The 283,384-nt window shown below is 48.2% G+C and overlaps 8 protein-coding genes across 20 annotated transcripts; 4 read left to right on the top strand and 4 right to left on the bottom strand.

Annotated features, from left to right (window-relative positions):
- Positions 1-3,366: 3,366 nt before the first annotated feature.
- On the top strand, positions 3,367-14,120 carry LOC118075867 (intelectin-1). The gene is made up of 8 exons (XM_060269445.2): positions 3,367-3,423; positions 6,129-6,201; positions 7,677-7,832; positions 8,025-8,272; positions 8,827-8,985; positions 11,271-11,391; positions 12,682-12,785; positions 13,725-14,120. The coding sequence occupies exons 2-8, from the start codon at positions 6,141-6,143 to the stop codon at positions 13,875-13,877; spliced, it is 1,002 nt and encodes a 333-aa protein (XP_060125428.1). The 5' UTR covers positions 3,367-3,423; positions 6,129-6,140; the 3' UTR covers positions 13,878-14,120.
- A 2,639-nt stretch (positions 14,121-16,759) lies between these two features.
- Positions 16,760-28,056, top strand: NUDT17 (nudix hydrolase 17). Of its 3 annotated transcripts, none has more exons than XM_088659664.1 (9): positions 16,760-17,126; positions 17,863-17,985; positions 19,472-19,655; positions 20,971-20,996; positions 21,358-21,450; positions 22,332-22,435; positions 23,024-23,155; positions 23,303-23,399; positions 27,829-28,056. In XM_088659664.1, exons 1-9 carry the CDS (start codon positions 17,031-17,033, stop codon positions 27,967-27,969), a joined length of 996 nt encoding a protein of 331 aa, XP_088515790.1. In that variant the 5' UTR covers positions 16,760-17,030; the 3' UTR covers positions 27,970-28,056. The 3 variants fall into 3 exon arrangements, with proteins under 3 accessions (XP_088515790.1, XP_088515791.1, XP_060125427.1); XM_088659665.1 differs by lacking the exon at positions 27,829-28,056 and adding an exon at positions 23,840-24,214; XM_060269444.2 differs by lacking the exon at positions 27,829-28,056 and having other exon boundaries at positions 23,303-23,476.
- On the bottom strand, positions 24,450-61,948 carry PIAS3 (protein inhibitor of activated STAT 3). 5 transcript variants are annotated; one of them, XM_035098154.3, is made up of 16 exons: positions 59,111-59,250; positions 57,360-57,422; positions 48,425-48,890; positions 45,917-46,001; positions 42,592-42,642; positions 41,958-42,048; positions 40,547-40,681; positions 40,099-40,204; positions 38,858-38,931; positions 36,038-36,198; positions 35,047-35,183; positions 33,893-34,061; positions 32,038-32,168; positions 30,972-31,043; positions 30,277-30,314; positions 26,437-28,767 (listed from the first exon to the last, which is right to left on the bottom strand). In XM_035098154.3, exons 1-16 carry the CDS (start codon positions 59,132-59,134, stop codon positions 28,489-28,491), a joined length of 2,082 nt encoding a protein of 693 aa, XP_034954045.1. In that variant the 5' UTR covers positions 59,135-59,250; the 3' UTR covers positions 26,437-28,488. The 5 variants fall into 5 exon arrangements, with proteins under 5 accessions (XP_034954047.1, XP_088515789.1, XP_034954045.1 ...); XM_035098156.3 differs by lacking the exon at positions 30,972-31,043 and having other exon boundaries at positions 24,450-28,767; positions 59,111-59,244; XM_035098157.3 differs by lacking the exons at positions 57,360-57,422; positions 59,111-59,250 and adding an exon at positions 61,789-61,948.
- A 6,305-nt stretch (positions 61,949-68,253) lies between these two features.
- ANKRD35 (ankyrin repeat domain 35) lies at positions 68,254-96,546 on the bottom strand. 2 transcript variants are annotated; one of them, XM_035099399.3, is made up of 14 exons: positions 96,159-96,546; positions 88,004-88,134; positions 85,317-85,405; positions 84,574-84,638; positions 82,536-82,593; positions 81,282-81,352; positions 80,710-80,816; positions 80,311-80,495; positions 78,007-78,044; positions 74,382-76,742; positions 73,419-73,508; positions 72,029-72,094; positions 71,651-71,748; positions 68,254-70,185 (listed from the first exon to the last, which is right to left on the bottom strand). In XM_035099399.3, exons 1-13 carry the CDS (start codon positions 96,306-96,308, stop codon positions 71,686-71,688), a joined length of 3,474 nt encoding a protein of 1,157 aa, XP_034955290.3. In that variant the 5' UTR covers positions 96,309-96,546; the 3' UTR covers positions 68,254-70,185; positions 71,651-71,685. The 2 variants fall into 2 exon arrangements, with proteins under 2 accessions (XP_034955290.3, XP_034955291.3); XM_035099400.3 differs by having other exon boundaries at positions 88,000-88,134; positions 96,159-96,293.
- A 4,543-nt stretch (positions 96,547-101,089) lies between these two features.
- Positions 101,090-103,619, top strand: RXFP4 (relaxin family peptide/INSL5 receptor 4). Its single transcript, XM_035099398.3, has one exon. It carries the CDS (start codon positions 101,549-101,551, stop codon positions 102,785-102,787), a length of 1,239 nt encoding a protein of 412 aa, XP_034955289.3. The 5' UTR covers positions 101,090-101,548; the 3' UTR covers positions 102,788-103,619.
- A 6,872-nt stretch (positions 103,620-110,491) lies between these two features.
- Positions 110,492-230,804, bottom strand: ARHGEF2 (Rho/Rac guanine nucleotide exchange factor 2). Of its 5 annotated transcripts, none has more exons than XM_060269558.2 (28): positions 230,301-230,519; positions 216,955-217,473; positions 208,272-208,609; positions 203,356-203,527; positions 202,286-202,400; positions 199,953-199,992; positions 195,316-195,448; positions 144,926-145,070; positions 131,522-131,589; positions 129,463-129,526; positions 128,551-128,680; positions 127,695-127,804; positions 126,679-126,825; positions 125,172-125,422; positions 124,537-124,662; positions 124,286-124,403; positions 122,645-122,896; positions 121,713-121,789; positions 121,239-121,408; positions 119,700-119,767; positions 119,411-119,605; positions 118,880-118,975; positions 118,241-118,308; positions 117,377-117,418; positions 117,232-117,282; positions 115,598-116,008; positions 114,195-114,387; positions 110,492-113,111 (listed from the first exon to the last, which is right to left on the bottom strand). In XM_060269558.2, the coding sequence occupies exons 3-28, from the start codon at positions 208,550-208,552 to the stop codon at positions 113,026-113,028; spliced, it is 3,609 nt and encodes a 1,202-aa protein (XP_060125541.2). In that variant the 5' UTR covers positions 208,553-208,609; positions 216,955-217,473; positions 230,301-230,519; the 3' UTR covers positions 110,492-113,025. The 5 variants fall into 5 exon arrangements, with proteins under 5 accessions (XP_060125541.2, XP_088515788.1, XP_060125536.2 ...); XM_060269553.2 differs by having other exon boundaries at positions 111,368-113,111; positions 114,195-114,390; XM_060269556.2 differs by lacking the exon at positions 216,955-217,473 and having other exon boundaries at positions 111,368-113,111; positions 114,195-114,390; positions 230,301-230,804.
- A 14,991-nt stretch (positions 230,805-245,795) lies between these two features.
- Positions 245,796-256,603, bottom strand: LOC118076498 (toll-like receptor 2). Of its 2 annotated transcripts, XM_035099302.3 has the most exons (3): positions 256,460-256,589; positions 255,358-255,595; positions 245,796-249,814 (listed from the first exon to the last, which is right to left on the bottom strand). In XM_035099302.3, exon 3 carries the CDS (start codon positions 249,787-249,789, stop codon positions 247,291-247,293), a length of 2,499 nt encoding a protein of 832 aa, XP_034955193.3. In that variant the 5' UTR covers positions 249,790-249,814; positions 255,358-255,595; positions 256,460-256,589; the 3' UTR covers positions 245,796-247,290. The 2 variants fall into 2 exon arrangements, with proteins under 2 accessions (XP_034955193.3, XP_034955191.3); XM_035099300.3 differs by lacking the exon at positions 255,358-255,595 and having other exon boundaries at positions 256,460-256,603.
- Positions 256,604-264,683: 8,080 nt separating this feature from the next.
- On the top strand, positions 264,684-273,358 carry LOC118076058 (ras-related and estrogen-regulated growth inhibitor-like protein A). Its single transcript, XM_035098574.3, has 4 exons — positions 264,684-265,201; positions 267,453-267,506; positions 268,905-268,981; positions 270,297-273,358. Exons 1-4 carry the CDS (start codon positions 265,087-265,089, stop codon positions 270,714-270,716), a joined length of 666 nt encoding a protein of 221 aa, XP_034954465.1. The 5' UTR covers positions 264,684-265,086; the 3' UTR covers positions 270,717-273,358.
- Positions 273,359-283,384: the final 10,026 nt, after the last annotated feature.

Here is a 283,384-nt window from a genome sequence, read left to right as displayed (position 1 = left end):
CCCTGCGTGCCGCTGTCAGGAGATCATCCACCCTGGGCATGGGGAACGCCACTGGCTCTGTCACTGAATTCAGCCGTCTAAAATCCACCACAAGACGGCGCTGTTGCGTGTCTTTCTTGTCCACCCAGAAGACCGGGCTGCCCCCTGCTGCCTTGCTTTCTCTGATGAACCCCCGCTTGAGGTTCTTGTCGATGAAAGCGCGCAGATCCTCCAGTTCCTGGTCTGACATGGCGTACAGCTTGGCTGGGGGTATAGTTGCCCCTGGCACCAGGTTGATCTGGCAGTCAAAAGGCCTGTGCGGGGGTAGGTGGTCGGACTCCGCTTCGCTGAAGACCTCCTGCAGGTCCCAGTACGGCTTGGGTACCGCCTCACCCCCTTTGACGTGCATGGTGGCCACCGTGGCTATTGGAGGCCCCTCCCCTGGTTGGTGCTGCATGCAATGTTCCAGACAAAAGTCCGACCCAAACGTGATGCATCTCTGGTGCCAACTGATGGAGGGGTCGTGGCGCGCCAGCCAGCTCATGCCCAAGACGATGGGGGGGTCTGAGATGGTGGTGACGTTGAATGCCAGTGTCTCTGAGTGCCTTCCCACCGTCATTCTCATGGGGGGGGGTTTGATGAGTGATGGCCCCTCCCAGCAGCTCTCTGCCGTCAATGGTTGCCACGTGCAGAGGAAAATCCAGCTGCAGAAGCTGGATCTGGTGCTCTTCTGCAAAGTTTCTCGAGAAGAAGTTGGCTGAGGCACCACTGTCAATTAGGGCGAGGACCGTCAGGGGATAGCCATTTGGGAGCGTGAGCGTCACTTCTAGAACCACTCCTGCTCTGGGAGGGGTGGGCTGGCTCTGCTCCTCTCTGTGCGGGTGGGTGGGCTGGGGCTGTTGTCTGCTGACTGTGCCTGGCTGCTGCCCCTTGTCTCCTGCAGCCAGGCTTTCCCGTTTCCCTGCTGTGGTACTGCGTCAGTGGGGGAGGGCACAACCGTTCCCGCCTTTCCTTGCCACTCCCTGCGCTGTGGGCAGTCTCTGACGAGATGCTGGGGGGAGTTGCAGAGAAAGCAATTCCCACCCCTTCCCTCCTTGCGTCTTGGCGCCGCTGGGGTTTGAAAAGCCCGCGCGCGCGCGCTATCAATCTGCATGGGTTCCTGGTCCTGGCTGGCCCCAGGCGTGGCTTGAAAGGGTTGTTGGGGGAGTGGCTTCTCCTGCGACCGTGGGAACCAAGCCCGCTTTGCGTGCGTTGCTTGCTTGTCGCTCCACCGGGATTCCTGTCTCACCCCCACCGCCAGAGCCGCTTTGCTCAGCTGATCCATATTACTGGGCTTTGGACCTCTCGAGAGCTCATCCTTCACCTCCTCATGCAACCCCAAGTAGAACGCCGCTTGCATTGGGGGTGACTCTAGTTCCCACCCCAATCTGTGCACCAGCATGGTGAATTTCGCCCAATACGCGCGAACTGTCATATTTCCTTGGCGTAAATTATGAAGTTCCTCCTTAGTCTGGTCCATATGACTATCGGACGAATACATCGTTTTCAAACCTTCTAGAAACAGTTTGACATTCTTCATGCAAGGATTCTTTGTTGCGATTAACGGTCTTAGCCACTCCCTGGCTGCCCCGGTAAGGTGCTCCACAATAAACGCTACCCGGTGCTCATCATCAGGGAACTCATCGTGGTGCAGCTCAAGAGCATACACAATCTCAGTCTCAAAGCCCTGATATTCCCTCGGGTCTCCATTGAACTTGCTTACTAGGGTCCCGGCTCTCCTTCCTGGCAGCACTTGGACTTGGGGTGCCCCTCCCGCCTTGTTTTTCTCTGCATCCAGCTTGTTTTGGAGGTCTACCGCCACCGCCCTTAATTCCTGCTCTCTTTCCTGTAGCGCTCTCACCTGTTCTGCAAGTTGTAGCCGGTCGTCCTGGACCTTCTTAGTCTCTTCTTTAGCTGCCTTCAATTCCCCCTGCGCCTGCAGCGACAGCTGCTGCAGTTCTTGCTGGGCTTGCTCCGCGATCTGCCGCCATCTCTCCGCCTCTGACACGCTCATCCCGGCAACTCCAAAGTAGCCCAAAAAAGGTTTAGGAGGTTGCTGTCACAGTGGCCGGAGTGGACTACTTCAGAGTAACGACGCTACGCAGCTCTGCATTTTATTCTTTTATTGGTGCTGCGTATTTACAGTGCTGAAGTCATTGCTATTTACACGGAGTGATGTGGTCAGTCGGTTTCAGAACCTCCTAATGGCTTTTGGCGCGTCTTTCTCCAACACAAAAGCTTTGGCAGACCCATCCTCTTTCCCCTCCTCTTTCTGCGTAATTCCGGAGTTGGGGGGATGGGTCTCCCCCCCTTATTCGCCCCTTCCTGTCCCACCTGGGACCCTGGCTCCTCTACCTTGCCTGAGCCTCGGCCCCGACTTCCTGCTTCCCCACTGGCATCGGAACTCTCTCTGCTTTCCCCTGTGCTCGGGGATGGGCTTGAACTCAGGAGGGGAGGGACTTCGCGATATCCCCTGTCCCTCACACTGGGTTAAGTGTTCTGGGTGGGCATAGTAGGCATCAACCCCCAGGGGCTGAGGCAGTTTTGAGCCCCTCAATTGTGCAGGCCACCTCAATCTTCTGGAGAAGTTGTCGCCTCTGGTGGTGGAGATTTCCTTATAGTGAAAGAGGGGAGACTGCAGGCGTTAAGTAGTTTTGTAGGATCCTGTGTTTTAGAGTAGTGGTAGTGGGTCCCAAGCTTTTCTGAGCTTCCACCCCATTGCATAGATTTATACCCAGTGTCCCCCCCCCCACCCTAGCACTATAAAAAGAGTTAGCAGTTTGGAAAACCTACTAAGAAAGTTTAATTCAACAAAATTAATGAACCTGATCTCTAGTGAGACCAGCTTTTCAGAGTCTTGAGAGTTGTTTACACCTCCAGCACCATGCTGGCTAGCAAAAGACCCTAAACCTCTTAGTGGTGTGTGTAGGAAGATACTTGGGTCAGCTTCTGGTTTATCATGTCTGACAAAGTTCCCCCAAAGACAGGGCTGCAACTGAACACATAGCAGGAGGCCAGTGGTATCCTTTTGGAGGTTTCTGTGTGTTTTAATTTCAGTGATATGCGACTCTGGAATGCAAGGCATCCAGTAACTTTCATTTCTGCACCTTCTGTTGCAAAAAAAGTCTTGACTTCTCACCCAACTAGAAAGCCAGGCTTGCAGGGGATGCCCCATGTCTGGAAATGAAGTCTTTTCCCAGAAACATTGCTGAAACCGTTAAATCATTTATCTGCCGCTCGGCAGACTCACCCTGCTCTTTGTACAAACAGTTCTGGAGTCTTCTGATAGTTCCTTGCTGCCAACCCCCCCGAGTGTTGACTTTTGTCAGCAAGCTGCTTATAAAAGGCAGGACAGAGGCGACCTCCGCGCATCAGAAGAACAGAACGTCGACATCTCCTAACCAGGTGAGCCGGCAACTTTCCTTCCAAGCACAATAGTGTGATAGAATATAGAGGGAACACGTCACAGTCCCTTTGAACACAGAGAATCCACTTTGAACACAGAGAATCCACCACTGTAGAGTAGTAGAATTCAGCAGTCGCTGTGTTGATATCTGTTTTGGAAACTTGAAGTCCCAAAGGGATACAAGAGGGTTGGCATATCAGTGATTGCATTGTGGCAAATAGCAGCTGTGGGTGGGTGAATGTTCCTGGCTGCTGGTGGTGACAATAATAACAGTGGTGGTCCTGGTTGGTGGGGTGTGCTGTTACTACTACTAGGTTGGTATCAGTGGCCCCAAATGATACTGTTGCACGATACCCCAACCTTCATGTGGTGCAAGATCCCATGGGTTCTAGGGCAGTGTTTCTCAACCTTTTTTGGGCCAAGGCACACTTGTTCCATGAAAAAAATCACGAGGCACACCACCATTAAAAAAGTTAAAAAATTTAACTCTGTGCCGCCCTATATTGACTATATAATTATGACTGTAAGAAACACTTGCCAATTGCTGTGTTGGTTGCAATCTCCTGTAATAAGGCTTCACAAGCCGCTGATTTCTCTGCCAGCACAATCCTTTGCTCAGCAAGTTTCAGGTTGAGCTCATCCAGCCAGCTTCTTTAAGTTTGTCTAAAACCACCCTCCCGTGGTGGTGGCTGTTGAGAGCTGCGCTCGCCCCGCATCGTGACCCGGCCGGCTTCCTTTCCGTGACAATGCAAATCGCCCTTCTCATCGCCGCACGTCGCGGCACACCAGCCAGCGTCTCGTGGCACACTAGTGTGCTGCAGAACAGCGGTTGAGAAACGCTGTTCTAGGGAATGAGGCACAGCAGAGACAATGGTGCCTTTATGATATATGGTTTATGTACAACCTGGCCCTACAATGGAGGGATTCACAGCATCAGCACCACAGAAGGGGCTTGTTTCCCTCATAGCTGCAGCCTTGGATTCAAGCAGAAATCAAACATTGTGATCTCTCTCTCTCTCTGCCTTTTCTAGCCAGCAACTTCCCCCAGCCTTCTTATCACACATCACAGCCAACTCTCAGCTCTGGCTTTTGTTCTTCTAGCTAGGAGGAGCTGAAGGAGGGTCCCCACCCATTTGCCTCTGGCAAAGGGGCCCCTTTCCTTTCCTGCAGGTTGGCTGGTAACTCCACGTCTGGACCCAGGCTAGGATCCACACCTGTGGGCAGAATATCCAGAACCGAAGTCCTTTGCTTTTGCAGTTATGGCTGTGATCGTGCAAGAGCGGACATTCAACACTGCTCAACTTCAGTCTCAGAAAACTTCAGATGGTCTCAAATGCAGGGGCCAGCTTACTGATCTTTGTTCCCATTAGATCTTATATAACCCGTTGTTTCAAAACAATGGCACTGGTTGCCCGTTCATTCCTGGACCAAGTCAAGGTGCTCAAGTTAGCACTCAAAGCCCCAAATGACTCTGGCCCCAAATATCTGAAATAACATCTCCTTCCCTGCAGACCCTCTGGGAGGTGGTGGTGGTTAAGATCAGCAGAGGGGCCCCTCTTGGTGGTTCCTCTGCCCTCAGATGCTCAGGGGGTGGTGGCCCAAGGAGAGAGGGCTTTCTCTGTGGTGGCCCCTAAGTTGTGGAACTCCCGGCAGAAGTACACCTGGCACCTTCATCCTACAGCTTTCGGAGGATGCTGGAGACATACCACTTTGCCCTGGCTTTTGACACTTGAGGGATATATTATTAGGACCACCTTGTTTTTATGGTTGTAAATTGTTTTAATTGTTTTTAATATTGTTTTTAATGCTGTAACCCACCATGAGACCTTAGGGTGAAGGGAGGTGAATGAATGAATGAATGAACGAAGGTTGATGCGGATGGGCCGTGGATAGCTTAGTCGGTAGAGCAGGAGACTCTTGATCTCAGGGTCGTGAGTTCAAGCCCCATGTTGGGCAAAAGATTCCTGCATTGCAGGGGGTTGGACTAGATGACCCTCGTGGTCCCTTCCAACTCTACAATTCTAAAGCAAGTGATGAATCATGTTGATTAAGGGAGACTAATTGTTCAGTGATTAAGACCACTGTTTTTTTTTCTGGGGGGACTCAGGGGGACACATAACCTTAAACATTTGGTGAATCTTTGTACTTTTGTCCATTTACTGTATTTCTTTTTCCCAATTTGAACTATAAAATGGTGATTTTCTTGAGTCAAAATGAGAGTAAAAAGGTAAAGGGTAAGGGGACCCCTGACCATTAGGTCCAGTGGCGGATGACTCTGGGGTTGCGGCGCTCATCTCGCTTTATTGGCCGAGGGAGCTAGCGTACAGCTTCCAGGTCATGTGGCCAGCATGACTAAGCCGCTTCTGGTGAACCAGAGCAGTGCACGGAAATGCCGTTTACCTTCCCGTCGCAGAGGTACCTATTTATCTACTTGCACTTTGATGTGCTTTCAAACTGCTAGGTTGGCAGGAACAGAGACCGAGCAACGGGAGCTCACCCTGTCGCAGGGATTCGAACTGCCGACGTTCTGATCAGCAAGCCCTAGGCTCTGTGGTTTAACCCACAGTGCCACCCGTGTCCCAAGATGAGAGTACCCCTAAACATTTTTTTATTTTTAGAAAAAAGCACTCATTAAGGCCCACCAGTTCCTATGGGTGAGCCAGCCCTGTCATTGACTCACCAGCCCTCTCATTTTCACCCACAGAAAGAGCCCACCATGAAGCAATTTGCTCTCCTCCTTTTACTCTTGGCTAAGCTCCCAAAAGGGGACCTGTGTGGTAAGTACTGTGTTTCTCTGAAAATAAGACACCATCTTATATTTATTTTTCCTCAAAAAAACACACTATGGCTTATTTTCAGGGGATGTCTTATTTTTTCCTCCTCCTCCTCCTCCTCCTGCGGCCGGCATTGCTGCTGCACCTATCACTATGTCTTATTTTCGGGATACGGCTTATATTCATTGAATGCTTACAAATCCTGCTATGGCTTATTTTATGGCTATGTCTTAAAATAGGGGAAACAGGGTATATGCTGGTGGCGTTTAGAGACTGTGCCAGGATGTTGTGCTTTTCTTTGGTCTTTTTTGGGGGGGGCAAGGGGCCTTTCCATACACATTTGGCAAATCTCGGGGCAAACTCTTGGAACCGTTGTGTTGGAAGGGCACCTCCAAAGGGCATCTAGCCGAGCCCCCTGCCGATGAAGGGGATGCACGGCTGCAGCACCCAGTGATAAGTACCTATCCAGCCTCTGCTTAAAAGCCGCTAGTGATTGGAGAGTCTGTCACCTTCCAGGACTCTGTTTTCCACGGCTGAACATCTTGCGCCATCAGGAAGTTCTCCCTGCTATTGAGTCAAAATCCCATTTCTCATAAATTTAAACTGCTGGTTTCAGCCCTTCCCTCCAGAGCAGGCATTCCCAAACTGCGGCCCTCCAGATGTTTTGGCCTACAACTCCCATGATCCCTAGCTAACAGGACCAGTGGTCGGGAAAGATGGGAATTGTAGTCCAAAACATCTGGAGGGCCAAAGTTTGGGGATGCCTGTCCTAGTCCATATTTAATCGCCACCACAACCGTGTTAGGTCGATTTGGCTGAGAGGCAGGGACTGAGCTCAGGGCTTAGTGAGCTTCCTGTCTGAGTAGGGATTTGAACCCTGGTCTCTCGGGTCTAACTCTTTGCTACACAATATTGTCTCTTGTGATGGACTGAGATTCTGGAGAGCTGCTGGCAGTCAGAATGACCACTTGGCAAGATGAACTACTGCTATTACTACTGCTGTTTATTGGGTTTTTATCTGGAGGGCCGAAGTTTGGGGGTGCCTGCTCCAGAGGAACATAAATCAGATCTGCTCTCAGACCTTCAGGTGTTTGAAGGTGGTGATTGTATCTTAAGAACAAAACAAACATCTCCTGGGTCAGGCGGCCAACAACCCGTCTAGTCCAGCATCCTAGTTCTCACAGGGGCCAAACAACTGCCAGTGGGAAGCCCACAATCAGGATCTGAACACAAGACCCCACTCCCCTCCTGTGGCTTCCAGCAACTGGTATTCAGAAGCATTGCTGCCTCTGACCATGAAGGGAGAGGGTAAATAGTTCAGGGAGGCTTTTAATGTTTAATAGACTACTAGACTACTGGCCCATACCCCGTCCTGCCAAGGTCATCCTGGATCCTGCTTCCGTCTTCCAACAGGTTGAGTCAACCTCTCTGTCTGTCTGGGTGACTCAACCTGTTCACATCTATTGCCGTGCACGCAGATAGCAGCTGCTGCCTCAGCTCTGCGAAGCAAGATGTCCTCGGTCTGCTGCAGAAGTGGGAAGAGGCACCGTCCTGCTGCACAACCAACCCACACAGTCCTCACAAGCTTCCAAGGAGCTGCAAAGAAATCAAGAGATCTTCGCCAGGGTCCACAGGTGAGGAAATATGCAGCTGTTCCACAGACTACAACTCCCATCATCCCTGGCTAGCAAGACCTGTGGTCAGGGATGATGGGAATTGTAGTCTGTAAACAGACCCAAGTTTGGGAAACACTGATCTAAAGGTGGCCAAGTCTTCTTAAGACCACCCAATTGCTTGATCCTGTCTTGATCCTGTCTTTTGAGCAGATGGGTTGTATTTACTGGCCACGGAAGACGGAGAGACCTACCAGACCTTCTGTGACATGACCACCAACGGAGGGGGCTGGACTCTGGTGGCCAGCGTCCACGAAAACAACATGTATGGGAAATGCACCGTGGGGGACCGCTGGTCCAGCCAGCAAGGCAGTGATCCCAGTTATGCTACAGGAGATGGAAACTGGTCTAACAACTCCACCTTTGGGTCAGCTATAGCCTCAGCCAGTGATGACTACAAGGTGAAATAGGCGAATGATGTCCTTTGTCTGCCTATTCAGAAGTCCACTGCTACTAAGTTCAGTGGAGCTTAGCCCCAGCAATAATGTAAAACATGTGAAAAGTTAAAATAACAAGAGATGGAAACAAATTGAAATTCGTGTCAACTTTCTAAACATTTGGGGAGGTTTGTCTAAACTGGAGGCTCCGAGGAAGGTACAGTGACAGCACCTGCTGATATCAAGAGGCAGGGAGTTCCAAAGTTCTGCCATATTAAACTACTGGGCTCTTACAAATGTGGGTTTTACGCGGCACCTGTGTGAGAATGGCAATTCTGCCAACTGAAGGTACATCGGGAAATGTTTCAAAGACATCCCCCTAAAAGGCAAAAACAGGGACAAAAATAGACTGCCTGTTCAGGCCACAAATATAATCAGTGGAACTTGCAAGGGGGAAAAATACAGAGGGAATGGCTTCTCCTCGACAGTCTCTCCAGTTACTGTAAAAGACCCCTCCCCCCAATTTAAAAACCAAACCCTCCTCCCCCTCTAACACCCCTGATTTTCTTTCTTTCCAGAATCCTGGCTATTATGACCTTGAAGCAACAGACATGGCCATATGGCACGTCCCCAACAACACCCCCATGAAGGAATGGCGCGAGGCTGCGCTCCTGAGATACCACACGGAAACCGGATTCTTGTCTGAGCTTGGAGGGAACCTTCTCAGGCTCTACCAGGTAAGCAAATGGTGACTCAGCTTTTCTGCTGCCTGACTCGATATTTGGGATTTGGGTGGTTGAGTGGGGCAGGAGAACTCCCCCCCCATTAAAGTAATGGGAACACAGGGAGATCCCTGCAACGGCTCTCCAGGATTTTAGACAGGAGTGTCCCTCTAACCCAGTGATGGGCAACCTTTTGAGCTTGGTGTGTCAAAATGCGCCAAAAAAATGAGCATAACTCGGGTGGTGTGTCACTTGGAGGAAAAAACCATAATTTCACGATATTTATAGTTCAAATAACAAAAATGTATAATTGTAATATATAACTGTATATAGTAAACAAAAAACTAATTATTTAACCAAACCAAACCAAAAAACCCTTATTTATCACAAAGTGCCCAGAGTTGTTGAGCTTTTTGGGGGGAGCTGCTGACCAAAGTTTTGGAGGTTTTTTTGGGGTGTGTGTGCAAAAGTTGCTTTGCTTTTGGGGGGGTGCCCCAAAGCTGCTGCGCTTTTTGGAGGGTAAAAAGAACAGAAATAAATGATGAATAATACCTTCGCTGGAACTAACATGCAGCACCGACATAGTCTGCCAAAGCGCCAAAAAACCCAGCGCAGAACGGGTTAAAAAACGAACGCTGTTACACCCAATCATAGTCTGCCAAAGCACCAGAAAAACAGCACAGCACAGAAAGGGTTAAAAAACCAATCTCTGGCTACCAGCAACAACAACAACGAAAAAGGATCCGGGTTTTAACAGTGGAGACAAGCTGTAGGAGGAGCGGAAGAACAAATGGGGGTGGGGAACCAACAACAACAGCGTGAATGGGCTGATGGGGCGTGTGCCAGCAGTGAGGGCTCTGCGTGTCACGTCTGACACGCGTGTCACAGGTTCGCCATCACTGCTCTAACCCCACCTGGGGAGGCCACCAGCAGGGATTGAACCTGGGACCTTCTGCTTGCAAGGCAGACCCTCTGCCACTGAGCTACGAGGGCCCTTCCCCAGGTCTCCAGGTTTCCCTAGGAAAGCCCTGCTGTGTCGGAGACCCCAGATCAGGGCTCCTTCTGGGCCAGTGTCCTTGGACCTCCAGCAAGCCCACAAGCAGGGCAGGAAGGCAGCCCTTGGTTGCATATTGGTGTCTCACAGACCCTCCAAGTGCCCCCGTTTTCCAGGGACAGTCCCAGATTTACAGAAGCCATCCCAGTTTCTGATTTGGTCCTGGAATGTTTTTGCTTTTCCTTTGTTGTTGTTGTTTAGTCGTTTAGTCGTGTCCAACTCTTCGTGACCCCATGGACCAGAGCACGCCAGGCACTCCTGTCTTCCACTGCCTCCCGCAGTTTGGTCAAACTCATGTTGGTGGCTTCGAGAACACTGTCCAACCATCTCGTCCTCTGTCGTCCCCTTCTCCTTGTGCCCTCCATCTTTCCCAACATCAGGGTTTTTTCCAGGGAGCCTTCTCTTGTCTTCTCATGATGTGGCCAAAGTATTGGAGCCTCAGCTTCACGATCTGTCCTTCCAGTGAGCACTCAGGGCTGATTTCCTTCAGAATGGATAGGTTTGATCTTCTCGCAGTCCATGGGACTCTCAAGAGTCTCCTCCAGCACCAAAATTCAAAAGCATCAATTCGGCGATCAGCCTTCTTTATGGTCCAGCTCTCACTTCCATACATCACTACTGGGAAAACCATAGCTTTAACTATATAGACCTTTGTTGGCAAGGTGATGTCTCTGCTTTTTAAGATGCTATCTAGGTTTGTCATTGCTTTTCTCCCAAGAAGCAGGCGTCTTTTAATTTCGTGACTGCTGTCGCCATCTGCAGTGATCAAGGAGCCCAAGAAAGTAAAATATCTCACTGCCTCCATTTCTTCCCCTTCTATTTGCCAGGAGGTGATGAGACCAGTGGCCATGATCTTGGTTTTTTTGATGCTGAGCTTCAGACCATATTTTGCGCTCTCCTCTTTCACCCTCATTAAAAGGTTCTTTAATTCCTCCTCACTGGAATAGGATGTCCCTATTTTCATCCGAGTCTGAGATGAGGCTGGGTGGGAGGTTTGGGGGTCTGAGGCAGAGGAGACAGAAAAAGCGGGAGCAGCTCCATGCTAGAAGGGGCCCGATCCACCCGCTGTCTTCTTGTACTGACCCTCCCATCCCCTTGGCCTGTGTCGTGTCACGGTCCTGTGCCGAGAGTAATTAGATGTTCTGGATCTCCTTTCCTCCCTTGCGCATCTTTTCTGGCTGAGCATGAACGACGCCACAATCCCAAAGCGAGCCTCAGTCAGATCCCTGCCTGCTTCTCTTTTCAGAAATACCCAGTGACCTACGGCATTGGCACCTGCCAGACCGACAACGGCCCGGCCGTCCCCGTCACCTACGATGCAGGGAGTGCCCAGAAGACCGCGGACTACTATTCTCCACAAGGGCAAAGTAAGTCTTGCTTCCTTTGGCCAGACTGCGGCTGAGCACAAATAAGAAATTGGGGGGGGGGAGTTGAGGGCTTTGGTGAGGTCTCTTGTCAACCTACTGCTCAACTCACTCAACTTGACTGCTTGCCTAACTCGGCCTCGGTCCTGTGTACCTGAAGGAGCGTCTCCACTCCCATCATTCAGCCCAGACACTGAGATCCAGCGCCGAGGGTCTTCTGGCGGTTCCCTCGCAGAGGGCCTTCTCGGTAGTGGCGCCCGCCCTGTGGAACGCCCTCCCAGCAGATGTCAAGGCAATAAGCAACTATTTTACTTTTAAAAGACAACTGAAGGCGGCCCTGTTTAGGGACGTTTTTAATGTTTGATGCTGTATTGTTTTTAATATTTGGTTGGAGGCCGCCCAGAGGGGCTGGGGAAACCCAGCCAGATGGGCGGGGTATAAATAATAAATTATTATTATTATTATTTGCCAAGATGCTTTGTTGCTGGGACTGAGACACATTTATTGAAGATCTGGGTTTATTGAAGAACTGGGTTCCCTCGCAAGCTCACCTTACCTGGCTTAATTTTTTTAAAAAAATAAATAACGAATTATGTAGCTTTGCAACAAGCGTTTTAGGTTGTGGCAGTGCGATTGAGGCTCAAGTTGTGCAATTATGTGTGGCATGGAGAAAGTGAATAGAGAAGTTTTTCTCCCTCTCTTGTTTAACGCTAGAACTCATGCTCATTCCATGAAGCTGAATGTTGAAAGATTCAGGACCAAAAAGAGGGCTTCTTCAGGAAGTGCACAGATAAATTATTATAGAACTTGCTCTAACTTGGGATGACTTAGACTGGATTAGATAAATTCATTGGGGGCTATTGGTTTGTCGTTTTGTTGCTGTTTCTGTCATGTATTTTGTGCTTTCATGTTGTATTTTTATGTCATGAACTGCCCTGAGATCTGCAGATGAAGGGCGGGACAGTACTGTATACAGATTTTAATCGTAGTAATACTAGCATACTGATTGCTACTAGCCATGATGGCTATCCTCTGTCTCCACGCTCAGAGGCAGTAATGCTTCTAAATGCCAGTCCTTGGAGGAGGAGAGAGGGGCTCTTTTGCTCTGGTTCCCCTTTTGGACTTCCCAGAAGGGGCATCTGGTTGGGCCCTGTGAGAACAGGAAGCTAGACTAGGTGGGCTACTGGCTTGACCCAGCAGGCTTTTCTGATGTCCTTACGCCCAGCTGCTGGCCAAGGTTTCCCACCAGAGGGACTAAAGACACTTCTGCTATTTCTCCTTTCCTTTTCTCAGAGGAATTTGTCGCCGGCTTTATGCAGTTCCGAGTGTTTAATCACGAGAAAGCCGCCATGGCTCTGTGCGCTGGAGTTAAAGTCACAGGATGCAACACAGAACACGTGAGTCTCCTCACCAGCCTTGAATCCACAGCGAGATGCAGGGCCGTCTTAAGCAGGTCACGGCTGGTGGGCGGGCGCAGTGCGCAGTGCGGTTTTCGCGCAGTGCCCCCCTGCCAGCCCCGCGCCACCCAGCCTACCCCTAGAGCCGGCCCTGTCAAGATGCCCTCTTATCTCTTCTTGGCTTCTGCCAGCTTCCCCTCCCAACAGCCACTTTTCAAGGATTTGAGTAGTCTCTGCAAACCCTCCACTTTTAACTTAGGTTCTTGTATCTCCTGAAGTTCCTTTGACCAGCTGGGGCCCTCCTCTTCCATGAAACCCTCAACTCTTGCTTGCCTTCCTTGTTACAAACAAACTGGGGGTGACCAAAGACTGAGCAGTCAGTGCATTTAGTAATGCAGCTCAAAAGTGCCACCCCCTTGGGCTGTTGCAAAAATATCCCATTGCTGGCTGATGGTGGCCTGATCACACTCCGACCCCTAAGTCCAGGGTTCAGCAAACTTTTTTCAGCAGGGGGCCGGTCCGCTGTCCCTCCGACCTTGTGGGGGGCCGGACTGTATTTCGAAAAAAATACATGAACGAATTCCTATGCCCCACAAATAACCCAGAGATGCATTTTAAATAAAAGGACACCTTCTACTCATGTAAAACATGCTGATTCCCGGACCATCCGCAGGCCGGATTTAGAAGACGATTGGGCCGCATCCGGCCCCCGGGCCTTAGTTTGGGTACCCCTGCCTAAGTCCATCTCTCAGCAGAGTTCACAAGACTAGGTGTATTTCATATTTGCCCTCTGAGTTTCTTTTTCTCCTTTGCTGCTGAGCTCTGCGATCCATCAAGCACATTTCAAATTGCAATCCCATGCTCTCCGTAGGGCTTGCATCCCCTCCCAATTTGTCCCACCTCTCTCCCATAACCATTGTTCTTTCTTCCCTTTCCTAGCATTGCATTGGGGGAGGAGGGTTCTTCCCAGAAGCCAGCCCTCGGCAGTGTGGAGACTTTGCCAGCTTTGACTGGAACGGCTACGGGACTCACAAAGACTGGAGCGCTTCCAAAGAGATAACGGAGTCTTCCGTGCTGATCTTTTACTACTGATTCCAGCAGAGGCTGGTGACACAGAGACAGACGCACCGGAGCCACAGTTCTGAAGATGATAAACTCCTATTTGGGGGTACAGTGGTGTTGGGGAACCTGGAGCCCTCTGGAGGCTGTTGATCAGCATGGCCAGTGATCAGGAATGCTGGGAGCTGCCACAGTCCAACAACACCCCCCCCCCCCGAATTCCCCAACCTGAAATACAGAAACCTTCAAAGGCAATAAAATTGTAAAAGCACTGCATTGAGGTAGTCCCTGTGGGGTTTGTTCTGTGTGTGACCTAAGGAGATGCATTCCCTTTGGAGAGTGTCTGTCCTAACCTAAGAACAGCTTGGCTGCTGGATCATTGGCGGCCCATCTTGTCCAGCCTCCTGTTCTCACAATGGCCAACCAGATGCATCAATGGGAAACCCACAGGGACCACCCCTGCCTCCTGTGGGAAGGAGTTCCATAGTTCAACTTTGTTCTGCATTAAGAAGGACTTTCCTTTTCTCTGCCCCGAATCTTCCAGCATTCAGCTGCATTGGATGTCCACGAGTTCTAGAGTTACGAGAGAGGGAGAGAAACTTTATCCATCCACTTTCTGAATGCCATGAATAACTTTCGACCCTTCTATCACGTCGCTTCTTACTTACCTTTTCTCTAAGCTAAAAAGTCCCACACGCTTTTCTTCATATCGACCCCTGGATATCCACACAGGAATTCTATGTGCTGATCCCAGTTAGACTTAGTGGAGGGTGTAAGAATCACAATATTATTATTATTATTATTATTATTATTATTATTATTATTTCACTTCTGACACCAGTGTTGCATGTACCCCAAACTCTTGAGTAGCCAGAGACTCCAGGTGTGCCTGTACTCACCCAAGGTTCGGTTTCCTTAGAATGAAACTAAATAGAGACCATGGTATCTTTGGGATATATAGTTTTATTTACAGTACACATATACAGTATATAACCTGCTCTCAGCATTAACACCTCAATAGATCTTTCTTCCATGTTAGGGTTCCAGGGAAACCCCAAGCCACAGCTTGGGGTCCAGGATAGAGCCAGGCAATATCTCTGTCTCTCACACACAATTCCCCACTTTGTCCTATTGGTCTCCATATTAGGGTGACGGTGGCATCCGGCCAGGTGGAGTGGGAAAAGCCCACTCATTTGTCTCTAAGGCAACAGTACTTGTTAAGATGACAAGTACTGTACTTAGCTTTCTTGACAAAGATACTCATAGACAGAGGATCACAGAGGTCCAGGTATCATTCAGACTGACCCCCCCCTCACTCCAGCTAGTAGTCACTCTAGCTAAGTAAGGGGTGTGTATTTGGGTTAAATGTGGGTCCTAGGTCTGAAATGCTGGGAGGTGGCTGCCCCCCCCAACTGGCAGCAGCTCTCCGAGTTTCAAGCAGGGAGTCTCTTGCAGCCCTGACAATGTCAGAATTTGAACCTGGTGCCTTCTGCAATGCAAGGGGGAAGCCCCAACACTGAGCTACGGCTCTTCCCCTAAACTTGGGAGATATGAGTTCTCTACTGTATTTAAAAGGATGGGAGAGGTTCTCGCTAGAAACGTTGCTTAAAGGGGAACCGCCTGGGAGAAGCTGAGCTATGAAAGCAACGAGAGATGTTTCAGCAAGCTGGCAGACAGAATGGCAGGAGCCTCAGAGTTCCGAAGAAGCGTCAAGACGCAGGAGGCGCAGGATTGGCCCAGGGCGCAAGTGGGTGGGTTGTCAAGGTAACAGTGGCCCACCCTCCTTTGTGACATCTCTTGCAGCTACTATTTTTCTACTCAGGGCGGGAGTTAGAAGTGAGGTAGTTAGGTGTGTATGGGAGAGAATAGAAGAGGCTCTTGGGGTGTGTGTGTGTGTGTGTGTGTGTGTGTGTATATATATATATACACACACACACACACACACACACACACATACAGTGGTACCTCAGTTTAAGTACACAATTGGTTCCGGAAGTCTGTACTTAACCTGAAGCAAACTTTCCCATTGAAAGTAATGGAAAGTGGATTAATCCATTCCAGACGGGTCCGTGGAGTACTCAACCTGAAGTGTACTTAACCCGAAATATGAGTGTCATTGGTTCTGGAAGTCCGTACTTAACCTGAAGCGTACTTAACCTGAAGCGAACTTTCCCATTGAAAGTAATGGAAAGTGGATTAATCCGTTCCAGACAGGTCCGCGGAGTACTTAAACTGAAAGTACTCAAACCGAGGCGTACTTAAACTGAGGTAAGACTGTAATATTTATACATTTGCTTGCTTTTAAAATGCCCTGCTCTTCGTTTCCAACCTGCTAAGAAAGATCTTCTGCATCTCTCAAGGTGCCTCCAGGCTAATGCATCAACACCCCACCTGCCAAGATCTGTTCCCGCACCTTTGCACTTTTAAGAGCATAAGGCGAGCATAAGGCCCACCTGGTCCAGCATCCTGTTCTCACAGAGGCCAAGCAGGTGCCTTCTTGAGAAACTCACAAGCAGGGCCCCAACACAACAGCCCTGTCCCCTCCTGTGGCTTCCAGCAACCGGGACTCCGAAGCATTGCCATCCATACCCCTCTTTTCCATGAATTTGTCTAATCCTCTTTTAAAGCCAGCCAGGTTGGTGGCTATCACTGCCTCCTGCGGGAGGGAGTTCCAAAGTTTAACCAGGCGTTGCATAGTGTTTTTCCTTCGGGAGGGCAACTTTCCAGCTCCTTGCACATGGGGCTGTTGGGAAATGTTTATATACCTACCGTTGTTCCATTGCAAAGAGAATCATCGAAGGAGCGCGCTTCACAGCAGCCACAAGAGGGCTCTCTCTAGGTTTGCCGGCGACGCCTTTTGCAAAGATTGCAACCCCACCCAGCAGAAATTGCATTTCCTCCCGCAGCAGTTTCCTGTGGCTGCCCTTAGCCGGGAGTCGGCTTCACTTCCTGCCTGAAACTTAAAAGCCCCTAAACAAGGGAGCGTGCAATGCACAGGTTGCAACAGCCTTTGAAAGGGGGGGGGGGGAAACGGCTCTGCGGTTCCTTTGCAACCTCTGCGTGCAAATGCAACGCCCGGACGCCGCAGAGCCTTTTGCAGCGTAGAGGCAGCATGTTTCAATTGCTCATGATAGTGAATTTCCTCCAAGCAGCCAGGCTGAAAAGCCTCTGAAAAGCCTCGCTCCGATGCTGGCTAGGAGGGCGAACATGAAGAGCATCAGGAAGGTGGTGGTTTACCTGTCCAAAGGGAACAGCTGCCCGCAGCGCGCCAGGTTCCAGCAGGTAGCGACGAAAACTGTGTGTGGGTCTGCCACTTGCTGTCCTCTGTTGGGATTTTGTGGAAGGATCTGGGTGATTTGCAGGCGGATGAGGTCCCGCATCCACACCAGGCTTTTAAAGCAGTGGATCCCGGGGTGATCCCTAAAGGTCACGGCAATGGATTAAGACAGGGGTTCCCCAACGTCTGGGTGGCCTCTTGGTTCCATAAACTTAACACACACACCCCAGTGCCCCCCTACCCTATAAAAAGAATAATTCAGAATTGCAGTTTGCAGGACTCCCTAAAGAAAATAATACCACAAGAAAATTCAACACAGTAACAAGTATTTCCACACTGGTTCAAAATTTAGTTCGACAAATCGATGAACTTGATCCAACAACAGCAGCTTTTAAATTATTGTTATTATTATTATTATTAATCGAATTTACATATCGCCCTATACCCAGAGGTCTCAGGGTAGTTCGCGGAAAAGATCAACATAAAAACCGCCATATATAATCAAAATAAAAACAACCCTTACAAAAAGAGCCACATTTCAAAAGGGTATAGGATGTCAGTCAGGTGAACCAAAGGCCTTTTAAAAGTCTAATAGTAATTTACATCCCCGGATCTGCAGCATTACTGTACTTACAGTCTTAATTGGACACCGCCCCCCTCCACCCAAAAAAATCTTACATACAGTACTGTATTATGAAATGGTTACCAGGGTTTTGTTTTGTTTTTGTCTGCTTCTCCCAGAGCATCATTGGGCACTTCTGCACAGGCGATGAAGACAGCTGGATGGTGAACTGCGCCTTGGACCAGCGCCGGTTCCTGATTTCTGACAGGGAGTTTGCTGGCTCCAACAGGGTCCTCTTGCAGGTTGGTGGTGGAGATGGGGGGAGATGGATGGGGTTTCCAGAACTGAAACACTCTTTTTAAAATGTTCAGTTCTGCTTCTTTTTTAATAATAATAATTTATTTATACCCCGCCCATCTGGCTGGGTTTCCCCAGCCACTCTGGGCGGCTTCCAACAAAATATTAAAATACAATGGTCTGTTAAACATTAAAAGCTTCCCTAAACAGGGCTGCCTTCAGATGTCTTCTAAAAATCTGGTAGATTTTTTTCTCTTTGACATTTGGTGGGAGGGCGTTCCATAGGGCAGGTGCCACTACCGAGAAGGCCCTCTGCCTGGTTCCCTGTAACTTGGCTTCTCGCAGTGAGGGAACTGCCAGAAGGCCCTCGGCGCTGGACCTCAGTGTCCGGGCAGAACGACGGAGGTGGAGACGTTCCTTCAGGTATACTGGACCGAGGGCTTTAAAGATCAGTGCCAACACTTTGAATTGTGCTCGGAAACGTACTGAGAGCCAATGTAGATCTTTCAAGACCGGTGTTATGTGGTCTTGGCGGCTGCTCCCAATCACCAGTCTAGCCGCCGCATTCTGGATTAGTTGTAGTTCCCAGGTCACCTTCAAAGGTAGCCCCACATAGAGCGAATTGCAGTAATCCAAGCAAGAGATAAGTAGAGCATGCACCAGTCTGGCGAGACAGTCCGCGGGCAGGTAAGGACTCAGCCTGCGTACCAGATGGAGCTGAGAAACAGCTGCCCTGGATACAGAATTAACCTGTGCCTCCATGGACAGCTGTGAGTCCAAAATGACTCCCAGGCTGTGCACCTGGTCCTTCAGGGGCACAGTTACCTCATTCAGGACCAGGGAATCCTCCACACCTGCCTGCCTCCTGTCCCCCACAAACAGTACTTCTGTCTTGTCAGGATTCAACCTTTTAAAGACACCTCCTTCCATTTATTCTCACCCAAGTTGCTACTGTGACCTTTTTTCTTCTTCTTTTGAAGGAGAGAATAAAAATAATAAAACCAAAACATTTGTTAAATTACCTTCTTATTGCTGCCCGTCTATCGATTTCCCAAAGATGGAAAACTTTGTCTGAAATCAACACCTTGCTATGGTGGAGTAACATATGGAAAATAGCATTACACTTGTTTTTTGCAAAGGAAAAAAAATTATAGTTGTCTCTTCCACAAGTCTCAAGAAATTTGGGATAAGTAACATCCAATTGGTTGGTCGGGGGGACGGGACATTGATGTAATTTAGAGCCTTTTATTCTTGTTACTCTTTGTGTCTGGTGGTTCCAATCATAGGTTTATATTTCTGTATACTGGCAAGTCATCTGATTCCCTCATTTCTTATGATGCTGCTCTCCACTTACCTGTCACAGGTATCTAAGGATAACCAGCTTTTATCGTTCTTCTTGCAAATGTAGCATCCCATGCTAACCTTGGTTCGGTTCGGTTTACGTGTTTGTCTCATGAAGGGAAAGATAAAAAGAGAGACATTCTTCCACAGAGACCGCCTTTCTGCCCCATCAAACACCTCACTGAGGCGCAAGCTTCTTCCCTCCCTGCGGAGACCCAGGAGCGAGGGGTGGATGTGGGCGTGGCCATCCTCCTGCAGTCGGCCAATCAGAAAGTGTTGCTGACAAGGCGGTCCAAGACTCTGAGCAGCTTCCCCAACATTTGGGTCCCTCCAGGTGAGATTTGGAGGTGAGGCAGGGGAAGGGAATGTGTTTGTGACACCACAGTTAGAGAAATTAGAGGTGGAGAAGGGATAGAGAAAGCTGCCATGCTCCAAAGGCAGGACAATACACAGTCATCCTACATCCTAGAGGTGGTCCACAGGAAGGTTGAGAACACCTGTATTCTTCCCTGCAGTTTGTATCCCCACCCCACCCCAGGTAACTGGGATTGAGGCTCTTTAGACTAAGCCTGTATTCTTGAACAGGCCAGCCAAGTATCTTACCTGGGACCCCTGATTTTCATAATAAAGTGCATTGAGGTTTTTTTCTTCATAAGACCAGTATATAAATTTTACAAAATAAATAAAAGAAATAATACCACATTGGCTTTGAGTTGGATCCCGGGGCTGAAGGGTTTTTTTTAATTCCCCCCACCTAAAAAAAAATATCTGTTTTTTTGTGAAACAGTTAAAGTTTATTAAGCGGAGACGCCCCCCTCCGCACACAATTTTTCAGTCGGTCTGGTGTGTGTGTGTGTGTGTGTGTGGCAGAGGAGAAGCTTGACAACAGCCTCCCAAAGTTACAAATAACTTTGCAATTATCATTTATTTAAAACATGTAAAATGCAGTTCCAGAGTGGGTTATGATCTAAAACAGGCACCCCCAAACTTCGGCCCTCCGGATGTTTTGGACTACAGTTCCCATCATCCCTGACCACTGGTCCTGTTAGCTAGGGATCATGGGAGTTGTAGGCCAAAACATCTGGAGGGCCGCAGTTTGGGGATGCCTGGTCTAAAACAAGGGCTGGAAACGTGGAAACGTGGGGGGGGGGCAGGTGAAGCAAATCTCGACCCTGGGAACTAAAGTCCACCCAATATCCAGATTACAAGCTGAGAGCAAGTGTGGCATTAGCGTCATTATTATTTTTTGAAAGCAAGCTGCTAGTCCTCAAGACAGGAAAGAGAGGCTTGGAGGCATTGGGGCAATAGTGGTAGAATGTCGGGGCAGGTCAATGCCTTTGGCGGAATCAATTGCAGCATTCAGAGTGTACTACTTCAGTAATCCTTACAAAGAGCCCTGCGGGGTAGTATTATCTTCATCCCCATCGTGCATGCCGGGGGGGCAGGTAGGCTGAAAGGAAATTGTTTGCGTACATCCTGTGGAAAGCTGCCCCCCCCTCAGTGTTTCACCCCCTTTTCTTTGTGTCCAAGAACTGAGCCGGCAACTCCGAGAATGAAACGCTGAGCTGAGTGGGGGGCTTAGAGGGGGATCGAGCCTGTCAGAAATAAATTGGCATGATGGGAACCGGGACCTCTCTTTTCCTTTGCAGGTGGCCACATCGAACAGGATGAACAGGTAACGAAACAGCTTGCTGGGCTCTGGAAGGAGAGGAAGTACAGAGGCAAACTGGGTCAGGGGAAACCAGGCTGGGAGGAAATAAATTTATTTACACAAGGGGGGGGGTCAGCATGGTTCCTTCCGCATGTTGCTGGACTACGACACCCATCAGCCTGCCTGAGGAGTCAGGGGCTGATGGGAGTTGTAGTCCAGCAGCATCTTCATGTTGGCTACCTGCAATTTATACAGAGATTTCTGTCCCATCCTTCTTGTACCTCCGAGTGGATTCTATCAATCTGAATTTGTGTTTCTCCTTTTTTTTTTTTTTTAAAAAGGAGTTTCAGGATCTGCTCCAAACCTGCTTTTTCTGCTCCTGTAGTTGCTGGACGCTGGGCTGAGGGAACTGGGGGAAGAGACGGGCCTGTGGCTTGAAGATGGGGAGTTTTCCTGGCGCCTGCTGGCCCTGTGGGAGGTAAGAGTCACTCAAGCACCCCAGAAGAGCTGAGGTGATTATGGGATGCCTAGAAGGGTTGGGAGGGACCAGGGTTCAAAGGCCAGTCTGCATGAGGCAGGGGCAGCCACCTTAGTTTTGCACGACTTTGCCCTCTTTGTATCTAAAATGCACAAGTGTGAATTATTTACACACTATTGGAGTGAGAGGCTCTTTGGTTTAGCAATCTGGGTGTTGGACTGGGGGGACACCCGTTCTGATCGCCGCTTGGATGCAGTTTGCCAGGTGACCTTGTCATCATCTCTCAAACCTGGCCTACCTCACAGGGTTGTGTTGAGGATAGAATTGGGGTAGGAGGAAGAGCCAGGCCACCTTAATCTCCTTGGAGCAAGGGCAAGAGATTAATGTTCATGAATAAATAAAAGAGAGTTATGAAACATGGCAATACTGTACTTGAGACCGATTGCTCTATCTACCTCAGAATTGTCTACACCAGGCATCCCCAAACTTCGGCCCTCCAGATGTTTTGGAATACAATTCCCATCATCCCTGACCACTGGTCCTGTTAGCTAGGGATCATGGGAGTTGTAGTCCCAAAACATCTTGAGGACCGTAGTTTGGGGGTGCCTGGTCTACACTGACTGGCAGCAATGGCTGCCTGTGGTTTTGGATGGCATCTTCCCAGCCCTATCGAGACGCCGTTGGGGATTGAACCTGGGACCTTCTGCATGCCAAGCAACTGCTCTGCCCATTGAGATAGGGCCCTCCCCCCAGTGTTCAAAGCAGTTCACTTCCAGCCTGCTCCTTACAACAACCCTGTGAGTCGGTCTTCTCGCACGGCCTCTTGTGGGAGCAGGCCTAGGGGTTTCCTCATGGGTGCGGCCTTCTCTTGCCCCCTGCAGTCGGTGTACCCTCCCATGCTGAGCAGAGGCCTGCCAAATCGTCACCACGTCGTCGTCTACCTCCTTTTGCTTTCCCGCGAGAGTCACCAGCAGCTTCAGGTGAGGTGGTTGGTGTCCTAACCGGGTGTCCAAGCGAACCCCCTAGAAGAGAAGATCGGAAGCGCACACAAACCCTCTTGGTTTTAAACTATGAATACGTAGCATCCGTCTGTCAGGAATGCTCTAGTCGTTATGCCTGCATTGCAGGGGGTTGGAATAGATGACCCTTGGGATCCCTTCCAACTCTACAATTCTATGATTCCCTCTTAATGGGCAAGCTTTTAAAAAAGAAAATGGAAATTTATTAGAATATTTCATCTCAGAGTAAACAACAGAGCATCTTGTGGCATAAGTCGAGAGGGATGGGGAAGCTTTCCTGATCAGTGGGCCAGATATCCTGACCCCTGGCAGGCAAAATTTAACAGGTGGATGTGACATCGGGTGATGCTGCGCTCTGAAGTGAAGCCCTGGTTGTCGGGATTTCAAAGCACGATGTGGGGCTGTTTGGAAGCTCTTTTGCAAGGAGACACATACTGCTTTAAAACCTTTGAATCGCCAATTTTCTTTTAAAGTAATATTCCAATGTACTCGACATGCCTACAGCAGTTCTGGTCGCTTGGCTGTGCTTACCTTTGTGTCACATCTCAGGTGAGACTGAAGCCCAATGAAGCAGAAGTGAGCGCTTACGCCTGGCTGGACGAGCCAGTCCTGGCACCCATCGCTGCTACGCAGAATGAGATTGAGGGCACCAGTGCGACGGCAGCCGATCTCCCACCAACTGTCAGGTATGTGGATGGTTAGGCAATGCAGAAAACTGGGGGGTGGGGGGGAAAGTACCCCACTCTCCTTCAGCACCTAGGTCAGAAGTGTGCTGGCAGTCCCTTGGGCAATGTTTTGGGCTAACTGGGCATCTTCTTTGCCTCCCTGAGCAGCATCACCGAACTGCAGCACAACTCAGCCAAGACAGTCGTCATCCCCACCACAATGTTCCTCAGCTCTGCTCCACTACAGGGGGAAGACGTTGAAAGGGTGAGCACCGGGACAAAGTTTGCCCTGAGGCTCTGGCTGGACACTTTAGCGGTGCAAGCAGAGTGAAAGGATCAAAACTGGGAAGAGAGAGGGAGAGAGAGAGAGGAAGGAAGGAAGGAAGGAAGGAAGGAAGGAAGGAAGGAAGGTAGCAAGCCACATGGGGCATGATCCGGACTCAGATTTAATCCTAGTTTTAAGATGCTGGCAGTTGGCTCTCTCGATACCACTAAGGTTGATCAGGCTTCCCTTTTTGGGGTGTGGGGGGGGGGGAGGACTGATCTCACAGGGGAATTGTATTTTCACATTTTATTGTTCAGGAGCAACAACTGTTTCACTTCTTGCCTGGACTTTCACAGATGTAGGAACACTCCACACTAACAGTGGCAGGAAAGCATATCAGGGTTTTTAAAAGGTCGTGTGTGTTGTTCGTTTTTTGGCAGAACCTGTCATTGTAGATACTTAAAAGAGGCAGTCCACTGTGCAGCAGGGAAGAAATAAACGAATGCAAACGATGGGACGCATCTGAATTTCACACCATGAGTTCCAGAATTTTATTTCATGTGCTTATCTGGTTCCTGTTCAAAGGACTAGCATACATGGGTTCCCTTCTCATTCAAGACGACAGAAAATAACCCGTGGAAGTGGGGCGGATTTGAAACCTTGTCTACTTGTTCACTGCGCCACCGTGGCCCAGGTGTAGCAACCACTGCCGTGCTTTTTAGGAAGGGGCAACACATCTTTTCTACTATTGCTATTCTTATTTTAAAAACATTACTTGTTTTGAAAAACCCAACAAAAATAAAAGAATGGGCGACGTATGGCTCCACTTTGCTGCTCTGCTCAGCAGATCGGCAGCCGTATCCTGTACCAGCCGCGGCTTCCAGACTGCCTGCCAACTCTTACCATTCAAGGGTAGCCCCGAGTGCAGCACATTGCAGTAGACCAGTCAGGAACTGCCAACCAGGATCTCTTGGTCAGGGACAGCCATGGCAGGTGAACCAGCTGAGGCTGGAAATTGGCACTAATGAAGTTAGAACTACTCCACAACAGTTCTTTTGCCAAGAATTTATTTTATCTAAAAGGTACTTTTTGCATATACTGTACACACAATGGCTCCAAGCTGATAAAACAAACGAGATTCAATGGACAGAAAAAGGGAGACCCAAAAGTGTGAAGCCAAGCATTCCTCTTTTTTGCTATTGGGGTACAGATGAAATATTTTAAGATGTTAGCGAGATGAGGCAGGGTGTGTGTGTGTGTGTTGTCTGCAGACATATTGTTTTAAAGCTGTTGATGGCATTGAAAGAAAAACCAGAACCCCTGACCTTTCTTTGTCCCAAAATGCTCATTGTTATGTACAAAACATAGATGCCTGTAGAGCTTGGCAGTTCTTCATGCGGCTGCCTGGTCTTAACCCCCACTTGATAAACAGCTTCAAGGCTGCATGCCAGGGGTGTGTGTGTTGGGAACCTTGGGGGACACCTGCCCCCAGGTTCTAAGAAAGTGTCTTCCTGAAGGCTCCCCACACCCATCCTTGAAGAGAAACTTGTGGTATCGCTTACCAAGATTTCATGCTTCAAAGGAGCTGGAATGTTGGCAATGCTCAGGAGGAATGGGGGGGGGGAGGTGTACCAAGCATGGGGATTTGAGGTTGGAAGACTGCAGGGATGGGGGACAACATCAGCTGTAATGTAGGGCAGGAGCCCCCTCCTCACCCTCAGCTCTTTATTTCTGGCTTCAAACCTTGCTCAAAGAATAGCTTCAACATCGCAACGCTTCCACTCCAGAGGACTAGAAACTTGAGATAAATCTCTTGGCGTTTGACTGTTCTAAGCAGATGCCTTGAAAAAACCCCTAGAGGGAAATAACTAGGGGACACCAAAGACACACACCTAATGGCACATAATTAAGAACATAAGAAGAGCCTGCTGGATGGGGCCATGGGAAACCTGCAAGCAGGATTTGAGCACACAAGTGCCCTCTCCCACCCTGCAGTTTTCAGCACCTGGCATTCCTGGAGGCAGCGGTGAGCAGCTACCGCTAGCCCTCTCCTCCATGAATCTGCCTACTGGTCATCATTTAAAGCCATGGAGGTTGGTGGCCATTGTTGCTTCCTGTAGGAGGGGGTCCCACAGTTTCAACTCTTCATTCTGGCTTCATCACCTTTCCGATTCCAAATACCCCCCCCCCACTTCCTTCTATCACCAATGCAGATTAATACCGCCTGCCCACCAAAGGATGCTCTGAAGAAAATACGATGTAGAGTATTTGCATCCATTCAAGCACCCTCTAAAAAGTTAGTGAAATGATATAATTATTGGGGGGGGGGAGAGAGAGAGAGAAACTAATCTGCGTTAAAGCAAAGGTTGGATGACCGAGGCACCAACCCTTATGCTGCAGTGTGGCAGACATCAATGCTGCTGAAACGTAAGACATTCCCTACAGTGGGAACTTCCAACAAGCTCAAATTTGGGTGGCTGTGAAGTATATGGATTTTGTGTGTTGCGACTTGGAAGTGAAGCTTTGGCCTGATGCTAGGAAGTTTTCGGGCTGTTTAATTCTGACTTCCACCTCACTTTGCCAGCCGATCCCTTTGGCTGGAGAGGCAGCGGTGGTGGGGTTGTTTGCAACTTTTGCATGTAATGGAAGTGCTCTACCACTCAACTATTGTCCCAACGCAGAGAGCGAATGTCTCCCATTACCTTCCCATTCCGGAACCCCAAATAAGCTTCCAAGGAAGCCTAGGATTCAACAAAACCTCTTTCTTGTTCCAAACTCAAATTTGAAATGAAACATGAGAGGAGGACTTATCGAAACAAAATTCTCCGAGGAGCGGGAGATCTGGGTAACGGGCTATGCCAAATGGAATTAACAGCTCTGATCAAAATGCATTTGAACATTTCCTGCCCCGAAATTGGGCATTTCTGGCTTTTTGATCTGCACACCGTGGATTTTTTAAAAAAAAGTTGGAGAGGCAAAAAGCTTCCTCATAAAGGCTGTCACTGCTTTGCTGCATCTGGCTTAGTGCTCCTGTTGCTTTCAAGCAGGGAGAGATTTTATTATTTAAATTCTAAACTGCCTTTCAGGGCAGAACCGCTCCTTCAGGGCAGAACCGCTCCGCTCAAGGCTTCTTCTTGCTGTTGTACAGGATTTGTTAGAAAAGGAAAAAGTGCTTAGCTTTCCAGAACACTGTCGTGTCTTTCTCACCGCATCTTCTGGCTTGGAAAAGGCGAGACGGGAAGGTGCAGGAAGCGGAAAATGCAGAAGCGGCGGCTACTAACTTAAAACACACACAGAAACAGGCAGAACAATTATACACTTAAATACATAAATAAAGTTTGTGCAATGGACGATGTGCTGCCCCCACCTGGGCAGGGAGGGAAGTGCAACCTTCATTTCGTCCTCGGAAGAGAGGGGGGTGGGGGAACCACAGAAAAGATCTTTGGAGTTTCTTATGTACAAAAACTGAAAATATAGATTATAATAATTATATATATCTATATATATATATATCAATATATATATATCTTTTGTTCTCTGTACAAGATTGGCAGGAAATACTTTAAGAGGAGTGGGGACAGGAACCCTAGATCTACAGCTTTAGAAAAATACACTGTGGTAACAAGAGTCAGCAGGATGGGCAGGTCCGCAGTGGATGTTGTTGATGGAGAGGAGGAGGAGGACAGAGACACGGGGGGGGGGCAGACGCAAATCACGGGACTTTTAAGGGCATGCTGGTTTCAGAAGCGTCCCCTGGGGCTGCATCATTCGCGTAAGTCTGAATGTCAAGGAAGCACAGCTCCTAAGGAGGTACCTATGACAAAGAGTCAAGAAAGTGTGGCCTGCAGTGGGTCAGGTTTTGTGGGCACACACACCCAGAAGTCACAGCCCATTGCTCTGTAGAGGGCACAAGCTCTTCACCCACCCGCAACTCCCGTCACGCAGCCCAGGGGAAGAGGAGAAAGCAGTCATGGAAGTCCCCACTGCGGGAAAGTCAACAGGAAAGTGACATTTCAATTCCCCAGTCCTTTTGAGTCCTTGAGCTGCTCCAAAGCTCATCCCGGGCTTCTACTTCATCTTCATTATGAGTAAAAGAACTTTTTTTTTTTGCTCGCTGTCAGGCTCTCTCTCGGGTACAATAATCTCGAGAAGTTTATGTACGTGGAGGATCTTTGAGAAATCTGTTTTATCTGTGGCAAAACTCACTCAGCTGGAACCTGCGACTCCTCACTGTGGAAGCGAGTTTCCTGTTACGCCCTCACTGGAGGAGTCTGTTAAACATATGCTTTGGGGGGGGGGGCGGCGGCTTTGGTTTTGGCAAATTAGTACACTGCTTTCAAGTCTCACGTTAGCCCTTCATCGGGCACATACAGTATGTCCTTCCCTGACAAAGAATTCTATCAAACTTCCACTTTTTTTTTAATGCCAGTCTGAAATGGTCCAATATAACCTGCCTGGGATCTCTGATCATTTGTTGCGGAGCTGGCGATGTGCTGAGTATGAGCTGCGCCCAAACACCCAATTTATTCGTGCTTACGATAAAGTTGCCTTGATTTCACTGGCATTCTGAGGATTCTGCATTCAAATCCCAGACAGAAGAAACCCTGGTTTCGTGCTCAAAAAAGTAATAAAAATATGTGGCATTCTGCAACTCAGATTATATGTTGACGAGTCTTCATTTGCCTCATTTTGCAAAAATAATCCTGCTTCCGTTAAGCCGGGGGGACCTGGAACTCGACGCTCCCATGACTGAGATTAAATCTTGTTTCCCCAGTTCTTCAGGGCTTTCCGGACTCCACCAGCTCAAAACTCCCAAGCAGCTCCAAGGCCAAATGAAAAAGCGAGATTCTTTGGGGGCCCCAAACTGTCCCGAGCCAATTCCATCATTTTTTCAAACCTTGAGCGGAATTGCAGAATGAAAAAAAGAGCCCTGAAGGAACACAAGAGAAAGATCTTTGCCCGATTTGTCTCTTTGCAAGAAACAGGCTTGACGGAATTCTGTCTTTTCCTTGTTTCGCTCCAGTGGGGGAACGACGATTCCACCTCCTGCCCTCCTGTAGAGAAAGGGTATATTCCATGCCGCAAGCTTTTAGTCTAGAGAGATGATATCTGGCCGGCACCCCGGCAAGATGGGACTTCCCCCCACGGTGCCACTGCGCACGTGGCTTTCCCGCAAGGCCGTGGTGGGCGAAGAGGTAACACTGTTCATGCGGCTGCTGCTGCCGGTGGGGGAGCCCACGGTGCCATGGGACCCCACCACCACAGGGGCGAGGGGGTTCATAAAATGGGGTGAGGTGCCACGATACTGGAAGAAGTGGCTCAGGGTGTCTTGCTCATCCAGGGAGGTGATCACGGAAGGGCTGTAATGCTGTCAGGGAAGGAGACAATCAGTTATTTGATGCAAAACAACAACAACAAGGAAAATGAGTTAAAAGGTATTAACCAAGGCTGTGAGCTGGCATGACCCATTATGTCAGAGGAGAAGGGTGGGAAAACTTCAGGGAAAACACTTAAAAACAAAACCCCTAGAACTCCCATGATCTTGTCTGCTGCCAAATAGACATGGACGTCAAATTATAGTGAGTCTGATGAAAGAGCTTGACCCACAGAAATGAACAAACCCCCAAGTCTGGCCCGCAGACAAATAAACCAGAGCTTATTTCTCCAAAGTTAGGTTTATTGCCTGGAGCGTGTGGAGTAGCCCCAAAACATCCTAGGTGAAGAAGGGCCCTGGGTTCCTGCACAATCACAAGCCACAGTTAACAAGGAGCCAAGGTCTGTAAGCATCAACAAAACTGTGGATTGCGGGCAGTGAAACAATAGCACAATTAATCTGCGAGGCTGGGTTCAGACAAACCAACCACAGTTTCATACGATGGTCTAATAAGCTGTGGCTGGCATTATGAGCGAAGGATCATGAAAAGGGTAAGAGGAACTGTCAATTTACCAAGTCCGGCCAGACAGGCTCCCTGCTCCCCCACCCAAATCCAGCAGGCGGCAACAGCTTTAAGAAGTCCCAGGGAAATCAAAACTCTTTTCTCTGAAAGGGGCAGATAAAGGAGATGACTCATGAGTTGCAGAGCCACTTCTGGAGTCTTGCAGTTCATGAGGATTTCCTCGGAATGGGAAGCAGGTGAGGCAACTACCACTAAGACCAATTGACACGCCTCTCACAAATGTTTGTTGCTCGGGGACTGCCAATGAACAGTTTGGAAAGGAGGAGGTGGGCAAAGTCCAGCGGAGAAAGAGAAGCTGCCCCCTCCCTACCCCTACTTCAAAATCCAACTTTGTTCTCATCAGGTTAAGTTCCCTCGAAGCTTCTCAGATTGTTACTGGCAATCTCGGGAGCTGAGCTCGTTAGATCAAAGCGAGACAAGAGCGACTCTTCTTTTGCAAAGGTTTTTATAGCTCAATTGCACAACCTGAACTGCTAGCTCAAAGCCAGCCTCTCTGCAAGGGCTTCAGCGCAACAGCTCAGCTCTAAGGTCCCAGAAATATCAGCCCCAGACAAACACAATTTGCTTTCCACGGAGCTGAGGGCTGTTAAGCTGTTCTTATTTCTCAGAACAGTTCTAGGAATGGATCCACATGGTGAATGCACCTTGAAAGGAAGGTGCCGGGGGGGGGGGCAGCGGCCTGCCACCCACTGTGAAAACAGACAGAGCGAAGCAAGGAGGTAGGAATTTGCAAGAGGCAGGGAAAAGACTGATTTCCCCCAGCCTGTGTTTGCTGGGTTAGCTCAGTGGCAAGAGAAAGGCTAGGTTTGCTCAAGGGTGAAGGGTGGAGGGTGGGGAGAAAGCTCACTGAATACATGGGAGAAATTAAGACTGGGGAAGGGAGGAAGGGGGGATGGAGGAGAAGGGAGGAGGGAACATACCTGATTTTCACTTTGAAGGAAGGAAAACAAATCCAGACCTAGAAAAATGAAAAGGTGAAAAAATAATCTTAATGGTAAAATGAACATATTGGAGGAGAGGAAGGGATTACAAAAAAAAGTAGTAAAGTTGGGAGGGGTGTAGGGAAATATATTTTGGTTGTGGCAGGAGGGCCAGTCTCCATGGAGACGGCAAAGGCCTCAGTGTCCTGGGAGGGCCTGCCAGGGTGGTGCCATTGAGGAGCACTCCTCAATGTGCTCCTCAATGTCAGCAACATCCCCGCTGCAAGGAGAAAATGCTGCCCCCTCCCTGCCACACAGCTGGGGAGAGAGGATGTTGCAACCCACCCCCCAGTCAAAAAACTGGCATTGTCGTTTTGGCTGGAGCAGTATTGTTTGGCCTGGGGGGCACAGGGCACTGGGGTTCACTTGGTATGGAGGCACCTAGTTCGGGGGCAGCCGGGAGAGAGACCAGTGGGGGGGGGAAGCTTCCTGGCCTTGTGGCTGGTGTGCATCTCTGCGCCAGCTACCCAGAGGAGGAGCTGTGCCACACAGCGGCTGGCCCATGACATGCCAAAGCACCTGACATTTGAAACGCAAGACCTTCCTCTCTGGACCAGATTTGGGTGGGTATTGAGTTGGCAGCTTTAGCGACCGCAGTTACACCAGCATTTCCTGTCTGTCTCCAGAGCCTTCACCTTTTTTTACTTTTCGGACTCTGCCTTCTCTCCTCTCCTCTCTTGCACTGCCAAATCCCCAGACCACAATTCCTTTGGACACAAACATACAAGCATCACGACGGGAATGAGGCTTATCAATCAGGAGGGGGCAGGGAGCTTCTGGCTGGATGGGGAGCGGCTCACTTTATACCAGGCGAGAGTGAGACTCTGTATTCTGCCAACTGTGTGACAATGGCATGTTGTCCTGGGGACTTTGCGCAGCATACGGCATCTCAGCCAACCCTTAACACTTCTAGTTCTCAACGTTTTGAAAATGTGCAAGGAAGGATGTGGGGTGGGCCTGGAGAAACCCTGGCTTGGGAAGATGGGGGAAGCTACAGCACTTCCTCCACGGGACTTAAGGAGAAAATAAAAAAAAATGTTTGCAAATATGCTTACTCTGCTTATATCCACACAGGTCACAAATATGTTTTCTAGGGTATATTTTGGCATGGACAATCCTGAGCAAGCCGTGCGTCCTAACGGAGTTCATGCCTTTCAATCCCGCTCCATCCCACCACACCCTGAAAGCCAGGAGTAAGGTCGATTTGCCTCCCTGCCTGGTTCTGACCAGCAACCCTCAGCTCTCTTTCTCCGCAGGGCTCTGTCTCCACAGCTGCACCCTTCAGAGGTATACACTGGAATTGTGTAAGAAGCATTAGATTGGCTGTGGTTCCTCACAGCTTCTCTCATTTCTGAGGCTGTCCCTAGGCGCATTTGCATTCCAATAAAGGCCTCTCTTTTCACTTGGAGCCGGCATCCTTTTCTGCGAGGTATACTTCCGGCTATTTAAATTTATCCAACATGGGTAGAGGGCACTGGGAAACAGTTTATGGAACCAGGGGGGCAATATCCCCCCAAAAGTTTGGGAACTACTGATCTAAGCCTTCACAGCGCAGAGAGTCCCGTGACAACACTGCTTGGTTCTGGTGTTGTTTTTAAGCAGGGGAATTAAGTTACCCTGCTCCAATGAGGATACAAAATAGAACAACAAGGAACTAAACGCAAGCTTTGGCCCTGTGCTGAGCGACGCAGGCCAAATTACCTTGGATGTCCGAGGGGACCTGGTAAGGGTGGTAGTCGGGGATCGGAAGGCTGGAGAGGTAGTCGCTCCCCACAGTGGCCATCGGCGGGCTGCGCAGCACCGAGGAGGGCTGGTGGTCAGGGCTTAATACTCTGAAATGAAACAGAAAGGCTAGGCTTAAGAGAGGAAAATAAAGGGGATGCACATGGTGGACATGTATCAAATCATATGCATAGTGTACTGACAGAAGTCTTTCCCCCTCTCTCATAATACTAGAACCCAACGGGGTCATCCAATGAGGCTGAATGTGGGGAGACTCAGGACAGACAAAACAAAACAAAGTCCTTCTTCATGCAGCGCATGACCTAAAACTATAGAACTTGCTCCAGCAGGAGGCAGTGAGGGCCACCAACCTGGATAGCTTTTAAAGGATAGGGGTTAGGTGAATCCAATAAAGCTATCGATGGCTACTCGTAACGACGGCTACACTCTGCCTCCACAGCCGGAGGCAGCAATGCTTTCCAAATACCACTTGCTAAAAACCACAGGAGGGGACACAGCTCTTGTGTTTGGGTCATAGAATCATAGAATCATAGAGTTGGAAGAGACCACAAGGGCCATCCAGTCCAACCCCCTGCCAAGCAGGAAACACCATCAAAGCATTCCTGACAGATGGCTGTCAAGCCTCTGCTTAAAGACCTCCAAAGAAGGAGACTCCACCACACTCCTTGGCAGCAAATTCCACTGCCGAACAGCTCTTACTGTCAGGAAGTTCTTCCTAATGTTTAGGTGGAATTTTCTTTCTTGTAGTTTGAATCCGTTGCTCCGTGTCCGCTTCTCTGGAGCAGCAGAAAACAACCTTTCTCCCTCCTTTATATGACATCCTTTTATATATTTGAACATGGTTATCATATCACCCCTTAACCTTCTCTTCTCCAGGCTAAACATACCCAGCTCCCTAAGCCGTTCCTCATAAGGCATCGTTTCCAGGCCTTTGACCATTTTGGTTGCCCTCTTCTGGACACGTTCCAGCTTATCAGTATCCTTCTTGAACTGTGGTGCCCAGAACTGGACACAATACTCCAGGTGAGGTCTGACCAGAGCAGAATACAGTGGTACTATTACTTCCCTTGATCTAGATGCTATACTCCTATTGATGCAGCCCAGAATTGCATTGGCTTTTTTAGCTGCTGCATCACACTGCTGACTCATGTCAAGTTTGTGGTCAACCAAAACTCCTAGATCCTTTTCACATGTACTGCTCTCAAGCCAGGTGTCTCCCATCCTGTATTTGTGCCTTTCATTTTTTTTGCCCAAGTGTAGTACTTTACATTTCTCCTTGTTAAAATTCATCTTGTTTGCTTTGGCCCAGTTGTCTAATCTGTTAAGGTCATTCTGAAGTGTGATCCTGTCCTCTGGGGTGTTAGCCCCTGCTTGCGGGTTTCCCACTGACCTCTGCTTGGCCCCTGTGAGAAAAGGATGCTGGGCAAGATGACCCCCCCTTTGACCTGATCCAGCAGGGCTCTCCTTATTGTTCTCTGCTCTTCCCCATTCTGATCCACCTGCTTAATCTGGACCTCCAGCATTCCCCACAAGAGAGTGGGTTCAATGAAACTATTGATGGCTACTAGCCATAATGGCTACAGTTAAGGATTCTGAATCCCAGTTGCTGGAGGACAACACAGTCGTGGTCTAGCATGCTCACGTCCTGCTAGCCGATTTCCAATGGGCACCTGGCTGAGAACAGGGTGCTGGATAAGACGGATTCCCCCTTGGGCCTAATCTGCTGGCGAGGCTCTTCTCAGGCTCCTACACTCCCTTCTTTCCAAGCAAGAAGATTTAACCCAACACAGAGTAAACACAAAGCGAGCCCCACCCCTTGGGTCCCGCTGCAGACGGGATGGTGGCAGTGGTGAGTGGGAAGGGCTTCTTGGCGGGGGGCTCCTCCTCGTCCGAAGAACTGTCCAGCGTGAGGTCGATGACCTCCACTTTCTTCTTGCCTTCGGCCAGCTGCTTCCCGTCAGAGCCCACTGTGTACAGCGAGGCTGTGAAGAGGAGGAGAAAAGAGGTTAGGGTAGGCGAAGGCAGACACCCCTGCCGTAAAACAGCAGCAGGGCTCTGATCTTGAAACTCGTCAGCACTCAGGTTAGCACAGACAGCAGGGAGTTCACTAGCTGTGCCAACCGGGACTGATGGAAGTTGGGAGTCGAGTAACATCAGAAAAGGATGTAAGCTAGGCTGACTTAGGGAGGAGGAGGAGGAGGTGCAGGGTCCCAGGAATATGGCACTTCTGCTCCCAGGGTCTTGTATCTTGCCCCTGCTGTACAGACATGTAGGCGAGCCTTGAAGAGCTTCTTCCTCTTCAAGGCTGCCTTTAAATGAGATCATGATTAGCTGGGATGTCTGAAGAGGAGGAGAGGGGCTGTGGCTCTGCCCTGCCCTGCCCTCAACTGCTTATGCTTGGCTTGGCCATGCCCTTGCACTGTGACTATAATACCTCTTGCCTGCTTAAATAGAGGATGGATGTGATTGCAAACCCCCAAATTCTGCACAACTGCAATATCACATGCTGCACAAAGGTGACATCAGTTGCTTGACAAAAAGTGGCAAAAGTGTGCCAGCGCAGGAATTTACAGCCCTTGGGCTGGTCAAGTACTGTGTTTTGCTTGCTAACTTGCCTATTGTATCTTGCCTTGCTCTTGTCTGTCTCTTGTGAGGATGTGTCCCCAAATGCCACTCTAAAGTGCTTTGGCTCTTCATCAATCCGCCATTAGCCATGACACTGCTAGGCCCAGACTAAAGGGCACCAGTTGAGGGCCCCATGAGGGCCAGAAGAACTCAAAGATGTCTCATCCTCTTCTAAAGCCACCAAGTTGGTGGCCGTCATTGTTGCCTCATGTGGGAGGGGGTTCCACAGTTTAACTCAGTGTTGCATGAAGAAGCGGACTTTGAATCTTCCTCCATTCAGTTTCTATCACACAACAGCCAACTAACATGCACAGGAAGGTGCCAGGCCCCCCCAGTTCCTACCTTCCAGCCCGTTGTAAGAAGACGGCTGGCAAACCTCCTGGTTCTCTTTCTTGGGCTTCATGGGGCACCAGGAGCCGTCCTCCATGAACTGGATCTCATCGCAGTCTGTGACAGAGTTGAGGATTTCCATGAACAACCTGGGGGGGGAGGGGAAACAGAGGAAAACGTAGGGGCAATTCAACATCTGGACAGTGGCTGAAGAGTTGTAGCCCTAAACACCTGGAGGGCACCACTTTGTTGGAGTTTGAGATTACTTTGATTGATCCACAGTTGGCCATAATCTTACATAGTCCCTACACCCTTCTTCTCTTCTTCCTGCACAAGGAGGAGAGGAAGCTTCCGCATTCCTTTAGAGCAGGGGTAGCCAATGTGGTCCCCTCCAAAGGCTTTTGGACTACAACTCCCATCATCCCTGACAACTGGAATGCTGGCTGGGGCTGATGGGAGCTTCAGTTAAAAAACATCTGGAGGGTCCCAGGTTGGCTGCTTTGGAACTCACCACAGTTCAAGGTAACATACAAACTCCAGAAACCGTGACTCGTTGTAACTAATGTCGGAGAGAACCAACCACAGGTCCAAGTTTGTACGTGGCATAGCACTGTGGTTTGTCCTTAAAGCAAAAGCTTGCATGGAGGGAAAGTGGAGGAGAGCTATGCCAAGCCAGAGGGTCATCATGGTTTGTTTGCCAACAGTCCGACGCAGGCCACACAAAAGATGGAGAAAACTGTTATGTATGGCTGCAATTCTTGAAGAGCAAAGATGGCGGGGAGAACGTGGCTTCTGGAGAATCTCATCTTGTACTAAATCATTTACTAGTTTACAAAGGTTGTGGAACCATTAATTTCTAGGTAATGAAACAGTACATCTATGCAGCCCTGGTGATAGACGACACCACCATCCCTCCAGAATTTAGTAAGTCTGATGGCAAAAGCTGTGGGCAGCGGTCATGCGGGGAGAGGGAACCTGACCTCTGAGCCTCCCCCAGCATTACCCGTCAATGATCAAGGCCTCGTAGGGGGCCTTCTTGTCACAGACAGGGCAGGTCCAGGTGGGCTTCTTCTCATTCATCTGAAGGTAAAGGGCTGCGTCGAAGCACTGCAGGTGGGTGCAGGTGAAAGCTCGGCAGGGGACGATGAGCCTCATCTTGCCCAGCTGAAAGGAAGAGGGAGTTTATTTATCATAATCTATTTACTGCATTTATATCCCACCACTCTTGAGAGTTAAGAAATCCTTGCTGGTTTACTTCAAATCATCCAGAGATCTACCAGAAGATCTCAATCCACCTTCTGCCCACCCAGGTCCAGATCGCAGACTGGGATCCCTTTGCAGATAACACTGGTATTGGTGAAATTTCACTGATAGAAGCCTCAAGTAGAAACTCCCTATGCTCGCATACCATACCATTAAGCTTTCATGGGGGCTGCAAGCTTTAATCCCTATCTTTAGTATAACTAAATCTTCTAGCGGCTGCCAGATTAGCAATTGCCCGTTATTGGAAGCGTCCTGAAGTTTTACAGTTTTGAGTCTGGAACGTTGCTTTGTTGGAATGCCTGACCAGACACAGACGGGAGAGGCTGAATCTGACGACGTCGATGCAGAATGGTTTCCCTTCTTTGAATGTCCCTCCGATTTCTCATTCTTTGTTATGACGGGGGTATTCAAATACCAGCTGATACTCACCGAAGCAATACTGTACACTGGTTTGCTCTTATTATTTTATTCCACAGCTCTGTATTACTTTTTCTGTCAAACTATTTTGTGTGTGTGTGTGTGTCTACATATTCTTGTATAAGCATAATTTTTTTTAAAAAAAAGAAGAGAACTTTAGCAGAACTATATCAACCCAAATGTAATCACAGATGAAGAGGGCATCTTATTCAGGGCATCATGCAAAGGCTGGGCCTTGACATCAAATGCTCCTGTTCAGAGAAGCACAGAGTGGAAGATGCATTCAACAACATGCAAGCTTTGTTTTCTGCAGCGCCCTGGAAGCGGGCTCTGCTGCAGCGCTTGGGAGTCCCCAACTGGGGCCTCACACTGAATACAATGAGCAAAAGTGCTGGAGTGGGATTTTCCTTGTGCTCAGGGAAGGGCTGCTGATCTAGTGGAGCCACTCACTGACAGAAGAGGAGGGAATTGGGTCGATTCTCCCTGCAGTTCCCAGCCTTATTTTCCACCCTCTTCTCTCAACGCTCTGAAGTCGGCTTGAGAGAGAGAGAGTTGCAAGGGGAAAGGGAAAGCCCTTCCGGGTCTCTATGCTCAGGGTAGAATCTATGACCAGGACAAGGACCTAAGAAGGGCCCTCGTGGATCACGCCAACGGCCCGTCTTAGCATCCTGATCTCAATGGACAACCAGATCTCAAAGGGAAGCCAGCTGGCGGGACCCGAGCACAAGAGCAACTTTCCCCTGCTGTGGTTTCCAACAAGTGGTATTCAGAAGCATTGCTGCCTGCAACTGTGGAGGCAAAGCGGAGCCATCATGGCTAGGAGCCATCGATAGCGCTCTCCTCCTCCTCCGTGAATTAGTCCAATTTCTTTTAAAGCTATCTAGGGTGGTAGCCGTGACTGCCTCCTGAGGGAGGGAGTTCCACAGTTTATCTAGGCACTGCGTGAAAGACTTTATTTGCCCGGAATCGTCCAACATTCAGCTTCTCTGCATGTCCCTGAGCTCTAGTGTTAGGAGAAAGGGAGAAAACCTTTTCTTTATCCACCTCCTCCATACTCGCCTTTTCTCCAAGCTAAAAAAAAACCCCAAAAGCTGCAGCCTTTCTCCATAAGGGGATTTGCGTCACCCCCCTTGATTATTTTGCTGGCCCTTTCCTGAACGTTTTCCAACTCTACAATATCCTTTTTGTACACAATATTCCGAGCACAGTTGCAGTACAGATTAGCATGACAGCATTATATCAGCAGTTTTATCTTCAGCTCCTTTCCCAATGATCCCTAGCATGGTATTTGCCTTTTCCACGGCTGCTGGGTCAATATCTTCATCAAGCTACCTACCACGACCCCAAGGCCTGTCTCTTCCTGGTCAGTCGCTGCCATTTCAGACCTCATGAGTGTACAGTGGGACCTCGACTTACGAATTTAATCCGTTCCGAATGCACACTCGTAGGTCGAAAACTTCGTAAGTCGAGTTTCCCATAGGAAAAGCGGTTTCCCATAGGAATGCATTGGAAACTGAAAAATTCGTAAGTCGAGGAAACCGCATCTAAAAATTCATAAGTTGAGGAAACCGCATCTAGCTGCGAACGGGTTTTCTGTTCGGATGTAAAAAATATCGTAAGCGCGCGGCCACTTTTTCCACTCGTAAGTCGAAAACGTCGGATGTCGAGTAGTTTGTAAGTCGAGGTCCCACTGTATATGGAAAGTTAAGGGGGGGAGGGTTTCCCCCCCAAAATGCATCTGAGATTAATTATCTTTGGTTAAGCTTACAGCTGCCTTTACTAACCCCATGCCCTCCAAATTTTATGGATTACAGCTCCCAACTCAGCAATGGCTGCTGTAATCCAAGACATGTGGAGGGCACCAGCTTGCTGAAGGCTGGCTTGCAGCATTATACAAAATCAACGTGGAAACAACAAAGGGAGAAAGGCGATTTTCGTGCTTAACGAGCAAATCATCAGTTGCAGGTTCCAAATACATATTTATGAGCTTGGGCTGGAATGAGCTCCTCATCTGTTTTTGGACAGATTTGGTTTAATTCTCAAGGCAGATTTATAGTGTTTTGGTGGTTCTTCATGTATTTACGTATTTACATATATACGGCTTCATGTGAAATAAAGAGATAAAAGGAGAAACCCAACGTACCGGACACATGAGAGAAACTCGTAAGCTCGTTGTCGCTATTTCGCTGTCGGGGTCGGCTGTCAGTTTTTCTTTGACTGCGAGGTGTGGGGAGAGAAAGCAAAGAGCTCGCTCAGTATCAGGAACACACAGCGATGCACACTGTGTGGGAACAGCCATGGCTCCGGGGTGAAGCATCGGCTGGCATGCAGAAGGGAAATGGTTCATCTCCAGGGGCAGCTGGGGAAGACCCCTGCCTGGAACTTGGGAAAGGTGATGATTGTCAGGATAGACCTGAGCTAGATGGGCCAAGGGTCAAACTCCGTACAAGGCAGCTTCCAATTCCCCCCTAAACACCTGGTGCGCGAGGGCGGGACTCCACTCTGCAATCTCTTTTTACACCGGGACTTTAAAAAAAAAATGATCCGGAGTAAAGCTCTGCTCCACATTTAGCCTGGATGAACAATTTGCTGCAGGCAGGAGGGCAAACAGATCATCTCGTCCAAGCCCCTGCAATGCAGGAATCTTGCCCATAGCCATCCCTGGGTGGGCTTAAACCACCAACCTTCTGGTTAACAGTCAAACCTATTGACCCATTGAACCATCCAGTTCTGGGAGTAGTATTCAATGGGTGCTTCTCTTTGCATTAGCAGGCAGCACTTCTGCTCATGAGAGATGGAGCACATGACTTTCACCAGTCCCCAATACACAGCACAAGGGCTGCAGTGAGCCAAGATGATAGTAAAAAGGAGCTTTGCCTTGTGTGACTAAGAGAGCTTTTCACTAGTGCTCATTGCAAGAAGCCAAGTTGCAGGGAACCAGGCAAAGGGCCTTCTCGGTAGTGGCGCCCGCCCCGTGGAACGCCCTCCCATCAGATGTCAAAGAGAAAAACAGCTACCAGATTTTTAGAAGACATCTGAAGGCAGCCCTGTTTCGGGAGGCTTTTAATCTTTAATCGATTATTTTATTCTTCTGTTGGAAGCCGCCCAGAGTGGCTGGGTAAACCCAGCCAGATGGGCAGGGTATAAATAATAAATTATTATTATTATTATATTATTATTATTATTATTATTATTATTATTATTATTATTATTAACCTACCACCTGGAGGTAATTGCAAGAAAAAAGCACACACATCTCTGACGCAGAATCAAGAGTTGGAAGGGACCCTGAGGGTCGCATACTCCAACTCCCTGCAATGCAGGAATCACGACTAAAGCATCCTTGACAGATGCAGACAAGATTTCAAAGGACAGAGAACTTACTCAGGGCTCGTGAGTGGTCTGGGTTTCGGATGCCCTTGGCTCTCAGTTTCTGTAGCAGTGTCACTGATGTCAACTGTTTCACCAAATAAACCGATAGGGAGTAATTCTAGGCAGAAGGAAACCAATTATTATTCACTGTTGTAAAGAGGAATTAATGTATTCACTGATCTAAGTAACAGGCTAAACCCCGGCTCTCGTCCATTGGCTGCAGGTCTCCCTGCCCTTCTTCAACCATTGGTTGAGCTATGGTGATGTCACGGAATGTTCATAAAAGTTTAGCTGCCAAACTGGAAAGGCTGCTCATGGGATGTTCAGTTTATTTATTGCTGATCACCTAAATGGGACTGGCGCTCTCATACACACAGTTGCAAGGATGGGCAGGAAAGTGGAATAATTCTGTTCACACATGAAGAAAAAGAGTAACATAAGGCACAACGCTTCTCCTTACCCTGCCAAACTCAGAAGACCAGTTCACGACGATCGTATTGGGGACGGTGGCCGAAAGCCGCACCAAAGGGGTGATGTTGATGGGTCGACTGGGCCGCTTGGGCTCCGCCCCGTTTTTGGTGGGGGGAAGATATCCCTGCAGAGGCAAAAGAGGACACCTAAAGTCAGGCCCCTTGACCTTTTGCCAAGGCTGGGCAAGAATAAGGCTGGAGGGCGTGTTATCAAGGGGCCACAGTTAAATTTGGTCAAGAATCCCATGAAGCCAAGAATATACAATGGTGGGTAGGAGGCAGCTTACATTTCCATTTCATTATGGTGTCATTTGCTAGGAAGGGCTGCCGTGCCCCCAGGTCCCCTAGGAGCAGAGGAAAAGCTCACTAACTGCCTCCCCCCACTCTAACTGAAGGCATCTCCTGGAAGGAACATGAACACAGGCAGGCATTAGTGCGCATTCCAGAACACCATCACCAATAATAATAATGTAACTAAAAATGTAAAATGTCAGGCTGTGTGTGCTCAGCTTGCTCCGAAACCGCTTGACCGAATGAGGTGAAATTCTGACACAACGTTGCAATCCAATAAGGGAGTGTTTGTATAAACTTAGATTGTACAGATGTCACACCTATCACAGGTAAAAACATGCTTTTTTGGAAAAATTATGGAAAAACCAGAAAAACAGGAACAGGAGAGGTTGCAAAACATCGCCCTCTAGCGGTGACACCACTGGTACTACAGCTAGAAAAGCTTCCCTCTCCAAAGCAGCTCAGCTCAGGTTTGCAGATTGGGGTGAGTGGAGGTGCGGGTTCACCTGGGTGGGGGGTGGGGGGAGGACGGGATTGGGATAGGTCATGGGTCAGGACAGGGTGGGGGGAGTCACAGGGATGAGCCACAGTTGGCACCAGCCAACTGCATAGCTTGAAAACAAAACAAAGACTGACTGACTCTCACACCTGCATGCAGCTATATAAGGAGGGCTCAGACAGCCTGGAACCTTCCCATCAGCAATGAATACTAATGAGAAAGGACTGCTGAGTCACATGTGCAATATTTAAAACCGTTTAAAACAATCACAAAAATAAGGGAGGTGCAATGAGGAAAGTGCTTCTTTGAGACACTATATAAACTATAAACCTATATGGGGTTTCTCCACACCTTTTACTTCTGCAAAAAAAGACTGCTATTAATTCATTGGAAAGTTGAATGGTGATGGAGATTGTTGCCTGGTGTACAGTATATTGTGTGCCCTGTGCTGTTGCAGGGTTGTTTGATTGTACTATAACATTAAAACATTTATTTGAAAAGTACAACTTGGGAGATTAGGATGTTCTGCATGCAAAGGGTGCACTGTTGCTACTGAGTCGTGGACCCTTCGGACGGAACCGAGGAGCGGGTGGGAGGAGGGGCTTACTCACCGGAAGAGGGCAGAGCTTCCCATTGATCTTGACAAACAAATTGGGCGGGAAATAGTCCTCTTGCGGGCAACTGGTTTCGCACAAACAAAACCTGCAGAGAGGCAAAGAGACCGGAAGGGTGAGGGGAAGACAACCCCAAGGACAAAATGGTAACTTGAGAGGAGGGAGAGTTTCCCCCGAGTCAAATTCCTTATTAAGAGAGATGGATAAATGAGAGCACAGAATTACAGAATTATAGAGTTGGGCCCCGAGGGTCATCTAGTCCAACCCCCCTGTAATGCAGGAATCACAGCTAAACCACTATTCAGGCAGGGCGTCCCAAGTTGCTCTGAGCTCTTATAGGGCAGGCCTCAGGGATTTTGCTCATCTGTAACAACACAAATGGGGAGGGGGACAGGTTCAAGGGCAGGCCCACCTACAGCACTTTGCAATAATACAACCTAGAAGTCTCCAGAGCATGGAATACATTGGGCCGAGTCATAGCTTGGCCAACCAGCCTTGGCTAAGGTTGAGCCAGGACTGCTTTATACAAAGGGGAAAGCACCCCAGGAGCCAATCCCTAAACAGTGTGAGATTTGTAGAGGTGTATTTTTCCGATTTGTAAAAGCCCAGGAAAACATCAGGCTCTGCTTACCTCAGTTGTACCTGGACAGTGTAGTCACATTTGGCAGCAGGTAAGATATCGCTGGAAAAAGGAGGGGAGGAGGAGAAAGTCTTAAATTTCCCAGAACAGTCAAGCTACTTGGAAATGCTGTCATTATAATACAATGCCTAACAGGCTGAAACCTACTTTTCAGGTTAGATTTTTGTTTTGTTTTTAAAGAACACATACACAACAAAAACCAGCCCTCCACCCCGCACTGGCTGAGCTTCTGTGACATCACAGACTGCTTGTGGGCTTTCTAACAGCAGAGGGGGGAACAGCCTACCACAGATTGTTGCTGTGAGGGAAATAGGAGAATTGTGTTGGGTTTTTTGGGTAAATATTTTTTATTAAAGATTTCCTGAATTACAAAGGTGTATGCAGTGTCACTCATATCTTAACATGTATCATTTTTGCAAATCAGTTTCATTTGTTAAGAGGGAAAACGAGGTAGATAGGGGATGGGAGGGTGGATGGGGGGTGAGAGTAGGTGACGATGTTTCTGTTTTGCTTAATATATGTAGGGCTTGATGTCAGCTTTGTTTGTGTTGGTACTCCTTTATTCGCTTGTGTTCTTTTGATGGCGAGAGAGATTTGGGTTGGCCAAGGGTGTGTAGCTGTTCATTTGTAATTGGCTATGATGGTCTCTGTTTTCATGTGTGAGTGGGGTGGGTGGGTATTTTGGGGTCAGGTTAGCCATACTGATTTGTATGCTGGTGGTAAATTTTTGTCATCATCTTGCTGGGCTGCGTGTGTGATAAAGGGGAACCATACTAGGGTGAAGGCATCTTCTTCCATTTGACCCCATGCCAGTTTCAGCTTGTTGGTTAGTTTTTCTAGTAAGGCTGTTTCCCATACTACTTGGTTCCATTGGTCCATGCCTACACCTGACAGGTCTCTCCAATGCTTGATTATGACATTCCTGGTTGCTGAAAGTAGGTGGGTTATGAGGTCTTTGTGGTCTAAATGGGCATTGTTATCTTGAAAGATGCTTAATAGGGCCACTTCTGGGGTAATTTCTATTACTTGTCCGGTTATTTTACATATTTCTCGTATGGTTGTTGCCCAGAAAGATTGGATTTGGGGGCATTCCCACCACATGTGAAGGTATGTACCTGCGGAAGTGCATCCTCTCCAGCATTTTGGTGAGGTTCCTGGGAGTATTAGTGCTAGCTTTCTTGGTGTTAGGTAAATGGGAGAATTGTTGACCTGCATGGGGACAGGGAAGAACCTTCTCTTTGGCTTGTCTTGGAACATCAGAATCAGCCTAGTTAGAAAATTAAAATTAAAATACAACAGGGAGCAGAGAGCCTGCACTTTACGCAGCAGCCGCCTGGAAGGGGTTCTCTGGTTTAAGAGCACAATAAGAGCCTGATGGATTGAGCCAATGGCCCCTCTAGCCCAGCATCCTGTTCTCACAGTGGCCAACCAGGTGCCTGTGGGAAACCTGCAAACAGGATCCGAGCACAAGAGCACTCTCTCCTCTCCTGTGGTTTGCAGCAACTGGTATTCCAAAACACCGCTGCCCCCCGGGCAGAGCCTAGCCATCAAGGCTAGTAGTCATCCACAGCCATCTCTTTACAGGAATTTGTCTGAGGCTCTAGGTTGGTGGCCATCCCTGCCTCCAGTGGGAGGGAGTTCCATAGTTTAACTATGTGCTGCGTGACTTTCTTTTACCTGCCCCCGAATCTTCCAAACCTTTAATTTCTATAGCAAGCAAGATGGTGTCATTTGCTGATCCACAGCCCAGGCCTAGAACTGTGCCACTGTCTGGGAGTTACAGCAGGGAGCCAGTGGGAGATGTTTGGCTATGCTGCTGCATTTGCCCCTGACTGCTGCCAGTCTCCGCAGCAAGCAGCCCTCGTTCCTGCCCACGCTAACAAAGGTGGTACCTAAGGCTTCGTTCAAACTGACCACCGTCAAATTATAGGTGGTCAATTAGTAGCATTTGACCAGCGTGCCAAGCCTAGTGGCCGAACTTCTAGTTTATTTTTAAAGCAACTCTTTATATATGAAGTCTGCAGCAGGGAAGAATAAAAACTTTCTGGAACGCCCATTTTGGTTGCATGTTTGTTTATGCGCAGCTGCCTCTGTTGGCGATACCCATGGCGGGGTTGAAGTTTGGGAGGCGGAAGTAGATTATATTACGAAGCCACTTAAAGAGGATAAAACCTGAGATGAGGGAACTTTAAAATGAAATTCTATGTAATTACAGTTATAAACACCAAGGGTGGGTGAGCGGGAAGTCATTGGTATTGCAGAATAGGGTTATAATTATTGAGTGTTAAAATGTAATTTTGAATCTTGAAATCAGATAAAATATTGATATTGGGGGTGGGGTGGGGTGGGGATGAGAGGTCATCTTTAACTATCTTTTGAGAGAACAAAGGAGCCAGACTGATTGCGTTGTTCTACTGCAGACTATCTACTTAGGCTAGAACTAAACAGTTACTCCCTAAATTGTGTATTTCCCACAATAAACATAGCTTCATTACTTTTTTTACCTACAAACATCTCTCTGTGTGTGTATGTGTGAAAGCAACAGGAAAAGCCTGCTCTCTAAGCAAGATTCACTGGTTCAAGCACAACTCATCCTGCATACTATCCCATTAGTTTGAATGCATACAGGTGAAAATTGATTTGAGGTGTGGACGTGTTAGTCAATGTGGAATTTGTGTGGGTTTTGAGTGAATGGAATTGTAAAGTTAACAAAGTCCTGCATTATGGTTTTTTCTTCATGTTTTATATACTGTATTTACTTTTGGTTTTTTCCCCTTTGTCAACCACTTTGTAGGCTTTTCTGGTGAAAAGGAGGATGCAATACTTGAAATAAACATCCTGGTTGTAGTATTGCTCTTATGTTGCTGGCTCGGTTCAGACACCGCACCACAGTTTGTATCAATCATAGTTTAGAACAAACAAGCCAAACCAGGGTTTACCAGCTGCTTATTTAATTTCATTTTCTGTCTGGCTGAGCACTCCTGTCTTGAGGCAAAGAACCGGTTGTCACTTTGGTTTGGCAATTCAGACGCTGCACAAAATAACGATACTTAGTGCTAATGCATAACCAAAATTTCCTGATGCTTAGTGCAAACCACGGTTTGCAGGCACACTTCAAACCAGCTTCCAATTCCAGTTTCTCCGGCAATCACAAACTGTGGTTGTTAACCTCAGACATCACACCAGTTAAGCATCCTTGACTGTGGTTTCATACGATGTCTGCACTCAGCCATTGCATTTGTGTGTGTGTGTGTGTGTGCGCGCGCGCGCGCTGAAAGAGCTACTAATCCTAAACAGAAAATAAAATAGCCCTTACCGAGAGGCAAGGATCTGCTGCACCTGCTGAGGAGTCAGGGCAAAGGTGAAGTGAGCCTCCTCAAACCTCTGGCTGTTCACAGACGCTGCAAAGAGAAAAAGGCCAAAGGCTAAGCAGTGATCAGACAAGGCCGCATTGGAAGCCCACAGGGAAGGCCAAACCAAGCGTTCTGCTATGCACAAAGGAATCCTGAAAAGAATTAGAGGGAAGGGGATGGGGGGGGGAGAGCTCAGCAGGTTCCCTGGATCACCTATTTGCCTTCTCCATCATAGGTGGAATGGAAATGGGCTCCACATGCTTATCCCTGGCTCCTTAATGTCTAGCTCCTTAATGTGGGGAAAATGCAGCTCTCTGGATATCCTTGGACTCCAACTCCCATCGCTCAGCCCTAGCAGTCAGCATGGCAATGGTCAGGGATTATTAATGCTATTGTTACACTTAATTTATTAATTGCCTTTTAAACTGCCATCTCAACTAGGTTTACACATAAGGTAATTAAAAACAGTTCAAAACACAAGCACAGCTAATACACTGCAGCAACAGTATTGCATGGAGGTAGAGAGGAAACTGGTGCACTACCAGTTGGGAGGGAAGGAATGATTCAGTGTGGTACCATGTGGTCTGCATGCGGAAGGACCCAATCCATGGCATCAGAAGTTAAAAAACGGATCAATGTGCAGCAGGTGACAGTGAAGACCCACCCAAATCCAAAGCCGCTGACTGGCCGCCTGATCTGGCTGAAGGCACCTTCCTATGCACCCCAATATATAGATATTTTGGACTACAACTCCCATCAGCCCCAGAAACTATGACCCGTCCCAAATGGAGGGCCCTACGTTGGGGAAGTCTGGCCTGCACAATTCAGGTTCGTGCGCACAGCAAAAAAACAACAACAACCATCACACAAAATAGTCAGGGAAGGCAGAAGGCATCGTGCAACTTGCACAATTGACACAGATAATGGAATTTCATTTTCTTTCAGCACAGAATGCATAGTGCCTGGTGTATGTGAGACTGGAATCTCTGTGTCTTCGTACTGACTCTCTCTCCTACCATTACAGGGTGAGACGCAGGCAGCTCTCCCCCTCAGCGGAAAAATCTGAAAAATGCTAGCCCCAGGATAAAGACATTCCCGGGCCCTGCAGGTGAAGCCAAGGCAAGAACTATCAGTTAAACATTCCTGCAGTACTTCATGGCCTCAGGAATGAGAACAAGGACCCTTTACCCTTACACAGTCTCACTCTGGTTACGTATACCGCAAAACACATGCCACTCTGTATTATTATTATTATAATCTGTCAATTTTTCAAGTGCCATAAGACACATATAATTACTTTTGGCCTTGACAATCAAACCAAAACTTGCAAGGATTTGGCAATGCTCTCCCTATACCATCTCTTTCCATCTCCTTGGACACATACACAGCACTAATGCTTTGTTAAATTCTCAGAAGAGTGTTTATTTTTTGGAATCTTGGGACTCAACAAAAATTGTCTCATTGAGAAGCTTCTTAATCTGTCCCCTGGTTTCAGTGACTCATTTTCTACAGCACAATGAACCATGGCTTGCCCTAACCATCATTTAGCACCCTACCCACAACAGACAAAAGGCAATCCCGGGTGTAGAGCTGCTCGCCTCTTTCCATTTTCTTCCTCTTCTTCTATTGATTATTGGACTGATTAAATAATTTAACCAGAACACAAACTCTGCTGCACAAACTGTACCCGCTCCATCCTGTAACATATGGTTGTATTAAAGCCTTCCTTAGACTGACATCGACTTTTGGACTCTCTCTGTTTATACAAACCTTCCAAATATTATTTAGATCTGAACTATGCTTTCAGGATGGGGGGGGGGGGGAAGGGGAGGATGTTTTGTTTGTCATTTTTCTCTTTTCAATATGTAACTCAAATTAGCCAGTCTATTTTTTATTTTCTATCCCTTCACCATTCAACTTTGTAAGTTCACTTCAATGTCTATGGCATAAAAGAACTCACAGGGTCAAGCAAGAGCATTACTAAGATTTAGGAACATAGGGAGCTGCCTTATTCTGAGCCAGGCCACTGGTCCATCTAGCTCAGTACTGCTTACACTGACTGGCAGCAGCAGTGGCTCTCCAGGGTTTCTACACTGGGGACATGCTATCTGAAGACACCAGCAGGGATTGAACCTGAGACCTTCTGCAGGCAAAGCAGCCGCTCTATTGCTGAGCCTTGACCCTTCCCTTCCATTTGTCATCAGGCCAAACCACAGCTAGCCACAAACCCAGGTTTGCAAACACACTTCAAGCCAAGGCTTGCTGGCCAATTGCAAATCATGATGTGTCAATTCAGACATAATGGCTTCATCTTGTGGCATCTTATTTCCCCTGGCTGGCGCCAATGTTTTTGGCAGACAGTGTTTGCAAGCTTCTGGGTTCCACAGCACTCTTCTTCCCTAGCTATTTCAAGTTCTAGAGTTCAGTAGGGAGGAAAGGGCAAAAAGGAAGAAACAGCTTGGAGGACTTACCCAACGTGGTGGGCTTGATGAGCTCGTCGTATACATCGTAGAAGGGCAATCGCCGCATTTTCACGTCCGGGTGAACCGGGTGGATGGGGGGAGACAGGTGTGGGACGTCCGCCTCATGCTTGGGTCCCAACATAGGCACCGGGGGCAACATGCCAACTGGCACCCCAGAGGTCACTGACCCGTTGTCATAGGGCAAGTGGCACATGGTGCCCTGGGTCAGCGTCGTCGTGGAGGGCAGCTGTCCCGCCTGGAGGTGCAGCATGGATAAGTCCGAGGGGGTGAGGATCTTCCGGGGGAACCGTCGCCGGTACAGCTCCTTGATTTTCATCTGGACGGCCGGGCTGCAGCCAGACTTCAGCAGCTGCAGGGCCTTGGTGAGCAGCTCATGCTTCCTCCCGCTCTTGTTCCTGCCTGCGAAACCCAGAAGCACCTGCAGCTCCGACACTCTAAAGCTCATAACCATGTGCTGGAAGGGGGTAGAGAGAGGGACAGAATATTTAGAGAAGCATGTAGATTTTGAGATGGCGCTCCCTGAACCCCAGATTTTAGTGCTAGCAGTCTCTGGCATTAAAACATCTGATATTGTACACATCTGGTACCCAACTCAGAATGAAGCACCTATCCCCAGCCCCTGATTCCATCTACACAAGAACCAAACTGACTCTGCAGGATTTCCAGTTGTGAGGGTGGAAGACGGGTGGGTGGGTGGGGTACTCCTAGACAAAAGGAGGGGAGAGGGGGGTGCTGCTTAGGGCACAGTGTTTGGGCTAGAGAACCATAAGCCTGGGGAGGAGGAAGAAAAATTCAGGTTCACCTCACCCCATATAATCAAGAAAGAAATGGGAGGGGAATTGGTTTTTTTTAATGGAGAAAATGGTGGAAGAAAAGCATTTAAGAACATAAGGAGGGCCTGCTGGATCAGGCCAAGGGTGACCTATCTAGTCCGGCATCCTGTCCTCGCAGTGGCAAACCAGATGCCCCAATGGGAAAACTGCAAGCAGGATTCAAAAACAAAAGAGCACGCCCCCCTCCTGTGGCTTGCAGCAACTTGTATTCAGAAGCATGTCTGCCTCCAACCATGGAGGCAGAGCATAGCCATCATGCCTAGCACCCATCGATAGCCCTCTCGTCCATGAAATTGTTAATGGAATTAATAATAAAGAATTTGTCCAATCCTTCTCTTTCAGACCTGCAAGTAAAGTACTTTATAAAGCAGAGTTTTAAAAATACTAGTTACACAGCTAATTCATAGCCCTGCACACCTCCCAGTCAGATACAAGATTCAAAAGCAGTAATATCAGCAACAGCAGTGCTGATGTACAGAACTTGATTGGATGGCCAAGCAAGCAAGAATTCTAGGATCTGGTGCTGGAAAAACGCTTTCAGGTGTTGCCAAACGCAGATCATCTTCAGGTGCTTCATAAATGTGTGCAGCTTCAAAGGTAAGGCGTTTCAACCTTCTGGACCTGGGCCCTTAGTTCATGAAGTCACCTGCAGGAGCCCGAAACATCCCCCCGCCTCTCATTTTCCCAAATGGCAAAAAGCTCTTCTCACTAGCTCCTAGATACATTTGTAGTTGCTATTTCAATAAAACTAAGAAATGTATACAGTACTTTTAAAAATTGCATAGCTTTATCTTAAAAATAAAAAAGCCAAACAGTGTATAAATTGTGTGAAATAAATAAATAAATACACAATACAACTGTGAGCGCTAAGATATACATTAAATACACACACACACTCTTCAAATTCTCAAACTAGCAAAACAAGTTTAGGGTTAATGAGAAAGCATGAACGAATTCCTATGCCCCACAAATAACCCAGAGATGCATTTTAAATAAAAGGACACATTCTACCCATGTAAAAACACGCTGATTCCCAGACTGTCTGCAGACTGGATTTAGAAGGCGATTAGGCCAGATCCGGCCCCCGAGCCTGTGTGCCTACCCATGGGCTAAACCAGGGGTCAGCAATATTTTTCAGCTGTGGGCCGGTCCACCATCCCTCAGACCATGTGGTGGGCTGGACTATATTTTGAAAGAATAATAATGAATTCCTATGACCCACAAATAAGCCAAGTTGCATTTTAAATAAAAGCACACATTCTACTCGTGTAAAAACACCAGGCAGGCCCCACAAATAACCCAGAGATGCATCTATATATATAAAAATATAAAAGGTGCATGTAGGTGACACAGCACCTTTCTCAGAAACCGCTTGACCGATTCTGTTCAAATTTGGACACAACGTTCCATTCCACTGTGCGGAGGTTTCTATACAGGTTGCATAGGCAGATGTCACACCTGGGCCACGGAGACCCCCCCAAACCCCATGTTCTAGAACGCACAAATCATACAAAATTGCATGCTGGGAGTACAGGAGAGATTGCAACACAGCACCCCCTAGCGACGGCTACACTGGTACTGCACCTAGGAAAGCTTCCCTCACCACAGTATCTCGGCTTGGCTTTGCAGACAAGGCCGAGTGGAGGTGGGGGGGCTTGCCTGGGTGGGGGATGGGGGAGGGACCGGGATAGGTCATGGGTTGGGACAGGGTGTGGGGAGACACAGGGATGTGCTTGTGTGAGTCTGAAGGGGGACTCTGAGGCTCCATTTAACCAACTGAGCCACAGCAATGCATGGCAGGGCCAGCTAGTTTTAAATAAAAGGACACATTCTTCTCATGTAAAAACACGTTGATTCCCGGACCGTCCGCGGACCGGATTGAGAAGGCTATTGGGCCGCATCCGGCCCACGGGCCTTAGGTTGCCTACCCCTGGGCTAAACCACCCCAAAGAATTGAGGGGGAGCAGGACATAATCTACATTCAAGAGGCATTAGGTCATACTGTACTTGGAAACCTAAGAGTGGGGGGCAGGTTAGCCATTAATGTCTCCCAAGATCTGGATCATGCCAAGGTGGTCTCCTGAGCTCGGTGGCAGAGCACCTGCTTTGGGAATTCCTTTCAAATCCAGCTCAAAGGCTCAGGTAGCCCATTAACTCTGTAGAAAGTACCAGCTTTGCATGCAGAAAAGGTCTACCAAAATTATCAAGGAGATGGAGTGACTCCCCTTATGAGGAAAGGGACTTTACTTCCTCTCTACAGAAGCAAACACCTTTCCTCTCATTTCAAGATGGTAAAATGTGGGCTGGAGCAATACCACGGCAAGGCAACTCAACACCTGGTTGAGTGCTCATTATTGGCTCTATGTCAGCCTTCTCCAACATGCTGTTCTTCAGATGTTTTGGACTACAACTCCCATCAGCCCCAGCCAGCACTACAGCTGGGTGGAAAGCAGGAAGTGGAAGGGCGCTAACAGGTGTGCAAGCAAGGGGTAAGGGGAATGGAAGCTTGCAGCATGTCCCCAATAGCTGGTTCGAAAGATCACCTGAATTTAGACAGCCTTTAAATTGGTTTCTAGTCATCAATGACCAGCAATATCAAAGAGAGAAAACTGACCAGTGACACATGTGGGGTTTGGAGGGAGAGGAGGTGGAGAGTCTTTCTTCCAAGGGTACTCACCTCCCACCACCTCACCAAATTTCACATTTACCAGCCACATTTCCTCACCTCAAACCTCCCTGCTCAAAACTCAAGAATAGCCTATTCAGAATACAAGGCAGGGTAACTCTGGTCCAGCAGATAAAGAACTGCTTTGGGGCCTAAGAGAAGATGAGTTGGGAGTCTCACCTCTATTGAGTGTGCAGTCCCAGGAGGATGAGAACAACCACCTAACTCACAAGGCTATTCTGAGGATGAATGTCATAATTATTTAAAACACTAAAAGTTTGTAACATGGGAGGAGCTACTCAGAGATGGCACCACAAATTATAGGACATCCTGATACTTACAGAGCATCAACCCAGGGGTTTCCCAAGATAAAATCCTTTCCCTTTAATCCTCAACAGCCTTCTAAATTTGGGATTCTCAGGGTTGTTTGGTTTGTAAATGGGGCAGAGGGCTGCTCATTCCTGTTTTTATGCTATTTATCTGGTTCAGTCTGCTTTTAAGGTCTTGTTTGCTGCTTTTTTTGTTGGTTTCTTGTTCAGCAGAAAATGAATGGAGAAATGTTATGAACGCAAAGAACAAAACTGTCTATATAGGTTCATGGAGATATGGGGACAACACGTGGCTTTCAATCTGCTTCTCAGATTTTCAGTGGGAGCTCTTGCCAGTGCAACAGACACAGAGAAGGTTGTCTTGAAGCCAAGAGCCTCTCTGGTTTCCAGCATGCAACATCAAGAAGGCGCTCTTACTCTCAAGAACTACAGGGATCTCTCACTAAGCTCTCGTGGGCATTTTGTTTTTGCTTCTGCAGCCCAGAGGATGGGCCACAGCAAAATGGTAGGGTGTCCCTCTGGCTGCCAGTTGCTGGGAATCACAAAGCGGGGCTCAAGTCCTGCTTTCAGGCTTTCTATAATGGGCACCTGGTTGGCCACTCTGAGAACAGGATGCTGCAGTAGACAGGCCATTAGCTTGACCCAGAATGCTCTTCTTATGATAAACTTTGCACACAGGAGATCCCATGTTCAATTCCCAGCATTTCCAGATGGGGTTAGGAAAGACTCCTTTTTGAAAACCCTGGAGATCAACTTCCATCAGCCTCAACCAGGATGGCCAATGGACAGAATGATGGGTGTACTAACCCAACAACAACTGGAGGGTCAGTCTCCCCGGTCTTTGGGAGGGCCCTACTGAGCCAGACCGACCCATCTTCTGTAAAAAAGATGTTTCCCATGTTTTAAGTTAAAATATCTGTGCAGCACCTGAGTTAAGCCCTGCAGATCCACAACTGCTCTGTGCAAAGATGGAACATTGCTACCTGGGGCAAATAATTTTGTATCATGACAATATTTTTCATTAATAAAAGAGGAAAAGCAAGTTCCTAGCCTCTGAAGATTAGATTGAAAGCATGTGGGCAAAGGTGAAGGCAGGAGCTGGATAATGGCAGGAAAGGGGGGGGGCTGCAGAAGATTTTAGTGCCCACCCAAGATCTAAATTCCCCCTTTGTTCCCCCTGTACCTGACAAAGCATTTCAAGTTCTTGGGAGTCCTATATATGTATAGTTATACATACAGTGAGAAATTGCCTAGTCTCTGCTATACATTCTAATTGCCAAATCTCCCTTTGCTTGCCTCAGAGTCTGGGGAATCTTTTATTTTATTTTTAGCTGCCAAATATGCAAAATTATCAGAGCTGGTCCTAAGTATACAACCACTGAAAACAAACCCTTCATTTCTCTTTCCAAAGGAGCCCCTTCCTGGACACTGCAGCCCACCCACCACCCACCCGCCACAGACAGACAGACAGACAGACCTCCAAGGTGGGGAAACCAAATCTTTCTTGGTCTCAGTCAAATAAATATGGAACAAACAAAACAAAGCAGAACAGGGGGAAAGGGTTGATGGGGGGGGGGGAGAGAGAGAGAGACAAGAGGGGGATTCAGTTTGCCGGGAGGGAGCCTTCAGACTTCAAAGAGGCGAGAGAAAAAAGGTTAAGAAAGCCATCAAGGCAGCCAGCTGGGCAAATGCTCCAGCTCCATGGGTGGGCTAAATCAGCCTTTGAAAATGCAACTCTGCACACACACACACCCAACCAACCCATGTGCTTAAGCATTACTCTCCTCCAAGTGAAATGTCTTAGCTGAGGCCTTATTTGTAGAAGAAGGGGGGATTGGCAGAAAAAGGGCCTGGAAAATTCCATCCTTTAAATGGAGGAGTTGGGGGTGGCAATGCAAGGCCCACAGGCGGCTCCCCACTGCTTGCCAGATCCTGCTCTTCCTGTTTGAAAAAGCACAAAGCGGCAAAAAGTGGGAGGGGGAAGGGGAGAAGAAGGGAGTTTGTGTGGTTGTGCTATCTCCTTTGACCTGACCCACTGTATATGCCTGACACTCCCCACACCTCTTACATTTTTGCAGTTACAGGATTTCCTACTTCTGCCTACGTTTACTCAAAAGTATGCACTGCAGAGTTCAACAGGACTTAATCTCAAGGAAGCATGTGTGCATAATATTGCCGCCTAAACCTTATATGCACAAATTAGAGTTACTATTATTATTATTAATTAAAATTTATATACAGTAATACCTCGGGTTACGAACGCGATCCGTTCCGGATCGCAGTTCGTAACCCGAATAGTTCGTAACCAGAATGCGATGCGCAGCGCCATTTTGCGCATGTGCAGACCGCGCGCGGCGAAAACACTTCCGGGTTTGCGCAGTTCGTAACCCGAACTGTTCGCAAACCGAGGTGTTCGTAACCCGAGGTACGACTGTACTGCCCTTCATCCGTAGATCTCAGGGCGGCTCACAACATAAAGGTAACCCAGGGATATTAACATTGTGCAGTAACTTAACTATACAGCGAGTCCTTAATGAGAGCCTGGTCTTTAGCTTCTCTTTGCAGTGTTTTCACATTTTGCATTTGCCATGAGCGTGGGGGAAAATTCTCTAACATCCACCCACCCTTATTGCGCAGCAGGATTTGCAGAAAAACAACTTCTTCTGAGGAGTACCTGATCTCAGATAAACCCACAACATGAAATATGCATCCCACCTGTGGTGGGGAAACTTGAAAACTACAGAGATCCCAAAAACTAGAAAATGCAACAGGAGCCAGACAAGAAGAAGCCTTGGGATCCTGTCTGGTCTCCAAATAACTCACTTGGCAGTCACTGATCGTACTTCACTCAATGGCTAAAACTTAAAAGTTGGGAGCAGCCAGTTTGGCTCGGCTCACAAAAATGGCTTAGAAGAAGAACAACTGCACATTTTGCTTCATAACTTACTTTCAAGGAGAGCTATAGACTTACTTTATTCAAATACCAAAAAACCAAAACAAAAAACAGAAAATTCAGAATCTTGGGCCCCTGCTGGCTATGGGACCAGTATACCAGGAACTCCTCTGCCCACCTCTTCAGGTGTTAAAAGGAAAGTGTTCCAATTTAAATTCAGGAAAGGTGTGCTCTAGCTCTCAAAAGTTCAGCAAGTGACACCTTACATGTACAGAGGTGCTTCTTTCAGGGCTCTCCAGTTCAACCCTAACCCCAAAGAGATTCCGGCCATGAGGGGCAGGTATCCTGCACAATGCGCCTTGAATAGCTTGCTTGAGCCACCTGAAGCTATTTGGTATAAAGGTATCCTTTCAGTCACTGCTCGTGGGATTTGATCACCTGCTATTTAACCACAGTCAAACCTTCCACAGCCCTGAAGATGAAAAGGTGGCCTGTTGCTGCCAACTTGGCCTTTTAAAAAGTAACTTTTGTTCTTTTTGTCAGAGTTGCTGTCCCTGAGCTTCATTTCTTCTTTTGAAGCAAACTGCAACTGCAGGCTGACCTTGCTGTTCCAAGATAAAATGGAAAGAAAACGAACTATCCCGTGAACCCATTTAACATTTGAAAAAAAATCTCACCTAACATTGTACCCGGTAACTCTTTCTTTAACTAATTTTTTTTCTTAGCCATGAGTATCAAACTTGCAGGTAGCTGAAGTTACCTTTCCCCCCCTTTTCTTGTTCTAATCAAGCTAATGCTTTCAAATTCTTGACCATTAATTGAATCTTCCTTAACCAGTCCAATGCCCCAGAGTGTGGTCTGGATTGCCTGTCTGAGGGAGTGTGTTGCAAGGTAATGATTCTCTCTCGTTACACACTAAAGATTCTTTAGCCCTTTCCAAGGCTATGGCTCCTTGCAGTCTCTCAGCAGCATTCATACATTAGACCCAATTCCTAAAATATCTAGTTCTGGCTCTTCATGTCTCCCTTCAGTTCAAAGGCATTGTTTTATTTAAAACATTTCTTACCCAATGATACAACCATTTCAGAGCAGGTCACAACTATAATATTAATGTTCTCAACATCATTCTTTTCTGCAACAGGTGTGATGGATGCGGTCTGGTTCACACAAACAGCAAGGGGAAGATTGTACAGTACTAATCTGGGCTGTAGGTATGGGAATCACAAGACTGATCCACATAATTTCAAAACAGAACAAAACTCAGATTCTGTTCACTTAGAAAACTAACACAGCGAGGAGAAGAGTTGTAACCTAGCCATTTTGCTGCTGTAGTACAGAGATTTGATTTTGCATACAGGAACATTCTGTTGTGTGAACTCCCCCTCCCTTGCAAAGTGGTACATTGGATAAACTGTTTTAACCACCTTCTCTGTTAATGCAAATTAGACTTTTTTTGGGCAAAGAAGCAGAGGGCATTATTCAAGGGCTGTGTGTGTGTGTGTGTGTGTGTGTGTGAGAGAGAGAGAGAGAGAGAGAGAGAGAGAGAGAACAAGCTTTTAAGTCTGTACATGTGCACAGCCTATCCGAAAAGCCACTAACACGTATTTGTAATAAATACTTCCAGAGACCTCCCTTACCACTAAACAATGTGTGGCCACACCTGGCCAAAAGCCCCACGCGAGGTATTCACCAGTCAAACCAGCTTGTCATTTTCTTGACAGAAGCTGTCCAGTCTGTCAGCATTCTACAGCTGTCATCTTCCCCCACCTCCCCAAGCAGTTAAAATATGGTAATTCCTTGACAACGCAGCCCCTTAAGCCAATGAGATATGTAAAAAGGATGAGAGATAAGCAAGCGATGATTATTAATATGCTTGGGTAGATAAGTTTAAAAATGAAGGATTTACAATCCTCTCCTGCAATTTCAAGACCTAGATTTCCCAGCAAGCTCAATATTGGGGGTTAGTAAAGATCTGAGAAACAATAAAGTTGTTTCATTAAAAATAAGATGGAAGGTAAGGAAAGACAAAAGCTGGAAAGTGTTAACAATTCTATGAATGTTTAAAGATGTCACCCTGACTACTCCCAGCCAAGGTGGGTAGAACCTCAAGATTTATCCCCAGGAAAAGCCAGATAGGAACCCATGCAGGGGATTTTAACACACCAAAGAGGACCCCAAATTGGTTTCAGAATTCGTTAGTTACCAGGGGCAACTGCATATTCCGGGGTCTGGCAGTGGGCAATGATGGCAGTGGGCACTTTGACTCCTAAAGATGAGAAAGAAAGAAAAAAACCATATATACAGGAGAGCGACCCCACACCTCATTCTCTAGCTATGGGATCATATCACGAAACAAACTGCACCACAAGGGAAATAGGAAGCTGCTTTTACCATACTTATTAACCACGTGTTGTGGCTGTATTTGAGATTATACTGAATCAAGCCATTGGTTCATTTACCTCAATATTCTCTACACTACTGGCAGCAGTGGCTTTCCAAGGTTTCAGACAAATGTGGTCTCTCCCATCCCTACCTGGAGATGCCAGCAGCATGGATCGGACCTGGGACTTCTGCATGCCAAGCAGACCACTGAGCCATGGTCCTTCCTCAATTATCTTATCCCTTCTGAAACCCCAGATCACACTCAATCCGTACAGCCCTCCCCCTGCCCCACATCACAGCCCACCCTTCCACCTCTGGTTTTCATTGCACAAAACTACACATACCCAATGTCCCTTTGGGTCTTCTATCAGCTTCACATCACCCCAGGTGTTCTGCCCCCACCCCAATATTATTTGTCTCCCCCCTCCCTAATATCCTTTTTACGACACAGGTTTTCACAACTCCTCACCTCCCCAATTCATCCTGGGCCCACGTCTGATTTCCTTCTGCTCTCTCTGTACCCCAAACACCCCCATCTCCTTATAGCTTCTCTCTCACCAACATACCCCTCCCTCCACATTGCCACTGTACCCCATCTTCTGTTTTGCAGCCCCTCTTTCTCACACTAATACCCCTCCCTGGCAAATTCTCTTCTCACCCCTTCACCCCATCACTTTGAAGTCCAACCCCCCACTGTAGGAGTCATTTCTTGCCCCCTCCCAAGAACCCTCTTTGACCCCATGTTCTTACTCCCCCACCCTACCAAGGATTCTCACTCTGCATATATTCTTACTCTCCCAACATCAACCCTCCTCTTCCCCTGCACCCCCACAGCTACTCACACCCCACCCTCTTTTCACCCCTCTAACCTAACCTATACCCCATTGCCCCACCCCATTATTCCCTCCCCCTTTTACCCTGGACTTTACTGCACAGCTGCTTTCCACACCCACCTCTCTTCTCCCTCCCCCCCAACCTGCCAAAAACTGTACCCTCAGGTACACCCCCTTCCAGTCCTCCCCTCCTTTTCTACCACCCCCATTTGTTTCATGCAATAAAACTCTCTCATATCCCTCCCACACACACACACACCTGGGGGGGGGGAGGGTGTCCCTCTTTCTACCCCCAATTATCCCAGGTACTTTCCCCATCCCTCTTGCCAATTGCAGCCCCCCGTTTTCTACACCCCCATTTGTTTTGTATATTCAAGGCTCTCTCATATTCTTCACACACCCAAATAGCTGGGGAGGGGGTTTCCCTTCCCCCCCCCACAAAAAACGCGCCCCAACTATCCCCATTTTACCAACTACAGTCCCCGTCATCTTTACCCATTTGCTTTATGCAGCAGAGGCTCCCTCATCTTATTTGGGGGGGGGGTTCCTTCCTTATATCCCCCCAAAAATGCACCCCAGGTTTCTCCTCCTCTCCTATAACCCTCCCCATTTTTCTACCCAATTGCTTTATGCAAAAAAAGCGCTCTTTTTTTTGTTATAATTCTCCTCCTCCTCCCCCCACACTTTCCTGGGGGGCTCTCTCCTTCCCTCCCCCCCCCGCCCCGCTTCCTCTTCCTACCTTCAGCTCGGCCGCCTCCGCCATCTTGAGGCATCGTAGCCGCCGCGGCCGAAAGCGGAGGGGGCGGCCCAGGGAGCGGCGATAAACTCCGCCGCCGCCCGAGAGCCGCCCGGAGTGCCAGAGGGGCCAGGAGGAGGGAAGACAATAGAGGGTTGGAGAGCTGGATGAAGCCCCGCCCCCTTCCAGCTCCGCGGAGGGGCGGGGGTAGGTGAGAGGGGGCGGAGGAAGCGCCGTAGAGAACAGCGGGGAGGGCCTAAGGGAGCGGCACTAAATTCCGCTGCCCGCAGTCAGGCGCACCGTCCTCTTTTCCGCCGCTCTTTTTTTGGGGGGGGGGGACCAAATTGTTTAGCTTTTGTTGGGGGGATCCTCCCCTGAAAAGTAGTGATTTTACGCTTTTGGAGCTGTTTTTCCCATCGCGTTGCCATAGATGCGGGTTTTCCCTGACAAAATTTCCCTGACAAAATCTGTATACCGCTTGGTTGTAAGGGGGCGGGGGAGCTCAAAGTGGTTTACAGAAAGAATAAAACAATTTAAAACTGTCAGCTGAAAACAACTATTTCAAACATTCAAAAACAATGATGTTTGACGATCAAGTAAAAACCATGCCTAACCATGCTGATCTCTGATGCAGCGGCCCTGAGGCTGTCATTTGATTGCAGCCCCACCCCACCCCCACCCCATAAAAATAAATGTTGTGACACCTTAGCAGATTTATTGTGGCAAAAGCCTGCTGTGTTTGATGCATGTAGTGGCGCCCACCATTTGGCAGAGATACAGTCTGGGACTGGGAGGGTAAAGATTAATAATGATAGGTAGCCAGCCTTGTAGCTGGAGGGTCTAGCGCAGGGGTCAGCAAACTTTTTCAGCAGGGGGCCGGTCCACTGTCCCTCAGACCTTGTGGGGGGCCAGACTATATTTTGAAGGGGAAAAAATGAACGAATTCCTATGCCCCAGAGGTGCATTTTAACTAAAAGCACACATTCTACTCATGTAAAAACACCAGGCAGGCCCCACAAATAGCCCAGAGGTGCATTTTAAATAAAAGGACACATTCTACTCATGTAAAAACACACTGATTCCCAGACCGTCCACAGGCTGGATTTAGAAGGCAATTGGGCCGGATCCAGCCCCTGGACCTTAGTTTGCCTACACACGGTCTAGCAGGTGGGGAGCAGGAGGAACAATCAGTACAGAGTAGCTGCAACCAAAATTCTAGTTACAGGTAGGTAGCCGTGTTGGTCTGAGTCGAAGCAAAATAAAAAAATTCCTTCAGTAGCACCTTAAAGACCAACTAAGTTTATATTTTGGTATGAGCTTTCGTGTGCATGCACACTTGGTATCTGAAGAAGTGTGCATGCACACGAAAGCTCATACCAAAATATAAACTTAGTTGGTCTTTAAGGTGCTACTGAAGGAATTTTTTTATTTTGCAACCAAAATGTTATTGTTGTTGTATTAGATTTATTTATATCCCACTTTTCCCCCAGTCTGGGATTCAAGGCGGCTTACACAGATAAAATATAACGAGCTAAAAGTATAGAAAAGACCATCACTAAAATGGAATTAAACACTAATAGAATTAAAATAGTACTTTTTAAAAAAATCAATTAAATGCAGGCAGTTAACAATAAAAGCATCACAGCACCGGCCCTTTCTTCAAAATACAGGTTGCCCTGATGAAGGAGCAACCCTGGGCTCCTTTGTGTGGAAGGGCAGAATGGCAATTAGATAAAGATGTTTCTATGAAAATTATACAGAAAAGTTGTACCCATGAGGTTGTGGGCTGCAAGTCAGCCCATGGACTTCATGCTCACTAACTGGAAGTTTCCTGCTTTCTTCAAGAGCAAATGCGTACAAGTCACCTATTTGTACAAAATCAGCTCAGGAACAATATGGGGAAAGGGTTAACACCTCCCCTGCTCCCCACTCATGCTATTTTCTTCATTAAACCCACCCACAAGCTTCTATAGAGGGAAACTCCGCTATCATAAATGCATAGCATTTTCAAACTTAACCAATCCATTAACAGATTAATTGGTTGAAAAGCAGGCAATTGAAATCTTCTGGATGGCCGATGGCCTTCCAACACAATCCAATATTCATGTTTACTGAAAGCAGATCCACTTAAAGCACACCCAAGGTATGCTTACAAGCACTGTGGTCCATGAAAGCTTATGATGTGATACAGAGCTCATGGCAGAGTCGTGATTTGAACCCAGGACTGTTTGGTTTGTTGCTCACCCTGCTAGCCTGTATGATGTGTGCTGTGCGACAAGGGCCTTCTCGGTGGCTGCTCCAGCTTTGGAACTCGCTCCCTAGAGAAGCCACAATAAGATTCAAAGCACTATCAACTGCACATTTATTCAAAATCCAGTCAAACCTATTCAGTTCAATTAATTCAACAAAACTGATGGCCGTGATCCAGTGATACCAGTAGTTATTTGCCTCCAGATCCCCATGCCTCTTAGCACATACACCCCTGGGTAATCCCACTGCCCCCCACAGGGAAGCGCTAGCACCCACTTTGGGAATCACTGATTTGGGGGGGGGCAGGGCAGGAACTGGTGCTGATGATACCTGCCGAGGTGCTGATGCCAGGCCTGATCTCAGACCACACACTTTGGTTGCCAGTAGTGTACGAAATCTCGGCAAAGTGTGTCCCTGTGATTTTTACTTACCAAGTTATTTTTTAATAGAAGGTGGTGTTTTCCCTGCCGGCTGAGGAGTCCCAGCTGTCTTCAGAGAAGTCCAGAAACGCTTTGGTTTTCTCTGCAGTTCCTGCAAAGGAGCGCTATGCTCAAGGCTTTCTCGGTTGTGTGTGTTTTCCCCTTACTCTGCAGAAAAAGAAAGTATCAGACTCTCCCAAATCCAGAAACAGTTCAAAACCACTCCTCCCCGTCATCTGGGAGGTTTATCTTGGCAGTTGGAACCCGGAAACCCAAGTTAACAGACCCAGGCTGGTTAAAAAAATTTCATCACAGTTAAAAAGAACTTCTTTCTTTCTTTCTCTTTTCTGCCAATGCTGTGCTGCCCCCTGGAGCTCAGCACTCCACAGCGCCAAGCAGAACTGAATAAAAAAATTCCTTCCAGTAGCACCTTAGAGACCAACTAAGTTTGTCATTGGTATAATAATAATAATAATTTATTATTTATACCCCGCCCATCTGGCCGGGTTCCCCCAGCCACTCTGGGCGGCTTCCAACAAAACAGAAATTCTAAAATACAGAGATCCATCAAACATTAAAATACAGAAATCCATCAAACATTAAAAGCTTCCCTAAACAGGGCTGCCTTGAGATGCCTTCTAAAGGTCTGGTAATTGCATGCACACGAAAGCTCATACCAATGGCAAACTTAGTTGGTGGCGCGGTGGGTTAAACAACAGAGCCTAGGGCTTGCCAATCAGAAGGTCGGCGGTTCGAATCCCCGCGACGGGGTGAGTTCCCGTTGCTCAGTCCCAGCTCCTGCCCACCTAGCAGTTCGAAAGCACGTCAAAGTGCAAGTAGATAAATAGGTACCGCTACAGCGGGAAGGTAAACGGCGTTTCCGTGTGCTGCTCTGGTTCGCCAGAAGCGGCTTTGTCATGCTGGCCACATGACCTGGAAGCTGCACGCCAGCTCCCTCGGTCAATAACGCAAGATTAGCACCGCAACCACCCCAGAGTCGGTCACCACTGGACCTAATGGTCAGGGGTCCCTTTACCTTTTTAAGGTGCTACTGGAAGAAATTTTTTTATTTTGTTTCGAACAGGGCAGACCAACACGGCTACCTACCTGTAAGCAGAACTGAGCCATCCCACTCATTTATATGGCTCATATTTATCAGTGGTTTTCAAAGTGGTTCCCACCCCCCCTGGGGGGCGGTGGGATTACCCAGGTGGGTGCTAAGAGGCAAGGGAGATGGCAGGGGGGCACTGGAGGTGTAAATGACTGGATCAAGTTCATCAAGCAATGTGCAAGATTTGCATTTTTCTAATACTCGCTTATCACCTTTGCAATTTATTATTTAATGTGAAGTGTTTAGGCACACGCCTGAAACAAGCATAATGTGTGAAGGGCCCCTTCAGCACACAGAGTGAGTGTCTTAAGAATGTAGATTGGCAAGTGAGTTGCTCTGTAAAACAAGGGTCTATTGCCACTCGCAGCAGTTGCAAAGCCTTCTCCGCAATTTCAGAGTTGGCAACATTTCCTGGCGTGGCTTGGAACCACCCCACATCATGTCATTTTGCCCTGAAACACTTTGAGGAATTGTGGAAAGCGTCTGAGAGGGCCTCGCGCTCTTGAAACCCTCGTTTGGAAGTTTTAAAACAACAAAAACCACTGGACATCTCGTGTGATTAAAGGTAAGTAGCTCTCCCAACATCCCACAAAGGTTTCGGATGAAAATTTTGGAGGGACGCCAGCTTGCCCAAACTACCCTGAGAACGGGAGAAGAACTTAAAGAATATTCAGCGCAACACATTTTTTGAGTGCATAAATGCCCAGTTTGCAAATTCAGCCAGACAGACAAAACCCACCTGAAGTGTGAGTGGAAGGGGCAACATCGAGATGTTGGCTGAAAGCAATATTATTTATTGTGATCGTTCACCAACAGGACCTGGGCTGGGTCATAGCAATTTTAAATTCAAAATTCAGAACAGTTAAAACAGATTGCAGTTGCAGGAATAGGGTGGGCTCTGAAAACAAACATCTCCAACAACAAAGGCCAGACACAGGCATAGGCAAACTCAACCCTCCAGATGTTTTGGGACTACAACTCCCATCATCCCTAGCTAACAGGACCAGTGGTCAAGGATGATGGGAGTTGTAGTCCCAAAACATCTGGAGGGCCGAGTTTGCCTATGCCTGGGCCAGAGTAAAGAGGTGTCTCTTCAGGATTTGCTAAAAGCTGTATAGTGAAGAAGCCAGGCACAACTCAACAGGGAAGGACTTCCACCTGGGCCACCATCACCCAGTATTTCTGAGGGTGGTGGAACAACCAAGAAACGCCCCCCCCCTGCTGATCTCAGAGGATCTGTGGGGAAGGAGGCAGTCTTTCAGGTATTTAGAGCTCGAGTCATTTAGGGCAGTGTTTCCCAACCTTGTGCCTCCAGATGTTTTCGGACTACAACTCCCATCATCCCTAGCTAGCAAGACCAGTGGTCAGGAATGATGGGAATTGTAGTCCGAAAACAGCTGGAGGCACAAGGTTGGGAAACACTGATTTAGGGCTTTAAGCACCCATGTGAGCTCCTTGAACTGGGAACCAGTGAAGCTATTTTAAAAGTAGGGTTTAAAAGCAGGGTTGTATGGGTTTCTAAACGGAACCCCATCCAGTCACCTGGCCACTGCATTTTGGACCCTTTCAAGTTTCCAAGTTGTCTTCAGGGGCAGCCCTATGTAGAGCATGTTGCAATAATCCTCTCTGCAAGTTTCCAGAGCGTGAAGTACGCATGTACTTTTGATCAAGCTTCACCTTTACCATCATCTCGTGGAGACACACCCAGCTTTTGCAAAGGAAGGTGCTCACTCACCTTATCTTCCCTGGGTAGTAAGTACATAAGGACCTAAGAAGAGGTTGCTGGATCAGGCCAATGTCCCATCTAGTCCAGCATCCTGTTCTCACAGTGGCCAACCAGTGGAATGCCTGTGGGGAACCTGAGCACAGGAGCTTTTTCCTTGCCTGTGGTCTCCAGCAACTGGTCTTGAGAAGCATTTACTGCCTCTACTATGAAATCAAATGGCTAGTAGCCATCAATAGCCCTCTCTTCTGTGAATCTCTTTAATCCTCTTTTAAAGCCATCCAAGTTGGTGGCCACGGTCACCCCTGTATCCTGTGGGAGGGAGTTCCATAGTTTCACTTTGTTCTGCATAGAGAAAAGCTTTCGTCTGTCCTGGATCTTCCAACATCGTGGGCCATAGTGCCCTGTGACCATAAGCATCTCCTTTCACTACGCCTTCTCTCCAGTCTCTGGTGAAACGGCCACAGTCAGAGGAACAGCTTTGTGTTAGTTCCTGTCAGGAGTATGGGCAGGAGTCAGGCTCTGGGGCCTGTAGTGCTTTGCAGGACTGGGGCCTGCCTCAGCTTGTGCTGGAGAAGCAAGGAGTGGCCACACAGGTGAAGACCTCAGCTTGTGCTGGAGAGGCAAAGAGTGGTCACTCAGTTGAGGCCACTTGATACCTCACTGCACCTGGTGGCAGGAGCTGGGAGGGATAAAAGCTCAGCATTTCCCTTCAGCTCTTTGCCACAGCAACGCTATCCCTGCCTGGTTGCCTCTGGCCTCTTGCTCCTTGGACCCTTGCCTTGCCGACGCCTTGATTCTTGATCCTTGGACCCTTGCCTTGCCGATGCCTTGCTCCTTGACCTTTGGACCCTTGCATCGCCGATGCCTTGCTCCTTGGACCCTCGCCTTGACGATGCCTTGATCCTCGACCCCTGGAGCTTTGCCTTGCTGACGCCTTGCTACTCGACTCCCTGACCTTCGCCTCTGCCTTGCTCCTTGACCCTGCGACTGCCTGCTGCTGGACCCTCAGCCCTGCACCTGTTCCTGCTTCTACATCACCATCTTGCCTCTGGTCCTGACGCCCTCAGTCAGGGCTTCAACCGCCCGCCGACCGGACTGTGACAGTTCCTCCCACAGCCCAGGGAAGGCATTTCCAGCGTCCCTTTCAAGGAAACCAAGCAAACAAGGAAGTTGGCAAGGCTTTCCACCAACCGTGTCGGTTTCATCGGGCAAATTCAGAACGGATAAAAGCAGAAGGCAGAGATCAATTCAGCACATGCACATCTAATAATTTCATTTGCGGTTTGTTCTGTTGATGTGAAGGGGGGGGCGGGCGGCGCGAGAGCAATGCCGGGGGTGGAATCCCCACTCCAGGGTAATTGGAAACTTTGCTCAGCTCTTTGGCAGACATTGTCTACACCAGGCACCCCCAAACTGCGGCCCTCCAGATGTTTTTTAGCCTACAACTCCCATGATCCCTAGCTAACGGGACCAGTGGTCGGGGAAGATGGGAACTGTAGTCCAAAACATCTGGAGGGCCGAAGTTTGGGGATGCCTGGTCTACATCCTGGAGGCGGCAAAGCTTCCAGTTGCTGGAAACCACAGAAGAGGAGAAGGCTCCTGTGCTCAGGTGTTGCTTGTGGATTTCCCATTGGGGCATTTGGGTGGCCACTATGAGAACAGGAGGTTGGGCTAGATGGGCCAGTGGCCTGATCCTTCTTAAGCTCCTCCTTAAGACAGAGCTGGCCTGCCCCTAAGTTGATATGGAGTGCCCGTCTCAGGTATCAGAACCCCACCACTTCTTCTGCCGCCAAGGTGGGGTTCTGGTATGCAGTCTTGCTGTTCATCTTCTTCATCCCAGGCAGAGAAGCCGCTTGGCAATACTTAGAGGAGTGCCCTGGCTGCTGTCGAGTTTGGTGAGAGCTGGGGCCTGGGGGCGACGGAAGTGGTGGTAATGCAATGGTTGGCAGAAGACAGTGGCAAGCCCCATGTCGCCTCAGGTGGCAAAATGAGACGGGCCACCCCTGTCTTAAGGATTAGGTACTTTGAGCCAGGGAGGGTGCAGCAATTCTGTATTCCGTACACAGCACCTACAGTACACAGCACCTACAGCTGGGTATGTTTAGCCTGGAGAAGAGAAGGTTAAGGGGTGATATGATAGCCATGTTCAAATATATAAAAGGATGTCATATAGAGGAGGGAGAAAGGTTGTTTTCTGCTGCTCCAGAGAAGCGGACACGGAGCAATGGATTCAAACTACAAGAAAGAAGATTCCACCTAAACATTAGGAAGAACTTCCTGACAGTAAGAGCTGTTCGGCAGTGGAATTTGCTACCAAGGAGTGTGGTGGAGTCTCCTTCTTTGGAGGTCTTTAAGCAGAGGCTTGACAGGCATATGTCAAGAATGCTTTGATGGTGTTTCCTGCTCGGCAGGGGGTTGGACTGGATGGCTCTTGTGGTCTCTTCCAACTCTACGATTCTATGGAGTAGCACCCTGAGTGCTTTATTATTATTTTTGCCCTGCGAAATTCTGGGAAGGCCATCAGCTTGAAAACTGGGCTATTTCTCTCTGTTCCCTAACTGGGTTGGCAACCAACTCTCCCACTCGCTCCACCCTTTCTCTATGGAAACAGGTTTTTTTGTCCCTGGCTTCCCATTGCATTGTGGGCCTATGCTGCTCTTGCTTAGTTAGCTTCGGAGGGGGAGGGGGACCCCTCCAAACACACGGGGGTCCATTTGGGGAACAGAAATGCAGAAAAAGGGGCGAGGGAGAGAGGAAAGGGTGGACATGAGAGGGTTTCACTTTGCCAGACTCCCCTCTTCAAAACGGGTTATGCCGTTTGAGGGAATTTGCAAAACGAGAGACCGTTTCCCGCGGCTCCCAGTCCCCCTCTTAATTTTTGCCATGCCAGAATGAAGCACATGTAGAGACACTCTGCTGGACGGCTGCCATATTTATCATACAGCACGAAAAGGAATCTTGTGCAGGAATTAAAGCTACAACCAGCATGCATATTGTCATTGGGGAGAACTTCACTGCCCTAAGATGTGGTGCCTATCGCTGACAGTTTGCCACAATAGTCGTAAGGACCCTCCATGGCCAGGAGCAGTGTACCTCTCAATGTATCACTGTTGCTGCTAGGGAGCAACAGTGTGCAGAGAGGCCGCTGTTGTCTTCATGTCCTGCTTGTGGGCATCTGATCAGTTTCTGCTGAGGCGTCTGATTGGGCCCTGTTGGAAAGAGGATGCTTTTCTGGATGAGCACCCACCTTGGTCTGATCCAGCAGCCAGGCTTTTGGGGCTCGTCCACATTTTCACTTGAACCATATTCTGATGGTGTCACATCCTGATTCATTCTCCCAGGTATGAAAGCGATTGCACCTTGCGGAAATTCAATCCCACCCGCTGCATTGAAGCTCGGTTAAGCAGATCTCTCTTCAGGCTTTCTACGCAACTGATAAGGTCCGATTCAGCCCCAAAGATTGCGTTTCCGCAAGGCAAAGCCACGGGACGATGAGAAAAGCTCTCAGACTGGGTGGGGGCAGTGATGGGATTAATTGGCACACAATATGATCAAAATATGAGTGAAGCAAAATTATGGACAAGCCCTTTGACATGCTCAGAGAGGGTGACCCATGGGATAGACGTGTGGGGAGGAGGGAAGAGGCAACAGACTGTAGGCATTTCTGCCAGGCACGCATAATTTATTTGAGCTCTTTCCGCAGGACTCAATGCAATCTGCATTTTTCTTTTAAAGAAACAAAACTAAACACAAGCATGCACGCTCTCTCACACAGTTGTTAAATACACAGTAGCACGGATCTTTTTTAAGATGAAGCAGCAGCAACCACCCATCTCTAGGTGATCCAAACAAGATTAAACAAATAATCCTTGGCAGAGGTCAGAGTGCATGGCCTTGGGGTACCTGCCAACGTTTTATGAAGGATGCATCTTTGCAAACTGTCACAGCTGTGATCCTTGCAGAAGTGCTCAACCGTTAACCTAAAAGCCACTCTCCCTTCAGAGGAGGGGGAAGCAGCTGCCCTAGACACTGGATGTGAGGCACTACTATGGATGGCAGAGATGGGCAGATCAGAGGCACGTGGGACCCAGTCCGCAATGGTGCATCCTCTCACGTAAGCCTTGCTGAAATGAACAGGAGTAGCACAAGAGCATTACTCCCGTTCATTACAGCGGGCAGTTCTGGATCACCCAATAGGCAGACTAGGCTCATGGAGGAGAGGGTGATTGATGGCTCCTAGCCACAATGGTCCAAGGGCCGGAGGCAGCAACGCTTCTGAATACCAATTACTGGAAAGCTCTTGTGCTCAAATCCAGCTTGCAGGCTTCCCACAGGCATCAGGTGCTGGCCACTGTGAGAACAGGATGCTGGACTAGATGGGCCCTTGGCCTGATCCGCTGAAGGCTCCTCTCATGTTCGCTCTGCCAGAGACCCCAGGCACAGGTTACAGTGTCAGACAACTAGGACCTGAGTTCAAATCCACACTCTGGGTGAAGCCCTCTGGGTGCCCTTAACCTCCATTACACACTTGTCTTCCCCAATTTTTCTGCTCTCTTTTTGTTTCTGATCTCTACCTAGAGTCAGGGGGTGTCCTACTAACATTGATCAATTTTTATTTTTAAAAAACATTTTCTTTTTACGGTTTATAGCATGATTTTTATTTTAAACCAGGGGTGGCCAACTCCCAAGAGACTGTGATCTACTCACAGAGTTAAAAACTGGCAGTGATCTAACCCCCCCCCTTTTTTTAGGAAGTAGGAAGGCCCATTTGGGGGGGGGGTTGGGGGTCAAAGTTGTTGAGTTTTTTCAGGGAGGAGGTAAAATGTTTGAACTTTTTTTTAAGGGGAGCCACAGTTGTTCAGCTTCTTTGGAGGGAGCCAATGATCTACCAGTGATCTACCGCAGACGTCCAGTGATCTACCGGTAGATCACGATCTACCTGTTGGACATGCCTGTTTTAAATAATATGTGGGAGAGGGCACCATACTCTGTCCGTTGCTTGCGGCCTCTAAAGGTCTTCATCTGGCCCTGTATGTTGGGTCTTGACCCCAGGGGGTGGAACCCTACTGGACCAGGGCCCACTGTCAACTGTGTGGTTGGAGGGGGCATCTCGCCATCTCTGGCACCAAAATGCCTTGGGGCGAAGGCTCATCGCCCTGGAATAAGATGGGGCTGTTTCTTTATTCTCTTCCCTTATAGTCTCTCTTTTACCACCGTTGTTCACTCTCCTTTCTGTTCACCAGCCCAGTCCAAATTACCCATTCTATAATAATAATTTAAAAAGAAATTTTTTTCGGGGGGGGGGGGAGACAGAGGAAGATATAAGACTATTTTACATACAAAAATTCCCAGCACAGCACACGGGTGGGAATCACGGTATGGGATCTTTGCTCCCTAGCACATAGATTTGCCACTTGGACAACTCCGGAAATCAAAACTGACTTCTGGGAAGAGGGTGTGTGTGTGTGTGTGTGAGTGAGTGAACCGGTGTCTTGATGCCAGAAAGGTGCAGGAACCACAGACCAGGATTCTTCTTGCCCTCCTGGTATTAGCCTCTGCCATGGAACGGAACCTGGAATGAGAAAATGATTTGAACGCTGTGTATAGAACCAAACATTGAAAATGTTTTACAGAGCGCCTGAAAACGCCATCTTGGTAGTCACGATAACCCCAGGACTAATTGTTCATTGCTGCAAGAATGAGCTCACTTGTGTTAATCTGCTTTGAAGCCTTCGTTTGGGTTCAATTAGTTGGGAGAGGATAGGCTTCTTACAAGCCGCCTGCCAGCTACTCCCTTATCTGAGATATGGATGAGAGAGTTGGGAAGGGGCCTCTGAGCCACGGGTGCATTAATTGGGCTACTGATGCCGGCCTACGTAGTTTGCTTGGTGTGTAAGTAATGCTTAACATATTAGCACTTGGCAGGCAAGTCATGACGACCTCTCGCTGCTGTGGTGTCCAACTCGCGTCTGTAATGGCAGCGAGGCTTTGCAGGTTGTGTTGTTAAGATGACACCTTAAAGGGCGCTTTTGACGTCCTTTGGTATCCCTGCACCAAGCCACTTTGGGCCTGCGGATCAGCATAATCGACATAGGATTCATGAGCTTTGCCACAGAGCTGTCTCACCTCTTGGGGGCAGCACTTGCTTGCACGTCCCGATCTTCATTTTGGAATCGATTCCTAACCCAATGCAACAAGAAATCTGCTTGAGTGCATGGGAAGGAAATGAACTTTAGATGGGCTCAGGGCTGTCTTAAGCATATGTGGCACTGGAGTGCAAAGATCCACCCGGCACGCCCCACCCCCAGGTTGCCCAGTCCCAGGTGCACAGGAGGGCGGAGCATCTTGCTGGCTCGGTCGCCCCCGAACTCACGGCGCAGAGCCTCCCGCAGCAGAAGAACCCGCTGCAGCGCTCCAATCGACAGGCAGGCTCTTCCCCGGACTCAACTCTCGGGCCCCGGACTCTCTGCCTGGCGCCCGGGTGCCCCACACCCCTAGTGCCTATGGGAAAGATGGCCCTGGATGGGGTCAGAATTCTGAGTGCTCTGAGCACATTTATTTGGGTGTGCAAAATAGCTTTCCCCCACCTCTCTTTTTGACTAGGTCTGGGAACTTTGATGGTTGTTGGCTTCTACAAGCCACCAGAGTATTACTATTACTATTACTGTTACTATTACAGTCATACCTCATGCTACGTCCGCTTCAGGATGTGTCTTTTCGGGATACAGACGAGCCAAACCCGGAAGTCCCGGAACGGGTTACTTCTGGGTTCGGCGTGCCCGTGACCTGCATGCATGCGCAGAAGCGCTAAATCGCACTTTGCACATGCGCAGAAGCAATGAATTACGTCACATGCCTGTGCAGACGCAGCGCTCAGGATGCGACCTTTTCAGGTTGTGAACAGGCCTCTGGAACAGATCCCATTCGCAACCAGATGTACCACTGTATTACTGTTGTTGCTATTTTTTTAAAATTGTATTGAATCCAAAGGTCACAGAGCAGTTCACAACCAAAAAAATACATAACAACAATCTCACATGAAGGGAAAGTGGGAGGCCTGGAAATTTGCCAGTCAACCATCGTTTGTCCTCAGGATCCGCAGCAGCATCGCATGGACTTCCTCGTCCATGAAACCCTGAATTGGAGAAATACCACACATCAGACCCTGGGAAAATTCACCAGCATTTTAGCTGAAATTTCTCCCCATAGTCACTTTTCTGTATTTATTTACTGTATTTTATTGCATTTGTAGCCCATCTTTTTCTCCAGGGAGCTCCAGGTGGCACACTTGGTGTGTGTCCCCCCCCCATTTTATCCTCACAACAACCCTGTGAGGTAGATTCAGCTGAGGAGCAGTGGCTCAGCTCAAGGTCACCCAAGGCTTAGGGAGACAAACATGTCTCTGAAATGCTTACTTGGGCTGCGTTGAGCAGGTGTGTTCTGTAGATGGCCACAATCTCTTGGTGGTTCTTCTGGACAACCTGAAATACAAATGAGTAAGCCAGTGAATTACAAATGAGCATGCTTTTGAATTCTGGTGCTGGAGGAGACTCTTGAGAGTCCCATGGACTGTGAGAAGATCAAACCTATCCATTCTGAAGGAAATCAGCCCTGAGTGCTCACTGGAAGGACAGATCCTGAAGCTGAGGCTCCAATACTTTGGCCACCTCATGAGAAGAGAAGACTCCCTGGAAAAGAGCCTGATGTTGGGAAAGATTGAGGGCACTAGGAGAAGGGGACGACAGAGGACGAGATGGTTGGACAGTGTTCTTGTAGGCACCAACATGAGTTTGACCAAGCTGCGGGAGGCAGTGGAAGACAGGAGTGTCTGACATGCTCTGGTCCATGGGGTCACGAAGAGTCGGACACGACTGAACGACTAAACAACAACAAGCCAGTGAAATGAAGTCCACAGACATTCTCCTGGCAGAAAAATGGTGGGGGACTTCAGGTGCAGGTTGCACAACAGCCTAACCTACCTCACAGGGTTGTCGGTGGATTAAATGAGGGGAGAACCATGTATGCCACCTTAAGCTACTTGGTGGGAAAGGTCAACTATAAAAGTAATAAATCAATAACAGCAGGGGACATGGGATGGGACAAGAAAGGAGGAGGAAGAAAAGTGGTTGTTTAAAACAATGGGAGAAGTCTGAATAGATTGGGGAGGGAAGAACATGGAGGAGCTATGGCTAGGTTTTTAAAATTTTATTTTAAGGAAGTCTTAACAAGGAGAAATAGTGGAGGTGGGTAGAATACAGCAAACAGTTTCTCAACTCCCTTTTCGCTGTACAGTACTCAATCCTTGTTTTAAACCACCACTTTATTCCTCTCAGTGTAACCTCCGGTTTGCTCTGCTCAAACCTTTGCCATTATTTAAAACAGGCATCCCTAAACTTCGGCCCTCCAGATATTTTGGACTATAATTCCCGTCATCCCTGACCACTGGTCCTCTTAGCTAGGGATCATGGGAGTTGTAGGCCAAAACATCTGGAGGGCCGCAGTTTGGGGATGCCTGATTTAAAACTACCATTTCCCCCCTCTCAGTATACCTCCATCTCTGCTCAACACAAACCTGAACCTTGGTCTCTCCTAGTCCTCATTTAATCCCCACAACAATCATGTGAGGTAGGTTAGGCTGAGAGGTAATGACCAGCTCAAGGTCACCCAGTGAGCTTCATAGCTGAGTGGGGATTCAAACCCTGGTCTCCCAGGTCCTAGTCCAACACTACTCCAGTGCATTATAGATAGATAGGTAGCAGTCTCTATAAACTGAAACAATTGTGGGGGGGGACCCCCATGGCTCACTTCATTCTGCAGCTGGAGGCGGGCTCGTTCGCTGCGCAGATTAAGAACTTCGCTCGAAAGCTTCTCCGTTTCCTTCAGCAACTTCCTGATCTGAGGGGATATGATAAAACAGGTGGCATCCAAGTGAAATCTATTGCAGGGAATCCCTGAGCAGACTCCTCAGTCTTAGTCTTCCCATCTATAGAATGGGGTAATAACATGGTAAGGGGGGGTTGGACTAGATGACCCTTGGATCCCTTCCAACTCTACAATTCTACGATTCTATGACCTTACCAACAGGGCCACCAGTGCAGACTGGTCAAAGTTAATGGTAGATTTCTAATAATGCTAACAATAATATTTGTTCCCCCCCAAGATGGCCCTTGCAATTCAGACAGACCCAGTAATGCCAGGGGTTCCAGTGAGGGAAATGGCCGTCTGGTGTTAATGGAGAGAGAGTTTATTGGCTGCATTCAGACAGGGAAGCTTTGCAAAGGTGCAGCGTGATGAACTGACAACCACAGTTTGCAATCCTCCTATGCACAGATCTTTTCTAATTCTCCTCTTGCTCCTTTGATCTTGACAAATTTACTGGTTCTGCTAAAAATATGATCAATCTCGATTCTCACATACATTACATTCATTCTTAAAAGCATAAAAACTCAGCTGTTATCGGGCACCTCGTACCCTTGAACTGTGCTAGCCAGTCATGATAGGAACAGCTGTTTCAAAATCTGGGCTTTGATATATTTTTGAGATATAACCTTATTTACGTGTTTTCATAAATTTACAAGAACTGCTGCCTGAGATTGGATTTCCCCCCTCTTCCCTCCCTGTCCCTTCCTCTTGCATTGCACGGGCAGGGACTGCCTTGTTTTAACTGATTCTACATTAGCCACGTTGGGAGCCCTTTTGGACACAAATAATCAAGGCATAAGGCCAAAAGAGGTTAGCTGCCCCAGCCCTCGAAATTTCCCCTCCTACCTTCCCTTCTCTGTCCTGGCAGGTCCTGGCCAGCTCTTCCATCTTCCTATTCATCTTCTCCATCGCGCTTTCCATCATCTGGGACTTCCCTCTCAGCTCTTCCACCTCCTCCTCATGCTCAACAGCCTCAGCGATGAGCTCCTCATTCTTCTGCCTTTCGGAAGCAAGGTCTTCCTTGTGGCGGGAGCATTCCCCGCTCGCTTCCTCGTATTTCTCCTGAAGGGCAGCCAACTCCTCTCCCAGGGCTTGCGCTCTGACGGACAGCATGCCACGGACTTTCTCGTGCTTCCTGAGGGCCTCCTCTTCCTCCTGGCGCAGTTCGGCCATCTTGGTGACGAGGCGATCGAGCACCTCCTTCAGCTGGGCGGCCTCCTTGCCTCTTCCTCCCAGGGAGACCTGGATGGCTTCTAACACCCCTTTCAGCTCTTGCAGGCCTTCCTCCAGCTCGCTCATCCGCTGCCTGACCTTCCAGTTGTCTCCGATGGCATCTGAGGCCTCGGAGGAGCCTTCCCGCCAGGCCCTGTCCTCCGCCACGGACAAGTCAAGGCCGTTGTGGTTGGCAAGGAGGCTGCGGTCCACCTCGAGGGCATGGCTCTCCTCCTCCATCTCGGACACCAGCTGCAAGGCCTCGTTCTGCTTCTTCACCACATTGTCCAGCTTCCAGTGCAGCTCCTTCAAGATGCAGCTGTCGAGGTTCTCTGGCCTCAATTGGCCGGCCTCTTTGGACATTTGCCTCAGGAAGGTGTCCCTCACAGATACCATCTCCTTCCTCTGGGCCTCCAGCCTCAGGCGCAGCTTCCTCGACTCCTCGCTCTCAGCCGAGAGCTGCTGGTTCAGAGAGTCCACCGTCTGCTTCAGCTCTTCCACCAAGCTCCCTGGTGCCTCTGCCTCGGCGGGTCCATCTTTCGGAGAGCACAAACCCTTCAGCTGCTCCTGGAGCTTCTCTCTCTCCCTGCTCAGCTCTGCCAGCTCCTTCACGAGGCTGCCGTTGTTCTGCTTGAGGTCCCACACCTCCTTCTCCAGGTCGGAGCTCTTCCTGCAGGGGCGGGCCTTGTTTTCTGCCACCTCAGGCTTTGGCCTGAGCTTGACCTGCCCGGAAGAGCCCTCAGGGAGCTGGCTCTTGCCTTTCCCGGCTTTTCCGAGTTCCTCAGGGGGTTTGGTATCACCCACGGGCAGCTTCTCCTCATCCTCCATGATACCATTCTCTTCTTTTCTGTGATACCCGTTCCTGTTGGCCACAACTCTGGACCCGGAGGCCAAGATGGCTTCCCGGAGAGGCCTGGCTTTCTCCAGGAGAGCAGAGTTCACCTGCTCCAACTTAGTCAGGGCGCCTTCCAGACCCACCACAATCTTCTTCCAGGCAGACACACTCCTCTTGACGGCCCCCGATGGCACCGCTTGAAACTGCAGCTTGCTCCTGAGGGCCTCCTCTGCCTCCCGCTTCAGGGCCTCGTTCTCGGAAGCCACCTCAGCATTCTCCCTCTGCACTCTGGAATATTCCTCCTCCATCTCTGTGAGGAACTGGGACAGCTTCTCCCCGGGGGGGAGCCCACTCTCTTGCTTCTCCAGCTTCTCACACTCTCCCAGGTGCTTTGCCAGCAGCCCACGCAACTGCTGGTTCTCACCTTCCAGCTCCAGCGCACGGGCCTCTAGCTCCTTCAGCGTCCCGCTCTGGGCCTTCTTCTTTGCCTCGTAGACGCTGATCACGGCCCTCATGTTCTCCATGTGTCCCTCCATCTCCAGCACCCTCCTTGCAGCACTCTCTTTTTCCTGGAGGGCTGCCACAATTTCGTCCCGGAGGCGCTTCAGCTCCTCGTCGTGGCGTTTCCGTTCTTCGGCCTCCTCCTCACCAGGCCATAGGACTTTCTCCTCCTGGGCCATAGGGGCCTTCGGCTCCTCTTTTCCTGCTTCTTGCACAGCTGCCATTTTGGCTTGCTCTTTCTGAAGCTTCTCTTCCTCCTGCTGCTGCTGCTTCCTCCTCTTCTTCAGCTCTTGCACTTGGGCGGCCAAGAGGTTGAGGTAATAATCTTCTTCTGTGGCATCGCGGCTGTACCGTTGGCTCAGCTCCTGACAGCCCTGGCTCCCTCCGCCCCCCTCAGGAAGGAGCTGGTTGATCTCCTGCACCTGGTCCCAGACCCTTTCCTTCGTCACTTTGCACCCTTCCAAGAGGGTGTCGCATTCTTTCCTTTTCTGGTCCAACTGCAGTTCCAGCTGGATTACTTTCATCTTCTCTTCTCGGTACCTGCTCCTCCACTCCTTCAACTCAGGATCCTCCTCTTCTTCATCATCGCTTTGGTCCCCGACTTCACTCTGGAGATTCAGGCTGCTCACATCAGTCTCTCTCCCACTCTCAGATGGAACCTGGAGGCACAACCCAAACCAATGCATGAGCTAACTGAGAGGAAGAAGGTTTTGACCCATCTCAACAAGTACACATGGCTGCAAGACAGGGGGGTGTTGGTTTCAGTACCATGGATAGCTCCTTCCTCAGAGATGTGCCCCCAGGAAGAAGCTGTCTGTGGTACTGAATTCACCAGCCAGTGGTCGGTGAGGCCAAAGACACAACTGAGCAGATAAATTAAGGTAAATTTTACCTTTGTGCAGTTGGGCTAGTTTGTATTCTCCCTCCAGACAAGTAAGAGGCATTCATAGAATCATACAATTGTAGGGTTGGAAGGAACCCTGAGGGACATCTAGTTCAATGCCATGCAATGCAGGAATCTCAACTAAAGCATCCATAACAAATGGCCATCACTAATAATAATAATAATAGGGTGGGTTCCAGCAATTAAAGCACAATATTAAAAAGAGTTTAAAACAACTTACAAATGCAGAAAAAAATGTGGGTTTTAAAATATATACATTTCAAGTGTCGAAGGCCAGGGTAAAGAAATATGTCTTCAGCATTCGATGAAAACTGTATAATGAAAGTGCCAGACACACCTCGGGGGGGGGGAGTTCTACAACTTAGGGGCCATCACAGGGAAGGCCCTCTCCCAGGCTGCCACTACCGCAAGCTTTTGAGGGTGGTAGAACAACCAAGACAACTCCCTCTGTCAGTCTTAAGACCTGATAGGTTCTGCAGGAGAAAAGGCTCCCTTTCAGGTATTTGGAAATGCCCTCCCATCAGATGTCAAGGAAATAAACAACTATCTGACTTTTAGAAGGCATCTGAATGGAGCCCTATTTGGGAAGTTTTTAATGACTTAATGTATTTTTAATATTTTGTTGGAAGCCACCCATAGTGGCTGAGGAAACCCAGCCAGATGGGCAGGGTATAAATAAATATTATTATTATTATTATTATTATTATTATTATTATTAGGGACCTGTGTCATTTAGGGCTTTAAACACTAACGTAACCACCTTGAACAGGGCTTGGAATCAAACTGGCAACCAGATTTTTAAAACAGGAGTTAAAGGAGATCTAAATGGAAACCTGGCCAATAATGTGACTGCAGCATTTTCATAGCTGCCAAGTTTTCCCTTTTCTCACGAGGAAGCCTATTCAGCATAAGGGGATTTCCCTTAAAAAAAGGGAGAACTTGGCAACTATGCATTTTGGACCAGTTGAAGTTTCCAAGTCGTCTTTTCCAGGAAAAACAAATGAGCACCCCTTTCTTACCTGTGAACCAGTCTCTGATGAATAATCGAATCCTAGTTCTGTGGAAGTTGAGAAAAAAAAAAGGATTTGAGCGGAATGATATTCCGGTAGCGCATATCCCCAAAGCACTTTGTTTGCCTACCTCTGCCCTGAATTCCTTCTATCCAGGTCACAAGATAGGACTCAGATACTGGTAAGCAACAAGAAAGCGGAATGAGTAAAAAAAGGTTATTGCTCTTGGACAGTTAACCACATTACAACGAATGTTTCTGGTCGTGTGAGTTGGACCGCCTTGATCATTGTGAATGAGTGGTCAAGGTCAGGGTTGGGGGACTTCTTTGAGCCCGAGGGCCACATTCTCTTCTGAGCAGCCTTCTGAGGGCCACATGCCAGAAGTGGGCAAAAGAATGAATATGCCTTTACTTTGTACAGTAGGCTGGTTTGTACACCCCACTCTCTATCCTCCGTCCAGATAAGTAAGATACGTTTTATCAGAATTTAAGGACAAATTCCTGCCAGACAGAAGTACAATCGGAAGCAAGGCTGCTGAGGGGTGCAGATAGAGGTCAGATAGAGAGGCCTAGTTGTGCCTCCTGCCTTGAGACTTAGGGGCCCCACACTTTCAATTATCAGATGAAGCCATTTGGGGTGCAGGGACCCTTTGTGGAGAGCGTGGTGCTGGAAATGTGGTTTTGCTGACTGCAGTGGGAATGCCTTTTCCCCTCCACTTATGCTCTACTTCTCATTTTCCAAATAAAACAGATATTGGTGCTTCCTCTTCCAAAGAAAACAGGGATCTCCTTAGCGCACCTGATCCCAGTGGAGCCCCACTTGCAAAGGAACATTCTAAGGCTCACTCTAAGCTCCTGGCTGTGGCCACGCCCATACCTGCCACACACCTGGCATCATATGGGACATCAGGTGTGGGGGGCAAGTGGGCGTGGTTTGTGGTGAATGACCTCACAAGTCAAACGGAGACCCTTGCCGGGCTGAATTGACCCGAATTTCCCTTCCTGTACCCCCAAGGAACCCCCAAGGAACCCTGCTACCCCCAAGAATAGTGGAAGAAGCTGCCCTGTCACATTAAGATCCAACCACTTGTCTGGCTGACTTCATAGAGATAACAGGAGACACCATGGTTAAGAAGCAACATGTTTTGGACCAGCCTTGGAACACCCAGGAGCTCGGGAGCCGCAGATCTGGACGCTGGGCAGGGGGGCGATTGGGTTGTCTAGAGAAGGTCCTACTTCAGTGTCCTTGAATGCCCCGAATGTGTTAGCAGGCCCTCCTGATGTGATTCTGCCACCAGGAAAGCTCTCCTTGACCCCAGAGAGGTGTCCGAGGTCACATCAGATAGATAGGTGGCTGTATCGCCTCCAAGAACATGGCAACAGTTCTACTCATGCAAGGAGATCTTGCCTCCTTGCAGGAGCGTCCACTTTCTTGCCTAGGGATGACCACCGTGCAAATGACTGTACCTGCTCCACTGTTCAAAAGGGGCACTCAGGGGTTTGGAGCATGTCAAGCGTTGGGAGAATGTCTTAGTTTGCACCTAGCCATATGCCTTAGAACAGGGTCCCCAAACTAAGGCCTGGGGGCCGAATGCGGCCCAATCGCCTTCTCAGTCTGGCCCACGGACGGTCCGGGAATCAGTGTGTTTTTACATGAGTAGAATGTGTCCTTTTATTTAAAATACATCTCTGGGTTATTTGTGGAACCTACCTGGTGTTTTTACATGAGTAGAATGTGTCCTTTTATTTAAAATGCATCTCTGGGTTATTTGTGGGGCATAGGAATTCGTTCAGATTTTTTTCCAAAATATAGTCCGGCCCCCCACAAGGTCTGAGGGACAGTGGACCGGCCCCCTGCGAAAAAAGTTTGCTGACCCCTGCGGCTTAGAACTCTGCTCTGAATTTCTCCACCAGCATGGTGTGGTGGTTAGAGACAAGGACTTTGGGAGACCTGAGTTCAAATTCCCACTCGGCCACGAAGCTCACTGAGTGACCTCAGGTCAGTTGGTGCTTCTCAGCCTGACCTATCTGGCAGGGCTGTTGTGGGAATTAAATAAAGACTAAGGCCTGGGACAGACCAGGGTTCAAGTGCCCCCCCCACTTGGCCTTTGTGCCTGGTGACATTTGTCCCTCAGCCTCACCTACCTCGCAGGGTTGTTCTGTGGATAAATGAGGATGGGGAGAACCATCTAAATAAATAGAACCTACACCATCTATGTCTGGGCATTATAGTGATTTTGGAACCAAGTCTTTGGCAATAACCCAGCTGAGAGTCTGAGAAGCCAGGATACTGGCCAGCCAGCCGCTCTCTTACCTCTTTTCTTCCACTTCTTCAGGGCAGTCCGGACCAGCCGCCTCAGTTTGCGATTCTTGGCCTGCGTGGCGTAGTAGAGGGAGTCGTGGCCTGTCTTGTCAAGAAGCGTCACATTGGCCTCATTCTGCAGAAGTAGCTCAGCTGATTCGGTGCTTCCACTTTCACAGGCAAGGATGAGAGCCGTCCTGTGCAGGAGCAGAGGAGAGAAAGATAGGTAGTGTGGTGCAGTGGTTAGAGTGAAGAAGTAGGGCCTGGGACTTTCTGAACTCCTGGGGATGGGGGGGAAATGAAGGTGGAACAGAGAAAGTATGAACAGGAGATTTGTTGTTGATGCTGTTCATGACATAAGAGTCGCTAATCTCCATGAGATGGCCAGTGTCGAAGCCTCCAGAGACTCACTTTCCGTCTTTATCAATGAGGTCAACCTTGGCCCCTCTCTGCAGCAACTGGGAGCAGATGGCAGGCTGGTTCCCCTGGGCAGCAATCATCAAAGGCGTCCGTCCATTCTGGAGAAAAAGCATGGAGAAAAGAAAGAAGATGCTTAAAACCTTACTTTGTGGTGAGAAGGCATTTAAAATTAAGAATAGGAATAGCTATAACTATATAACTTCCAGCTGTTCAAGAGAGGGGCAGCTGGTTCTGGAAGGACCACTCCCCCCCAATAAACTATCAACAGCACTTTAATTCACACTGGCCCTATAAGCTCCATACCAGATGTCAAGATTCTAGCCCTCAGTGGGTAAAGGACCAGCAGCAACTTCCGCAGTCCAGCCTGGCAGCACTGCAGGGCTGTTGTGTTGCAGCTGGGCAAGGAAAAGGGCAGGAGAGGCTTTTCTTGAGTGTCGGCCGCCCGCCCCCCCGCCCTTCATCACACTCCTATGACTCATAGCTGCACTGAGTCCGATACTACCGTGGATCCATCGCCCCCAAATGTTATTTTGATACACCAAGCAGAGCCTGTTGAGACGTACATTATCCATGACGTCCAGGAAGGCCTCTTGATCACACAGGAGTAGCACGCTGGAAGCACACCCGGAGATAGCTGTTAGCGGGGGTGATTTTATGGGAAAAAAGCAAGGGTTAAAACTGAAGACTTTTTACACCATACGCATAGTAATGTATACATGCAAACAACATACATATTTCTATAGCAGTTTTCTCCCTGGCCAGCTAGCACTCTCCATAATATAAAAAATGCATCATACTTGTTTTTAAAATCTGAGAAATGCCTATTTCTTTAGATTCGGCACTGGTGACTTTTAGGACTGGAGGGCTGCAATGCGCTTTATGTGGGGCTTGACCTGGAAGCAGCAGTCAGTGCAGAATGCTGCAGCGCGGTTGCGAGACGCTGTCTGCATGCAGCACTCCTGCTCAGAGAGCTGCATTGGCTGCAGATTTATTACAGGGCCAAGTTCAAGATTTTACTATTAGCATATAGGACGCTTAACAGCTTGGGGCCAGTTTACTTGCAGGATCAGCTTATCCCACTCGACCGCTTCGATCTGTGGAACTGCCACATAGCACCCATTCCACATTTGTGAGAAATTTGGGCTTTTAGCATGGCAGCACTTGCACTTTGGAACTCCCTGCCTGTTGACATCGGGCAGCCACCTTCACTGTACTCTTTTCAGCACCTGCTGCAAATATTTTTGTTTAGGGAAGCCTGGCCTTATCCACACTTACCTTTTGCCTTGCTCTTTTCAGGCAGAGGTCTGCGCATTAAAGCTCTGTGTATGTGGTTTTTGCTTTGTTTTCTCCCAGCGCTATTCCCGCTCTTTAAAGCTGAATTAGAGCAAATGGCTATTCAGATTTTCTGTGGATTGCTGCTTGCTCCGACTGAGCTTCAAAGAGCGGGTTTTCATGGGGAAAGCTCCAGAACACACACACACAAAAAAAACCCAAAAAACCACGGTGCTTAGAAAGAGATCTTTAAAGCACAGACTGCCTGGAAAGAGTGGGCGAAAGAGTGGGGAAGCCCACTGATGTGTTTTAATTTTGATTGAAGCAAGTGCTTCACTACATGATGGCAAAAGTTTAATGGAGACCTGTCTCTTGCAAAAGGCCTGAGCTATTATTTGATGAAAGATCAACCTTAGCACAGGAAGTCTCCCACACTGGGAAGGATCCCAGGTTTCCTATGGGGTCTGGCTCAAGGATTTGATTATTGATTCAAATGCTACTACCCTAGGTGACCTCCATCCACTTTGAATCATTTAAGGACTCACCCGCCCAATGTAGTGGCGTCCGGTTCTCCCCATCTACACAGTCTTCATTGGCTCCATGCTGCAAGAAGGCAGTCGTTGTTTTTTTAAAGGCATTTCATTGACATTGCTAACTTGCCATATCCTGAAGGCTCAGAGTAGCAACACATACCCCAAACAGCAGTGTCACAAACCTATTCAGTAAAATCATAGAACTGTAGAGTTGGAAGGGATCCAAAGGGTCGTCTAGTCCTTTTAAATCCCCATGGGGAGGGAGTTCCACAGCTCAGGGGCCATCACAGAGAAGGCCCTCTCCCTGGCCAACACAAGCACCCTGAGGCTCTCGGAGGGCAGAGGAACCACAAAAAGGGCCTCCTCTGCCGGCCTGAGCATCTGAGATGCAAAATGTATTTCCATGGAATAATCTGATGGTCCAGGTTGTAGGACATAGCATCCATCTCATTGCAGGAAAGGACGAGCACACCATACATGCTTTGTATGCATTTATGTAGATTTTGATTTATGGACAGATGCTAGTGCCAAAGGTTTCCACCTTCTCTCCCTACCCCCCTCCACCCCTCATATTTAGGAACAGCAGGAATTATGTCTGGCTACAAGAAGAAAACTCTTAATCAGCGACTCTGTTGCTCTCCCTAAGGTGCTGTTTCAAGAGGCATCGCTGGCACAAAGATGGGCACCTGGGCCTCTATGACCCGGAGGCTCCTTGAAGGATGATAAGCCGCCAAGCAGGAATCTCTCTGCTTTCCTGATCTTCACATCAACACACCCCTTTCTCCCTTTTGCTGTAATGATCCTCAACGCGGGATTTCACACCCCACCCAACTCTTCATTTGCCCGTCACCTCTGTGTTGAAACTGCCTCCCAGGTGTGCCTTGCAGAACCACAGGGAAACGATTCGGCACAGAAATTATTCCATCATTGTGAGCGTGGCTGTTTTCAAGTGGTGTTGATTATCATTAAAGATCAGGCAGGAGTATTATAAACAAAGAGCTTTATTTAAAACAGCTGTGACAGCTGGGGGCAAACAGACAGATGACAATCAGGGGACAGAGACCACAATTCCTCAGTGGCTGGTATAAAAAGTTTGCCTCTTCCAGCTATTTTCCTTCCCTTTACTGCAAGGCTTGTTTGATTACAGGCCTTTCAGGCTCAAAGATTTACTATTTAATAACAAATAAAAACGAACAATTTTATTTCTCCACCCATCTCAGAAGTTTGAAGCTATGGGGTGTCGGCCCAGGAGAGGCCTTCTCTGTGGTGGCCCCTTGGTTGTGGAACTCTCTCTTTGCGGAGCTGTGCCTGGCACCTTCATGGTACAGCTTTCAGCAAATGCTGAAAACCTGGTTTTTGGCATTTGAGACGCATGTTTTCAGGACCCACCCATCCAATCCCCGGGATTGTAATCTGTTTTTAAATTGTTGAAACCACCCCCCCTGGTTAAATGTATCGTTATTATTTCAGAAAATGGAATGAGAGCCTTCTGGCCTCCCATCAGCAGGGGCCTGTTTTGCTGTTTTTAAGAAATCATTCACATTAGAGAATTTTAGGTTTTATTATTAAGGGCAGGCATGGACCTGGTTTGCGTGTGACCCTAAGTCACTGGTGAACAATGCTGCTTGGCTGCCCGGGGCGGCACTCCCTGGGGTCAGGGCGTCGCTCCGCAGCATGCTTGCGTCCTATTGCCACAACGCACAACACGCGCGCCAGGACGGACTGCGCATGTCCGCACATGCGCAGTCCATCCAGGTTGGCGCTGCTGCTCTGCTCAGCCGGTGCGCTCTGAAGCAGAGTGCGCTATGGAGCGGGTTGCCGGCACCGGCGGCGCCCGGCAACCTGCTCTGTAGCAAGCTCTGCTTCTTCCTGCTCAGGCGGAGGAGGCGGGGGGCAGGCCAGGGGCCCTGCACTGCCTCCGCCAGAGTGGAGCTAGGGGCGGCTCGCCCCCTTCGCCCCTCCCTTGCTACTGCTGCTGCTTCCTGCGGGAGGGAGTTCCACAGTTTATCTACATGCCGCACGAAGATGTAAACGCGAATGTCCTATTTACCTGCAGAAGGACCTTCACGCACTGAGGCTGGCAAGCGATGGTGGACAAATGCAGGGCTGTGTTGCCTAGAAAGACAGAAGGAAAGGGAAGTCAAAATATGACAAATGGTGGCAGGAAGGGAAGAGCCGGGCCCGTTGTTGTAACTCTGCTGGAGCAGATTTGGAAACAAAGTGCTAACTCTGCCCTTGGTGCTTCAAAAGCACTTGGCGCTCACTTGTGTATTGAATCAAAGGCAGCAAAGGAGGCTGTGCTTGGCGACAGCCACTCTCCACTTCGCTGGGCACTCGCAGACCCAACAAGCCAAACTCCCCTTCCCTAGTTGAGAGGCTGGACGGCCAGCCTGCTTTTCAGGCCAGCGACCCATCTAGTCCAGGATCCTGTTCTCACAGTGGCCAAACCACCCACTCCAGAGTGCAAAAGAGCCCTCTCCCTTCCTGGATCCCTGCAACTAGGATCCAGAAGCTTTGCTGCCTCCCACTGCAGAGACCAGAGCATAGCCACTGTGGCTGGTAGCCGTTGAGAGCCCTGTTAAGAAACGTCAAAACTGACTGAAAAGCAACATATATCCCACTTCTTATCCAACGACATTCCCAAGAATATGAGATTGCGTGGGTTTTTCTCTTGTGGGAGGGTGGTAAGCACACTCGCTCCCCTGTTACAGAATCACTCCCCCTATGATGATGATGATGATGATGATAATAATTGTACCCCACCCATCTGGCTGAGTCTCCCCAGCCACCTACCATCGTCATTCTTATCATTAACATCAGCCCCATAAGAGAGCAGGATGGTGAGGCATTCCGTGAGCCCCTTGGAGGCCGCCAGGTGGAATCTGCAAGGAAGAGGAAAAAGCAGGATCTTGACAAGAAATATTTTCCTGATGTCTCATAAACGAAAAGTACCCCAGTGGGTAGCTCAGCCGGAAGAGCACGAGGCTCTTAATTTCAGGGTTGTGGGTTCGAGCCCCACTCTGGGCAAAAGATTCCTGTATTGAAGGGGTTCTAGTTACAGGTAGGTAGCCATGTTGGTCTGCCGTAGTCGAAACAAAATAAAAAAATTCCTTCCAGTAGCACCTTAGAGACCAACTAAGATTGTCATTGGTATGAGCTTTTCATGTGTATCTGAAGAAGTGTGCATGCACATGAAAGCTCATACCAATGACAAACTTAGTTGGTCTCTAAGGTGCGGGTGGCGCTGTGGGTTAAACCACTGAGCCTAGGGCTTGCCTATCAGAAGGTCGGCGGTCCGAATCCCTGCAACGGGGTGAGCTCCTGTTGCTCGGTCCCTGCTTCTGCCAACCTCGCAGTTCGAAAGCACATCAAAGTGCAAGTAGATAAATAGGTACCGCTCCAAGCGGGAAGGTAAACAGCATTTCCGTGCGCTGTTCTGGTTCGCAAGAAGCGGCTTTGTCATGCTGGCCACATGACCTGGAAGCTGTACGCCGGCTCCCTTGGCCAGTAAAGCGAGATGAGCGCCACAACTCCAGAGTCGTTCATGAATGGACTTAATGGTCAGGGGTCCCTTTACCTTTTTAAGGTGCTACTGGAAGGAATTTTTTTACTTTGTATTGCAGGGGGTTGGACAAGATCATCCTCGTTGTCCCTTCCAACTCTACAATTCTATGATCTAAAGGGCAGAGCTCAAATGGCCATTTTCGATATATGGCGTGGTTTTGTTTTTTCATGCGATCAGATGGCCGTTCAGTGCCATCAGCATATGAAAATGTCTGGCTCATTTAAGGCTATGTAGAACATTTATTCTCAATAAGTGAGGAACTTGCAGGTGGAGAATACTTTTATTTTGTACTAGCTGGCCCTGCACGCGTTGCTGTGCGTTAGTCTTTCAAATGGAGGGTAATAGGCCCCCTTCAGATCCCCCTGAGTCCCCCTGTTTTACAGGATCTCGTAGAGGAGGCGGGGTTTGTGGGTGTGGCGCGTTGTTGTGGCTAATCCCTGTGACTGCCCCCACGTGTCCTGATCCATGATCTATTCTGTCCCCCCCCCCCCGTGTCTCATGACGTTTTGAAGAATGGTATTTATTTTTGTCTTGTGGTTATTTGGTGGGGGGTTTTGGGGGGGGAGTGGTGTTAAATTTTAAAGTAAAAACCTCTTGCCATGCCCCCAAGTGCGTTGCTGTGGGTTATCCCCCCCCCCCGGACCTAGTGGGGGCCTGGCAGTGGCCTACATAAAACAAAGGCCGTGCTGCAGCCTGCGATCCGGGCGCTCGCCCCCTCCCCCCCGGGCCTAGTGGGGGCCCAGCAGCCTGGCAGGGGCCTAGGGGTCTTATCATGCCCGCCTTGGTGGTTTCAGTTGCTTGGTTGATGATGTCATTATTTGGTTTGTGGGTGTGGTGTAGATTTCACTGGAAGGGAGGGGGTGTAGGAGGAGGAGGAGCTGAGGGAATAACGCCACTTGAGGGCGCTGTTTTACTTTGTGGAAAACAAGGTCTATACCTGCCCAGGTGTGAAATTTGAGGGATTTTTTTTTCTAACAACGCTCGGGGAGTGGCCTGGATCGTTGTGTCAAAATTTCAGGGCGATCGGTCAAGCGGTTACGGGGAAAAGTTCAGCCGACACTTTCAAGATTTTTACATTTATATATATATAGATGGATCTTTATTATTTGTAAAGGGAATCTTTGTATGAGTTAATACTTTATTTTATCCTTTGGAGCTGCGCTAGATCTTTGGTACTTTTGCCCTCCTGGGCTGTGACGTTTTATGGTTTAAATCTTTGGTTCTTTTTCTTGTTGTGTTTTTGTTACGTTTGAACTTTTGTTCATTAATAAATCAATAAAAAAAGAAAAAGCAGGATCCTGAACCAGGCAGAGCCATTCTTGGTTCCTCTCTCTCTCACACACACACACACAATCCATCATCAGCTTTAGACAGTAAAATAAATCATTACCAGCAATGCAATCTGCTAAAACCTCTCCACCTCAGGCTCCTAATCACTTCAGTTTCCACCAAGCATCTATTTAGTCTATCTAATCATACTATGACCAGGTATCAACACTGAAAGCAACTGTTTCCTTGGATCCAGAGGCATGGCAAGATCAGGCTTATTAGCCCACAGAAACCAATTTGCATGTGCTAAATATATAAGTACAATGTACGGTAAATTCAGGATGTAAATGTTGCAGAAGGCCAGCCACCTAACTTCCCCTCCAGGTCACTTCCTTCCACCCCTCCACCCCTCCCAATTAACCTCCGTCTCCAGGGCTCAGTGGTAGGTGGGAGCGCAGAGGAAGAATCACCAGGGATGTATACCCTGTGTGACATCACCAGGGGCTGCCCCTGGGTCTCAAGGTTTGGGCCCTGAAATTTCAGGGTCTGGGATGTTCCTCACCCAGCAACTCTACCCAAGAGACCTCCTTGTCCTTTGCAGAGCCTGCAAACAAGAGGGATTATGGGACAGGGAAAACTTACGTACGCAGATTGCCCCAGGGCATTCAGTTTGGTGGCTTTGGCTGTCTTCTTGGAAGCGAGGACGGATACTCGCCCCACGTCGCCTTTCTCGACAGCGTCAAAAAGCTTCTGGTCATGCTTGTTCCAGCTCTCTACCTGGTTGTCATGAGATAAGGAAAGCAGCCATTTAGTGTCGGAGACTTACCATGGGGCTGTTCTGTGCCAGAAGAGAGACCTGCTCCCCTGAAATGAGCAAGGGTGAAAGCAAGCACAGATGTTGGCCATTCTGCAGGACTGGAATTGAATAATAGAACTCCCAAGGATCATCTAGTCCAACCCACCGCAATACAGGAACCACAGCTCATCCATTTATAAACCTTTACAAATGAAAAGCCATAGCATCACATGATTAAAATATAAATAAAAAGAGAATGCATTCTGTAGTGTGGGAGCAGCTCGATTTATAAAGGTTTAAAAAGTTTTGACCATTTTCTCAGAATTCAGTCCAGGGGGCAGGGGTGTCAGAGTAGAAACCTTTTATAAGTACCAAGCTCAGTCCTTGTTGGGAACTGGCTGTCACGGTGTAAACAGGTAATACAGTCGTACCTTGGATCTCAAACGCCTTGGTTCCCAAACAAATCAGCTCCCAAACAATCAAAACCCGGAAGTGAGTGTTCCGGTTTCTGAATGATTTTCGGAAGCTGAATGTCCAACGGGGCTTCCGCGGCTTCCAATTGGTTGCTGGACGTTCCTACAGCCAATTGGAAGCCACGCCTTGGTTTTCAAACGGTTCCGGGAGTCAAACGGACTCCTGGAACACATTCTGTTCGCGAACCAAGGTACTGTACGACTGTATAAGCCAACTTTAGTCATACTCAAGTGTAGACACATTAAAATAATCATCATCCTGATTTCAAGAGGTCTGCTCTAAGAATGATAGGGAATCTGACCTCTTAATAACCTGACTACTGGTTGTATAACACCTGTTTATCAACCTTCTCCCAATCAGTCCTCGAAACTGTTGTTCAGTAGAGAGATAGGACCTGTGATTTCTTGACCGGGTTCCCATCTCAACAGCATTACAATTCCCTGAAAATTGGGAATTATTCTTAAGCCTGTTAAAACTTGAAGCAAATGTCTTAATCAAAACGTTTCCTCTGATGACAACTTGCACTTTAAGTTAATGAATGTTATCTGAGGAAAGACAAAAACACTGAGGAAGAACTTTCTGATGGTAAGAGCCCTTCTTCTTCACTGGTATAAAAGGATGTCATATAGAGGAGGGAGAAAGGTTGTTTTCTGCTGCTCCAGAGAAGCGGACACGGAGCAATGGATTCAAACTACAAGAAAGAAGATTCCACCTAAACATTAGAAAGAACTTCCTGACAGTAAGAGCTGTTCGGCAGTGGAATTTGCTACCAAGGAGTGTGGTGGAGTCTCCTTCTTTGGAGGTCTTTAAGCAGAGGCTTGACAGGCATATGTCAAGAATGCTTTGATGGTGTTTCCTGCTTGGCAGGGGGTTGGACTGGATGGCCCTTGTGGTCTCTTCCAACTCTACGGTTCTATGATTCACTGGAGGTTTTTTTTAAAAAGAGAGGTTGGGTGATCGAGGATTACTAGCTATGATTCCTGCATTGCAGGGATCTAGTCCGATGACCTTTGGGGATCCCTTTGAACTCTACAATTCTATGTTTAAGTAAAATGAATGGAAATGGCTACATTAAAGGCATAAGGTATATCATGCAGATTATTATTACTTTTTGTCAGGAAAAATACCCTCTGAAAAATTCTAGTACTGTAGTCAGGAAAGATGGGAGATCCCTTCTGATCTAGAGGGAGATCTAGGGAGAGCCATGGACTCCACGTTGCTTAGTAACCACCATTCAGGCCAGTAATAAAAGAGGAAAGAGCCTCAAAGATGGAATGCGGAATGTGGAAAATGTTATTTTTATTTCATCGGCTGGCTCCATCCCACACAGGACAGGTGGCCGACGGCCATTCTCCTTTCTCCCATGACAGCCATTCTTTTTGCAACATCACACACTGCCTCCAAGCGGGTTGGCAAATTTCCCAGAAAATTTATACTGTAGTTAATTGCCCTGGAATAAGTTGCCTTGGGAAAGTGCAGGTCTCAAAAAAAGAAAAAAGAAGAAAAGAAAGATGGCATGAAGCTGTACAGGAGGCAACAGGGATTCAGGCAGCAGAGCAAAGATAGCCTTTGTTGAGATGGATATAGAGACCCAGGCATTTTCACAGGCAGCCTCTAGCTCATTTCCTTCCAAGGAAAACACAGGGCTCCAGTCTGGCTAAACTTAAAAGGGGTTCAATCACACACACACACACACACACACACACACACACACACACACACACACACACTAAAGGTAGAAGAGAGGGAGATTCAGGAAGGATAGAGTCCCTTCACATACTGCCAAAGATCACTGAATTGCAAAGTTGGCAGGGACCCCCAAGGGCCATCTTGTCCAACCCCCTGCAACGCAGGAATCACAGCTAAAGAATCCTGGACAGAACACCGTTTAAAAACCTCCAATGAAGGAGAATCCACATGTATAAAAGGTCAAAGCCCTGCAGCTTCCCAGGCAGGAAGTCAAGCCAAAGGGAAAAAATTAAGGCTTTCTTTTGGGGTGGGGGGGTGTCATGCTTTTGGTTAAAAGGTTCACTTGTCCCTTCAGTTTTTTATTTTAAGCAGATCTGTTTCAGCAGCTCAGAGAAGATGGGCAAAGAATGTGCTTGGAGACAATCCGGTTCTGAAGGCCGTTGCTGACGGAGCAACACGCCCAGAGTTTGCGGAGGGCAACATTTCACAAGGGCCACACACCCCGCTGTTGCTTAAATTCTAATTACGCTGGGAAAGCACAGTCTTCCTACGAAATACAGCTGGGACCTTTCACTCTCAGTTCTCTCCATTCCCAGAAAGTCAAGGGTAAAGCCTACTTTCGTTGGACAATTATGACAATTAATAGATTTGCTTTCTCTCTCTCTCTCTCTTGTAAAGTTTTAATTTCATTTTATAATTAATAAAAAACAAGGAGAAGAGTTATGAGGACAGATGAAAATTTAAAAAGGAAAAACAAAAGAATAAAACAGGCACTTAGAATGATGAATTAGAATGAATAAAATAGCAAAGCAAAGAATATCAGGGCTATCTGATTTTGATCAAGTCTACTTCCAGATTTGTCAGGCTTGTAGTGAGGGTTGCCTTGAAAATGATGGCTCTGTTGCATATATAATTAAAGAATGACAAATCATATAAAAAGTGCTTGAAGGGCTCTAGTGCTTGTAAAAAAAACAACCCTCAATTTCTAAATCATTTTCTCCACTATAGCGCCTATGCATTTGCTTTCAACCTGCCATTTCCTCCAGGGCAGTGGTGGCCAAACTCGGCCCTCCAGATGTTTTGGAACTACAATTCCCATCACCCCTGACCGCTGGTTCTGTTAGCTAGGGATGATGGGAGTTGTAGTCCCAAAACATCTGGAGGGCCGAGTTTGGCCACCACTGCTCCAGGGGAATCAGGATAGCATGCAGAGCTCCCCCTGCTTTTGTCTTCACAACAACCCTGTGAAGCTGAGAGGAAGAAGCTAGCCCAGGCATCCCCAAACTTCAGCCCTCCAGATGCTTAGACAGAATGCGTCCTTAGACAGAATGTGTTTGCCTTAGGAGTGGCAGGAGATGGGGCCAGATAGACCAAGTGGATTTTCAAGAGGCCAGGGTCTAGGACAGCTTTGCTAACTGAGGATAACACAGCAGCTATGACAGGCATCCCCAAACTTTGGCCCTCCAGATGTTATGGACTACAACCCCCATCATCCCTGACCACTGGTCCTGTTACCTAGGGATCATGGGAGTTGTAGGCTAAAACATCTGGAGGGCTGCAGTTTGGGGATGCCTGATAGACCAAAGTCACCTAGTAAAGTTTTGTGGCTGAGTGGGGGTTTGAACCCAAGTCTCCCAGTACTCTAACCATTGCGCCACAACTGCCCTTGCTAAGCTGTAAGGTTCCTGAGAACTTATCCCAGCTGTTTTGCATCCCTACAGAAATACCCACCTGCTGAATTTTTGCCTGTAAACACAGCTGTTTAAGGTATGGGAGCCTTGGAACAACAACAAAAAATGCATTGGCAAGCATAAGGCAGATACATAGAAAGGCTAGGGTGGTGTACCTTCTGGAGAAGAGAAGGTTTTAGATTGGTGTTGCTTGTCATTTTAGGCAGCTGTGGGGCAGACAGAGAATCTGCACTGGCTTCAATTCTCAGGAGCCAGGTCCTCTTTCGAACCAGGCCACCGCTATTCAGGGTGAAATTATAAGATATTTTCCTCTAGAGAAATGTTAGCATGCACCGACATTTCATAACCATTCTTCCTGTTCTTAAAAAAATGCACAACAGATATCATAAATTCAAGGAGCCATAAGCAGGAAATGCAATTCGGGCAACCAAAGGAATCCTGAGCATGTGTAGAGAGCTCTCCATCATGACCAAAAAACACAAGCAGTTGGTGGCCATTTGGGATCCAGGATAAAGATGTTCTGATAGAAGACTTGTTGGTCTTCTTGAACCCCTCAGTCTCTGCTGCCTAAGTCATTGGACAGGTCCCTTGGTTTCAATAATAAAATTTGGTAAGAGCTGCAGATGTCAAAAAGTGAAGGAATGTGCCTTCGCAGGGCTGATGGCCACCCAATTTTATTTTGTCTCCCCATGCAAAGAACAAGATCACCCCAGAGAGCTGATGTCAGAGCAGTAGATAAGCTGCCATGACCGGGCCTGTTTGTCAGGCCTCGAAGCCACTTTGCTCAGAGCCAATTTCATGCTAAACGCAAGTCGTCCCCGGGAGTGGATACACCCCAAAGGCAGGACGGAGCAAGACTGAGCAAAGCCTCGTGTCGAGAAAGGAATTCATGCTGAGACTTCCAGTTGGTCATGCTTTGCTTTGAGCTGAGTGTGTGTGTCAGCCTTCCCATCGTGGCCTCATCTGAGCTGGGACTTTTGATTGATTGATTGATTGCATTTATAAGCCACCTTTTCTCTCTCGAAGGAGCTCAAGGTGGCTTAGCTGGTTCTGCCCCTTCTCATTTATTCCCCACAACAACCCTGCGAGGTCGGTTAGGCTATGAGAGAGAGTGTGACTGGCTCAAAGTCACCCAGCGAGCTCCATGGCCAAGTGAGGATTTGAACCCTGGTCTCCCAGGTCCCAGTCTGACATTCTAACCACAACACCACACTGGCACAAGGACTCAGATCAAGATCCTATGGAATGAAGAACAGTGCCTCCGATCACGTGCAGAGTGCCTTTCATGCACCATCTATCTCCAGCCTGCTCCTAGGAATCTGGGGAAACGACTTGCCATCATATATCCGCAATGCAGGGCCGGCTCTTCATAGACCCCCGGTGGCGCAGTGCACCATGGCGCGGGGCTGGTAAGCTGGATGCCGGCCCGGAAAGGAGGGCGCCACGCGGCAAAGCCGTGCGGAAACCAATTGCGCCCTGCGAGGGCGGGGTGGGCGGCGGAGCAATCTCCGCCCCTCAGCACCAGGGCGCGCGATCTGCTCAAGACGGCCCTGCCGCAATGTTCCACACAGACAAGAGCAAGGGTTTGCCCTGGAAGATACCTCAGGCCTCTGTGAAGTAAGGTTGCCAACTGACCAGGAAGAACTACAAAAGCAGATATGCTTGCTCTTAAAGGCACAAGAGCAACTTAATCACCCAGTGAACCACCCAGTAAAGTTTTTTTTTTAAATTTGTCACATGGAGACAGACACGATTACCTATTATTATAGTAATATCATCATCAGAGCAGGTGGCCCTTTAAGGAACAGGAATTGATTAAAACGTTGGCAACCTGAATGGAGCCTCTTTATGAATGAACAAGAAGAGTGTGACACTGTGCTTTATTGGAAACAGCCACCCACACGTAGCACGTCGTTATATTATTAAATGCACAGCATGTTTATGCAGCCAGGCGTTATTGGCTCCACAAACCGGACTCCCCTGCCCTCTGCTAATATCCCTGGAAACAATAAAAGGAGACTGGCCCAGTAGTTTTTGAGAGAGGTTGCCACTGGTATGTCCTGAAGGACACTGGTGCCTCAGCGGGAGAAACTGGTTTACAAACGCAACTCATGTCTAGGGCTGCCAGGTCAGGAGCATCCTAGACCCTGAATTGCAGGCCCAGCCCCCAGCTCTTTTCCTCCCTCTGCACTCCCTTCCATCACTGAGCCTTGGAGATGGAGGTTAATTGGGAGAGGGGAGCTGAGGAGAGCAGACCTTCCCAGAGAGTCTGTGCTACAATTGGCAACCAGGTGCTGCCAGGCTGAATCTTGCATGCTGCCTGCACAATCCCAGGCTCAGACAGACTTGCACCTTGGTCCTTTCTCTTCCCGTCTCTGCATGATTCTGTAATTATTCTAGACTTGGAAAGAGGGCAGAGGCTGGTGGCTTACTCAATCAATCTGGACCTTCTAGTCTAGATCAGGCATCCCCAAACTTCGGCCCTCCAGATGTTTTGGACTACATTTCCCATCATCCCTGACCACTGGTCCTCTTAGCTAGGGATCATGGGAGTTGTAGGCCAAAACATCTGAGGGGCCGCAGTTTGGGGATGCCTGTTCTAGATCAAACCTTTTTTGGGGGGAGGGGTGCCCCTTTGTTCCATAAACTCATCTCCAATGCCTACCACCCTACCTTATCAAAAGCATAATTTGCACAACCCACTAAGGAAGATAAGAACACAATAAAATTCAAAATAGTAGCAGTTAGTTGTGCTTTTACTCAAAACCCAATTCAAACGATGGAGTTTAATTAAGTCATTTTAATTAAGTCAGTCAATTAACCCCACAGTCTCCCACTGGTCCATCCAACAGCTTGCATTGTCCTCGCTCGCCAATCGGCAAACGCTGCCCCACAGAAACTAGCCTCTGGGTTGGCGAAACTTACAGCTAGGGTGGCGGCAGCTTATGCACCACTAAGAGGAAATGCCCCTGCTGCAAAAAGAGGTCAAGAGAAGCCTCCATTTGGCATAACATTCAAATGGGTTAATTTGTATGCATAGCGATGCAGATATAGATGATGACTATATAAATATAGAGATAATTAAAAGTAATGCAATACTTATCCCCATAGTACCAGTGTGGTGTAGTGGATGGGGTGCTGGACTATCATCTGGAAGACCAGGGTTCCAATTCCTATTTGGCCATGAAGCTCACTGGGTGACCTTGGGCCAGTCACACACTCTCAGCCTAACCGACCTCACAGGGTTGTTGTGACGATTACATGGGGAGGAAGAGAACTATGTACACCACCTTGAACTCCTTGAAGAACAGATGGGTTATAAATGTAACAATAACTAAACAGTGGGAAAGGCTGCACTCAGCGATCTGTATGCTTGCCTCCTCAGGCTGCTGTTCTCCAGGTGCTGCTAAAAAGCACCATAACTACCTGCTCTTATTTTCTAAGGTTCTTCAAGCCAGACTTGGCCTGGACAGACCTTCAAACGGAGGATTCATTGAAATGGAGGGCAAGTTGGACACATGGCCATTTCCCTTACGTCTTGTTGCTGAACCACATGTGCATGCGGGGTGGGTGTTTGTTCTATGACAGCCTCAAAGGAAATGCACTCTGCCCATGCTCAGGAGTACTCTTTGTTTTGCCACCTGCATATTCCAGTATACCTGAAGGAGCGTCTCCACCTCTATCGCTCTGCCTGGACCCTGAGGTCCAGTGCCAAGGGCCTTCTGGCAGTTCCCTCGCTGCGAGAAGCCAAGTTACAGGGAACCAGGCAGAGGGCCTTCTCAGTAGTGGCGCCCGCCCTGTGGAACACCCTCCCACCAGATGTCAAAAAGAAAAATAACTACCAGACTTTTAGAGGACATCTGAAGGCAGCCCTGTTTAGGGAAGCTTTTAATCTTTAAGAAATTAGTGTATTCTAATATTTCGGTTGGAAGCCGCCCAGAGTGGCTCGGGAAACCCAGCCAGATGGGCAGGGTATAAATAATAAATTATTATTATTATTATTATTATTATTATAAACTTTTATTTCCAAAATGAGAACCACATTCAAGCCATCTCCTGCCTCTTCCACACAAACTTTTATTTCCAATATGAGAGCCACTTGCAAACTATCGGAAACGGAGATTAATAACTGAGCAGTGCTCGGAACTCACCGCCACTTGATTACTGGAACAGGAGAACATCTTCTTCATGGCTGTAGCAGCAGCTGCTCCTGCTTTCTGCGGTCTCCAAACACGAGTGAGATGAACCACATTCAAGCCATCTCCAAGAAAAGGCTCGTGGTCAGGAGGAGAGGGGTCCATGTGCTCAGCCCAGGCGCCCAGCCTGGGTGAGAAAAGGAGGAACCGGCAGAGACATCCATGGAGCTGGAGCCCCAGAGAAGCTCCTGGCTGGCTGTTGGAGCCCAAAGAGGTGTCTGGCGGCGTCCAGGGAGCGTTTGCAAGCAAAGCCCTGTCGGCCCGCAGGCCTCACCGCATGAAACCTTGATGTGCCCCCCCCCCCAGCACACCTGTTTCACAGTCCCAGGTCTGGACTTGCCTGAGAGAGAGAAAGACGCTCTTTGCTAATCTCGCTTGTCTCCTGACTTTAAAAGGACAGAGGTTCCCGCCCCGCCCTCTCCCTCGAAATTACGGGTGATCTTTCCCCCCCCCTTTCTCACGTTCCGTCACCAAAGAGGCAAAAGCCCGAGCCCTTCAAGATAGCTTGTTTACCTGTGGGCAACTTGCAAATGATAGAAGCCGCCCTTCTTCCAAGGAGCTCAGCTGAGTCAATGAGTTTCCCACCCAGCTCCGTTTCCGTCCGCACAACAACCCTGCAAGGGAGGCTGAGAGAATAGTGCGTGGGTTAAGGTCGCCTAGCGGCTAAGCTGAAGGGTTTGAATTTGGGCCTCCTCTGCCCTAGTCCAAAATCCTGCTCACTTTCACTGTGTGTTGATGTTCTCTATCTGTATTTACAGACTTTTCTCCCCACTTCCTATCACTGTCACAATTTTTCACTCAGTTTCTTAAAACACAGGTGCCAGGCCTGTCAGGGAACCAGGCCTTTGGATGAAAACTCAGACTGCTAATCCCAAACATGTTCCATCTGCCCATGATCAGAGACACTAATTCCTTTGACTGGTACAATTTCTTCTTCTTCTTCTTCTTCTTCTTCTTCTTCTTCTTCTTCTTCTTCTTCTTCTTCTTCTTCTTCTTCTTCTTCTTCTTCTTCTTCTTCTTCTTCTTCTTCTTCATTATATGTGTACACCACCCTTCATCCGTAGATCTCAGGGCAGTTAACAGCATAAAAATACAAGTTAAAAACACAAAATACATAATAAAACAACAAGAAAGCAAACTAATAAGACCCCCTCCCACAGGGACAAATCCTAGCAGGAATAACGACTTCTGAAACCAAATCCTGGAAGGTAGAATTGCCAAGTTTCTTTTCCTGAGTTGAGCACCTGAAAGGCCAGACCTGTTGGATTTCTGCCTGCTATATTTCTATTGCAGGACAGCTTCCTGTAATAGAAATATAGCAGGCAGAAATCCAACAGGTCTGGCCATTGATTTATGTGTTTGTTACATTAGTTAGTGGCTTCTCTCTCAGATTGACCCAAAATGACTTACAGCAAAACCAGTTAAGAACATCCAATAAAAATATAAAAGCACAGCTAAGTAGATAAATGGATCAGGATTTCCAGACCCCACCCTGCTAAAAGAGGCCATGAAATTAAGGGCCAAAAAAAATATCTCTGCCTGGTAATAGATAAAGGCAGTGCCAAGTGTGCCTTCCAGGAGAGAGCATTCCACAAGTGTGGGGGGTCACCACTGATAAGACCCTGTTCTCGTGTTGCCACCCTGTGGCTCTCTCAAGGAGGGGGCACACAGAGACAATGATTATAGGATCCAGGTTGGTTCCTTGAGATATTGAGCCACATAAGGCTTTATAGGTCAAAACCAGCACTTCCAACTGAGCCCAGAAACAAATTGGTAGCCCATGCAGTTGTTCCAGGGCTGAGGTTATATGTTCAGATTGCCCTGCTCCAGTCAACAATCTGGCAACCGAATGCTGCAGCAGCTGGATTTTCTTCAAAGGCAGCCACATATACAAAGCATCACAGTAGTCCAGCTTAAAGGTTGTTGCCCCCCAAGCTACATGCCTGTTCCTCCAGAGAGAGCACAACACCACCAAGAGCAGACCGGTCTAGCGAATGACCCACTAAAAGTGCCTCTGTCTTGGCTGAATGGTCTGGGCGTAGTAATCCAAAACATCTGGAGGACACCAAACTGGCTAGCCCTGGAATAGCCAATAAGCACAAGGGGGACCAGTGATGACACACCCATTGGACAAACCAGTAAGTAATGGGGTAAGTCTTCGGGCCCATTGCCTCCACGATGGCCTGGGGGAACCCCGAGGATTCCAGAAGTTTTTAACACAACACTAAGGGGACAACATGGACGCGGGTGGCACTGTGGTCTAAACCGCAGAGCCTAGGGTTTGCTGATCAGAAGGTCGGCGGTTCGAATCCCCGCGACGGGGTGAGCTCCCGTTGCTCGGTCCCAGCTCCTGCCAACCTAGCAGTTCGAAAGCACATCAAAGTGCAAGTAGATAAATAGGTGCCACTCCGGCGGGAAGGTAAACGGCGTTTCCGTGCGCTGCTCTGGTTCGCCAGACGCGGCATAGTCATGCTGGCCACATGACCCGGAAGCTGTACGCCGGCTCCCTCGGCCAGTAAAGAGAGATGAGCGCCGCAACCCCAGAGTTGTTTGTGACTGGACCTAATGGTCAGGGGTCCCTTTACCTTTACCTTTAAGGGGACAACAACAACTCCTTACCCCAGAACAATCCAATGAGGATGGAGCACACTCAGTAGCCACAGGCAGGGGGAATGCAAGGGAGAGGGAAGAACGGAGTGCTCTGATTGGCTGGCTGAGACCTAGCACTCCAGCTAGGAGGAGGATATGCTGCAACATTCTGTTGCAGGTTGCAATTGTCTAAAGCAGGGGTTGTCAGCCTGGTCCCTACCACCCACTAGTGGGCATTTCAGGATTCTAGGTGGGCGGTAGGGGGTTCTACGGCACAAGCTGACTCCTCCTTCCATCAAGCACTGGTGGGCAGTAAGGAAATTTTACCATCAAGAAAGATGCATTAGTGGGCGGTAGGTATAAAAAGTTTGACTACCCCTGGTCTAAAGCTTTGGCTGAAGCCGCCTAACCTCTTAATTATCTACCTGTTTTGAAATAATAAATAATTTTGATCGAGCTAGAAAAACAAAATACATATATACCTAGCTATTACCGCAACGTATACCTACTGTTTCCCTAAAGGACTTTCAACTTTGTGCGCTCATTTACCAAAGACGCCCTGGGCCACCACAGCGGCGGCGCTTGTCATTCACAAATAAAAAAGTGTCTTACTTTCCCCTCCCTTCTTTTGTAAACAAGAGATAAGGCGTAAGCGTGGTGTCTGACATAAGCATAATAAAAGTTTATTTGGGGGCTAAACTAAATTTGGGGGTGCAGGGCGGATCTTTGCACCCTGGCGGCGCATGTGCTAAAGACTCCCCTGAATGCAGGGCACTCTTTCTCCCCCCCTTAATGAGAGACAGCTTCATTCAGGCACCCCTCGGATGCTTGAATGTTATGAAAACGCTTCTCCAATGTGTTTTTCAAGCATGCCTTGCTTGTCACCATAGGGACTAGGAACTTGGTTTTCTTTACTTCTTCTTTTTTTAAAAAGCTATGGGGGCTTCTCTGGAAGTCTAACCACATGCTGCCGTTTCAGTTGTGGCATATGCACAGCCCTCCCTCCGAGACAAGCACAAAAGCACCATCTCCTCCTGGCTGGAATGCACTGGAGGCGTCTGCGGCAGATTATCTGTCTGGAGCATCACAGCCAGAGGCAATTCTTTCAGCAGAGCTAAATGTCGCAAAGAAAATGGGTGAATCAGTTCCCTGCTAACACCCAACTTGGGTGGCTGGAGGAAGCGTTTGTAGGACTCCAGCCCTTTGCTTATCAAATGCTCCCAAATCCAACCATCTTAGCGTTTTGCTAAGATTGTAAGGGTTCCAATGTGGTGTACATTATTCTCCCCCTCCTCATTTAATCCCCACAACAACCCTGTGAGGTAGGTTAGGCTGAGAGGCAGTGACTGAGCTCAAGGGCACCCAGTGAGCTTCTTGATGGCCGAGTGAGGATTTGAACCCTGGTCTTTCCTAGGTCCTAGTCCAATACTTTAACCACTACACCACATTTGACGGTGTCCTCAGTGCAGTTCTAATCTTTTCCCTGTATGAGAGGCAACAAAAGCTTTGCCTGACACAATTCCTCCTACTCACAGCTACACAAAAGCCGACCCAACGACAAGTCTCCTTGTTCCATTAGAACAGGCATAGGCAACCTTGGCTCTCCAGATGTTTTGGAACTACAACTTCCATGATCCCTGTCCACTAGGGATCATGGGAATCATAGTTCCAAAACATCTGGAGAGCCAAGGTTGCCTATGCCTGCATTAGAATATGCTCTTAACCACCAGAAACAACACTGGGCTCTAAATTTTGATTAACGCCCACCCCCAGAAGCGGCGAGTCTAAGTCAGCTTGTGAATATCTCACATGTGTGAGGGAAACTGAGGCAACTGGCTACTCAGTGGTAGCCCAGAGGCACCCTGCAGAGACTCAGCTAGGCCCAATTCTTCTCTCAGGCGATTTTGTTGCAAGCCCCACCAAGCATCCAGGCAGGGGCGAGGGGTAATGGGCCTTTCTCCTTGGGAAGCGGTCTCTCTGCAAAGCCCCTTCGATAAGAGCAGCAGAGGTTTCCCAGAATGCACTGCTTCTTGTCCAGGGTCCTGCCAACCTGGTGCCAGCTGCGTCAGGAATGACTCAAAGTGCCCTTTGCGGTCTGCTGCTGGTTTGCATCACAAAGAAAGCTTGGTGTGCCAGAGAAGATAAATAACCGAGCAAAGAGTTCAAACAACCCCACGTGGAGAGAGCGAGGCCAGCACTTTCTACTCCCCGCCCTTCTCCTCCTCCTCCAAGAGAAACCCTGCCCCACCCCATCAAAATGAGGGGCTGTCCTTCACCATCACACAAGGCGTGGTTAGAACATTCTCAGCTCTGCCAATTAATCGTGTTTTTTCTCATTTCCCCAAGGAAGGAAGGGACAGACAGACACCAGCCTGGACTCGGAAAGAGACAGCCATTGATGCCAAGGAAGTCCCCTGTTTCTCAAAGGGGAAGACTGAAGGACCCGGGACCTCAACCGCTTGCTCTCTTCATCTGCTGAGTCCAGGAGGCTCTGGAAGAATGGACTTTGGGTTCTTCAAGGCTACTTTGCAAGCTTCCCCACTGTGCAAACCAACCTTCGCAGCCTAGGAGGGTCCGACTGCCGGCTCCTTTCTGCTCTGGCTATGCAAACAAGCCATGGCAATGGGTCAGAGTTTTCGGCAGGTTTTGACGGATGGCGTTTTCTCCAGCCGTGAGAGAAGCAGCACGTGCCACGCCTGACGGGCGCAAGGGTCCCAGCCACGGCGGCAGCGCAGGATTTCAGCCAATCTCAAAAGATGCAGGCAAGCGGACACGGGGAGCCTGAGCGGAACAGCAGCCTCTTGGATCCCGGAATTGGGAACTGGTCATTGATGGGAGGTTTCGACCTCCTGGGGGGTGGCAGTGCCTTGACCTCATCGCCAGACATCTCGTTTGGCCTGCAAATGTTCATCGCTTTCGTCTATTCGGTGGTCTGCTCGGTGGGACTCCTGGGGAACGGGCTCGTGATGTACTTGATCTGGGCCCACAAGGGCAGGCCCACCCCGGTCATCAACATTTTCGTCTTCGGCTTAGCAGTGGCTGACTTCCAGCTCTCTTTGACGCTTCCCTTCTGGGCCACGGAGATTGCCTTGGACTACCAGTGGCCCTTTGGGCAGGCCATGTGCAAGGCCGTCCCCTCCCTCACCACTCTCAGCGTCCATGCCAACGTGTTCCTGCTGACCGCCATGAGTGTCACGCGCTATTGGTCCGTGTCTTCGGCCCTCAAGGACGGGTCGAGGATGACCCCCCGCGTGGCCCAACGCATCACTGTGGCTCTCTGGGCCTTGGCTCTGGTGGCCACCGTGCCCGTACCAATCTACACGAAAGTGGTGGAATACGGCGGCATGAAACTGTGCTTCTACAAGTTCCCCACCACTCGTCTCTTGGGCGTCTACCACCTCCAGAAGGTAGTGTTCACCTTCGTGGTCCCACTGGTGGTCATCTTGACCTTTTACCTCCTCCTCCTGAAGCTCCTCAAGGCCCACCAAGTCCACGGCAGCAATCTGAACCGGCAGAACCAGGTGGCCACTACCGTCCAGTTGGTGGTCGGATGTTTCTTTGTCTGCTGGCTCCCCAAACAGGCGATCACTCTTTGGGGGGCTCTGATCCAATTCGAAGTGGTGTCCAGGGGGGACGCCTTTTACTTCCTCCACAATTACATCTTCCCCCTGGCTACCTGCTTGGCTCACAGCAGCAGTTGCCTGAATCCTGTCCTTTACTGCTTGATGCGCCAGGAGTTCCGGGAAGCCACAAAGGAGATCTTCCAGAGACTCTCTTCTGCGGCTTCTTCCTACCAGTACTTTTCCTCCCACAAGGCTTGGGAGGACGGCGTGTTGGTGGCTCTGCCCTGTAGCCCGTCTCAGAACCCCAGCAAGATCTCTCAGAGTGAAGAGAAGGAAGACTCTACCCTTTCCACCATCTTGGAACCGAGAGCCAAGGAACCAAACGTAGTCACTGAAGTGGAGTTGATTCCTGGGGTGGAAATGCTCATGTGACCCTCTGAATCGGAGGAAACACGTGAATTACTGAAGGACCCCAGGGCAAAGATTCCTGGGTGCCAAGGAAAACTGGTTCGTGATCACTTTCTGACTTGACAGAAAAGTTTTGTTATCATAGAACTAGAGCTGAGGGTCTCCAGAACTGACCCCCCCCCGATCTGTGGCCAATGCTCAGCCTGGGCACCTGCGAAGCCGTAACAGAGCTCCCTTGACCATATGCAGAGGGCGTTTCTTGCTACTATGCATCTGTGGTTAAAAGAAAGGACTTCTATGATAGTTAGGCAGGATTGAGCCCTTGTACCTGCCTGCTTAGAACTAATCATTAGAAATGGAGCTCAGAAAGATACCTTGAGATTCCCCTCACGGTCATCATCTGTGGCCAGATTAGTTATGTCAAATTCCTCATTCTGTAGCATTTCATGCCAGAAATTGGCCAAAGAGATTGTTATGAGTTTGCAAGGGGAGGAAGTAAGCTGAATGTAAGAGATCCTTCTAACCCCTGTTAAAATATCAGCCAGGCTAGTTTCCTGTGATGAGTCGATAGCCTGGGTGATGGGCCATTTAGAGAAACAAAGGGTGTCTGTGTGAGACAGCAGCTTGGAAATTGTTAGGCCAAAGCCTGAGTTTAGAGTTGAGTTGCAGTGATGTGACCTAAAAGGAAAGCAGCAAGATGGAGTCAAAGAAATGTTTGAGTGCAATGTTTGATTTCTGTATGAAGCCAAGGTTTTGGCTATGGGAGAAACGAGACCCTTTTCGGGTCTTGTAAACCTCTCCATCTAGGCTCAGGCTGAATACTGTATGTGTAAATAAACCATATATCCTAAAGACACCACAGTCTCTACTGTGGCTCATTTCCATAAGGAAACACAAAACCTGGAACCCCTGGAATCTCTCACCGCTCAGAAATTGGGGTGACAGGCAACAATATTATAATGTTTCCCCACCATGGGCAGTAAAACTGGATGTGGGGAATCTGTGATCAGAGGTCCTGACTTCTAAAATTATTGTCATTTCAAGCCAGTTGGGGCCTGAGGAGTGGCAGCTGGGAGGGGGCTGCTTAACCCTTTCCACTGCACCATTTTCCTGATCTAAATGGCACCTGACACTCCTGTGGAGAGAAAAACACAGGCCCAGTTGAGGTACCCAAACATTTCCCTGAATAGCAGCTGGGGCGGGGGGCGGGGGCGGTCATTGACACTGAGGAAACAGCCAGCTATAAAGTTTTCCCTCACAATGTACAGTATATTTCAATTCTTCCCATCAATCAAAAAACCCATTTATTCCCTTTGTCGCTGAGAGGGTTTTGTGGTGAACAGTTGACACACCCCTTCCAAGTCTTGAGGGGGGGAGGGAAACCTCTTTACTCCAATGTAGGCCCATTGAATGCTGCTAAACTTGTCTGGAGCGAATCAATTATACTGAAATGGCGTCCCTCCCCTCCCTCCTGACTCTTCAGTTATCTCCTGCAGGCAGATCCCAGGTAGATTTACCTGGAAACAAGCCCACAACAGGGCTTACACCCAAGAAAGCAGGTTCAGAGCCTTAAGTGTGTTTCTTCCGCATTCCCCTCAGCGGCTTTAATTCCCAAAGCGGCTTCTTCCTTTCTTTATCGCCGTTAATCATTAATTTGGTCCCACTGAAAGAGCCCTGATTTCACCCGTTTGGCAAAGGGCCACAGCTCAGCAGGAGAGCATCTGCTTTGCATGCAGAAGGTTCCCAGGTTCAGTCCCTTCTGGCATTTCCAGGTACGACTGGGAGAGGAGATCCTGTCTGAAATTCCAGAGAGCTGCTGCCGGTCAGTGTAGACAATGCTAAGCTAGGTGGACTGATTCGGTATAAGGCTGCTTCCTATGTTCACCTCTCACGACGACCCTGAAATACCATTTGGAAGACAGCGGAGCTAAGGTCCGGAGTTGGGTATTTTCCAAATCCTCTCTCTCCCAGTGAGTCCCGGGCAAGCTGTGGTGAGATTTAGAAACAAGGGGAAGGTCTAAGTTTAAAATACAAATTTAAGTTTCTATCTTCTGCTGAGTGAGAAGCCACTGGTCCAGCTATGGGCGTAGCCAGGCTTTATGATGGGGGGGGGGGCAGAACCAAGTTATCTGTGACACAATTGTTCAGGTAGTTTATTTATTTATTTACTTGATGGGGGGCAGCCATGGGTCCAGCTAACCCCATATTGTCTGCTTTGGCAAAAGCTCTCCAGACTCTGTCTAGAGAGTCTTTCTTAGCCCCTCCACAGACTTTTCCCAACCTGGAGCCCTTCAGGGGCTCATAGCAGCTGCATTCCCAAACAGCTGGAGGGCACCAGGTTGGCAAACGTCTGCCCCACCATGTAAGAAGAGCTGTGGGGTTCCTCTGCTTTTTTTAAAAAAAAAGATTTTTCTTTTCGTTCCCCCCCCTTTTTTAAACTTTATTAAATTTTACACAAATTATCCAGATAAAATATAAACAAATAATATAGAAATAATATAAAGATTTTAAACAAAACCAAACACACCTATTATTGACAATATACAACCAAACAAAAAACAAAAAAACCCTACCAATAAATATCTAAATCATAACCTCAGATAAATCATATATTCACATATTATCAAATATTATCAATATGTGTGATAATATAAAAAAATTTTTTTCACTTGGTGGGGCATGAATTCGAATTTTGAACTTTTGTGGAGGTAGATAAATCAGTGCTGCAGGAAATGCACTTTAACATTAAATATGATTGGGGCAGAGTTGAGCATACACATTCATTGGCGGAGGGTCCACATGGAATCGTTGGCATAAAAAAAAATGCCCGGTGTGTTTCTCCATTCAGGGGCTTGGCACAGGATTCAAGGAATGCTGGGAGGGTATAATAATCTCCAATGGAGATGAGAACGGGTTTCTCTTCCCCTTGACCTCCAGAATATTCTCTTATTAATTACTTATTAATTACATATGAGCAAAGCAGGGTTAGCACCTTCAGCACCAAGCCTGTGTGTCGGGAACTTTCCACTTTCTTATTCTAGGAAATGAGATCTTAACATGTTGTCAGGTTTTCATCCCATTCCATATTCAAGCTTGCATTTATTTCAATGAAGCCTTGCCATGAAAATCGATACTCATCCCATTGCTTCCAATGGGCTACCAGGTAAGGCCCCCACCGTTTTCAATGGGCGTTCTTCTCACTGTTTCTGTGTGGTGGTGCTCAATACATTTTGAAGGGGGCAGCGTAAAAAAAGGCACTTTTGGAGGGGGAAGGGGCAGGTGGTGAGGAGAGCAGCAAAGGGCCCCCAGAAGGAAGCCTTCCTATCCAGACAGTCTCACCATTTTCAAAAGGCAGCATGACATAGTGGTTGGAGCATTGGGACTCCAACCTGGGAGAGACCAAGATTAAAATCCCCGACTTGGCCATAAAGCTCACTGGGTGACCTTGAAGGCCAGTCACTGCTTTTCGGCCTAACCTACCTCACAGGGTTGTTGTGGGGGTTAAACAAGGAAGAGAGAGAGAATCACGCACACCTCCTTGAGCTCTTTGGAGAAAAAGGTGGGCTGGAAATGCAATCAGTAAATAAACATTGGTTTATGAACTGCGCCAGTCAGAAGGGAAGATCCTGCCACCCCATGGACATTTGCCTAGGTGATGGCAGAACGTCAAAACCACGCCTGACCTTCAGATTTATGGGCTGTTTTGAGTTCAAGATTTATTGGCCTGAAATGCTGTTATCAAAAGGTAAAGCGATCCCTGGGAACGGGTCAGAGCCGTTCCTTGGAGGGGTGGGGAGCCATAACTTTTCCTTCCACCAAGAGGAAGGACTGTTCCTGCCATCTCTGCTCTGCACGTGGAGCAGAAGCCTCAAGGCTCCCACAGGAGTCCATTACCTGCGGTCCAGCCATGTCTGATGTGAATATGGAAGGCCTGCATGGGCCACCTTGAATTAACCCTGTCTCCTCTCTTTTTCTCTCTCTGTCACCTATCCACCCATTCACCCCAACGTAAATGCAAGTACTTCATTCTCTCTGCATTAAGAAACTTTGCAGTGTGATGTAGCGGTTAAAATGCCAGTCCAGGACCTGGAAGACCAGGGTTCAAATCCACCACTCAGCCACGCAGCTCACTGGGTGACAATGAAGGCCTGTCCCTGCCTCTCAGCCTAACCTACCTCACAGGGTTGTTGTTGTTTTTTGTGGGGAAGGTGGGGGATACGTATGTAGGCCGCCTTAAGCTCCCTGGAGGAAAGCTGGGATATAAATGTAATAAATAAATGTATAAACAAACAAACGAGCTTTCCTTTATTTGCATCCTGCCTTTCTCCTTGTGCAGGACTCAGGGTGGCACATGGCATAAATTAAAAGTGATACTAATAAAGCATACTGTGTGTGTGTGTGTGCTATTTTAAATCAATAACCCTGTTAAAACCAGCGCTGAATATCATTTTAACACATAAAAACACAATGCAAGTGCTCTTTTTGGGTCCTTTTTGCCCTTTTTCGCAGTTTAAATCAGTTTAATTAATACTTACCCTCAGCAGAGGCTGCCACAACAGCCAGGTTCAATTCCTTTATGTCAGAAAAGCTGACTGGGAGACCTTCACCAGACTGCTGCCTCTTAGTCTAGCCTGCCTCACAGGGTTGTTGTGTTGACAATGTGGTGTTGGGACAATGTGGTGGCCCCACACTCTCTTTGGATAAAAAGTACAATCATGATCCGTGATTTCTAATTTTCATGGGAGCTTTTAATATCTGAGTCACTGGCTGAGGTGAGATTTGAATCCAGAACTTCCTGGTTCATGCCTCCTGTTCTTTGCAAGGCAGCCAGAGACTGGGCAGCGTTGAGCTGTGGTGGCGTGGACATGCTGCCTAAGGGGACCTCAAGGAGAAAGGGAAGCAGATCCCTCGAATAAGCTGCCCGCAACCTGTCTTGTGTATGGAGCAGTCCAGAGAACGTCGTGACAAAGATCCATCACAGGAGAGAAATCACAGTAATAAAGTTTGGAGCAAACACAATAAAGGCAAATCTGGGCTTCCTGTTTAGAGAAATTAAATTGTTACAGGAGTCAAAAGGCGGGGCAGCAGAGATTTCTTGAGAAAACACCAGCCGCACATTTTCCATTTCCAGTCTGTGCTGTGTTTGTGCTCCGGGTGGGAGAGTGGGGTCAGCTCCTCAGTTTTTTAAAGCACATATTAGGCAGAAGGAAAGTCCACCAGAGATCTCACTCTTCAGCTGCCTCAGAGACTAGGCTCCTGGGGTGAATATCCTGATTGTGTCCCAGATACTTTTTTGCCTTTGATTTTTAGGCTGGGCTTTTTCATTATTCCAGACTTAGCCCCCCTCTCCACTATAGCCAGGCATAGGCAAACTCTGCCCTCCAGATGTTTTGGGACTACAACTCCCATCACCCCTAGCTGACAGGACCAGTGGTCAGGGATGATGGGACTTGTAGTTCCAAAACATCTGGAGAGCAGAGTTTGCCTATGCCTGACTTTAGCTGTGGTTCCTGCATTGCTGGGGGTTGGACTAGACCAGGGATGTCCAACTCCCAAGAGACTGCGATCTACTCCCACTATATAAAAGCACTGGCAGTGATCTACCCCTTGGACTGACCAAGGTTGTTGAGCTTTTTGGGGGGGAGGAAGACTTTTTGTGGGGAGGAAGAAGACCCAAAGTGGTTGAGCTTATTCTGGGGAGTCTTCAGCAAAGTTGTTGAGCTTTTTTCCCTTTTTCTGGTGGGATCATTTAAGAATCACGCAATCGACCAGGAACGCCCTGCGATTGACCGGTTGGACATCCCTGGACAAGACCTTTCGGATCCCTTCCAATTCTATGATTCTATGACTCAGTGGCACATCTTCCCCAACCCAGAGTCAGGGACAGGCAGGCTAGAGATCAACTTTTATTATTATCAAAACCAGTACAACTGTATCAATCCAAAGGTAACCAGCCCTGTCCAGATGAGGCAAATTGCTTCGCAACATCAAGACCAGAGGCTGTTCCTCAAGATACAAATAGCCCACTCCCAGCTTCCAACTGGCCTGCCTAATTAGCACCAAATTGCTACCAGCAATCAAGAGTAACTTGGTTATTCTAATTACCTGCCCGCTTCTTGTTTTCCTCCCTTACTTTTGTTTGATGTAGCATTTAATTTCCTCTTTCTCTCTGACAAACATGGAAAATGATGCCCTTTATCTTTGCAATCACCCGGGGACTGATCTTCTATATTATCTCTCCTATCTTCCCTTCTGTACAAACAAACACACCCCAACCAACCTCTTTCCAACTTCTGCTTATTTTTCTTCTTTAAAGCAACTGATTTAACAGGTCGATTCGAGACAGCAGGATTGGGATGTAGCCTACCTGCCTGTCACTTTGAACGGGAAGTTCACCTTTTAATTTGGGGGCATTTGAATTCGCACCCACCACCGTCCACATTCTTGGGCAACTAGTCAAATATTAAGGACTTGCTTTGTATGCAATTAGATTGGGCTTATTCAGGCAGGCCTTTGGGCCTCATAAGATGATTAATATAGTCGCCGTCAAGCTAACATTTGTTCTACAATTTTAACATACAAAGCCAGATTGAAGGCCAGCAACCTAGCAAAACTACTGAAATATAACCGTCAGGAAGGATCGACTTGGAGACTTTATCCCTGTCCAGGCATTCAGACTGCTTCTGCCACCAAGTGCCCTCCACAGATGTTTCAAACTACAGTGGTACCTCGGTTTATGAACACAATTGGTTCCGGAAGTCTGTTCATAAACTGAAGCGTTCATAAACTGAAGCGAACTTTCCCATTGAAAGTAATGGAAAGTGGATTAATCCGTTCCAGATGGGTCCGCGGAGTACTCAACCTGAAGCGTACTTAACCCGAAGCATGGGTGTAATTGGTTCCGGAAGTCTGTTCATAAACTGAAGCGAACTTTCCCATTGAAAGTAATGGAAAGTGAATTAATCCGTTCCAGATGGGTCCGCGGCGTTCATAAACCGAAAATTCATAAACCAAGGTTCCACTGTACAGTTCCCATCAGCCCGTCTGTTGCAGCCCAAAATGGCTGTGCTGACAAGAAAGGATGAAATAGTCCAAAATATAGTCCAATATATCTGCAAAATATAGTCCAAAATATCTGTAGGGCACCAGGATGAAAGCAGAAACATTCCTAGCCTGAAACACCCACAATCCCAAAGCAAGGATCATTTTGGACCCCCCCCCCCCGCACCCGCTATGTACTGTTGAAAGCACCTTAGGGCTTCCTGTATTCACCTTGGCTGCAAGCACGCCTTTGGCTGATTGGAAAGCCAATATAGCGCTTTATATATTGGGAGGGTGGAAGCAGACCTATTAAGGCAAGCTGCACCAGGGTCTCTTTCTTGCAGGTGCTTCCAGAAGGGCGTGGATCAGCACCTGGCATCTCCTGGTGGCTACAGCCAAAGTGGCTCTGCTCTGTCTTCCACAGTTACTAGAGGTAGCAATGCTTCTGAATCCCAGTTGCTGGAAAAGGCAGATTTGCTCTTCTTGTGCTCAGGTCCTGCTTGCTGGCTTCCCATTGGGACACCTGGTTGGCCACTGTGAGAACAGGATGTTGGACTAGACGGGCCGCTGGCCTCATCCAGCAGGGCGCTTCTTAAATCTTATGTCTTGGTCTTGGATGAAATTGCCATCTTTTCAACTTAATTCCCCCCTCCCGCCCCAAACTCAGCCCCCAGCAAAGTCGACACATTCTTGGTTTTGACTTCTTTAATTTGCCTCTTTTTTTCTCTCCTTTCGGTTTACAAGTTAAATCAACAGGAAACAATAAACCATTTTTTTCTCGTCATATAATATATATATATATATATTTATAAAAATCAGCCTTGAGAATTAATTTAAAAACAAAAAGTCCTTTGTAGCGATCACTCCCTCTTCTTTAATGTTTTCTATTAAGAGGTGTTATTGGTCAGCACAGCAGGATTTAATTTTTTTAAATTACCTTTACAAAAAAAAAAAAAAAAAACCCAGTGTGTCTTTTTCTAAGATGTTTTGGACTTTACAAATGGGGTGGGGGGAGAGAACATCCATTGAGTTTTACTGCTAGAGATGGGGAGGATGTGTTTGCCATCAGAAATGCAGCATTTGAGGGGGGAGCAGCATTTTAATGCATCAAAGCTTGTGTTATCCAAAATGGGTTTTCCACACTGGATACGCACATACATACCTCTCCCTGAAATAGTTCACGGATTTTGAGGTGTGCATGCAATTTTCTTTTTATAAGATGGGGGAGAAAAGGCAGCTCATTCACAAACTCCGTAACCACTCCTTTCAAATCATATTCACCTTGGGCAGAAAATTTTCTGCTGTGTAATCTGCTCTAGGGGCTAACTCTCCATGGGTCATCAAATTGGGTTGGAATCCTCAGAACAGGAATTCCCTGCTCATTTCAGTGGAATGTGTTATGGTGTAAAGTCCAGAGCCGTAGTCTAATCAAGCTAGCTCCAGGAGTCCTTTTTTAAAAAATAATAATCCCTGGATTAAATCTTCCCCCTGACAGATATCTTTTTAAAAAAATCCCTAGCTTTGGTACAGAAAGGAAGTCACTAGACTGAGCTAAAAATAAAATTTCCACTGCCCCTCCCCCAATATACAACAGGGCCCAGTCTTCATTATCTGCAAACCATAGGTAACACCATAACTTGGGGGAAATTCTCCCTCCGATAACATGGCCACGCCTGGTTGGGCAGCCAGGAGGAATCGTGTCGTGCTCCCCAAATGTCCTCATCATTTGAGTAGCTTTAGTTTAGGGCAAAATTTAGAATCTGAGAAGCAGTCGGTCCATTCACTGTCCTGTAGGAAGCAGCGTGTCGACGTATTTTCCAAAGCAGCAGAGGCTCTGCTTGGAATGCTAAGGGCCGCAATACTGTAATGCAGAATTTGCAGTTGCAATACCCTCTGGGTGTTTTGGGCTACAAATTCCCAGCCTGTGCACCGTGGGGCTGATGGGAATTGTAGTCCAAAATATCTGGAGGGTATCAAATTGTCAGATGTTTGCAGTATCTCAAGTCTCCTGCAAACTGCAATTGCGTTAACCAGCCTTCCCGAGGCCTGTCTCGGAGCGATGAATTGTTGAGCTTTAGCAGCTTGAATCATTATAAAGATAAATCAGGGGCTCCTGGATGTATTCCCCAAAGGAAGTTCCCCTGCTTTAAGCACTTGGGTCAACATTCTCTGGAATGGAAGGTCCTTGGCAGGGCGCAACCATTTGCTACTGAAGCACTTTGTTTCCTGCCACAACTATGAACCGAGGGGGGGGGGGACACACCTGCAACTGGTGTATGTGCAACCGGTTTGCCAATTTGTAATGTTCAGTGTTCCTTTAAAGAGGCATTAGAAAGTTTGTTCTTTGCACTGTGCGTAACAGGGAGCGAGGAATGTCTTGGTAGCAGATTTCTGTGTGTGAGAGAGACAGAGAGAGAATGGGAAGGGGGGTGGGGAGCAGTGTAAAAGTGTCTTATCCAGATAAAAAAGGAATACAGGATTCAAAGTGGTTGGGGGGGATTCCTGATTGGGGGGGGGTTAAATCCACAACTCCAAGGACACCAGGCACACAAACCTGGTACTGGGACACATGCAGTGTAAGAATTCTGTGGACTCATATGGACTGTCTTGGGCTGACAGACCTTCCTCCTTCCCCTTCTCAAGATGCAGAGCTTGGCCAGGAAAGCAGAAAACACTACTTCTTGCCCTGCACACAGAGACCCATGGAGAAGCAATAAAACAAAATAAAAAAATAATTTAAAACCTATTCTTTGTAAGGAGAAGGGGCAGGCTCCACCCATTCCCAAAATAAATAAAGTTCAACTGCACGGAGGTGGGGGTGAGGTTGGGTTCCGAATCAGCCATATCCCAGTTATTCATGGCGCCCGGATTCTCCCGACCATCATCCCCCCCAATCTGAATTGAAAAAGACACCCTGTGGGGCAATAAGAAGGTGGTCCTCCCCCTGCCCCATCGCCCATCAATGAGGAATGATCAAGGCCACAGATCAAGCGGCGGTCCCCAGAGGGGAGCTGTGACCCAGTTCCCGGCGCCTACCCCCACTCTCAGGGCATGGTTTCCCGCTACCCCCTCCCCTCTTACCCGCCCACAGCCCACTCCAAAGTTAGCTTGGCGTGGTCTTTCCAAGTCCCTGAAGTTCCAGGCATGGCTTTGATTGGAGGAAACCTGGAGTTTGGTTGGGGGCAGAGGTATCCCAACATAACCCCACCCTGCCACACCATCTAGCTCTCCGAGGAGCCGCCGCCTCCAACGTTCAGTTCCTGGGTGTTCTCAGCCTCCTCCGGGATGTCCTGCATCCTCAGGAAATCTGGAGACCAGGCAAAAAAGACCTTGTTATCTCAAAAGGCAGCGGCGGATAACGGCCGTTAATGAAGATCAAAAACGGAAAAGAAAAAGCAGGTCGACTGTAGCATGCAGGTCTTTTCTTGGCTCTTACACCTGGACGTTCGCACCAGATTTTTATATGCGTGCAAATTTGGCCAAATGTTTAGAATCTGAATCTAGAATCTCAAAATGTAATATTTATACATGTCCAAAAGCAATACTGCACAGTCTACATTTCTAGGGCCAAGAGTATCGATACCATGAGAGGGAGGGGAAATCTCTCAGTTTGGTATCAGCTGCAAATCTGATGAGCATTCCTTCATCCATGTCATTTATAGAGATGTGGGACAACACCAGGTCCAAGACAGAACCTTGTATCTTAATGATTGTATTTTATTTGTTGCTCTGCGCAGGGCCACCCAGAGAACATATACTGATGGAAAGCTCTACAGATATGGAAAATAATCAGGTAAGTAAATAAATAAGTGCTCAAAGGGTAAGGGGGGAAAGCTACAGGAGGACCATGATGAAAAGGTGCCTGCAAAAGATTTCACCTGCTTATTCAACAGGATACTTGGCTGGCCATGCCAATGAAGACCTACCCTTGACTGCTGTTCCATTTAAAAGGAAATCCCTCTTTTATTTTATTTTATTTTATTTTAGGCATTTATATGCCACTTAATAATTAGCATTTCTAAGTGGTGTATATAAAAATATATTGGGAGGGAGTTCCACAGGCTTGGACCAACTGTGCTGAATGTGTGGCTTCTAGCAGTTACAACCTGTGCATATCTGAGCCGGGGGGTGGGGCACCTGCAAAGAGCCTGGTGATCAGGCAGGGATCTGAGGGATCAGGAGGTCCTTATAATATCCTGGACCCAAGCTGTAAAGTAATGCAAGGCCCTTGAACCTGGTCTGGCGTCATATAGGCAGTTACGTTTGGCTTCAGTTTTAATCTCTCAGGAGAGCCTAAACATAGGGGGAACTTGGCTACCCTCCCTTGCAGGGGCAAGTTTGATGACATCACAGCTGCAGCATCTCCAGAGAAAGACCTTTCATCCCTCACCTCTTGGGCTCGAAGGGGGAGAATGTGGGTGGGCAACCCCTCCTCCTCCTTCCTCGGGGAGCACCTCCAGATCCTGGTCACCCTCCTGGAGTCTTCCAGGCGCACCGTGGTAAGCCATGTCATCCCGCTGACAACCGGCGAAGGTCCGGTGGAGGGAGTGGCTGCCAGGAGACAGCAGGTCGCCTCCTCGGCTCTGCTGTTGGAAAGAGAAGAAGGGGGTTAGCCTGGATCAAAGTCTCAAAAGGATGTGATACAATGAGCTGTTGCATTATGAACATACCCTTTAATACCGTGGTTTTATTAATGTGGGTTGCAGCCAATTACAAATATATATATAAAAAATTTGCATTCCAGTTTTTTGTTTATTTATTAATGTCACAACACATATATGGAATCTTTACATAGTAATACATATGCATTATATTTGTAAATTCACATTTTCACATTTCATTATGTACCAACATTTAGCCATTTCTTATTTGCTTCTTATTTCTTGCCCTGTGTCTTCCCTCCACCCGTGCGTGTCTTCCTTGTTATTATTTTGTAACTTTTTTATTGTGGTTGTATTTTTGTATCTTAATAATTAAACATACATTCTTATATATCTGTTTAACTTAACTTTGTGAAATCAGTATATACATATCAATACATATCAATAAATTCTTGCCAACAACAAATAATGAGCACGATGGACCTAAGTCCATTCAATTCAGTGGACCTACTCTGAGCAGAAGCAGTAAACAACCCTGGGTCTTTGTTACCGCTAAGCTGCCTTGGAAGGATTTTTGCAGAATTGTAGAGTTGGAAAGGACCCAGAAGGGTCTCAGCTAAAAAGTGGGCTATAAATAATTATGCATAAATAGACTTAAGCTTCAGAGAGACTTAAGCTTTCTTAAAATGGATCTCCCCACCTCGTGCAGAGCTCAGGGAAGGAACAAGGTTTTTCCACCCCCAACTTATGCATCTCAGTGGGAGAACCTAGTATCTTTTTTTAAGGGCAAATTTGGGGGGCGGCGGCGGCACAAAAACACTGAGGGCAGGATACAGCCCACAGGGCAGCTCCCCATCCTGCGGTAACTAATTGATCTAATGCTCCTTCCCTGTTTATTGTGCCACCATTTGCTCTGTTTTCCTACATTGATATTTAGACTTGGAAACCCTCCATTGGACCCTACTGAGATTCTATTGGGATACCTGAAGGGAAATGGTTTGGGGATGGAAAAAGAAGTATTTTATTATTTGCGGATGTCATAAAACATAATTCAGTCCCAGCCAGCATGTCCATTTTGCACTCCCACCATCCTCGGCCAGTCCAAACTGATGGGAGGCATCCGGAGAGTACTGGGTTGGTGAATACTGGTCTGACCGGAAAGCTTTTGAGCCCAATGGGAAGAAGCGCTTACCGGAGGTGGGGTGAAGCTTTGGTACAGAGCGTCGCCTGCGGGCAAGCTGCGCCTCCGAGGCTCCGCCCCCTTGCGCCCCCAGGCCGCCTCCAGGGGCTGCCGCAGAGCCACCAGCTGCCTGCGCGCTTCTTCCGCCTCCTGCTCCTGCCGGGCCCTCTCCTGCTCGCTCTCCCGCAGACGGACCTCCAAGGCAGCCGCCTCCTGCACTTTCTCCTGGCAGAGCTGCCGGCAGCGGCTCAGCTCCTCCTGTAGCAGCGTGTGCTGCTTCTGCAGCAGCGAGAGGTCGCTGGCCTGCCTGTCGGCGGAGGAGGAGCCTTCCTTGCGCGAGTTGGTCCGGCTCAGCCTCTCCCGCCGCTCACCAGCCTCCTGCAGCTGAAGCTCCAGGAGGGAGTCCTGATGCGCCACAACGCCCTGGAGAGGAGCAAAGGGGGAGGTGCCATTAGCAGGAGGCAGGATTGCCCAACCGGAATTGTTATTGGCTCTCGATATCCAGAAGGGCATTGCAAGGCTGTTGTGCTGCCACCGTCTTGCATCCTTGGCCAGCTACAACAGAGGGACAGTGGACGACAAGCCAAGCATAATCCTGCCCAGTAGCCCTGCCATTACTGAAGAAACTGGCCTCTGGGGACTCAAAATCAGGCTTTCCCAAGCTTGCACCCACCAGTTGTTTTAGACTGCAGTGCCCACCAGCCCCCGGCAGCACTGCCATTGTGGACTACAATTCCCAACAGTCCTTGGCAACATGATCCTGCTAGCTGGGACTGATGGGAATTGTAGTCTGAAACATCTGGAAGGCATGAGGTTGGTTGGGGAAAGCTGCTGAAAATGTCTGGGCCTCCTCAGGAAGAGAACTGCATAAGTGCAGGTGTAGGGCAGTATACAAATTTAATATAACAACAACTGGATTGTGAAAAGCAAGCACGTTCTGCTCCTGTTTTGCCTTCCTGGGGCTGGTCACCTGGCTCAGCAACAGGCCATTTTCTACCCTTCATATACTGCACGACTGCATCTTACATGGCAGTTCACTTTCCAAGCGTCCCATGTATAAACAAAAATTGTGCATACCCTAAACCATGGGTAGGAAAACTAAGGCCCTTCTAAATCGCCTTCTAAATCCGGCCCATGGGAATCAGCGTGTTTCCACATGAGTAGAATGTGTACTTTTATTCAAAATGCATCTCTGGGTTATTTGTGGGGCATAGGAATTTGTTAATTCCCACCCCCCATAGTCTGGCCCCCCACAAGGTCTGAGGGACAGTGGACAAGCCCCCTGCTTAAAAAGTTTGCTGCCCTAAACTTTGGAACTGCCCTGCAGTCAGACAGTTTGGGGGGGGAGTGAGAGACTCCCCTGCACTCCCAGAGTCTGATGCAGAGCAGGCCTTGCCCCCCAAGCAAGACGGAGAGCTTAAAAGCTCTTTTCACGCTTGGGTCACCTGAAAGCGGACACAGAGCAAAAAGAGCTTTCAAGCTCTGCGCCTTGTTTGCATTGAACTTGCACAATTTCAACCAGCCAAGTTACATAAGATGCAACTGTACTGTACCAAAAAGTGCAAGCTCTCGGCAGACACAGCTCTGAAACAAACGGCATCCTCTTTGAATGGGAGCCCTGGAATGGAGGTTTGAATCACACTGACCTGCAGGTTGTGAAGAAGGGAGTACAGAGTCCTGAGCCGCTGCAGCACTTCCTGTGGGATGGAAGGACAAGGCAATCAGTCCGATAAGGCTGCGCCACCCCATAGCCCCCGGCCCACTGGCCCAGGTCTCCTCTGTTCCACTCACCTCCTGTGGTACTTTCTGTTGTAGCTGATTGCCGTTCCCATCCTACAACAGGGATGCAACACAAACTGTGTCAGGTGCTACCTTGGAAAAACTGGCCAGGAAATCACATATCCACCTTAGCTCTGTACTGTCTACACTGACTGGAAGCTGCTCCCCAAGGATTACAGGCATGGGACATTTCTAGCCTGTTAAATGTCTGGAGGCACCAGCAATTGAACCCAGAACATTCTGCAGGCAAGGCAGGTATTCTATCGGTAAGCTACGGATAGTTGTTTTTTTCCTTGGTGGGAAAAAACCTCCAGTGGAAATCTTAAAGCTCTTGAGATGTTTCAACTAGTGAGGGACAAACTTCTTTGCCTGGGGCTTGCCTGGGGAATTTTTTTGGTTTGTTTTTCAAGCTTTCTTTGAGAATACAGGGGTACCTCTACTTACGAATTTAATGCGTTCCGAACGCACATTTGTAAGTCGAAAAAAGTTGTAAGTCGAATCCCATAGGAATGCATTGGGAGAAAAAATTCGTAAGTAGAAGCAACCCTACCTAAAAATTCGTAAGTAGAAAAAATCCTAGCTAAACTGCATCCAAGATGGCGGACGGAGCTCCATTCGTAAGTAGTGTTATTCGTAAGTAGAGGTACCACTGTACTGGTGGTGGTGAGAAGGTTCCCTAGAGGTAAGAAATGATTTTACAGCTTCTCCTTAATTGAAAGTAAGATCATTTCCTGCTGGGGAGGCAGGAGGGTGTTGCTTTCTCCCAGTTCAGTTTGGTCCATCTTGGCCCAGGAGAACCTTCTGCTCCATTCTAGACTTCAGGCCAGGCCCAGAGCTCAGGCGCAAACTCCCCACCAGCCACACCAAAAGACTCACCCGTTGATTTGAGTCAGACTCAAGCCTGATGAATTCCGGGGAGCCATTGATGGTTCCGGTTTCGCCATCTGCAGGCGGAAAATAGATGAAACCAGGTGAGAGGGGGGATACCTTTCCAAACACCTTGATCCTTCCCGCACCCCAAATCTTAGCTCCATAAACTCCATGAAAATTTAACCAGCAAAGGAAATCAAGTTGGGGCAAATTCATTTACTATCCAAATTTACACCAAACAGAGGTCACTTCCGAATGACCCGTTGATTGAGCCTGTTTATTTCTCTGTTTTGATTCATGCTGGTTTTAATGTGTTTGTTTCTTCGTTGTTCTACCTCGCTCTGAGTTATTTTTGTGAAAAAAGCAACCAATAAAATTGATCGATAATAATGAAAATAATTAATTGCACAACCCGATTTTCCTGGCATGTGACTGAATACTACCCATGAAACAGTGATAGTCCAGAAGGGGCGACAGGAGTTGCTCAACACATGGAGTTATGAATTCATTCCCTTGGACTAGCTCAGCAGGGGAGCTGCTCTGCCCTGTAAGGTGAACTTTGGGGTGGGGGGACGGACTTGCTAGGGGAAACTGGCAGGGAAGAGGGGCACACAGTCATAGAAGAATTCAGGGCTGGCTCCGTACTTGTGGAATTAGGGCTGGAGCACCCGTTGGGAGCCTGGCTATGGTTCTGGTCTCGGTCCCAGCTGGGTCCCACGAAGAGATCTTTGAGAAGTTCCACTGCGCAGGCATTTTGTCAGTAAAGAAGGGGGGGCATGAAGACAAAGGGAAAGAGACGCAGATTGATTAGTAAGCCATGTAATATTTGCCATATTATATTAATATGTACAATAAAGCCTGATTACCAACATTGCCCCCCCCCAAATCTCCAACCAACCTGTCACACTTTATTGCAGCCTTTGTCAACTCAGTGCCCCCTGCACCCGCTGTTTTGGACTACAACTCTCACACTGCAAAGCATCCTCACCTGCCAGCCGTATCTTCCTATGGGACAATGCAAGCTCTTGGGAGCTCAAAGAAGCCCATTTGCTCTTTCCTCCCTCAAGCCACCTGTGGTTTATTGGACACCCTATTTGTACCTCCTGTGACCCCTCATCGGAGGCAGGAGACTTGGGCCAAGACGGGGAGTGTCCCTTAAGTGCCGCAGCATGCTACCTTCTTTGACGGCCTCCTGGATCAGCTTCTCGCCCTGGGGGGTGTCTGACGACTCGGTGCGGAAGAGGGTGCGAGGGTTCACGCAGCTCAGGGGCCCGTCCTCGCTGCAGCTCTGAAGGGCCAGGATGTCCGCGAAGAGCCTCACTTTATCCTCCAGGAGTTCTGAGATTTCCCGGTCGCACTGGAGTATCTTATCTGCACGAGGGAGGAAGAGACATGGCTGCCGGGGGGAGGTGGTGGGTAGCAGGAAGAGCACCCTTTCCTAGAGTTCTGGTTTCGTTTGCCCTACCTTTCATCTTCCGCAGAGAGGCCTCGTTCTCTGTCTCAACGAGTGGGAAATCGGCCCGGTCGGGGCAACTGTAGTGGGCAAAGCGACAACCAAAAAGATCGGTTTAAGATTCCTGGCAGAGCAACGGATGTAACTTGCACCTTTTATGCAGGAAGCTACATTCCAGACACATGAAAGCCAGAGGAGGAGGGAGCAGAGGAAGGCGCGTGAGGGGGTGTGGCCTGGGGAGAGGCCCGAGGGCTGGGGAGAGAGGCCCGGAAGGCTGCATTTGGCCTCTGGGCCTGAGATTGCCTACCCTGGTCTACCATGACTGAGGATCCAACCTGGGACTTGTCTGCGTGTCAGGTCGGTGCTCCACTGCTGAGCTAAATAATTTTTTAAAAACTTGTATCTTCCATCAGCATGCATTAGATCCAAACCAGACTTTAGGAATTCTCTTGCTCTGAAACCTGACGCAAAACGACCTAATAAGCATCTCTCAAGACTGATGTGCAGACTGTAATTTGAATTTTGCACTGCTCCAAATTTGGTGAGATAGTATTTGGCACACACACACAAACGGTACCAAAATCCATTTAAAAATGTGGGTATTTTAAAGATTTGTTATTAAAAAATGTGTACATGCTCAGTGATAAAATGTGGAGTAAAATCCATTGGGGGGGATGGTTTTGGTTTGTTTTAAATTGATTATTGTGGAAATAGGATGGAGTGGGCTTATGGACGTGAAGCTAAAGCAAATTGGAAATAGGTTGATAGTCAATAAAACCACCTCACCTTTGCCATTCATTGTTCTGTTAGCCCTACTACTGTTAACCTTCGGGCCAAATATCTGCATAATTTATGCACCCACAGATACAGAAGGGCATTTTCTCTTGCACCTTCCAATGTGACTGATACCTTCGGCTTTTGGGGGTGGAAGGTTTAAGGGCACCTGCTGCTCTAACGGGTTATGCCCCTGTGGTCCAGAAGAAATTGAAACAGTGAGCCATGCCCTACCATTTTGTGAGATTTATTGAGATCTCCGGAAAGGATTGGTGATCCAGAAACACCTTTGTATCTTCTGAATATTAAGTTTTTCTTCTTTGGGTAACATTGTTATAGAAACAGTAGCTCAGTTCCTGTTGACAATGATGAAGGGACGAGGGAGGGGGAGTTATTTAGGGGAAGGACCATCAGTCAGAGGTAGAGCTGCTTCTCTGCACACGGAAGTCCCAGGTTCAATTCCTGGCACCTCCGGGGCGGCTGCAAAAAGATCCCAGTCAGTGTGGACAATTCTGCGCTAGTTTTTTATCTTATTCGGCAGAAGGGCAGCTTCCTACCTTCCTACGTTTATCCAAAGAAAATGTGGCCGTGTTTCACCATTTGCTAAGAGGTTGCTCGACAATCTTGCCCCTCGTTTCATACGTTAATGGGTGTGGACGTTTTTATTGCGAGGTCTGTTGGCTGGATCAATAAACTGGTCGACAGACCGACTGATCTGTCCATCCCTACAAGAGCCTTCGACCAGGAGGGCTGGGCCCCATCAGCCACAACACTCACAGCTGGACCGCCTGCTGGATGTGCCTCATCCAGGTGTTGCGCTCGTCCCGGGAGGCGGTGTGCACCTCGTACATCTCTGGCGGGGTGTTGCTGAGGAGGAACATGCCCTTCTCCTGGTTGGCAATGTCTCGCACAATCAGTCTTTGGAGGGAGATGACAGAAGGCTTGTCCTGGGAGAGGGGGAAGAAAGTCGATAGCATTCGTGGCGCCCTTCTGATTGTTTTTTTTAAAAAAAATTCATTACTACAGTAATTTTAATTACTATGTTTATCCAAAGGGCTCCAAGGTGTTTACATGGTTTTCCCCCTTCAGGTTGGTGGCGGTCATTGCCTCCTATGGGAGCAAGTTCCACAGTTTAACTATGTGTGAAGGGCTTTCTTTCATCTGTCCAGCTTCCCTTAGCCAGAGTATCCGGTTTGAGAGTCTGGGCCCTTTACACCAGGGAATAGGCACAGCCCACAGAGCATATCTCACCAGGGTGGGGAAGGTGTACTTCTGGTCCTTCTCCTGAAGGAAGATGAGAACATCTGTCATCAGAACTACCAGGACGTCTGCAAGAGAAAAGGGGAAGAAACAAGGTGTTAGGGGCTGAAAGGTCTTCCGGGTTGTTGCTGCACATTCAATCTCTTGCACTCCCCTATCAAAGTGAAGATCCTGTAGAATCACTACCCAGCACTGATGTTCTGGAAGGAGATAGCAAGGTCCCCTTTATCACCCTGGCTGTCACTTGGATCCCCCATTCTCAGAATCGCCTGCCTTGGAAGGGGTTACATCCCCCTGGAAGGAGAAGGCTCACACGACTTGGGGGTTGCTACTGGATTCTACACTACCACTGGAAGCCAAGTGGCTAAGAAGGCCTTTTTACGGCTCCGTCTGGCTCACCAGCTATGGCCCCTTTTAGAGAGAGGTGAATTGGCCACTCTACTCCATGCTCTGGTAATTTCCAGAGCATTGGATTACCGCAATGTGTTTTCCGTGGGGCTGCCCTTGAAGACTACTAGGAAACTTCCAACTAGCCCAAAACGCAGCAGCCACATAGTTGGCTGGGATTCTGTTTGGATCTCATATAACCCCTGGTTTAAAACAGCTGCACTGGTTGCCAGTTTGTTTTGGGGCCCCAAAAGCTGTTTTTAAGTTTGCATTGTTTTAATGCCATAACCTTCCCTGGGACCTTAGGGTGAAGGGCAGGTTTATAATAACAACAATAATGGCATTCTTTCAAACTGCGAAGTGCCTTGAATGTGCTGGCCAAAAGCCGATGCATAACCATAGCAAATACATATATAAAGCATGGCTGTGCCTGTTCAGAATCGGAGATGCAGTCTGGGAGACCTCCCTCCTTGAGAGCCACATGCCACTAGAGGGTGGCAGTGAGCTACACACACAACCCCACAGGCCCCACCCACCTTTGAAGCGCCCGGTGGCCGTCTTCCAGAGCATGCAGCCATCGTGTACCAGCTTGCGCCGCAGCATCTCCTCTTTGCAGAAGGGGCCGTGCTCCCAGGGCAGGTGGGCCTTGGCGCGCCCATCTACCCGCCCGTAAATCTCCTGCAGCCGCGCATTCTTCTCATAGTCATGAACTTCCTGGTCGACGGTGGAAATGAGTTCCTTGATCAGAGTCAGAGAGGTGCTCAGGTCCTGCTGGTCCACTTCGTTCCCTGGGGTGGGGGAAGGCAGGTGGGGAGACCATGATCAAAGGCTCGGTTTGGTTATCGGGCTTTTTGGCCCGAGGGAAAACCTCTCTTCCAACCAGAACCCATTGCAGCCTCTCACAGTTGCTGCCTCCCAATCGCACTGCAGATTCAATGCCCCTCTGTCTCGCTCACTTCCAGTTCCTGGGTTTCAAGGGGGTACCAGACCTCACCCACATTCAGCAGGGCTATAAGCATCACTAGACCATTCTGAACAAAGCAACACAGCAGGCTCTGGGTATGAGTCTTAATTTTATCTCCCCCACCAAATGGCTTTACTGAGCTTGGGAAGTTCATCAAGGTCACATTAGGATGGTTATCAGCAGCTGAATATTAATTTGTTATGTCCTGGGCATAGCTGCCAGGTTATCCCTTTTTTTAAAAGGGATTTTCCCTTATGCTGAATAGGCTTCCTCGTGAGAAAAAGGAAAACTTGGCAGCTATGGTCCTGGGAGCTGTGTACAATTCCACTTTTGGTAGAATGGTACCAAAGGACATGGCAGGTGATGACAATGAATAGAGTATCTAGGTCCGATTTTTGTGTGCAGACACTTTAAATACCATGCAGTGCATCTTGAATGAATCATCCATCTCCCTTAAATACAGTATATATGAAACTGCATATACCCAAACCCTTGGAGCTGCTCCCATGGCTAATGGGTGAGGGGGCAGAGAGTATGGCCAGCACTCCCAGAGCCCATGTGCTGAGCAGGGCTTGCCCAGCAAGTAAGGCAGAGAGTTTAAAAGCTCTTTCCACATCAGGTAACCCAAACAGAACCCCACATGAAAAGAGACTTGAAGCTCAGTCTACGCCTTGCTTGCGGGGCCAAGGTGTGTTTGGTGTGCTGGCTCTGGAAACCGAGGGGTGCTTGTGTGTGACCTCGCGGGAACTCAGATTGCTCAAGAGATCTCGTGAGATCACCCCGGAGTCATTGTCATAGCTGCCAAGTTATCCCTTTTTTTAAGGGATTTTCCATTATGCTGAATAGGCTTCCTCGTGGGAAAAGGGAAAACTTGGCAGCTATGGTCATTGTGCAGAGTGGGCCTTGCCATACAAGCAGGCCCAGCACAAAAAGAGCTTTTAAGCTCTCCGCCTTGCTTGCATTTAACTTGTGCAATTTCAACCAGCCTGCCTTCAACTGTGCAAGTTAAATGCATGTAAGACACAATTGTACTGCATTACAAAGAAAGAATATTCCTGATGATTGATTGCATACATAACGAAGCTCCAGAAATGCTTCAGAGGGTTGGTATTGTAGGCATTAGTTTATTGTTTGATGGTCATGGTTAAGAGAAAAAGAAGCCAGCTTTTTGCCCCTTTGGTGAAAGGTCACCCTGCCCTCCATTCTCTGGCACCTTTGGAGTTCTGCAGGATCCGGTCGATGAGCCCGGGGTACTTGGTGATGCGCTGGGTCACCAGAAGGATGCACTCTTGAACCCCGTGCCGCCTCAGCACCGTGGACCGTGTCAGCCTCTGGAGAAAGGGGCAAAAATTTACACTGGGAAACAGGTTTCACAGCCTTGGGAGTCGGATTTCCCATTTGGGGTGGAAGGGGGTGAGGTGATAGACCTTCCCAGTGGGAAGGGAAGACGGAGAGGCCCTTTACCCGGATGAACTGCTGGAACCGCTTGTCCCGTGCAAAGAGCTCCTTGTAAAGCTTCACGGCCTTAGTGTGGCGGCTGCAGAACTCAGAGTAGGCCTTCTTCATCTGCTCGGCGCTGCTGCCTGAAAACTGGAAGGCAGAAGTGCAAGGAGGTGAGATCACAACAGGAAGACAGGCCACAGCTCAACTGGGAAAGCACCTGCCTTGCATGCGGCAGGAGGTCCCAGGTTCAATTCCCCACTGGTATCTCTGAGTAGGGCTGGGACTCCCTTGCTTCAAACCCTGGAGAGTCATTGCTGCCAGTCAGTGTAGACCAGTGTTTCTCAACCAGTGTGCCTCCAGATGTTTTGGGACTACAACTCCCATCATCCCTAGCTAGCAAGACCAGTGGTCAGGAATGATGGGAGTTGTAGTCCCAAAACATCTGGAGGCACACTGGTTGAGAAACACTGGTGTAGACAATACTGAGCTAGATAAACCCATGGTCTGACTCAGTACAAGGCAGTTCCCCATGTTCCTGACATATAGCCGGGCAGGGAGAAGGGAGATAAAGATAGTTGCTTTCTCCCTCTATGCCCCTCCATGCCACACACCCCACTCCAAATGGGTGAGACCAGCAAGAATGGTGGCTGCTGCACCTGTTGGATGAGGATGTCCCCCAGTCGGTTGATGACGAAGTTCTTGTTGCTGTCGGCGGCCAGGGACTCCTTGCGGCGCTCCAGGAGCTGGACGAGGAAGCGGTCGTGGATGTCGCTGAGCTCATCCACGCAGGGGAACATGCTCTGCACCAGGGCCACATCCATCTGGAGGTCCTCCAGCATGCCCTTGCGGAAGAGGTTGGTCATGATCTTCAGCGTTTGCACGTGGTGGAGCTCTGTCTGGATCAACTCTGCAGGAGTGGGAAGAGGGGAGATGTGAACCAGTTTGCATTGGCATAGTAGAGGCAAAAGAAGGTGGGGTGGGGAGGGTGCGCCAGGGCTCACCCACACTTCTGTTTTGCCTGTCCAAGAGGTTTTTCATTCGCCCCACCGCTTTCCCCTGGGAAAAGCCGCTGTTTACTGCTGAACTGGAGCAAACATCAGCTGGGTTTTCTGTGGATTGATGTTTGCTCCAATTCAGCGATAAACGGCGGGTTTCCCCAGGGAAAGCAGCGGGACACAAGGAAAGCCTCTTAGAGCTGTGGCTAGAAGTCATGAACCAAACGGAAGAAATCGTGTGACATAAGTGTGTAAGAACACTGAGTGTAAATAGTACAATTCTCTTCCTGGAAATGAATCGGTTCAGAATTCAGATGGTAGAATTATCTTGTGTCTGAATGTTCCACCCACACCAAAGTGTTTGTGTGCCATTAGGGAGAATTCTGTCTCCTCCCTGGTGTGCTACCTTTTTACATGCCAGGTAGTTTTATTTATTTTCACACAGGGGAGCACTCAAATATGCAATTTCCACTTCCTCCTGCAAGCGGAAGTTGTGCAATCCCAGGAGGGCTGTGCTCATGGTGTCAGAGGTCTGGATGGGACCTCTAATTCCCCCTTTAAGGTTGTTATTCTGGCCAACAATAAACCCGGTCCCAAAATCAATACGGTCAAAACACCACTCAGGGGGTTGTATTTGGTTTGAGACACTTATCAAGGAGGATCCTAACAATTTCTGTATGCCTCCCTGCGAAGAGGCTTATAAAAACCAGGAAAGGCTTAAATTCTACAAACTCTGTATAGCAATTTCCACTGGGGGGGTGGAAGGAAGGAAGGAAGGAAGGAAGGAAGGAAGGAAGGAAGGAAGGAAGGAAGGAAGGAGGAAGGAGTGTTATTTCCCATTCCCAATGGTGAGCTTCAGGCTAAATGACACATGATGTTAAACGTGTGCTTTAAGGCCTATCCTGCCATCCATTTGCTAGTCCTTAAGGTGCTTCAAGAGACTGTTGGTTTTGTTGGTGCAGACTCACACAGCTACCTTTCTGGAGGTTGTTATGTGTGCACATTGACAGCATTTCGTGTGTCTTTCGAACTGTACATTGCTGGGAAGACATGGACTGGCTGTGACTAAGCTTCTCCTTCCAAGGTGACATGGTGTTTGGGACCCATTGCGTTCAGAAATCCTTGGTAGGTGGGGTGGAGGGATGGCAAAAGTGGCACAAATCCTCACCGTAGATGACATCTTGGCGCTTCATGACCTCCTTTTTGTGCTGCTGCAAGTAGTTATTGTCAACTGCCAGGCTCCAAGAATCAGCCTCAAAATCCTTCTCACCAGTCTCAAATTCGCTCATCAGCTGGTTGTATATGACTTCGGCCCCTGGAGGGAAAAAGAGGGGGAATGTGTTTGTGTCTATACGTATGTGGTAATGACTTTGATGGAGGAGGGGAGGAGGGAAGAGGATGAAAGCCTAACTGAGCCTTGAGGGCATGCAGAAATGCTGGACATTGGGAACTATCAAACCACAACATGCACACAGATAAGTGCATCTGGGGTTGTGGTATTGGAACTCAGCAGGTCCAAGCCACACAGAGACACTGGCTCTGATGTCGTCTCCCCAAGACTTCATCCAGGAACGCTGCATGCTTTGATTGGTCAGAAATCCCATGCAAAAGAACGGGGGGGGGGCAGCTCAATCAGGTTTGATGTTTACAATCAAGCAGTGCATAAATTTTATGGAGGGAAAATAAAAATAAATAAAAGCATCTGGGGGTTCAAGGTTGATGAACAGTCAGCACCCTTAAAAAACAGCCCCCTCCTCATTTGTCAGGCAGCAAATACATACATACATACATACATACATACATACATACATACATACATACAGTGGAACCTCGGTTTACAACTACCTCTGTTTATGAACGCCTCCGTTTACGAATGCCGTGGAGGACCTGGAAGTGTTTACATCCAGGTTCCGCAGCGTCGGATGCGCAGATCGCGCAGAAGCGCTCTATCAGCGCTTCGCGCACACGCAAATGTGTGCCTTCAGGGAGTGAATGCCTCCGTTTACGAACGCCTCCGTGGAACGGATTGCATTCGTAAACCGAGGTTCCACTGTACATACATACATACATACATACCCAGCCTGTCTGTTCTTATTTGTGTTAAACTCACCCAGATTCCTAGTTTTCTACACATATGCACAGAATACTGGCACAGGATTTCATCACCCACACTTCCCATCTCACCTTCGTCGATGAGGGACTCGACTGAGAGGGTCCGGTTGCGCATATTCAAGGAGTCCGTGGACTGGGACAGGATCCTCCGGAGGCCAAGAGGAGATTCATCGTTGAAATTCCTGGACAGGAAGAGGAGAATTTTCTAAACCAATACAACTGTCGCTTTATCATCTTGTTTAATACACAAAACAACCCTTTGAAGTAGTTGAGGCTGAGATAGAGAGGGCTTGCCCGAAGGTCGCGCACGATTCCGCCAGGGATCGGAACCCAGGTCTTCTTAGTACAGGTCTGATAAGAAATACAAGACTGACACCATCCATTACAAAGAGGGTTCACGTTTCGAAAATATTCCTACAGGGAGGGTGGGGAACCCACAGCCCTCTCCAGGTGTTCTTGGACTAAACTTCCATCCTCCTTGACCATTGGTCTCCGTTGGTTGGGTTGGATGGGAGTTGGAGTGTAGCAACATCTGGAGGGCACTGGGTTGGGGAAGACTAGGCCGATGTAAGTCAAGAGACAGGTGACCTGCTCCACAAATCTTGCAACATAAATCTGGTCACACAAGGGAGAGATTTGTGCTTTCTCTCCCTACTAGTTTAAGAGCATAAGGAAAGAGCCTTTTGGATCAAGGTCAATGAACCATAAAGTCCAGCAACCTGTTCTCAGGGTGGCTAACCAGGGAAACTCGCAAGCAGGACCCGAGCACAAGAGCCCTCTTCCCCTCCTGAAGCTTCCAGCAACTGGTATTCAGAAGCATTGCTGCCTCCGACTGTGGTGGCAGAGAACAGCCATTGTGGCTAGCGGCCACAGCCAACCCTCCCCTCCATGAATTTCTCCAATCCTCTTTTAAAGCCATCCAACTTACCCTGCAATGTTAGTGGTGGAGACGCTTTTGGAAAGAGACAAGGTGGGGCGACCCCGGCGAGACCCCAGCAGGGTCTGGCGGAAGCTCTCAGAGGGGTAGATGGCAGAATTGGGGCGCTCCCTGATGGTGGCTGGAGATTTGAAAGAGAAACGGGGTTGATAAGAATTGCAAGACAGGCTTCCATCATATCAAAGGACAAGTTGCATTATGCAATTCAGGCAGCCAATAGTGCCCCACCGGGTTTCTACAAACGACTAAGGGTGCTGGCGCTTAAGACAGCCTGGAGGCAACACTTCCATCCCCACTGTATACAGAAGAGATCTCAGAGGTGTGCCTTTGGCAGAAAGGCACTCTGCACATGTTCAGAAGCACCCGCTATTTTCAGAGCTGGCCAAAGGGGTTTCAGGGTCACACTTTATTGAGGGGCCCATTAGACTAAAGTGAACCTCACTCTTCTCTTGCCCCACCCAAAACTGGGGAAAGCACCTCAGAAGCAGTATCTCCCCAGCTGCCCTCTCCTCTTCTTAGCAGCACAGGCCGTGCTTACTAAGGGCCCATCCGCAATAATAATAAAAAATATTATTAATAATGTAAAGCAGCGGCATCCTGCTTTTTAACAGATTCTTTAGGGGAAGCCATGACTCTTTAACTGTCAGTCCCACTTCCCAGAGAACTCTGGGGATTGTAGTTCTGGTAAGGGGTTTCCTAGCAACTCTCAGCACCCTTAACAAACTACACTTCCCAGGATTCCTTGGGGGAGCCGAGACTGTTTAAAGTGGTATGATACTGCTTTAAGTGTATATCACAGGTGGGGCCTTATAAGGCAGTTCCTTTAGCAGAGGAGAACTCCTCCCCCAGCTGACTCCCTGCCCTGTTTCCCCTTCCTGACGTGGGATTCACAGCTCCACTCACTTTTGTTCCTCAGGGACACCGTCTGCAGGGCTGAATTGTTCTTCAGCAAGGCTGCCTTTTGCTGCTGCAAGGGGCAGGGGCAGAGAGAAAGAAAGAGAAAAACGATGAGCAGCAGCTGGGTCATTGCAATAAAGCTCTGGTGGAGGAGAAAGGGGGTGGCTTTGAAGTATCTCCTGTGTGCTTTTGGATGGTTCCCTCTGGAACATGAAAGCAAGCACTGTAGCTTACATTTGTCTCTATTTCTTGATACCCATATCTGGTAAATTACTGCTTTTGTGTTAGGGGGACCATCTCTCAAAGTGCTTGAAACAAAATTAAAAAATTCCTTCCAGCAGCACCTTAGAGACCAACTAAGTTTGTCATTGGTATGAGCTTTCGTGTGCATGCTGTGCACACTGCTCAAAGTGCTGCTACCGCAAGCAGATTCCCAAAGGCTCTTATTTATTTATCTTTTCAGCTGTCTTTTCAGTCTGTGCTCAGTCATGGGCAATTGCCCCCCCCCCTAGAAGCAGGGCCGCTGGCCAGCCTGCCCCGCTGCCCGCCCGGTGCCGTCTCCCTTCTCCCTGGCTGGCTGTGGAGCGGGCGGAGGGGAAGCCAGGCAACCGCTTTGCGCGGCTCTGGGGCTTTCCCTCCACCTGCCCCGGCGATTGCAGAGGGGGAGGAGGGGATCGGAGCAGCCCGATTTCGGGCTGATCCTGGTGCCCCCTCGCCCCTGCCGATCGCGGAGGGGGAGGAGGGAAAGCTGGCAAGGGAGAAGGGAGCTTTCCTTGCCCCGATGTGGCCCCTCCCCCTCCCCTTGGCCCCGCCCCTTGGCCCCCCTGATTTTCATCCTGGCTACACCCCTGTGCTCAGTCAAAACTTTTCAGTCCAAACTCAGCATAGGAACATTGGAAGAGCCTGTTGGATCAGACCAAAGGGGGCTCTCATCTAGCCCAGAATCCTGTTCTCACACTGGCCAAGCAGATGCCTTTGGGAAACCTGCAAGCAGGACCTGAGCACAGGAGCCCTCTCTCCCCTCTTGTGGTTTCCAGCAACTGGTGTTCACAAGCATTGTCTCCAACCATAGAGAAAGAGCATAGCCATGCCGGCCAGTAACCATCACCAGCCCTCTCCTCCTCCATGGATTTGTCTAATCCTCTTTTAAAGCACTCTAGCTTGGTGCCCCGTCACTGCCTCCAGTGGCAGCGAATCCCATAGTTTAACGGCTTGCTATGTGAAGAAGTACAAAATGCCATCCTGTAGTAAAACATTCAAAATCAAAACCAACGCCACCATGTTATAATATAAAACCCATTTCAAAAGCAATAGCAGGAAAACAAAAATAAAACAAAAACAACACACACACACACACAATTTTTTTTGGGCAGGCACCCAACTGAAGTAGGCAGGCTTTTAAAGTTTTTTTTAAAAAAATACTGCAACTGAAAGGGGCCCTGAGGATACTAACAACAACAACAACAACAACAACAACAATTTATTATTTGTACCCTGCCCATCTGGCTGAGTCTCCCCAGCCACTCTGGGCGGCTCCCAATCAAATATTAAAACAATACAGCAGGGATGGCCTGAGCAGCTCAATTCTGTACCAGTACCAAGCAATACCCACTCCAAAATTGCAAGAAATCAATCTTTTAGGCACCTAACACTTTGGAACTCCCTGCCTATTGACATCAGGCAGGCACCTCCACCATACCCTTTTCAGCACCTGCTAATGACATTTTTGCTTAGACAAGCCTGTCCAGATGTTTAGAATGCAGGTGTGTTTTTAGTTTATTGTTGGGTTTAATTTTTAAAAATGTTTTTATTTTATTTTATTTTTTTACTAATGTTTACTAATAACTCTCATTTTTTTATTTTGCTAAACCGTTTTGGGTTTTTTTCCCTCCAATTAATTGATATATAAATTTCATGAAATAAAATGAATATAAATAAGTAAAATAGTGTAGTATCAGCCACAAGTTGGTTAGAAACATTTGTCTCTCATGTCCCGTCCCCCCCTTGCTCACGGCTTACAAGAGTCCCCCCTCTCTCATACACACATTTACATGAACACACTCACCTTCTGCTTGACTTTAGTGCAGTTGGGCAGAGTATCTTTGCAACGGTTGTGAATGGTGACATTGCAGGCTGGAAGGGAAAAACAGAGGAGGCGTTGAGTGAGAAAGAGATAGTGTCAATCGGATGCTCAGATTCATCCACTAAATCAAAAAACCGAACCTCATATATTTTAACAGGCGCTTTCAGCCGGGATGACCAAGCAGACGGGACTTTAACTGAGCCAAGCTCTTCATTAGGCCCCATCTTGCAATGACATGATTGATTGAAAATGAACAAAGGTTTGAGTATGAAGAGGCAGAGTCAGGACTGGCCCTACCATTAGGGAGAGTGAGGTCATTGCCTCAGGCAGCAGAAGCTGGCAGACAGTAGCTATAGCCCCTTGGCTGTCTGTCAAGGATGCTCTAGGTGTGATTCCTGCATCTAGATGACCAGTGGGATCCCTTCCAACTCTACAGTTCTATGATTCAATTATTCTAAATGATGCCCAGGCAAAGGGCTGGTTTAGCATGGACATAGGCGCAGGGCACTTAAACTCTTTTCTCTAGTGTGGAGCTCTCTCTCCAACTGTTACACACAGGGGAACAGTGGTGACCTGCAACAAGATCACACGTGATTCTATAAGTACATAAAATAATATTGGCAGCCCCTGCACTAGCCCTCTGCTCTCAGCTGTGTTTGAGGTTTGACGGCCAGCCCACTCAGCTTCTATACATATGAAATGGAGGGGATGGGAGCCACCCTGTTCTCTGCCTTGGGCAGCAAAATGTCTTGGACCAACTTCAACCATCTCAGACTCTACAACTGGCAGGTGAGGTCTTGGCGGTGGTAGTACTGCCCGGCTGGCATTGACCCATGACAGGGTCTTCTCAGTGGCATCTCCCTGTTTGTGGAACGCCCTTCTGCACAAGGTGCATCTGTCTCCCTTGTTGTCAACCTTCAGGAAAAACTGGAAAAACATTCCTGTTTGCCCCAGGCATTTGGTGGCAGGAAGATACTGTTCCTGGCATCCCTGAAATCATTGGCTGGCAGAACATTTTTAATTACTTTTAAAATGTATTTTGCTATTAATGAGTTTACTGTGCCAGGGTGTCTTTGGGAGGAAGGGTAAGGTATGATGATGATGAAGATGATGACGATGATGATTTGTGGGGCAGTGTCTGTATTTTACCACAATGCGGTATTGCCAGAAACAAAAAAGAAAGGTTTCCACAGATCCTATGGGGGGCATCATCATTGAAGGCGGCCCATGAGACAGCACTTTGCTGAAAATGGAGCCCCCCCAATCTTGGAGCCAATCAGGGGTTCAAAAGGAAGTTTGGAAGCAACTTGTAAAGCACCACCAAAGTTTCTGGGTCTGTAGGAAGGAGTAGCAGTTAGGGTGGCCATTTGAAAAACAACAACAAACAAACACCAAACAGCTCTGCCTTCTGGATGATGCCCACCCCCCTCACACTGCAGCCTGCTGTTTCCTCCACCCCCAGAGAAGAGTGAAGGTTCTTCATCCTGCCCATTTGGCTGGCACACAGATGGCAGCTTGCCCCTGCTGGGCATGGCCTGTGTGCCAAGCTTTTGGCTGCAAGGAACTACCGGGGAGAACACGGTGATCACTCCCCCATGCTACAGCCTGTTCCTTCCACGATCCGCTCGGAAGGATGGCGTGAGTGAAATGGGGGGAGGAGAAGGCTGCCTCTCTGACTGCAGGAATAAATGGATCAAGGACACACACGCAAATACGAGAGTGGCCACCTCTTCTTCGTCCACAAGATTCGCAAAAGGAGTTGTGACCACAAGGTGACCATTCCAGTCCCACAGACTACATGATGTTGTGTCACTGTGTCTCCACTCACCCCGTTTAATCTAGAATGATTATTGCACTCCACAGGCAGACAGCAACGCCACCATGGAAAAGGTGCCACAGAGCAAATCTAACTGATTGAAGCAAGCTGTGAGCGTTCACATGGAAAGTCCCTGGATAAAGATTTTCTCCATGAAAAGAATGTTCAATGCATTCAAGCGTGGAACCTTTTGGTTTCTGAATAAGGAAGAGGAGAAATAAAAAGGCGCAAATCGGACCGTGGGGGGGGGCACAGGGGGTTCGTGTATGATTTTCCAGATAGCTTCAGATCCAAAGAACACCTCACCTGCTTTCTCACAAATTCTGACTAAATATTAGGAAGGACTTTCTGACAGCAAGAGCTGTTCAACAGTGGAACAAACGATTTTGGAAGGTGGTAGGCTCTCCTTCCTTGGAGGTTTTTAAGGAGAGGTTGGATGGCTGCCTGTCAAGGATGCTTTAGGTATGATTCCTGCATCCAGATGACCAGTGGGATCCCTTCCAACTCTACAGTTCTATGATTCAATTATTCTAAATGATGCCTAGGCAAAGGGCTGGTTTAGCATGGACATAGGCGCAGGGCACTTAAACTCTTTTCTCTAGTGTGGAGCTCTCTCTCTCCAATGCTCCCCTCCAAACACTCAGTCCACTGTGAGCCAAAAGCTGAGGTGCCTCATGAAGGCCATTGGTGCAGTTTAAGCTGTACTTAAAGAGGGCAGGGAAGCAATTAAGATAAAGCAAGCAAATGGGCAGCTCATATTCTGAGCTAACCCTCCTGGGCCAGCAAATCAAGGCCCTCTTGTGAGCGACTGCCAGATGGGATAGAAAGTCAATCCCCGTTTTTCTTTTCATGCATTTCTCCTTCAGGATATACGACGACCAAGTTCACAAAGCTCAGTGACTCACGGAATATCCAAGAATGCATGAGTAGGAGGAAGTGATGCGCACAGGAAGTGGATTTCTCTGGCAAGGACAGTCATTTCTCAGTTATGTCTGTACTTGGATGAGGAGGTGGGAGGCAGGGAGACTTTTTTTTAATGTGTGTGGGGTTTTTTTTGTTTAAAAAGAAAATGCCTACAGCCATCACTGCCTGTGTTCACACCTGGAAGACAAGCAGATTTGAGATGCATTCTTTTGGAATGAAAACGTGGGTCTGTTCAATGCCTGGTTGGGTGACTGCCTGGGAACCACACAGATAGGTTCCAGGATGGAAGAAAAGCATAATATAGATGTAAAAATAAGAATTTACTTGTTTAAGGACCTACTTCATGTCTGCAGGCAGCTGGGAATCTATAAACTCCAATATTGGAAAACAGCTACTAACTTAATTCTAGAGGCATGGTGGGATAGACCACCAATTACCCACGGCTCACTCTGGGACACTCGCCTGATGGAATCAATTCTTTAGCTATTTACAAACTTTGTGTTTGACTGTATTATTTGCATTGTGTATAGGCATGGGATGTTTCTTGGAGGGCGGTATATGAGGATCGTTTTTTGCTGCAAGTATTTTCATCAACAGATAGCTCCCTCAGTGGCCCCTCAGAGTGCAAATGTAGACTGAGAGTGCAAAATGCCTTTGATGTAGGATTAGAAAGAGATTTCCAGACAACAGCAGTAAAAAGACTCAAGACACTCAGATCCTTGTAAGTACAGGATGGGGGAGTGAAAGTTCTCACACCTCCCTCCTCCTTGTGAGTCACTGAGCTGCTCAAAAGTTTTCAGCCAACCCTCACTCCTGAACTTTCTTTAAAAGACAGCAGGAGAAGCAGAAATTCCCCAGGCCAATATAGTGTTACAAGCCACCCCAATCTCTAGGGGTCAGAGATTCTATAGGTTCCAGGCACTTAACCAGGTTCAGCAGCCTTGGAATGAAGGTCAGCGGATAGGGTATATGGTTTCATTTACATGTATATATGGTTTTGTATAAAACCTGAACATAAGATGGAGGGGCTCACAGAATTAACCCCACAATGGGCTCTTGTTTCCCCATTAGTCGCAGCTTGAGATGCAGCACAGAGCAAGCATGTCTCCCTGTCTCCAGCTCGCTTCCAGCTGAATCAAACACACAGCTCTGGCTACTGTTCTCCTACCTAGCGGCTGGGTGAGAGGAGGTGGAGGAAAGGCCTACCCATTCATTCTATGGCGCAGAGCATTTCAGGAGGTTGGAATAAAGGACCTCAGGACCAATGCTACAATTCTAGGATTCTTCACTTATGCTAATCATGGCACTTAATCCGTCAAACACAACCAAACTTTTCATGTTGGTGACACATTTTTTAGACATGCATCAAACTGAAGCTGGCACATGAAGACACACAGTTTGGAAAGCTCTGGCCTAGACAAAGAGACTGATTTGGCAAGCTCAATCTTTTACATTCTACAACCCCCCTACAGGACCCCCCCAAACTCCTAACAATATTCTCTGCATGACAGGCAAAGAGAGGCTCAACAGCATGGGATGGGGACTATGGGAAATGCTCCCCTTGGTGGATTTCTGCTTGCTACAGTGCCTAGAACCACCCCAACATTTATAAAGATCCATCTTCTCCCACAAGAAAATAATATCCAGAATACAAAAGTTTAGATGCCAGAGGAGCTCGTTCAGACACAACAGCCTGGGACTGCCAGCAAGGAAGTGAAGTCATGTTCTTCCTGAGAAGGAAGAAAATATTGTTGTTCGAGATTGGCAAGTCTGCTTGTCTCACGCACTGCTCCAAGTGGCAAAAGGGAAGTGAGAAATTCCTTCCCGCTCCACAGGACCAAATGTCTGCAGCCTAATCTACCTTCCTGCACTCGCTTCATTTCTGGAGAGAGATGCCCAATGCGGCAATCAAAAGAACGGAGCCGTAAGCTGCAAGGGAACTTGGGTTCAGATCTTGCCTTGGCCACAAACTCAGTGGATTGGTCTTTCAAAGCTGGTACCCAGCTGCTGGTTGGGGCTGAGGCACCCAGTTGAGAAAGGTGGATTCTGTCATCCTAGAGAAGGCATTGGGATTGGCGCCAGATTTTTTGGGGTGGAGGTTTCCTAAGAAGGGAAGAGAGCTGCCCTGAGCTGCCCTATTCACACACACACACACACACACACACACACACACACACACTTTGCACACAGACACAGGGAACACAAAACATAGGAGATATGAAATGTGCAGGCTCATTTTACTAACCACACACCCCACACAAGCTGGGCAGCTGTGTATATTCCCATATCTGCTTCATTTATAGGTGTTTAACCAAAATGATCCATAGGCTGGAGTGGCACCCCCATGAGGAAAGGCTGCAGTGTTTCAGACGTTTCTCTGTTTGGAGCCAACGTGAGTAAGTGGCCTTTGGTTAGCCACACACAGCTATCTCTGCCTCGCCTACCCCACAGGGATGTTGTGAGGACAGAACAAAGGAGGGAAGGACCATGTCTGCTGCCTTGAGCTCCTTGGAAGAAAGGAGGGTATGAATACAAAGCCCTGCCTTGGTGACCCTGCTTGAGACTTGGCAGCCCTATGCGCTCTGTTCATTATCTGCTCCACTCTAGCCCCCATGTGTGAGAAAGAGAGATCACAAGCACAGGCAAATCTTGGCCCAGGAAAAAGGCCAGCCTGAGATAACAGCAGAGCACAATTGGAGCGGACAAGGAGACCTGCAGTGCCATTTATTCACTTCCACAAATACAAGCACCCCCCCTCCCAATCCTAGAGATCAAAGCAGGGGAAACCAGTAGAGTCCCAAATGTGGCTGCAGGCCAATTAGGAGACAACAGATTCAGGGAGGGGAAGGCGGGTGGGGGTGGTGTGGTGCTGAGCTGGGGTTCATTTAAAAAAACCATGATTTGCCTCTAGAAGATCCATCATCATTATTAATTACTACTACTACTACTACTACTACTACTACTACTACTACTACTACAAATACAATTCATTATTAATGGCCTTCGAAGCCACCACCTCAAGGCAATGTGCTCGTAAGGTGATTAAAAACCCCAATGCAACAAACAAGCCCAAAGCCCAAACAAAGCAGACATTCCTGGTGCATAGACTGTATGGTGTAGTGCTTAGAGCAGAGCTTCCCAAACTTTTCATGTTGATGCATCATTTCATGACGCAGTAATTCAGTTTTACTAGCAAACCGGAGGTTAAACTAAACCCTTTCCAGCCCCGGGAGGAGTGCAGGGAGCACAAACTGCAGCCGGCATACAGCTTGGAAAGCTCTGGCTTAGTGTGTCAAAGACTAGGATCTGCGAAAGACCAGGGTTCACATCTCTACTTGGCGATGAAGCTCACTGGGCTAGTGACTGGGGCTGATGGGAGTTGTAGTCTGAAGCACCAGGAGAGCGCCGGGTTAGCAACCACTGGTCTATTCAGTCCAGGTGACAGAGGCGTTTCCGTTCACCTGATATCTGATCATATCTTGTGACACCCTTGGAAGGGTTTGACCCTAAAAGGTAGCTAGATACAATCTTTAAATGGAGACACCCAGTTCTGCGCCTCTACCACTGAGCTTTGGCCTCTCCCCTAAGAACCAACCAGACCCAACTATTGGTTTCAATCCCCTGTTCCCTTGTTGGTGGTCCTAGGGGGTCCCCCTGCTGCCCCATTTCTAATGCTGCGAGGCAGAGCTGACTTTTAAAACGCCCCCGTTTGTTAACCGTTTTCAATATATCTTATGAGGAGCTTTGATGTTTCTGATCAATAATGCAAAAGGGCTTCCAGGAGATTCCCCCGCACCCGGAAAATTCCAAGCCCACCCCCAACCATCAGGGAGGAGGGCTGAGGAGAAAAACACCAAACGGCCGGCTTGTTCAGAGGACCATCTGCTGGGCCGGGAACAGTTGCCAAGTCCCCGTAGCCCACGTGGAAGGGACAGTCTCAGCCGGAAGAAGGAGGGAGGGAGAGAGAGATGAGCCCCTTTTGTGCCTCTCACATGGATGGGAGCAGGAGCCTTAAAAACTTTTGGCAGACCTGTACCAATAATTTAAAGTGCACATCTAATGCAAAGGGTCCTGGGAAACATAGTTTGTAAAGTGTGTGGATAATGGTTGGGAGGCCCCCTATTCCCCCCACAGAGCTACAATTCCCAGAGTTCTCTGGGAAGTGGTGTTGCAGCTCTGCGAGGGGGGAAAGGCGTCTCCTAGCAACTCTCAGCACCCTTAACAAATTACAGCTCCCAGAATTCTTTAGGGGAAGCCCTGAGCGGTATCACAGTGCTTTAAATGTATGGTGCAGATTTGGCCTTTGGTGGGGGAGGATGCTCTGTGGCTACTCGGAAGCAAGGGAAAGGAATTGTGCCCCTGCATGCTGCTTCTCACCTCCCCACAATGCCATCTCAGAGATGAACGCAGGTGTTCAAACAGGTTGAGGGGCTGAATCCCAACTAAATGATGCCCTAAATATATACAGTGGTACCTCGGGTAAGGAACTTAATTCGTTCTGTAGGTCTGTTCTTAACCTGAAACTGTTCTTAACCTGAGGTACCACTTTAGCTAATGGGGCCTCCCGCTGCCGCCATGCCGCCAGAGCACAATTTCTGTTCTCATCCTGAAGCAAAGTTCTTAACCCGAGGTACTATTTCTGGGTTAGTGGAGTTTGTAACCTGAAGCGTATGTAACCCGAGGCACCACTTCATATGCTTTGAAAGATCAAGGATAGTTATATTTTTGAAGTGATTCTCCGCTTGGAAAGGTGCTTGGTCCAAATTGGGTTTAAAAGATAAGGACCCTTATAAAAAAGGGTGGGTTTGATGCTGCCTCTCAGCATCTAGCATAGAATCACAGAATTTTAGAGTCGGAAGGGTCCCCAAGGGTCATCTAGTCCAATCCCCCGCAATGCAGGAATGACAACTAAAGAATCTCTGACAATGACCATCCAACTGCTGTTGAAAAACCTCCAATGAAGGATGGTCCACCACCTTCTGAGGGAGTCTGTTCCATCAGCGCTTGGGAGCAGACTGAGCCAGCACACAGCCTTCCCCACCATGACAAGATATACTGTGTTTTCATTTAAATGATAGTAATTGCATGCATTCATGAAAGTTGGCACGTGTACCTGTTATGCAGATCTGTGTCCTCTACTGCTCTCTTTTTTTTTGGCAAGGCCTTACGCGCCCAACCTGTTGAATTATCATGTTCAGCAAGTAAGCTTTGGCCTCAACCTGAACTCAGACTGCAGTAGAGCAACTCCAAAATGTAGAATTGTGTATAAAACCAGGAGAACCAACTTGTGGGAGCGAGGTGCTGCACCAGACCAGGAGCACAGGAGTGGCTCAGAGGTAACCTCCTCCTTTCCCAGAAGGAAGTGTCCGCAGTGGGCATGGGCAAGAGAGTAACTATAATGAGCACCTGGCCAGGCCGAGATCCAGCCACCAAGTAGGTTGGCAAAGGGAAGCCCAACTCTTGAGAACCTAGGCCAGGGGTAGTGAACTTATTTCAACCAGAGGGCCACTTTCTCTCACAGGGTCACATGCCATGTACTGTGAGGGTGCTATATAACTATTATGATTATTATCAAACTTATAGTGGTAGATGGAGCCAGACACAAGAGTGGCTGAGGCTAGAGAGCCCGTGTAGCATAGTGCTTAAAGGTAAAGGGACCCCTGACCATTAGGTCCAGTTGTGACCGACTCTGGGGTTGCGGCGCTCATCTCGCATTATTGGCCGAGGGAGCCGGCGTACAGCTTCCAGGTCATGTGGCCAGCATGACAAAGCCGCTTCTGGTGAACCAGAGCAGCGCACAGAAACACCATTTACCTTCCCGCTGTAGCAGTACCTATTTATCTACTTGCGCTTTGACGTGCTTTTGAACTGCTAGGTTGGCAGGAGCTGGGACCGAGCAACGGGAGCTCACCCCATCATGGGATTCGAACCGCCGACCTTCTGATCAGCAAGCCCTAGGCTCTGTGGTTTAACCCACAGTGCCACCCGCATCCCATAGCATAGTGCTTAGAGTATAGTATTTAGATAGTTGGACTAGGTCCCAGGAGAGACCAGGGTTCAAATCCTAAACTGGTCAGGAAGCTCACCAGGTGACCTCAAGATCAGTTACTGCCTCTTAGCCTAAGCTACATGCCTGTTGTGGGGTTAAATGAAGAGATGTGGGGAACCATGAGCTCCTTGGAGAAAAAGGTGGGATAGAAATGCAATAAATAAATAAAAGTAGGCATAGTGTAGGATGTGAGTCTTACCATGCAAAAATTACTAATAATTACTTAGTGATTACTCACACTCACAAACATCCACCCCTGCCTCTCCATCCAGGCCTGAAAGAGCCATGATTACCCTTCAAAGAGACATTCCAGCCAGGCGAACACACTTAAGGAAGGCAGAAGAGAAAGCTGGTGAGGGGTGTGGCCAGGGAAGAAAGTGTGTGGCTTAGGGAGAATCCTGAGGGCCACATAGAGATGCCTCAAGGGCCACATTCCACCTCTGGACCTGAGGTTCCACCGCCCTGGTCTAGATTCAAGCTGTTAGCCACCACCAATATATAAATAAAGCACACTGCCTGACAATGTTTATTTACTCAAGGAGATGGCTGCTTTTGGCATGGCTACCGGCAAACTCTCTAACGGTCAAGTGTGACTGCTCAGATGCAGTTGGGGCCAAGTTTTCAGGCCAGGGGCTGGTGGGGTCAGGAGAAAACAAGCCGCAACATCAAAGGCCCTTCCAGGTCACCAAGGGAGAGTCAGACAACAAAGCCAGCCCCTGCAGTCTAAGAGCAAAAGCCCCTCTGGGAGGCCCAGCCCCAACAGCTGTCCTCGCAGGCAGATGTTCCAGACTGAAGAGGTTGTGGCCCAGGACTGCAGCTGTTCTGGAAGGCCTCTCTCCAGGCGAAGCGGGCAGGGACAGGCTCAGAAACAGGTTAGGGGGTGAGGAAGAGTCATCTAATCCCACCAAGCCACAAGAAAAGGAGATGAGAAGAAAGAAAGAAAGAAAGAAAGAAAGAAAGAAAGAAAGAAAGAAAGAAAGAAAGAAAGAAAGAAAGAAAGAAAGAAAGAAAGAAAGGAACCAGCCTATTTCAGGGAGTTGGAGGTGGCTCAAAGCAGGCATGATTGCTCACACTCAGACTTTTGTTCTCTCTAGTGAACAGGTCTGGTAGGTTTTTGCAGGGTTTCTGAAACCTCCGGAGCTCATTTCACCAATGCCAATCAAGGGCCAGAAGCAGTGAGGCTGGAGCATAGTTTCTGAGAGGGTTTATTTGACTGAGGCTTCTATGGTGTAGAAAGTTCTGCCTCACTGTTGCCCCTGGTTCCCCCCCCCCTGAAAAACCTGCACACCCTGTTTAACCAAAGACAAAAGGTGGGATGATTGCCAGTGGGTGCTGTCCCATTCAAACCACCATCAGGTCTCAGAACACACACACACACCACTACTGTCTGAATCCAACCTAAGATATGTACCGTAGACCACAGCCAACAATGCCTCTGATTCCAGTCTGAAGTAATGCTATGCTGCACATTTCTACAAAAAGGTAGCTGTTCCTGAGATTGAGCGGGCAGTCAGAGAAGGCTCTCTGCTGATGATCTGAGCACAGGGATTGCCAACAAGGGTGAGGGGCTTCTCAGTGATACCCCCCATCCCCAGATTTAGAATACTCTCTCTAGAGAAGTCGGAGGACTATGGCATGGGGCGGTAACATAACAAATAAATAAATTCAGCTTAGCAAAAGGGGATTTGTGCCACCAACACCACTTGAGCATCCATGACCGGGGTTGGATCTCATAGCACCTGGAGGCTGTGACCCCAATCCTTAAATGGGAGGGCAACTCCATCCAGAGCAGGCCAAATGCCATCTCCTCCATCAAGGCCAGACTGAGTGCTTAATCCTCATGCAGCCCCATTACTGAGTCTGGGCATTGACTGAGAACATCCACTTGCACATGTGGGGCAGATGAAAAGCAGCAAGAGAACTAAGCCTCATCAGCATACACAGAACAATCCTTCAGGGCTCCAACTACCTGAAAAAGCATTTCATGAAAATTAGTTGCTGGGCTGGGGGGGGGATCACATTTTCCCCCTTCAAGAAAAGGCTTACATCCCAGAGGGCTACTTATATGGCATGGGTGCTCCTCACACATGAAGTTTTTTTTTTTTTGCAATATCCACAAGATGTTATGGCCTTTAAAATGCCAGCCTGTATTCGTCGCATTCCCCCTGCACCCCCCTTTCAACCTGGATTTTCCTTCTCTGGGGTAAATCCAGTAAGTTGAAAAGAACAACAACACCCTGTTGCCGTGGGCCATTTTGCAAAATCTGAGCAACCTATTTATATTATGGAAGCCTCCGTCCATAAACAGCCAGGCAATGACTGTGCCTGAATCAAGTAATAAAATGGTGATTTTAGAAAGGCAGAAATATCCCCAGAATTCTTAGGAATAAGTTGAGTGAGCAAATGGCCAAATGGTTATAAAGGCAAACATCTTTCCTGGCTGGGTGGGAAAGTGGAGTCTGATTTGGATGTGGTGCCAGGCATGAATTTTCTCACGCGGTCTTCGTGTTTAAACTGGGTCCTCAGCCACTAGGACAGCGAGGCTGGCAAGCATGTCTAGGCAACAGGTGCCCTGGCATGCTGGCAATGCACATGGCACACAAAGGAAGCCAAATGAAAGCCTCCTCCGTCCCTATCTGCCCTTCCCCAAGGGAAATTTAAAGAAGGGCATTCTGAAGCTACCATCCAGCGGCCTATGTGCTTATTTCAGTTCCTAATGACCCATAACTTGAGGTACGGGTTGGGTGGGTGGAATACAACACGCCCACACCCACACCCCCAATCCTTATTTACTGGTTCCCCATTTGCTACCGGGCCGAGAGCAAGGTGTTACTATCCTATATAATAATGTCCAAGATGTCCCTGCGTCCAAGCTGTCCCGTGTGTCCCTGGGTCACTGCGCATGTGCCCCAGGGATACAGGGATTGGACAGCAGAGACTGCGCGCGCGCACTCTCCCCCCCCTCTGCCTCCTCCAACCGCCGCTCCTGCCGGACACCGCCTCACTGCAGGGCACGTCAGGGAAGCGAGGGTGGAGGCCGGTGAAGGCCTCCTCACAACCCTCCCTGGCCATGAGGAGCGGCGGTTGGAGGAGGCGGGGGGGGGGAGAGTGTGCGCGTCCTTCCTGTCGGCGGCTGCGGGAGAGGAACGGAGGAGGAGAACGCAGCGCTTTCTCCTCCTCCGTTTCTGTCCCCCTGCCGCCAACAGCAAGGACAGGTCCCAGGGTTCGGAGAAGCGCTGCGCAAGCGCTTCTCCGAACCCTGGGATGTCTTCCTGTCGGCAGCTGTGGGAGAGGAACGGAGGAGGAGAACGCAGCGCTTTCTCCTCCTCCGTTCCTGTCCCCCTGCCGTCGACAGCAAGGACAGGTCCCAGGGTTCGGAGAAGCGCTGCACAAGCGCTTCTCCGAACCCTGGGATGTCTCCTTGCTGTCGGCGGCTGCGGGAGAGGAACGGAGGAGGAGTACGCAGCGCTTTCTCCTCCTCCGTTCCTGTCCCCCTGCCGCCGACAGCAAGGACAGGTCCCAGGGTTCGGAGAAGCGCTGCGCAAGCGCTTCTCCGAACCCTGGGATGTCTTCTTCCTGTCGGCGGCTGTGGGAGAGGAACGGAGGAGGAGAACGCAGCGCTTTCTCCTCCTCCGTTCCTGTCCCCCTGCCGTCGACAGCAAGGACAGGTCCCAGGGTTCGGAGAAGCGCTGCACAAGCGCTTCTCCGAACCCTGGGATGTCTCCTTGCTGTCGGCGGCTGCGGGAGAGGAACGGAGGAGGAGAACGCAGCGCTTTCTCCTCCTCCGTTCCTGTCCCCCTGCCGCCGACAGCAAGGACAGGTCCCAGGGTTCGGAGAAGCGCTGCGCAAGCGCTTCTCCGAACCCTGGGATGTCTTCTTCCTGTCGGCGGCTGTGGGAGAGGAACGGAGGAGGAGAACGCAGCGCTTTCTCCTCCTCCGTTCCTGTCCCCCTGCCGCCGACAGCAAGGACAGGTCCCAGGGTTCGGAGAAGCGCTGCACAAGCGCCTCTCCGAACTCCAGGATGTTCTAGCGCCCGTTATTAAACGGGCTGAAATACACTAGTTAGTTTATAAAGTCCTGAATTACTTGGGGTCAGTTTACCCACAAAATCATCTTACCCCATGTACACCTGCTCAACTGCTTTGATCAGCCTGAACTGGCAACATTGCAGATGTCACATAATACTCATTCTGCATTTGTAAGAAAATCAATATTTTGCTGTGGGGGCAGCAGCACTCACACATTGGAACTCCCTGCCTATTGAAACCAGGCAGCCGCCTTTGCTGTACCCTTTTCGGCACCCACTAAACACATTTGCCAATCAAGACCTATAGAACATTGACATGTCTTTTAATCTGGTTTCCAGATTGTTGCTAATTTTGATTCTTTTTAAAAATGTTTTACATACAGTAGTTGGGTGGTTTTGTTTTGTTTTTTTGTTTTTACTGTTTTACTGATAATTTTATCGTTTTTGTAATGTAAGCCGCTTTGAGGTTTTGGGTTTTTTGTTTGTTTTTACAATCAAGTGATGCATAATTATTATTGTTTTTGAAATAAATAAAAAAGCAATAAGAAAGAAGGCTAGAGGCCTACTCACTGGGACAAATCAGTGCCTCCTTGGCAGTGATGCTCTTGTTGCAGGCATAGCACATGGTCATGCCTGAGACGGTGATGGAGGTGAAGAGGTGCCCATTGGTGTAGCGGGCATCTTTGCTCTCCTTCATCCTTTCTTTCTCTTTGTTCTGTGGGAAAGCAAGAAAGAGATGGGTTAGCGGCAGTGACCAGTGGCCCCTCCAGAAAAGGGCCTCTGAATAACCAGAGGTATGTTTCAGGCTTGCCAATGTGTCTCCGCCCCAGCAGGTGTTTACAGCCTGTGTGCAGTTTCCATCTTGCCAGCATTTACACATCCAAAGAACTGGGGAGGGGGGTGGCCCCACAGATAGGTGTAACACAGACATGAGACAATATCATCCTGTAATCATTAGAACCCCATTTAAATTCTGTGTGAAGAGGGGGGAAAAACACCTGAAAACAAAACTTAGCAAAATACCCAAGTCTTAAGCCCTGTTGCTGATTTAAGGCAATTGTGTTACAGTGCTGACATGCTGGGACCCAGGTGGTGCTGTGGGTTAAACCACAGAGTCTAGGGCTTGCTGATCAGAAGGTCGGCGGTTCAAATCCCTGCAACGGGGTGAGCTCCCGTTGCTCGGTCCCAGCTCCTGCCCACCTAGCAGTTCGAAAGCACATCAAAGTGCAAGTAGATAAATAGGGACCGCTCCAGCGGGAAGGTAAACGGTGTTTCCGTGCGCTGCTCTGGTTCGTCAGAAGCAGCTTTGTCATGCTGGCCACATGACCCGGAAGCTGTCTGCGGACAAATGCCGGCTCCCTTGGCCTATAGAGCGAGGTGAGCGCTGCAACCCCAGAGTCGGACACGACTGGACCTGATGGTCAGGGGCTGACATGCTCTGCTCTTTTTGCACTTGCTGCTCGAAGTCCAGCCGCATCCAGAGTTGGAAATGTCATAAATCAGGTGCGCATAAAGGAGAGCCATCATAAGGGAAAGCCAAGCCAGAGAATTTATTCTCTATTTCCTCCTGAGCCACCCTAATGCCCTTCAAATACATTGTGCACATAGACACCCCAGGAATGCGCCCCACTCTTCCTTTGCTACCCTCTGCCTCACCCTGAGGTTCCTCTAAAATGTTTTGGCACCAGGATCATTTCTGTATATAGTCACAGTGGCCAGGCTAACCGGGGATGTACCTTTCATGCTTTTGTGTGAAAGGAATTAGCTGCTACATTCAGACTGGTGGGGTTTTTTGTTTTTTGTTTCAAAAAAATTGGGCTTCCAAAGTTACAACAATCTTAACGTTTGCCTGTTCCAAACTGCTACCCAAAGGCACAAACCTCTGTCCACACACACACAATCTACGATAAAGTGGCATGGGGCAGTTAGAGAGAACTCAATCTAGGTAGCTCAAGTGAACAAGACAAGCTACATGGAATCATTGAATTTTAGATTTGGAATTGACTCCCAAGGGTCATCTAGTCCAACCCCCTGCAATGTAGAAATCATAATTAAATATCCCTAGCAGATAGCTATCCAAACTCTGCTTGAAAACCTCCGGCGAAGGAGAGCCCACCCCCTTCCGAGGGGTCCATTCCATTATCGATCTGCTCTTACCACCTGAAAGTTCTTCTTAACGTTTAGTCAGAATCTCCTTTTTGTAACTGGAATCTGTGGGTCTGGGTCCTACCCCCCTGGAGCAGCAGAAAACAAGCTTGCTTCCACGTGACAGCCCTTCAGGTATCTGAAGATTGCGATCATATCCCCTCTCAGTCTTCTCTAGGCTAAACATACCCAATTCCCTCAACCGTTCCTCACAAGACTTGGCTTCTGGACCCTTTATTATCTTGGTCGCATTCCTCTGCACAGCTACCATCCTGTCAATATCCTTCTTGAACTCTGTTGCCCAGAACTGGACACAGGACTCCAGGTGAGGTCTGACCAAGGCAGAATAGAGCCGTACTATGACTGTTTCGTGAGCTGGACTAATTTGTGAACCTGGAGCGTGAAAAGAAACCATTCTGCCAAATCATCCTAAGTGAAAAATAAATTAGGCACAAGCCACCCACCCCACCCCCGGCAAAAAAAAATAGCACGGCACAAAACAACCTTCACAGAAACGAACTTCTGCTAACGAATACACACACAAGCAGAACGGTTGACCCAGCCTTGGTCCTCCTCACACACCTTTGCCGCAGCCCCTCTCCGGCTTGGCTGCCGTCTGTTCCAGCTCATCCCCGGACTAGGGGGATCCCGGCAGGGTCTTGAGACTCCAAGCCTCAGCTGTCTCTCATAAACCGTAGGGTAACTCATCTTCCGTTGAGGTGGGATGCTACTGAGACATCGAACCACCACCACTCTTACCAATTAAGGCCCCAGAAAGAAGCAGGGAGGGAGAAACCACTACGTAGACCCAACTTGAGCCTGGAAAGCCCAGATTGCAGGGATGCAGAACAAGGAGGTGGATATGAGGAGGTGGATGGGAGAGGGAGAGAGAGAGAAAGAGAGAGAGAGAGAGACACCCATGCAGTTCATCTTCTCCTGTACCTCTCTGCTTCCAATAACCATGACAACCATATGTCTGACTGAGAAATTCCACCACCACCCCCAGCGCACGTGCCTACAGTCCTCAGCGCTGAACAGTCTATAGAGAAAGGTCTCGCTTCATCATGTCTTCATTACCAGGGCGGGGGCGGCAGGATTATTTGGAAGGCTGGGTCCAAGAAATATTTAGCTGAAATAAAAAACGGTGCGAATGTTCAAGCCAAGCCCTGCTTCCCACAGTGTTTGGGTAATACATATATATATATTCTCCAACTTTTAAAAGGGATGTGAGGTATAATAAAGTACATCAACCTGCAAAATGCCAGGCTGGCTGGCAAGAACACCTGGGCTGGCTGCCATGCAAACAAAAAACAAAAGTGTTTTCCTTCTGTCTCACAAGGGGCTGAGCTGGCTTGCAAAGTGACCGAAAGGAGGGGGACATGCACAAAAAAGGACAACAAACAGGGATAAAGATTTGCATTAAAGTTCATGTATGGTAATGTATATGCATATATGTATGTTCGACGCAGGTGGCGCTGTGGGTTAAACCACTGAGCCTAGGGCTTGCTGATCAGAAGGTTGGCGGTTCAAATCCCTGCGACGGGGTGAGCTCCCGTTGCTTGGTCCCAGCTCCTGCCAACCTAGCAGTTCGAAAGCACGTCAAAATGCAAGTAGATAAATAGGAACCGCTACAGCGGGAAGGTAAATGGCGTTTCCATGTGCTGCTCTGGTTTGCCAGAAGCGGCTTTGTCATGCTGGCCACATGACCTGGAAGCTGTACGCTGGCTCCCTCGGCCAATAATGCGAGATGAGCGCCGCAACCCCAAAGTCGGTCACGACTGGACCTAATGGTCAGGGGTCCCTTTACCTTTACCTATGTTTGGTGCACATACTTAGTCTCCCCCGTCTGTCCTCACAACAACCCTGTGAGGTAGGTTAGGCTGAGCGTGAAGGACTGGGCCCAAGGTCACCAAGTGAGCTTCACAGCCAAGTGGGGATATGAACTGTGGTCTCTCAGGTCCCAGTTCAACACTACAGTCATTTATGGCATTTATATTCCACAACCTTCTAGGGGTAGAGGCCCTGTTTGTTGCAGCAAAAGCAACCACAAAAGGTTATCACAGCACATTGAGGGCTAAAGACAAACACAATCCAACAATGCCTACTCAGTAAACCAACTCTTTTTTTTAAAAAAAAAAAACCCTCATAAATCCTTGTCAGTATTTTAATGCAAATTATCTTAACGAACACATATTTGTATGCAGTTTTGACAAAGTGCAAGTTAGACAAGTTTGCCCTAAAATGCAAACTGGATCATATCTGCCCCCGATTCCTTGCTGGGACTAGTGTGTGTCTGCTGAGCCCCAGATTTTGAGAACCGACATTGTGCAACATCATTCCCTGTGATTGACAGGCAGAATGAAGCTTTTTGATTGGCCAGGCCAAGTATAAATACTGGGATCCTGATCTTACACACTTCAGATTCTGGGGGAGGTTTCAACTTGGGGATTTTGGAACAGGTCCTGGCTCGGATAACTTGAGGAAGTGGAAATTGACCCAAACAGAGAGAAAGGCGGGGGGGGGGTGCGATTTCAAAACCGGGAAAGCTCAACCTGGAAAACTGGAGCTCTGCTGGCAGGCTTTTGCCCGAAAATCAAACTGTGATACTGGGGAGCCCATTGCAGGTCAGCCTAAACATGGCCAAAAATGCAGATGGAAGAGCGAAGAGGGTTGAGGGCCTACAGGCCCTGTGACCTGCTTGGGGCATAGCCAGGCAACTGGGTTGCCATGGCAGCTTCCCTTGAAAAGGGGAAGTGAGACAGGGACTTCCTGTTGCCAAAGCTTTGAGCAAGAGGCGCAATCAGAGGCTTGGCTATTTTTGACTCAAGAGCCACCCTAGCCTCACGTGTCTGAGGGGTGGGGGTGGGAGGCACTGCTGTGTTGCACATTTTCTTGGGAAACAGAGAGGCTGGCACAGAGCGGTTGTCTTTGGCAGGGATGCCACATCCGAGGCTTTGCAACAGGATCAGAACCGATTGCATAGAAGGCACCGGTGCACTCTTAAATTTGCTGAGCCTTTATTCCACCATCTGTGCGTCCAACAGCAGTTTAAGGCTGCTGGGTCACTGCCTCCTTGACTCTATAAATTCTCCCCTGGTGCACCTTACCCTATAAAAATAAGAATACTCAGAATAGCATATTTTGCACAACCCACTAGGAGAGTGATGCTTGGGGAGTGGCCCAGCTGCGCCCCTACCTGGAGAGGGGCAGCCTAACTTCTGTTGTCTGAGTTCTGGTAACCTCTAGGTTAGATTAGATTGCCGCAACACATTGTATGGGGCTTGGAAACCCCTAGTTTAAGGCCTGCTTTTAGCACACCAGCAACACGGAACTAGAGGTCTGAAGGTTGTCCCTTTGAGCGTGCGCTGCTGAGAAGGCATTTCAAGACACACACTCACTTCCCTCGGCCGCAGGGCCTCGCTGTCCTGTGTGACTTGAGAAGGGGAGGATCAGTAAAGGCAGACATTTCATGAGTACGGTACCTCCGATAGGCTTCCTAGGAACCCACTATTTAGAAACCAGCAGGCGAAACTGTCACAAGGAGGGAAGCAGGTTGGGCAATTTCCTGGTTAGTCTGGTGAGGCCGAGCAGATGAGCTGGATTGCAAAGTCTCTGCTTCTGAGAACGAGAGAGAGGCAGGAAACGGGTCCCGGGAGCTGAAGGGTGGTCCTTGTCAGATTGGGGGGTGGAGCATGGTGGGGCAGGGCTGGGGCTTGTGATGTCTGGCAGGGGCACAGGATGGGGCACAACTGTGCTGAGCACTTCTAAGGGTGAAGCTTGAAGGACACCCATCAAATCAGAATTCAGCCTGCACTCTTGACCTTGGGTCCTGAGGTTTCAAGGCTTCCTTTGGTGGAAAGTAGTGCCCCCTGAGGGGGGATACCTGGGAGAGGACACTCAGGGGCGTAGTGGGGGGGCTGGGGGGCCCGGGCACATTTTTAGAGGGGGTGCAACCATACACACCCCCCCAGCATCCCTCATTAGAGCCTGGCTCCAGCACGCAACAAGCTCTCTCACGCCCAGCCAAGGGCGTAGGAAGGGGGAGCGGGCCGCCCCAGATTCCACTCTGGGAGGGATGACAAGATGGCCCCTGCCTCCCCCCAGCTGTAGAGCGGCCGAGGGCGCGCACAGTCTGTACGGGCTGCCTCTCTCGCACCATTCTGTACAGACTGCGTACGTGCGGGATGCCGCACATGCGCAGTCCGTATGGGCTGCGCTGCCCCGGGTGCCGGAGAGGGTTCCTGTGCCCAGCAGCAGCAGCTCTGCTCTCAAGTCAGGTCTGACCCGGGGACAGAGGAGAGGCGGTGGCAGCAGCAATGCCAGGGCGGCGCCACTCTGCTGCACTGGGCTGTCACATGAGGGAACAGCCAGCTCCCTTGCGTCCAGCCACAGCTCTGCTCCTTTGTCAGGCCTGACCAGGGAGGAGGACAGTCGCAGTACAGCGTTGCCTCCCATCTCCTTGGCTGGCACCATTCTTGAGCCCAACCCAGGTGGCGGAAGCATACGCTCTACCACTGTTGGGCACTAGAGGTGGGGGGAGGGCAGGGGGCGCCGGAGGTGTAAATGACTTTCAGGCTTTGAAAAGCCAGTATCACTGCATCAAGTTAATCCGTTTTGTTGAATTAAATAAAATGAATAGTTTTAATTGGATTTTGAATAATTTTACAATGAATTGTTACTGTTTTGCATTTTTGTGTGTTGCTATCTCCTTTAGTGGGTTGTGCAAACCACTATTTTGAATAATGCTTTTTATAGGGGTGGGAGGCACTGTGGATGAGTTTATGGAACCAAGGTGGCAGTGGCCCGGAAAGGTTTGAGAACCACTGGTGGAGGAAGAGGAGTGTGGGGGCGGGGAAAGCACCGCCCCCGGCAGCGCGACCCCGGTAGGGTGGCATTCCGGCTGCCCCCTGCCCGTGCTGGGTGCCACTCCCCTGCAGGTGACATGCCCCGCCCCTGTGGGTGGCATGCCACGTCCCTGGGGCGCACACCAGCCACGCCCAGGCCTACTCTTCGCCTCTCCCCAGTGTCGGAGCATGAAGCTCCGCCACTGTTGGGAACCACTGCCTTAGATAAAGGGGAACTTTACGCCAAGGTGGTCAACCTTTTCCCAGCCTCATTCACTCTTGGGCAACCCTCTGGGGGCCACACATCAATGCTGGGTGTGGTCAAAAGTGGAAGCATGTGCCCATCTCTCTCATGTACATGGTCCCTCCTCTCATCTGCTAAGTGCAGGTCAGCTGATGAAAGGGGGCTTATCTCACCACCACCACCACTCATCAGATGGACAGTCTGATGTCCATTTGGGTTGTGAGGACAAAGCGGGGAGGGGAGAACCATCTACAACACCTTGAGTGCCTTGGAGGAAGAGGTGGCCTATAAATGTAATAAATAAATAAATAAATTGCCTGGTGTTTTCTACACTGATGGACAGTGTCTCTCCAGGGCTTTTGATGGGGAATATTCCCAGTCCTACCTAAAGATGGTGGGGATTGAACCTGGCACCTGTTGATGCAATCCATGTGCTCTACCACTAAGCCATGGCCCTTGCAAAGTCTTAAGATTACAGTCTCAGGACAAGAAGGGTTTGAAATTTAAATACGCTTCTTTGCTGCTTGTTTGGTTCCAAAGGAGATACGGGGCTCATTTGCAGAGAAGATGCCAAGTTTGGTGTCCTCTATCTGCCCAGGCCAAGCAGACAGACAAAGGGGACCTTGTTCTCTGTTGCATGCCTACAGAACCTCTGCCCTGAGAGGAGTGAGCCTGTCTGCCCCTCTCAGCAGAGACAAGCTTTGGGTCTCCAGAGCAGCAGCAGGAGGGAGTTCAGCAATACAAATATGTTATTCTGTACTGTTTGGGCGGCAGCCAGAAGGCAGGAGCGATTGCAGCATCAAGCGAGAGGAAGTTGGCTAGATAATCTAAAAAAACACAGAGAGAGAGCTCAACCTACCACTCCCTTCCACACTGCAACTGCTTGAAAATCACAGTTGCCTGGGGGCTCTTTGGGATGGATTTGTGGAAGACAGGAAGGCGGCAAGTATTTATAAAACGTTTCTGCAAATCAAAACTGTGACATACAAGTTTGGTGCAACGGCCCATGCAGCAAACAAGTGGAGCAGCCCTGTTTGTACAGCTGGGGGGGGGCGGGGAGCCTGAGGTGTAGATGATTATTATTTTTAAATATAGTGTCCTCCATCAAAGTACATAATGCTTCGTAGCAGCCATTGCCAAACTACTGCCCTCTGGGTGTTTTTGGACTCCAGCTGACTGGATGTCACGAGCTCTTTGGAGACTTCTTGGTAGGGCTGGTCAGACAGGGGGGAGGATTGGGATGGGAATGTGGAGCTGGACCCTCAGGGAGGGGGCCCAGGGGCCTGGGAGGCGTTGATTCAGGATGCTGGAGAGGGGCAAGTAGGATGTCTGAAGAAAGGCAAAAAGCCTCCTAACACCAGCTCACCATTCCTGGCCAGTTTTAGCCATGCAGGGGGGCAGCCTATATGTCAATAAAGATGTTGAATTGCATGGGGGCAGGGGAAATACCTGCCTCACTCCAAATATCAGGATCAGTTGGACCTTGAGCAAAACCCACCAACTGGATTCTCCAAAAGCAAGGAGGTAGTCTAGAGCAGGCATCCCCAAACTGCGGCCCTCCAGATGTTTTGGCATACAACTCCCATGATCCCTAGCTAACAGGACCAGTGGTCGGGGAAGATGGGAATTGTAGTCCAAAACATTTGGAGGGCCGAAGTTTGGGGGTGCCTGGTCTAGAGTTTCCTGCCCCCCCCCTCATCCAGGAGTTCTAATACTAAGGCCCATACTGTCACACAGACCTACAACCGCTCCCCTCAGCGAATCTATGCAGGAGGGGGTTTATCACTGCCTCTCAGCTCATCAAATGATCAATATGAAATGGGGAGGGAGCTTCACCCATCTCAGTGCTAATTTTTCTTCATTGCTGCTACTGCTGCCAAAATGGGTGGGATGGTGAGAGATCAGAAAAAACTGCTTGGGGGTGGAGTGGGGACTGGGTTAGCTCCTCCCAACATACAATTAGCCACCCCTGGCCTTAAGGGGGGAAACTCCTATTATGGTAGCAGAAAAGTATACTTTTAGGCAAACTGAAAAATTTGGGTATCCAAGTGAGAGGCACCCCCCTTTCTCTCCCCTCCCCACACACCAAGCCCACTCTGATTTTTTTTATAATCTGCTTTAAATGGGGCCAAGCAGCTGGAAGCTTCTTCAGCGTTAACCCCACTGAGCCATGGGGATGGATTCCCTTGCAGCACTTAAGCACCTCTCCATGCCACAGATTTCAAGGTAAAAGGAGATGTGCTTGTCCTTGTCCAGCACCCCACCCTGCTCTGACAACTGCCACAAGGGAAGAGCTGAGATTTCAGGATTGCTGCAAATATTGCTAAAGCAGGGCTGGCAATGCACAGAGTGGCAGCCTTGCTGGTGCCAAAGGGTGGACAATACGAAGGAGCATACGGTACATGTGGTGGGAAAGGACATCTTTGACTGAAGTGTAGTTGTTGGTGTGTAGGACAAGAACCCGGAAGACCAGGATTCAAATCTCCACTGGGCCATGTACCTTGGACTAGTCAATGTCTCTCAACTTAGTCTACCTCACAGGGTTGTCATGCAGGTGTAATGAGGAGGAGGAGAACCATGTGCTTGCCACCTTGAACTTCTTGTGGGGGGAGATGAATGCAATAAGCAAATAAATTAAGAGCATGCATACTTTTGAGTTTCACAGACCTTTTCTGGGGAAACAGCAGTTTCAAATGCCTTTCTACCAGTGATTCCTTTCTGCCACTGGTTCAACATCACCAGTCACACAGGTTTGCAGTCTAGGACCCCCAGCACTGCCCTTGCAGAGGAAAGCTGCATGTGGTTACTTTAAGCAGAAAAAACGGTGCCTTCTTCAGTGCCCTGGCTTGGTGCGGACCAAGTCCTAAATCAACCTTTGTTAATTTAGTGCACCCATCAGCCCCATCCAGCCCAAAACATCTGGAAGGCACCACGCTGGCAAAGGCTACCCAAAATTGTTTCATAATGTCTCCTCAATTGGTACTTTTTGCCTGGGCACTGGCGGCTTTCAGTTTTTGCAGACAATTGAGCAGCTGTGGGTTGAATGAGAACAACCAGATTCTCAGTTCATGTCCATCCCAACTTCCGCTCCTCTTAGCTGGTCTAGCCAGGAGGAAAGGAGCTAGGAAAAGAGGCAGGGACTGCCTAATCTGTTCCCCATATCCCCATCCCCAGAACCCTGCTCAGTTTGATGGGGAAAGGGGGGATAGGCTGGTTGGCTGGCATTGTGCCCGGTCTACAAATCTAGATTTAATGGGTGCAAAGCTGTAGAGCCTCGGATAAAGCCTGCTGAAGATGTGACCCACTTTTTTCTTTCTTTTTAAGAACACTGAGGCTCTCTGAGCTGATGGAGAAGAATCAATTGGGGGGATTGGGAGTGGGAAGTAGGTGCCAGGGCTCAAGTTAAGCCCCCACCCATCTCAACAGCTGGAAAATATCTAGGCTGAAAGCACAAGCGCCATCAGCCTGATCTCAGTGCAGCAACAGCCTACATCTTGGTTTTCAACCTTTCCCCCCGCTCTGGATCATTTTGAAATAGTCAGGAGTCTTGGCAAGCCCATCAGCATTGGCATAATTGCCAAAATGAGTACTGTATTATGAAAATCATGGGTCCTAGGTCAAGGCCTTCGAAGGGAAAAGCTGTAGCTCAGCGGTACAGCTTCTACTGTATGCAGGAGGTCTCAGCTTCAAACCCTACTGACATTTTCAGGTAGGGCTGGGCGGTGCTGCAGAGAATGGGTTTGGGTCCTGGTGAAAAATGGAAGGCCCCCACCCCCCCAGCATGGGCAGACGAGCTAAACATATTTACATGGGATATAAAATAAATGCATGGTCTCATTTTAATAATAGTAATAATCATACCTGTTGAGAATATTAAGATCCTAATGGCGAATATCAATAACATAAGCACCCACACAATCATTACTGAACTATCTGTACACTTAAACGTTAAACAACAACGGTGGTTGTGTTCGCACAGTGTTTGCTTTTGAAAACACACAAATGAGACTGTGCATCATAAAATGAGCCTGCACCATTATAATGTCAAAGAGCAGGAGCGAATGTTCGCAGAGAGTTGGAAATACTCAGAAGCGCTCAGTTCATGACACAAGTTCCCAAGGTATTATTCAGAATTGTGCATGCATTGAACATAGTACATAGGTTTTGTTAAGAATTTCATGAAACATATGCAAGAGAGTCTGGCCCCGGGACCCCTTCTGGACTGCTGGGCCTGGTAATTTGTACCCGCTCTCCTGTCTCTCATATGGAGAGCTACTGTCAGTCAGTGTAGACAATATTGAGCTAGATGGACCAACGTCCTGAGTACCAATGAGTAGGCAGCTCCTATATTGCTGGCTTGTTGAATAGAGAACTATCTGCGCACCAGAGCACTCTCCCCTCCTGCAGTTTCCTACAACTAATATTCAAGAACACTGACTACCCCTCCAGATCTAAATCATGGGTGGGGGCAAAGGGAAGAGTGAGTAGCTGGGAATGGCTGCTACAGGAGCAACCGAGAACGCGGGCACTTGAGATGTCCACAGAGATACATGAATTGTGGGCAGTAATTTCTGAGCTGCCTGAATAACAGTCCTAAAAGCTTAAGAGATTCTAAATGTGGGGCACTCTGACCATAAGCATCCAGTGTTTATGGTGCTATATTAATCTTGGTATCAGGCAGCCCCGCAACCTGGGACAGAAGAGGCAGAGGCCGGTGTTTTGGATATGAGGAGGGGGCCGATCTGGCTGTCATTTGGCCCCTTCCTTCTCTCTGCCTCTTGCTCTTCTTCCCTCCGCCACTCTAACAGAGCCTGGGAGCTCCCTGGGGCAGGGACCATGGCTCCTTGGCTGCTTTCTAAAATGCTTATCAAGTCATAAAAAGTAGTGAGAAGCTTTGCCTTTTTTAAAAAAGGACAAAAAGAAACAGTCAGTAACTCACAAAGGTTCGACATAAATCAAAGTCTTTGGGGGGGGTATGGGGGAGAAGGGAAGCCCCCAGAGGATAAATGCTCTAGCTTTGGTTGGGGGGGAAGGGTTAAAGGTCACATGCCCCACATTCACCCATGCATGGCTGAGCAAGAGAAATTCAATTCCAGGGAAGAGTTTTGGTGGTGGTGGAAGGGACAGTGGAATTGTACCAGGTGCTGACAGCCTGAAAGCCTTTAACAAAGCATCCTATGAGGAAAAATCTGGCATTTCAGCCTAGAGCTGCCAGTCCTGGGCTCCTGCAATGTGAAGGGGCGGTAGAGGCCATCTAGGCCGACCCTCTGGCCCAAAGGCAGGATCACCAACCCCCTCCTGTGTTTACATCCCCAGGCAATCTGACACAGACCTACCCAAGCTAACCCTGGAAATGAGCAGAATTAGAAGCATTTCAGGCCGTTTCAGATCACCGTTGGGATAGCTGTGGCTACCTGAATTTGTTGTGCCCACCTCCACCTTCAAACCAGACAACTGCATGCTGCTGTTGCAGGAATACTTTTTTGCACACCTGGCCACACAGAAATGCAGATTTGCTGTGCTCTGCAAAGCAGCTTGATCTTGTGTGTGTCAACGATGCAAGGGGGGGAGCAAAGGGCACCCAATTTCAAATGCCTCCCAAGAGCCCGGCTGTTGCACTGTTTGCCACACAGCCCCACCTAAATGAAGTCACACACACAGCCCCACCTAAATGAAGTCTCTCACACACACACACACACAGAGAGAGAGAGAGAGAGAGAGAGAGAGAGAGAGAGAGAGAGAGAGAGAGAGAGAGAGAGAGAGAATGTTTTTTGCCTTTGCGGTTTGCCTTGGATACACTGAATGTGGATTCCATGTAGGAATCAATAGCTGTCTGTAGGTGGTCTTTTATTATCCAGGGAACATTATCAGTGTACATTTACAGAGTCAACAAAAGCAAGACTGAAAGCTCCATTTCAATGGTGGAAGATCCAGCAGAGAGGGAAGGGGCAAATGTGTCTCCCCTAATCCTTTCTAAAACAAAACAAAACACTTGAGCATCTAACCATTCGGCAGCAAATATGTATACTGTATAAAGAAAACACACACACACAAGTATGCTTCTGCATGAGCACACACAAACAAATGAGCACAGCTCTACTGTTTACTCCCTGTCCTGTGCTCCTACTATGCTCTGCAGGAAGCCAAAGCAGCAGCATCGTACAGAGGACTAGCCTCTTTCTAAAGCATCAGTGCCAACCTTGCAACAGCGATCCTTGCAAATACTCGTGTTTCTCCTAAAATAAGACACGTCTTATATTTATTTTTCCTCTAAAAAAATACATCACGGCTTATTTTCGGGGGATGTCTTATTTTTTTATTAAGCATGGTACAGCATTGTTAAGTATGGTACGGGGCTTTCTTGCGCCGCCCGCTGAGCCTGCTGCTGGGTCCCAGGGCTTCACGCGGCACGGCTGAGGCTGCTGCCGGCTCCTGCCGGCTCCTGCAGCTTTGCGCGCCGCCCGCTGCTGGGTCCTGGGGCTTCACGCAGTGCAGCGCGGCTGAGGCTGCTGCCGGGTCCTGCGGCTTCGCGCGCAGCCCGCTGCTGGGTCCTGGGGCTTGGCGCGGCTGAGGCTGCTGCTGCTGCCGGCTCCTGCGGCTTCATGCGCCGCCCGCTGCTGGGTCCCTGGGCTTCACGCGGTGCGGTGTGGCTGGGGCTGCTGCCGGCTCCTGCCGAGTCCTGTGGCTTCGCGCACCGCACCGCGTGAAGCCCAGGGACCCAGCAGCGGGCGGCGCGCGAAGCCGCAGGACTCGGCAGGAGCCAGCAGCAGCCCCAGCTGCGCCGCGCCGCGTGAAGCCCATGGACCCGGCAGCGGGTGGCGCGCGAAGCCACAGGACCCGGCAGGAGCCAGCAGCAGCAGCCTCAGCCGCGCGAAGCCGCAGGACCCGGCAGCGGGCTCAGCGGGCGGCGTGCGAAGCCGCAGGACCCGCTGCTGGGTCCCTGGGCTTCACACAGTGCGCCGCGGCGCGGCTGGGGCTGCTGCCGGGTCCTGCGGCTTCGCCTGGGGCCCGTTCAGTCGGAGCTCTGTGCGTCGCTGTGCTGGGGCTCCCGCTGGGCTGGGGCGCGGCGCGGCGCGCACTGCTGCGTTTGCCGGCTCCCGTTGGGTCGGGTAGGTACCGGTACCCCCAAACACGTCTTATTTTGGGGGGATGTCTTACATTTTTTTGCCTTTAAAAGATCGTGCCATGGCTTATTTTAGAGGCACGTCTTATTTTAGGAGAAACACGGTAGCTGGTCTCCAATGGACCTTAGCTGAGCCCAGTGTCCACTCTGCTTCCCTCTCGCCATAACCTCCTCTGTCTACAAGTGGGGGGTGCGGAGGAGCAGGGAGGAGAAAGGGTTGGGCTCCAGAATACAATAGCGGCTCAATGTTTCTGGCTTCAGTCTGAGCTACTAGTTGGGAATTGAGCCAGGTAGATAAAAAAGAGCAGAGCTGGAAGGAATGGTGTGCGGAAAGTTGATAGAGAAAAGTTTTCTCTCTCTCTGTCCTAACATGAGAACTCGTGGACACTCAAGGGAGCTGAATGTTGGAAAATTCAGAACAGGTAAAAGAAAGACCTTCTTCATGCAGTGCACAGTTAAAACTATGGAACAGGAGGCAGTGATGGCCGCCAACTTGGGTGGCTTTAAAAGAAGACTGGACAAATTCATGAAGGGATGGCTACTAGGCACAATGGCCATGCTCTGCCTCCACGGTCAGAGGCAGAAACGCACCTGAATACCAGTTGCTGGAAATTGCAGGAGGGGAGCGTTCTCTTGTGTTCCAGTCCTGCTTTGGGGTTCCCCATTGGGCCATCTGGTTGGCCACTGTGAGAATAGGATGCTGACCGAGATGGGCCACTGGCTTCATCCAGCAGGCTCTTTTTAGGTTGCCCTGCAGAGTTCCCTTGTGCTCGAATCCTGCACATGGGCTTCTCACAGGCATCTGGTTGGCCACTGGGAGAACAGGATTTAGGATTAGCGGAAGTGAAACCCACACCTACACAGGGCTGTTTGCCTGCCAGTCAGTCAGTCACATCTGGCCTCAGCCTGGCCTCAGTTTCTCCCTTCCTTTTTCATCTTCTTCACTTTCAACACTGACAATGTAAGCTCCTGGGGGCAGGGTCTCATCTTTTTTAAAAAATAAATAAGAGTTAGAAAGGCAGCATCCCCAGCAATGCAGGGCATAGGAACATTAAGAAAAGCCCTTCCAAATCAGACCATTAGCCCACCTAGTCTAGAATCCGGTTCTTGCAGTGGCTGATTAGACTGCCTCCAAGCCCAGGAGCCCACTCCCCTCCTGCAGTTTCCAGCAGCAACAGCATCTGCATAAATACCTTAAGTACCGTATATTCCGGTGTATAAGACGACTGGGCATATAAGATGCCCCCCCCCCACTTTTTCAGTTAAATATAGAGTTTGGGATATACTCGCCGTATAAGAAATATGACCCGGCGCATAAGACGACCCCTGACTTTTGAGAAGATTTTCCTGGGTTAAAAAGTAGTCTTATACGCAGGTGCCTTATATCAGGTGCCTTCCTTCTTCCTCATACAAAGGAAAAAAAGCAGCCAGGAGGGTTTTAAGACACCGCAAAGAGATCATTGGCTCAGGTCAAGCAAAGAAATGAAAGTGAAATTGAGGTTACAGGTTCCTCTGGAAACAATTTTTCTCCTCTCGATCAAGCAACCCACAGAGTCCCAGGCCTCCTGGAACCTGACATGTGGAGCACTGATCTGAAGCGTATTTATACATACAGAACTTGAAATCTTCTTTCTCAGAGTTTATTTAATCCCAAGGAAATATCGCTGCTCTGTTCACAGCTCTTTCAGGATTTGCCCTTTGGTCTGAACATATATATTGGGGTAGGGTGGGGTAGGACACCCTGGCCATGAATCTAGGTATAAAATCTCCTAACCTCAAAGGCAAGGATGAAGCGGAAGGTTTGATGTTCCTGTAAAAGCAGCTGAGTGGGAGAGAAATGAGTTTAACTTGCTCTCCACAAGCCACTGTGACAGCCTCATGTAGACTAATAGACACATAGGAAGCTGTCTTTATACTGAGGAGGAGCATTGGTCCATCTGGCTCAGTATTGCCTACACTGGCTGGCAGCAGCTCTCCAGGGTTTCAGGCAGGATTCTCTACCAAACCTACCTAGAGATGCTGCCTCTAGGGATTGAACCTGGGACCTTTTGCATGAAAAGGCAATGCTCCACCACTGAACCTATGGGGAACGGGGGAGCTCTGTGCACTACATGAAGAAGGACTTCTTGTTCAACCTGAAAACATCCCAGTGGACTGGGCCCATGTGGCGGCGGTGCAACGCTGTTTAGATTTTCCACCTCAAGTTATCAAAACATTTCTGACCGCCCACTCTTAAAGGCTCTCTGAACACTGCTGGACTACAACTCCCATCATCCTTCCCAATCACTGGCCACGCTGGCCAGGGATGATGGGAGATGGAGTCCAACAGCACCTGAGGTGTCCCAAGCTCCCCATCCCTGTAGCAAAATGTTGTAGTGCTTGTGTTAACCTTTGGGGGATCTTTGCCCCTTTGAGGCGTGCAGAGTTCTTAGTATAAGAACCTAAGAGGAACCTGCTGGATCAGGCCACTAGCTCATCTAGTCCAGCATCTTGTTCTCACAGTGGCCAACCAAACGCCCCAAAGGGGAGCCCGCAAACAAGACCTGAGCACCATAAGAATGTAAGGAGAGCCTGCTGCATCAGGTCAATGGCCCATCTTGTCCAGGACAATATGCCTGTGGGAAACCCGCAAGCAGGACTCAAGCACAGGAGAACTCAGGTCCCCCTGTCATTTTCATGCCTTAAAGGGAAAAAAAGTAAAGGTAAAGGTACCCCTGACCATTAGGTCCAGTCGTGACCGACTCTGGGGTTGCGCGCTCATCTCGCATTATTGGCCAAGGGAGCCGGCGTATAGCTTCCAGGTCATGTGGCCAGCATGACAAAGCCGCTTCTGGCAAACCAGAGCAGCACATGGAAACGCCGTTTACCTTCCCGCTGTAGCGGTTCCTATTTATCTACTTGCATTTTGACGTGCTTTCGAACTGCTAGGTTGGCAGGAGCTGGGACCAAGCAACGGGAGCTCACCCCGTCACAGGGATTCGAACCACCGACCTTCTGATCAGCAAGCCCTAGGCTCAGTGGTTTAACCACAGTGCCACCTGGGCTTAAAGGGAAAAACTCTTACCCAAATCTCTAAATGCAGATTGGCTGCCTCTGCCAATCACTAGAGACAGAGTTCTAGGCTTGATGGGTCTTTGGCCATTCTCATCTCTAAATTGCTTAGACCCTTTCTCTGTTCCACCCAGGCAACAGATGTCACCAGCATGGGGGGCAGGGAAGATAAATATTTGAAAAAATAACTTGTAGAAAAAGTAAAAGTTGGCAAAGCATTCAAAACATACATACATACATACATGCAAGCAAGCAAGCAAGCAAGCAAGCATTATCTGAAACTATGTTTGCTAAGCTGGTGTCCTCCAGATACCCTGGACTACAACTTCCATCATGTTGGCTGGTCCTGATGGGTGTTGTAGTATAAAATGGCTGTGCTGGCTAAGGATGATGGGAGTTGAAGTTTAGTTTTTCCATTTATATCCTACCTTTCCTCCAAATAGCTCAAGGTGCTATACATAGTTCTCCTCCACCCCATTTTATCCTCAGAACTACTCTGTGAGGCAGGTTAAGCTAGGAGGCAGTGAATGGCCCAAGGTCTCCTGGTGAGTTTCATGGCCATGTGGGGTTTTGAACTCCGGTCTCTCCCAGCTCCTAGTCCAACACATATCAAGAAGGCACCAGTTGGGCTCACAGAAACACAGAAAGATGCCTTATCCTGAGTCAGGCCATAGGTCTGTCGAGCTCAGCATTGTCTTCTCTGACAGGCAGCAGCTCTCCAGGGTATCCGCCAGGGCTCTCTCTTAGCAGTCTGCCCTAAACAAAGAGATCCACTTCTTCCACAACATCCCAAGAGAACAAAGGACAGACAGATCAATTCAGCTGCTGGCAATCTCAACACAGGAATGAGATGGCGCAAGGCGGCTCCCCTTCCCCTGTCCCCCACCCCCACTCCCCGCTTCACCCCACATGAATGCACATGGCCACCCTCTTCCTCTGATCTCCACAAACAATAACAATGGGGGAAAGAGGCCAGAATTTGCAGTGCCTATAATGAATTTGTGGATTATTATTGACTAAAGGACATGGCAGCTGTTTGGGGAGGGGTCCTCAGGAGATGGCCGCATTCCAAAGGCCTGGCTCATTCATTCTTGGAGAAGCTCAAAATAATTGGGGAGGGGGAGAGAGGACTGACAACATGGGACTTGTTTTGAGTTAATGCCAGGATCACTCATCCTGCTAAGTACTCTATAGAGAAAGCCCCCACACCCAGCAATTTCAGGGCTCCCTGCTACAGGATTCACCATTAGGGTTTTTTCTCCCCTGATGAGAAAGGTGTTTCTAATTTTGGCAACCAATCCTTAACAGTAGTGGCAATCTTACACCTTCTCCAATATAACATCCAGATAAAATTCTCTCTGCCACTAATTTTAAAAATTGTGTGAAAGACATGTGTCTGCAGCAAACTGTGTGTGTATTTGTGGAGCGAAAGACATGGCATGAAGGATGGAGAGATATTTGAATGTGGCCATGAACCAAGGCTTTTAATCCTGTATTAGCACATAAAATGAGAGTACTGACCATGTGCAAGGCATAATTTGCAGACTTGCTCAGCCTGGGGCCTGCTTTCAATGGCAGGGATCAGCAAAAGCAGAGAAAGTCACTCTGCATATGCTCAAGGCTATTTTAATTTTTATTATCCCAACAGAGACAGGAGGGGACCCTGAGCATGTGCAGAATGTGGTGTTTCCCATTGTGCAATGACTGAACATGCTCCTGAGCATATGCAGAATGCCTCCCTAGATGTGCAACCACATCCAGGTCAAGAAATGCAACATCCATACAGGACTGAGCACCAGCCTCTTCCTCTAGAATTTAAGCACCAGTGGGGGGAAAAAACACCACTTGGGATTACATGTGGGAGTTCATGAAGCCAGTCACCTCAGTTGCCTTTCCATTACAAAATAGCTTACCTCCAGGGAGAAATCTTAAGGACAAAACAGGGGGGGGGGGAGTTTCTTTGTGGGTTGCCTTAGGTAGGCTTTTGGCTCTTTTCAAACTGCAAGGCCGCATTCACACATGCAGGTTTGTTTGCATGTGTGAACGAGCTTGCTGTAGAACAAACACCAGGCAGCAGGCAGAATTCCTTCTGCCTCACAACCCCAAATGCCTTGCTCTTTCCCATGGAAGTGGTTTCACAGACACTCAGCCGGGTGTCATCATGTCATCAAATGCTGAGTAATGGAGAGAGGCACATGAACAGGGTGATTTTAACTCCTCGGTTAACATAAAACCCTAGTCTTTGGGGGCATGGGGAGTGATTTATTCTTCCACCCCGCCTGCAAAACCTCAAGTTTCCGCTGGAACATCTGCCTTATTATCGCCCGCCTCATTTGGCACCCAAGAGGGGACTTGGGGCTTTGTTGGCAGTGCTGCCCAATACAGCTGCCAACTGCAGAGGGCCTGGCTGGCGCCTCGCCAGCCTGACGGAAACCTCTGCCTCTCCCCACCCGCTCCCCGTTCTCGCAGCACCAGCTGGGGCCCCCGGGAGCCTCCCACCAGACGAGGACGGAAACCAGGCTGCTGGGCTTGCTTTCGAGAACTATTGCATCATGCAAGGCTGCCTCGTTTCACAAGATGCTGGAGGAGGAGGAGAGGGAGGGAATAGGCCACTGCTCTTTATATTTGTAAAATGAGAGGGGCTGGGGTGGAAGTCATGGCCTTCCACCATGGAAGGTGATTTTGAATGACTATGTTGAACTGGTAATTTACCACTGCCCTACATGAATAGGGGCAGGCTGTGGCTGGAGCCCAGCACATGCTCAGGGGCACTCTGCTTGTCACTGTAGCTTCATTACAGTCCTTAGCTCTCCCTTGGCTCTGAAAGGAGCATGCCTGCCCCTGCTCCTTCTCATGCCAAACAATAGGGGCACAACAGAGAGGACCAAAAAAAAAAGTTTACCCCACTCTTCTCCTCCCCCACCCAGCAAAAAAGCCCTAGTGGAACAAAAAAAACACGTTAGCAGGTGTACCAATGAGTCATCTATTCCAACCTCCTCTGCCCCAAGAAAGGATATATTTTACCTAAAACAGGCATCCCCAAACTGCGGCCCTCCAGATGTTTTGGCCTACAACTCCCATGATCCCTAGCTAACAGGACCAGTGGTCAGGGATGATGGGAATTGTAGTCCAAAACATCTGGAGGGCCAAAGTTTGGGGATGCCTGACCTAAAACATCCTCAGCTCCAAGGAGGGAGATTCTCACATTTCTTAAGACGCTCGGCGTTAATTTGAAAGCTTTAGATAGGGCTCGATCTATATCTGCCATGGCATTTGTTCCTTCCATCCTCTGTGGAACTCCCTGACACTTGATATATGCTAACATGTAAGCAGATGCGCAGCAAGACCTCGAGCACTATGTTGCTACAAAGGTTTACTCAGAAGGAATGTCCCACTGACTTCAAGAGGACCTACTCCCTATGTGGCTTGGGGTTGTTGTGCAATAGTGCAAGTTTTTGAGGTCTGAGTTCTATTCCTGCTATGGGTTCAAGGGGCCTTGCTCAAGCCAGATTTCCTCTCAACCTTGATTCCCCCATCTGTAAAATGGAAATATGTCGCAGGGTGTTTGTGAGAACAAATGCAGTGCATTTGCAAGTTAAAAGTGCTATTAGCTATACATATACCGGTATATAAATTTAAAATCCCTTGGGGTACCTTTCAACTCTACAACTGTAAGATTCTATCCCCCACCCCTGTTGGCAAATACACTGCTTAGTTTTAACCAACCCGCTAACACCAGCCTCAAGTATTTAGGCGTGCTCCATATTTACTAAACACATTAATCTGTGGCTGTTTATCCTCAAGTCATGTTAACATTCACTTAAAAGGGGGGGGGGGGAAACTCTGAGAAGGAAAATAGAAGTTTTAAGAAGGAGCAGCTATTTTAAGCTCGGCGGTTCATATTTTGTTTTGAAATAGCTACAAAAATCTGTGCCTGTTATAGACATTCTTCCATCACGCACAACGGCCAATAAATAAATCTCCCCATAAGGGCAGCTGGAGAATAAAAGGTCCCCACCCCCCACCCTCTCTCTGCCTAATGCTGGGGAACTGAAGGGGTTAATGGTGGGAGGAAGCAGATAAACAGAGACTGTTCCCTTTTCTTGGCTGTTTCATTTCACAAGGTTACTCCAAGGCTTTACTTTTGAACATTTTTTTAAAAGAATCCACTGTTAGGTCACTCTTTTCTAGAGAAGCAGAGAGTCGTCCCCCCCCCCCCCGCTCTCCCAAAGTCAGCTTTGAATTAGCTCTTGATTATATTTTGTTTTGACATGGGGGGGGGGGAGAGATACATAAGTAGATCAATTTCAGTCAAAGAAAAAGGCAACCTAACAGGGTGCCCACACCACCAGCACCCCAAAGCAAAAGGGATCTCAAGCCACAATGTGTTAAAAGTCTGCCCAGAAACAGGCGTACAGTTAGCCAAAGTTTCTGAATTGTGGTACCAGTTTTGCAACCTGAGCAGAAGCATAAGGTCCAATATAAAAAAACTCGAAAGAGTTCTGCACTAAACAGAGACACCTTGGAGAATGGCACGTGCTGTGGCCCTTTTGTGGAACCCATCTTGGGCTGGAGGACATCCGTCACCACGTGGCTTGGCTTCGGTGTAGAGAGCCCTCCTTTCCCAACTGGCCCTCTTGGATTAAAAGCCCCCCCCCCACTCCAATATCCCATTGTCTTGCCACACACAAAGGAACAGTAGCAAAAGCCAGGCAAAGGCTGAGCAGCCAGGGAGGCACAGAAGCAGAGGTGAGAGTCAGCTAGAAAACATGGTCCAACTTTTGCTCCCTGGATGCAGGAATCAGAACAGGGGAAACCACAGAATGAAGGTTTAAGCAATGTAAGAAAAATAATGGTGGGGAAGGGGGGGGATTCTCAATGAAAATGACCCAAGGGCAAGGGAGAGATAGATGCAAATACCCACTCAGAAGTCTGGGAATGAAATTTCTAAATATCTGGAACACACAGCAGAGCTGTTCTGTGCCCCTTTCATGTGGCATCGACAGAGAAACTTGATTGCTCACCCGCTGAAGAATAATAGGGCATCTGGCAAGGCGAGATCTGGGAGGGGAAAATGGGGTATGGGAGGGAGGGTGCATTTTGTTTTAAAAGAGTAAAATAAAATTGAGGGTTTCCTTTGGGGCCACAAGTCAAAACATGCAGGGTCATGAAAGCAGATCGAGAAATATTTGGCATTTGGCTGAGATCCTTGGCGAGAATATTTATTTGCAAGTCAGTGAAAGGCAAATGTGTTCAAGGGTTGAGCTTGTGGGGGTCGCTAATTTCACTGAGTCTCAACAGCCTGGAAACTTTTACAAATCAAACCAAATCAGATTAAGAGTCGGACATGTGTGTGTTTTGTTTCTCTCAAACAAACAAACAAACAAACAAACAAACGATTTCAAGGGAATGTTTAAAACATAGAATAACTTCTGAATCTCAGACAGGAGCTTCCCCTCCCAAAAAAGAAACCAACAACATCAACATACAAAGACACTTCTAAGGGGAAAAAGAGGTTACAAAGAGCAGGCTGCTAATGTCCCAAGACCGTGCCCCCCACCCCAATATTTCTAAAGCCTTCTCCATTGAAAAGATCATATGCCTGTCCCACAAATGTGTCCCCACCCCATCATGCCACAATAGTCCAGCTGCTCTCAAAGGCACCCCAGAACCTTTGCTCCTCTTTCCAGAAGGTCACCCCAACACATCCACTAGACACACGGACACTAGACAAGGCAATGTGAAATGTCCCTCCATCACCCCCAAACTTCAAGAGCTGAACAGGGACAAACCTTCAAGGCGACCTCCTTTGCACGATCACTTCTCGATCTGGCCAACGACTCTATCCGAGACATAATCCAAGACTGAGGCCAAACGACCCCCAAATCAATCCCCGACTGGGTCTCCCGCTAGGTGAATTGCTGGGGGGCGTTTTGGGCATGAAAAGCAACGGGGTTTGGGGTGGGGAATCAGAACCAAAAAAGGACCAGCACAAGGGATGAATGGATGGATGAGGCTCTCTCCGGAGAACAAAAAGGAGAGAGGCAGGCAGACGGACCAACGCTTCAGGCTTGCTCAGCTCGGAACATCCAACTCGCAGAGCAGGAAGTTAACTGGCTAAGCTCGCTCAAAACTGTACTCTGTCTGGGCTGTTCAAACTGCATCGCTCCTCCTCTCTCTTGAAAGAGGAGATGGAGGGGGAGGAGGGGACACCCGCTGGTGGCTTGGAACAAACGAGAGATGTGAGCACCACAGCCAGCAGCTCTGATCCTGAAGAACAGCAGCCTGCAGCGGCAGGAGGGTCCTTAGAGGTCTGTGGCACAGAGCCAGGGGGTCCCCGTGTCCGGGGACCGTGCAATGCGCTCAGGTTTTCAAACCCTGTTGCCCAGGATGCTCACCACCTCTGGAGCCACACGTGGATCACTCAAGTGGCACAGACCCTGCAAGGGTTCTGACTCCTTGCCCTCCGGAGACGGGGGAGAGAGATGGACCTCCTCCTGAGAATCTCAGGCATGGGGGTGATCGGGACGCAATGCCTCATGTCAGTCAGCCAGCCGTGCGAAAGGGTTGAAAGTAGCAACTGGAGAGGCCTCCCCTATTTCCAGTGCGGTGCTACAAGGTTTTTCCACACACCTGTCACAGGCACATAATAGCCACAATAGGGTAGCAATTTGGCAATCAAGCAATCAAGAATGCAAGAAGAGCCTGGTTGCCAGATAAGGCTAAAGGATCATCTAGTCCAGCATCCTGTTGTCACAGTGGCCAGCCAGATATCCCTGTGGGAAGCCCACAAACAGGATCCAAGCACAACAGCTGATGATTCCTGGCAAGCAGCCTACAGAAATGCATACTGCCACCGACAGTGGAGGGAGCATTTGGCCATCATGGCTAGTAGCCTTGTGCATTTTGAATTTATCTCTGCACCTTTTAAGCTGGCCGAGTTGGTGGTCATTGCTTCATCCTATGATATCAGAACACAATCCTATACCCATCTACTCAGCCTTCTGTCCCTGCTCCTGCCAGCGATCAAAACTCACCAGGCACTAGGAGGTGCATTTTGCACCTGGCTATTGGTCACTTGCGACCTGTGCGCCAGGTGGCACCTGACATCTCCACCATCTGGCTGGCTGGCACATAGCAGGGTTGTTTTTTGCTGCCATGCTCGCACCATAGCACTTTAGCAAAAGAGCAGTCTTCTTCTTCTGCGAGCCAGCTGATTCACATAGCAGCGCAGCAGCAGAAAATTTTTTCGCTGAAGTGTGTGGTTTGATTTCATTTTGAAACTGGCATAGCTGAGACCTAACCCTAACATGGAACTGAACCTAAATGTTTAGCAGTATTTCTTCCCTCTTGTCCTGTTCAGTTCTGATCCAGACATTAACTTGAAATGATTTAATAACTGGCTCAGTTACTTTGAACTTATTCAGATATATATTGTGCAGATTGTTATCATCAACTATTATTCTTGCAAAGTAACTCCGCTGGGAGTGAATATAATGTTGAATATTTATGTAGAGACCTTTTTATTATATTTAAAACGTGGTGATGGATCCAAAGGACAATGCTTCTTCCTCCATGTCACTCCCCTGAACAGGATTTGCTGAAGCCTGAGAACTTGCAGTTGGAAGGGGAAATTGTAGAAGACTACACAATTGCTTAGGTGCATGCCTGGGGATCATTGGATCTTGACTGTTTTCACACACTAATGCCACATCCTGTGTAGAAATCTATCAGTTATATTTTATCTGCACAATCAGAATGAATTCCAGGAACCAAAAGGCTTTTTCTGTGCAGCCTGAGCAGGAGCAGTGAACGTTATTGTTAATTGTTGTAGCTTGTCTTCACTTACCCCACCTCACTGCCCTGCTTACAGTTGTTAAGAATATTTTTATATTATGAATGGTCCAAGTCACCATTAAGAAAAATAGGTAGGAATGGGCCAATACCGGTATATATATGTGGACTGTCCCTGGATCAAGTGACTTTTCTTCTTTAAGTTCTCAAAGTTCTTAATCTAGCTCAAGGCAGAGGCTGACTTTGCCACTTCAGGGGGTGTGTAGGTGTGTGCCCAGCCGAGCACCCCAGGTATGAAAAAGGAAACATTCCTTCATTTAGGTTTGGGGTGGTCTTTTCCCCTTCTGTGGCCCTAGCCATATTCCACCTTGGAGCACAACTGAGAGTGACCTTCAAAGGGGGGGGGGAGAGAAGCTGGGCCACTCCATATTAGGGGAAGGGCTGCAGCTCGGTACTATAGCATCTACCTTGAATGCCAAAGGTCCCAAGATCGGTCCCCAGAATCTCCAGATACAGCTGTGAGAAACCCCTTCTTCAAATGCCAGATGTCTACCAGCCAGTTGTAGACAATACGGAGCTAGATGGGCCAATGGTCCGGCTCATTATAATGCGGCTCCCCGTGAGAAAGAGACCAGTCTCTGACCCAAAGAGCTTGCAGTGTAAAAGTGGACCACGGGGAAGGCATCAAGATGGATATAAGGCCGTTAACTGACCCATTTGTGCAAAAGATCGATTGCCACAGTTAAAGGTAATAAACCCAGATGTTCATGTTAATTTGTATTCAGAGCTGCTTGCTGGTTCACAAATTATCTCCCCACCCGACCTCCCCACCCTGTCTTAACCATCCCCCTCTGAACTGCTCAGCACTTTCTTTCAGGAGCAAAATGCCTGGGTGTTTGGGGGGGCTTCATCTGAGCTAGGCCTCAATCCCAGAAGGAAAACAGTCCTAGAACATGTGAAGTGACACAAGAGTGCCTCCAATACGAGCAGAGTGTGCCATTCTCCCCACCCCTCCCAGCCATCTGAGATTAGGGGTCAAACTGCAGGCAGACAACATTATAAACTTTTAGAATTTCATCTCTCTCCCTCCCCTTCTTCCCAATCTTTTTTCTGAGTCTCCTCCACTCTCAAGCCCCCACTTGGCCTCACTGTGTTGGGGAGGGGTTAGGACAGCAACTTACTCAATAATGGTTGGGGCACAAAGCCTCTTGGCTAGCTTTGCAGCTGCTGGAGTAAAGGACCGGCTCTTCTCTGCCTGCCACACCAACTGGACACCCCGCTTTGACTGACCCGGTTGGAGGAAAACAAAATGACTCTCTGGCTGAGGCTGCAGAGCCCACCCCTGCCTCAAGGCATTTGACTGGGACTCACGAGGGGGGAATTTCCTTTTCCTTGACCTTCCGGGCTATTCATTAACTGTGGTCAACTGGGTCCCAGCAGCAGCTTCAGCAAAGCTTCCAAACCCTGCCTTTTGTTAGGTCACCCTGTCTCTCTCTCACACCCACACACACAACAAGCATATGCACAGGATTGTTTCAAATTACTTTCCTCCAAGGTGGGATAGACTGATCCAAGGTGGGATAGAAAAAGGTGGGATAGAAATGCAATAAATTAACAACAACAAATCCTAGTGATAAAATTGACCCATAGGTGTGGGATAGGGTGTTAAGTTCATTGGAGCACAAAAAGGCATATACAGTACTGTACTTTTGGTGGACTCAGTATTAATGGGGTGGGGGGAGAACACAGTTCACCACCTTGAGCTCCTTGAAACAAAGGTGAGATATAAAGGCAATAACAAGCAAACAGCACTCCCTCTTTAGAAGTGAAGGTGTGAGCAAGAGTTTTACCACTTCCTGGATTTTACAAACTGTCAAAAAACTGCTTTTGCATGTGATTGGCCGGCAAGCCACTATGGAGAGATCAGGGCCTGGCCTACAAACCAGCAGGGTCTGCAGGCGTCACAACCCACCCCCCACCCAAGACTTTGCTGGCCCAGAACACATCTGTCAACCTGGTCATGGGCCATCATAAATGCTTGGCTGGTCACATGATGTTCTACCCTTGCCATATGTCTCAGGGCAGCAGCTCTGATACAGACTCCAGATCCACACCACACGTTCAAAGCACATGCTTCCCCCAAAAGAATCTTGGAAGCTGTATTTTGTGTGTTTGGAATTGTAGCTCTGTGGGTGGGGAAACTACCATTCCCAGGATTCTCTGGGTGAAGGCATGTGATTTAAGTGTGCATTGGGTGTGGTGGTGTGAGGCAGTGCTACATCGGTTCATCCGTGCCCTGTTTTTCTAGCGAGCAAGAGTCCCTGGAGCCCAGCACTTAGGTGGCTCCCCCCCCCATCAAAAAAAATGTCCATTGCCCATCTTTTTCTTCTGGTGATATAAAACCGAAATCCCCCAGGCCAAGTTTAAATGTTGCTTCTCAAGTTGCATACTTGGAGAAAACAGGTACCCTGCATTACTGAGCTGTTTAAATAAAAATAAAAATCCTGGCCAGAGATCAACTTTGAGGATGGTTTGGTGCTTTCTAAAAAAAGGTCCAAGCTCTGTGTCATTCTTTCCAACTAAAGTTGGCAAGAAGGTCCACTCGAGGAAGAATAAAAACTCGACTCCCACCCCACCCCATCCCACCCCCCTTTCCGTTCCCACCCTCAGGGATTTGGTGTTCCCTCTCACCAAATAAGAAAAGCATAGCCTTCAACATCCAGAATTTTAAGAGGGAGAAGCTAACACCAGCCTTATGGAGATAACTATATTTATCCCGGAGAACATTACGGTGGAGGAGAACACCCACAGTCATTCTGTTAGGTCTCAAGAGACCAGAGATGGAATCTTCGGCTGACATCAAGCCTCTTGAAAGACAATGCAGAGCAATCTGGAGGTAGTCAGTTGAGGGATTGGCTTCGTAGTCAGTCTTGGAACATATAGCGCAACAACACGAGCACTTTGGAGCAGCTGCAAAGTGCTTCTATAGCTCACCACCAATTATGCACAATCGGACTCAATGTACCTAGGATGAGGAGCATTGCTCTGCTGCAGAGCTGAATTCTGCCCGCAAAACTGATTTCCATGCCTGGGCTCAGCTCTGCAATATTATGAGCATGTGCAGAGTGCCTGTCCCTCCCTGGTTCCTTGATATGAGATTAATGGAGCAGGGCTTCCAGATCAGAGGATCAATGTTGAGCCCTCAAACTGAACATTTTGGAAATGAATAACCCACCCAGTTTGCAAAGGAGCAAAGCTCAAGAAGCCACAACGTCTGTCTGGTGCTTCTAGAAAGGCCACAAGCAGGACATGAAGGTAGCGGCACAGGATGCTCAGAGCTGTCCTGCTTCAAAAGATGGAGGCTCCGTGTTGCTGTCATGACTGGTTGCAGATGCTAGAGCCAACTTCCTCCATGGACGGGTCAAGCTTCCCTTTTAAAGGTCTTCTAAAGACAGACAGCAGCTTTTGACACATCTTGCAGCCGTGTATTCCTAGGATGAGGTATGCACTGTGTGAAGTATTTCCTTTAATCTCTGCTGTATTTACCGCCCCTTAGTTCCTTTGGTGGACCCTGAGTTCTAGTATTATAGGAGAGGGATTCCTGTCCCCCTCAATCTACTTCCCTTACACTACATATAATGAGTTGGAAAAATTTTTCAGCTCAAGGAGAGCCACGTTCCCTCATGGGCAAACTTCCAGAGGCTGCATGCCAGTGGAGGGCAGGGCTAGAGGCAGAAACAGTCCAGCCCATGAATGTGATTCTGTATAGGAGACAACATTCCAGCCACCCAAAAGCCAGAGGTTTCAACACACCTGCACATCTATGTGTCCCCAGTCTCCACCTAGGCAAGGATGGGTTCCTCCAGATGGCCTATTATGTACTGAGCACATTCATCCTGATTTCCTTGCACAAAGCTTATCTGGAGGTTAGACTATTACAGTCTTTATTGAGCATTTATTCTGATTTGTTTGTGCATTTATCTTAATTCACTTGTGGGCGGGGCGGTGGCAGTAAACATTTCCCCATTCATCCCACACTTTCCAGAGCATTTCCCCGTCACTTTCCAAACTGCAAAAGCTTGATTCTTTTTTTTTTTTAAGTGGGCTTGCTGTGCTAGGGGGAAAAGAGAGATCCATCGTGATTGCACAAACCTAAACTTATGGGATGCACTTGACACCTTCTGCCACAGAAGGCATCATCACAGCCAGGCAAAAGCACCTGAGGGCATGGAACAGGGACAGTGAGAGTCCTGAGGGCCAAAGACAGATGCCTGGAGGGCCACATGTCGCCAATAGGCAGGAAAGTTCTTCATGCTTGTTGTGTAACTTTATAAATCTACCCAGTGATCGTCTGCGCACCACCTCTCTTCACAAGAGAAGCTTGAACTCATTTTTACGTTTTGGGCATCTAAAAAATGATGTCCGAACTGACATTGAAATACACATGCACACTAGTATTAAAATTCTCATCCTCTTCCATCCTTTTCTGGTATGGAGGAAAACCTGGACGTTGACGGTCTTGCTGTTAACCAGAAGGTTAGTGGTTCAAGCTCACCCAGGGACAACTGTGGGCCGGATTCCTGCATTGCAAAGGGTTGGACTAGAGGGCCCAAGTTATACAATTCTATGGAAACCATCAGTGCGCCTCTATAGAGCTTCATCCATTTGCAGGGGTGAGCACATTCTTCAGGCCACTCACATTCAAAAGCAACATGTTTAGAAACTGTTATTCTCATTTAAAATGCACTACTTCTGGGTTTCCACATGTTAACTGCATTTGCACATATCCCAAATGACAAAAAGTATAAAGCCCTAGAAGTGTTTGTTTGAGGGCACAGCACAACTGCTGCTGCTTCCCGCCCCATCTCCTGATTATTTAGCTCTTCTCCTCTTTATTCCCCTCCCAGCCTGCCTGTCAAATTAAAAGTAGAAGCTGCTGCTTTTCAGCCATTCCTTTTTTTTTTTTTAATTATCTTTCGCTTCCTGGCTTAAGTGGAACCAGCAGTGGTGCAAGCAATTAATCCCAAAGAGCATTAACAGTGGGGCCTGGCTGCCTTGATTGAAACTCCTCGCCCAGCGCTTACACATCCTCAGACCCTGCCCCACCACAATGGCTCCATGGGCCACCTCTCCAGGATTCATTAATATGAGTAATTAAAGAAAGAGCCTTCCCTTGGGGAGGGGGTGGGGTGGAGCAGGAAAAGGAAATTGCAGGGGGGGGGAAGGGTTAAGCAGAACAGGGAATCCCCTAACACTGATCTCTGAACCCTACTTTCAATACCAGGGAATAGTCTTTAAAATTAATTATAGAGGAAAAAGCACCTCTATTTGAATCCATTGTTTTGGGTCCTAGCCTCCGGAGCATAAGAAAACAGGCTTCCTCCATCTTCCATGTGACAGCCCTAAACCCCAATTGATTATTCTCCGCTATGAATTATTCTTCTCTATGGCTAACGAAACCAGCATGAAATTATGCAAAAATAAATGCTATGGAAAGGTGCTTGATTTGCACAATGTACCAAAGACACAGGGTTCAGATATCCTTAAGCATGTACTTTGGGCACAACTGAATTCTGATGGACCTTCTCACTGAGAAGCAGACACAGCCATTTCTCTGTATGACAAAGGCCCTCAAAATCAGCTCTGTGTCCATTAAGTGCTTGAAATGTAGGAAATAAAACATGAAGGAGCAGTAAGTGGGTCCTAAGGCAAAAGGGGAGCCATCAGCTGGTGCACAGCCAATCTTCAGAAGGAGCATGGAAATGCCACCAAACTAAAAGAGGGGTGGGTGGCTATGGTATATTTCTGACCAGAAGAGAATGAAAAACTACAAAGAGACAAGGAGGGAATCTTTCCCTTAGGCCTAAAAAGCATCTGAGAAACATAAAATGAATTAGAGGCAAAAGAATTCGACACACAATAAATTCACTCAGCTCAACAGGACGTGCAAAAGGCAGGAAACTACAAGGAAGGACAATGGAAAATGGGTTAGACAAAAGGTGCAGTGTCCTCCCTTTGGAATGTGGGGCCTGCTTTTCACAGGGGAGGCGAGAACAAACAAAATGCTTTTCTCCCCCAGCTAGGTGTGCAAGGAAAGGTGGCAGCTGTGGCAGAGATATAATAATTTCCAAAACTTGTTTTATGTTCAGCCATGGTGACAGCAAGAGGGCACAATTGTAAAGGGGCAACTCAACCCAATGGGAAAAGTGCCAAAGGGCAATTCTATAGTGACCAATGTGACATTTGGAAGCTTCTTTACATAATCTCTTGTGCTTTAGGTAATATTATCTGAATTCCAATTAAGATTAAAATATTTGTGTGTTAACTGGACTGGCTTGATCTTCCCTACAAAAATATTCAAGAAGTATGCTGCAGGTAGTTTAAATGTTCTTTTTTTATTGTGTTTTAAAAGATGCGACCGATGTAACAGTTTAACAACAGGGGTATAAATGCAATCAATACATAAATAAGGTAAATGTTTTATCTAAAAGAATGGATAAAAAAATAATTTCATCATACTAATTTTTCAAGGGCAAGTGTCAAATTTATGGTAATGTTTATTTGAAAGTGTGGGGAAAAGGTTTTTCTGCAAATTACCTGTGGCCAACATAACCACTCTGAGTTTTTTATTATAATAATAATAATAATAATAATAATAATAATAATAATAATAATGTGGTGTATAAATTATATGAAATAAAATAAAATTAGGAAATAACATGGCCAACATTACCTGTGTTAATTAATGGATAAAAAGGTAAACGACCCCTTACAGTTAAGTCCAGTCGCAAACGACTCTGGAGTTGCAGGGCTCATCTCGCTTTACTGGCCCAAGGGAGCCAACGTTCGTCCGCAGACAGTTTTTCCAGGTCATGTGGCCAGCATGACAAAGCAGCTTCTAGCGAACCAGAGCAGCACACGGAAACGCTGCTTACCTTCCCGGTGTAGCGGTACCTATTTATCTACTTGCACTTTGACGTGCTTTTGAACTGCTACCGGTAGGTTGGCAGGCGCTGGGACTGAACAACGGGAGCTCACCCCGTCGCGCGGATTTGAACCGTCGACCTTTCGATCAGCAAGCCCAAGGCTCAGTGGTTTACACCACAGCACCAAACATGTCCCAATTAATGGATAGACACCCACAAATAATTGCTTCCAAAGCAAGACTCTGTGCATATGGCATTTTACCAGGTATTTACTAGTTACAGTTGAGCATCAGGTCCATGTGGGAAGTTGTAATGTCCAGGGGAATTTAAAGTTAGCTGTGGCAAAACCCTCATGATTTGTTTCTTTTCAACCCAATGTTTTCAGGGAAGACAAACGTTACAGAAGTCCCCTTATTAAGAAGAGGATATTGCATCACCTGGCCAACCAATTTTCTTTTCAATTTCCACATCTCAAACTCAACAACAACAAAATTGCCATCCGACACCTCAGCGGCTGTTTCTGCTCCCACTCTTTCTTTCAGGATAGCCACAAGGACATTGCGTTTGTGGGGTTTTATTTTAAATTATGTTGAAAATTCATCTACATGTTTCACAGGGTTGTGAAGTTCCCTGAGATAAGGCAAGAAGAGGCCTTCAGCTCCCGAGGTGATTTTTTTATATCTCTAGCTCAGGAGTGGAGAAAACACCCGGTGCCGTACAGGTCACCCAGTGAGCTACATGGCCAAGTGAGGATTCGAACTCTGGTCTCTCCATAGTCCTAGTCCGACAGTCTAACTCCTACTGGCTCTCTTCCTCTGGGGCAGCCATCCCCTTCCTGGTTCCTTCACCTGCTGCCTTCCACTGGCCCCAGAACTGTTCTGCCTCAGGCCCTGCCAATGCCAAAAGCCCCAATTGGCAAACTCCCCGTCTCAGTATCTCAGGCCAGCCAAAGTGCAGCTGTTGACTCTTTGCACATTCTGCAGCTGTTGAAGGCACAGGAGCTGTGCCAGAAGCAAAGTGTGGCAATGCCAAGGCTGAAAAGATTGCCTCATGAGACAAGCCTACCCTCTCGGACTGGAGAACAGAGCCTGTTATGTTGACCAGGACCAGGACCAGAGAAGGCACCTCCAAATGACCAGTTGGTTGAGCCCCTTCATCCTGATTTGCCTTCATGGAGGTTATATCATACAACTGTAATGCTGGAAGGGACCCCAAGGGCCATCTAGTGAGCATTCATCCCAGTATGGTTGCAGGGTGCTGAATCATTCCTCCCTCCCACACTTTTCAATCCATTTCTCAGTCTCTTTCCAAACTGTAATAATCCATATGTATTAATTTTAGAGGAGGGCTTGTTGCACCTTGTGTGCAAGAAGGCACCAACCCACTTTAACTGTGTAAACCTAAATTTAAGCTAGGCAAAATAGTGACTGGTCTGGAGGCACCCAACGTTGGGTCTGGCTGCTGTAAAGCACCTAGGGATTTGTACAAAAGGTGGCATAATAAAAAATATTTCAAATCAATAAGCAAAGTAAAAGCCCACTAAGCTGAATGGTGCTTTTCTCCAGTAAGTTAAGTGTACATGACAAACAGTTTCAAAAGTGGCACCCAAGGGGAAAGTCTGTTGGAAGCAGTTTCTCCCATCGCTGTAGAAGTGTGATAGGAAAAGCTGCACATGGCTGCATTCTTACTTCTGTGCTGTTTTCTGTGCACACCAAAGTGCATTGCAGGGGGTTGCTCTAGATGACCCTTAGGGTCTCTTCCAACTCTACAATTCTATGATTCTAAGAAATATCCATAATCAACATTAAGTTTAAATGGGGTAACTGCTCTTATGCGTAACAGCATCGGTACAATGCTCCCCAACCACAGATGCACAGAAACATGCCCACTTTACATTGGGCCTTAAAACTTTTGAGAGCTCTCTGAAGGTTTGCATCTTATAACTCCATGCAGTTTGCAGAAGGGGGAAGAGACTGAGGGAAAGATCATTTGTCTTCCGCCTTCTGTGGGAACTAGCTCCCTGCTTGCTGCGGCCTCCACGCCCACCCAGCTGTTGCTTCAACGGCTGAAATTACAATCTGGCTGGAAAAACCAGGGGAAAGGAGGGAAGGAACTAATCCCCTTGATTCCTCCTAACAGGTGTTCCATAGCAGCAGCATTAGTGATGGAAGGGGATTCCTCCCCCTGTTCTTCCGCTAGCCCCCTAGAGGCCAACTTGCTTGAGTAACCAACGGCTAGTTGGCGCTAATAGCTTAGAATGCAGGTCAGTGCCAGGTTAAATCCTCTTCAAATAATGTTGCATCTGCAGTTACCGAGCAAAAAGCACCTGGGATTTGGCTCAGGCCTGTTTGGAGCATGGACAGACCAACACCCGCAACCAGAGCTCAGCCCCAGTTCCTGTTTTGGACATAGTCCTGTAGTTAACTACAGTGGTACCTCTACTTACGAATGACTCGACTTACGAATGTTTCTACTTACAAATGGAGCTCCGTCCGCCATCTTGGATGCTGTTTAGATAGGATTTTTTCTACTTACGAATTTTTAGATAGGGTTGCTTCGACTTACGATTTTGTTCTCCCAATGCATTCCTATGGGATTCGACTTACACCTTTTTTCGACTTGCGAATGTGCATTCGGAACGCATTAAATTCGTAAGTAGAGGTACCACTGTACTTGTGTGGTTGCCATCAGCGATCTGGAATTTCACACAGGCAGGGGCGGAAGAAATCGCTCAGGCACCTGGAGCGGCACCCAGCGGCGTGCACCTGGGGGCATGGCGTCACCACGCAGGGCGCATGTGCGCATCACCACGCACGACGCATGTGCGCTATGCAAATGCGCAGTACGCAGCGGTTCCGCTGGCAAACTGCTCCAGCGCCGCACGGGGACGGCGCCGGGACCCTCCACCCATGGCTGCAGCCAAAAACGGAGGACCCTCCACTTGCGGCTGCAGCCATGAGCAGAGGACCCCAGCACCATCCTTGTCCGGTGCTGGAGCGGCTTGCCGCCGGCAAACTGCTATGCAGTGCACATGTGTAGCGCTGTCGCACATGCGCACTACGCAGCAGCGCTGCCGACAAACCGCTCCAGCGCCGCGTGGGGACGGCACCGGGACCCTCCGGTCGTGGCTGCAGCCGCAAGCAGAGGATCCCGGCACCATCCGCACAGCACTGAAGTAGCGCCGCTCGGCTTGGGAGCTGTGGAGGGGGGGCACGCCGAGTGTCACTCCCTCCAGGGTGGCACCCGGGGCAGACTGCCCCCATCACACCCCTTGCTACACCAGTGCACACAGGCGAGTCCTTCACTAGCCCATTTGATTTCCATGCTGGCCAGGGAAGGAGGGAGAGGCTTCGTTTCCTATTGGATCAGGCCAAACGTCCAATTGGCCAGCATCCTGTTCCCAACAGTGTCTGGTCAGATGCTTCTAGGCCAGTGTTTCCCAACCTTGTGCCTCCAGCTGTTTTCGGACTACAATTCCCATCATTCATGACCACTGGTCTTGCTAGCTAGGGATGATGGGAGTTGTAGTCCAACAGCTGGAGGCACAAGGTTGGGAAACACTGTTCTAGGCAACCCACAAGCAGGGCAAGACAGAGAGGGCAGCTTTCCAGTTTGTCCTCAGCAGCTTACACTCAGAGCTGGACTGCCTTTGGTCATGGAGGTTCCACTGAGCTAGTTGCTGAGAACAGACTTATGCCCTCCCATCAGTGGCTATTCCCCCATCCCTCCCCCATCCAGACATCTCCCACAGCTGGTGTGTCACATTCGTGCCGTCCCACCCTGCTGCTATTTATAACAACCTACAGTAAGCCAGCCCACTTTGCAAGAGGAAACATATCCCAATCGAACCACCCCAAACTTCCCCTTCAGCCCCACTGGGGACTTTTTTTTGCCGGCGTGAGACTTCCTCCCTGCTTCTGTGGCTGAGAAAGCAAAGCCGGGGACTCCCCACCCCCTCATCAGTAACCTTATCAGGCCCCAGCCTCACTCGGGGGCTCTTCCTGGGATGGGCGGGCCCACTGGAACAACAAATAGAAGGTGGGGTTTTTCCTGGCATGCAGGATGGAAGCTACAAGAGGGTCTGGTGAGGGGGGGCACTGCAGGGTGGAAGCCCCGAGACTCCAAAGAAATGCAAGTTATTGCCAAAGCAGCAGAAACCCCAAAGGCTCAAGGCATAGAGTCCTTTGCCAGTTCTTTCTGCAGAAGTCTCAAGGCAAAGGGCTGATGTAGGCATGACGTCTAATGTGGAAGTACCACTCAGACAAAGCAGCAGCTGCTGAAACATGAAAGTGGTCCTCGTAACCCCCTAATGGCCGCCACTAATTCACAGGAGGGATGTGCATCAGATTTGGGTGAATCCCAAAGCAAAAACTGGGTGCCTAAAAGGGACTTTTGGCTTGTCAGAGGGGAAGCCAGGTCAGTACAAGGAGGCATGAGTTAAAGTGCTTTAAGTTTATGGCACCTCAGCAATCCAGGCATAAGTTTACAGATTTCTATCACGTCAACTGTTACTTGCCTTTTCTCTAATCAAACAAGTCCCAAATGCTGCAACCTTTCCTTGTAGGGGAGTTGCTCCATCCCCTTGGTTGTTTTGGTTGCCTTTTTCTGAACATTTTCCAGCTCTACAATAACCTTTTTGAAACGAGGCAACCAGAACTATGCACATCCCCACTTTGCTGGCTGAACCTGAGGTTGGGATCCCAACATGCCCCTGATGCTTTGGCCACGGGTGGGTGTTCCTGGCTCCACACGTCACCACACATTTCATGGGTGTTCCACCCAGTGAGTCCCCACAAACAACATGCCATGCAGCAGCGCTCCATCCAAACAGCAAGGCCTTGGGAACAAAGGTGGTTCCCTCGAGGAAAGCCACCTGCGGCTCAGGTGGCAAACAAGAAACAACCATGTGTGCGTGAGTCACAGGCTGAAGACTGCAAGGCCCCAAAGGTAAAATGGAAACACAAAGATGGTGTAGAAAACGCTTTTGCCACTGGCTTGCTGAGCTGAGCCTTAAACCAAGCTGCCTCTCCACCCTCCCAAAAATCAGGCCGTTCTCTGTAGAGTGACCCTGGGAGCCTTGGGTCTTTCCTAATGAAAAATGCTCTCCCTGACCTGGGGAAGATCCCTGCTTCCCCTCAACTGGGACAGACAGGACCGTGTGAATGCAAACCCACAGGGTTGCAGCCCAAACACATGGTCTGCCCCAGCAGGACTGAATTTATTGACTCGTTTTACTTCATGAAATTTATACAACCCTTGATTGCAAACAAACATACAAACCTCAAAGTGGTTTACAAAAATATAAAACACAGAAATCAGGGAAAGGTTATGGCAATAGTTTAGAACATACAAAAGGTGAAAATACTGTACTAAAAGGGGATAAAATTTGCATCAACTTCCTAATCCTCTCTTCAGAGAACCACTAACTCTTTTGAGGGGAATGGATGAGGGGGAAAGTGAGACCCCTGCGCTGAGAGCATGCTTACTGCACTAGAAGCAATCCCTCCTTTTTTTGCTTTACCCCACATGACCAGTCCCAGCTCTGCCTGCTTATGAGGACGGGAGGCAGAGCAGCCCCAGGAAGCAGTAGGTGTCAGTAAGGCAAAGGTATTTCTGAAGGACTGAGTCAGAACTACGCCAGAATGTCTGCCTCACAGTGGGGAGGTCTTGTGATGTGAGGGTGGAAAACGCACCAAAGCTCAACCTACCCATGGCACCTAGCACCTTCCCTGACACTTAAAATAGAAGAACGGAGAGAGAAAGTGTCACCAGCATGAATAAAATAATAATGGTGAGGGGGGGGGGCACACAGTAAAAGGCTCCGTGGTTTGATGATGGCGGCTGGACGTGGAAGGGCAGAGGAACTGGAAGCCGGAATCCCCTCTTAGCAATGAAGCGTAATGAGAGCCAGAGCGTCAGGCTAGGACCTAGGAGTCCAGCGTTTGAAAACCCGTGATTTAACGCTGAATTGGGTTCCCCGCAGATTACCATTTAGTGCTAAAGAGTGGATTTCCCAGGGGAAAGTTTCAGGGCAAAGGCAAAACCACTCAGCCCCATGCCTAGAAAGCATGGGACAAGCAGAAAACCACTCCGGCCTGTGCTTTCTAGGCAGGGGACAAGCGGAAGTGTGGACAAGCCCTCAATCACGAAGCTCCCTGGGTGACCTTAGACTACTCACAGCTTCTCAACCTAACCTACCTCACGGGGTTGTTGTGGGGATTATATGAGAAATAGGACCTACCTCACAGTGGAAACACTATCATGCATTTGGGGTGGGGTGAAGATGAATGGAACCCTCCCCACATGCTCCAAGGTCCTCTCCCCACAGCTCTGGCTCCCCTCTTCCATCCCTTGGCAACCCAAGATATAGGTACGGTGATTTTTGTCTTCACCAGAAGGCCTTGAAAACCCCTGTGCACCAGGCATGTTAGCTGAAACTTGGAGCTTGCCCCAAAGTGTTAGGCGAGCTGGATGCTAAGTTTATATTTTATTTTACATTATTACGCTCTGCTTATCTCTCGCTCCTCCTTCCTTAATCATTGCTTTTCTAAAATAAACTCTTTATCATCCAGAATACTGGAGGTTGGCTGGCTTTTTTAGGCCACGACCGCCTTATCTCCCACACACCAGGCACTGACACTACAAGCTACAAGCTTTCTGCAGAGACCCAGGCTGACTCTTGCATCCAGCAGAGACTAGCGGAAGTCGGCTGGCAAGTTTCCCAATTCCCAGGATAAAAGCAAGCTTGGAGGCTTATAAGCAGTATTGCCCAAAGGTTAGAGAGGTAGGGGGGTGTTATACAGGGTGGATATACAGGGCCGGCCCTACGGCCAGGCTGGGTGGCGCAGGGCACCACGGCGCCGGCCCGCCGCGAGGGCGCCGCAAGCTGCGCCCGCCCGCTGGCCGGCCGGTTCACCGCGCAGCTGCACCCATGGCAACCGCGCTGTGCCTGCCCGTCCGCCGCACAGCAGCGCCTGTGGCAGCCGCGCTGCGCCCTGCGCCCGCCCACCGCGCTGGGAAACGGGGGGCGCCGGAGGGATCCGTCACTCCACGGCGCCAGGGGCCCTGTGGATATACCCAGAGGACGCCATAGCACAGGCATCCCCAAACTGCGGCCCTCCAGATGTTTTGGCCTACAACTCCCATGATCCCTAGTTAACAGGACCAGTGGTCAGGGATCATGGGAATTGTAGTCCAAAACATATGGAGGGCCGAGGTTTGGGGATTCCTGCCATAGCAGGTGGTCCTTCAGGTACCCTGCTACTCCCATAAGAACTTAAGAGCAGTCTGCTGGATCAGGCCGATGTCTCATCTAGCCCAGCATTCTGTTCTCACAGTGGTCAACCAAATTGCCTATCCCTTCCCGTGGTTTCCAGAAACTGGTATTCAGAAGCAATTCTGCCTCTGACTGTGGAGGCAGAGCACAGCCATCATGGCAAGTAGCCATTGATAGTCCTCTCCCCTCCAGATCACGTAGAGCTTTATAGGTCAAAACCAGCACTTCGGATTGGGCCCGGGGGTGGGGTGGGGGAATCAGAAGCCAGTAAGGTGGCGTGGAAGATTTCTTGGGCTGAATCGCTTCAAGACTGCAGGTGCGGGGAATGATGTGACCATAAAGAGCCAAGTCAGAGCAAAGAAGCCAGCCTAGTCTCCCTTGGCATACTGTTTCTCCATGTGCAGGGAAAGGGAAGCCTTCAAACACACAGCCACCCTGAAGGGCTACAGTCAAGTAACTGCTTGTTTCCCCAGTGACACCATTTAAATCAGCAGGATGTATTACAAACCAAACACATATCTCTCTCCCCCCCTCCCCACACACAAAACTTGGGATTCCTCATGTGGCCATAAGTTCCAGAATATGCATGCGGACGTATTTCCTTTTGCCTGGCTCGAACCTACTGCAAATCAGCTTAACTGGGTGACTGTCATCATACGATGGAAACAGCTATAACTGTCTCCACACTGTCCATCACCCTGCAAACCTCTGCAAATGATTTCACAGGCTGGCTGGGGCGGATCTACTGTGAAACTAATGAAGCTTAAGCTTCAGGGCCCCTAATCCTGGAGGGGCCCCAGAAGTGACTTTAGTCTACAATGCTTTAAAATGTTGGGCCTAATAGACCCAATTTGAATTGCACGACTGATTATTATTTTTGTTGTTGTATATATTTCAACAATCCCAAAGTTTGAGATTCAGCAGCACAGATGCTCTAAGGGTGGAGTGATCTGTTGTGGAACAACCCCATTGAAGAAGATAAGTCATTAACCAGACCTTGTTACAAAGGGCCCCCCTTGACAGTTCAAGCTTCAGGGCCCCCAAAATGTAGGTCCACCACTGAGGTCAGTGCAGGGGGAAACTGGAGGAAGAGAGAGGCAGTGTGGTGTAGTGGTTAGAATGCTGGACTAGGACCTAGGATATCCCCACTTGCCCATCAGGAAACTGAGTGAGTCAAGCTTGCTGGTCTGACCTACCTCACAGGGTTATTGTGAGAATAAAATGAGGAGGGGGAGAACCATGTATGCTACCTTGAGCTTCTTGGGGGGAAAGGTGGGATATAAATTAAATAAATAAATAAACACTTAGATTCAGCTGTAAACCTAGCTAAACACCATTTCAGAAGTCTTCTCCTTCCGAAAGCGTCACCTTCTCTATTCTTGTCATCACAGCTCCTGCTTGCAGGAACAGCCTGACGTTCTAAAATGGGAACGCTGTGGAATAATTTGCCTTTAATAAATCGCAAGTATTAACTTTGTTCCAAGCAGGTCAGACAGTTTAACTTGCTAATAATCTACAGTATATATCTTTAAGGGGGGAAAAGAAAAAATGGGCCACATTGTTGAGACCAGTCATATGAGCCCTCAAGAAACATGGCGGAGAGAGGGAGGAAGTTTGAGAACAGCCACAAAAGGGAAATTGCCTCTCAGCTCCTCTGCCTGGGATTATTAATTCTGCAATGGTGCCCCAGGACATAGTGTTAACCTGGGGGAGAAAATCTAAATGGCACCCCTTCTTTCCAGTAACAAACAAGGGGTGTGATCTACTGGGAGGTCCTTCTGCAAAAGACTTATGGAAATGAATGTGGGAGAACATTCCCCTGGACTGTGCACACCTGAGATAATATGCTTGTTTCCTGCTATGCTGCTCTTAAGGCTGCCCAGCAACTTGTGACCTCACTAAACTCCATGCTCAGAACAAGGACTGCCCCTGTATGGCCACATTCGCACCCTACATTTAAAGCACTATGATACTGCATTAAAGGATTCTGGGAGCTGTTGTTTGTTAAGGGTGGTGAGAGTTGTTAGGAGACCCTTCCTATTCCCCTCTCTCAAGAGCTAGAAATTCTCAGAGTTCCCTGTGAAGAGAGATTGATTTATTAAACCACTCTGAAAATTATAGCTCTGGGAGAGCAATAGGCAAGCCTGGGGCTGATGGGAAATGTAGTCCAAAATGACTGGAGGGCATCAGGGTTGGCAAAGGCTGGGCTACATGCTCAGTTGTGCACCAATCCATCCTTTGACTTCAAAAACAACCAGCATCTGAAACCAGTTAGTGGCTTAGCTGGGTTCTCTTAATAGTGGCTCCATTCAAAGACAAGTGAAACCTGTCGATAGAGTGTTGTTTACCAAAGGCAAATCCTGGAACTTATGCACTGGACAAAAAGTAGAGTAATAGAAGAACTACCAACACCACCATATTAAGAGCCAAGACAAAGCTTCATTAGGCTTAATCGTGTCTTCTAAAAGTGACTGGAGCTAAATATGCTGGATAGAAAAATGCAAAAACAAGTTGCTCAGAGTCAACTGATAGGCCATTTGCATGCAATGGAATTGCATGGAGGTCAGATGTGCCAATGAGAGGCAAAGTCAAGTGCTGGATTTGATCCCAGGATGCTGCAGGAAAACGCTTCTCCTTGGCAGGAGCTGAAGGTATTACTTTTTCAAAGCCCTGGGCAACTTAGGTCCAAGGTACCTCGAGGTCTGCCTGAATCCTTATATCCCATCTCGATCACTGAGATCATCTGCAGGAGCGTCGCTGGTTATTCCCAGAGTTGACTAGACTGATTTGACAGTAAAAAGGAACTAAGTCTTTAGTGCCATTTGTCCCCAGGTGAGTTCCTGCTCATTCCGCCTCCATGTGGAATGGAGATTTAGCAGGCACCTTCTGTGTCAACGTCTAAACACCCGCTGAAAACTTTTCTATTCCATCAGGTTTATGCAGGAAATTAAGAACACATATTTCCATAATAGCTGATTTTCCATTTTAACTTTTTTAAATATAGTTTTCATTGCGCTGTTTTTAAGGTGTAATTGTTGTAAGCCACTCAGATTTTTTTTCTTTCTCTTAAGAATAGAGGTATATACACATTTTTGTAAATAAAATAAATCTCAAGTGGGTGACGGATGCAACGTGTCTGAGCTGCTCAACACAGGGATCGGCCAGCTTTCTTGCAGACAAGGCTGGCTCTACTGTTAGGCTAAAGTGAGGCAGCCGCTTCAGCTGGTGTATTTTGAGCGAGAGGCCCCGGCAGAGTTGTGTGCTGCTGCAGGCCTGCCTTGCACTCGCTAAGCTAGTCTGCTGACCTCAAGTGCAGGGCAGGAGGACACTGACACATCACCAGCGTTCATCAAACACAATTCAACTGCCAATCTGGCACATGGAATAAGGGGAGGTGCCATCCTGTCCTTCACCACAGGAAGCAATATGACTTGGGCCGGCCCTCCTTGGAGAGCCTCGTAGGAGTCTCCCAGATTTAAACGTCATGAACACGGCCTCAGCTCAGGTTTCTCCCTTTCTGTTTTAGCAATAAAGTGCTGAGCCCAAAGGACAGGAACCACCTGTGCAAACAGGCCACTTTTGAACTCCAAATCTGTTTATTCGGATCGCTTCAAGACAGGCAAAAGGGCCTGATGCAATCAGTGCACAAAGCATGCCGTGTCCTCCCAGACTGGCGGGGAACAGCTGGACCCATTTTTTTCTCAGCTTCTAACCCAAATCAGCTGGAGATCCCTTTCAAGTTGGAGCTGGGAAAGAAATCCGTTCCTAACGACAAGTCCCAGATTTCCTGAAAGGGACTGTGAGCTGGAGAGGAAAGGAGCAATGAATCAGCCGCTCCTTCTTCCCCAGGCAACAACGACCACAGAATGCACACAGGCTCCGACACCCTGGATAGTTAAGCAAAAGGGAGCTCACACACTGAAGCAGGTATCAAAGGCCAGATTGAGCGAGGAGCTAATTTGGGGCAAAATTCGAGCCCAGGCAGACCAAACCCAAAGCAGTTTTGTTACCCGAGGCAATTAATCCACCTGTTCCTTAACGCACTGACTATATTACTGAGCATTCTGTGATATCGCAGCAGCTCAGAGTTCAAGTCTGTTTGTTTCAGTGCAGGTCTACCCCAGTCTCATGAACAGTGGCAGGGTGCCCCCCCAAACCCAGCTTTCGAGCAAAAGAGGTATTTGTGAGAAGGGAGTGCTATTTCCCCTGAGTCTCTCTCCCCTTCCTCCCCCCTTGTACTGGCCAACATTTTTCTCTCCAGTCAACTGAGCTCAGATGGGGCTACCATGCATAGGGTGAGAAGCTACAAGAAGATGGGATGAGGAAAGTTCAGCTCACTTCACAGGTGTGCCCATTACTGCTTCAAAAAGAGCACACTCTGTCTACTTTATTTACTACTTAAGTTATTCTTTCTCCACTTAAATCTCAGCTTTCAACCTTATGAGCCCCCCAGGTGGCTTCCCAGAATCATTTTAAACTACTGGAGTAAAATGAGGTAAGCATAAAGACCATTTCTTATTGGGGCTGAGAAAGATAATAGCATAGTAAATGCCAGACAAGCAGATCAAGAGTTCCCCAAGCAGGGTGCCACCAGAAAAAAGGCCCTGTAATACCACTTAGGCACATTTGGGGCAGGTGAGGATTTTAAAAAATGATGCAGCGCCAGGTTTAGCACCAGGGCTGAGGTGTACAGGCTACAAGCAGCAGCCAGTTTTAACCCTTATATAATCTTTTGTCGGTGAGCTCCCCTCCACACACACACACACACACACACACACACACACACACACACACCAGAAAACAGCTGGCCCTTGGGAGTTTTGTTGATACTGATGGCAGCAGTTCTCCGTAGTCTCAGAGAGGGGTCTCTCCTGGAGATGCTGCAGAGTATTGTCCCTGGTACCCTTTGCCTGAAAAGCAGATGCTCTGCCACTGAGCCACAGCCTGTCCCTATTGAATTGAGTAGGACTGACCCAAGCTAGTAATTTGAAGTTCTTAACTGTGTGTGTGTGTGTGTGTGTGTGTGTGTGTGCATGATTTCTTATTTTCTCTCCTCCCTATTCAGAAGCCCAGTCAAGAATGCAATTGCTAGGAAATGTCTTTAAGGAGGAGGGAAAGAAAGCTTTGAAGCAGCCTAGAGGGGCACAGAGGGCAAGCATTTACACATCAAAGCCATCACTGGGCAGGGCCTGACCATGTTAAACAGCTGGCTGGCAATCCTCCCCCCCCACTTTCTTACAGAAGTGGGAGAAGGGGCACAAGATTGAGATTAAATCTGGAGTCCTGGGCTAAACTACTTTTGTTTAATTTCCAACAAGCAAAGGGTCTGCTGGTTTCTCTTTAAGGTTTCCAGACTCAAAAGAGAGCAGGGCAATTAAAGGCACAGAAGTCCTGTCCTCTATTGAGTCTGGCAACCCTACGAATAAAGGTTGTAGCATTTGGGATTTTGTAGTTTAGAGAAAAGGCAAGCAAGAGGCAACGTGATGAAGGTTTATAAAAAAATATGTGCAGCATGGAGAGAATGGACACAGTTTTTCTCCCTCTCTCCTAACATTAGAACTCGTGGACATCCAGTGAAGCGCAGAGTTAAACTATGGAACTCACTCCCATGGGAGGCAATGATGGCCACCAACCTAAAATGGCTTTAAAAGAGGCTTAGACAAATTCATGAAGGCTATAACAGAAGGTATGTCCTACCTCCACTGTTGGAGGCAGCAATGGCTCTGAATACCACAGGCAGGGAGGGGGCTCTGGGGCTTGGGTTCCTCCTTGCTGGTTTCCCCCATGAACCTGTTTTGCCACTGTGAGAACAGGATGCTGCAATACAGATGAGCCAATGGCCTGACCCATCTTACGGTTGCAATCTTTGAATCAGATCTGAAAGGCTGTCACGCAGAAGCAGACTAGTTCTCTGTGGCTCCGCGGGGTGGGATTAGAAACAGTGGGTCAAGAGCGGCTTGGATAATTGCACGGAAGGAGATTTTGGCCACATTGTAGGAGAAGCTTCCTAAGGGTAGCAGCTGTTCCATACTGGCACAGACTGCTGGGAGTGGGGGGGGGGTTGCTCTCCTTCGCTGTAGGTACTTAAGCAGAGTCTGGGCAGCCATCTGTCAGGGATGTTGAGGTTGTATCCTGCACTGTGAATCCTGCATTCAGCCAGGATGGGCATGCTAGGCAACCTCCAAGGCCTTCTTAGTAGCTCTCAGAATATCTCTTGTGCAGCAGCCTTTCCTTCTAGAGGGGCTTGTGCCAGAGAAACATCTCACTGGGCTGGGCCTCCTCAGTCAGATCAGAATCCATTACAGTTATATCAGCCATAGTGGCTTAGTAGAGCCTCCATATTCAACAGGAGCCTACCACTAAATACCAGCATCAAGCGACATGTCCAAGCTGCAGCCTTCCTGCCCTCCCCCTGGGCTGGGAAACAGGGAGATGGACTTGAGGGACATTTGTTCCCCTTGCCCCTGTCATTCTTAGAATCTGATTCGGACACCCACAATCTGCCTCCTATTTGTGCTGTGGTAGAGCCACCTCTTAGCCCTAAGCGTGTGAGGAAAGCCCCGCTTTCTCTGGCTCTGCTCCCAAGGAAACAGTGGCGGGAAGCTCCTTCCAAACCAAAGAGGCCATGGCTGAAAAAGCCCAGGGTGGTGTCCTTAATCGCTGTGTAAACAAACCGTTGGCCTGGCATGAGGCAGGAAAAGGCCAGAACTTCCTCTGACCTCACCACTCCACAAGATACAGGGAGTTTTTTGAGGAAGTGAAAGAAGCTGAGGAGAAGGCAGTTTTAGGGGCTCAGGGCTTTGGAAGGGCCAGCGCCTCTGGTTCCGAAGGATAAGCCAAATCAAAATTTAGTGTGGATATGCAAACAGGTGGGGTCTCCTAAAGAGGAGAAGGTGCCTGCTCTGGTCTTTCTGCTGCTGCACTCAGCCATGGTTTGATGTGTTGTCCAGAACCAGACTTGGGCCCCATCTGCCCTATCTGTTTAAAGCAGTACCATGCCACTGCTTCCTCCATAGTATCCCCCCAAGAATCCTAGGAAGTGCAGTTTGTTAAGGGTGCTGAGAGTGGCTAGGAGACACCCACACACCGCTCCAAATTCCCCCCACAAAGCTCCATTTTCCAGAGTTCCCTGGGAAGAGGGACTGACTGTTAAACGCCTCTGGGAATTGTAGCTCTGTGGCGGTGGGGAGTAGAGGTCTCCTAACAACCCTCAGCATCCTTAACAAACCACACTTCCCACAATTCTTTGGGGGAAGCCGTGACTGTTTAAAGTGGCATGGTCCCGCTTTAAATGGATAGTGCAGCTGGGGCCTCACACGTGTCAAAAGCCATAGATAGCACATGACATTTTGCTGCCTGAGGCAAAAGCAAAACGGCACCTTCCCCTGTTCCACCTGCTTAAACCACTCATGAGTGAGACACTGGTAGCGGGTGGTCTGTCTGATAGAGATACCCTGCTCTTGATAGGGTTACAAGCCCTCTGAAGGAGCAGGCATATAGCTCAGGGGTACTTCTGAATCCTTTGCTGTCGCTTGAAACTCTAGTGGCCGCAGTTGATGAAGTGCCTTCCATCAGCTTTGACTGCTGGCCCAGCTGTGCTCCTTTCTGGAAAGGGATAGCCTAATGTCTGTTACCTATGCTCTGGTAATGCCTAGGTTGGACTACTGCAATGTGCTATATGTGGGGCTGCCTTTAGGTTTGGAAACTGCAGCTGGCGCAAAATTTTGATGGCAAAAACAGCCAGAAGCATGGGCCGAGATCAAGTAAAACAACATAAATATTTAACTGACCAATCACATCTGTTCTGCCCCCCCCCACAAAAAAGCCCTGCCCCCACAAAAAATCTTGGCTACACTCATGTAAGGAAAAAGGTTAAGCAGCCATCTCCATTCACCTCCCCATCCCTCCAACTAGGGAAAGGTGAGGGGCGGGAGTCATACCTTAGTGGCACAACATTGGCATTGCATGCAAAAATGTCCTGGGTTCAACCCCTAGCGTCTCAAGGGAACAGGTGCTGGAAAAGACTATTTTTCTGCCCAATACCCCCTCTGGAGAGGCCCTGCAGGTCTGAGTAAATAACACCAGGCTGAGTGGGTGAATGGTCTGATGTGGTGCAAGGCAGCTTCCCTAAAACATGAAGTCTCAAGTGCTGCTTCCAGTTTAGTTTTAAAAGCGGGGAGTAGGAGAGAAGTTATTATGTACTGCTGAACATATAAGGTGCCTTTTGGCCCTCGGTGATGTAGACTTAGAAGATAGTAGTGGTGGATGAGTAGGGAACCAAATAAAAACTGCAAAACACTTTGCACGTTTTCTTTTTTAAAATTACTATAGAACTGGCCAAAATGGTAGACTTTGCTCATCTTCAAAGTGGGGAAACAGCACCACCTCTTGAACAGTTTTGCCACTCTTTCACCCGCCCCGAGTTTGGTTAAGTATAAATGCTCAGATCTTAGTCAGTTTGGAGTCACAATGAGAAAGACCCATTCCTACTTGTGTAGCCTGTGCCTCTGGAGAGTAGCAAAATAGTTGGAACAGGGGAGATCTCCCAATCTTTTTGCAAGGAGCCCTCAAGCTGCATTAAAAGCTATAGATTTAGCAGCTGTGCTCCTGCAATGCAATTATAAAATGATGAAAAGGCTCTCCCTAATATAATCAAATTGACAGAAAGTGTTAATTGAGATTGTCCAAACAGTGATAGGTGACGTAATTAGGCTGATCTACACACACACCAAAGCTAGGAATCACTCAGGGGCCCCAAGGCATGCTCTGGGAGCAGTGGGGAGAGAAGGACACATCAGAGAACAGCAGGGTTTGCAGGATGGTGCAGGCTGCAGCAGTGAACATTGCACAACTAATTCCCGTCAAAGCAAACCCAAATACAACTTTTTTTTAAAGGCCACATACAATTTTTAAATAAAATAGGACAGGCCCCCATCAGTGTTGGCAACCCACTGATTGATGAAGGCACACCTGTTTAGGAAAGCAATACCTCGGACATGAACTTCTGGTTTTATTATTCTGTTTTAATTGCAATGCTTTATAATTTTTTTTTGTTTTATTGTGCATTGTAATTAAGGATGTTACTGTGCATTTTAATTAAAGATTGATTCTATAGTTGTAAACTGCTTAGAAGCCTTTTTTTATTATTGCATTTATATTCCACCTTTATCTCCAAGGAGCTCAAGGAGGCATGTCCATAGTTCTCCATCTCCCCATTTTATCCTTGCAGCAACCCTGTGAGGTAGGTTAGGTGAGTGACTGGCCTGGGGTCACCTGTTGAGCTTCCTGGTTCAGTGGGGGCTTAAATCTTCGTCTTGACCAGGTCCTACTCCAACACTCTAACCACTACACCACCACACTGGCTCTCAAATTTTGACATACAAGTGGCATATAAATTAATTATTATTAACTATAATTATTAAGTCAGGTGGCGCTGTGGTTAAACCACTGAGCCTAGGACTTGCTGATCAGAAGGTCGGCGGTTCGAATCCCTGCGACGGGGTGAGCTCCCGTTGCTTGGTCCCAGCTCCTGCCAACCTAGCAGTTCGAAAGCACGTCAAAATGCAAGTAGATAAATAGGTACCACTACAGCGGGAAGGTAAACGGCGTTTCCATGTGCCGCTCTGGTTTGCCAGAAGCGGCTTTGTCATGCTGGCCACATGACCCGGAAGCTATACACCGGCTCCCTCGGCCAATAATGCGAGATGAGCGCGCAACCCCACGACTGGACCTAATGGTCAGGGGTCCCTTTACCTTTATAATTATTAAGTCATGGTTATAAATGTAATTATGATGCTTAATAATAACAACAATCACTGCGAACCAGGGCTCACATTGTGTCAGAGCCTAAACTTTGGGAGCGTGAGACACAGCAGGTACATAGTGCTGTTCTCCCAGTTCAAAGGTAATCAAAGCCCAACACACAGACTACTGGGGACTGTGGCCTGCTTAAGGGTGGTGCGTTTCATGAAGTCTCTACTTAACAGCAGGCAGAACAAACCTCAGCCCTGCTGCTGGCCAAGGAGGAAGGAGTCAGCAGGTTTTCCCACACCTTCATTTCTGCTGCACCAGCTCCAGGATCAGGCCCCTCAAGGAACCTGAAGCCTGCAGCGGTAGTTTCTGCATTTTTACACTAGTGAGTGGCCTGCCAGTGCTAAGCCCCCAGCAGGGGCTCTGCCATATCCTAATTTCCTCCAAAGGCAGGGACCAGAGGTTAGGATTGCACTGGTAATCCCAAATAGGAGGCGGGGGTGGGGATCAGTAGGATCTGCTTTAAGTGCTAGCACGGAAACAAAGTGGAAAAGTCCAATGTAAGAACCCAGAATAAAGGAGAAAGACACTAGCACTCCCCGCCCTCCAGTAATAATCTATAAGCACCAACACATTTAAATTAATACATGAAAGCAGATTGAGAGGCCACCTTGGAAGTTTAGTGAGATGAAAATGGGGGGACATATACTCTCTCTCTCTCTCTCTCTCACTCACTCACTAACGGGCAAGTAATGCACAATTTCACCTGGATGTTCAAATACGTGTTATCAAATTGTTATGGAGTATCAAAAGCACACTTTCAGAGCCCAAATAATTTCTTTTTTTAAAGAGCTAAGCAATATAAAAAACAGCCAACATGTGATGGGGAGACTTGTAGGGCATGTATCAGCTTGGGGAGGAGTGAGGACTTTTCCATTCTGAAAACAATGCTGGAGAGTGAAAACCACCACCCTTCAACATTGTGGCTCTCACACATATCCCAGGATACTATTGCTTAAAAAAACAAAGTAGGTTTTTTTTGGGGGGGGCATATCTAGTTTGGCCCTAAGGCACTGTGTTTTAAGAAGCAAATTACCAATGCCTGAAGTTAACAGAAGGGTTTAAGGAACTGCAAAGATGAAGATGCTTATCGGTTAACAAGACAAAGAGAAAATGAGATCTCAATGGAAATGGAAAACAACCCAAAATCTTACATTGGACAGCTGGTCCCATTAACTCTGGAATATACGCATAATCTGAGATTTTGACAAGGACTAGTAGCTCCATACACTTTTTATATGGTTTGACATTCTGGTGTTACGTATACAATGGAACCATCATTTTCAAGGCAATCCTTTCGCAAGCCTGGCAAATCTGGAACTATACTTGATAATTAGATAATGATGATATTGTTTACTTGGACTTTGTTATTTTAACTCACTTGCAACTGTACAGTACTCATTTTACATGCCTATTTTATAGTTTGCTTTTCCTCTTTTGATTTTCATCTGTTATAACAGTTTTCTTTGTTTTATATACACTATAAAATGAAACAAGAAATATTCACCAAAAGAAAGAAAGAAAAAAGAGATGCTGAGAGAACTGCGAGCACTTTGTTCAGGGGTTTATTTGGGGGGGCAGGGAAACCCACATTGGGAAACTGATGAAAACAATTAATTTTCATTACTGTAGGCATTAAACCGGAGAGATTTGGAGGTTGTGTACAAATCGATGCTTATACAGGATCAGTTTTACATGGATGAAAGACACAGCAATTAAATCAAACTGAAAACTTCCAAGGCCCTACCTTTGACTTCCCAGTCATCTTCTTTAAGAAGCTGAGGGTCCGCCCCAGGGTGGTCCCCTCCCTCTGCGGGTGCACCTGGTCTTCGGCCTCCACCGTGGTGGCGTCCAGCCGCCCGCAGCTCCCAGCGCCGAAGCTGAAAGCATGGAAAAAGTGAGAAAGGAGGAAGGTAGCAAAACAAGCACACACTCACTCGCTCACTGGTACCCAAGCCAAACAATCCCCCTTTTTGTTGTTATTGTTTCTAGGCCAGGAAGTAGGGAGGGGCCAGCTCCCTTGGCGGCCCCCAGTGACCTCAGAGGGTGGCTGCTCCTATTCCCGGCTGGGGAGAGGCAGCACAGAAGCATCACTGTTTGCTTAAGCTCCACTAGCAGCAAGCAGAAAAGAGGCAGGGCTGCACATCATCACCTGGGCCATGAGCAGAGATTTCAGTGCCCCAGAACCTCTCACAGGCAGAGAGGCTCCCCCTCTGTTCCCATCTTGGGGTCTCTCCTGAAAAGGACTTCCATTAGTGCTGCAGGAACCAACTGCCACGGCTCTTTCACTGCTACCCTCATATTTGAGCTCATCACTCCGATCATTAAAAAAAAACCAGTTTAAAGCCTTGGTGCTTCCCTTTAAAGCCCTAAGTGGCTTGGCATCCAAATTCCTGAAAGCACACCCTTCTGCCCATTCCAGCTTGCTGGCACCCTCAGATTTTCTGTTGAGACCCTGATCCAAGTGCCTTCCTTACTGAAAGCGCAGGATGAAAATCCCAAAGAAGAGGTCTGGAATAGCATCCCTCAAGAGGCAATCCTGGTGCCGACTTAATGATGTTTTAAGCACTGGGATAACACATTTTTATTTACATCTTAATTCCCATAATCCCTCACTCTGCTTTGTAATTCTTACCTGCTGACTTTTATTGCAGATGCTCAGATGAGTTTCGTATTGTATTGTATTGTATTGTGTTAGTTATCTATACTATCTGTTTTGATTAAACTGATTAAAGAGCCAGAATGGTTTTGCTGCTAGAGTGTTGAACTACTAAGACCTGGGAGAGACCAGGGTTCAAATCCCTGCTCAATCGTGGCTGATTATATGAGAAGGGGGAGAACAATGTACATCACCTTGAACTCCTTGGATAAAAGATGGGATATAAATGCAATACTACTACTACTACTACTACAGCCTGTCTCAAAAGTCAAAGTGGGGGTAACATATATAGTAATAATATTATTATGTGTCTATTATGAAGAGAAGGAGGAACAGTATCTCCACCCCCTTTATATATTCTGGGAAAAAGTATTACTGAACTTTATTTATTTAGAAAATTCCCTAACAGTACCCCACCCTTCAGCCAAAAGGGCTCCGACACCAGCTCAAATGCAATCCCTATCCACAGGCTTACAGTCTAAAAAATGTGGCATGTAAGGAAAAGGGACGGGGAGGGAAGAGGAAAATCAAAACCAAAACTCAGGCACCAGTTTCTGAACAGCTGTTCCTATAGTGCCCAGCTGGCACAGTTCCAGGGGCAGGAGGTGCCTGGTGGAGCTGCCACAGCAGAAATGATAGAGCAAACTCTGCTTCCCAGCTCTCTCACTGCTGGAAAGGAAAGACACGGCTCCTAAAGAAGCCAGCCTATGGAAGAGCAGAAGTCCTACCAGATGTGTCCTGGTAATGAAGATGGGAATACGAATTGGCAGGGGCAGTGATGGGGAAGAATGGACACATTCTCAAATGCTGGGGTGGGAGGTGGGGGGAGACTGTAATCTGAATTTACAGAGAGGATGGTGATGATAATGTGTGATTGAACGCTGGGGTTTTTATGGGACAACCCCCTGACCTCTCCTCCATCTCTTGTCTTTGCCTTCCTCAGCATAAGTTAAGCCCTCTGTGCCAGAAGGTATTTTCAATGTGTATGTTTTGTTTGATTTAAGAATTTATAAACTGCTTTATATAGACTAAGCAGTCAACGTGAATATATAAAACCAACCAACCAATAAAACAAAATCACGAAGCTTTAATAAAAACTCTTCCTGTGAATTGGCTGCAAACTAAGAACAGCAATTCAGCCGGGGGAAGGCCTGAGTTAGGTGCTTCTTCTTTTTTAACTGTTTTGTTTAACCCAATGTTGACATGCTCCATATCCAAATCTTAAATTTTATAGGGCAAGCAAGTTTGCTTATTGGGGCGAGTATTTGGTGAAAAGTCCACTTTGGATCTTGTCATTCTCTAAGCAGCATAACAAACAACACATGGTCAAGAGTTGTCTGGGGTACAATTTTCTCATATTCAGTGCCTGTTTCTTCTTTAAGTTGTCCCCCTTTTACAATTCTGCCTATGCCTCAGGAGGTGCGTCAGAAAGCTCTCACCCCTCGGGAGGGGCAGATTAGTCAATTTCAATTACTTTCTGCTTCTCGTTTTCCCCATCTTAAATGCAGTTCTCCACATTTCCAGTTTGTATTAAAAAGTCCTCAGGAAAACCCATCATAATTTTACTATGGTTTCTCTTAATATACACATTTTTATAGGCGACTTTGCAAAATAGACACATTTAGCAAAGCAATTTTCCTAATGCATTGAAATCAGGAGGGGGGAAGTTATTTTTTTGCTCCCAAGACCATATCCTTATCAGGATTGGCTTTGCAGGCCAAATTTGACAGGCCACTGACCTGTCAATCATGTGATACTGTTATGATGTCACACGACTGCTGGGCAGGTGAAGCTGCCAGCATCCTCCTGTCAAAATTCTTCATGCAGCTTTGAAGGTCTTCCCATGCTTTCCCCTTAAACCCAGTACTGGGGGTTTAAAAGAAGAACACAGGGAGACTTGCAAAGGCAACCACTATAGAGCGTGACAAACTTAGTTGGTCTCTAAGGTGCTACTTTGTTTTCACTAGAGAGCAGTCTGTCTTAAAGCTGTAACTTGTCTTTTGAAGTCGCCTCCATCCTGTTCTTCTAAGGGGGACGTTGCTTCAAAAGGGTGAATTTGCCAAGCACTTTAATACAGAATCGACTGCCTGTGCTCCTTTCTTTCTCTCTTCCACTTAACTCTAGGGAGAAAGGTGTTTTTGCAAGCAAAGGCAAGGAGGGGTGGGTGTGTCTCCCATGCTCCGGTTTGCTTGCAAAATGCTCCCTCTTTAAGATCAGAGCAAGATGCAGACTTAGAAGGGAAGAGGGAGAAGGCTAGCAGTGACTTCGTCCTTTTAAATCCCTAATCTTACAGTGATCTCTAATCTCCATTCACCAGCAGATGAGCGGAGATTAAATCCTACTGTCTAGGGCCGGCTTTGGGATCCAATGCAAGGTTAAATCCTGCCCTCTTGCCCATCAGCTGATGTCACCAGTGATGTCAGCTGATGGGAGTGGCTTGGGAAAAACAGCCTGATGGGCCAAAATGGACCCTCTGGAGGTCCAAGATAGGTCCATTTGCCATAAATTCTCTACCACTGATTTAAAAGGTTTTTTAAAAATACATTTAATATCTTTTAAAACTCAGTGTGGTATACACTATGTACAATGGAAAAACAATTTGCACTAAGACAAAAATATACCCTAAGAGCAATAAAACAGTGTTATTTATCTATTTAATACCCTTCTATCCCATATTTTTATTTTTTTATTTATTTAATTTATATACCGCCCTAAACCCGGAGGTCTCAGGGCAGCTCACAGAACATATTTTTCTCCAAGGAGCTCAAGATGGCATACTGTATATGGTTCTTCCCCTCTTTTAATCTTCACAGCAACCCCGCAAGGTAGGTAACACGGCTGACAGGAGGGACAGTCCCATGGCCACATAGTGAGCTTCATAGCCAAGTGAGGATTTGAACCCTCATCTCTCAGGTCCTAGTCCAACACTCCAACCACTATGCCATACTGGCTCTTAACTGGCTCAGCAACTAGATTTTGTAGTGGGGGTGGCAATTCCCCCCCCCCGTCACCCAAGGTCACGCCCAGTGAGCTTCATGGCTGAGGGGATTTGAACCCTGGTTTCTTCCAGGTCCTAGCCTGGCACTCTAACCACTGCACCACACTGTTTTATTTTATAAAACAGATTGGGGGGATTCTTACACATAGATCAGGGTCTGGGCATGCATTTTTGTACATGATTTTCACTAACATGCACATTTATATGTAGGCTTTACCCCAGTATATGCACTTTTGTACACATGACTTGGCTGGAGAAGTCATACACTGCTGGAGAAGTCATTACACTGCAAAATTCAGAGAAGTGTAGGTTTCAAAGGAGGCTGCATCACTAGCTCTCCAGGCCTACCCTAAAGTGCTTGGCCTACACACATCCCTGGTTGCTTTCTTTATTGTATCCTCCCCACCCCAAGCCTACTGCCTGCAGACCTCTAAAAATAAATCTGCTACCAGTGATCCCTAGAGGGTAGGGGAGAAGGAGGTTTTCCTGGAGCATCAAGGGACCCTCGGCGGGGAAGATTTAGCATTAGCGATAATTAAACAGCTACGATTCTCCCCTTCAAAGTTAGACCTGTTATGGAAAAGTTGGATTACACATTTGAGCAGAGCAATCGTGCAAGTGCGGCCATATCAGTCAAACAATGCTGCCATTCCCCTTGAGATCAAGGCCTCCCAGGTCAGGAGCTGAGCTACGAGCCCAAATCTGAAGGGCAAGAAGTGTGACTCACCCATTGGACAGGCTCACAGAGTCACCATAAAGGGAGATCCCTGGCAAGGGAAGGAAGAAGAGACATATTTTATCTACTGTACTTGAATGACAATGTATATATCCCACCTTCCTACTTCAGAAAGTCCCCATGTGTTACCTGCTTTAAAATCACAACAGTGAAATATCAAACAATAAAAACCCTGAAAACAAAACTGACAGCTACAAGGAGTGTGATTCCAGATGGGGGGCAGATCTTAATGCTGGAAATGAGTTGTTGAGATATCATAGAATCATAGAATTGTAAAGTTCAAGCCCCAGAAACGCAAGAATATGCAGCTGTCCCATATTGGGGATCAAACCTGCAACCTTGGCATTATCATCGCACAGGGCTTGTTTGCAATAATAATAATAATAATAATAATAATAATAATAATAATAATAATAATTTATTTGTACCCCGCCCATCTGGCTGGGCCTCCCCAGTTTCCCCCCCTCTTCTTATACAAATATTAAGGCACATGGTCACCCGGAGCTACCAGTATACGCAAATGTCTGCCCCATTTAAGACTATAGAACCTTTATTCTTAATAATAATGGAACTCACAGGTGGATAATACTTTTATTTTTACATGTCTTTATTATCTGTAAAAGGAATCTTTGCATGAGTTAATATTTTATTATCCATTTGGGGCTGTGTTGTATTTTTATACTTTTGACCTTCTGGTCAGTCACACTTTACAGTTTACATTTCTGATTCTTTGTTTCTTAATACTTTAAAAACAACTTTTTTTGAATATTGGATTTTCATACAAAAGATAAATCCAGATTTTTAGGGAGGGGGGATTTGGACTGGCATTCTGATGCCAATAATGGTGCCTGGGAACTGCAAAAACTTGCACGCATGAGCAGCCCCCATCACACAATAAACCTCCATCTGGAAGCCCCACAACTAAGGCAGCAGCATAAGCAGAGCGAAACTGCAGAAGTTAATTACTGGTTAAAACCCCAGCAGTACAGAAGAGGGAACAACAACAGGGACATCTGCCTGGAGAGGGAATTTCAGAGGTGGAGTGGAATTGCAGAGGGGTTGCAGTCACAACCCCACCTGACTTCCAAAGGCAGCTGGCAAGCTGGATGAAGACCTCATCTCAGAAGAGTGTCTTAACTGGAGGGAAGGCTTCACCTGAGATAGCAGGTGGTCCTTCAGACACCACCTGCTCTTGGTCTGTTTTGGTGTTTGAACATGCAAGAACCCCACAGAGGTAGCAATGATGAGCGGCTAGACCAGGCATAGGCAACCTTGGCTCTCCAGATGTTTTGGAACTACAACTCCCATGATCCCTGACCACTGGCCCTGTTAGCTAGGGATCATGGGAGTTGTAGTTCCAAAACATCTAGAGAGCCAAGGTTACCTATGCCTGGGCTAAACTGAGGCTCAGTGGTAGAACATCCACTCTGCATGCCTAGGGCTGAACCCAGGCTCCAGAAAATCCTACTTGTTAAAAACACAGTGGAACAACTGTGCAATTTCCTGGGGTGTAATGACCCATTGTGCAAATTATTCAACAGCCTGCCTATCCAGTTACGGCCTGTATAGATTGCTCTAGCCAGTTCCCTCTCTATGATCCATCTCTCCTCTCTAGGAATCATCACTTAACCCAATGCTTCCCAAATGTTTTCAGGCCACCACACCCGTGGTTCCATAACCTCACCTCCAGTGCTCCTTGCCCTATAAAAACATTGTTCAGAACAGCAGTTTGCACAACCCACTATGGAAGATAATAACACAAAAGAATTCAAAACACTAACCATTAATTGCGCATTCATTCAAAATCTAGTTAAAACTATTCAGTTTAATCAATTCAACAAAACTGATGAATTTGATCCAACGATACCAGCTTTTCAAAATCTGATAGTCATTTACACCACCAGCACCCCACTCAGGAAATCCCAGTGCCCCCCCCAAGGTGGCACTACCACCCACGTTGGGAATCACTTAAAGAGAATCACTTCCCTTTTCACAGAGCATAGCCTTTATATTGTTTTCTCCCCTGCACCCCCCTTTAAACTGCAGTAGGGATGGCCAATCATGATCAGGAGTGCTATGAGGGCAAAAGCCAGCATTTAACCCTTTCCACCCTCCCCCAAGCCTAGTGAAAATCACCCCCTCTTTCCCCTCACAAACGTATGGGGAAAGTAGGCCAGCCCACTTGGCTACAGAATGTTATTTGGATTCCAGAGGTCTGGAACCAGAGTTTCAATTCCACTTCCAGGAGAGCAGTGATTGGGTGCTGCTTCCTGTTCCATGCCTAGAAATGCCCCACCCCCACCCCCCAGAGTCTCCACACTCACCATCTGCTTCTGCCGGGTAGCTGTCAATGCCACTCATGGAAACAGATTTGGAAAGAAGAGAGCTGCCATTGGAGTTCTGGGATGCATGATATGCTTGCATCCTCCTGGAATGTTCCTGAAAATGAGAGCGGGCTATTAAGGTCGCAAACACCACCACCAACCCTGGGCAAAGGATTCCTCACTTCAGCAGCAAGAGGGCATAGAAACCTGGGACACCTACGCTCTACCAACCTAAAGCCCAACTTACTACTCCACTAGCTTTCAGTAAAGACAGTCTCGCTCATTCAGTAAACTGAAAGCTACCCACTTCTTCATTATTACAGTATTTCAGAAGTCGCACATGGCCAGTCCTTAATGAAACTTGGCTGAAACTAAGTTTGGATACAGGCTGAAGTGAGGGGAAGATAAAACCACATTCTTAATATGATGCTCTACCGCTTTTAGCAACCATTATGACAACAACAAAGGAGAATATGCAAGAGCTTATTTTCAGTCACTAAACCTGCTTGAAATGCCATGGGATCCCCTAAAGCATCTGAAACTGGATATTCATTCTTTCATTGACACGGATACCTGTGAGCTAAATGGGTCCAGAGGGCCTCTCTCTCCACACAGGTTCACCAGGAGAGGCCCCAACCTCCTCCGCCAGCTCCTAGGGCCCCAGCCAAACAGACAGAGCAGGAGCAGTTGGGAATTCTGTTCCAACTGCCAGCTGCCCAGGGACTGCAACAGCCAAAGGGGAGGGTCACTCTGGCCTCTAACCCTAGGCTGGAGGAGTAAGGGCCACTGAGCCATTGCACTGCCTCCATCCCTGCAAGGGAAAATCAACCCGGCCCTGAAGGGGAGATGCAGGTGACTGTCAACGTCTTGCTGCCTCATTCTAGCATGATCAAATCAATCCCTCCTGTAACTTCCTTCTGTTTGTTTCTTATCCTTTCTCATTTGTAAGCAAGGCGTCTATGTACAGTGTCTTCCACCAACATTTTGCATTCTGAATTTTAACAAAATGACCTTTTCGGGGGTCTAGAAAAGCGGGATTAAAAAAATCTAAACATACAGTACATCCGTACCTGAGAGAATTCCTGGTCATCCTCCTCTTCATCCTGAGAGAGCAGGGACTCCGTCTCATCGTTGCTACGGATGATGGGAGCTCGGCGGGGGTCCCTTTGGCTCTGAGGGTGTCCATCCAGTTGCTCGGTGGAGGAGTCAACTTCCTCGTGGGCTAGTCCTTTCATACTCATGCTGGAAAGGAAGCCAATCAGACAGTCAAGAGATTAAATGTGATCCCATGTTGAGCTACCCACACCCAGTTATAAAGGACCTTCCCACTGCAGACTCAAACCTGAGCATTTTTCAAAAGTGAAGAGATATAGGAGGGCGCAACTGTTAAAATAGTGGTTGCACCAAGTTCATACTCAAGCCTGGTATCAGTTTCCCAACTTGCTGCGAGAACCGTGGTCTCCAAGGTCTTGTCCCAGTACATTAACCTCTATGCCACACTGGTTTGGCTAGCTGGCCTGCACATGAGTGCATGGCCATACTCACTATACTCACCAGAGCTTGCTGGACTTGACATCCATCAGAAACTCAGCAAATCCCTTCTGTGCGTAATGTGATTCTTGTCTCTCTCCCACCATCACCTTCCCAAAGCTCTTGAGAAGCTGCTTCTGACTTGTAGAGGCACACTTCCTTCTCTAAAGCTCCCAACCGCTGAATACCATTTGCAGAAGTGGGGAGAGTTTCAGTCTTTCCAAGCAACTCTTTTTGCAGAGAAAGGGAAGGACAGTGGGGGGGGGGCAGCATTGGAAATCCCAAGTGGGTTTGTCCTCAAGTCAGAGGCAGAGGCGCTATACTCTAATATATGCTATTTAATTCTATTATTATTATTATTATTATTACAACAATTTATTACATGCCCTTCACCCTAAGGTCCCAGGGTGGGCTACAACAATGAAACCACAATATTAAAAACAGTTTTAAGCAACTTACAAACACAGAAACAAGGTGGGTCCTAAAATATACATTTCAAGGGTCAAAGGTCAGGGTAAAGAGGTACATCTTCAGCATTCGCTGAAAGCTGTATAGTGAAAGTCCCAGGATCTGAATTGTTTAGGGTTTTGAACGCTAAGGTGAGCACCTTTAATTGGGCATGGAAGTGAACAAGCAGCTGTTTCAAAACACAGGTGTTAAAGGGAACCCCAGCCAATAATTTGACTGCTGCATTTTGTCAGACATAGTTAATTTTTTTAAAAGCTGCCTTATACAGTGTCAGAAAAAATGGCCCACCTCGGTACTGCCTACATTGAATGGCAGTGGCTCTCTAGAGTTTGCAGGCAGGGGGCATTCCTAGTCCTACCTGGGGAAGCCAGGGATTGAACCAATGTCATCTAATCCCCCTGCAAACAAATCAGGATGCTCAGTGAACAGGTTGTCTGGAATAGACCTTAGCAAGAAAACGCCTTGCTGCCAGCAGGTGGCAACCCAAGACTAGCTTGGATGGGACCGTCCACCCAAGCTGAGTTTGGGAAGATCCCCACGCCATGCCACAGAGTTCAGGTGCTTCCAGGTGCAAATTTACAGTCAAGTGTTGAAATAGCAGTGAAAATAGTAGCTGGAAAAATGGGTATATGTACCAATTCCATATAGGGTTGCCAGACTCAATAGAGGACAGGACTTCTTTGCCTTTAATTGCCCTGCTCTCTTTTGAGTCTGGAAACCTTAAAGAGAAACCAGCAGACCCTCTGATTAATTTCCAAAAGAGAGCAGGGCAATTAAAGGCACAGAAGTCCTGTCCTCTATTGAGTCTGGCAACCCTAATTCCATACACAGAGTGGGGCTGGAGGGAACAGACCTGAGACAGCACCCCTGTGTGGAAGCAGCCAACTCACACAGCACATAAATTATGGGGGATTTGCTGCCACAAGGTGCAGTGGTGGCTGCAAATTTAGACAACTTTAAAAGGAGGTCAGACAAATTCATATAGAATTCAGAAGGGTATCAATGGCTACCAGTCACAATGGCAATGTTTCTTTGACTTGGGTATTTATTGCATTTATATCCTACCTTTTCCCTCCAAGGAGCTCAAAGTGGGTCTCCCCCTCCTCCTTTAATCCCTACAACAACCTTGCAAGGTAGGTTAAGCCGAAAGGCAGTGACTGTCTCAAGGCCACCCTGTGAGCTTCATGGCCTGGTGGAAATTTGAATCCTGGACTCTCCTAGGTCCTAGTCCAGCACTCTAACCACTGCATCACACTGGCTCGATGTTCTACCTCTTCTATCAAATGTGGGCAGGGTCAGAATCAAAAGTGGGCAGAGCAATAGATGTGTACAGTAGTGTGGTTACACTCTATTCAAAGTTTCTGTACACACACACACACACACACACACACACACACACACACACTCTATGCAGGCAAGCAAGAGGCATTAACACAGTTCAAGGACACATTCCAGCCAGGTAAGAGCACTTGAGCAGCAGAGCCAGTGAGTCGCCATGCCCAAGAGCAGGACCCCGGGAGGCCTGGAGGGCTCTATTTGCATACCCACCCACCCACCCTGAGCCTGAGATCTCACATGCCTGCTTTATGATGCTGGGTTCCAAGAGCTTCCAAATTTTACAGTAGTTCGGACCATTTTTCTTCCCATTTCCTAGCTGGCTGAAGAAGTGAACAACTTTGAGCACATGCACAGAGCTAGGCCCTCGTTGCTGCTGGCTGTACAATTAAATTGGATTTGGCGTTCTTTTGCAACAAACCCATCCTCCACCCCCGAAAAAACAACCTGGAGGTTTTCATAGTACTGTACGGAAAGTCACAGGAAAATGCACCGGACAGTGTGAAATAACAATTGCTGGATGCAACATCTTATACCCTCCCCACAAATGAGAATGAACACTCAATAAGCAGCCCATTGTTCCATAACCATCACCCCACAAACATATCTGGATGAATGCCAAGAAAGCAGCCTTTCTGTGGTCTGAGAGAGAAAAACCCCACAGGTAATACAAGATGACAATGACTGGATGATGGTGTTGTGTGGACACCTCACAGCCATTCTACAGTAAATGGTTTGTGTAGGAGCAGCCACAGAGTGCTCCCAGGTGACCTGTTTCTTAAGAATTCAATTTCTACCCCACCCCCAATTTATTCCAGATCTACCCTTTCAGTTACAAAAAAACAACAACACAACCACCCTGTGTTGCCCACAATCCATTTGCAATATCTGCTGCCTTCTGGAGCAACCAGTAGAAGCCTGGGATATGCTCAGCCCTGCTTAAAGACCGCCTTTTCCTGAGTGAGGTCAGCTTCTAGCCTAAACATGCACCTGACATCGTTTTCCACTCAAGGTCAAGCCCTAGCACCACCCATGTGATAAATTCAGTCTCCCTCACCCTTGCCAGCCTAGCTGTTTTAAGCTCTTAAAAGAGTACAAAGGCTCCCTGAACGTGGAACTACCGTAGTTAGAACCTCAGAGCCCAAACTCTCCTACAGAAACAGTGTGACAGATTTGCAGCCCCAGAAGCCAAGGCTTTGTCCAGACACAATAGATCAGGAAGGGCTGTTTTCAAAGACAGGCTGCTGAGAGGGAGAGATAAAATGGGAATAAAAGCAGCAGAGAATGATGGGAAGACCAAAAAGGGACACAGGACTTCAGAAAAAGAATCATAGAATAGAATCATAGAGTTGGAAGAGACCACAAGGGCCATCCAGTCCAACCCCCTGCCAAGCAGGAAACACCACCAAAGCATTCTTGACATATGCCTGTCAAGCCTCTGCTTAAAGACCTCCAAAGAAGGAGACTCCACCACACTCCTTGGTAGCAAATTCCACTGCCAAACAGCAGCTGGGCATCAACAGTGAAGCTGGGCATCACTTGCAGAATCGGGAAGACTCTATACCCTCAAATGAGATTTTTGGGGGAGCCCTTCTCTCAGTCCCATCACCCTCAGAGGCATGCTTGGTGGGCTAACAGGAGACGGCCTTCTCAGCGGTTGCTCCTCAGCTTTCAAACTCCCTTCCTACAGAAGTTAGACTGGCTCTTTCTTTGTTTGCCTTTTACCAGCAGGTGAAGACTTTCCTGTTCCAACAGGTTCTTGGAAATGGACTGTTTTTAAGGAAAGGGCTGGTGCTGTGATGTTTTTTATTGCAATTATATGATAGCTCTTATATGTAAAGTCGGTTGTTGTTGTTTAATCGTTTAGTCGTGTCACTGCCTTGTCGTGGCGAAGGGGCTTAAATAACTTAGAGAAGTTATGTTTTGACCAAATGTGATCCACCTGGAGAAGGAACCGGCAAGCCACTCCAGTATCCCTGCCAAGAAAACTCCATGGACAAAGTTTTAAGTCTACCCATGTTTAATTGTTGTTTAATTATTGTCCATCCCCCCCCCGTCTCTATTTTACCTGAAAGCCGCCTTGAGTCCCTGTCAGAGGAAAAGGTGAGATATAAATATTATCATCATCTACCCCAGTGTTTCCCAACCAGTGTGCCTCCAGATGTTTTGGGACTACAACTCCCATCATTCCTGACCACTGGTCTTGCTAGCTAGGGATGATGGGAGTTGTAGTCCCAAAACATCTGGAGGCACACTGGTTGGGAAACACTGATCTACCCTTTCAAAAGGACTAGGATTGCTTCCACATTACCTGTTTACCCAGCTTTCTTCCTGATTCATTTGCAGGGTGGTTATACTCAGATGATTACGTGGGTTGCTCACTGAGCATCCATCCTGATTTGTTTGCAGGGAAGTTATATGACTGTCGCATCAAGTAATTGCTAACACACTTTCCTGTGCCTCTTCCCATCACATTTCTTACTGCAAAAAGTCTAATTTTGTACAGGAATGGCAGATTTATGGTGTGCGGGGCCCTATGTGCATTCCTTTCTGGGGCTGCCTTTCCCTGTCGTGGTACCTGGAGGCAAATTCCCATTAACCACAAACACAGAGATGAATGACCGATTACATTTATAATATTACTATGGTTTACCTTCGCTGATCAAAATCCGGGTCATCCTCTAGCACTTTCCCTGGCTCCCAGCTGTGTCTCCGGAAGGAGTCGTAGGCATGACCAGAACTCCCAAGGATGCCCAAGCTGCGCATGTTAACACCCAGGAATCGACCTTCCTCCTCCTCTTCTTCCTCTTCCATCTCCTCCCAGCCTCCTGCAGGAGGCTCCACAGCTGACAAGCAGCGGCGCTTCTGGACCCGTGAAGGGCAAGAGGTGCATTTACAGGGGCTTAGGACCAGCTCGGAAGCAGAACCGCTCATTCCCCGAAGAGCTCGTGGATCCAAACGGCAGAAAGGCTTTGCGGAATGAAAAGGGGGCTGGAGAAAGAGGGGGCTGATGTTAAAAAAAAAAAAGAGCATAGCCCAGCCTGCAAAAACGATCACACATTTTTATTACCCTTGTACATACTCTTGTATCAGTTTACCTGTGAAATCCACTCAGCCAATTCTATCTATGGAACTGGCACTGTTGCAGGTGCTACGTAATACCTGTTCTGCAATGGTGAGAAATTTGGCTTTTTTTTTTTTTTTTAGTGTGGTGGCACCCACACTTTGGAACTCCCTGCCAATTGACATCAGGCAGCCGTCTTCACTGTATTGTCATGGTGCTTTTTTAAAGTTTTAAAGAGTTGTTTTTAGCACCAAAAAAATTATCGCTTTAGTCTTCTGTAAACTGCTTTGAGGGATGTTGTTGTTTCATTTTTTACCATCAAGCAGTGTGTACGTGTTACTCATTTATTTCACTTGGGTCCTGAAATAAATGGAAAGATCCAACTCTGTAAAGATGCCCTGCCTGAAGACTCTCTCACAAGCCTTTTTTAAGGCAGATTCAACGCATTAAGGCAGATTCAACACATGCAGGTGGTGGGGCCAGGATCATGCCCGCTGACCCTACCCACATCAACAGGCTCATACCTATGTAGGCAGTGGCACCGTTCAGGAAACCCAACCATGGTGGAAAGGCAGGGACAACGGGCACAAACCCAAACTCACTCCCTTGTCTGGACAGGGGCATACACACCTATTTGCAAGCCAGCCTGAGGCTATTTAGTGTTGGCAAAGTGGGAATGCAATTTCTAGAGAAACCGAGAACCCCAACCATCAAATCTACACCAGGGTTGGGGGGATCTCAGGCCCAGGGGCCAAATGTGGACCTGCAGGCATCTCCAAAAATACATTTTGGGGTACAGGGTGCGAAAGTGCCTCAGCCCCTAGGAGTTAAGATAAGATAAGATATCTTTATTGTCATTGTCCCCTTGCGGGAACAACGAAATTACTCGGTTGCTACATCCACTCCGATAAAGCATTCCGCATAATCCAAAATTATAAAAACCTAATTAAAAACAGTAAATATAATACAAAATAACAAGTAAAATAAGATGACTTCAAAGTCCAGGCTTTCCATTTAAGGCCAAAATCGCTCTAGAGAAGAAACTGTTCCTGAGACGGCTCGTTCTTGCCTGCATAGTTCTATATCTCAGTCCCGATGGCAGGAGCTGAAAGAAATGGTGACCAGGGTGCGTTGGATCTCTTGATATATCTAGTGCTTTTCTATGGCACCTGGTGGTGTAAATTTGTTCTAAGGTGGTGAGTGAGCAGCCAATAATGCTCTCTGCTGTTTTAATAATTCTACACAGCCCTGCTCTGTCCTGGGAAGTACAGCTTCCGTACCACACACATAAACCGTACGTGAGCACGCTCTGTATGGCACAGTGATAGAAGGCAAGCAGCAGCTTTTGTGGAAGATGGTTTTTCCTTAAAATTCTCAAAAAATACAGTCTCTGCTGCGCCTTCTTCACAAGCACTAGTTGGCGCCTATGGAGCAGCTGTTTGTGAAAGGTGCCAAGAGTTGTTAAAGGCCCCTATTCCCCCTCACAGAGCTACAATTCCCAGTTACCTGGGAAGACAGGTACTGTATGTTTGTTAAGCCACTCTGGGAAATGTAGCTTTCTTAAGGGAATAAGGGATTCCTAACAACACTCAACAAAGCGCGTTCTCTTATAGAAGAGAGCGCAGGTTGCGGAAGGGTTAAAAGACATCTCCCAGGTTGGGGGTAGTGTAGGATGAGAGAGAGTGTGTGCGATTGGGCTCCTCTGGGTTGCTGGGGGGGGAGAGAATGTATCAACTTTGATTGACAGACAGGGTCCCTTAAAGCCTAGGCTTCCACCAATTCAGTTTCCCCTTTAGCAAAGTGCTTCAGATCTCCCTCCCGCCCACTACTTTTTCTTAAGGTTTTAGCCTGATATTGCTTTGCCTCTCATGGGGTCGCATGCTTTGCATGGGCCCAGTAGGAATTTTGCCATTTGGCTGACTGGCTGTTGCCATTTGGTTTTTGCCTACTGCTTAGCAAATGGTCACAACTTGCTAGGTTGGCGGTTAGGCATTGGTTAATAATTCTTGGTTGGTGGAGGGGTATGGTATGGAGATGCCCACCCCTCAATAAAATGTTGCTGCTCATAGAAGTATTCCGTTAAAGGAATCCTGGGGCTCCGGGGCTCTAGTCCATACACCCCCGCAAGGGCAGGGCTGGGGCCATTACAGAGCACGAGCCTTGGGGAACATTTCTGGTCGAGGGGAGAGTGCCTGCACACAGCTACCTCCTCTACCACAAGGTGTTTACTTGACTTCCCTATACTGATAGGGAAGTCGCAGCTGATCTGTCTCATGCGGGGGACAGATGGATTAACCAATGCCTAAGCCAACACTCACATTTAAATGTATTTAAATAAAGTTGTGGCCAAAATAATGCCAAAAACCCAAACTAAAATTCTGTGTGTGGTGTGAGTTATTTTGGGGGGATGTCTGGTGACCTCGACACGCAAACTGCAGCACCCAACATTTCTTTGGGGGAAGCCAGAGTGGCGCCATAGTGCTTTAAATGTCTGGTGTGGATGTGCCCACTGCCTAGGCCACATGCCTCCTACAGCTACAGGCCCCGGACCCCCATTATAAATGGATATTTTTCCAAAATACCTCTGCAACACTATCATTCCTAAAGCTTGCCCGGAATAATTATAATTCCTGAGGCAACAACCCAAAGGGACCTTGGTTTCTCACACACCACCAGCCTGGCATTGGCCATTCAGGCCTACCTCACAACTACCAGCCAGGCCTAGAGTTGCTACGCTTTCTTCCAAAATATTAAAGACCACTGGGAGGCTAGGGTCCAAATCCCCACTTGGCCATGAAGCTGACTGGTTGAGCTTGGGGGGCCACCAGCCACTGCCTCTTTGCCTCACCTACCCCACGGGGGGGGGTGTTGTTGTGGGGAGGGGGAGAATCATGTACGCCACCTCGAGTTCCCCCTTTGAAGGAGGGATATAAATGCAACTAAATAAATAAATATGCCCTTATACATTCTTTTGTTTACTTTGGCAGGCAAATGGGAGAGCAAAAAGGAGGAAGGGGAGGCTCCCCGCCCCCTTTTAAGTGCGCTCCCTCCCTCCATTGCTGCCTTAGTTACTGATTAAACTTTGAAGAATTTCGGCAAAAGTGGGCTCTGTCTCCAGCGGCCAACGCCTGAGCGTCTGGATGGGCAGACAAGGGGAACAGCAGAGAGCCTCTGCATTGTTTGTGCAACGTTAATGGGGGGCGTTAAAAGGGGAGATGGGTAAGAGTGCAAATACCTCAGAGGCCGACATAGCAGGTGGGAAGAGCAACCCAGAAATGGGCCACGTTCACACCACACATGATACCTCTTTAAGCAGTCATGGTTTCCCCTGGGAGCTGTAGTTTGGGTAAGGGCACTGAGCTACAGTTCCCAGAGTGGTTTAACAACCCATCTGCCATCCTGGCAAACGCTGGGAACTATAGTTCTGAGGGGGAATAGGAAACAGCAATGGAGTGAGCTTGGATCCACTGTCAGAGCCTGTAACCTGTTCAGTTTGCATTTCTTAGTGCAGAAGGTATGGATCTGGTGTGTAGAGAGCTTTCCTATTCTAATTAATTCAAGAGGGTTCTGGAAGCTTCTCTGTGAGAAAGAAACAAGCAGAAGGTTCGTGATGTTTGGGTTATTCCTTCAGAGCAGCTGAGTACAGCTGGTTTAAACTGGTTCTCTTATCTCTTCTGCCAAGGTCATGCTGACTATAATACGGTGGTACCTCTGGTTGCAAACGGGATCCGTTCCGGAGCCCCGTTCGCAACATGAGCAGTACGCAACCCGTGTCAGCGCTTCTGCGCATGTGCATGACATCATTCAACACTTCTGCGGATGCATGAACTGCCAAAGCCGGAAGGAACCTTTCCCGTTACTTCCAGGTTTGGCGTGTTCGTAACCCGTGTTGTACGCAACCCGCAGCATTTGTATCCAGAGGTATGACTGTAGTAAGGACAGAAGGAGCCTGGGTTTCTCTTTCTATCTCTCTTCCTTCTGGTGTGGTGTTCTGCATAATATGCTTAGTGTTAAGGTTTTAGACTTATTATAAGTTATTGTAAGTTAGTTAAGTCCGCTGCAACTGGATTTCCAATGGACTGTGCCAATCCTGAATGTATTGGATTTGTGACTATTATGCTCATTTGCCTTCAGTAGCAGTAAAGCTCTGCTGGATGAAATATTCATTGCCTCTGGTCTATTTTTGGGAGTGCTGCAACGTGTTTAAGTTGTTACTCTGCTAACTGTACATTGGAGTAGAATTTCATGACATAACCCTCTCCCCGTAGCTCCAAGGGCCTAAAGTTCCCATGGGTAGACCATTTAATTGAAGTTGCAAAAATATTTATACCTGTAACCAACTCATCTCTAAATGACTGTGCTTTAAAAATGAAATGATATGCGAAGAAAAGCTGGAATTTCAGTTTTGCAAACTAAGCAACTTTGTATAATTTACATCATATTGCATACGGGCCGTAGCTCAGTGGTAGAACATCTGCCCTGCCTGCAGAAGGCCCCAACTTCAATCCACAGCATCTTCAGGTAGGGCTAGAAGAGACTTCTGCCTCAGACCTTGGACAGCTGCTACCAGTCAATGTAGACAATACTGAGTAAGAAGGCCAATGGTCTTGACTCAGTTGTTGTTGTTTGTTGTTGTTTAGTCGTTTAGTCGTGTCCGACTCTTCGTGACCCCATGGACCATAGCACGCCAGGCACTCAGTAAAAGGCAGCTTCCTGTGTTCTTAAAATCCTGCAAATTAATTTTCTGTTTTGCACAATGAATTCTGGAGGCTCGCCAAATCTCTAGCCTGAGCATGGTGCATTAATGGATCATGAGTGTATATCCAAAGCCCAATGCCACCATTTTAATGAACACCATTTCTGGTACTGCTGGCAGGGGCTGATGGGAGATGTAGTCCAAAACAGACTGGAACCTGGAGACAAAGGTCTGAGTTACATGTTAATTAAGGGTTTGGGGAGGTATTTAGACCAGGGAAGTGTCATAGAAAGAAGGGGTTAACTTCTTTCCCCACTGCTAATGCCCAAATCCAAATTGGGGACCCTCTGTGGCTGCTTTTAAGTTTTAAAAAGAACTCCTCAGGTAACCTGATTACTAATTGCCTGAATGCTTAGCTTGACCCAGTATTTAGGCAGAGGAAGCGTAAAAATAGAGTGAAACAATGTACTGCTTTCAACTGCGACCAAAATATTTTAGTAACTAAACTTTAGGATGCCAGACAAGGAATGTGGCTTCATGATTTTAGCCTTCATCTAAGCCACGGGTGTCAAACACAAGGCCCGGGGGCCTAATCCGGCCCGCCAGACCTCGTCATGTGGCCCGCGTAGCCGCCGCCGACATTAGCCACTGACAGTAGTTCTGGAGCCTGCGATTGGCCGAGGGTCAAAACCGGGGGCGGGGCTGCAGGCGGAGGCCGGGGCGCTGGAGCCGCGCTGACGGCCTTGGCCAGGGAATTTCAATTTCGAATGAGGCTGAGGGAGGCGGTGGCACAGCGGCCAGACGGGGAAGTGAGATGCAGGAGGAGGAGGAGGAAGCCCGCCGAGGAGGTAGGAAAGCCCTACAGGCGCCGCCGGCAAAGTTGGTGCCGGGACGGAGCAGCGCTGAATTTTTTTTGGCGGGCTTTGCTGTTGTCTCCGAGAGCGAGTGAGGCGGCACTGGGGAGCCGCCGCCCGCCGCTTCCCTTCCTCTCCTCGGCTGCATCTGGGAGGTGGGCGAGCGAGCGGGCGAAAGGGACGCGGAGTGAGCCTGAGGGGGAAGTAGGTGAAGCGCAACAGTCGCTCTCTTGATTCCCTCTTCCCCCATTTTCTCCTCATAGACACTCGGGAGGGTGCCTGGCTTTTGCTCTGCCCCCCACCCCCGAGCCGCCTTTTGGCTTCTCAGTTCCGGCGGAGCTGCTCCCCGGGGGGGGGGGCGGGAGGGAGGCAGCGGCGACGGCACGGGTTCCTGCTCTTCCCGCTCTGCCGCCTCCTCCTCTCAGCCCCTCATGATGTAGGGCTCCAGATGGAGTCGCCTCGCGGTTTGAGTAGGTGGGAGGGGAATTTTTTTTGGGGGGGGGTTTCAAGCCTCCTCTGCCTGCAGTCCTGGTAGGGAGAGGCGGCGGCGAAGACGACAACAGCGCGGGTGGGGGGAAGAGCAGCTCTGAGGCGAAGATGCACGTCCGCTGGGGCTGCCGCCGCCTTCCTCCTCGGGAAATCCGCTGCCCTCCCTCAGCGCGAGGGGAAGGGACTCTGGCGCTGAGGAGGGAGGATGCAAAAGCAAAGCAGGGAGTTGGCGCTGCACCGCATGTTCCTGCCACTCTCCAAAGCATGGGGTGGGTTGCAGCGTGTGGCATCCTGCCTAGCGGGGTTTGGGTGTGCGCAGGGCGGGAGAGGGAAGCCCTCTTTCCATCTGCAGGTTTTTAATCCCAGCAGTGGCTTTCTCCTTCCTGCCGAAGGTTTAGTTGAGCCCCCCCCCCCGGAAGCCGTCGATCCCCACCTTTTGTTCAAATTTCCCTCGTTTACATCCCCTCCCACACACGCGCCACGACGCAGGAATGTGATCCGCGTGGGGGCGGGAATGAGCTTACATTATTACAAAAAACAGTAATAATTGAATGCAGTGACAATAATTTATGATAATAAAGAGTGGACACACAGTCCTGCAGACACAACCGGCCCTTTGAGGGTGACCAAACTGCTGATGCGGCCCCCGATGAATTTGAGTTTGACACCCCTGATCTAAGCATTTCTCCACTTGGGAAGATTTGGGATTGGGGGTGCGGTCAGGCAAGTTGTTAGAAATAAAACATCTTTTGTTAACCCAGCCATAGCACCAAATCTGTACAGCAAGGAGATGCCCGTCATAAACCCCTGCTCAAACAATCCTTTGGCTTTGATCTTGCACTTAAACAGCTTTCTAACCCAGCTGGGGTCAGATGTGAACATAGTTTTGGAGGAACTGTGTCTCCAACAAGGGCCTAGCAAGAGTGCACCTGTCGGGATGGCAAGGATGAAGGTAGTGCCCAAGGCAGAACCTGTTGGGTCACCCCAAAAGTTGCAAATTTCCCAACAAGGAAAACAAGCCCATGACATTGCATAGACCGTACATTGCTTTATACATTTATTTATAATGATTGGGATTCCTAGGGCTGCATTTTAGGGCAAAGACCTCACAAGGCAGGATATCCAACCCAAACAGTTTTAATTAATTCAAAACAATCACCAAATGATAACGCAAAAATGATTAAAGATAGTAGCATACTTGAGTATCCAACAGTTGCAGGAGGAAAGGTCAGGGGGCCAAAGCTCAGGCTTGCAAGAGAGGTTAAAAATGAAACTATACCTGCGTATGTCTAAACCAGCCTTCCCCAGCGTGGTGCCCTGCTAGCTGGGGGTGATGGGAGTTGTAGTCCAAAACAGCTGGAAGGAAACACGTTTGAAAGGGCTGGTCTAAACACTTGGGTGACTGCTTACCCCCTTGCGGTACTGACACCTCCCCTGCCTCCATGGAACGTTGCCCTTGCCTCTTCTCCCCCCCCCCTTTTTTCACCACAGTCAAAAAATTTAAAAGTGTAGACTCCTTGGGCAGAGAGTTAGCCTTTCTGAATGAAGCACCACATACACACCATATATTTAAAGCGCTGTGATACCACTTTAAACCGTTACGGCTTCTCCTGGGAGTTGTAGTTTGGTAAGGGTGCTTAGTTGTTAGGAGACACACCCCCCATTCCCTTCCCAGAGCTACAATTCCTAGAGTGGTTTAATAATCAATCCCTCTTTCCCAGGGAACTCTGGGAATTGTAGCTCTTTGGGAGGAGTAGGGGGGTCTCCACACAACTCTCAGCACCCTTAACATACTACAGCTCCCAGAGTTCTTTGGGGGATGCCATGACTATTAAAAGTGCTATGATACTGCTTAAAATGTAGGGCGTGAACACGCCTAGAGCAGGCATCCCCCAACTGCGGCCCTCCAGATGTTTTGGCCTACAACTCCCATGATCCCTAGCTAACAGGACCATTGGTTGGGGAAGATGGGAGTTGTAGTCCAAAACATCTGGAGGGCCAAAGTTTGGGGATGCCTGGCCTAGAGCTACAATTCCCAGCACACTTAACTACAGCTCCCATAAATTGCTAGTGGGGGAGCCATGACTTGTTTTAAAGAGGCATGAGACCGCTTTACAGGAAATGTAGTGTGGATGTGGCCATGGATGGATACAATAGTTGCATCTTCCAGGAGGCCTGAACCCCAACCCCCCACAGCTTCAGGAGGAAGCCTGCCCTAGTGGCCAAAGCTCACCTGCTATGCTGCTCTCCCAGCCAGTGCCTTCCGCAGAGTACGAGGATAAGTTGTGGGCAGGATTGCAGCTATCCCTGGGATGGCTCAGGGTAGAAAAGGAAACAGGATGATCTCAGCTTCTTTCCTGTTTCCACTTTGCCCCCCCCCCCCAGGCACAGTCAGCTGGTGGGAACTGTCCTTTTTTAACCCTTTATCTCCTGCACCATCAGCACTAAATACTCCAGAAGATCAGGGAGCCAACAGTTCAGAAATGGAGGAGGAGGACCATGGCAGCCAGGAGGGCAGACATCTTCTCGAGGAGAGAACCTCTCGGTGCTATTATTTCAGGTTCTCTTGGCTGTAAAGAAGCTAAAAGGAGGAAGGAAGATGGGCAGAAAGCGGCTCTTGGCTGCCCCACCGTTGGCCTCCTTCGGCCTGCTTCAGCCACTGCCCTCCTGATTCTCCACTTCCCCTCCAAGTACCTCTTCTCAAAATCCACGTCTTCGTTTCTCCATTTCCTCCGCAATCCTGGCCCTGGTTCTGATAATTAAGAAAGGAGAGGTGAGCTTGCCAATATTATTATTAATAATAATTTGTCGCACTTCTATCCCACCTCTTTCTCCGAGCAGCTCAGTGTGACGTCCACGATTCTCCCCATCCTCATTTAATCCCAACAACAACAACCCTGTCAGGTAGGTTAGGCTAAGAGGCAATGATTGGCCCAAGGACACCACCCAGTGAGCTTCATGGCTGAGTGAAGATTTGAACCCTCGTCTCCCAGGTCCTAGTCCAATAATCTAATCACTGGTGAGTGTGCGTGCGTGTGTTGAGAGGGTTCCAACTGGGAGCACACTGGGGGCTCCAAGTTAAGGCAAGCTTGGCATGTTGTTCCCAGGAGATCAAAACAGGGCTTCTTTAGTTAAACTGTGGAACTCCCTCCCACAGGAGACAGTGATGACCACCAACTTGGATAGCTTTAAGAAAGGACTGGACAAATTCACAAAGATGAATGGCTCCAATGGTTTAACAATAACTCTGTAAGGGGAATATGGGTCTCCAATGGGGACTCTTGGCTATATCACTCAGACTGTTCAAAGTGGCACCTTAAATGTATGGTGTGAAGGTTTATCTGTGAGGGCTCCATCATGCTGACTCCTGGCACCAGCCCCGTAGAGAAAAGCTGTTCTGGGAGAGAGGAGGGGCGCTTGATAAGAAAGCAAAAAACAAAACAAAAAAACACACCTAGTTAATCATTTTGCGTTCCAGAGTTGTGTGTTATCCTTTTTTTAAATAATGAAGTATGAGGTCAGAAGGCGGGGGTGATCTCAGCACCAAGGAGAGGGGGAAGGGAGTCAACTCTGACCACTTTTGGAGGAAGCGCTTCCATGGGAACCTCGGCAAGTGTACATAACAAAGCGGAGCCATGCCGCCAGGCTGGGCACCTGGAGAAGGGAATGGCAGGCAGAGGGGAAGGGAGAGCCAGTATATCCCTCTGGATCTCTCTCTGCAATAGAAAAAAAACTTTCCTTGGGGAAGGAAAAGCAAGCCATGAGGGCTCATCCACACCTTGCTTGTGCCATGCCTAAAATGCACAGGTCTGAGAGGTTTTCTGCTTGTCACGTGTTTTGTAAGCAGGGATAAAGGTAAAGGTAAAGGGACCCCTGACCATTAGGTCCAGTCGTGACCGACTCTGGGGTTGCGCGCTCATCTCGCTCTATAGGCCGAGGGAGCCGGTGTATAGTTTCCAGGTCATGTGGCCAGCATGACAAAGCCGCTTCTGGCAAACCAGAGCAGCACATGGAAACACCGCTTACCTTCCCGCCGGAGAAGTCGCTATTTATCTACTTGCACTTTGATGTGCTTTCGAACTGCTAGGCTGGCAGGAGCTGGGACCGAGCAACGGGAGCTCACCCCGTTGCAGGGATTCGAACCGCCAACCTTCTGATCAGCAAGCCCTAGACTCTGTGGTTTAACCACAGTGCCACCTGGGTCCCTGTAAGCAGGGATACAAGAGGTTTTTTGCTTGCCCTGTACAGCACACCCACCATAGAGTGACTATTCCAGCACCCGTAACAAACTATGGTTCCTAGCATTCTTTGCAGGGAAATTGTGCGCTTTAAGCATGCTTTGAATTAATGGTGTGTACACAGGCATAGAACACTTTAAATGTGGAATCCCAAAGATCTGTGAAGAGGCTGAATCCCTCCTGCAAAATACAGACAGTCTAGAGGTGCCCACTGATGTTATGCGCTTTTTAAGCTTTGCATTGATTTATTGTTTTGTTCTTTGTATGGAAATCTAAAAGCGAACAACAATACTGGATTGGCTAACACTTCTTTATCAACTTAAACCATCTCAAAAAGTAGCTATTGTGTTATTAAATTAGTAAAACACACACAAACTTCTGGAGTCATTTTGATTGTACAGGGATCCATTTTCCCACATGCACTTAAATTTGGATGGGGTGGGTGGGGCTTTACATACCTTTTTTATTGTTTGGCTGTTAAGTATGACCTCAGACTTGTAGGACAATTTAAGTGGATTTACAATCACCTACAAAGCAAATTAAGTCAGAGCCAGGTGGCGCTGTGGGTTAAACCACAGAGTCTAGGGCTTGCTGATCAGAAGGTCAGCGGTTCGAATTCCTGCAACGGGTGAGCTCCCGTTGCTCGGTCCCAGCTCCTGCCCACCTAGCAGTTCAAAAGCGCGTCAAAGTGCAAGTAGATAAATAGGAACCGCTCCGGCGGGAAGGTAAACGGCGTTTCCGTGCGCTGCTCTGGTTTGCCAGAAGCAGTTTTGTCATGCTGGCCACATGACCAGGAAGCTGTCCGCGGACAAACGCCGGCTCCCTCGGCCTATAGAGCGAGATGAGCACCGCAACCCCAGAGTCGGACACTACTGGACCTGATGGTCAGGGGCCCCTTCACCTTTACAAAGCAAATTGAGTCAGAGATCTTACTAGGGGGCCTGTCCTGAATGAGTGTGAACTGTTTATATGGGCAGGTGTGCCTCTGAACACCAGCAAAGTGCATTTTCCTACAACTGTACAATTGCCAGTCCCCAAATATCTGGGGTTTCATGGGGGCTTATTTCCCAAGAAGTGTGCATCAGGTACGGACCCCATGTGAGAATACCTAGGCTTCTAAAATGTGAGAGCAAAACTTCTAAAATGTAGAGCCAGTGCAGTGTAGAGTATTGGATTAGGACCAGGGAGGCCTGGGTTCAAATCCCTGGCCACAAAGCTTGTGAGAAAGGGCAGGATGGCAACATATTAAAATAGATAAAGTAATGATTGTCCACCGACCTAACAAATTTGCAAGGGCCTGTTGAGCTCACGCTGGGGCAAGGAAAATCCAATCAGGAGTTTAACAACAACAACAACAACAACAACAACAACAGCCAAGAAGCGAACACAGTTTTAAGATTGTTCCAAGCTGAACTCATGATTCTTGGTCAGTCGCTTTACATTTCTATCATTCCTTTGTAGCAAAAGCCATACACGATAACGAGCTATTTTAATTCTCCATCCAACCAAACAAGGAGGAGACTTCCTTCCATGCCTTTCCTGCTACATCCAGGCTTTTCAAAGTCGCTTTGAGACATTTGGCTGCTTTCAGACCAGAGTTGCCCTCAAAATATCTCATCACTGAAGTGCTTGCAGTATTTTGGTTCCCCTATGTAAATTTAAGAGACACCCTTCAAGATTTGCATTTAAGAGTAAGAATTGCCAGTCCTGGGAGAGAGGGGAAAGTCACACTTATAGTGCATCTACCCAAGCTGCTAACCTGGACATGCCTCCTGATTGGACAGGGGCATTCCCCAGGGTGGTGACTCATACCGAGAACCGATAAGTAGTCATAGGGTCATCTGAAGCCACTTCACAGCAAGTCAAGCCATTGGGTCCATCTAGCTCACTATTCTGAGTGGCAACAGGATTCAGGCAGGAGTGTGTCCCGTCCCTACCTGGAGATGCTTCTAGGGATTGAACCTGGAACCTTCTGCACACAAAGCATGTTTCCTACCACTCATCCACAGACTTTCACCTGCTCACTGTCTTCTGTGACAGCAGAGGAGGCCGAATCAGGAGTCATTGAATGACCCACATATTCCTGGTGCACAGAGACACAGAATTATCCATCCAGCGAAGGCTGATTGGGAGATCAGCAACTCACACAGAGATGCAGCAGGCAGACTCCCCCCTGAAGGAGCTTCTCGTGACTTTGTTTAACTCATATAGCGACTCTTTCTGATCCCAGTGGCTGGGAACTGCTGGGTTAAGGACCTCCAGTAAAAAGAGAACCACGGCAAGAGTATCATCCTTGAGGGTCTTGGAAGGAAACCACAACAGCAGAACTGGTTTCAAACGATTGGCACTCACCCCAATAATGACAACTAGGCATGCCCCAAAGGCAGGAGTGGGGCATAAAATGATAAGCTAGCAAAGCCCAGCTCCACCACAGCATGGCACCCTGATTTCGAAAGTGGCCAGCCATGTGCCTCTCAGGGAGCCTGCAAGCTTCTGGAACTCAGCAACTGAAACTTGGAGAAATATTGCCTCTGATCCTGGAGAGTATGTTAATTGAGATATTTGCCACAGGGGGAAAGAAATACCCGTGTGTGTGTGTGTGTTTATAGTGTATCAGAGGGACTGTAAATCCCAAATCATTGGAGCCACACACTGCTTGGGCTTGAGGAAATCTAATGGGGTCCCCTCCAGATCTACAATTCTATTCTTCTAATGGGACAGGTTGATCACCAACGATCAGCCGCAATGGTCCCTGAGCTTTCATCAGCCTTCCAGACAAATTCAACGCAACAAGAAAAGAATTAAGAAACCAACAGCAGGTCTGACCAAACCAGCCCACCCATCTCCTGCAAGAGGTAGGGGTGGCCAAGAAATCTGTGTTGCAATACAAAAAAGGGGGGCTGGGGGGCAATAGAGAAATATGCCAGGCAAGAGGAGGAAAAGTACATAATAAAACTCTCACTTCTGCCGGAATGTAAATAACTCTTGAAGCCTAGGCTCAAGGAATGTCAAAAGAAAGAACAAAAATATTGAAAGAGGGTGGTGAGTGGAATTCAGAGATAAGGAAGGAGAAAGCCCTAGAATCAGAGAATTGTAGAGTTGGAAGGGACCCCGAGGGTCATCTAGTCCAACCCCCTGCAATGCAGGGATTATGGCTAAAGAATCTCTGACAGAAGGCCACCCAACACCTGGTTAAAACCTTCAATGAAGGAGAGTCCACCCCACCACATTTCAAAAGAGTCCAGTTCCACTGCTGAACAGCTCTTATAAATTGTTGTGACTCACCCTGGAAGGGTGGATAAATAAAATAAAGTTATCATCAGGGTTTTTTTTTTTAGTTTCCAGGCTCGTAGGCACTGCTTTTTCTCAGTTTATGGGGCTTGGTTCACTGCCATGAGTTAACTACACTCCTGACTTGTGGCAGCTTGATATGCTAGCCGCGTCTGTATTGTGCTTGGATGCAGGAAATCAATGTTCGAGAAATGACTTGACTTGGTCCTGGGTGGTCATAATTTCCCAACCTAGCCTACCTCACAGGGTTGTTGTGCGAGGCTAAAACACTGCTCTCGATAGAATCAAGCAACTGTTTCCTGTTTATACCCTGGATAACGTAGGCGTATTCTAGAATGCAGGGGAGGTGCCCCACAAGTCCAGGAGGCCAGATGCAACTATGCTAGTTATTTGTGGCACACACCACCGGCCAGAAAAGGGGGGGAATAAAATTAGCTCTCTTCCAGCTTGTTTCCTCCTTTGCAGGATTCTAACGCTACAGGTGACAAGGCAAGAATTTGCAAGGCTGGCTTAGAACGGAGAGATAAGCAGCCAGGCAGAAACTGTGCCCCTCCATTGCTTCACACACAACAGATCCACGTGTAAGAGAGAGTTACTCCCTGACACTGCAGTTGTTGTTGAATGCTGATGCATCATGCCTGAAAAATCTCAAATCAAAACGCTGGCAGGATTAAGGGAAGCCAGGCCTTGTAGATAACGGACAGCAGAGGAGGAGGAGGAGGCCAGTATTCACCACTCCTCGCCGCAGATCGCCAAAGCATTCTTCACCTACTTCCTTGCAACACCAACTCACAATGCCACTGCCACGATCATCACCCTGCTCGTTTCTGACTGGCGTGTGCCGCTTGGGATCTGTGCCCTGCGACGAAAATCTTTGCCCTGTTAACCCCACCACCACAAGAGGAGGCTAATGTAAAGCGGGTAGACTGCAAGCGCTCAACTCCCCCCCAAAGGAAGCACACCTTGGGGAAACTGTCTGGGTTTGGAGGGAGGCATAGCATACAGGAGAAGACAGGAAGCTCCCTTATACTGAGTCAGACCATTGGGTCCATTTAGCTCAATACTGTCTGCACTGACCGGCAGCAGCTCTCCAGGGTGTCAGGCTGGACTCCCCTCCAACACATACCTGGAGGCGCTGGAGATTGAACCTAGCAACCTTCTGCGTGCAAGGCAAATGCTCTACCAACGAGCTACGGCTCCTCAGTTTTTGCAGGCTATTCGCATTGTTACCAGAGTAAAAAGGAGCAGGAAATCAAGAGGCTTTTTGCAACCACATCACCAGGGTCACACCATTTGAACCAGCAGCATTAACTGAGAACAGGCCACTGATGCACAACAGGAATGACAGTCCCTTATTACCCTGCCTTATCTCCTGCCCGTCCTCTTTCAGTTGTGTCCCAACCTGGCACCCGTGGGTGCAGTGGTACCCTTGAGGTCCGGTCCAGCATCCACGAAGACTCTGAGTCATGAGATGCTGAAAAGGACTACTTTTTCCTCCCTTTAAAACAGGCATCCCCAAACTTCGGCCCTCCAGATGTTTTGGACTACAATTCCCATCATCCCTGACCACTGGTCCTGTTAGCTAGGGATCATGGGAGTTGTAGGCGAAAACATCTGGAGGGCCGCAGTTTGGGGATGCCTGCTTTAAAAAGTATCCAGAGCTGAAGGAGGACATGGGGAAGAGGGACTCTCTGTCCCTCTTTCAGCTCTGTGGTCTTTTTGCGGCTCAGATGAATACTACTGGATGAGACGCTGGGCCAGATCCTGTGGAAAAGTGGTGTGTGTGTGTCTGTCCATCCATTTCCTCTACTTCTGTTTTTCAGGGAGAGGTTAATCCAGGTGAGAGAACTGACAGGAGGGGCCACCGACCCCCAAAAAACAATGCTGCTGACATACCCGAAAAGGTAGCAACTCCTGGCTTAGATCCTAACCTCCTTAGGGCACAGGCTTCATTTCACTTTCAGTTTGTACTATAAAAAAATTCCTTCAGTAGCACCTTAAAGACCAACTAAGTTTTTATTTTGGTATGAGCTTTCGTGTGCATGCACTATGCCAACTTTCTAAGGGACGTAGGTGGTGCTGTGGTCTAAACCACAGAGCCTAGGGCTTGCTGATCAGAAGGTCAGCGGTTCGAATCCCCGCGACTTTTGCTCGGTCCCAGCTCCTGCCAACCTAGCAGTTCGAAAGCACGTCAAAGTGCAAGTAGATAAACAGGTACAGCTGCGGCGGGAAGGTAAACGGCTCTGGTTTGCCAGAAGTGGCTTAGTCATGCTGGCCACATGACCTGGAAGCTGGACGCCTGCTCCCTCTGCCAGTAAAGCAAGATGAGCGCCGCAACCCCAGAGTCGTCCGCGACTTGACCTAATGCTCAGGGGTCCCTTTACCTTTATGCCGACTTTCTACATTGTTATACACAAGGCAGTTTACAAGATTCAAACACAAGAGCCCTCTCCCCTCCTGTGGCTTCCAGCAACTGGTCTTCAGAAGCATTGCTGCCTCTGATTGTGGAGGCAAAGCATAGCCATTGTGGCTTGCAGCCGCCGACAACTTCCTCCTCCACAAATCTGCCCAATTCTCTTTTAAAGCCAACCAAGTTGGTGGCCATCTGCCTCCTGTGGAAGAGAGTTCCACAGTTTAACTTTGTGTTGCATGAGGAAAGGCGTTCTTTCATCCATCCTGGATCTTCCAACAAACCCTCCCCACTTTTCTCCTATGGTAATACTGTTAAAGATTTGTAGGCTGTCTGTAAATGCCAACTACACCAGCTGGACTTCAGCAGAGTAAGCGCCGTAAAATACAAATACTAATGCATTTAAATGTTGCCCTTACTACTGTGCCAGTATTTTAATTGTTTTATTATTGCTGAACGTGCAAACAGAGTGAAGTGCTGACCTACTTTACAGGGGCACTTTACATCTTTGAAGGCCCGCCAAGTCCAAGAGCGGTTTAAAATAAAGGCCAAGAACCGCAGGAAGTGGAGAGCGGTAGCCTTGGCATTGCCCATATAGAGGCAGCAGCACCTGGATGGCAAATTGAGCAGCCATGCAGGCCACAGACGTCTTCCCCTGCTGAGATTTACTACAGTATAGTCCTGTTTAAGTTTGCCTCTGTACATATAAATCACCATATGCAGATTTTACGAGCAAATCTCTCCTCTTTGTTTTTATAAAGGTAAAGGTAAAGGGCCCCCTGACCATCAGGTCCAGTCGTGTCCGACTCTGGGGTTGCGGCACTCATCTCGCTCTATAGGCCAAGGGAGCCGGCGTTTGTCCGCAGACAGCTTCCGGGTCATGTGGCCAGCATGACAAAGCTGCTTCTGGCGAGCCAGAGCAGCTCACGGAAACGCTGTTTAACTTCCCGCCAGAGCGGTCCCTATTTATCTACTTGCACTTTTATGTGCTTTCGAAATGCTAAGTGGGCAGGAGCTGGGACCGAACAACAGGAGCTCACCCCGTTGCAGTGATTCGAACCGCTGACCTTCTGATTAGCAAGCCCTAGGCTCTGTGGTTTAACCCACAGCGCCACCTGGCTCTGACTCAATTTGCTTTGTAGGTGATTATAAATCCACTTAAATCGTCCTACAAGTCTGAGGTCATACTTAACAGCCAAACAATAAAAAAGGTATGTAAAGCCCCCCACCCTCCTACCCCATCCAAGTTTAAGTGCATGTGGGGAAATGGATCCCTGTACAATCAAAATGACTCCAGAAGTTTGTGTGTGTTTTACTAATTTAATAACACAATAGCTACTTTTTGAGATGATTTGAGATGTGCTTTCGAACTGCTAAGTGGGCAGGAGCTGGGACCAAACAACAGGAGCTCACCCCGTTGCAGGGATTCGAACCGCCAATCTTCTGATCAGCAAGCCCTAGACTCTGTGGTTTAACCCACAGCGCCACCCTGGGTCCCTGTTTGTTTTTATGGACAATGCCAAAACAATGCCACCCTATCTATCGCACTGCTTTATACAGAGCCAGGCTACGGGGCCCATCTCATCCCAAAAAAATGTCCAGGTACAAAATTCTGGACATATGGCAACCCTATTTTAATTGGCAGTGCCAGAATCCAACCTGGGGACTTGCTTCATGCAAGACAGGTTGTATGATAGCCGCCATCAGATATCTGCAGAGCTGTCCCATGGAAGAAGAAGCGAGTTTGCGTTCTGCTGCTTCAGAGAGAAGAACTCAAACCAATGGATTCAAATTAGAAGAAACAAAATTTTGACTAAACATGAGGAAGAACGTTATGGTGGCAGGAGCTTTTCAACAGTGGAACAGACTCCCTCGGGAGGTGGTGGACTCTTCTTCATTGGAGGTTTTCAAACAGGTTGGATGACCGTCTGTCAGAGATTCTTTATCTGTGATTCTTGCATTGCGGGGGGTTGGACTAGATGACCCTCAGGTCCCCTTCCAGCTCTACGATTCTCTGATTCTAAAACAGATGGTATGGCTCCCTCTCCAATAGGAAACTGTACTCATTTCGGCGCCAGCTAAAAACATTTTTGTTTAGACAAGCCTAAACAAAAGTTTAGTTTTAATCTGTTTTTGGCCTCTTGCTATTTTAGCTTTTTGGAAGTTTTAGATTATTGTTGTTAAATTTTTCTTATTGATAATTTTATGGGCAGTTTTTTTGTAAACCACTTTGAGTTTTTTTGGGTTATTTTTACAATCAAGCAGTATATAATGTTTATGAAACTGTACAGGTAAAATGAAGAGTGTCGAAAACACGGCCAACCATTATAATTGCGTGGCAACTCTAAATCTCTTGTCTTAAGACCTCTAGGAGCAGCGGATGTGGTTTTTTAAAAACTTTGTTTTACCACCAGACAAAGCCAACAAAACTATGCCCTTCTCCAATGCAGGTCCCCATCCTTGGAGGCAGCATGGAGGTGGTTATTCCTAAGGATGATTCGAGGAGAATGCAAAAAATTCACCAGGGGGTGAACCCCACAGGAAAGTGGGCCCACTTAGCTGTGGAGAACAAGGACCTCAGTTGCCCAAGCAACCAGATTTCCATTTCTAAAGGTCTTTCGCAGGGAAACATTTCCCCCCCATTAGTAAGCAAATGAGGTCCAGATTCAAATCAGAAGAGAAGAAGAGAAGCATTATGGTAACCTCAAATGTCCCCAAGTGTGATTTGCTGTGAGGGCTGCTCTTCTGCCCTCATCTTCTGCCCACACAACAGAGTAAAACCATTCACCAGAGGAGCCACAAAATGGTGTAAAGTGGTGCCGAGACCTTAGCCTTGCTTTTTTATTCAAAACTGAAAACCCTCAAGAAGAAAACCCCAGTGCTCTAAATTTGCACCCCCAGGATTATCTTCAAGCGACAGCTAATCTAATGTGTGCACAGCCTATTTAAAAGAAAAGAAAAGAAATGAAAGGCCAATATCTCTCATGGGTCAATATCTCTTAACACTGAAAGAGCCAAACATTCAGTTTAAACAGAACTCATGTCAGAATTTTAAAATGGCAAACAGAAGCAGAGGCGACTGGAAAACCCCATCCTAAGAGAGGAAACGCTGAAATATTTGCCTGGGGTAGGTTTAGCCCGGGGAAGAGGAGATGAGGGTAGGGTAGGCAAAGCAGCTTGCCTTCAACTACCTAGAGACCTGGGTCATGCAAAAGGTGGAGCCGTCCTGCTCTCTGTTGATCCAAAAGCCAGGAGGAGACCCAGTGGGCGGAAATTGCCAGGAAGCAGATTTCAAATCAACCTGAGATGATTCCTAACTGCAAAAGCTGTTTGGAAGTGTCTCTAGTGACTGGTGGGTGGGGCTCCTGTGGAACACCCTCCATGCCAAGGAGATAAATAACTATATAGCTTTTAGAAGACACCTGAAGGCAGCCTTGTATAGGGAAGGTTTTTTTTTCAATGTTTGATGCTTTGTGGTGTTTTTATATTTTGCTGGAAGCATCCCAGAGTGGCTGAGGCAACCCAGTCAGATGCGCAGCATATAAATAATAAAATTAGTAGTAGTAGTAGTAGTAGTAGTAGTAGTAGTAAAGTAAAGGTAAAGGACCCCTAGACAGTTAAGTCCAGTCAAAGGCGACTATGCAGTTGCAGCACTCATCACGCTTTCAGGCTGAGGGAGCCGGTGTTTGTCCACAGATAGCTTTCTGGGTCATGTGGCCAGCAGGACTAAACCGCTTCTGGCGCAATAGAACACCGTGACGGAAGCCAGAGCACACGGAAATGCCGTTTACCTTCCTGTCGCAGGTTTATCTATGGTACTTACACTGGCGTGCTTTCGAACTGCTAGGTAGGTAGGAGCTGGGACAGACCAACAGGAGCTCACCCCGTTGTGCAGATTTGAACCGCCAACCTTCTGATCGGCAAGCCCAGGAGGCTCAGTGGTTTAGACCACAGTAGGAGGAGGAGGAGGAGGAGGAGGAGGAGGAGTTGGAAATATGGCTGGATGGCTACCTGTCCCTCACAGGATGCTGCAGTTGCAGCATATAAGAACATAAGAGGAGCCTGCTGGGTCAGGCTAATAACCCATCTATGTAGTACAGCATTTGTTCTTATGGAATTGCAGACATGGAAGGGACTCTGTGGGTCATCTAGTCCAACCCCCTGCAATGCAGGAATCCCCTAAGAGATGGCCATCCAACCTCTGGTTAGAAACCTCCAATGTAGGAGAGAGCCCTCCACCTTCCAAGAGAGACTGTCAAACAGCTCTCACCATCAGAAAGTTCTTCCTAACTTTTAGCTGGAATCGCCTTTCCTGTCATTTGAATCCATTGTTCACGTCCTACCCCCCTGGAGCAGCAGCAAACAAGCTTGCTCCATCTTTCATGTGACTTTTATTAACTGCCATGTTTGGATTAATTTCTCCTTGTTCATTTTTCAAGGGGTGACTGTCTCGAATGTCCTTACATTCTGGAATTTGTACACCACTTGCGAGAGCTACTGAGCTATGAAAAGCAGCTATGAAAAGCAGCAGTCTTAAAATGAACCAATGAAATCAAGCGTGGCCTGATTCTTTAGGCTTGCCTCGTATCAAATACCCTAAAGCATAGCTGCCAAGTTTTCCCTTTTCTCGCGAGGAAGCCTATTCAGCATAATGGAAAATCCCTTTAAAAAAAACCTTGGCAGCTATGCCCTAAAGCTTTCCTATTCTCTCCCCGCCACCACCACCTGCCTTGGGGAAAGAAAGCAGATTATCTTCAGCATCAGTGTGGAGGAAAAAAGTGCATTAGCATGTGCAGAGTGCATTTCCCTCCACAGCAAGCTGGCATCAGCTTATTTCCAAAAGCCAACAGGATGCAAACTCTGCTTTACAGTCCCAGGGCACAGGGTAAAGGTTAGAGAGGAAGTAACTAGGTGAAAATCTTGAAGACAGGGGAACAGCTGAGAAGGAAGCTTTTTAAGCAACCACAACAAACCTCTAGTTACAGGTAGGTAGCAGTATTGGTCTGAGTCGAAACAAAATAAAAAAAATTCCTTCAGTAGCACCTTAAAGACCAACTAACAACAAACCTCTGACAACAACAGATCAGGAACATTGCCAAAGAACCAGTTAAAAATAATAATAATCACAGACCCACAAACCACCGGGGAGGATAAAATCTTTCCAAACACATATTCAGGTACTGTCTACCTCAGCCTGACAATGCATGACCTACACCTCTCATTAGAGAATGAAGCTCACTCTGTGAAAAGAACTCTGCCCATGCTCAGAGAGACACAACCATCCTTTTCCACATGCTGTAGAGCTGAGCCTTGGTGCTGAAAGAGAGTCAGGACTGAAGCAAACCCCCGTGGAGCTGTCATCAGAAAAACCTCTGGGCACGTGCAGAGTGCCTTTGCTCCAACCCGCCCTGCATGGCTGATCTTAAGGAGGAAGAGCTTCCAATCCAGGCAGGTCAGAAGCTGTGACTCCCGGCCACCCTCAAACCTCTGGGGTCCCCCCCCACACCAAAAAATACCGTAATAATAATTAAAACTTTGTTTTGCTGCCAAGGGAGCAGGAGAGCATCATCACCTGAAATCCATTCATAAAAAGGGAGGGAGGAGGCAAAAATCAAACAAACAAGCCCCCACAAAACGTACCTTTTCACAGAAGAGGGAGCAAGCCACTCTCCCATCAGCTCAGTTCCTCAGTTTCCCCCCAGTGTTGCTTCTGCCCTGGAGTTTCAGGGCGGTGGACAAGGGTGAAATTAACCAGGACATCAGGTGTCCCTGTGCAGAACCAAAAGCCACCTTTTGCACCTCCTGGCTTGATGGCTGCTTCCCAGCCTTTTCCCCTTTCTTCCTCTTCTCTGCTCCAGCCTCCTCCTCTCCTGACACCAAATAAACCAGGAACAGCCGCCCTGCGTTTAGATCCTCCTCGGAGTTAACCCTTTGCCCTTCCTTCCGCCTGCGGGCTCTTTGCAGCCCCAGCCCCGAGGGGGAAACTTTTGCTCCTCCTGCAAACACAGGTTAGGGTCCATCTTTCTCTTTTCCCCCCTGCCATGCCAGTTCTCCAGGGTTTTATATGCGCCCCAGGACCTGCCAATGAGATGGGAAGCCAGAAGAAAGAGGTCTTCTCTGAGCTTGAGAAATAGAGGCACTCATGACTTAAAGGGGACAGCGCACAAATCATGTGTACCTTAGAGAGGAGAGAGATGGAGGAGGGTCGTCTTGAGCTAACACAGCCCAAGAAATCCAAAACAATATTAATCTCAAATGGGGGGAACCTATTGTTTCTATTACCACCCTGTATCTGAAGAAGTGTGCATGCACACGAAAGCTCATACCAATGACAAACTTAGTTGGTCTCAAAGGTGCTGCTGGAAGGAATTTTTTAAATTTTGTTTCGACTACGTCAGACCAACACAGCTACCTACCTGTACCTTAGAGGCAGAGACCACCAGATATTTTCCCGTTTTCATTCGTCTAAATAACCTTCTGTATGTAAATAATAACTAATATTGCATCATCATAAACATATTTGTGGCCTAAATAGGGTAGTTAATTTACCCTATTTTATAGTCCTCGAGGGTCTTCCAATTAGCTTTTAAAAAAGGAAAAAAGAATAAAGTATATCTGAACATGCACCTATTGAAAGGAAACAAGAGGCTTGTTATCCATCGCTGTTATTAGCATCTATTAGGCTAATCGGCCGCCCTTCCTCCAGACCTCCCATCTGCATATGCACAACAAGTGTGCCTTTAAAAAAAATTTAAATATGTACTTTGCATTCCCTTTTTTGTTGTTTTGTGTCATGATCCTCGGTGAAGTGACTATACATATTTAATAATTTACTGATGATTTGCTAAGTATTCTACGCAGTTTATGTTGTATTTGCAATATCCTATAATTATCATATAGAATCATATAATTGTGAAGTTGGAAGGGACCACATGAGTAATCTAGTCCAAACCCTGCAATGCAGGAATTCCCCCCCCCCAAGGTGGGGCTCAAACTCATGACCCTGATATGAAGTCTCATGCTCCACCAGCTGAGCTATCCCAGAGATTATGTTATTGTTATATATTGTTTGTAAACTGCTTTGCCATTCACCTGAATGAAAAGCAGCATAGAAATATAATACATCATTTTTTTAAAAAAAAATCCCCCTGAACACGTGCAGATTGCCTCTTTTTTTTTAAAAGGGCTTTTTTTAAAAAGGGTGTGAGAACAGAGTGCTTCAAGGTACATGCAAAGTGTCATTCCTGTGCATTTACCCCTTGGCACAGGTCTAAGCATACACTGTTGAATGAATATTGAGAGGCAGTGTGGTGTAGTGGTTAGAGCGTCAGACCATGACCTGCATAGCTGCCAAGTTATCCCTTTTTTTAAGGGATTTTCCCTTATGCTGAATAGGCTTCCTCGCGAGAAAAGGGAAAACTTGGCAGCTATGATGACCTGGGAGAGACCAGGATTTGAATCCCCACTGGACCATGAAGCTCAGATATGGCCTCTCAGCCCAGCGTACCTCACAGGATTGTTGTGGGAATTCAATGGGGGCGGGGAGAGCCATGTACCTTGAGCTCCTTGGAGAAAAAGGTGGGATATAAATGCAATAATTAATAAATGAACAAACAAACAATACAGTGAAAACACACTTTCCACCCCTCCAGGCTCTTAGAATCACAAAACTGTAGAGTTGGCAGGGACCGCAACAGTCATCTAGTCCAACCCCCTCCAATGAGGAATCTTTCACCCAACGTGGGACTCAAACCCACAACCCTGAGATTAAGAGTCTCACGCTGTACCAGCTGAGCTATCGCAGGTCTTTGTTGACTGTTTGGCCTGGAGGGTGAAATTCTGGCTGGTCCAGTGAAATTCTGACTTACCGCTCACCTTGAAATCATGCTCAGAGGCACTCTCTTTCTGTTGATGTTTAGATGTGTGTGCGCGTTTTGCCACAGAGGGAGGAGGAGAAAAGGCTTCTGGATGGGCCAAAGCAGTAAATAATAATAAACCACCTGCAGCTGGCTAGGAGGAGGTATCCTGGAAGAGAGAGAGAGCGGAGGGAGGATGGCAAAGTCAGTGTGATAACAGAGGTGAGGCAAGGAACACACAAACACACGTCACCTTAAGCCCTCACCTTGTGCACACAGTCACACAAGGCACAGACAGCAGCCCTCATGCAAACATGGGTGGAGCCTCTCCCGGCTGCTTCTGGGCACTGTTAAAGCCTTGAATGTTGCAGAGGAAATAGAGAGAAAATTCTCTCTCTGCCCACCTCTCATATAATACTAAAACTTTAGGTCACCCAGACTGAACCGACAGTAGATTCAGGACACAAGCACATAATTAGCCAGTGGAACTCCCTGCCACAAGATGTGGTGGTGGTTGGAGGCTTCAGGAGGGGTGTGTTCCCTGAGTTCCCAGAGTTCCCTGGGAAGAAGGTCTGATTGTTAAGCCACTCTGGGAGTTTTAGCACTGGGAGCGGAGTCTCCTAACAACTCTCAGCACCCTTAATGAACTATACTTCCCAGAATTCTTTGGGGTAAGCTGCAACTGTTTAAAGCGGTATCATAGTGGGAATGTGGCCCTTACGAGTGACTGCGGTTTCCCAACCAAATAATGCAAACAAAAAACACGTCTCTTCTAGGAGAGTTTGCAAGCAAATGATAAATTATGCCACTTAATTCCTCTCCAAAAAAACAAAACTAGATTAAAGGAAAACAAAGCTATGTGTCACACACACACACACACACACACACACACACACACACACACACACACAACAGAGCAGTGAGAGTACAAAAAGGTTACTTTTGTACTAGTGTACAAAAAGGTTACTATGCACCGATGAAATTTACTGCAAAAAAAACCTGGTGCAGAAACATGTCAAATTTAAGATGGGTAAAAATGAGAAATGGAGAAAAACTGAAGTCAATCAGTTTTTTCTATTTCCTGTCTCAATGGGCGTAGCCAGGGGAGGCGGAGGGAGCTGCTCCCTGCAAATCAGTACAAACAAATCAATACAAATCTTATGTTCTCCCCCAACACACCCACCCACAAAAATCCTGGCTACACCCGTGCCTGTCTCCTCTTTTGCTACTTGCTGCCCTTTGAAACGCAGAGTCTCCTGCAGCTTGGAAAGCAAACGGGTGGCTCCTCCTGCACCTTTGTGCAGCATGACAAGGATGGCCTAGTGCCAACCTCTTGGCCAAAGAAGGCTCTGCTCTGCTCAGGATCCTGTTTGCAGGGAGGGGGTGCCTCTGAGGACGTGCAAAGCGCTGCTTCTCGCCACCGCTCAACATCCACAACTGTCCTCCAGTGCAGACCACGGGGCCCTCTGAGCATGTGTCGAGGGTGACATTGAGCTGCTCTAACGGGTGGAATCCTGGAAAAGCAAGTTGGAACTGCACCCCTTTTGAACAAAAAAAGGTTTTAGCTATGACTAACTTCAGCCCTGTTTCAATTAGCATGGTGTTTGGCCTGATCCTGCCCATGTCAGCCCCACTGAGTTCAACAGAGCTGACTCCCCAAGAAGTCTCGATTGTCAGGTCTCTTGCTGGGTTGGGGCTCATGGAAGTCTGGATATGTTGGGATGTAGGGAGATCACCTGAATTCCCCCTACAAAACACTAGGAAGACAGAGTGGCGTAGTGTCAGACTGGGAGGCCTGGGTTCAAATCTCTTGGAGGCCAGTCACTGCCTCTTGGCCTAACCTACTTCACAAGGATGTTGTGAGGATTAAATGAGGCAGGGGGAGAATCATTCATACTTCCCCACACCCCTTGAGCTTCTTGGAGGAAAGTTAGGATATAGATCAGGCATCCCCAAACTTCGGCCCTCCAGATGTTTTGGACTACAATTCCCATCATCCCTGATCACTGGTCCTGTTAGCTAGGGATCATGGGAGTTGTAGGCCAAAACATCTGGAGGGCCACAGTTTGGGGATGCCTGATATAGATGCTGTAGTGTAATACCGTAGTAACAACAATAATATCAAATAATACTTTCAAAACACACACAGGGGAGTAGATTCCTCTGACAGCAGATCAATCTTACCATTTCTCACTTCATCAGGAAACTATTTCAGCTGCAAGACCCACAAGATTTTTGAAGCGGAGCTCTTTATCCTCATTTGTGTTGGATTTGGAATTGTTTTTCTTTTCTTTTTTCTTTTATGTACGAAAGCGGTTTTCTAATGGTTTTTAAATAAATCGCCGTAATAGTTTTTAGTTGCGGGCGTTTCCACTGCGAAAATGCTTTTGAGTTGCTTTAGGGGAGGCAATGAATCAATGGGAAACAAACCGCCTCTGTGCTTCCAGCATTTCAGCGAAAGAGATCACCAAAAAGTCAGCAGGGCTCACCCTCGTGGACACAATAATGCATGCTCATTTGGGCAGCCGAGAAACTGAAGCCAAGTATTCAAATAAATTGACGCAGCCAGAAACACAGCATGGTTCAGTTTCTTGCTGGAAAGGCTCAGTGGCAAACTGCTTGCCTTGCATGAAGAAGTTCCCAAGTTCAATCTCCCGCTGGCACCTCCAGAAAAAGATAAATGTTTGACAATACGTTATTGGGGTTCAAAAACGTACCTCATCAGCATCTGGGGTCTGTGAAATGGCAGGATCTGCACGACACAGCGCTTTTAATGCAAGTGTACTAGAGACGTGTCCATCTATCCTCCACAGGGAAATTTAACTTCTGGGGCATGGGTACTAGGCAAACTAAGGCCCGGGGGCCGGATCTGGCCCAATCGCCTTCTAAATCCGGCCCATGGACGGTCCGGGAATCAGCGTGTTTTTACATGAGTAGAATGTGTGCTTTTATTTAAACTAGCTGGCCTGGCCACGCGTTGCTGTGGCTCATCCCTGTGACTCCCCCCACTCTGTCCTGACCCATGTCCTATTCTGGCCCCTCCTCCCCCCCCGGTTCATCCCTGTGACTGCCCCCACCCTGTCCCTACCCATGAGCTATCACGACCCCTCCTCCACCACCTCCCGGCACATCCCGGTGACTGGCCCCACCCCCCTCCCTGCACCCCGCCTCCTCCCTCCACCCTCATCCCTGTAATTGGCCCCACCCTGTCCCGACCCATGAACTATCCCAGCCCCTCAGCCCAGTCTGCGAAGCCTAGGCGAGATGCTGTGGAGAGGGAAGCTTTCCTAGCTGCAGTACCAGTGTAACCGTCGCTAGAGGGCGCTGTTTTGCAACATCTCGGCATCTGTTCCCTTGTTGTCCAGTGGAGGCCGCTATGTTTTATTTGAGAAAATTATGTTTTTACCTGCCAAAGGTTTGGCATGTGTGGAATCTAAGGTTATGTTTTGTTGGAAGCCGCCCAGAGTGGCTGGGGGAACCTGGCCAGATGGGCGGGGTATAAATAATATATTATTATTATTATTATTATTATTATTATTATTATTATTATTATTATTATGTTGGCACTCACGTATTGGTACTGGACGCTGTGTCCAAATTTGAACGCAATCGGTCAAGCGGTTTCCGAGAAAAGTGGAAAGTCCCAAACATGGACCCTTTACATTTTTATATACATAGATGCATCTCTGGATTATTTGTAGGGCATAGGAATTCATTCTTTTTTCTTTCTTTTTTTCAAAATACGGTATAGTCCGGCCCCCCACAAGGTCTGAGAGACAGTGGACTGGCCCCCTACTGGCTCTAGCATGAGCCTGACTGACGCAGGGTGCTTATTGGGCAGGGTCCTTGCTTGCCGGCTGCGTTCCTCCCTGACTGGCTACTCGATGTTGGAGGCTCACTGTCAGGCAGAGCCCAGAAGGAAATGATTAGGCCTCTACTCCCTCCTCCTCGTCGCTGGGTCTGCTTAACATGTTTCCGAGAGGGCGACCTGCTTCAGAGACCTTAAAGGGAAATCTCTTCTTCACTTTCGGGGGACCACTGGCGGATGCCGGTGCTGAGACTTCCAGCAGGTTAAAGGTGCATGTGCGCGCAGGTGTTTAAATTTGTGGGCTGGGCAGGTTCTCTACAGGCTGCCCTGGTTGCAAGGACATTTGAGCTAATAAGTCAGGTGTTTAAATGTCTCTTGGCCATGGCGGTGCAATAGAGCAGGAATTCAAGGGATATTAAGGAAACTGAGCCCAGGGACAATCAGAGCAAGAATCTCTTCTGGTTCTGCCTCTGCAGTTTTAATTTTCCAGTTTGAAAACCAGGCCTACATGTTGCACCTGTCATTGAGGTGCCACTGGAAAACATATCCCCAGGGCCGAGTTCTCTGGCTTCTCTGGCCCTTTGCTGCCAATTCTTATACATTGGATGGAGGGCTTCGTTTGGGATCTTTGGAGAGTATGAAGTTGTATCTAACTGCTGAGTGTCTGTTGAATTTACAGTCATATCTCATGTTATGTTCGCTACGGGATACGTCTTTTCATGTTGCGAATGGGCCGAACCCGGAAGTCCTGGAACGAGCTACTTCTGGGTTCGGCGCATGCGCAGAAACACTAACTTGTGCTTTGCACATGCTCAGTAGCCCCGAATTATGTCACGCGGCTGTGCAGACGTGGCGCTTCAGGATGCGGCTTTTCAGGTTGTGAACGGGCCTCTGGAACAGATCCCGTTTGCAACCAGAGCTACCACTGTATTGGCTGGCTTTGTTTTAAAAAGCTGTTTCACCGGTTGTTTATCGATATTGTTTTGTTACGCTTTCTAGATATAAAATGTCTGTTTTCAAAACATAAGATATAATTTGCGGTTAGAGGCAAGGTACACAAAGTGTTATATAATTGCACAGTTTAGCATACCACCAGCTAATTAATTTGAAACACTTTTCATATTATGGGCCCTGCTTGGGTGAAACTGGAAAGGGGAAATAGCTTCGGTCAAAGGATGGAATGGGGTGGTCCTTTAGGCATCTTGGTGCCAGGTCTTGTAGGGCTTTGTGGGCATTCCCCAACCTGGCGCCCTCCAGGTGTTTTGGACTTCCATCAGCCCCAGCCAGCACCCGCCTCCCCACTCTTACACAGAAGCCTTTAAGAACAGCAGACTCCAGGGACTTGCAGCTGTGTTGTTAAAGGTTGTGGAGACAAAAGGAAGGCTATAACATGCATGTTTTTCCTGCAGAAGGTCAAATCCAAGTATCTCGTGTTCCAGGCAAGAGACGCTCAGGTGCCCGTGCTGACAAACAAAGGGGGAACGGCTGCCAACCAAGGCAAGCGATAGAGGACAGGTCAGAGCTCCAAGGGCTCATTGTTTATGTTACTTTCAATAGAGCAGCTTCTAAAAAAAAAATGGTGCCTCGAGCTTGGATCACAATAATTCAGACCCTGGCAACTTCAAGACCAGACTACAGTGGTACCTCGACTTACGAATGACTCGACCTACGAATATTTCGAGTTACAAACAAAGTTCTGTCCGCCATTTTGGATGCGGTTTTTTCGACTTACGCATTTTTTCCTCCATTGGCTTCGACTTACGATTTTTTCGACTTACGAAGTTCCGTTCGGAACGGATTAAATTCGTAAGTCGAGGTACCACTATACTGCAAGGCACTCAGTGTGGGGCTTTCCCTTGCACTTGGCCCCAGAAACTGCAGCCAGTTCAGAATGCTGCAGCGCAGTTGCTGACAGGAGTGGCTCTGTGCCAGTGGGCAAATGGGTGGGTTCCCGTCCCGTCCCTTAACTGTCTGGTAGTTAGAAAGAAAAAGCCAGAGCTGAGAGCTAGAGGCCAGAAGCAGGCTGCAGCCTGAGCAGCTGAGAGACACAGTCATGCCTGATTTCTGCTGCAGCTATGGGAGAAGTAAGAACCTCTTGCGGTGTTAATGCCGTGAGCGCCTCTATCGTAGGCTCAGGTTGTATATACAGTACGTGTAAATAAACAATACACCCTACAGACACCACAGTCTCTGCTGTCCTCATTCTGAGAAAACTGAACCTGGGAATCTCGCACCACTCAGGAGATTGGGGTGGCGTGCAACATTATTTATGTAAGCATTTGTATATTATACTAGCTGGCCCTGCCACGCGTTGCTGTGGCTAATCCCTGTGAGTGCCACCACCCTGTGTCGATCCATGACATATCCCACCCCCCGTTGGAGGCGTGGTCTCCGGGGGCGTTGAGGGATTGTGGGAGCATGTTTGTCCGTTGTTCGTTGAATGTCCACTGGAGGGCGCAATTTTTTTTGACCACAAATCCAGGTTTCTACCTGTGTTCGGTGTGTCAGCTGGTCAGTGTAAGTGCATGATTACCTGCTCACATGTGACTCTGAGGTTGTGGCCAAATTTCAGGACGATCGGGTAAGTGCTTGTGGGAGAATAGTGGGGAAAAACACACATGCACCCTCACCATTTTTTTATATATAGATAGCATTAATAGCTCTCTGAGCAGCTTCTGAAAATCATTTCTAAGATGGCCAGTGAAATGGGAAATAGGGTTGCCAGGTCAGCAACATCCATGACCCTGAGAATTTAGGATCCAAACCTGAGACCGAGGGGTGACCTCTGGTGAGGTCACAGGCAGGGCAGTCTCGAGCAGGTCGGGCGCCCTGGCGCTGAGGGGCAGAGATCGCTCTGGCGCCCCCGCCCTCGCAGGGTGCAGCATGGTTTCCATGCGGCTTTGCCGCGCAGCGCCCCACCTACCAACCCGGCGCCCTAGCGCACTGCGCCACCGGGAGTCTACCTAGAGCCGGCCCTGGTCACAGGGCGGGCCCTGGAGACGGAGGTTAATTGGGAGAGGGAATGGGAGAAGGGAGGACACCTCCCTAGGGATAATTTGCAGCCAGCTCCTACCAAGTTGAAGCTTATAAGCAGCATGCAGTCGTCTTAATATTCCCCCCCCCTTTTTATTAAAGGCACTCTTGCCCACCCAGATATTCAAATCCTCTCCCCCTCCCACTCCCCGCCGCCACCTGGAAGACGTCGTGCAAACCTGGAGACTTCAAGTCAGCCTTAGAGATCTCGCAGCCCTAATGGGAAGCTAAGGACCATGTCCCACGAGGCCAGCTTGTGTAATTCTTACCTGCCTCTCCGAGGTCAAGTGCTCCCAGATCAGATTCCCACCTGGATTGCAGGAGTCCTTGGCTGGCAGGGTTGTTCATCACATAATCCTTGAGGACGACTCCAAATCATCTCCAAATTACCTGGAATCTTGTCCTAATAAACCCCCCCCCTTGAAAGGAGCAATCCTGGAAAGCTGGGGTGTGTGTGTGTGTGAAACACCCTCAAGGGCTGACCTTGAGCAGAGTCCTTGAGTCCCCTTTCATTTCCCTTGCTTGTTTTCTGCTTCCAGAGCCATCCCAGGAGAGCGACCCGGCGGCAGCCTCAGCAGCAACAAACACCGGTGGTGGCTGAGGGGGTGAGGAATCCAGAAAAAAACGCTGCAGCAACAAAAGCTGCAGTGTTCACTCACAGAAAAGCCGACGGGGCCTTTTTCTGCCTACACCGCAGAATTCCCAGAGAACAAGGCCCCGGTGGCCAGAGGCTCTGAGGTTGGGCCAGCTTCCCTCTAAAAGTCTATGCCCATCCAAAATTTAGAATCGCTGCACTGAGTGAGCAGGTCTGAGCGCATATTAAGCAGAAGCAAAGGCGCAAGGCAGAAGCTGGGATTACGGGCTGCAGAATTTACATTGATGAGTGCTTTTGCTTTAAAAGGAAACAAAAGCAAGTTTCTAGTCCTTATGATTTCAGTGTGGCAGTTTATAGCACGCCCTCTGACATTTCTCAGGTGAAAAGAGGGCCACATTTGTAGCAGAGAGCCAGGGTAGTGTATTCTGTCATAAAGCTCACTGGGTGACACTTGGACCAGTCGCTGCCTCTCAGCCTAACCTACCTCACAGGGTTGTTGTGGGGATTAAATGAGGAGGGTAAGAAGAACCGCATGCGCCACTTTGAGCTACTTGTGGGTGGGAAATAGATGCAATCTGCAACTACAGCATAGGAGCCAATCCCTAGCCAGGCCACCCCTCCCCCGATGATGGGCGCTGCCATTCAAATGGGGGGGGTTTGCGCCATGTCATGTGATTATGTGGGTCGGGGCTTACCTGCTCCCCCCAATATTTTATTCAAGTTGGCACCCCTGTACTGTACTGCAGTCCATAGCTGCCAAGTTTTCCCTTTTCTCATGAGGAAGCCTATTCAGCATAAGGGAATTTCCCTTAAAAAAAGGGAGAACTTGGCAGCTATGCTGCAGTCCTCACCCAGAATATCACTGCCCAACTTCCCTTACACATTGGTAAGGTGCTAGTCCTCCACGTTTATGCTGTCCTTTGTTACCCTGCAATTGTCTGCCTCCCACCCATTTCTGTGCTGCAGGAATATTCATTTCAGTAAAAAATATATGTACAGGTGAAACTCGGGAAATTAGAATACCGTCAAAAAGTGCATTTATTTCAGTAATGCAACTTTTTATTTTTTATTTTTATTTTTATTTTTACAAATGATTTCTTTTGGAAATCCCACAGTAATAAAACAGGTTACAGGTAGGTAGCCGTGTTGGTCTGGATCGAAGTAAAATAAAAAAATTCCTTCAGTAGCACCTTAAAGACCAACTAAGTTTTTATTTAAGTTTTTAAGTTTTAAAAACTTAGTTGGTCTTTAAGGTGCTACTGAAGGAGTAATAAAACAAATAGTTACAATAATGCAATAATAAATATGATTGGGGGATAATTAGAGAGGAATTACCCAAGAAAGATATTACCTTTTTTCTGTATGCCACAACAGCAGCTAGAATTGTATTAGCAAGGAATTGGAAAAATGAAGATATACCCACAGTGGACGATTGGCAGATGAAGCTGATAGAATTCATGGAACTGTCCGAGCTGACTGGGAGACTCCGGGACCAGGGGGAAGAATCGGTGGAAGAAGATTGGAAGAAATTTAAAGTTTATTTAGAAAAGAATCGTAAGATTAGTAATTTTTAGCAAAGGATTTGAAAGTAAAAGGAGGATGTAGAAGAGTGTTAGTCAAGGTTATTATGTATTAAGATTTAGTTAAGTGTTATTATTGTATTGAATTTTAAGATTTAACTAGAATAGAATTGTATTTTGAGATAGGTATAAGAGATTTATAGTATTGATAACCCATTAAGAGTATAAATAGGTTTAAGATAATTGTTAAAAAGATTGGAATTAAGATTTGGGAAGTACTAAGGAAGTAAGATAAGGAAACGTAGTTGGGAGGGAATGGAGGAAGTCGATAAAGATTGATGATATAAGACTGATTTGATATCTCTTTTTATTGTAATGTTGGTATTTTGTTTTGTTGTGTATATTTTGTGGGGTTTTTTCTGTTTTTATAAAATCAATAAATATATATTTAAAATAATAATAATAAATATAATTGACCCGTCTAACGACAAATAATTACAATTGTATCAAATAAACGCTTGACATATCTTGCTTTGCATGTCATGCATCTATCTCATATATTGGTTTCACCTTTTAAGTTGAGTTACTGAAATAAATGCACTTTTTTAAAAAAATATTTTTTATTAAAGATTTCTTGAATTACAAATAAATGCACTTTTTGACGATACTGTATTCTAATTTACCGAGTTCCACCTGTATACAAGAAATATATACAGTACTTGGCCTGCGATCCATTTTCAACAGTTCAGACCACGCTATTTAAAATTATAATAACCTCAGCCTGTGCATTAACACAACTCTCAGCAAAACAATGGCAAAAACGTTTTGCCAGCCTCAATAAATGAGAAGAAAACACTTTGGCCATGCACAGTTTCACCTTTGAAAGAAGCTCAACTCATTGTTCTTTTTGCTCACTTTCTGCTTTGGGGGCAGCTCCCAACTCCCAGCCTAACACAACACACATAAGTCTTGTGAACATATAGAAGGGTCGAAACATAAAATACAAAAAATCCCTTCCAGTAGCACCTTAGAGACCAACTAAGTTTATCATAGGTATGAGCTTTCGTGTGCATGCCCACTTCATCAGATACACTGAAGCAGAAGTCACCAGACCCTTATGTATAGTCAGAGGGTGGGGAGGGGTTTTACTCAGAAGGGTGGTGGGAATGGGTGATTGGCTGATAGGAGTGGTAAACCTGTTGACGACTGTTAACGACTGCAATGGGTCTTGCAGGAAAAAGCAAGGGGTGAGATGGCTGAAGAAAGCTTTATCATAAGAATCCAATGTCCTTATTCAGACCAGGTCTCTCCATGGTTTTAAGCTTGGTAATGAGTTGCAATTCAGCAACTTCTCTTTCCAGTCTGTTTCTGAAAATTTTCTGTAATAAGACAGCTACTTTGAGATCTTGTATAGAATGTCCTGGGAGATTGAAGTGTTCTCCTACTGGTTTCTGAAGAAGTGTGCATGCACACGAGAGCTCATACCTATGACAAACTTGGTTGGTCTCTAAGGTGCTACTGGAAGGAATTTATTTTATTTTATGTTTCGACTACGTCAGACCAACACGGCTACCTACCTGTAAGTAGTAATATTGAAGGGTGTGTAAAATAGCTGCAAAAGGGGACTGTGCTCTTTCGGAGCTCTTGGCACTGCTTGGTCGTATCTGCACCATCTAAAAATGGCTTCTTCCTTCATTTTTGGGTTATCAAACATTTTTGGGGTATGACGTTTCCACTCTCTGGGAAATACATCCGTTTTCCAGGAGCTAAGAATTCGCCTTTTTGCCCAACTGCTGGAAAGCACAAAAAGATTTTCCAGACTGATGAAATGGTCCTGTGCTGTGCGACACGCACTTGCCCTTTTCGAATATCTGGAGGGCTGCTCCAGTGCTCCATGGAAGAAGGAGCAAGCTTGTTTTCTAGCTGGAAAAGAAGAGAATTGCGCCAGCAGTGAAATCTTGAGAGAATTGCTGCTCTGAGACCACAAGCCCACCACACTCTGCTTGCACCAGAAGTGGTGTGTGTGGTTCCAAGGGTTTGCTGGTTTCTCTTTAAGGTTTCCAGACTCAAAAGAGAGCAGGGCAATTAAAGGCACAGAAGTCCTGTCCACTGTTGAGTCTGGCAACTCTACTTCCTCACCCTCCTGGAGTAACAGGAGAATGTTGAAGGATACCTCCGTCTTAATGTCTTAAGCTGTTGCACCCTCTTGTGCCTGTACACAGTCCCGGCAAGTCCCCCAAACATCCCCTTCCCCACCTTCACCAAACCCTTTTCCAGTCCTGCTGGAACAAAAGAACAAAAGGAGGGACCTGTGTGTGAAAGAAAACAAGAACAGTGAGAACAATTGGGAAAGGGGCTCAAACAGTGGTGGACCATCTGGGAGGCCGACTGTAGGTGGCGCCAGAGCCTACAGCGGGTGCAGCCAACTAATCCAGGCCTCCCCAAACTCAGCCCTCCAGGTGTTTTGGGACTACAACTCCCATCATCCCTAGCTAACAGGACCACTGGTCAGGGATGATGGGAATTGTAGTACCAAAACATCTGGAGGGCCGAGATTGGGGATGCCTGAACTAATCAATTCTACTTTCCCCCATCTTTGTGGTGTGTTATAAGAGCAACACTGAAACTAAGGAGGAGCAGGGAGCAGGCAGGCAGTTCCCCCCCCCCCGCCTTGAACTGGGCTGACACATGGAGGATGGAGCAAGCTTGTCTTCTCCTGCTCCAGAGAGAAAGACCCATGGATTCAAGTTACAAGAAAGGAGATTCCGACTAAACGTCAGGAACTTTTGGATGGCAAGAACTGTTTGGCAGCAGAACAGACTCCCAAGAGGTGGTGGACTCTCCTTCCTTGGAGGTTTTTAAGCAGAGGTTGGATGGCCATCTGTCATGCATGATCTAGTTGAAAATCCTGCATTGCAGAGGGTTGGACTAGATGAGCTTTGGGGTCCCATTCCAACTCTACAATTCAATGTTTTCATAATTCTAAGGAGGTGGCTGAAGTTGGTGGGCCAGTGCCCTGTTTGCTCTAATGAACCAGCCTCCACTGGACTGAAGACACACAACTGCCTCACTTGGAATACTATGTAAGAGGGAGGCAGTGTGGCGTAGTGGTTAGACTAGGACCTGGGAGAGACCAGGGTTCAAATCCTCATGAAACTCACTGGGTGTGACCTTGAGCCAATCACTGCCTCTCAGCCTAAACTACCTTCAAGGGTTGTTCTGGGGATTAAATGAGGAGGGGGACAACCGCCTATGGCACCTGAAGCTCCTTGGAGAAAAGGGGCAGGATAGAAACGCTAAGAATCTATATATAAAAAAATGTTAAAAGATCATGTGGGTGGGTCTCCACTTTTCTCTGAAACCGCTTGACCAATTGCGTTCAAATTCGGACACAACGTCCCATGCAAATGTCCGAAGGATCTGGTAAAGTTTCCCAAGACAAATGTCACACCTGGGCCACGTAAAAACCCAAAAACCCCGTGTTCAGGAACTCACAAATAACCCTAAAGTGCATGCTGGGAAATAGAAGCCAGAATCAGGAGATCTTGCACAACAGCGGTCTCTAGCGGCAGCTACACTAATACTGCAGGCAGGAAAGTTTCCCTTTCCACAGCAGCTCAGCTCGGCTTTACAGACTAGGGCGAGTAGAGGTTTGCAGACTAGGCCGAATAGAGGTGGGGGCTCCCCTGGGTGGGGGAGGGGGGAGGAAGGGGCAGGCAAGGTCATGGGTTGGGACAGGGTGGGGCCAATCACAGGGATGAGCCGGGGTGGGGGGAGGAGTCTGGAGGGGGACTCTGAGGGCCCATTTAACAGACTAAGCCACAGCAACGTGTGGCTGGGCCAGCTAGTAAAAAAACAAATAAAGTTCTCATTGCTGTACCTCAAAAAGGTATATTGCAGATTCAGGGGGGAAAAGAAAACCAAAATGACCAAGGGCTTGGAGCAACCCTCTTAGGAAAAAGGGTTACAGTACAACATTTGGGACTCTGTTTAGCTTAGGTTTCTTTTTGTTTACAACTCATTCATTCTAGAATCTAGACCTGGCATCCCCAAACTGCGGCCCTCCAGATGTTTTGGTTTACAACTCCCATGATCCCTAGCTAACAGGACCAGTGGTCAGGGATGATGAGGATTGTAGTCCGAAACATCTGGAGGGCCGAAGTTTGGGGGTGCCTGATCTAGGTGCAGCAACCCCTGGTGGACAAAAACACACACACCTCCCAGCTCCCTTCCAGCCCTTCATTGTGCAATCACACCCACCACAAAACCAGCATCCTCTTAACAAGGAAAAAAAAAGATTGTCAAAGTAGGAGAAATACAAGATTGGAGCAAACTTGGTTTATTAAAAAAAATAAGATATATATATCACAAAAACAAATGCCACACAAATAGAACACTAGCTGGATACTTTTGAGCAAGAAATGTCACTAAGGAGGATGGGTGACTGCTACCTTGACAACCCACCTACCTTGATCCTGCGGTGGGGGGGTTCAATCCTGCCCCTCCTGAGTCTTGATGCTTCCTCAGAACGTTTCAGAACTAGCTTCCTTCAACATCCCTCATAAACCAGGCTATTCTCCTTTAAAGCAACATTTCTAAAGGGAATCCCTCCCTCTTTTCCTGCTTTTAAATGCAGTAGAAAACTATTATCTCCCAAGGGGTTAGGGGAAGAGCCATAAACTGAGCAGAGGAACACCTGCCCTGCATGCAGAAGGCCCGAAGTTCAATCCCTGAAGGCATCTCCAAGTGGGGCTGCGAGAGACTCGTGCCTAAAACCTTGGGAGAGCTGCCTCCGGTCAGCTGTAGACAATGCTGAGCCAAGGGGAACACTGGTCTGGCTCAGTATAAGGCAGCTCCTTCTGTTCATATTTAAATTAATCCAATGAGGACTGGAATCTTGCATTTAGTTTTAGGAGGAATGTTCTAGCTCACCGGCAGAGTGAAAGGTCCCGGGTCCAATCCCTCACCTCTCCAGGAATGTCCCCTGTCCAAAACTCTGGAGACCCATCTCTGCCAACCCGTGTGGATGATACTGAACTGGATGGACCAAAGGCCTGAGTCGGTATAAGGCAACTTCCTATGGATAATCCTATTTTGTCATTTAGGCCAAGAGCTGGCTAGTGTCAACTGCATCTCAGCTGGGAAGGAAGCGCCGCCCAGTGGTCAAGCACATGCACTGCAGGCAGAAGGTCTCTGGTTCAGTCCTTCGCATCGCCACTTAAAAAGATCTTGGTTTACTTGCAGGCAATGAGTGTTGTGGGTTAAACCACAGAGTCTAGGGCTTGCTGATCAGAAGGTCGGAGGTTTGAATCCCTGTGACGGGGTGAGCTCCCGTTGCTCGGTCCCAGCTTCTGCCCACCTAGCAGTTCGAAAGCACATCAAAATGCAAGTAGATAAATAGGGACCGCTCTGGCGGGAAGTTAAACGGCGTTTCCGTGAGCTGCTCTGGCTCGCCAGAAGCAGCTTTGTCATGCTGGCCACATGACCCGGAAGCTGTCTGCGGACAAACGCCGGCTCCCTCGGCCAATAGAGCGAGATGAGCGCCGCAACCCCAGAGTCGGACACGACTGGACCTGATGGTCAGGGGCCCCTTTACCTTTTAATGAGTAAAGCAGCTCCCTCTCTGCCAGGAAAGCCAGTCAGTGGTAGCTAGTTCGACCAAGAGGAAGCCCAATTCCTAGGCTCCAACACTTTCCTCCCCCCACTTCCACACCTGGAGCATCTTATTGGATTGACCCCAAGACTTCTAAGTCAGACATAGATGACTGAACAATAAGTCTAGTGGTTGAGCCTTGGCTTGTATTAATCCTTGTCTAACTCAGCTCCGTCCAACACAGTTTTCTTCAGCTATAGGACCCACCTCAAGAGGAATGTCAACCATCCCATTCACATCAGTTGGGTCATTGCTTGGGTCTGAGTTGACCGCCTCGGCTTTACCCAGGACAGATGTCAACTGGACCCAGAAGAAGGCCTGCCGGCTGTGATCTGAAGGCCACTCCAGGTAAGTCTTCATGCTCAGCATCTTCCGTAACCTGCAGAATTTGTTGGGCAACGCCTGCAGGTCAATGGCTTCCTTCACCACCAGCACGACGTCCTCGAAGCTCAGGCCCACGGCCCGCTGGTGGGCGAAGTAGAGCTCGTAATTGCACCAGTCGCTGTCGACAAAGCTGCGAGAGAGGACGAAGATGACCTTGCGGCTGTTCTCCATGTTGTCGATGATGTTGTCGATAATCCAGCGCCCCGGCGTGAAGTCGCGCTCGTGGATGCAGACGCGGTACGGCGGGCAGGAAGCCTCCAGCCTCTGCAGGAGCTCTCGCCTCACCCATTCGGCATCGGAGCAGCTGTAGGAAATGAAGGCGTGGTAGGCAAACTGCCGCGACAGCTGGGAGCGGCTGGCTCGGTACTTGGAGCGGACGATCTGGAACGTGGCCCTGAGATACCACGGAACGTCAAACCTCCAGCACAGAACCATGCAGGCGATCAGCACCGCGGCTGTGATGGAGACCGCAATGGCCACCACCACTGTGACGTCACACTCCGTCACCCTCGGGGTGTAAGCAGCCACCGCAGTGTCCAGCAAGAATTCAGGGTGGTAACAGGTCCAGCCAGTCGGCCAGTCCAGAAGCCTGAGTTTCCCATTCCTCAGTGTCTCTTGAACAAAGCCATAGAGATCACAGATGCAGTGGTAAGGGTTGTTGCCCGCTTTCAGTTGGGCAAGACGGGGCATGTTGACAAAGGAACCTTTGCTGATGACGCCGAAAGAGTTGCCGTCCATCTTCAGGAGCCTCAGGTTCGGGCATCTCCATTCAGTAGGGATAAATTTGATCTTGTTCCCACTCAGCAGCAGCTCCTGGAGGTCAACAGCGACCTCAAAGTAGCCCATATCGAGCCGTTCCAGCTGGGAGTACGATAAGTCCAGAAAGTGCAAAGTAGTGGGGAGACACTGAAAGATCTCCGTGGTAACCGCGTTGTAAGACAAGGCCAGCCAAATGAGACTGGGAGTCCACGTACAGGGGGACCGACCTGAGCCCCCAATGTGATTGTGGGTCAGATCGAGTTTGGCGAGTCGGGACCAGCTGGAGGTCAACTTGGCCAGTGTGCTCAGGTGGACTAATAAGTTGTAGCTGAGGTCAAGATGTTCCAGCTTGGGCAGAGTGCCCTGGAACTGGCAGGCCTCGTTGTAGACGTAGCCATCTTGCAAGCGGTTGTTGGAGACGTTCAAAGCCACCACGTTCCTCATCTCCTTCCAGGCGTCGCAGGGCACCATGTTGAAGTTGACGTTGATGATGGAGAGGTACGTCACGCCCGCAAACCACGTGAAGGTCCAGTCGAAACGCAGGACGTCCGGGTTGCTGATGTCCGCCAGAACCAACCGGCGCAGGGTGAGGTTGGACATGCCAGCTTCCGGCGCCTTCCACTTGGGCGACCGTGCAAAATCGATAGCTATGAAGGACAGGTCTTGCACGCGAGACCTCCGGACGTTCAGCAGGATCAGACGCAGCAAGTTCTCGTTGAATTTCCCCCGGCGGAAGACCAGCTCTGTGGCCTCCACCGCAGCCAAGTCGTGGAAGAGGTCCGTAGAGCCTGTGTAGTACGTGAACTCAAAGAGGTTACGGAAATGGAGGTATCGCAGAGGCCTTCCCCTCAAGTCCCGCAGCAGCAGCGGCAAGACCTCCGTGTGTCTATCCAGTGATATGTCACACCACAAGTCGGTGGTATTGAGTTTGGAAAAGGCCCCCTCTTGATACTCCTGCAAACTGGCTGCCGTTTTCAGGGCAAACTTATTCAAGGGGGTGTCTTTCAGAGGAAGGAAGTCCTGGCTTCCCACCATGTGGACAGCAGGGCCCCCCATGGAGAGGGTTTGGAGGTTTCTCAAAGTGCCGAACACGCCGTCCAGCTTCGAGCGGGGATAAAAGTTGTTAGACATTTCCAGCACCTTCAGATTCCTCAGCGGTTTCAGCGCCTGAGACGGGATCTCCGTCAGCGAGTTGTTGAAGAGTCTGAGCTGCTCCAAGAGGACGTTGCAGGCGAAGGAATCGTCCGCAATAGACACGATGTTGTTGAAATCCAGATTCAGGCTTCTCAGCTGGGTCAAGGTGGAAAAATCCCCACGGGTGACCTGCTGAATCTTGTTGTAAGATAGGTCCAACAACTCCAGGGTGCCGGGGAGATCCCCAGGGACTCGGAGCAGGTTCTGACCTCGGCAAGTGGCCGCCTTGCGGGAGATCTGGCAAAGAGACGCCTCGGGAGGTTTTGCAAGAGCCAGGATCGCCAAACACAACGCCAGGCATAGGGCGGCAATAGGTGGCCGTTCCATGCCACTTCACATCTTTACTGTCAACCTGAGTGGAGAAGGAAAACGAAAACCAAGACAATAAATTAAAACTCTTCTCCTCTATATTGCTAACACACTCTTTAATCCCCCCCCGAATTAAATTTAATTCCTGGAAGTAACAAAGCAGCTGTCTCCCTTAACATAGCCTTCCTGAAACTATTGCCTCCCAGATGTTGTTATGCTACAGCTCCCATCATCCCTGACCACTGCCCATACTGGTTAGGGCTAATGACAGCTGGGAATCCAAAACTTCTGAAGGTACGGGTAAGGCGGCCTTCACCCACTGGAGTGGATGATACTCATACATTAGCGCTGGGTAAAGTCAAATTGATCCCAGCCCATTAAATGCTTTGGTCTAGCAGTAGCTGTCCAGCTAGCCATTGCTTCCAGGTTTAAAACGGAACAGTCCCATGCTTTACTGAGTTTCAAACTGCGTCTTGGGGAAGCCAGAGAGCTCATTGGAAGCTGATCAGGAGTTCCTTGATGTGCAAATTACCACCCTTCCATTTCATGGAGAGCAGCTGGGGAGTCAAGTGATAAGATCGCCCATTAAATTAGTTGGTTTCTGTTCCCCCAAAGGAGAGGGAATTAAAAAAAGCAGATTCATTTCCTTACTCTCCCCCCGTTTGTTGCTGTGAATTTTTGCTGTGAAAAAGGGGGGGGGACCCATAGGTTTACCCAGGCATAGGCAACCTTCGGCCCTCCAGATGTTTTGGACTACAATTCCCATCATCCCTGACCACTGGCCCTGTTAGCTAGGCATCACGGGAGTTGTAGGCCAAAACATCTGGAGGGCCGAAGGTTGCCTATGCCTGGGTTTACCTGTAATGCCGTACACATGAAAGGAACTAAAACTAACTCCTTAGACATACAGAATAGAGGCCAAATTCCAGAAACTTGGCATAACTCTACTTTCATTTGATTGAATATGCAATAAAGAAATACCAATACAAATTACAAAATTCATGGGCATGTATTTTGTAATTTGTATTTCATTATTGTGTATTATACCCTTTAAATTGTCATGTAGATATTGGGCATTGTCTCATTAATTCTTTATAGTTTCAGAAACACTTCTACTTCCTATTGCTGTGCTGAAGAAGTTCTTACGAAACAGTGGATGATATCCGGAAACACTGTACACCATGACCGTTGTTGACTACTTTGACAGCGTTGGAACATTACAAAGCCTTCAGCTTGTTTTTTATTGGATGACTAACTGCTATATTGCTTCATTTTATGACCACTAGAGACTTTCAGAGACTTAATAGATTTCCGCCTTATTGTTTATGCTTTGAAGAGAATCCTCTGAGAGTTGTTTACGTTGTTTATATATGTTAAGTTCTATGTTCTGTTTAGACATCATAAAGAGTTGATATTACAGTGGCACCTCTACTTACGAATTTAATGCGTTCCGAACGCACATTCGCAAGTCGAAAAAATTTGCAAGTCGAATCCCATAGGAATGCATTGGGAGAAAAAATTTGTCAGTCGAAGCAACCCTATCTAAAAATTCGCAAGTAGAAAAAAATCCCATCTAAACAGCATCCAAGATGGCGGATGGAGCACCATTCGTAAGTAGAAACATTTGTAAGTCGAGTCATTCGTAAGTAGTTTATGAGTCATTCGTAAGTGTTTACGATCTTAATCCGTTTCGGAAGTCCGTTCTTAACCCGAAACTGTTCTTAAACTGAGGCGCGCTTTCCCTAATGAGGCCTCCCGCCGCCAATCCCCTTCCACCATTCAGATTCCGTTCATACCGGTAGTTCTCAAACCGGGACACTATTTCTGGTTTTGCGGAGTTTGTAAACTGAAACAGGACTGTTCTTAAGCCAAGGTACCACTGTATTGCATGTTCGCATTTGGTCGCGTGTTGCTCTGGTTTTGATTCACGGCAGTGTTCGCGACACAGGGGTTTGTTTGTCTGTTCTGTGAACTGACTCAGCCTCAAGCTTGAGACAAGAATGCAGGGCCAGATGGACCCTTGGTCTGCTCCAGCTAAGCAGTGTCAAATGGGATGGCACTTGGATAAAAGCAAATGCACCCTAGAGTGAGGGCTCCAAGCTGTGGTGCTAGCATAGAGCTTGCCAAGATGCTCAACTCCAAAGACAGAGGTAAATGTAACACCATTTCATGCATCGGTCTTGCTTAGTCTTATGTCTACTGTCTGGTCCCCCCCTTTTAAAAACCCTTTTAAAAAGGCAGCATATACATTTGCTTACTTATGATTTCATCAAAACCCACTTTCTTTTCATTGAATCATAGAATCATAGAGTTGGAAGAGACCACAAGGGCCATCCAGTCCAACCCCCTGCCAAGCAGGAAACACCATCAAAGCATTCTTGACATATGCCTGTCAAGCCTCTGCTTAAAGACCTCCAAATAAGGAGACTCCACCACACTCCTTGGCAGCAAATTCCACTGCCGAACAGCTCTTACTGTCAGGAAGTTCTTCCTAATGTTTAGGTGGAATCTTCTTTCTTGAAGTTTGAATCCATTGCGCCGTGTCTGCTTCTCTGGAGCAGCAGAAAACAATCTTTCTCCCTCCTCCATATGACATCCTTTCATATATTTGAACATGGCTATCATATCACCCCTTAACCTTCTCTTCTCCAGGCTAAACATACCCAGCTCCCTAAGCCGTTCCTCATAAGGCATCGTTTCCAGGCCTTTGACCATTTTGGTTGCCCTGTTCTGGACACGTTCCAGCTTGTCAGTATCCTTCTTGAACTGTGGTGCCCAGAACTGGACACAGTACTCCAGGTGAGGTCTGACCAGAGCAGAATACAGTGGTACTATTACTTCCCTAGATCTAGATGCTATACTCCTATTGATGCAGCCCAGAATTGCATTGGCTTTTTTAGCTTTTATTCCTTAAGCCCACACAACATTTTAAAGAAGGATTGCAAAGTTTGCACCAAGGAGGTCGGGGGAAGTGGTGTGTTTATGACATCGCAGTCACTGGCCAATCACCCCCTATCCAAAACTCCAACAGTTTATGCTTGCAACCATTTCCTGTGAAGGAGGACTGGTTTTTAACTACTCTGGGAATTTTAGCTCTGGCTGGGGAAATCCAGCTCCCAGGATCTTTCAGAGGAAGCCATGAGTGTTTAAAGCAGTACCATAGTGCTTTAAATGTATGGTGTAAGTGTGGCTTTATTGAAAGCAGAGGCCATTTTAAAAACTAGGTTGACACTTGTTTCATAAAATTTATACCCCACTTGATTGTAAAAAAAAAAAACACCTCAAAGCGGTTTACAAAAAGTTAGTAATCCTGTGAGCAGCTGCTCCTCCAAAATTCCACCTTTTAATTTTAATTACCAGTACATACATCTGTGTAGAGGAGGCAAACAGTTGAACTATGTGTGCCATTCTGAACTTTTTTCCCCCTATGGTTGCATACTGTAAGAGTTCATGGCATGAGTAAAAAGCTGGCATAACTTTATATGAAATATACTTTGTTGACTCCGGTACACACATCCTTATATTGACCATGTCTTGGAAAGCTTCCTGATGTCCCAAGACTTTATGTCAAGATCAGCACAAGTAATTTAGTCACCAGCAAAATTTATTTAACCTCCTGTAAAAACCACGGGTTCCCACGTAGACAACAAGCAAAGTTTCAGAGAACAAAGATGACCCGTTTAGTCCTTCGCCTCAGGACAGGTATGCCCCCCCCCTTCCCTTTCTTGCTTTCCTTTTGAGTCCTGTCACTCATTTTCTCTTTTGGAATCCTTAAGGATCCTCCTTGCTTGTCTTGTAACTTGGCTGTCGGAATCAGCATCCAGACACACCGTCACTTTCATTTCATGTAATAAACCAACCTTTCCTTATTCCTTTTTGCATGTGAACTTCTCATGAGCATAAGAGCGAACTCACATGCATAACAAAACGCACATTAAGTCCAGCAAAAAGTCCTCTTTTACCTCCTGGATTTCTGCCCATTACACAACCAGTAAAAACAAACACACCCAGGAGTCATTGCTGGTAAAAAAGTAGTCATGGGTTAATGATATATCAGCCATTAGTCATTAGCCCGTGACTACTTTGTGTAGTGTGTGTGTGTGTAATGGGCAGAAATCCAGGGGAGCTCACTGCCTCAGAACCCCCTGCTGTTCTTTATCAGATATACAGGGGCTGGTTTTGGATTAACTGGCTGGTGAGGGAAAGTGCTCTGCATGTGCTCAGAGGCACCATTATATCACACACAACTGAGCTTCATAGGAGGTTTGTCTTGGTGGACCCCCTGCCTCAAGCAAGCCCTCAGTTCCCACATAATAGGCAGCCCTCTAATCCGGAGGGCACACAGAGCACAGCTGCTTTTCAACTTGCAAAAAAAGTTACTGAAACAGGGTTGTGTTCTTGCTCCAAATCTCTTTGGCATATTTTTCTTCCTGTCGCTCTCCTGTGTCTTCAGCACGACAGAAAACAGTGTGTACTTCCATTCAAGGAGCGTCGGAGGGGTCTGTCCAACCCAGAACGTCTCCAACCCCAAGTCATTCAAGAGATGTTGTTTGCAGATGACACAGTTTGGCAGCGCACTGAGGAAGCTCTAGAGTCTCGTCAACCGTTTTGCCCCACCCTGCATGGAGTTCAGCCTCACTATCTACCTGCCTGACGAAGGCCAACATCCCTGGTCAGGACGTCGCCGGCACTCCACACATCAGCACTGGTGACCACACACTTGAGGTGGTAGACAAAATTGTCTCTTTTGTAACCAGCAATCTCTCCATTGATGCTGAGCTGGACAAGCATATTGGGCAAGGCAGCTATGGCAGTGTCTCCTCCTCTCCAAAAGGGTATGGGAGAAGGGGATGCTAATAATGACCAATGCCAAGCTTACATGTTGAGCACGCTGCTTTGTGGACGTGAGTTGTGGGCACCTGCCAGGAGTGACAGACACCTCAATGCCTTCCATATGCTCTGCATCAGGAACATTTTGGGCATCACTTGGCAGGACAGAGTCTCAAACAAAGATGTCCTCTCCCAAGCACACATTCCCAGCATGCTTGCTGGGAATATTACAAAAAAATTACACACATCACTTGGGAAGATAGGCGAACTAATATCAGTGTACTGGAAGAAGCAAAGATCACCAGTGTTGAAGCAACAATTCTTCAACATCAACTTCGTTGGACTGGTCATGTTGTGCGGATGCCTGATGATCGTCTTCCAAAGCAACTACTCTATTCCGAACTTAAAAATGGAAAGCGTAATGCTAGTGATCATCAAAAAAGGTAAAAAGACTGTCTCAAGGCAAATCTTAAAAAATGTAGTATAAACACTGGCAACTGGGAAACACTGGCCTGCGAGCGCTCCAGTTGGAGAACAGCCTTTACCAAAGGTGTCATGGGCTTTGAAGAAACTCGATCTCAGGACGCAAGGGAGAAGCGTGCCAAGAGGAAGGCATGCTTGGCAAATTCACACCGTGATCAACTCCCGCCTGAAAACCAATGTCCCCACTGTGGAAGGACGTGTGGATCCAGAATTGGCCTCCACAGTCACTTACAGACCCATTGTTAAAACCATGTTTATGGAAGACAATCTTACTTGGCTACGAGTGATCACCAAAGAAGAAGAAGAAGAAGCACTTCTGTCTCAGCGATGTCTAAGCCGATCCTGGTCATGCACACAGAATGGAAGGTGGCAGGATCCCCAAGGAGGCGCTTCAGGTACCAGGCCCGTTGGCAGACCAGCTTCGCGTTACGAAAGATGTCTGCGACTGCGACATAACGGCTAGCAACATCAACCCAGCCATGTAGGAATCCCTTGCAGGCAACGGCAGCACCTGGAGACGGACATTGAGGTTGTGTAGCCACAGCAGAGGAGGAACGACCGTTGGGAGGAGAGCAGAGAGAAGAAAATGCCATGCTGCATCTGCAGCAGCACAACCGGACGCCTTTATTTGCCCCGGTTGCAATAAAACATGTCTCATATCAGTCTCTGCAGTCACAACAAGAGCTGTAACTCTCCAACGATCCGACTTCACCCCAAAGCCATTATCTCCAGAGACAGAAGGGCGCCGACAACAAATGAAATATCTCAACGCATAAAACTCTCCCCATGAAGAGCAATGTCACTCTCCAGAGCGGCAGAGATCCAAGCATCTCGCAATGCAAGCCAGCCTAGACGGCATTTCAGTGGGTAACCCCTATAGCCTTGCAGTGTAGGCCGATAATCACAACTGCAGGTGGGAAAGGGCTAGGCAGGGGGAGAGAGAGGCAGGCTATTTGGAGAAGTGATTAGGAACACTCTGCCTTGCACAGAGTCAGACCACTGGTCCACCTTGCCAACTCTGACTGGCAGCAGCTTTGCAGGGCTTAAGGCAGAAGTCTCTCCTAGCCCTGCCGGGAGATGCCAGCAAGAATTGAACCTGAGACCCTCGGCATGCAAGGCAAGTGCTCTCCCCCTGAGTTGCAGCCTTTCAGAGGGTCGCTTAGCCCGAGACTTTGTCGCTCCCCCTCTCCGGAAGATGACATATTTAACAGGCAGGCATGGACAGTCACTCCTTGAAAACCACAAATCCCAGCGCAAGGCAGCCTTCCAAAACCACGGATTAGCGCCACAAAGCTTCCTTCTGAGTCAGGCGTTTGCGGGACGGACAAACACACAAACACACCGCCACGCGGAAGAAGTGAGCAGATTCCTTTACCTCGGCTGCCGCGTACGCAGATCCAAAGCACAAAACAGGCGGCAGCCTCCTAATCCTCTGTGATCACCCCGCTTGGTCCGACAGCGCAGCCACATCGCGCGCTGCAGCCGCGATGCAAGCATACGCCTTCCTTTAAACCCAGCAAAAAGGGAGGGGCGTGGCTTCTTAAAGGGACAGCTCCCCATTGGCTTGTTATTCCGACAGCCAGCGGTGGGAGGGGCTTTATCTGGTAACCCCCCCCCCGCCTACCCAACCCAGCTCCTGAGAGGCTTGGGGGGGCGGGGTGCTGATCTCTTCTTTAAAGAGTGGCATATATACCAGCCTGGTAGGGGTGTCAACTTGACTAAAGTATTGGGGGTGGGGGCGAAGGGACCTCGGCCCCTTGGAGTTTGCTTCTATGTACTGTATACAGTCCCCCCCCCCGCAAAAAAGAACATTGGGAACTGTAGTTTAAGGCTTCTGGGAATTGTAGCTCTGTGAGAGGTAGATATCAGTTTGCAGGATTCTTGCTGGAGGGAGGAATATGTTTAAATGTGGGTCATGCAAATCGCTATCCTGAATTATGCTTTTTATAGGGTCGGGGGGGGGGGTGTGTGACTGGGGATGAGCTTATGGAACCAGACTCCAAACCTTGATTTTTTTCAAATGGAGCGTTGGGCCTTTTTCTATCTGTTGCAAAACTTTGGTGAAGTCTGCCAAGGCTTAATCTAAGAGAGTTCTCCGTTCCCTACCGGTACCTGCCAAGTAATAACAAAAAAATGAGGTGGTCTCTGTGGGCATTATATTGCACCGAGAAGCAACCGCAAGCCAGCTCCTTTCCACTAGCTGCCATCTTCTGCCTGGCTGCACCTTGAACAACATCTTTAGCCTGTGGGTATTAGAAGATGGTTGTGTGTTTTTATTTGCATACCATAAAAAAGCTTCATTTCTGCAGATCAAACTGTTGTTTCAAGGCAGGCCAGGCCGGTTTGGAGGGTTTGTTCGCTGTTTTCCTAGCCAGCTGGCACTCTCAGTTCCCGCTTCTAGGAATGCAGAGAGGAGTGGCTGTTTCAGGTCTGGCCTGTCTCGTTTTAGATCTGAAGCCCTTAAGTTATACTCAAGCCAAAGGCTTGAAAGATCAAAAAACCCCACAAACACTGTTTAAGAATTAAGTTTCTCTTAGAAACAGTAGTCTCTTAGAACTTTCTCTGACAATAAATTTGAGACCATGCAAATATTTAAAGCAGTGTTTGCGTGTGCAGCAGTTGCAAGAATAGCACATTTCACACCTGGGATCATTAAGAAAGGAATGGAAAATACAACTGCCAAATTGTTTAAACTAAACAGCATAAGTTGTGCATGCACACTTCTTCAAAAGAAGAAGTGTGCATGCACACGAAAGCTCATACCAGAATAAAAACTTAGTTGGTCTTTAAGGTGCTACTGAAGGAATTTTTTTATTTTGTTTCGACTCAGACCAACATGGCTACCTACCTGTAGCATAAGTTGTGCAAGAGATCGGCTGCGAACCACCTAAGGGTGCTGTTATACACAATCACTGATGCAGCTGCATTTTGGAATAATGTGGGCAGTTCTGGTTGCCTCACCTCAAAAAGGATATTGTAGAAATGGAAAGCGTTCAGAAAACGGGATTAAATGATGAAGGGGATGGAGCGGTGCCCCTCCTATGAAGAAAGGGCGCAGCGCAGAAAAGGTGAGGGGGCAGGCCGGAAGTGTGCAAAATTACGCATGGTATCAAAACGTGGAGACCAGGAAGAAGGTTCGCCGAAGAGCGTATGTTATATGCCAACTTTCACTCGCGCCATAATCTACAGTGATAAACCATAGGAAAAGTCCAGAGAAAAGTGTCCCCCCTCTCTCAGTGGAAAATTGTGGATGTCCAATGAAGCTGAATGTTGGCAGAGTTCAGGACGAGGGGGAAAGGGAAGGGCTTCTTCCTGCAGCACATAGGTAAACTGTGGAACTCACTTCCGCAGGAGGCAGTAATGGCCACCAGCCGAGACAGCTTTAAACATGGATTGGACACATTCATGGAGGAGAAGTCGGCTATCTCTGGCTAATAGCCACCATGGCTACCCTTTGCCTCTACCGTCGGACGCAGCAATGCTTCTGAACACTAGTTGCTGGAAACCACAGGAAGGGAGAAGGTTCTTGTGCTCGATTCCTGATCATGGGTATCTGGTTGGCCACTGTGAGAACAGGATGCTGGACTCAATGGGCCACTGGCCTGATCCAGCAGGGCAATTGTTATGTTCTGATGGTGCCCTCCAGATGTTTTGAACTATAACTTCCAGTGGCTCCAGCCAGTCCCTTGAGGGAACAGGCTGGCAGAGGCTGGCTTAAAACACCACAGGAGATGGAGAGATATAAAACATCACGATGCTGAGGAATATTTTCCGACACAGACACCACTCCTCTTCCATCCTCATTCCCAGGAGCCAAACCTGGGCTTCAAACCTGGCTTGGCTCCACTAGGAACGGCGCTTTATTTCCATCGCCCCTGGTACTGAATGAGCCAAGGAATCTACCTTGAGTGTCAAAACAATGCCAAAATCCATATCTTTAGTAGGCCCGGCCCAAACGTTGCATGAGAACAAGGAAGCTTTAGAATTCTCCAGAACTCTTCACCAAGGCCGGATGGTGAGGGGAAAGGACTTTTGTGCTCAGGCTCCCATTGCTTGCGGGGTTTCCCCATGGGGGAATCAGGTTGGCCCTGTGAGAACAGGGGGCTGGAATATATGGGTCAAAGGCCTGATCCAGCAGCCTCTACTTATGCTGTTGTGTGTGCTGTGTGACTGAAGTTTCTCCTGCCTAGGAAAAGACACCTGCAAGAGTTCTGGTATTTGTTTCCTGGGACCTTTGGTTGTGAGAACAGGTCCAAGGCGAGCGCTTCTGCCTGCCAATTTTGAATTTAGTGGCTCTTGGCCAGCGGGCTGAGAACTAGAGATTTGGTCTGACTCCTAATCTGGTGACCCTGCAGCCTCTGACTGTGTGCCTTGATTGCTGCTGGAGTCGGGTGGGGGGGTGTCATACCACCCCCATAGGCACCCAACATCTCCTTGGGAACAAAACTCTGGTATTGCACTGTTTTTTGGTCCTCACAAAGACTCTGCCTAGGCTGTTTCGTTTCCCGACAAAAGTCATTTGTGCCAAACGGGGCAGCTCGGGTTGCCAAATTATCAACCGGCTTCTGCAGCTGTGCTGCTAACAGCTGCACAATCTACAGGCATGAGTTAGCGGCATCACTGATCTCAGTCCATAGCCATGTTCAAATATATAAAAGGATGTCATATAGAGGAGGGTGAAAGGTTGTTTTCTGCTGCTCCAGAGAAGCGGACACGGAGCAATGGATTCAAACTACAAGAAAGAAGATTCCACCTAAACATTAGGAAGAACTTCCTGACAGTAAGGGCTGTTTGACAGTGGAATTTGCTGCCAAGAAGTGTGGTGGAGTCTCCTTCTTTGGAGGTCTTTAAGCAGAGGCTTGACAGGCATATGTCAAGAATGCTTTGATGGTGTTTCCTGCTTGGCAGGGGGTTGGACTGGATGGCCCTTGTGGTCTCTTCCAACTCTATGATTCTATGGTGTCCCACCCATTGATTCCTGCTGGTCAGAGTCCTGAGAAAGGCAGAGGAGCAGGCGAAGCTGTTGCTTTGTGGGTCAGCTGACAACTCTCCAGGGAGCCACACCTTTTCTATCAGCGTGCAACTGAGGCCAAAACATCTGTATGCTTGTAAATGAAGGAGTGACACTTTCTTGTATTGTGTGTCGAAGGGGTGGTACTCGGCGCAAACTCCTAAGGCCAGGTTCTTGAGGAATGGGTGACATTTAGGACTGGTCAGGAGACTAGTCCACATGGAGGAAATCTCTTCACTCAAGTAAAGAGTTGGCCTTTCCCTTCAAATTAACTTCACCCAAACTATTCCCTCAAATCTCTGTCCCTCTCAAAAAAATAAAATAAAATAAAATCCAAAGAAGAATTTATCCCCCAGGGCAGGGAGGCGCTTTCCCAAAGCTTCTTTAGCAAGAGACACCTTCTGGCCTCAGGGTGCTTCCAATACCAGACATTTTTCTGGATCCTGAATGGCAGTCACTGATAAATGTACCGTGGGAGTGTACATTGATAAAGGTATTCAATGTGGAGCCAAGCTCCCTTGCAAGGCTGGCACAATACATCTTTGCTACGTGAGGAGAAAACGAATTAGCACCTGCTCACCCTCATGCCATGCTCAGAAGCCTACTAGACTGGCAGATGGGTCTAACTTCACTGATTATGGGGTAGCGTCCCCTACTCCCAAGTGGTAAGGAGCTTAGGACAGGCTGCCGCTCTGCACCCCACCGTCTTCCGCAGCACCTGCCACCTGAGGTAGCCATTTCACCCTGCCTAAGGACAGGGCCGGCCTGGATAAAAGCAGAGAGCCGGTGTGGTGCAACAGCGTTGGACTAGGACCCGGGAGACTGGGGCTTGAATCCCGCTCAGCCATGAAGCTCACTGGGTAATGGGAGGGAGCAGTCACTGTCCCTCAACCTAAACTACCTCACAGGGTTGTTGTGGGGCGGGGAGGGGGGACTATGTATGCTACCTTGAGCTCCTTGGGGGAAACGGTGGCATACAAATGAAATAAACAAGTAGTGCTGACTGAGTCTAGTTTGGCCCCTGTGGATGGTTGAACCCCTGCAGACTCAAAGAAAGAATCACTTTCGTGACATTTTGGCTGATCCTAATAAATGCATTCCCCTACATTTTGGGTGGTTATCCCTGTCTGTACTTTTATGCTTGTCTCTGTCTGTCTGTCTGTCTGTCTGTCTGTCTGTCTGTCTTTCTGTCTGTCTGTCTGTCTGTCTGTCTGTCTGTCTGTCTGTCTCTCTCTCTCTCTCACACACACACACAGAGAGAGAGAGAGAGAGAGAGAGAGAGAGAGAGAGAGAGAGAGAGAGAGAGAGAGATTGCTTAATGTTTGCTTGGATGGCAGATGGAGAGGGATAAATCTACTGAACAAAGTCATCTCTGTTGCTCCACCCACTTTTAGCCTCTGGCCACGCCCACTCCGGGCGCACAGTCCCCACCCCGCCACTTCCCAGAAAGTTGTCCCTGAGGAAGTGTGGTTCTGGGGCTGCAAAGAGTTCTGCCTTACTGTGCACCAACCACATGGGTTCATGTTACGGAGTTTATTTCTTTCTTTGCCACCTCCCAAGTCTGTGAGGGTCACACATTCTTCCTGGGTCAGCTGGCAACCCGACAATCAACGTTTTTAATCAGCTTCTGAACAATGGAGGAAATCGATAAGAAAATTTCACAATGAGCAAGGAAGCAAGCGGGTTTCAGGAAGTCTAGGGAAACAAGCCGAGGGCGACACAAGGAGGAACCTGCCAACCACGGACTGCTGAAGCGGAAAAGCTCCAGAGGCAACATGCTTTTACGGCATTGCATTGTTATCTGGGAGGTTGAGATGATCCTGCCAAAGGGAGACAAATCTTCATTTTTCCTCTCTGCCCCATTAGTGGTTAGAGTGCCAGTCTCCTAGTACCTGGGAGAAGGCACAAATACAGGATGGGTGACACCTGGCTTGAGAGCAGTACATGTGAAAAGGATCTAGGAGTCTTTGTAGGCCACAAACTTGACATGAGTCAACAGTGTGATGCAGCAGCTAAAAAAGCCAATGCAATTCTGGGCTGCATCAATAGGAGTATAGCATCTAGATCAAGGGAAGTAATAGTACCACTGTATTCTGCTCTGGTCAGACCTCACCTGGAGTACTGTGTCCAGTTCTGGGCACCACAGTTCAAGAAGGATACTGAGAAGCTGGAACGTGTCCAGAAGAGGGCAACCAGAATGGTCAAAGGCCTGGAAATGATGCCTTATGAGGAACGGCTTAGGGAGCTGGGTATGTTTAGCCTGGAGAAGAGAAGGTTAAGGGGTGATATGATAGCCATGTTCAAATATATAAAAGGATGTCATATAGAGGAGGGAGAAAGGTTGTTTTCTGCTGCTCCAGAGAAGCAGACACGGAGCAATGGATTCAAACTACAAGAAAGAAGATTCCACCTAAACATTGGGAAGAACTTCCTGACAGTAAGAGCTGTTCGGCAGTGGAATTTGCTACCAAGGAGTGTGGTGGAGTCTCCTTCTTTGGAGGTCTTTAAACAGAGGCTTGACAGGCATATGTCAATAATGCTTTGATGGTGTTTCCTGCTTGCCAGGGGGTTGGACAGGATGGCCCTTGTGGTCCCTTCCAACTCCCACTTGACCATCATGAAACTCACACACCGGGCAACCTTGAAAGCCAGTCCCTGTCTCTTAGCCTCACCTAACATGAGTCAACAGTGTGATGCACCTGCCACAGTGGGTGGCGCTGTGGTCTAAACCACTGAGCCTCTTGGGCTTGCTGACTGGAAGATCGGTGGTTCGAATCCACTAAATGGGTTGAGTTCCTGTTGCTCTGTCTCAACTCCTGCCAACCTAGCAGTTCAAAAGCACACCAGTGCAAGTATATAAATAGGTACCTCTGCAGCGGGAAGGTATACATCGTTTCCGTGTGCTCTGGTTTCCGTCACGGTGTTTCCGTTGCGCCAGAAGCAGTTTCGTCATGCTGTTCACATGACCCAGAAAGCTGTGGACAAACACTGGCTCCCTTGGCCTGAAAGTGAGATGAGTGCTGCTCCCCATAGTCACCTTTGACTGGATTTAACCGTCTAGGGGTCCTTTACTTTTACCCCCCTTTTTTACCAGCAAAAAAAAACCTCATTCTAGGCTACAACAACAGAAGTATAGTGTCCAGGTCAAAGGAAGTAATAGTAATACTCCATTCTGCCTTGCTTAGACCACACCTGGAGTACTGTGTCCCATTCTGGGCGCCAGAGTTTAAAAAGGATATTGACAAGCTGGAAGGTGCGCAGAGGAAGGCGACCAAGATGATCAAGGGTCTGGAAACCAAGTCTTGAGAGGAACAGTTGAGGGAGCTGGGTGTGTTCAGCCTGGAAAATTGGAGATAACCAGTGTCATCAAACCTCCTTGCAGATCTGATTCAAACAAATCAAGATGAACAATAAAAATATTGCCTGGAAATAGTGTGGGATGGTTTTTTTTATTATCTGGTCACAAGGTGGCAGCACCTCTCCTTAGTCTCTTCTCAGAGCTTGGAAAGAAGGAAGTGCCTTATTGGGAAGGCAGAATATGGGCTTGTCCACACTGGGCTTGTCCAAATGTGGGTTTGCCCCTGCATCTTTCCCCATTAATGTAGGGGGAGGGTGTCGCGGGGGAGCAAGGCAGTAGCTGCAGAGTGGTGCTACTCGGTCCAGCCAAGTCTGGGGGTGAATGTGAGACCTTAGAACACTAATTAAAATGTGAGCAAGGCTCTTTTGCTGCTCTAGCAGTATTGTTGTTGTTGTTGTTGTTGTTGTTGTTGTTGTTGTTGTTGTTGTTGTTGTTGTTGTTGCCAGATTTGTTCTGTTTAATCGTTCCGACATTTTTCAAGTTTTCATAAATCCCCTTATGAACATTTCAAATAAAACAAAACCGCAGTATCTTCTTTTTCAAATACTGTATGCAGAAGTATTTGTTAAACCACAATATTTATGCATCAGTGCTGCATAATATCTCTCTTCCAGTATCCTCTCTCTCTCTCTCATCACTTTCTTATTTATCTTCTGGAAATTTGTCCCCCCCCCCTTTCTTACCATTTTAAAACTTCCATAAAAATTATATGGAAATAACAATAACAACAAACAACAGCAGCAGCAGCAGCACCACCACCATAAATATTGCAATTAAGTAAAAACAATCCATTTGACTTCCTTGTATTGCTTCCACCCACTGCTGACGTCTTTAAAAAAATTCCTCTTTTGATGCCCTTTGCAATTTTCTCCCCAAAGCCCTGAATTGCTTCTTTCTCATAGACTGACATTTGTTCCACAGGGACTCGAAAGCTCAGTCTCTGCTTGGCACATACGTTAGGGCAACCAAAGGCATTGTCCGCACCAAGACATTCCTTCCAGGTGTTCTGCTCCCCTGCTGGGTGCTTATTATAGGAAGGGCGTTGCTCATCCATACATTTTTTATTTTTATTTTTTTTGCAGTCTCTGGACAATGGTCAGCGTGACGTAGTGGTTAAGAATTTCAGACTAGGAACTGGGAGACCAGTATTCAAATCCCACCCCCCTCACTCAACAGTGAAGCTCCCTGGGTGACCTTGGGCCAGTAGTTCACTCTCAGCCTAACCCACCTCACAGGGTCGTTGTGCGGATTCGGGGTGTGGGAACCATGTACTACCCTCCCACCAGCCTGTGTTCCCCCCTCCATTTCGCCCAGAGTTTCTCTTTCCACGGACGATCTGCTAAAAAACAAACAAAGACCCTGTCAAAAAATAGCCTGCTTGCAATATCTCAGTGACCTGTTTGCAATATTCAGGCTTCGTCGAACACAGAACGCACAGTGCAGAGCTGTTCCTGGCTGTTCCTGCCACTCAAGCAGCCGCCCCTCCTCTCCGCTATATAAAATACCAGCAGGCGAGACGGAGGGAGAGAGAAGCAAGAGGCAGAGGAAGGGAAGCACTTTGCCAAGAGGATCCGGCCGGCTGTGCCCTTTGAGCTCTCCGCTCGCTCTCTCCTCCGGGGGATTAAAACTCCAAATGTTGGTCAAGCTGAGGATGGCTTTCCAGCAGGCCGGGAAGATGTCCGAAGGGAGCCTGCCCAAACTGGAAGCCAATATCCTCGTCATTGGAGCTGGGAAGGTGGGCAAGTCAGGTGAGTGACCCACAGGTGCCGGCGTTGCATGCAGAGGGATTCCAGGTTCGATGATCCCTCTCTCATCTCCAAACAGAGCTGGGAATGACCCCACAGAGTTGCTGTGGGTTAGTCCCATCAGCTCTGACCATTGGGCCATGCTGGCTGGGGCTGCTGGGAGCTGTAGTCCAGAACATCTGGAGGGCATTGGAACGGAGAAGGATGGCGAGGAACCTTCAGCCCTCCAGATGTTGATGAGCTGCAACTCCCACCAGCCCCAGCAAGCATGGCCAGTGACCAGAGACTCGTCGTTTAGCAACATCTGGCGGGGGGGCAGGCAAAGGCTCCCCACACAAGGTGAGGACAAGACTGACCTATGCTCTGGCTCAGTATAGGGCAGCTTCCACAATTTTGCTATTGATTTTAAACAGGCCTCAAGCTAAGGACAGGTAGGTAGCCGTGTTGGTCTGAGTCGAAGCAAAATAGAAAAAAATTCCTTCAGTAGCACCTTAAAGACCAACTAAGTTTTTATTTTGGTATGAGCTTTCGTGTGCATGCACACGAAAGCTCATACCGAAATAAAAACTTAGTTGGTCTTTAAGGTGCTACTGAAGGAATTTTTTTCTATTTTGCTTCAAGCTAAGGAGTTGGCTTGGACCTGGACGGCTAAATGGTCCACGTGTTTGTAAGCACCTTGGGGCAGGGGTTTGGCTGCCTATTTGCTTATGCTACAATGTGCCCTCTTTGCTGACGATGCTGCATAAAGGAGCTGGTGTCGTGGAATTGTAGAGTTGGAAAAGACCCCAAGGGTCCAAGCCTCTGCAATGGAGGAATCACGGCCGTCCAACTTCTCTTTGAAGGAGAGTCCATTACTTTCGGAGATAGTGCGTTCCACCACCGAACAGCTCTTACTCTCAGAAAGCTTTTGCTAATGTTGAGTCGGGATGTCCTCCCACCTGAACCCATCGCTTTGGGTCCCACCCTCTGGAGCAGCAAAAAACCCAAGCTTGCTCCATCTTCCATGGGGCAGCCCTTCAGGTATTTGAAGGTGGGTCTCTTGTATTGCTTCTTAGTCATGTCACCATTATAGCCGTGAGCTAGGATAGGAAACACGGAATTGAATATCCAAAGCAAGCCCCTTGGTTTCCAACCAGGGGACAATAAGATCGACCTCCTTGCCAGGAGAAGCAGCACATTGAACACTCCAAAGGATGACTTCGCCGCTGCTGCTGCTTGTCAGCTTTTTATAAAATACCATCAACGTAAAGCCACTTTAGGGGTACGATTTGAAAACATAGTCCCCGTTGCAATCTAAAGGTAGTCTGCCGGGGAGAGGAGGGGAAAGGCGAGGGCTGTCTGTGGCTTTAGCACAGCTGTAGGGTTGACAGGTGTCCAAAACTTCTGGAGGGCACCAGGTTGGTGAAGGCTGCTGTATGAGTACTTTGGGCAGGGGCTTAGCCCTGTGGAAGGGACACCCTCAGAAAGTGGTGGGCTCTCCTTCATTAGGGGGGTTTTGAGCAGAGGTTGGGTGACCAACAGCCAGAGGGTTCTGTAGCAGTGACTCCTGCATTGCAGGGGTGTTGGGCTAAATGGCCTCTAGGGGTCCCTTCCAACTTTACAGTTTCTAGGATTCTGCAACGTGGGTGAAATGCCTACATTCTGAGTCAAGTGGGGCGTGATCACTTCAGAAGCAGCTGGGTGTCGTGTCAGGAGGGCCGCAAGGACGGGCCCATGGCTAAAACCACCTCTTTAACTCACAATCTGTCTCCTGCGCCCATTCTCATTGCTTTCCCCCTTCATGGAGCTGCACAGTATTGGAAGTGGGGGGAAAGGGCATGTCAGAATGGGGCTCTGGGGAAGTAGATGGCAAAGGAAGATTCCCCACTCCTCCCTCCCTCCCTCCCTCTCTCTCTGCGTGTGTGTGTGTGTGTAATTGTGATGGATCTGGGATTAATCCTCACTTGAGATGTGGCGACGTCACTTCTAGTCTGACCCAAATCAAATCATTCTTGTTACACCTATGAAGCTATGGATCTCACATCACCTTGGGCCAGTCCCTGCCTCTTAGCCTAACCTACCTCACAGGGATGTTGTTGTGGGGAATAAAACCATGGGGGGGGGGGCAGAACCGTGTGCACCACCTTGAGCTCCTTGGAGGGAAAAGTGAACTATAAATGCAATAATGAAACCAACCAGTAATTAAAGATTTATCGCCTATGGCAGCCAGATCAATGATGCCATCCTAATATTGCTGCTTCTTCCCACATTCTAGCTTTGACGGTTCGGTTTCTGACTCGGAGGTTTATTGGTGAATATGGGGATATTGGTAAGTGACCTTTCAGATCATCCTTTAGAGAATCTGCTCCCCCACCCCCACCCCCCACCCCCACCCCGATAATCAAATCTACAAATTATTTTTACGTTAAAATTATATACCACTTGGTTGTAATAAAACCTCAAAGTGATCTGCAGAAGTAATAAAGCTATTGTTGTTGGTTTTTTTGTAAAGCTCTCTGGGGTTTCATTGTGATCAAACAGTATATAACTCTTGAAAAATAAATAAATACTGTAGAATCCTTTTTGTCTTCCTTTTCCCTTCCCTTGCCTTGCCTCCCCTCCCTCATTTGAGCTTGTGCTATTCACCATCTCCCACCTCACAGGGTTGTTGTGGGGATAAAATAGGAGTCGGGGTGGTTGAAAAACCCCTTTGAATGCTTCCTCGAGATTCTTGAAGGAAAAGTGCAATAGATGCATAACGATAAATAAATAACCCTTCCTCCACCCACCCTACGCAAATATGGATTGTATGCAACTTTTCTACTTAGAAAGGTATAATTACATTGAAATTAGTGGACCTAAGTTAATTTTTAACACTGGAGATACCACGATATGGTCCTAATCTGCATAGGGGAGGGGCTCCCACAGCTGCAAGTCAGTGTGGTGTCATGGTTAGAGTGTCAGACCAGGACCTGGGTTCAAACCACGTGGCCATGAACCTCACTGGGTTCAAACCACGTGGCCATGAACCTCACTGGGCGACCTTGGCCCCCATCACTCACTCTCCACTTCACCTACCTCACAGGGTCGTTGTGAACTTAAAATGGGGAGGAGGAGAACTGTGCAAGCCAAATTGCGTTCCTTGGAGGTATAGAAAACAAAGGACATGAATCTGCATCAATCTGGAGCAGCATCGCGGCAGAATTAAAGCCTCCTACAGCGGGTGGCGCTGTGGTCTAAACCACGGAGCCTAGGGCTTGCCAATCAGAAGGTTGGCGGTTCGAATCCCTGCGACGTTGTGAGCTCCCATTGTTCTGTCCCTGCTCCTGCCCACCTAGCAGTTCAAAAGCATGTCAACGTGCAAGTAGATAAATAGGTACCGCTCTGGTGGGAGGGTAAACGGCGTTTCCGTGTGTTGCTCTGGTTCGCCAGAAGCGGCTTAGTCATGCTGGCCACATGACCCGGAAGCTGTACGCCGGCTCCCTCAGCCAGTAAAGCGAGATGAGCGCCGCAACCCCAGAGTCGTCTGCAACTGGACCTAATGGTCAGGGGTCTCTTTACCTTTACCTTTTACAGCCCCTATACAATCCATACAATCTGCCACAGAGTTAATGCACGCCCACCCTCAATTTATTATAGCCAACAGACCAGAAATAAGACCAGCTAATGTAGCCTGCGGCCTGCGTGGTTATTAACACATTTTCTCGCTACCTCTCCTCCCTTCCAGAATCAATTTACACCCACAAAGTGATAATGGCTGGCCAGGAAGCCTGTTTCAGCATATGGGACTCTGTCTGCCCCCAGGTAAGACATCACCATGCACAATTCTCCAAGGCAATTTCCACAACAGGCAAATGCCTGGCTGAAGCTGGCCTGCCAGCAGTGATGCTGTGGTTAGGGTGCTGGACTAGGAGCTGGGAGACCTGGGTTCAAATCCCCCCCACTCAACCGTGAAGCTCACTGGGCGTGACCTTGGGCCAGTCCCTTGCTGTCAGCCAACCTCACAGGGTTGTTGTAGGGATAAAATGGGGGGGGGGAGGTGGAGAAGTATGTACGCCGCCTCGAGCTCCCTGGAGGAAAGCTGGGGTATATAAATGTAATAAATAAATAACAATATGTAAATGGATAGGTTCCGAAGGTGGATTATTACTGCTGAGAGACGGGGGGGTTTCTTCTCGTGCTCTGAAATGATGTGGTGCAATTAGTCAAGAGACATACATGATGGGCAGGGAGGGAGAGAAAGCTCTTTTGGAGGCCTGAATAATTAATTTAATAGTTTGATTTCTGAAAGTCGATTTCCTGAAGGAGCATTAGGGGCTGGTGCCAGGGTGGTGTAGCGGTTAGAGCATCAAACTAGGGACCAGAGTTCAAATCCTCATTCAATTATGAAGTTCACTAGGTGGCCTTGGCCCAACCTGCCTAAGGTACTTCACAGGGGAGAGGGAAAATGGTGTACACCACCTTTGAATTCCTTGGAGGAGGAACAACAACAACAACAACAACAACAACAACAACAACAACAACAACAAATTTATTTATTTATTTATTTATTTATTTATTTATACCCCGCTCATCTGGCTGGGTTTCCCCAGCCACTCTGGGCAGCTCCCAACTGAATTATTAAAAACACAATACAGTATTAAACATTAAAAACTTCTCTAAACAGGGCTGCCTTCAGATGTCTTCTAAAAGTAAGATAGTTGCTAATTGCCTTGACCTCCGATGGGAGGGCGTTCCACAGTGCAGGTGCCACTACCGAGAAGGCCCTCCGCCTGGTTCCCTGTGGCCTCACTTCTCGCAGGGAGGGAACTGCCAGAAGGCCCTTGTGTCTGGGGTAAAGGATGGGGGTGGAGACGCTCCTTCAGGTATACTGGACCTTAGGGCTTTAAAGGTCAGCACTGACACTTTCAATTGTGCTGGGAAATGTACCGAGAGCCAATGTAGGTCTTTCAGGACCGGTATTATATGGTCTCGGCGGCCACTCCCAGCCACCAGTCTAGCTGCCGCATTCTGAATTAATTGCAGTTTCCAAGCCACCTTCAAAGGTAGCCCTACGTAGGAGGATGGGCAGTAAATAAAAGCGCCTCGCTAACTCCGGCCCTCCTTCAAATTTGTGCAGATGGCCAATTTCCAGGGTTGCCTGAACGAGAAGCAGCTCCGCTGGGCCGACGGCTTCGTTATCGTCTACAGCATCAGTGACCGCGCCAGCTTCCATTTCGCCCGCCAGCAGCTCCAGAGGATCAAGCAGCTGAAGAAGAGAGGAGGCGCCGAAAAGGTCCCCGTTATCCTGGTGGGGAACAAACGGGACTTGCAGCACCTGAGAACCGTCTCCAGCGAGGAAGGCCGCCTTCTGGCCCTCTCCACCGACGCGGGCTTCTTCGAGATCTCTGCCGCCGAGACCTACCATGGTGCCCTGGTGGTCTTCCACGAACTTCTGGACCTGGTACGGGACTCCAGGAGTGCCACCAAAAAGGCAGTGGGCATCCGGGGACTCGTACGCAGCATGTCAGCTGTGCTTGGGAGGAGAAGGACTGAATGAGTTTTGGTTGAGGGGAGCTGGGAGGAAAGAGAGGAACTAGGGAATTATGGGAGAGGAGCTCTGCACCCATCCCTAAGGAACATCGGGCGAAATGACCACAGAAGGATGGTGCGGAAAGCTTGCAAACCTTGGACATAGTTATGGAAAGCTACTTCCTGTTTACCACAGTCTCTGAGAGTAGCCGTCTCTTGCAAGCACGAAACAGAGGTTGGATGGCCCATCTCCCAGGGATTCTTTAGTTGTGGTTCCTGCTTTGCTAGGGGTTGGACTAGATGACCGCTTGGGGTGCCTTCCCCACTCCGTGAATCTGTGCGTCTTGGAAGCAGGAGCAATGCACACCTCCCGCGCAGTGTGACCAGGGTCTGGTGCTGCGGATCAGGAACGGTGCTGTGGGGGGAAAAAAGGACGAGGAAGGTGCTTTGGAGCATGTGCAGAGCACCACTTGCTTCATGGCGGAACAACAGCAAAAGCAGACACCGTGTCTCCGGAGTTAGAGGGTGGGTCTTGCGAGTCAGAGGCTGTGGCTTTTGCCCAGGAGAGGCCGGCATACATTAATCACTCTGCAGTGGCAGGGCTCGAAAGAGCAATTACGGCATTTGTGTGAAGGCATACTCTCGTCGCTGAGAAACCTTTTCGGAGGCTCTGCAGGGGTTGGAGAAAAGATTAGGTTGATTGGGTAGGAAATAGAGCTCAAATGGATCTCATGCCAGTTCAGTGCAAGAACCCTGCTGGATTGGACTGTGGGCACTAGCCACCCACCCAAAGCACTTTCTCTTTGATTTAAGTGCTCAAAGGTAGCTGGAGGCTTTGCCATGTTGTTTTAAATGTTATCTGCAATGCATGCTGAAAGCCACCCAGAAGGCGCCTGCTCTCGGTTGCATGCTATATAATTCCCCTTTTAAAAAGAGGGATGGAGAAGAGCTAAATAGCAAGGAGGAAAATTTCTAGTATTCTGTAATGTGTGTGTGCGTGGGGTTTCCCCCCCCTTCTTTTTATCCCCGGAAAGAAAACTAAAATGTTTACCATTATGTCCTTGTTTATCATATAAGTTTGGTTAAACCACTGGCTTTAGGAAGAAGACCTAAGAGTAGTCCTGACCACCAAATTTGCAATTATTATTATTATTATTATTATTATTATTATTATTATTATTATTTAAAATAGATGTCGAATATGAAGCTCTTATGGTCACGATCCAAACAGCCGCACTGCAAGTTCTTAGCCTTTACAGGATGCTTCTCAAATTGCAGACACACCATCCTGTTTGAGCAAATGACTTTGGAACGGACGGGCATTTCTAAAGCAGGACGGTGAAACATCATAGGGATCTGCTGCTCTTCAAAGCTGGCTGGGATTGGGAGGAGAGTCCAAAGTCCCATTGAGTGTACCTACCCAAAGTAGTTACAGCATTTGGATTCTGGTTGTGCTGAGTTGCCAGCCAGCCAGTTCTAGGGTTACCAACCAGCCAATATTTTGCCAAGACAAATAACCTAACCAGATTCAATCCCTAACCAGCCCAGAAGACTGGTCCATTTCAAATCCCACCAAATTGCTCCTCCCATCAGTTGTTCCCCAACTGCGCCTCTGACTGGGCTCCACCTTCTCCTCTGACATAAAACTGCCGTCCCCATCCAATCGCTTCTGGCCTCCTTGTGCTGAGGATGTGGCCTTGCCCAATGAGCCAGTATTTTTTAAGAGAGCAAGCATAGCTGCATTCTGCACATCAAGATTCTCCTGGGTAGCTTGCCTGATACACAGTGCTGTCAACTCCCCCCCCCCTTTTTTGCGGGAAATTCCCTTATTCAGTGCCCTTACTTTCATATCCGGGAGTTGACAGCCCCATAGGATTCCTTAGCTTCAAATCCGGGGGTTGACATTTATGCTGATACAGCAAGCAAGGTTCTTCTGACGTTCCATCTTGCCCTCCTTTCCTCTTTGCTGCGCCCACCATTTATTTTTATTTCGAAACCACTGTGTGCACATCTGCACCATTAAGTGTACAGCTTAATGGAGAATGTCAGCATGGCAATGAAGGCTGGGGCTGATGAGAGTTGTAGTCCAGAACAGGGCAGGTTGGTGAAGGCCTAGGTGCTTTTCGATGTTTATTGAGCATTCAACCTGATTTGTCTGCAGGGAGATTAGATGATGACTGCTGTTTACTGAGCGGTCTATTTACTCTGATTTGTTTGTAGAGAGGTTAGACGACATCGCGTCAAAGCTAGCGTCATCCCAGACTTTCTAGTGCATTTCCTTATCCCGTCATTATTTGCAAAAAATAATTTCCATCTTTTTGTGAAAGCAGGTTTGCTGCTCATGACCTCCCAATGAACTATAACTGCCCAGCTTGCCATCATCCCACCCCAAAATAGCAGCAGCCCAGAAGCAGGGTGGCTTACAGCGCCCTGGAAGAAGACTGAACAGGTGCAGTCATTTTAGGCAGCGAGGAGACAGCGCCACATTTTGTCGTGGTTTCCTTTTGTTTTCATTTATTCAAAATTTGTTTTGGGGGGATTCTTGTTTACGTTCAAACCTACTGTATATTGTTATTTAACTGTTCTGTTGGAATGAAACTTTTGTAGAAGAAAACTCTCACTCTGTTGTATTGTTTGGATGAATAATAAAAAGTTTACTATTTATGATGACGGTGGTGGACTGTGGTGAACTTTCTTGGTTTGTTCCCAAAAATCTCCAAGCAGCGACAGACTCCACTCCAAAGGTTTCTGGTGCTTACTCAGGGCTCTGCTTGCTTGGAATGAGGGGCAGCGGAGATAGTGGTGTCTTTAGGATATATGGTTTTATTTACACATCTCTACAACCTGAGCATAGGACGGAGGGGGTCACGGCGTCAACACCCCAACAGATCTTGCTTCTCCTTCACTCACAGCTTTGGATCCAGCACAGAGCAAGCTGGTCTCTGTGTCTCCAGCTTCCAGCCTGCTTTTCCAACTCACATTCACCGCACTGGCTGTTCTTCTCCTCCCTAGCATTACATTTCCAAAAATTAAAAAAGCAGTTCTTTTAAACCTTCAGACCTTCCTTCCCTCCATGGGTTCCATTTCTATCTTTTGTTCCTGCATCTTTTAATGTAGTAATCCAGGCATCCCCAAATTGCGGCCCTCCAGATGTTTTGGCCTACAACTCCCATGACCCCTAGCTAACAGGACCAGTGGTCAGGGAAGATGGGAATTGTAGTCCAAAACATCTGGAGGGCTGAAGTTTGGGGATGCCTGTAGTAATCTATCCTTTATACAATCATGGTTTTCAAAGTTCATGTTACTTTACAAGTGTCCTTGTACAGTATCTCTGCCAAAGATTTCAACTGTTTACAGTGGTCTCTCAAATAGGTTAAAAAATTATTCCAGTCTTTTAGAAATACTTGGTCTTCCTGGTTTCTGATCTTTCCCATCAGTCTTGCCATTTCTGCATATTCCATCAGCTTGGTCACTTTTCTCTGGTCGGCACTTTTTCTTCTTTCCATCTCTGGGCTAGGAGCATCCTTGCCGCTGTCGTTGCCTACATAAACAGTCTTTTATTTTATTTTTCTGGTAGTTCCATGCCTGTAATACCTAACATTTTTATGGATTTTTAACAAAAGTTATCTTAAGCATTTCCCCCAGCTCATTATATATCATTTCGCAGAAAGCTTTTACCTCCCCACATGTCCACCACATATGATAAAAGGTACCCTCTTTCCTTTTACATTTCCAGCAAACATTTTCTCAATTTTACTGGGTGCAATCTCACTCACTCTTTTGGAATGCTGATGAGGACACTTAAGTGACCAGCTAAGGTTGTCCTCTTACCTCTTCCTTATCTGACTTGTTCAGCAATCTCCTCTGTTAGATTCTAACCCTCCCTGGGTATAGGACTGGAAGGGGCTCATCCAGACTGCCCCCCTCCAAGTCCCACATCAATCCATACAGCCCCTGCCTGGAAGCTGCCTAATAAATCAAGCACTGCACTGCAAATTGAAATTCCCTTTGAAACACATTTTCACCACTATTATTCTCTAGCAGTTGGCAGAGGCAGGAAGCAAGGATGCTCTGTGAACTTTCCAAAGCACGTACACAAAGCTGCTAAGAGAGAACAGACATCCAAAGGAGGGTGGTGCTGCTATTTGTGGATCTGAGTGGGCCTGGGTTCGAAAAACACTGCCTTCTCTGACGCAATGGCTCCTCCGGAGTCCACAAAGATCTGGAGAGCTTTCCCAGACACGCTTGGTAGATGACCCAGTTCGCACAATCCGTTACTGGGCTAGCAGCTGCTGCAGAAGTCACAGTGGATAAGGAGCTCATTGAATTGGAGGATCGACCGCCTTTTGTCAGATGTTGCTGGTGCCCTCCAAATGTTGCTGGACTACAACTCCTAGCAGCCCCCTGGTGTACTTTTTTAAGAGCTGCTTTGGAACGAGGTTTTACCAGGGCAGCTTCTCTTGCCTCTGCAACACTACAAAGGGAAAAGCAAGCAAGCTGACAAAATCAAACAGGCCTTTGGAAACTAATGCTGATCGCTGTTGACATGGCAGGCTGCATTTTAATTGCTGGTTCGAAAAGTCTTTTGGTGTACAGCATTTAGCTATTATTTTCAACTAGGGTTTTTTGGTCAAAATTTCTTTCTTTCTTTCTTTCTTTCTTTCTTTCTTTCTTTCTTTCTTTCTTTCTTTCTTTCTTTCTTTTTTTCTTTCTTAATGTTTTTTTTTTCAAATGTTTGAAGTCGCCATGAATCCCTGCTTGGGGAAAAGGCAGGATATGAATAACCTATAACCCCCCCCTTGCAACTCTAAAAGATAGATAGCTTGTCACATTGCAGTGCTGTGGGAGAGAGAAAAGTTGCACTGGCTAGAATTCTTCCTCCTACACAATCCATAGTGTGTCCCTCCTTGGCACCTGATCATCTCATGAGTGGAACTGCTATATACCAGTGGACAGAATTATCAAGACCACAAGACATTCAAGCCCTGTTCGCGCGCACACGTTGATGGCCTTGTTGGCTGCACATTTATTTATTGCATTTCATTCTCACATTTCATCCCCATGACATTTTCATTCCTCTTGCTGCAGAGGCAAGAGAGGGTGCCCCCTTGACAGAACCCCCCCTTCCATCAGCAGCCTTCTCCTCCTCCATGAATTTGTCTAATCCTCTTTTAAAGCCATCCAAGTTGGTGGCCATCACTGCCTCCTGTCGTGTGGGAGGAAATGCCGTAGTTTTAAATAAAAGTCCCAAAGGCTGCAACCATTCCTCATAGGGAATCACTCCCTCCTATTACCTTGGTTGCCCTTTTCTGAACCTTTTTCAACTCTACAGTATCCTGTTTGAGGTGAGGAGACCAGAAATGTACACAGCAGTGTTCCAAATTTGCAGGGAAACAAAAATGCTTGGTTTCCCTGCGAAACCAACCTTATTGTATGCTTGTGAAACATGGACCACTTATAAACGCCATCTCCAACTCCTCAAAAGATTCCTCCAATGGTGGCTCTGACAATTTTTACACATCACTTGGCGAAGACAGGCGAACTAATACTGTACTACTGGAAGAAGCAAAGATCACCAGTGTTGAAGCAATGTTTCTTCAACATCAACTTCGTTGGACTGGTCATGTTGTGCGGATGCCTGATGATCGTCTTCCAAAGCAACTACTCTATTCCGAACTTAAAAATGGAAAGCGTAATGCTAGTGATCAACAAAAAAGGTATAAAGACTGTCTTAAGGAAAATCTTTTTAAAACGTAGTATAAACACCAACAATTGGGAAACACTTGCCTACGAGCGCTCCAGTTGGAGAGCAGTCTTTACCAAAGGTGTCATGGGCTTTGAAGGAACTCGGACTCAGGATGAAAGTGAGAAACATGCTAAGAGGAAGGCACACTTGGCAAATCCACGCCATGATCAACTCCCACCTGGAAACCAATGTCCCCACTGTGGAAGGACGTGTAGATCCAGAATTGGCCTCCACAGTCACTTATGGACTCATTGTTAAAACCATGTTTATGGAAGACAATCTTATTCGGCTATGAGTGATGGCAGGAGAAGAAGAAGAAGAAGAAGAAGAAGAAGAAGAAGAAGAAGAAGAAGAAGAAGAAGAAGAAGAAGAAGAAGAAGAAGAAGAAGAAGAAGAAGAAGAAGAAGAAGAAAATGTGGCCGCACTGTAGATCTGTATAAAGGCACTCTTAGTTGGTTTGCAGCTGATCTTTTGCACAGCTTATGTTGAAAACTCCCAGAGGAGCTGATCATTGCATTTGGCACCAGGGAGTACTTTTTCTCCAGGTCACATGTTAGGAAACTTTGGCGGGTTTCTGCAGTGTGAGTTGTTGCGCGAGGAATTAAGAGCAGCTTGTTTTGCAGAAACCCGCTCTCTGCTTGTGGTCTACCTTTCATAGAGAGCCAGGGTGGAGTAGCGGTTAGCATTCTCAGACTAGGACATGGGAGACAAGTGTTCGAATCCCTACTTGACCATGAAGCCCACCTTGGGCTAGTCCCTTCCTCTCAGCTTCGCCTGCCTACCTCCCAGGATTGTTGTGGGGATTCAATGATGAAGGGGAGAAACTGGTGTGCGGTGGAATTTTTCATAGGGGAACTGTGCTAGAGGCCACCAAGTGGGGAGTCCAGGTACTCATCCAGGACCGAGGAGCTGGGCTGTGGACGGCAGACCCTGACTACAGGGACAGGACCAGCGAGGAACAACGTCCAGTGGTGAGGTGGCAGCAGGGTCAGTAAACAGTCTGTGGGTCTAGCCGGGTAGCCAAAGGTCAGGAACACACCGGGGGTAATCTGTGAGGCAGGGTCAAAGTCCAGTCCAAAGTCCAGGAGTCCAGCAGGAAGCAGGGCAGGAAGCAGTCCTCCATCACATCCAGGACCAGAGCAGACTCACCTGATGCCTGCACCTGAGGATCCAGCACAGGCTCCTGCCCTAGCCCCGGCTCAGCTGGATCTGGAGGCAGGAAATCCTGTGCAGGCTGGGATCCGTCAGGTTCAGCATCCGAGTCCGAATCCCAGGCCATCACAGGAACAGGACCATAGGCGCCAGCTTGTGAGGGCAACTGGGTGGGCACGGGGACGATGACATCACATCTCCCTATCTAAGCTGGGCAGACGCTTCCTGACCTTTGGGGGAACATTTAGGGGACTAGCCTAGTCCCCCTTGTCCACTGACCACATGTCACTGATGTGCACCGTCTCGAGGTCCCTGGAGGATAAAAAGGTGAGATAAAAATGCAACCCTAAGATCATAGGGGATGCAGGAGGCGGGTGGATCATTGTACCTGCAGGGTATACATAAGGGGCGCTGGATTAAATGACATTTAAATCTCTTGCGATTATAAATCACATCCTTGGACACAGATGGTCTCCACAGACACAGTGTGAAGCTGCAAATTTGCTGGCAGCTGTCCCGAGCGACAAAATGAGTGTGATATGCTCCTGGCGGACGGTGGCGGAGGGGATGTGGAACAGCATGGCTGGAGTAAGGTTACGGGGGAGGGGGGGGAGCAACTGGAAGTGAGGAAATTTCCACCAGGGAAAGGAAAAGTACCCAGAAGATATAAAGGTCTGACAGCAGAAGACTCCCATTATATTTTGGATGCTCACTGGAAATGCTGTTGTCGTTTTCAAAAGCTTTCCCCCTATTCACACCTGTGGCGATAGGATTAACGGCCCACCAAATTTCATTATTATTATTTTATATGAAGAGAGTCCCATGTGCCATTTAGAGTTGTAGAGCTGGAAGGGGCCCCAAGGGTCATCCAGTCCAACCCCCTGCAATGAGCTGGCCCGCTGCAGCATGAATCTAACACCAAAAGGCTCTGACAAAGGGGAGATTCATACCATATGTAGAAGCACATCCAACACATGCTTAACCCCCAAAGAATCTGGGAACTGTATTTTGTTAAGGGAGCTGACATCAGCTTCAGACTCTAGCTCCTGAAACTTATAACAATACCATTTTTGTATTATGTAACACCGGAAGAGAACCAGAAGGGGAAAGGGTGGGCACTTCACACTTTCATGGGACCCTGTGTGGCGCTTACAGACCCTCCAAGTGTCCCCATTTTCCAGGGACAGTCCTGGAATTTACAGAAGCCGCCCTGGTTATATCTAGAGTTTACTAGAGTTAAAGTAGGATGTTGTTTGTCCTTTGAATGTCACAACCATTCCCAAACAATCTCAAAACGTAGGAAAACCATCAATGTAGATGAGTCCCTGGTTTCTGATTTGATCCCAGAATGTCCTGCTTTTCCTTAGGATGTCCCTATTTTCATCGGATAAGTGTTGGAGGGTGTGGAGTTATGCAACCCCCAAGCCAAGGAGATAAGTAACTTTACAACCTTTAGAAGACACCTGAAGGCAGATCTTTATAAGGAAGTTTTTTAAAAATGTTTAATCTTTTATTATGTTTTTATAAATGTTGGAAGCCACCCAGAGTGGCTGCTGCAACCCACTCAGATGGGTAGGGTATAAAAAGGAAGGAAGGAAGGAAGGAAGGAAGGAAGGAAGGAAGGAAGGAAGGAAGGAAGGAAGGAAGGAAGGAAGGAAGGAAGGATGTTGTTGAACAGGACGTCCCTATTTTCATTGGAGACATGTTGGAGTTTATGCGCTTAGCTTAGTTGGAGCTGAAACCATCTTGTAGATTCTAATCAGTTTTTCCCATAGATCCAAAAACTGTTGGTGGGGGTGGAGAAAGGGAAGTTCGGAGCTTGTCAGCACAATGCACAGGGCTTCACAACCCTAAAAGAAGTAAAGGAAGAGTGTCCCTGTTCTAGTGCAGAGTTCCTTGCCTTTACCACTTAGCAACCAGTGCTGTCTCATGTGCCTCCCATGATTAGGCAACAGTGTTCTTTTCTAGGCACCTCTGGGCTGAGATTAGGGCATCCTTTGCCAAACCGGTTTGCTCCCATCAGACTCAGGTGCCATGGCTGTTTTGGACTCCCATCACCCTCCAGGCAGCGGCTGTGTTGGACTCCAACTCCCCATCAGCTCTAAAACCTTGCCCTTTTTTGAACCTTTTCCGTGATGGACAGGAATGATCTCACATCGTTGCAGACATCTCTCTCTCTCTTTCTCTCCTGCCCACACACAGAAAATCGCTGCCTGTCTAAGCAGAACTTTCCCCCTCTTGCTTAAAGATACCCTCAAGAGCAGGCACGTCCAACAGGTAGATCGTGATCTATTGGTAGATCACTAGCTCCCCTCAAAGAAGCTCAACAACTTTGACCTGAACCCCTAAAAAACGGGCTTTCCTCCCTAAAAAAAAGCTCAGCAACCTGAACCCCCCAAAATGGGGTAGATCACTGCCTCTTTTTAACTCTGTGAGTAGATCGCAGTCTTTTGGGAGTTGGCCACCCCTGCTCAAGAGGAAGGAAAAACAACAACCCTAATTGCCCTGTAATAATATATAATATAATTGCCCTCTAATAACTGCAGATCAGAAGGAACCTCATCAATGGCAGCACATGGAAAGGAAGTGCGCCTGCACACCACGCAAGGCCCTCGTTTAATTGCACGTGGATTTGCACGTGTGTATGCACGCGCTGGAGACAAGCAGGGCCAGGCCAAGGTATTCTGTGGCCTGCCGCAAAGGATGAGATAACACACATGCACACTGGTTGCACAGAAGCTAAGGACTTTCCCCACACTTCCGCTAGTTCCATGCCTAGAAAGCACAGTTCTGAATACAATTCTCCCTGGGCAAGGATGGAGGCTTCGATCTGCCTCACCCACTCCCAACATTAAGAATACTCTGCCCCCAAGAAAGGAACAGCCTTCCCAGACCCAAAGCTCCATGTGATGAGACACCTGGCAGACGAGAGAGAGAGAGAGAGAGAGAGAGAGAGAGAGAGAGAGAGAGAGAGATGTTCCTTTGCTCCTGCTTCCTCCTTATTGTGAGATTACTCAACGGCTAACTCAATACAAAGATCATGTTCCCTTCCCTTCCCCTTCCAGCCCCGCCAGGCAAAAATGTTTTTACCAGGCTCTGTTAGCCTTATTCTAACACAATTCTGTCACCCCGGGGAACCTCTACGCAAGGGAAAGTGTTCTCTCTGAGAGCAAGGGTCTCACTCTCCTGGACGGTATGCGTCAAGCTAGCAGCAGCTGAGCGCAGCCAAATGTTCTCTGGAGAGCATTGCTTGACTGCATAGCAGGGAAACAATTTCAACTTTTCCCTGAAGGAAGGCACTAAGTTGAACCTGGAGTGCAATATAGATGCTTTACGAGCCTCATAGAATTGCAGAGCTGGAAGCGATGGCTGCGATTTGTGGAACTGGCACTGTAAGAAATTGACATGTTAGCATGGCAGCGGCACCTACACTTTGGAACATGCTGACATGGATAGTTAGCTGATTTCTGATTTTAACTTTTTGAAATGGGTTTTCTCATATAGCTTTATACGTAAATGTTATGAACCAGTCTGGTGTGTGTGTGGTGTGTGTATTGTGAATGGCTGTGTATCAAATTATTTTTTATAAATAAGTAAAATAAAAGTGAATGCACAGGATTGAAAGGCAGGCGCACAGAATGCTGGACCACGGTTTAGTGCATAGGGTCGGCAAACTAAGGTCCGCGGGCCGGATCGGGCCCAATAGCCTTCTGGATCGGGCGCATGGATGGTCCGGGAATCGCTGTGTGGATCACCAGCACATGGATTGCCAGTGCGCACATTCTTTTCCTCTCCCTCACATGGCAGCGCCAGCGGCGCCTCCTCCCTCCCTCCTCCTGGCTTCTCCCCGCCCTGCCTAGAGGAGGAAGGGGGCTGGGCTTTGTTGAGCTGTGTTTGGCTGAGCGCTCCTCTCAAGTGGCCACCATTTAAAGCAACCCCTCTCCGGAGCAAGCCCTTTCATGCGCCGCTCATCGTCCTGCCGCTGCCGCCAGCCCCTGCCGTTCGCAAGACACAGGTAAGCCTGCCTGGTGTTCTTGCATCATTCCCCCCCCTTCAAAATATGGTCCAGCCCCCCACAAAGGTCTGAGGAACAGTGGACCGGCCCCCTGCTGAAAAAATTAGCTGACCCCTGGTTTAGCGTTACGGATGAACAAAGACATAGGATTCTTGTCTCATTATGCATGATCAAGCTTTCTTTAGTGCCTCAGCCCTTGCTCCCCCCCCCGCAGGACCTATTGCAGTCATCAGCAGTCGTTAACAGCCATCAACAGGTTTACCGCTCCTATCAGCCCATCACCCCCACCACCCTCTGAATATACATAAGGGTCTGGTTACTTCTGTTTCAGTGTATCTGTGTATCTGAAGAAGTGTGCATGCACACGAAAGCTCATACCAAAATAAAAACTTAGTTGGTCTTTAAGGTGCTACTGAAGGAATTTTTTATTTTGGTCAAACCCGAGTCCTTGTTGGGCAACCTGGATCAAGTCTCTCTTTCTCGCGCTCTCTCGGCCTTTAAAGCCAGACTAAGGGCGGGTGACCTGTTGCTGAGAACTGTTTGTGAGGAGGGAACCACAAATGCACATTCCGGAGCACTGTATGCAAATGAAAGGGGGGGAAGGGATCAAGATGTGGTTGGCAGCAGCAGGAGGAGGAGGAGATGTTCCTGGTTATCACAGATCCCCCAGGGAGCAAAGCAATGGGGCAGAAAGTTTCACTTGGCTGGGTGCCTAGAAAAGAACAAAGGCCTTATCCGTGTCACCACCCAGTTTGCGCCACGACGCTATGCTTGGGTCTGCGTGCCACTTGCATGACATAAAAGAGAAGAGGAATTAAGGAAGGGGGCCAACCTCTCACATTGCCCTTTGGTTTCAGTTGGCAGGAGGGCGCGATAGGTACAGAAGAACATGAGTGGAACCTACAGGATGCTCCCTGAACCCCTTTTCGAAAACTGGCTATTTCCCAGTTCTCAGCTATGGAGGCTGATCCGAGGGACACATTACATAGTCTTGCTAGAAAGTGGTCAATTTAATATCTGAATTCTTGGGGGGGGGGTCTGTCAGGTGGGTGCCATCCAGACTCAGCAATTGGTCAGCTTTCATTTGTTGCCTGTTACACCTAGAACAGGCATCCCCAAACTTCGGCCCTCCAGGTGTTTTGGACTACAATTCCCATCATCCCTGACCACTGGTCAGCTAGGGATCATGGGAGTTGTAGGCCAAAACATCTGGAGGGCCGCAGTTTGGGGATGCCTGGCCTAGAGCTTCACCTCCCTCCACCACTATTCGCCTTTGTTTCCCAGGCTCACGTCCTGCAAAGGTCAGTTCAGACACAGGTATTTCCCCTGTATCTTCCATCATGAAGACAGGTACAAATAATTCATTCAGTTTCTCCATGATCTCTTTAGCCTCCTTTACGGCTATCCAAAGGCCATAACACTTCCCTAGATGGTTTCCTGCTACTGTATATTAAAATAACTTCTTGTTGCTGGGATGATCTCTGCTTGAGCCAACAGCAGTACAGTACAGACGGGATTTGAGAGCCTTGGCTACGAACAGGACAATAGGGATTTGGAAAAAGAGTGGGAACCTTTTATATTATATTTGCAGAAACAAAGAAAGAACACTGATCTGATGGCAGGGTTTAAATAAACATTCACAATTTTATGGATAGAGAATAGGTAATGTAATAAAAGGGAAAATACGATATTAGTACTGTAGAAAATAGCAGAATGTATAATGAGGTTAAGAAATCAGAAATGGAAGGCGAGGGAAGTCCAAAAGGGGGGAGAGATGTTTATG

This window comes from Zootoca vivipara, chromosome 16 (genome assembly GCF_965207765.1).
Source record: "Zootoca vivipara chromosome 16, rZooViv2.hap1.1, whole genome shotgun sequence".
NCBI classification, from domain to species: domain Eukaryota; kingdom Metazoa; phylum Chordata; class Lepidosauria; order Squamata; family Lacertidae; genus Zootoca; species Zootoca vivipara.
This window is presented reverse-complemented; position numbering and strand designations above follow the sequence as displayed.

What these genes read in the sequence shown, in the direction of transcription:
- ARHGEF2 (XM_060269556.2), bottom strand. Translation starts at nt 208,552, where the DNA reads ATGAGCGGTTCTGCTTCCGAGCTGGTCCTAAGCCCCTGTAAATGCACC. An exon ending in CCGGATTTTGATCAGCGAAG is followed by an intron (nt 203,528 to 208,271) that starts GTAAACCATAGT and finishes CTTCCTTTCCAG; the next exon opens with CATGAGTATGAAAGGACTAG. An exon ending in AACAGAAAGTACCACAGGAG is followed by an intron (nt 117,283 to 117,376) that starts GTGAGTGGAACA and finishes TCCATCCCACAG; the next exon opens with GAAGTGCTGCAGCGGCTCAG.
- LOC118076058 (XM_035098574.3), top strand. Translation starts at nt 265,087, where the DNA reads ATGTTGGTCAAGCTGAGGATGGCTTTCCAGCAGGCCGGGAAGATGTCC. An exon ending in TGGGAAGGTGGGCAAGTCAG is followed by an intron (nt 265,202 to 267,452) that starts GTGAGTGACCCA and finishes CCCACATTCTAG; the next exon opens with CTTTGACGGTTCGGTTTCTG. An exon ending in TGGTGAATATGGGGATATTG is followed by an intron (nt 267,507 to 268,904) that starts GTAAGTGACCTT and finishes CCTCCCTTCCAG; the next exon opens with AATCAATTTACACCCACAAA.
- PIAS3 (XM_035098154.3), bottom strand. Translation starts at nt 59,134, where the DNA reads ATGGCGGAGGCGGCCGAGCTGAAG. An exon ending in AGACCACTCACGAGCCCTGA is followed by an intron (nt 38,932 to 40,098) that starts GTAAGTTCTCTG and finishes CACACCTCGCAG; the next exon opens with TCAAAGAAAAACTGACAGCC. An exon ending in TCCTTCAAAGTGAAAATCAG is followed by an intron (nt 28,768 to 30,276) that starts GTATGTTCCCTC and finishes CTTCCCTGACAG; the next exon opens with CATTACAGCCCTTCCGTGAT.
- LOC118076498 (XM_035099300.3), bottom strand. Translation starts at nt 249,789, where the DNA reads ATGGAACGGCCACCTATTGCCGCCCTATGCCTGGCGTTGTGTTTGGCG.
- ANKRD35 (XM_035099399.3), bottom strand. Translation starts at nt 96,308, where the DNA reads ATGGACCCCTCTCCTCCTGACCACGAGCCTTTTCTTGGAGATGGCTTG. An exon ending in TCCTGGACGTCATGGATAAT is followed by an intron (nt 80,817 to 81,281) that starts GTACGTCTCAAC and finishes CTTTTTCTCCAG; the next exon opens with AATGGACGGACGCCTTTGAT. An exon ending in GCCTCCAGCTGCAGAATGAA is followed by an intron (nt 72,095 to 73,418) that starts GTGAGCCATGGG and finishes TTTGTATTTCAG; the next exon opens with GTTGTCCAGAAGAACCACCA.
- RXFP4 (XM_035099398.3), top strand. Translation starts at nt 101,549, where the DNA reads ATGCAGGCAAGCGGACACGGGGAGCCTGAGCGGAACAGCAGCCTCTTG.
- LOC118075867 (XM_060269445.2), top strand. Translation starts at nt 6,141, where the DNA reads ATGAAGCAATTTGCTCTCCTCCTTTTACTCTTGGCTAAGCTCCCAAAA. An exon ending in CTATTCTCCACAAGGGCAAA is followed by an intron (nt 11,392 to 12,681) that starts GTAAGTCTTGCT and finishes TCCTTTTCTCAG; the next exon opens with AGGAATTTGTCGCCGGCTTT. An exon ending in CAGGATGCAACACAGAACAC is followed by an intron (nt 12,786 to 13,724) that starts GTGAGTCTCCTC and finishes TCCCTTTCCTAG; the next exon opens with CATTGCATTGGGGGAGGAGG.
- NUDT17 (XM_088659664.1), top strand. Translation starts at nt 17,031, where the DNA reads ATGCTGGCTAGGAGGGCGAACATGAAGAGCATCAGGAAGGTGGTGGTT. An exon ending in CAACATTTGGGTCCCTCCAG is followed by an intron (nt 19,656 to 20,970) that starts GTGAGATTTGGA and finishes TTTCCTTTGCAG; the next exon opens with GTGGCCACATCGAACAGGAT. An exon ending in GCCTGCTGGCCCTGTGGGAG is followed by an intron (nt 21,451 to 22,331) that starts GTAAGAGTCACT and finishes TGCCCCCTGCAG; the next exon opens with TCGGTGTACCCTCCCATGCT.